Source organism: Sphaeramia orbicularis, chromosome 11 (genome assembly GCF_902148855.1).
Source record: "Sphaeramia orbicularis chromosome 11, fSphaOr1.1, whole genome shotgun sequence".
Taxonomy (NCBI): Eukaryota; Metazoa; Chordata; class Actinopteri; order Kurtiformes; family Apogonidae; genus Sphaeramia; species Sphaeramia orbicularis.
Window position 1 is genome coordinate 15,588,641 of NC_043967.1, and position 270,996 is coordinate 15,859,636.

The following is a 270,996-nucleotide window of genomic DNA, read 5'->3' on the forward strand; positions in this document are numbered from 1 at the left end:
TAGGAAAGTTTGTTAAAAAAAAAACTGAATTAAGTAGTGCAAATAGTATGAGAGTGGTGCAAATGACATTGGAAATAGTGCAAATGGCATGAGAAAATAGATATTGTGGGATGACTAGTGTGAAAAGATAAAATAATATGGAAGACTGTAAACATTTGACAGATATTGCACATGGATACGATGAGATAACTGCAGTGAACATCAGTGTTATAGAAAATTTAATCCATACTTACTCAGACTTTGATAGTAGATGTAGACAGTGACAATAGTGCACAATATAAATAGAATATTGAATATAATAAGGAAAAAACTAATGTTAACTCTTTGGTAACATCTAAAATCAGTTACATAACATTTCTGACAGCTTAACCATAAATTATCATGAGCTTTACTTTGTCCGATGTGTGATCTGTTTCACTGGGGCGGAGGATCACCTGAACTCCACGTCCAAGTCTATATTTATGCATCAGTATCCATAAGTTTCATCCATGACTCACACGACCAGAGACACACATTGTCACCAAGGGATAGAGAATAGAGTGAGAGAATAGAGAGAGAGATAGAACTGAAAATTAGACCTAAAAATGGATTTATGAGGAGGGGAAAAAAAAAAAAAATCTAAATTTTAACACTTCGGAAACCTAACTAAACAATATGCTTCTTTTATACACTATGTGATATGGTCGTACATACACAGCTTGGCCAAAAAAAAGTCCTCACCTGGATTTAACTCAAATAGTTCAGCTCCTTCCATAGGATATTTACTGAAGTGATTAATATGTTTCCTTATACAACCATCAGTTTGATAGAGAACATAAAGATTAGTCTGCAAAAACTGGTTTGACTGTTCAGTTTTAGGGCGACACGGTGGTGCAGTGGATGGCACTCATGTTAGAGAAGGGTACGAAAATGTGCAGGTGAAGTCAGAAACTCGAAAGGCTTATAGAATGACCTCACCTTGACCTAGCTATATTTTACACAAAATAAAAGAATGTCATTTGCATACCTTCCATGAAGTAGAGTTATAAATAAAAGGACCTAAAGTAAGAAGTGAAGGTTATATATCTATAAACATCATTTCTTTCAATAACATAAAGAGTAAAAAGAAATTAATAAAAAGGATAAAGCAATAAATGTAGTTGTAATAGAAACACTAAATACATAGATAAATAAATAAATAGATAAATGGGAAAAAGTGAGATTCTGAAGTGAAAAGAACCCTAATACAGCTAAATTAAGTTCAAATAACACACCAAAAAGAGAAATCAAAACAAAACATGTGGCACTAAGGAAGATAAAATTGAATAGTCATTCATTTTCTGAACCTGCTTTATCCTCACCAGGGTCATGGGGGTCGCTTGGAGCCTACCCTAGCTACTTATGGGCGAAGGCGGGGTACACCCTGGACATGTTCTGTTATGGTTCTGTGCAAATAGTGCAAGTAATTAAAAGTGCAATCTTAATCAGCAGGTGGATAATGGCACAATGCAGTGTATTTAGTCTTGGTGTTATTAAGAGTTCATAGATCATAAAAAAACAAACAAACAAACAAAAAAACTTAAGTTTAAAATAATTTAGGAATATTGAATTGAGATGGTAAATATGTTTTTGTTGTTGTTGATTTTTTTTAATGGTGTGAACACATTTAATTTAATGTAAGGAGTGTATCAGGTGAAAAAAGAAGCTATTCTTTTTTTGGTTTTTATGTTTTTCATAATTATTGTACTAAGTGTAATGATTAATGTGCAAACTAAAATTAAAGTCATTCGTTCATTCATTCATTCATTCATTCATGGTTCATGTACACAAATAAATGTGAAAAGCTTATTGAAATGATGCCAAGACAAATGTGTCCCTAATCAAAACTAAAGGAAGTCCAACAAAATATTGTGTATGTGACTTTTTTTTTTTCCAAAATCCAATCCAAAGATTTCTGTTAAAGCTTTCATGCATTTTCTGATCCTGGGTATGTCAGTAATTTGACAAATAAATCATACAAAAGATTCCCATCCTTCCCAAATTGGATAGCTTGTGTGTAACTCTAGCCGCTAAATATCTCTCTAGCTATCGACAGTAGTTGTCAAAGTACAATAACGGCAATTTAGACATTTATATAAGTAACTGTCTATGTTATTGCACAATACTTTACTAACCAACACTCTTTTATTTACATTCATGTGTAACAGAGAAAATGATGGTGTCACACTCACACTCATTTTACATACTATATGTCTGTAATTGCTTCATGTAATGAAGCTGCACCTGAAACATTAAAGCCGTGTGTATAAATCAGTGTGTGATCTGCAGTATCGAGGTTAGCACAGATACCTTTGGGCCAGTGTTATGGTCAAATCCACATAATGTAAAGAACAAGGTTATTATTGTTAACAAAAACTAACGAAATGACGAAAACTAGAATTGAAAAAACATTTTTGTTAACTGGAATAAATAAAAACTATAATTAAAAGAAAAAAATGATAACTAACTGAAACTGTATTGTGTGTTTACAAAACTAACTAAAACAGATAAAAAATTGTGGATAAAATTCCCTTCCTTTTCGTCTTTGTCAATGTCGGATTGATACGAAATTGATTTATTTCGCTCTAGCAATTTTAGCTAGCAGCACCATACAACACTTCACGGTCCGTCACTTCTCGTCACTTTAGATGTTTAGAGTTTAGAGTCGTCTTCTGGTCCCCACGCTACCTGGAAACATGGAGACTAATGTTTGGAGAAAGCAGCAGAGTCCTGTATGGGATTTATTTGAATACGATGGCGAAGAAGATAAAAGATACGACAAAACTAAAACTAATACTAAAAATAATACTAAAACTAAACTAAAACAAAGCATTTACAAAAAAAAGAAAACTAATCAAAACTAGCAAACCTGCTCTAGAAACTAATTAAAACTAAATGAATTAGAGGAGGAAAAAAAAAGTCAAAACTAAATAAAACTAAACTATAATGAAAAATCCAAAACTATTATAACCTTGGTAAAGAATACACTTTAACAGTCTGAGCAGTTAAAATAACTCAAGTTTATAACTTATAACTTCTCGTTGCTGCTCATGTTCATGACAGATTTAAAGGCATTAGATAAAGAGATCATGTAGCATATGCTAGAAGCTAAAAAAACGTCAATCAAAGTGTGATCTACACAACGTATAAAAAGTCTGAAAAGTTTAATTATCGTTCTTTTCACTCAGATTTTTACAGATGCTTAAAGTGTACCTGTACTGGTCATGCTTGAGACATTAATTGTTCTTTGTGTATTATTCATAAGCAAGAGAGGTGCAAATTCGGTAAAAAAAATTGCCATAAATGCACCGCACGGGAGCTTTTTATTATGTGAATTATGTGTGGGGGCAGACCCTATGAGGAGCAGCCACTGTCGGCCAGAAGTGACATACCATCATTAGTCACTTTTCCATTGGACATCTGCGCAAAACTTTACCGATATTTACTAAATGTTGAAAAAACAGAAGTGCGAAATGTCGGTTTTTCCATTAAATCACAAATGATGATGATGATTTGTTTATTTATTATCGACATGAGAAGTCATTCCATAAACATGGCGACAAAGGTAAACATGGTGTTGATTTACAGATATATTCATTATTATTATATATTACCCCTCTATCTCGTACTGAATTAAAAAAATGATTGGGTTTCCTGGTGTGTCGACACATACCGCAACATGTTTCTTCTTCTTCTTTGCTTGTTGTAACGTCTGTCAACATCTGTTTTCCCCAAGGCTCCATCCTGGGGCCTCTTCTGTTTAACATCTGCATGCTCCCACTAGCGCAGGTTATAAAGAACAACAATGTTAGCGACCATAGCTATGCAGATGACACACAGATCTGTATCACAATGTCACCTGGAGACCAAGGCCCTGTACAGGCTCTGGGTAAATGCACTGAGGAGGTTAACGACTGGATGTGCCACAACTTTCTTCAGCTGAACAAAAACAAAACTGAGGTAATTGTCTTTGGAGCCAAAGAGAAACGACTGCAGGTCACCACAGAGCTTCAGTCTATAGACCTAAAAACCACCAACCAGGCCAGAAATCTGGGTGTAATGATGGACTCAGACCTAAATTTTGAAAAACACATCAAGGCAGTCACAAAATCAGCCTACTGTCACCTTAAGAACATCTCAAGGATAAAAGGTCTGATGTCTCAGCAGGACCTGGAAAAACTAGTCCATGCATTCATCTTCAGTCGGCTCAATTATCATAACAGTGTCTGTACAGGTCTACCGAAAAAATCCATTAGACAACTGCAGCTCATCCAGAACTCTGCTGCTAGAGTCCCACTAAGACCAGAAAAGTGGACCACATTAGTCCAGCTCTGAGGTCCTTCCACTGGCTGCCTGTCCGTCAGAGGATAGACTTTAAAGTTCTGTTACTGGTCTATAAAGCTCTGATGGTTTAGGACCAAAATACATCAGTGACCTCCTGACCCAGTATGAACCCACCAGACCCCTCAGGTCATCTGGATCCGGTCTGTTGTCAGTTCCCAAAGTCAGAACCAGGCATGGAGAAGCTGCGTTCAGCTTCTATGCTCCTCATGTCTGGAACAAACTCCCAGAAAACCTCAGATCAGCTGAAACACTCAGTTTATTTAAATCCAGGTTACAGACCCACCTGTTCTCAGCTGCATTTGAGCAGAGTTTTTATTCTTTAAGCTAAAAGTTTTTATCTGTTTTATCTGATTTTTGTTTGTTTGTTTTTCTCATGCCTTCTGCTGTAATGCTTTTAATGTTTTATATAAAGCACTTTGAATTGTCTTGTACATGAAATGTGCTATAGAAATAAACCTGCATTGCCTGCCTTTAATTCACCTGACTCTAGTTGCAAAAAAAGGTCTTTCCATCACAGTTCTGCACGATATACCATTTGCACTATGCCCGAAAAACCACCTCTTGCCAGCACAAAAACTTTTAACCGCAAAATGAGACTTTTGGTGAAAATATGTTGTTTTCCATTAGGTAAATTTTTATGCGCAAGTAATATTTCAGAATCAGAATTGCCTTTATTGTCATTTGACAGTACAAAGTACATCAAACGAAATTGAGTTCGATGATTAGGGACATCGGGCCGCTGCTCCGACTAGAGCGCTACCACAAACCCTTTTCTTCGAACGAATTACAGTGAAGATAATGCAAGCACATACATCACATACATAAGACATAAGACATTATAAACACAGTACACGTGGTCACGTGACGGAACTTTTTCAATGGATTCGGTTGTGGGAGGGGGACAGGAAGAGAAGACGAATGTTGTGAGGCAGACGGAGATGGGAGGTGGGGGGGTTAAATGCTTATATGTGGTGAGACCTTGAAAGTCTGTGCATGAAAAATAAGAGACTCAGAATACTGTATCAGTTCATTCAGTCCTGAGTCTTGACCTTGGAAGGATGCACAATTTGACGGTCAATGGAAAAGCGACTATTGTTTCCGGGTTATGAGTGTGAGTAAACAGGCAGCACTCAGGGAGCGAGATTGAGTGGACTAAGATTGAGATGATGCAGCTGTAAACTTTGTGCTCCTCCATTGTCCTAGAGACACTACCCAGCACTGGGTGATAATGTGTCATCGTAGACTGGTGTCTGCTGGACGGGGTCAGTGACCAGTCCATCACAGCCCAGGTAATCAGATAATGCGATGACTCAGCGTCACTACTGGTGCTGGAACAGTAGGAGGAAACATGTCTCTGACCATGACTGACTGACGGAGCAGTGACTTAGTACTAGCATGAACTCGATAACAGGCTGTGATGTTAAGTTACCGAACGGAACCACTAGTATTATACGTGATCTTTTGAAACAGCTAGCAATGAAAATTCCCTGCAGGCACCCTTTAATGAGACCTTTGACCACATTTGCATGTTCTTTATTTCAAGTCCCATTTGCAGGTTGGTTTTACCTCCTTGTCCTCTGAGACTTTACTCCCTCGTCCTGAAATTGTCCTCCTCTCTCAGAACATGTTGCATACTCACCAGCTGAAGTACTTTTGTTCCTCTTTTTTTTCTCCTCCTCTCCTTCCACAAACACACACACATCTTCCAGAGAACCTGGATGACGCAGACAGATTTCAGCTGCTGTACTGCAGAAAGCTGTGGCCTCTTTATGAAGATCCATGGGACTGTTTCATCCAAGACAGAGGTGACTATACTGACTGTGGGCCACTCAAGGAGCCTTGGGTCTACTGTATGTCTTTTTTGTCTTCTTCTTTGTCTTCTCTTCTTCTCCTTCTCCCTCTTCTCCTTCTTCTTCTCCTTCTCTTCCTCTTCTTCTTCTTCTCCTTCTACTTCTTCCTCTGTTTCTTCTTCTTCTGTTTCTTCTTCTTCTTCTTCTTTCTTCTTCTTCTGTTTCTTCATCTGTTTCTTCCTCTTCTTCTGTTTCTTCTTCTTCTTCTGTTTCTTCTTCTTCTTCTTCTGTTTCTTCTTCTTCTTCTTCTTCTTCTTCTTCGTCTTCTTCTTCTTCTTCTTCCCACTCATATGTAATCTTCTTGTTGTGTCTTTAGTCTATATGTGGATGGCCCTCAGGACCCTGGGCTGACACTAGGCACAGATTAAGTACATTAAAATGTGACAAAAACGCAGTCTGCAACAGCAATTAAGGTCAGACACAAAAACTGCTTTTGAATGTCTCATTACAAGGTTTCTGGTGACAAAAGCACAATAGGAGGATGTCCTGTAAATACTGAGGGCTGTTTCATTATTGCATGTATTTGTGCAATACATCATACACTTTAATTCAACACTTTAAGGTAAAAAAAAAAAATCCATTTGTAAAATCTGTAATGAGGTAATTATGGAGCAGCCTTCAGTGGATAGAAATGACTGATTGGATAAAAACAAGCATGATTTATTAAAAATCCTTTCCACTTAATATCCGCTGTTTCCAATGGAGTGTTTTACTACCTTGCAGATCATAAAGCAGAAAAAACCTTTGCAGAACTAAGTTTTTGTTAATGATACCTTTAAAGCCACATTTGTCAGAGGTTGAGAAAACAATGACACAGCATAAAAGACCCTGACTGACTGACTGACTGACTGACAAAATAAACAATCACTGGATATAGAGAGAAATTAAGGCTCATTTTCCAAAACAGGGATTAAACCTAGTCTGATACTAACAACTTTTTTTTCCAGAGATTTTCATTCACTTTTTCTCTGTAGACTCAGGCTAGACTTAATCTGTGTCTGGGAAACTGGCTGGAACATGGAGATTTCTCTTATCAGACCCACACAGAGAAATGCAACACAAACTAGTCTGGCACAGGGCCAGCAGAAAAATGTCTCACTTTTTAAACTGCATTACTTCCAAGATATCTGTCAAAAAGAAAAAGGTTCCTCTACCTCACAAAAAGATCCTGTAGTCAAAGGCTGAACAGCCAAATGGCTTAAATTATCAGTGAATGAGTAGCTGTAAGAGTGAGATTCAAATGAATATGTCACTTTTGTGAATTTTCTTCTTCATTGTAAAAGTTTGGATAATAGTTCAGGGAATGTTTTTGAATACATACAGTTAAGGCCTATTATTTGGCTAGAACTTGAAAATCATCAACGAGAAAATGGGGACAATACTGGCCTAGCTTCTGGGAAAGAATGAGTAAGGAGAGCACATCCTCTCCTACTTACCTTTGTTCTCTCCACCACTGCCATCGCCCATTTTTATGCCGCCTCTGTTCTTTCTCATCACTTCACTCCTAGCATGAGGAAGCCAGCTGATTCACTTTGTCTAATTTGCAGATTTTAGAAATGTAACAGATACTGCACTCTCCAGAAATGGGATTTTTAAGGATTCATTAATACAGAAAAGATGCCGACATTAAACTGTGCATGAGCCAGTTATGAAAAAGGAGGTTTCTATAGAGTTTGTGATGTCTTTTTTTGTGTCACACAAAATATCTATGAATAGACAACTCTGTGAGACTTGTTTAGCACATACAGGTGCTGAAATAGAACCCTATTGGTTTTCTATCTCATCCCAATTAGATGAGGAAAGAGAAAAGCTGCAGGGCTCTGGGTCTCTTTTCAAATGCCACTCTTTGCCTTGTTATGGTAGAAAACACACCATCACACAACAAATGGAAAGGTACATCATCTTCCGCTGTCTGTACACAGTTTTTTCTTTTTATAGGGAAGGGGGGGCACAGCCAGGTGTTCACTTTTTTTTTTTTACTTTTTCAGTGTCTCAGCAATTTAGCCGTGACCTATCAACAGCTACTGTTGCATCACTGATACTTTAACACAATGGAGAACAACTATTTGCCAATGGTTTACATGGTGAGAGTGCTCCGATCTGGTGCTGAAAAGCCCAGACTACACCCTGCTGACGTGTAAGTAACAAAAGAGCTAATTTAGCAGCCATTCTGGTATCCTCACTTGATAGGCATGGCCAGACCTACACCGCTATGAGAAGGAACCACCATTAATCTCTACGTCTGACGTGTGCATTGTTCTGCCACCCCTCCCTCCACCACCACTTGTACCGTAACACCCAAGGGACCAGCTTAGACTCATTTATCAAGCACACAAGATGTCCTGCGAGCTTCCCCCATCTCCCCATCCCCTCCTGTGTTACACAATGCAGATGTAACCATTTGGATGTGCAACAGCAGCCACAGTTTCATCCAGAGTGGAACAGATAAATGTAAAGCCCTTTGTGTGGAAAAACTCCCCGCCATTTACATGTGTACGCACACCACGCAAAACACACTGAAGTCACTTTTTACACACTGGAACATGTTAAAAAAAAGTGCCCCTAGTTCACAGCCTGGCCTGTTTTCGTGGGCAGAGAACCTATCAGAGCTCTGTAGGAGTTGAATGGAAACCCCGCACCATGGATTTCAGCATATCTCTATTATGTCCGTGGAGATGAAAGCAGAGAAATGGACAGATTTTTTATTACCTGTGAGAGAAGTTCTCACCTTCTGCGCAGCAATGGTGTTTTTAGTCCTGAAATCTGGGGCGAGGGACAAGTGAAGAGGCTCTTTTCACTGGAATAAAGTGCTCATTTGAATGGAAGAGTGAATGTGTGTGTGTGCTGTAGCAACATTTCGTGTGTGTTAAGATGAAAAGAGTGGACAGGGATGAATAGTTGCTGTATTTGGGTCAAGGCCATTATTAAACAGTTTGAATAGAGTGTATTAAACACATACACAGACACACAGTGGTAGGCAGAATATAAAACACATAGTTAAGCATAAGATGTGCTAAGTATAAGATGAATGCCCATGTACTTGTGTTTTTTTTTTTTTCCTTATCAATCTTCTTCTCTTTTTAGCATTTGTGTCACGCTTTTCCCCCTTTTCTCCATCCTTATTTTGTAATCCCCTCCATTCCTCTTAGTCGAGACCAGGTTTAATAGGAAATCATAAGTGATGGGAAAGAAAGGGTGCAAAAGAGGAAGGCAGATGGGTCTCAGTTTGCTAATGATAAATAAAGTGGGAGAACAGTGAATAAAAGATGAGTTTAGATAGCAGGTGGATAAAATGATGCATAAACAGGCAGGGTGGGATTGTCTGTAAACCATTAAATATGGATGGGTCTTCATGACTCTAGGCTAAATAACAGCATTCCAAAAGATGCACTGGAGGCGCTGCTAAATACACAAACAATCGCCCTAAATGCAAACAAGCCCCCAGTCACCCAAAATACAGAAGAAGAAACTGAACAATAGAAGAAATCCAAATGGAGCATATTTTGACCACTGTCATACTCTGACCCTTTTTGTCCACCATGAATACAAAACATAGGGATCGATACCTGCAGAAAACATCCCATACTCGACATTTTCACAGACAAATACACAGAGAACCACACACTGAACGGAAGCTGGACCCCTGACAGGTGTGTCGGTGTGATCCCCAGCATGCTTACTTACTCAGTGTTCCCCCCTGCCCACTTCACCGGTAGGATGGGATGATTTCACGCTTTCACCTCAGATGAACCGTGGCTTGAGCTAACAAAAGAAAGACACACGCATGCATAGAACAAATGCAACCCTGCTATTAAAAACACATCATGGACAAGTTATAGATTTGCATGACACGATGATGCATTATGAACTTTTTTTGTTTGTGTATTTTTGTCATTGTGCAGGAGGAGTACTGGAACAGCTCAACAACATGTCAGCTGCAGAACAATGGCAGAAATACAACACAGCCTCAGGGAAATAGTCTTGACGACAATGTTGCCGAACAGCCTCTGCAGGTACAGACATCATGTTTGAGCAGATCTTGTAAAACCTACACAAATTTATAATTAATTTTGTCTGAACAAATGGCTCAGAGGCAGTTCATCAACAGACACTGTGCATAAATATGTTTAATCATTACCACAAGATTAAAACCGCATGTGTAAACGCACTGTGACAAAATGTGATGAGTTGTTCCTTAGAAATACGGGGCAACCAAGTCACACATCACTATGTTTTCAATACTTGAACATTTTGCGAAAAAATGCTTTTGATTTACAAAGTCCCTGGATATTTCTATCTTTGCTAGATCTCTAGATACTATGTAATTACATTTATCCATCTGCTTCAATATTTTAGACCATCTGATTTATGTTTGGAGGGAAAAAAACAATTAAAAACAACTTTGTAATCATCAAAATGGCATTAAACTAGAACAGTTGCATGCAGTGAAATGAAAAACAACCCCAAAAAAACAAAAAAAAACTTAGAAAAAAAACCCCTGAGAACTTAAAATGAGTAAAATAGATACATTTTCTAACTATTTTCCATATTTAATGGTATTCAATACTGTAAAAGTAGAATAAATAAATGAATAAATTGAGCTTAAATAAGCTAATTCCATCTGCTTTATTAGGTAAATATTACAATTATCCATTGATTATGAATGAATTTAGTGTAAATCTCAGTTTTCATGGTGTAATACATAACATATAGACATATGTTAAGTGCAACACTGAGAGGTTTTTTTTTTTAACCCTTTAGGTGCCAAAGGTTTTGTTGTAGTTTTTTAAATATTCAATTTTGATATCAAGGTGTCAAAAATCTGTCTGTTTCATTCAGTTGTGGCTTGGCGCAATAGTGTGACTTTGGCGCTTAAAGGGTTAAATGTAATATGATCTTGTTAAATATACTTAGTTACTTCATTGAACTAATGCAACTCACTTACTTTACTCAGTGTGTTAACCCAAAAAGACCCAAAGAGCCACCGTCGACCAAAAGCATCTACTGATCTAAACTGTTGATCCACTAATCCTATCAATCCATGTAAATAACTGGTGTAAATACAGTTTTTCATTTTTTCATCTTCATCAGATATGACCCATTTGGACATTCAGAGGCTCCGTAGTTACCATGGAAACACCGCCATCTTCTACAACATTGATTCACCAGTGAAACCCATGGAGTTGGATCAGTGATAGTGGATGGACACACTGGGTTTACGTTCTGTTAATGATATATGGTACTTTTAATTGGCTTTTTCTTCAGTTTTTTCTGTTTTGATATCATAACCTTCAACTTTAATCTGAGCTTTTATGAACATCTACATGATCAGTGAATTAAACGTAGGAAAATAGATGATTATCACTGGAAAAAAAAGCTAAATTCAGAGAATAATATAATAATGTATGGTGATAAATCTCTTAGGAAAGGTTAAATAGAGAAAAAACTTAATTTGGGAACTGACACAAAAGTAACGGTGGGTTCTTATGGGTTAAACTAAATAAACAACTGATTTGATTGGTAGGGGCGGTGCAAAGTAAAACATGGGAGCCAATCAAAAACATGAATCAAAATGTAAGAGTTCCAAAGCAAAAGAATGGATGAAACCCTACATATGAGCTTTTTAACAGAAAACAATGCATTTGGTTCTGTCATTATAATGGATTACAGTTACATTTATTAGCAGTTTAGTTATGTAATGCTGTTAGACATATCTACAACCAAGAGCGTGTGTGTTATTTAGGTAAAATCTTATCACATACATAAATTCTCTGGATGAAGAAATACACAGATTAGCCTAAACATTGTGACCACTGACAGTAGAAGTGTGAATAATTTTGATTATTTCCTTCACTTGGTTGGATATATTAAGCAAGTTTAGTCCTTGAGGCTGATGTGTTAGAAGCAACAAAATGATCAACATAAGAAACTGAATGTCTTTGACCAGGTCCATATTGTAACAGTGGTGACTGGGTCAGAGCAGATCCAACTGCAGGTCTTGTCGGGTGCTCCTGGTCTGCAGTGGTTAGAACCGACTGAAAATGAAACAGGACAGTTGAGCATCTGTGGGAGGTGTTGGATAAATAAATCTGATCCATGGAGGTCCACCTTTCTACTTCCAGGACTTCACAGATCCGCTGTAAGGTCTTGGTCCAGATACCACAGCACACCTTCAGAGGTCTGGTGGAGTCTAGGCCTCGGATCAGAGCTGGTTTTGTGGAAAAAGGGGAACCTATGCAATATTAGACAGGTGTAATGATGTTCTGCTCCCATAGATGCTCAGTTGGTTGAAATCTGGTTGTTGCTGTTCTTTAGATACTTTTGGTACAAACCACTTTTCATCACGAATGCCTCAGTGATTTGACCATTACAATATCTCCTTTGTCAAAGTTGCTCAGATTTCTACTCCTGCTCATTTTGCAAGGGCCTGATGTTCATTACTGCCTAATACCAGGGAGTCAAAAACTTCTCAGACAAATATTCTAATTTCAAAATGTGCAGTAATTCTACAATGAAGGAATCTACTGATGGAAACATAGATTGCAAAAGTGCTTTGACTCTAATGGAGTAGAAAAATATTTTTGTTATTTTGATAAACTTTTTATTACATTTGTTTGAGAACTTTTTGACTCTTCCTTGTATATCCCACCCACTAACAGGTCCCATTGGAATGAGACAAATCAATATTGATACCACTTTGCCTGTCAGAGGTCAGAATGTTATGGCTGATCAACATTTCGTAGTAAAATTTATACACATATTTCAAATACGTTTTGTGCAAGCTTGACAATATCTGTCAAGTTATGAAGGTGTTCAGTGTCTAACAGATTTAATATACTTTGTAAATATAACTACATATATGATGTTTTCCATTCATATGTATATATATTTCATACTGGAAGTTCATTACATACCTCACATTACATTATGCATAACTGATACTGGTCCACGTGCTGTAATTTCATCCTTTAGAAATTAATCTAAAATGTTTTAAAAGTGTCCAAACCTTTTTCTATTAGTGTATTATGTCTGTAGTGTGTAAGACATGTGCTGTATTTACTTTAAGAAATAGAAAATAGTCAGGATATAACAGTCATATCTGTCATTTATTAGCATAACAGTTGTTCTTGTATCTAATAAATATCAAAATGTTAAGGGAAAAAACAAGTTTAAATACAGTACATTCCATTTGCAGAGAAGCAGAGTCAAACCTACGTGAATTCAAAAGAGAACAGTAGATCTGTTGGGACGAGAGTTATGACCTCCTCCTGGTTAGGATTGCATTGGTTGGTACCAGCAGACGGCACTGCCATAACTTCATATACAGTAGCATCATTTACTGTTATCCCACACTCTTGCATTCTTTGAGGTAAAAAAATACATCTTTAGTATTGATACATTCATAGAAATATAAAAGCGTCTTTATTTTCTCATTGTGCTTTTATGGGGGGAATATTGCCTTCGCTCTGGACAGCTGAGAAAGTGGATCTCAGAGCAGCTAACCCTCTGTGATGATCAGGGAAACAGCCTACATCTTGTATTGTGAACCAATTTATATTGACGGTTAGCTGCAGGCCACTTCATGTCAGGGCAGCCGTCGTCTTACCTTGTGCCTGAAATTACCCAGCTGTTAAAACTGAGCCCACATCCAATATATATATATATATTATAAATATGCATCAGTAAATGCCAGTTATTAAAAGAATGATCCATGTTTTCTTTAAATAGATAGATAAATGGCAAGCTGGATTTCCACAGGGTGACATGCAGCATGTTAATGTGTCTACAGGCACTACTCAAAAGGCTCGGAAAGGCATGCAGAGAGCGAGAGAGAGAGAGAGAGAGAGAGAGAGAGAGAGAGAGAGAGAGAGAGAGAGAGAGAGAGAGCGAGAGAGAGAGAAAGGGAAGGAGTGGTAGTTGTATGGCGAGAAACATCAGAAAAGAGGAACAGAGAGGAGGAAATAGTCCCTGTACTCAGATGACTGTTGACAGCAGGAGCTGCATCACCCGAGGCGTAACACCACCACCACCACCACCCCAGCAACCCATAACCAACTTCCACTTCCTGCTTCCACCATCTACCCCTGTTCCCTGAGGGTCGACAGGAAAGAGCACAATTCATCCCGTCTCAATCCTCACACCGTCCAGTGCTCCAAGAGCAGCCAGCCCCACGCTGGTCCACCACATCCAGAGCATCCTGCACGGGTTGAGTGAGCAAGCAGAGGAGGCTTAAAAGGATCAGAAATGGCAGAGGTGGTGGGGGATGAGGCTGGGGTAAAGATGTTTACCACCCTCCACCGATCCTTGTCTCTGAAGCCTCTTTCTTCTTCCATCCAACCCACCCAACCTGAAACATTCTGTAGCCCGGAGCAAAAAAACAGAGGACACCCTCTACCATATTGCTCTTGTCCATTATGGCACAATGCTGCTGCTCTTCTATGAAGGCCTCAAGGAGTTGTGGCTAAGGGGATGTGGGCGGCCTGTGCCCTCATATAGCTCAACAACTGATCCAATTCTCTACATTTTGTCTAACAACACTAGGTTTCTATAAGGTAAAGCTAACACACCTAAACCATCTGTATTTATTTTCATGCATCTGGGTTTTTTAAAACACGTGCCTTTAAAACAAAAGGAATATGAGTTGCATTCCTGCAGACGTCCTCCAGTAACAAGAGGGCTCATAGATAATCAGTGTCCTCGGGAATTCAGACACAAATCCAAAAATATCCTGGACAGGGTCCTGCGGGTGCCAGGGAAGTTCAGATGGTGGTCTGCTACAAGCCTGTGTTCGGGTTGTGGTATGTTTCCTCAAGTCCAGTTTGAGGAGAACACCCGGACCTCTGGTGAGAGCCCTCATCCCCCCCGTCCTGCGGAGGTGGGCTGTGTACCGTTGACCTGATGGAACCTGAAACACCGTCTGTGTAGAAGGTAATCTCTGATGAAGGCATTTGAGACTGTGCGTTGGCAGAGGAGGGCTGTAGCTGAAGGGCTGAGGAGTTTGGGGTCGGCGGCGGTGTCGAGCTGGAAACAGGAGGGTACCCCAGAAGAAGGTCCTGGGGTCTGTGTGTGTGGCAGGCGGAGTCCATGTGAAATATTGCACCATGCTGCTGGGGGTGTGTGAGGGGAGAGGAAGGCAGTGACATGGGTGTGTCAGTCCAGATGGAGGCAGTCTGACAGGAGGGAGGGGAGGGGTACGACTGAGGAGGGTTGGGGTGGGGCAGGAAGGGGTGGTGCGCTGGGGAGCAGTACGTTGGGCAGACGACTGAGGGTGGAGGCGCTGATGACATAAAGGTTTCCATGAGTTGTGCCATTCTCTTCATGACTCGCCCGAGGTCGGCCACCTCCCTTCCAAGGGTGTTCACCTGCAGACACAAAAACAAACCATTTAGAACCCGCTTTAAGAGGAAGAAGCACTCAGTTCCTTTACTGAAGTACTTCAAAGTACTAATTTCACACTTTAAAACTGTACAAAAAAGTAGTTATTATGCAGTAAAATCCTCCTTATGCTTTACTATTACAGGGCCAAAAGTATTAGAGTAAGCATTAAAAAAAATTCCCATATTTATAACAATGTTTGTTTGTCCAATCACCCTTGAGCTTCTGACAATGGTTATATTTTATGTACATATAAAAAGGTTAATTTAATATTTTTGTTTTACACTTGATTGCTTCATTTCAGATTTATTGTGGTGGTGAACAAAAGCCAAAATACGTTTGTGTCACTGCCCAAATATTTATGAACCTGACAGTATATTTGAGGTTTTTTACATTAATTTCGCAACTACATTAATGAGTATGTTGCATCTTACTACTGTAAATGTTTAAGGTTGAGCTCATTTGAATGTCTTTATATACTATTGGTTGTTTATTCTGTGCCAATAGATGGCACTCTATACGATCGTGACACATCTGTAGGCTCGATCTGTAAGAAACATACCTCTAAAAAATCAAATTTTCATGAATTCAGAACAACAGCCCTGTTTTTAATTTTCAACAGTGATTCAAAGAGAGGTTTGAAGCTGAATAAGAGGAGAATAAGCCAAAAGTGGCATTCTGAAATGTAACTATGGCTGTTGGAAAAATATAGTGGAGTAAAAATTGTGGAATTGAAGTGGAGTAGAAAGATTAAGGTGCAGGAAGTTGCCGGCCAAAATCATTTACTGATACAAAAAGTGAAATAACTTGATCTATCAATGAACCCATGTAAATAACTGGTGTAAATACAGTTTGTCATCTTTTCATGGTCATCAGATATAACCCATTTGGACGTTCAGAGGCTCCGTAATGAATGAACATGGAAACACCATCATCTTCTACAACACTGATTCACCAGTAAAACCCATGGAGTTGGATCAATGACAGTGGATGGAGATGCTTCTTTTTATGTTCAGTTAATGATAGATTTTAATGAGAAAGTCACTTTTTCTTCTGTTTTCTCTGTTTTTGATATAATAACCCTCAATTTTAATTTGAGCTTTTATGGACGTCTACATGATCAGTGAATTAAATACAGAAACCTACATGATTTTCACTTAAGCATGCCAAATACTGAGCATAATATTTGAATAAATGGTGATAAGTCACTTGAGAGAAGTTCAAAATAGAGAAAAAATCATTCGGAAACTGCCACAAAAATAGCACTGGGTCTTTATGAGTTAAAATACAAGTCCCACATATTTATACTTCTTTATTTATTTATTGTTTTTGTAACCTTTCTTTATACAGGTAATCCCACTGCCCCCACCCCCCAACAGCCTTATTTACAAGAGCACAGTACTTAAGTACCCACATGTTTTCACAACTGTTTAGAGAAAGCTGATCAGAAATAATGGCTGTTTCTCAATATCAGGTTCTCGAGTACGGTCTTGGTAAGAGCGGTCTCAGAGAATGGACTAAGAACACAAACGGCTGTGTACTTATGAACTTTCCTCCCTGTCTCTGCTGCATTTCCACCATCGGCTTCCTAACATATTCCCACAATCCACCACAATATGCCACTCGATTTGATTTCAGTACATTTGTACAACTATTTACATGTCATTTATATATATATTTTTTTACATTTTAAATATTCTTCAAAACTGGATAAACAAATGTCGTTGAATCCCATATCATGATAATAAAGATGTATTTTCTCACTCTTCTGCCTCTCGCGCATGTTCCAACATTGTATCACATCATTTGTTGACAGTCATCTACTCAATAAAACATTTCTGAGGTAAGTTGTCACTGAAGTTGCCTCTGAGAGTAACATAAAATGCATCTTGGGATATTTGCCAGCCAAGTCTACATGAGTCACCAACCAGTGGATCCCTGGTTTAAGTTAGCAGACAAGAACAACATCTGGGCATTCCATCTAATCTTGGTTTGTGCGAACTTTTAAATGGAACAGTACTTTGTCTGTGACTGATGATGTTTCACGAGATTTCAAGAACAGAAGACAGGGTTTCTGCAGGTATCAGTAAATCTAATTTAATGCTTTTTAATGCCACTTTAAACAAATGTAATGCCCATGTCCAACGGCAGATACAGTTTTATATATAGTTTTATGACGGTTTACTGTCGACAGGCTTTAACCAGGTTCTGAATAGTTCCTCCTCTAATCACTTCTGCTGAAACTTGCATTTTCCCATTTAGACATTTGCTAATATTCACCTCCACTCGGCATGAGCACGATCACAGCACGTTGCATTCCAAGCATCCAGTGTTGTGACTTTGTGTATCAGCCATAAACAAAAGCCAATTAAAGGGTTCCGCCTGTCAATCATCATCACACTATACCTCTGATCAAAATTATTAAATGTTTATACAATCAAAATAAATCATGAATAACATTGCTTTTTTTCCATTAAGTGTATTTAATTTTTAATGCCTCTGGACATAGAACTTAATGTTTTAATGCCATTTAAGGCCTTAATTTTCACAAAATCAATTTAATGACTTTTAATGACCTGCAGAAACAAGAACGCATATTGAAAAATGGCCAATTACTCATTACTAGGGGTGTGTATTGGCAAGAATCTGGCAATGCGATGTAAATTACAATACTAGGATCATAATACAATATATCACAATATATCATGACAGTTAAAAAGGCAATTTTTTGTTTGTTTCTTTTTTTTATGATTATTTCCTTGAAGAATTGAATTACACCCGAAATATGCACAAATACTAAACACATTTTTATTTGATCACAACATGGTCTAATGCTATATCATAAAATTTTCCTTTGTTAAAACTTAAATTATGTTTTACAGACATTATAGATTAAGATCCTGCTCAAATCTTCATATTCTATTAGTTCATAACTAACATCATAGTATTATTTTTGTCCCAACAAAGGAACTAACATCTGCCTCTCAGACAGTAAAAAGTGCTTTTAGGATGCATCAAATAACCATTATTTAATAAAATAGTGTTAAACAATAATAAATAAAATATAAACAAAAAAGAAAATAAAAAACAAAAATCAACCTCCACAATATCTGCATTTGAATAAATACCTAAAAATATTGATACAGTACTTTTTAATATCGATACAATATCGTGAAGTGAAATAAAATATTGCGATATGTTGCAGAACCAATATTTTCTTACATCCCTACTCTTTACATAAACAAAAAATAGGACCAATGGCCCTGTAGCTTACCGGCCAAATTAAAAGCATTGGGAAATGTATCCAGATGCCATTTATTATCACCCAGTTCTGCGTATTTATTATATTACAGAAATAGCCCATGTTTTGGTCATATTCCAATCAGATGTGTAAAAAAATTCAAATTCCAACTTGATATCATTGATACTTACTGATTTATTGGATCAGTCCACTTCCTATCTGTTATAATGGGAAAATTTTTCAAAGTGGCACCAAATCCAGAATCAGATCCGGATTGAAATAATTTCAATACCTTGTGTTGACATCATCATAAAGAAGCTGTATACCAAGTTTGAAGTCAATTAGAACTGTAGTTTCGGAGAAAAAGACGATTGAAATTTTTTCCCCCATAACAGCCCATGTTAAATTCCCAGATCCAGAAGAAGATCCTGATCAGCATGTGGCCATTATGTTTTGGTCATCTCCCCATCAGGGCTGTAGTGTAGAAATTTACACTGGACATTATTTATATTTACTGAGTTATTGCATCGATCCACTTCCTATCTCTTATAATGGGGAAATTTTTCAAAGTGGCACCAAATCCAGAATCAGATCCGGATCCAAATAATTTCACAAACTTTTGTTGACATCATCATAAAGAAGCTGTATACCAAGTTTGAAGTCAATCGGAAAAGTAGTTGCGGAGAAGAAGACAATTGAAATTTTTGTAACGTACGACAGACGACAACGGACGCCGCATGACGACAATAGCTTACAGCCTGTCGGCCGGTAAGCTAAAAAGGATCATAGGTAGAAAATTGAATGTAGGAAATGTGTTCTTGTTACCATAATGCTGCCGTCTTACTGGAGCCAAGTGGGAGTGGCTGCTCAGCGTGTGGCAACTGTTATATTGACTCACATGTTGTATCTCTATATCAGTCTTCATTTATGTTGTCAAAACTGTTCATGACATCATAATTGTCTCAGTGATGAATCATCTAACAGCTGTGAAACTTGCTTTTATAGGCCTCTGCGTGTCTATCATTTTATGTCTACACCCAGGATTTACACCGCGTCATTACAAAGTTGTATTTTCAGGTCAGTCATTTTGGGTCAAAATATTTGGGTCTCCTTCATGTCATTTTGCATGTAACATCTTGCTGCTATAATTGGTCATTACACCGATGAGAGGGGTGGCTGATTAGTTGCTCTCTGCAAGTGGCACGTCCGCAGAGAGCACGAACCATGAAGCCCTGCCAACGTGCCATCTGCTTTTGCCAGTCAAAGGATTCATGACCATTCATCAGGCCAATCACGCACATCAGTACAACTGGATGAACATCAGCCCTGAGCAGGACACAGGAGTCCAGGTGGGATGTACTCCAGTCGCTGTGTGAATATGTCAAAGGGCTGATCAGGAAGTGTGTATCACAACACAACGAATCAAACTTCAAATCATCTTTTAATCTGTCTGTCTCATAACAAGAACACGTATTTTAAAGGATTACCAACTATGCACATGCAGTTTCCCCTGCAAATGTGTTGCAAAGTCACTCCTATTCTGAGTCATTTTAGATCCTGTTGTATTTGAGCTTTTGTGTTCCATACGGATTCCTTATCCTCTCTTAAATAAGTCTTCCATCTCTGCGTCTCTGGAGTGGCCGATAAAAGGCTGGGTCTAAACTCTGGCTCTGATAAAAATAGAAAAGCTGAGAGCGACAGGACAGTCCAATCTGACACGCTGTCAACATGATTCCAGTACTCCCACCTCAGAGACAACCGTCTGTACAGATGGTCAGACAAAAAAAAAAACAAAAAACACAGCAGCGGACTATGAGAACCCACTGCTCATACAGGTGCCTGTCCAAAAAGTCACCAATGACAAAAGCCTACAGTAGAATTTATAAAAATATGTGAAGAAGTGTTTGAGATGACTGCTACATCACATGAATACAGACAGATCAGGTCGTAATAAGCAGACAATCAGTTGTATTACAGTGATTTTAGTGACAATTCCAAGAATCAAATTATTTCAAGACTTTTTCTTTCAAATGTTGACGTACGTTTGGACAAAACGTTGTTTTACAGAATGTCCATTAAAATTCGTGAATTTCTGTTATAGGGAAGTTACATATCTTGAAAGAGGTTCCAGTGTAGTGTTTGTCACCCTTAGGGTTGGGACCCCTGGAATTCAAATGGGGTCGCCTGAAATTTCTAGTAATGATAAAAAAAAAAAAAAAACAACAAAACTCACTAATAGAAAACATATGGTGAGTTGACAGAGACAATCCCAATACATAACAGACATGACAAACTGTGAAGCTGAAGCACTGTGGTACTGTTTATCTTTCAAATGCTCATTGTGGTCGGTTTCAGATGCTGCAGCTCTTTCATAATTCATAGTTTGAGTTATTGTTTGTTCAGTATTAATTGTCAGCCTTGTAAATCCAAGCTGGACTGACTGTACATATCCTGACCAAGGAAAATCAAATTCTCACTTTGTGCAGTAATCTACACCTGGCTTTTCTGCCTCCGTCCATAATAATATATATTATAGCATAAATGTCATCTAAAATGAACGTTTATTTGCAACATAGTATAGCAAACTATTACACGGTCAAAAACAGATTAATTTTAGCAACAAAAAAAATGTCTCTGTTTTGAATGTCTGGGGTCGCCAGAAATTTGTAATGTTAAAATGGGGTCACGAGCCAAAAAAAAGGTTGGGAACCACTGTTCTAGTGTCACCTAGTGGAGAAAACTCAGACTGCAACAACCTGAACACCACATCCATAACCCTAACCCCTACAGTGGCTAAAAACAAACTGTCGTTACAGACATTTTTGGGGATTTTTAATCAAAGAGATATTTAATTTGGTCCACATTTAGTAGGTGAGTAATGCTTCTGTGACCACTCCTTTCCTAAGGTAACAAAAACACAATCCTTCTTATCATGTTTATACTCTTATGAAACATAAATGGGAATATGTATTCAATTTCTGCATCTAAATCTGACAGATTGGACTCTTAAATCTGAAGGGGTCAAAATCAAGGGGAAAAAATACACACGCTCCATGTGCAGCTCTCTCCTACAGGTGCAAGTCAAAAGACTGAATATACAGTAGATAACCTGACTTGTTTTCATGCTGTTATGAAAAAAAGAAGCCACTTTTCCAAGCTTCCATATTGAGACCTCCTGATATTTCACAGTGAGTTTGTTTTTGACAAACTCTGATCAACCATTATTATATCTGCCAATAATAAAATGCTACTACCCACCTGAAAACACTTCTGTAGATTGTTTACGGTTTCAAAACGTACGCAAGGAATAGATGTCTCATCCTCTTTCTGACCACTTGAATTACAATATTCTAAAAGGAAAACTATTAAACACTGCGGCTTTAAGACTTTAAAATAAATGTAATGTCATAGACTTACCTTGGAGTTTTTGAAGTGGGATTTGTATAAGGTACTTATGCATAGACAGTGGACTACTTACCCTACATAGCAGTCAACACACCCCCAGTTAGGAGAGGAAAAATGTACAAAACACCTACGCAAAAAACAATCAGTTGAAGTATATGCTATATTTGAGATATTTCACAGTTTTACCTTGTTGTCAGACAGTGTTTTCCAAACCGGGGATGTGTCAACTGCCATGTACGGTAGGAGTGCATTGAATAAGGATAACCTCCCCTTCAATACCCACACAAAGAATTCAATATATTTGCATATATTCTCATGTTTATTTTTAATTTATTTCTTATTTCACAGTTCACTAGAATGGGTCACAACTGCTTTTTATGCGTGTGTGTGCATGCATGTTTCATTCTCAAGTGAGTCTGAAGTGTAGGAGTGTTTTCAGTGTTTTAATCTGTTTTTTTGTTTTTTTCTAAGTGCACTTTTCAGGTTGTCGCTGTTCCAGCTCTCTCCTAATTTCTATGATGCTTGAACAATAATGCCTTTTTCGTCTCCCACTGGAATCAACCCTTCACTGTTCACAAATATAGCATGAAGTCAAAGGGCAAAGATTATGAGGTCATAGAACAACGAAGGGCAAGCTTCTTTTTTTTTTTTTTTTGCTGTTTTCACAGAATTTCCAGTTCATTAAAATGTGGGTGGTTCAGGTCAGAATCATTCATTTTTAACTTGTCAGTTTTTTGTTCGGGTTTGCGTTTTGAAATGTAATTTCAGAAATGCCATTCACAGGTGCTGTGAGCTAAGAATAGACCCTTTTGTGCAAGTGTTACAGATTTTAGACTCCTGTATCTACAGCATAACTGATCTCACTGTCACGTTTATTTGTATATGAGTCTGTGGACGGAGCTGACATGATTTAAAGCAACACCACTTTTCATATCTCCTGTGGTGACCGCTGTGGACGGATCCAAGCGGATTAACAACAAGACCATGCTGAGAGACGTCCTGGTCACCCACAGAGACAGAGAATGGACCGCAGAGACACTGTACAGAGCTGTGAGGGTGCTGAGTGACTTTGTTTTTTCCCCCCTCTCCCATTTGTTTTCTGTTCTCCCCAAATAAACCTGTGTGTTTTCTTCATCTGCTCCCTTTCTCTCTCACACTTTCCTCTATATCTCTTCATCCCAGGTCTCTGACTGAGGCTTAACAAGTGAGGGCACACACTCCTCATCACCTGCCAAAGTCCTAACATCAATTTAGCCACCTGCCAATCAAAATCACAGGGTACAACAGAGGAGACTGTTGACACCATTAAGATCTGACTGTTCCACACTTCTAACACTATACTCTTACGCTGTCATATTCCTTAAGCTCATTTATTTATTTAAATCTTTTTGGCTCATTACTTTCTTAATCCTTTCACCTGCCTTCTGCTTGACATGCTGATATAGCCATATGGCTTGTGCTTACCTGAAAACTGGGCGCCTGCCTGAATGTTACATGTGTTGGTGCTTTTAGCCAAACCTGTGTCCCTCTGTCTGTGTCCGTCACTGTCTCTCTATTACACACACACACACACACACACACACACACACACACACACACACACACACACACACACTCGTACCTGCTGGTCGAGGTGTCTCAGTTGTCCTCTGGTCTCCTCTGCTTTGGCCGCTAACTCTGCTGTGCTGATCTGCAGCATATCTAAGGTACAAATCGGCATATTACAAATCAATCCAAATGCCAAATACCCTAAAATCATTCAATTTTCACAACCCAGACTATTGGAAAATACTACAAATCAGATTTTACTGCTAAAAACGTACCTGTGGCAGACGCTGAGGCACTGATTGGTTCACTGGCAGGACAACCTCGGGTTGACAAGAAGGAGAAGGCCATGGAACTCTCTGTCCCTTCACTGTCTTCAGTGCCATCCACTATCCTGCAAAAAAAAAAAAAAAAACAAAACAAAGAAGCATGTTTGTAAAGAGTTAACTGAGAATTTGCAAAAACCCTGACATGAGATGAGATTGGCTCTTCCATCAAACCTAAATAAATTTGCAGGTTCTTGCCTCTACCGTGATGTTTGACTTTTACTGTGACAATGACTGTTCAAAGGTTAAGTCTGTCAGGATGGGTTTACATCACCTGAAAGCTGAATTTAAAGGTTCAATGTGTAGGATTTGAGGGGATTTAAGGGGAATAAATCCCAGCACCAGTCAGCTGGGCCTTTCACTGTGGAGTCTGCATGTTTACTTGTGTCTACGTGGGTTCTTTCTACGTACTCTGGCATCCTCCCACAGTCCAAAGACATGGGCCTTTTGGGTTAAATGTAACTATAAATCACCTGTTGGTGTGAATGTGAGAGTGGATGGTTGTTCCTACATGTCAGCCCTGTAATGAACTGATAACCCAGGAGTGTCACTTTCCCTGGGACAGACTAAGTTAGGGGTGTCAAACTCATTTTAGCTCAGGGGCCACATACAGCCCACTGTGTCCTCAACTGGGCCGGACCAGTAAAATAATAACATAACCTATAAATAAAGTCAACTCCCAACTTTTCTCTATGTTTTAGAGTGAAAAAAAGTGAAAAAATCTACAAACGATCCTTTAATAAATGTGAATAACACAAATAGTGATGAACAGCCTGGAATTTCTTCAAAAAATAAGTGCAATTTCCACATTAGTATTTCTCAGCTGATCATTTATACATGTCCGTGACAATTTACAGATCGCAGTGGATCTACAAGGGCACAACACATTTGACAACAGCCATAATATAGTAATATTTGCACTTAAAGACATTTCAGGTTGTACATGGTTGTTCGTGACAAAGTAAACATTTTCAAGTAATGAAACTTTTTTACATTAAAACAGAGGAAACTGTTCTTTGTCATTATTTATAGGTTGTTATGATAGTATATGACTGGTCTGACCCACTTGAGATGAAATTGGTCTGTATGTGGCCCCTGAACAAAGAACGATTCCCACACCCTTGACTGTTATTATCTTCAGCGTAATTTTTGCATTTCACAAATTCATCCCACTGGGCTGGATTAGACCCTCTGGTGGGCTGGTTTTGGGCCATGGGCCATAAATTTGACACCCCTGGGCTAAGTGAGTTCAGAAAATGAATGAAAGAATAATGTATAATCACATGAAATTCTGTATTCTGTCAAACACAACCTCTCTCTGTTAAGATGTGAGGGTCATCTTCTGCCTGGTTATCCACCATATTGTAACTAGATGAACAGGTTTATTCAGTTTGATAATAGTGATACTTTAGAGCAGGGGTGTCAAACTCATTTTAGTTCAGGGGCCACATTAAGCCAAATCTGATCTAAAGTGGGCTGGACCAGTGAAATAATAACGTAATAATATATAAATAATGTCAACTCCAAACTTTCCTCTATGTTTTAGAGAGAAAAAGTAAAACTATGCAATGAAAATGATTGCATCTACCCACTATCCTTTAAAACAATGAGAAGAACATGAACAAACTGAAGTTTCTTGAGAAAACTAAGTGCAATTTTAACAATATTATGTCTCAGTTTATCAAATATACAATTTACAAATCACAGTGGATCAACAAATACACAAAACATTTAATAACAGGCAGAATATTACTAAACTTGCACTTCAGACATTTCAAAATGTTTATATTTGTTCAGGTTATTTGTGTGTTTGTGAAATGATAGTTTGTTTCAGTGTCAATACAGTACATTTACATTTACATTTATGCATTTGGCAGATGCTTTTTTCCAAAGTGACTTACAGGGGAAAACCAATCAAATCAATCAATCAATCAAATTTTATTTATATAGCACCAGATCGCAACAAAAAAGTTATCTCATGACACTTTATATATAGAGTTGGTCAAAACCAGACTCTGAGCCAATTTACAGAAACCCAACAGAATCCTCCAGGAGCAAACACTTGTGACTGGTGACAGTAAAATGACAGCAAATAGAAAAATTTGGAGTTGTGAGTATTTATAGGTTATTATGACAGTGTTTTACTGATCTGACCCACTTAAGATTAACTTGGTCTGTATGTGGAACTTGAATTAAAATGATTAATATCTTCAGCGTAATTTTTTTCATTTCACAGATTCATCCCAGGGCCAGACTGGACCCTCTGGCGGGCCAGATTTGGCCCCTGAGCTGCATGTTTGAGACCTCTGCTTTAGAGTCTGTCTACACTGAAAATGTTCGATTTGTTCACTTTAACCTGCAGAACTTTGTCAAAGGTCTCAGTAAAGTTATAGTCATGTTCAGCTACAGATACCTCTGAGTGAACGCGGTGGTGAGTCTGGACTTTGAGTGCCCATGAGAGAGATGACATTAGTGAAACCGTTGTGTTTATTTTGTCACATTACATTGTTCTATTTTCTAGTCTATTGTCTTTATCATTTACTTTACCGTGTCATTTATGTATGTATGTATTTATGTATTTGGGTTGTCAAAGTTGTGACTGACTGTGAATTTGTTGCTGTGCTGGAATGATTACATGCTAGCGAATAATCAAGTATGAAAAGTCTAAATTTATGTCAGCAGGACATATGCCATGTGAAAACTTCAATTTATATCCTTGCAAAGCTTTGATTATATGCTGTCAATGACTGGCAAAGCACTGGAGCTCTGAAAAAGGAATTCAGGACATCTCTAGCAATTTTCCCTTCAATTGAAAATACTAGAAGAGACAATACAAACACTTACTCCAATGAAGAAGTGCTATATGGGTGCTTCTATGAAACTGGTCCCTAAAACAGGACATGGGAGATAAAAATTCAAACCAGACACAGACTAATGTTATGGAACAAGTTTGGAAGCACTTTGGGTCTATTTTAAAAACAAATACTTACTGAGATAAAAGGGAAACTATTTTTCATATATAACACATTTTTATATTATTTTACATTTTATATTTAACACAAAAAATCTGCATGTAACACTCTGAAAAGGACATGAAAATTACGCACTTTTTTTTTTTTTTTTTTAAATCTCTTTATTCTCTCACAGGTACATTTTGGGAATTGAACTAATTATGCAAGGCAGAGAGTTTCACAAAAATGGCCACTGTTGCAAAATCATTCGCGATTTATATGCATTTAAATGGGCAGGTTCTGCATGTATTGCAAGTGGACTTGATGGGTTACATACAAACCCTGGAATGAGACTGAGATTCATGAAAAACCTGCATGTCTGGATTAGAAAAACTACTAGGATCGTCAAATTTAACACAGTGTCTTTATTTATAGTGCTATAGAAGACCCTTTACAGTCATGTTTTCCAGATTAAATGCACTGACACCTAGGTAGCTTTTCCTGTCCCAGTTTTGGTCATATTTTTGGCACCAATATTTTATAAAAAATTCATTAATTATGGGATGGCTCAGAGCAAGAATACAATTTTTTTTGCATTTATCTGGTGTCATCATTAGGTACATCCTGGTGGGTAATATGACTAAATTTCTCTTTTATTATTGGGTCTAAAAAGCAGACAAAGTGCCAGGTACCAAAATGTACCCAGTTTCATAGAAGCACCCATATGTGATATGTCATTTCATATCACAAGCTGGGCCTTAATAGACGGTCACACCAGAATTTGTGACAAATATCTGCATTCAGTTCCAGTCTGCTGTACAACCTTGAGCAGAAACTTGAAGCCATCAGTGCTGTACTAAAAATGTTATTAGAGCAGGATATGTGGTCAGAAGTTAAACTGAAGTGAAGTGAACAGTTTTTGCATACTCAGAGACTTTTAATAGGGAGGTGGAAGGGCTGTCATTTTAATTTTTAATGAGTTTGTTGAACTTTATGTGGAAAACCGTATCAGACACAAATTACTATTCAGTGCGGAGAGAACATTTTTATTAGGTTTTAGGAGATTTTTAATTTCTCAAAATGTTCTAACTATGGCCAGCCCTTGCTTGTACAATATGTGCAGTTGAGGGTAAAAAAAATAATACACAACATGGAGTCAGAGTGACAGAGGCCAACATAAGCGGAAAGACAAATCAATACTAGTCAACCTCACCTGGGACTGAGGTTGGAAGGATCTAAAGTGGTGAGAGTAATTTCCTGAATCTTCCTTCGGGACCTTCTGGAGCTCTGTTCGGAGCTTTTCTGGCTGGGTTGGCTCAGTGGAGACCTCCCACTGGTGTCCCTGAGGTTCACCGCTCTGTTCTGCTCCGATGACAGAGACACAGACATGGCATCTTCCTCCTCCTCATCTTCCTCATGCTCAACCCGTGCTTCGACGATGGGTGGGTAGCCCTGCACCACACGGCCGTTCCTTTTCACCCCTGACTGGAAATTTAAAAAAAACAAAACGCAACAAAAATACATAGAATGGTGACCTTTCAAAAAAGGGATTTCAAGAAAGCAGAAAGGCATCATTTTTGCAAAATTACTCTTATTGTGTGTATGGATATGCACAATATCTATGTATGTGTGTATTAGATGCAATGCCCCTTTTACGTCATCTGGAACAAGAAAACTCGTACTACAGTCTTTAGTTCTATGTCAGTTGGACTATTGTTCCATTGTGTGGTTGGACGCTGCAGCATTTTCCTACCATGAACCATGGTCGTGGAATAATCTTCAAAAAAGTGTAAAACTACATACATTAATTTCTATTAATGATTTTAAAAGTATGGATAATGTAGTGAAGGAGGAATGTCACTGTTTTTCTTGATGCCATTATGGTTGAATAGTGATTATTGTGTTTTATTGTTAATTGTGTATCATGTATGTGTTTCATGTTGTTTGGACTTTGTGTGGCTGCTACCTTGGTCTGGTCTCCCTTGCAAAAGAGATTCCTAATCTCAATGGGAATTCCTGGTTAAATAAAGGCAAAATAAAAAATAAATAAATAGATAAAAAAGACCTTGATAGGCTCCAGATAGCTCAGGATCGGGCTGTTAGACTAGCTCTGGGCTGTGAGTTTTGAACTAATGTTAATGCAATGCATCAAGGACTGACATGGATGAAAGTCAAGAACAGATTGGCATGTAGTTCTGTGTTGTCTTTGCATAAAATCTGGACCTCACACAAACCCTTTAGCCTGTTCTCTAAACTACACCTGTAACAGACATGGGTTGAACACGAGACAAGTCTCTAATGCTACTTTTACTTTGCCTTTGCCAAGAACTAATGCACTCAAAAAGACATTTATATACCGAGCCATCTCATATTGGAATATGTTACCTTCAGAAATAATGTTAATAAGTAATCATGCTGTTTTTAAAATAAATCTTAAGAAATCTGCAATTTGGGGAAGCGAGCCTTTAGCTTTGCCACCACCTCTGCTTTGCCGAACCCTCTGCCTGGAACACACTTCAAGTGGAGCTGAAAACGCCAGAACTCATGTCATTCCAAGCTTTTCGGGCTGTCTTACAGACAAGACAGCGAGAGTCAATGGGACAGTGCCTGTGTTTTTAAATTGTTGTGACCTTGACTTAATTTTTGCACTTATAAAAACTGTCTAACTTTTCTGTTATTACAATATTATTACTGTTTGTTTTAATTTGTTGATACTACCTCTCTGTAAAACCTGTTTTCTTTCATGGGGTGTGCTGCAGACCTCTTGGCCAGGTCACCCTTGTAAAAGAGATCTCGATCTCAATCTCAATAGGATTCTATCTGGTTAAATAAAAAAAAAGAAATAATGCTAAATTAATGTAACTATGTTTTTCTCTGTCTATGTGCTTTGTAAATGTATAATTGTAATATTTTTATGTTGAGAAGTAATCATGTTTTTAAAACAAATCTTAAGAAATCTGTAATCAATAATGAAACAACGCTAAATTAATGTAACTATGTTTTTTTTTCTGTCTATGTGCTTTGTAAATGTATAATTGTAATATTTTTATGTTGAGAAGTAATCATGTTGTTTTTAAAACAAATCTTAAGAAATCTGTAATCAATAATGAAACAACGCTAAATTAATGTAACTATGTTTTTTTTTCTGTCTATGTGCTTTGTAAATGTATAATTGTAATATTTTTATGTTGAGAAGTAATCATGTTGTTTTTAAAACAAGTCTTAAGAAATCTGTAATCAATAATGAAACAACGCTAAATTAATGTAACTATGTTTTTTTTTTTTTTCTGTCTATGTACTTTGTAAATGCAAAAATTGTAATACTTTAATACTGGGAATGGACCCCAGGAAGAATAGTCTGTGCTTTGCTAGAGACTAATGGGGATCCTTAAATAATGAAATAAAGAAATATATGTATGTAGGTATGTATGTATGTATGTATAGCTAGTGTGGCTTGCTGGAAGTACTTTGCTGGAATAAGGGTGAATATTTCCATGAATATTTCAATCACACAGTGGAAGGATTCTCATTCTTCTTCTTTCCACTGTGTGTTATTATTTTGAAAGTTCTCCTTGCTACGTGAAAAACAATATCTTCCAACCTGCAACTACACCCTGAAAATACCAGGCTTTGGCAAAGATGCACATCTTTTTATTTGCTGTTTTTTTTGTTAGGAATTTTTGTCATTTTAATACTGTTCATGTAGACATATTCCATCAACACAACCTCTCATCCGACACTATTGGAACATCTTGCACTCACCACCACCCAAGAATTAGCCAACCACCCAAATAACTTTCATCCCTATTCCAGAATGATAATCAAGGATGTCAGACCTATCTACAGCACTGACACGGTGCTAATAAAGTGTGGAGATGGGTCTGGTTATGTGAGACTAATGTATGTCCGAACCTGTGACTCAAAATCTACATCACACTGTGACTTGACCTTTTTACAGTAGGCCTCTACCGTAAATAAGTATTGGTGATGATGAGTTTCTTTTAGTATATTTAAAACCAAATTTGTCAGCATGGTGTTTAAGGGAAAATGGTCTGTAAGCACAAGTTTGTCTTAATATGATCTTTCCCATTAAATCACTAATATATAAAACACAACTACTACTTTAATAATAAACACATAAAACAATACTTTGTATATAATTACAGCAGAGGAATATATGAAATGTGATTAAAATGTGTTGGTTTTTTTTCCAGGTTTTAAGGTTCATTATGGTCTTTAAGTGACTAGAAGGGACATATTCTAGTTTTAATAATCCTTACCCCATTGGTAGACCTTTTAGCTCAGGGATCTACAAGCTTTACAACCTAAAGAGTCATTTTTGATTCGAAAAAGAAGAAAAAATGGGACTGAAGCCATAAAAAAAATATTTAAACTCATCTACATTTTACCATGAGGGGGCTGTTCTTCTGTAGCCTATTTGTGATTAGTTTGTTATTTTGCTATTTAACTTTGTACTTCCACTACAATAATGCAATGTTTGGTGCATTTATGAAATTATACAACTACGATAAAGAAAACATTCAAGATTTGTACAATTTTTTAATAATGTACACTATTTCCAAACAAAATGATATTGTGTAATAGATAAAAAGCTCAACTTTCATGTATATGGTCTGACTTTTAAACAGCCAAACTACTAACAAATGCAAACTGACTAAATTTGGCAAAAAAATAATGTAGTGTGGCATACATTTTGGTTTATATGCTGTCAAAAATTTTTTTGATTCTGTGTAGCTATAGCCTGCATATTTTTGCAGATGGACAGGGTTAGAATTGATTTAGGCCTATAACAATGTTAAAAAGTAACTGTTCATTCAGTTCATTTCAAAAAGCTCCTTATGTTTTTTGACAAGGGGAGCCATTGAGTGAGGATAAAGAACCACATTTAGCCCAGGAGTCATAGGTTGCAGATCCCTGTTTTAACACAATTTTATCATATTTCATAATATTTGGCTTCTTTCTGTTTGTAGTGAGGTTGTTTTTGCAGAGAGTGATTTAAAGGACATTCAGAAACACACAAAGCCTTGGCCCTGGAGTAGAGAATTACTGTACATAACGATTAAAGCAGAAGCCTGCTAAAAATGAAAATATATTCATGTTGTTTCACGTAACCTTCAGGTGTGACAAGGTCGGCCAAAAATCCTAAGATCAACATTTACAGCTGAATAATGAAAACACTGACATTGCTCATAATAAACACAGTGACCTTTGTCTTCTATTATCAGGGTTCTGTAGCTGCATTAATCTGCTAAGATGCTAGAAAATAAGGTCAACAGTAGCCTATTGATCAGGGGTTTGTGACCCCTGCTCTTAACACCACAAGAAGGTTAATGCCTCAAACAGCTGAATTGATTCTGCTCAAATATTTGAATACACATTATGATATTTGTACCAATTCTCACACACACTAGAAAAAAAAAAACACATTTCGTCGCCCTCTATTCTATTCTGGTTCAGCTTTTATTTAATGACATGGGATTGATCTTTCTCCTCTGTCAAGCTCTATATAAAATCTCTCCATCAGAATCATTAAGTCACAAAGAGCGATTGAGTCCATTATCAGTGATGGAGGTCTCCTGTCAGACTGCCCTGCTGACATTTCATTGAATAGAAAAGGCGAAAATTGATGTACATTGAACATTCATTTGAGTTTCTTTACATCATTGTGAGTGGATTAAAACGCCGTCTTGTGGTGTCAACAAAAAGGTTAAGCTGACTGGTGGTGGGTAAGCGTTTTGAGTTAATGTCTCTAAAAGCAGGTGACGGCGCCTTTAGATTGACATCATTAGTCAGTGTGTGTGTGCTTGTGTTGAAGTACAGTACCTGGGTGTCTAAAGTTGTCGTGGACAGCCTTGCTTTAACCTGGAAGAGAACCAAAGGGGAAATAAAAATGAACTTGCAGGAAAGAGCAAATTGAGGTGCTTTAACCCATAAATAAATAAACTAACAATCAACAGCATCTACTGATATAAAATAATTAATACCTGCTGATCCATTAATCCTATCAATACATGTAAATAACTGGTGTAAAATGCAGTTTGTCATCTTTTCATGGTCATCAGATATGACCCATTTGGACGTTCAGAGGCTCCATAGTGAATGCGGAAACACCGTCATCTTCTACAACACTGATTCACCAGTAAAACCCATGGAGTTTGTTCTGTTGATATCTTCACTGAAAAAGTCACTTTTCTTCCATTTTCTCTGTTTTTGATATAACATTGAATTTTCTCTGAGCTTTCAAGAATATCTACATAAAATATAGGAAACTAGAAGCACTCGGAGAGCGCAGACCTCCGCTAAGGCTGATCAGTGGCCCCCCCCGTGGGCCCCCCCACGCCAAGGAGGTTATGTTTTTGCCAGGGTTTGTTTGTCTGTCTGTTTGTTTGTTTGTCTGTCCGTTAGTGTGCAACATAACTCAAAAAGTTATGGACAGATTTTGATGAAATTTTCTGGTCTGCGCCCCCCCCCGTGGGCCCCCCCACCCCCGATCACCACCAAAATTTAATCATTTCTTCCTTATCCCATTTTCAACAAACCCTGAAAATTTCATCAAAATCTGTCCATAACTTTTTGAGTTATGTTGCACACTAACGGACAGACAAACAAACAAACAAACAGACAAACAAACAAACCCTGGCAAAAACATAACCTCCTTGGCGGAGGTAACTAAATATAAGAAAATACATGATTTACAGTGAAACATGCAAAATACAGAGGATAATATTTTAATAAATGGTGATCAGTGTGTTCAGTTAATGATATATTTTAATAAAAAAGTCACTTCTTCCGTTTTCTCTGTTTTGATATAAAAACATTGAATTTTCTCTGAGCTTTCATGAATATCTAAATAAAATATAGGAAACTAAATATAAGAAAATACATGAATTACAGTGAAACATGCAAAATATGGAGGATAATATTATAATAAATGGTGATCAGTGTGTTCAGTTGATGATATATTTTAATAAAAAGTAACTTTTTCTTCCGTTTTCTCTGTTTTTGATATAATAACTCTCAGGGCTCGTGACTGCGACTGAATTATGGTCACATGCGCCTGAGAATTTCGGTAGTGCGACTGTTTTTGAGATTACGATCGCACGGTGCGCCAATAAAAAAAATGAGCGAAAATTAATACGTGCGCCTAGAATAATGGCTGCAGAAGTAACTCGTCAGCTGAAAATAAACAAGCTCCACGCCCCGCTGACTGAAGCGGAAAATCTAGTCCCCGCCCCCTCGCGTGCGCAGGCGGCATAAACAAAGGGATCAAATAACTCCACCGACGTTTGAAACAATCTCCTGACTTCAGGCGTGGTGTAGACCACAGTGACTAATAAGGGTACGTTTACACGGCAACACTCCGCAAAGATTTCTCCTTTGCGTTATAAAATCATTCCGCGTTAAGACGACGCCGCTATGATAACGATCTGCGTTAACGTGAGTCCGCGAGAATGGCTGAATACGCTGTAGTGGCCATGCCAGACCAGTAGCTGGCGATGTAGAGCTGTAGTGAAACAGTGGTGGTAAAACAGGCGCCTGCGCACAAACAATTTCCGGTTTAGACAGCCTTTAAATGAGGAGAAGAAGAAGAAGAAGAGGAGGAGGCGGACAACACTATTTACAAACAACAATGGCGAGTGGTCGTACAAAGATGCAGGACTTCTTTGTCTGGACAGACGAGCTGAGCACAGTTAGCAGCACGTATGTTGTTCTGAAACCGGCCATTGTTGTTGTGGTTGTTCCTTCTTTTTCTGCAGCTTTATTGTGTCATAGAGGCTGGCAAACCAGCTTGGAGGCGCATTACCGCCACCAACTGGCCCGGAGTGGGTTAATTGGCGGATACTTGGCTGCGCGCGCATGCGGTGACGTCATATTTTACCCCGGAACGCTCCGACTCGCGTTAACACGGAGCTGGAATGCGGAGCGTATCGATAACGTTCCACCCTGGACCCTGGTATCAAAAGTTTCCTGATTCAGGCACTCTAGGCACCGTTTCCATGTTAACAGAAGGCTAATCCGCGATGAAATCTTCCCGGAGTCGACTGAAGCCGACGCCGTGTAAACGGCCCCTAAGGGCCTTTAGGCCATGAAATAAAAAAGTTGGTTGTTGCAAATAATGGTGTGATTCGTCTTGCTTCTCCAAGAACCAACTAAAGTATATACCACACATTGACAATTGTTTTGGACCTGTGTCAATGTAAGCTTTTTCTTTCATACTCTATTCAAATACTTTATTCTAGGTTGTTAACATTGCTTAAATACATATAGGAATATTACTTGGTATGGCCAAGAGTTTTGCTTGTTCTCCAAATTTTTTATATAATAGTGGTGCGCCTAGATTTTAGCCTGTGCTCCTAACTTTTTAGGGTTAGGAGCACAGTGCTCCTAGGTCAAAAAGTTAATTTTGAGCCCTGAACTCTCAACATTAACTTAGCTTTTATGGACGTCTACATGATCAGTGAATCAAATACAGAAAAATACATGATTTTCACTTAAGAATGCCAAATACAGAGCATAATATTTGAATAAATGGTGATAAATAACTTAAGACCAGTTCAAAATAGAGAAAAAAAATCATTTGGGAACTGCCTCAAAAGTAGCACTGGCTCTTTATGGGTTAATATATGAAGAAGTGTTTTCACAAGGTCCTGCAGTAAATTATTTTCCAAAGTTGCAGGAAAATAATTCACCTTAATACGCTGATGTGTTGTGCTCATTATTTGTGAGTGTGATATCCGGACAGTAGTCTCCACATCTCACAGCCACCATCGACGGTCGAGCAAACCCTCCATCCTGAGCTGCCTTCATTTACTCTCTGCTCAGTGCTGAGATTTGGGCTGGCCCTCTGCACATTAGCCTCACCTAAAAGCCCTGCAGCAATGTGTGTGTCTGTCTGTGTGTCTGTCTATGTGTGTGTGTGTGTGTGTGTGTGTGTGACTGTGTGTTTGTAAGTGGGCCAGTGGTGTTTGGGCAGGAGAGACAGGCACACCTGGCTGTAATTACAGGAGTCGAGCTTCTCCAAGTGCCCCAGCTATTTTTACCCTTTTCTCTCTCACTCTACACACGTCCGACTCCAGTCCTTCTTGCTTTCCTCTTCCATTTCTCTCAACCCATCACTCATTCTTGCACACTATTACACCACCTTGATTGATTACAGAAAACCTGCCAACTGTGTATGAAGCACTTCACTGTACCGCTGGGAGTCGAACTGCTAATTAATCTCAAGGTTGTTGTTTTTTTTTACATACAAATAAAAAAAACTGGGAGTAAGCAAGGTTAGTTTGGATTTCTCCAAAAGAGGTGAAGCTTTAATAACAAATGAGTTATAATAAAAATACATTTGTTTCTAATTGTTTTTAGTCTGAGAAACTCTGATACATAAGCAGAGTTTATGTCAGAGGAAAACTGGCACTTAAACTTAAATTAAAAAGGTGGTTTTTACATGAACAAAAAACTGGTTCATTTGGATTATTTAGAAAGAGCTGCACGTCATTGAAAAAAAAAAAAAACAGTAAGAAAGTGACATTTGTTGCAAATTTGTGTAACTCTAAAAAAGTCAAAACTGGCAACTCTGAATAAAGTTCTCTGTTCTGCTGTTGCTTACGCTGTTAATTAAATTCAAGGTTACATAAGAAAGAAAAAACTAGGATTTATGAAGGTTTATTCAGATGAGTTAAAAAGGTGAACATCAGAGTATAATATAACAGAGATGTAAAGCCAGTTATTTTAGTTACTTTAATAAACAGTCATTAACTCCTATGACTCTGTTTTCACTTCCCTTTTGCTCTACCTAAACTGACAAAACCATCTGTCATTGGTCACCAGTAAACATAATAACCTTTGGGTGCACGGAAACATCATTTTGGGGATATGGCAATAAACTAAAAACGCTAAGCAAAGCGATACAAGGGCAGCAGCTGTGGGAATTTCACAGAAACTACCCAGACAGACTCACATGCGTCTCATGTCCCTCTCTCAGGTTGTATGTGAGGTCCTGCTGGATGTCTTGCACAAAGTGGTGGGAGTATTCAGGATAAAGGTCCAACACTTCGTACAGTCCCCTCAGGTTAACACACTGCAGGTCGCAGTAGGTCAAAGCCTTCACGTCTGCGTTGGTTTTTATCACTCGGTCATCCAAGGACAGATTCGCTCCAATAAGGTCTCCTTTTCCTGCTCGGAGAGAGAACACAGACGGAGGGGTCAGGGTAGGTGTTATAGTGTAATGTATGTACACATGTCAGCTGTCAGACACACTGAAGATCCTTCAGTTTCAGAGAGGTGTGTGAGAGGTTTTGCTGCAACACTGTGGTGTAACTTTAAGTAGACCATCTGTTTAGTTAAGACTTAACCTCCAACTCCAATGCTGGACACATCTGCTGGAGGCAAAGTATCTCACCCTCACATTTAGTTAAGAAAATATTAAAACTGAGTCATTATGGATCTATTCAGCAGCAAGTTCTGTTAAAATGGACAGATTCACTAAATTCAGAATCAGTATGAGGGAAATACCAAAGTGTTAACATTTTAAGGTTTATTAAGATTAACCCTTTATCGGGCAACTGATTATTTTTGGCAATTTCCACATACATTACAAGACAGTGACGGCAACAGTTCCAGTGAGGACAGTGAGGAAACAATCTCAGGTCCAATATGGTCTACAGGGTCTGTAAGGTCCACCTCTGCATGAACAGTGAGTGTACCTGCTTTGTTCGGTACCATGAAGTAATGGTACTAATGTAAGGAATGATGTTCAAAGGGAGAATGTGGATGTAGACAGGTGTCTGGATCAGCACTTATGATGGTCTACTGTTCTAAAAGTTGTAGCTGCTGTTAGACAGTTATACAATTTCAGTTAATATAAAATATAAAAACTAACTCATGTTATAATAAAGACACTTTTTATTAATGAATAAACATAAATAGGAACATGAAACCTGGTACATTAGTCTAATAAGACCTGTCTCATGTTATAGTGGAACCAATGTTTTTGTGTCGCTGTGGGGTCAGGAAGCTTTTATGCTGCACTCACTGTGCATCTCTGTTACAGACACATGTGGTGAAGAGCACCTGTAAAGTTTCCTTGTTTCTTTTGTGGAAAACAGATTTTGCTGGACATTTGGATTCTAAAGACTTGTTACCACAGAAGTTTCCTTGTTATTCCCCTTGAGTTAAAGCAGCCAATGAGGTACGTTTTGTTTATAGTTTAATTATGCTAATTAGCATTCATGCGATGTGAAAGTGAAAGTCAACTTTCTGTCAACGCTCAGCATAATCTGTTAATAGATAAATGGATGTAAGGGAAAATGTATGTTTGGTTAGTTTTGTCTGTCATTCTCTATGAGAATGCTTGTATAGCTTTATGCTCATTGTATGTGATTTGTTTCTTTGTGTTTATGTAGTTCTCACGGCATGGCATGTTAAAGACATACACAATAAATGCCTGTTACTATCAAGAACGCTTTGAGCTCGTGATTTCACCTGAAGGGGAGTAATAAAAGTGTTGTTCTAATGTTCTAAAATACATGTTCCTTTCAACTTACATATTTTTTTCTTGTATTTTTCATATTTACTTCTTGTTTTTTTTTTCCTCATATGGGCAGGGAACCAAATATGGTAACTTCACTGACCGTGATTTTCTACATAAAAACAAAACACTTTGAAAAATTTCACAAAAGTAATAGTCTTGTTATGTCCTCCAATAACACACTTAGGTTTTGAGTTTCAGAGTACTTCTATGAGTGTCCCATTAAGGGTTAAAAAGGAAAATCTGGGAGTTTGGAAGGTTTATTCTGATTACTCCAAACCTGAAAATCAGACCATAAATCACTAAAAATAACTGTATGAAGCTACTTATGAAGTTAAATAGAAACAGGTAGGCTTGCATTTTTCAGCCCTGATTAATAGTTATTATGCAGAAATGACCACAAGTGTTTACCGGTAACCATTTTACCAGTAAATTTTAATCTGATGCAGTGTTTCTCAAACTGTGAGGCGGGCCCCCCTACGGGAGGCACAAAGGCTTGCCAGGGGGGGCATGGGATCATGCCTGGGTGTTTTTTTTTCTTCAGGTTAGAACATGTAGCAGGTGGAACTAATTTTTTAACACTGGAGCACCCTTGACTTATTTTAGGGACGTACAACAAACCAATCTACTGCCATGGTGATCTGTCACTAGACTAGACAAAGAGTTTAGCTTTGGAGAATGGACAAGGATTGGACTGGAAAAGAAAAAAATGTGCAATGTTTCTGTTTTTGCACAGTTTGTACAGTTTGCACTTTAATGTTCTGAGATGTGCAATGTAAACGGGCTCATTACAGCCACTGATATTGTTAAAATGTTCATCTTTGTTACCAAAATTTGTTTGTTGTTCTAAAAAAAAGTAACTTTATCATCTTAGTTTTAAGATAATTGCGCATTTCCTATTTTTATTTGGAAAAGTATTGTCCCAGGGGGTTGGTTTTGTTGAGTTTATTTTTATTATTCAAGCAAAAATCTAAGTTATTTTTAATTATTCAAGGAAAAGCAAAAGTTATTGTTATAATATTGATGCTTCTTTCTGTAAAAGTTATAATTGAACCACTTTTACAATGTTGTTGAGGTTGAGGGGGGCCTGGAGATTTTTCGTCCTCCAAAGTGGGCCAGACAGAAGAAAACTGAGAACCACTGGTCTAATGTTACCATGAAATGAAATCCAACTGTGTGGTTTTGCACTTACTACACAGAAACAACCAGAAGTACTTCCAGATAAAACTAACCTATATTAATAAAAATAAAACAGTATTACACTGAAATAAACATAAATGCCTAGAACATAAGGGAGGATGAATCTGAGCATAATGAAATGGCAACTGTATTTTTATTGTTACCTACTGTTACTACAGGACTGAATGGTGATTACAGAAGCAGCATGGTATTACTATATTATTTCCTATATATTATTGAACCATTACCATGCTATTATCAAGCTGTAATATAAAGTGCGAGCAAAATCTGGGAACCTATATTATGCCTTAATAATAATTATCTATAAAGCAATGATTTATTAAACTCCAATGAGCTATCACGTTATAAATGTGACAATTATTATAGTAATTTAGTAATTTCTTTGATAAGATTTCACAACTAACCTGACATTCTTAAACATACATAGCAGTAGTATCTTAGTAAGACTTAGTAAGACTCTTAGTAAGAGTAAAGACTTAGGCTAATTTCTAGTTATTAAGACACCACTGACACTTGAAAATTTGATGTTTTTAAAGGAAAAATGTTAAGTTCATGACGTGGTCATTGCAAAGAATGGTCATCCTGAATAAAACATTAATAAGTGCTTTATTATATTATTATTATAATATATTTTTATATTATCACGAGATGTCACGGGAAGTCATTCCATAAACATGGCGACGAACATAAATATCACGTTAACAAATGTATTATCTATCTATCTATCTATCTATCTATCTATCTATCTATCTATCTATCTATCTATCTATCTATCTATCTATCTATCTATCTATCTATCTATCTATCTATCTCTCTCTCTCTCTCTCTCTCTCTCACAGCACCCTCTAGGTCCTGGAAAGTGTTTGCATTTCTCTGTTGTTTTGAATCTAGAATGCTCGTTACCCCTCTATCCCATACTAAATTAACAAATTATTCACTTTCCTCATGTGTCCACACATACTGCGCCATGTTTGTTTTAAAACTCTTCTTCTTCACTTGTTGTAACATCCACCAACATCTGTTTTTTTTTCTGTTCGCGTGACTAGCTGCGCAAAAAGGTCTTTCCCTTGGAGTTTTGTGCAAAATTGTCATTTTTCCATTCGGCAAATTTTTTTGCGCAAGTTATATTTGCGTGATTTGACGGTCAATGGAAATGTGATTACTTTGTCCTCCAGAACATAGCTGTCAACCAAATTAGTTGCTTTTCCATTGACCCTTCCACATAAAAAAATACCTAATGGCAAAATTTCGCCAAAACTCGTTTTTCAATTAAAAGTTTTTGCGCTGGCAAGAGGTGTTTTTTTTGGGCATAGCACAATTGGTATATCACGCAAAACTGCAATAGGAAGACCTTTTTCTGCTGTTGATGGACATTACAACAAGTGAAGAAGAAGGGTTTAAAAAGAAACATGGCACGGTATGTGTGGACACACCAGAAAACTGAATCATTTTTTATTGTAGTACAGGATAGAGTGATATAATAATAATGAATATATCTGTAAATCAACATGATATTTATGTTCGTTGCCATGTTTATGGAATGACTTCTCGTGTCATCTCGCGATAATAAACAAATCATCGCATTTGTGATTTAGTGGAAAAACTGACATTACGCACTTTTGCTTTTTAAGTTAAGTTTTAAGTCTTTAGTAAATATTGGTAAAGTTTTGAACATATGTCCAATAGAAAAGCGACTACTGTAAAATCTTGATAAAATACGCCAAAACCACAGAGACCAACAAGGCTGCTATAAACAAACAAACCCAAAACCAAGGTTTTATATGCAGTCTTTCCCTTCTGTTTATATCCTGCAGCCACCGACTTGTCAGAAAATATTCAGATGAACTGATCAGTTCTTAATGCAGCAGTAATAAAATAGTAACATCTGCATGTGAATTTGTCTACCACTGCGATGCTGTTTTGTTTGCTTGACTCAAGTAACAGTCATTTCCTGTTCTCTTAATACATACAGTATTTAGCTAAGTACCCTGTTAATAACGCTACTGTTAATGTCCCTTAAGCGCTGATAAAATATTCATTATGGTCATTGTGAGCTGTGAACGCTGCTCAATTACACCAAGGCTGATGGAGTGGCACGTCGTGACTGCTCTTACTCCCCCTTCTCCCTCTCCTCCTCTCGCACTCTCACTCTTTTCTCTCCCACTGTCTTTTTCCTCCCTCACCTCACTCATCATTTCTCACTCTCCATTTCTCGATTTCCCAGTGCTCCTGCTATCAAAACCCTGTGTGCTTGTCTTCTGTTCCTCGGATAAACCGCCTCGCTCCTCTTCCCATTTTTATTTCTGTGGTTTTGCTCCCCCCTATTTTTACTCCTCTTTTCCTGTGTCGTCCATCCCTGTTTTCCTTCCCTCTCTGTGTTTCCTCATTCTTTTTACATTTTGAGTCTAGTTCCCTCTTACTTTTCTTGTCATTTGCTTTTCACTTTTTCTTGGTTTCTCCTCACTTCCTGTCCTTCCTGTTCCTTTTTTTGTTTTCTTCCCTCCTCCGTCTCCCATCCATCTTATCCCTTCTGCTCTGTTTTTGCACCACTGCTCAGTACTATCTCTTGTGTCCTTTCCCCTCAGTCCTCTACATCAACACAATGGCTTCTTTTTCTTTTTTAAATGTCATTGAGTCTTCCTTCCCTTCTTTAAATCCTCCGCCTGTCTCCATCCGTCCAAACTCCATTATCTTTTCTTTAATTTCTGCCTGAATTTGGACCTCACTCATTCCTCTTCCTCAACCCCACTACCTTCTCATCCTCACTGTGTTTCATGTCTCCCACCATGGCCTCTCTCTTTCTCTTCACCCACTCTTTATTGTGTGGTACCAAGCTGTGGCTACAGACTGATGGTGTGACGGGTAGAGACGGGTGGAGAGAATCTCACATACACACAAACAGACAGAGAAACACAGAAGGAGAGTGGGGAGCTTTTTTCTCCTTCAGTCAGACACTCAATGTCAGTCTGACCTTCTGCACAGTCAGCAGGCAAACACAGAGACAATGCTCTCCGCCTGTCAAGCCTACACACACACATGCACCCACCCACACACACACATCATTCTGTACACCAGTAAACAATTCCGCCTACTCTATACACACACAAACTTTCCCTTTTTCAACAGAAGCTGTTGCATATTGGTCCTGAGCTAAAACAACAGGTATTGTAAACACACACTGCACACATACACAGTGTCTAATTCAAGACAAAGTGTTGGCTGCAGATTCAGACTCGCTTTTTTAACACTTTGCTTACAGGCTCATTCATTCATTCATACACTTGGGCAACAGAATACAACCAAAACATCATGTACAATATAGATAACAGATTATAACTTTTCAATAAATTCATTTTAGAAATAGTCTATGTAAAACTTGTGTATTCCTTAATGCATTTTCAGTTATATACTTGATGTTTAAAAGGTATTTAATCATCTTCCATTATGATTCCAGTAAATTTTGAATCTTATATCAACGTAAATGAGTGTGATGAGTGTGACACAGTGAAACAAATGAGTTCACCGCTCATAGATTCCATCCTTAGGTCTTGGGCTGAGATATTACAATCAAGACTTGGGTCGAGACAGTGCATTTTTTAAGACTAGCATTATTTTTTTTATGCTTTTTTAAGCCTTGGTCGTCACGATCTTGGTATTTTTTTTGGACACTTGAGCTCATTTTAGGATATGAAGGTGCTCTCATCAGGGCTTTCAAGTCTCAAACACTGGGCTTGAGACTCACACATTTCAACCCGTTCACATGCACACATGCCACACCTTGTATTTCTCACACAGAAAAATGACCAGGATAATGCCCAACATGTTGTGCCGCTATTTTTAGTAACAAGGGAACAGGTAGGAATCAAGTGGGTTCCCCGTAGAGTTCAGAAGGCAGCTGCCACGCACCAGCTAATCAAATAAAAAGAATATAGCTACTGAACAGCCAATCAAAAAATAGCATCGCTGTATCCAGGTAAGATTGAGATATTCCCCTTACAACATTTCAGAAGAGAACAGCTGTCACATTGATCTCGTCGAAGAACAATAAATAACACTAACTTTATCTCTCTCTCTCTCCCTCTCTCTCACACACACACTTGCATGCACACACACACGCATGTGTGCGCACACACACACACCTGCACTAAGAGATGCTGAATGAAATAAAAATTTTTAGTTGTATGATTTTATGTCATTTATCAGATCAGACCGCTGTCCCCACCCCAACCAAACTCCCACCCCTGCCACCGCCAAAATCTCACTCTGACCTCAGTTCAAAACTTGAGAGCCCTGTTAATTATAAAGCTAACTTAAAAAAAAGAACATAGATCAACCACACTGACTGTCACTGTCATGTTAACTCCAAGTCATTTCACCTACTTAATGTTAACACATAAAGTCGCAGAAAAAATTATTAGACCACCCTTGTTTTCTTCAATTTCTTGTTCATTTTAATGCCTGGTACAACTAAAGGTACATTTGTTAGGACAAACATAATGATAACAACAAAAATAGCTCATAAGAGTTTAATTTCAGAGCTTATATCTAGCCATTTTTCATGTTTTCTTGATAATAACCAAAATCACTTCAGTTCTTACATCAATAGCTATGGCATTGCACTGACAAAAACAATGCTTTTAGGTATTCCATGTTTTCTTTTCTGTCTGTTTTAGTCACATGATACACACAGGAGTTAGTACTTGATTGCATAACCATTGTTTCTGATGACTTTTGATGGTCTAATAATTTTCTTCGTGACTGTACACTTGTCTTTGATAAAAGTAATGTCTGCTTGGCTTATTATATTAGCACATTACTTACATTACTAGCACAAACTGGGCTAATTAACCGGCCAGCTGACTAACATTTATTAAGCTAATCCAAATAATGCTAATATTAACAACATGTAGCTGAGTAGTGCTAACATGCCAGGTATTGTAATCAAGGAACTGTAAACATCTAACTGCTTTTTTTAGAGTAACTCCTTATACACCATTTCTGTACATCTGTCTGTCAGAAAATATATTTCATTCAATAAAATGAGCTCCGAGCAAAGAAAGTCAATACACCGTTCCATTGCAACAGAAATGTCCAGAAAAAGACCCATTTCTCTGCCACTGTGGATTGAAATTGGTTGTCAAAAACCACTGTAATTTTGTCATCTCCTCTTATCTCTATAACTACACTCATTACTACAAATCAAACTACCTAACTGAAAGCATTTGTCAAAAAAGCATCAGTTTTGTCTCTTTGCTTCTATATTCTGTCCAGTGTCGCCATCATTATCATGTCGCTATCATTCAGTGACACTAACCTGTCAATCAAAGTGGACACGCCTTAATATAACAGCAGCTAAGTTATAAAAAAATAAAACCCTGTCCACTTGTTAAGAAGCAAGAAATTAACTACAGAGGCTAAAATCGCTTTTTGTACCAAGCTGTAAACACCTTTATCTCTGCTGTAAAGTTGGACATGTTAACATAGGGGTCTATAGGACATTCGAGGAACTGCAATTTTTGATATGCGCACATTGACTTCACGCAAAAGCCACAAAGATTTCTGTTTGGTTGCAACCATGGGTGACAAGATGATTGATGATTTTTTTTTTTTTTTGAGGTTGTTGTGGGAAAAACTGCAAATAATATTAAAAAAAAATCATTAAGAAACAGGTGAGAAAAGCGAAATGCCTCATGACAGTACCATGCTTAATTTATCTATTTTATCTTATTCCTATATACTTTACTGAAAAAAAAACATGCTTTGACTTAATACAGCAATTTGGTCTCATAAAGTATTTGTTGGGAATATGATTATTAAAGTTTGCATTTAATAATAACAGCCATATCTCTTCAACTGGCTGATTTATCAGTTCAAGATAATAAGCCTTATAACAATATAAAATAACAGAAAAATGGTCAGGATATTCATGTTTTATGGATTAAATTGCCTTCTCACAATTTATAGAAGGCCTATTGTGAATTGGGTTGCAATGGTTTGTCGTTTATAAAAAAGTCGGAACCCAGAAAAAGTGTCATAGAGTATAATATGAAATGATAGACGTTTCTCTATTGTCACTCAATGCACTGTTATATCACACAGCCCTATCATATCATACGCATATACAGAGTTCGTACAAAATTGGTCTATAATGCTGTCTCATGAAGGTAAGAGAGCAAATCCCATTAAGGTCAGACAGGATATACTTGGATGGTAGAGGGTTGCTTGCATGGCATTTGTTTTTCCTCCTAGAAAATTATTTTTGGTGCTTTTTTTCTACAGCTGCTTCTTTAACACAACAGTAACAAAAAAGCAGTGTCTCAAAGAAGGACTGCTACTAAAGAAAGTCAATAACAGCAAACTGCAATGATTTAGTTGCAAGCCAATATCTAAGATGAGAAAAAGAAAGATAACGTTAAGCTACTGGTACAACAATAACATAATGACCTGAAATGCATCATTGGATTTTTTTTTTTTTTTTTTAAATTAAACTGCTTTTCTTAGCTGGAACTGAACTGCAGCCTTAGCAGTTGTTTTGGACTCTATTCTTCATTAATTAGAGGACATTGTTTCCATCACATTTTTCTCCCTTTTTTGCTGACTTCACTTAACCTTTTGTTGAACAATGCACACAGGCCAGTGACGGTGGCTGATGGTGGAATTAACCGTTATCAGGGCGAATCAAGCAGTCATTTAAATCTGTAAGGGGAAAAGCTTTAAGAACTGTAATGCCTCTAATAGACTGGACAGCACACCACAAACTGGATGGACTGGTCTGAATTGAATGAGTGAAATTACCTGACTCCTGGGAATTGGACTGGTGAGATGGGCTGGACTTAAGTGGAAAAAACAGATTGAACTGGACGAGACAGAATTACAGTGGTCTAAGGCAGTCTTGACTACATTCAGGCTGAGACTTCAGCATTGGAGTGGTTTAGTAGAACAGAACTGGAATACAGATTACAGGTTACTCATATATAGTTATATAAAATAATAAAAGCCTGGTGTTTACCTGTCAGCTCTGCTCAGCTTAAATGTATGTACCAATGATTTTCAAATCAACCCTGAATATAACCTATGTTGCACTATTTCAGGTAACTCTACAGAAAGAAAACCTATTTCCAGCAATTACAGCCTGGTGTTATAGTACGACAGAACAGTGTTCACATTGATAATGGTCTCCAGATCACATTTGAAGGTCCTGGTCTCATCTCTGTCTCAACCACATTCACAGGCTCAGACAAAGGCTCTGAATTTTATTTGTAGACCAGTAACGACCATAACTGCAGGGATAGCACTAAATTGCCTGTACATTGTCTGATGTATTTGTTATTGTAAAAAAAAAAACAACAACTTGTTGGCAAGAGGAATCATCTCTCCAACAGATTGATAAAGTTGAAATACCATATTAATACACAGTTTGTTTGGTTTTTTTTTGTACCAGTAACAAACATTATTTTATACGGAAGTGTATAGCTGCCATGTTGGGAGAATAAAAAATGTTCAATATCTCAGGGATAACAAGAAAAGTGTCACGTTATACACTGATACGTAATAACCTATCTTGTTAAAATATCATAGCATATCATGTAATAATGTGAAAACTTCCAGACTGTATTGTGAGATATTCCTGCATTATAAATAACATGAAACTCATGCTCATGTAAAAGGTGTCTGAAGAACAGAAGAATATAGATTTTCCAGATTTTAATGCATATGCAAAGCGTTTACCTACAACAGGTTAGTGTTTGTATCTTCCATGTTAAATACAGCTGTGTGTTTCTAAAGGGCACTGATTGGTCAGTAATGTCACATGACCTTTATCTAATGCCTCTGGAGTTTGGCTTCTGATGGTTCAATATAAGTGGTGAAGTTCAGTTAGTAAAAGTTTAGTATCACACATGATTAGATCATGAAGTGATACCTTTATGTGTTCATACCACAGAACATGTGAGTGACCAGAAGAAAGAGCAAGTCCAACCATCTTCAGGTCTGTCATTGATCATCTGGAGGATCAGGAGAATCTATGGATGTTTTAGAGACCTGTTGTTTGGATAAATCCCTGATAATCTCAGATGCTGATGCTATATCTCATTCTTCCATCTTAAAATCATCCTTAGTGTGAACCAACTAATCACAGCATCATCCATCATCTTCAGTAACAGCAGAATCTCACCATCTCTAAAACAGAACTTAAAACAAACTGCATAAATCATCAATATTCTTCTTTTTGTCTGTTCTCCATACATCATTTCCTTATGCATTAGTTTCACATTTTGAACAATGTAAACATTTATAACATTATGTTAAAGTTTTCACATTATAACATCAGATTACAGTGTATGTTGTTTTTAATATAAAAATCTTCATGTAATAACATGAAAGTTTTCGTGTTATAACATCAGATTAGATTTTTCTGACATGGCACCAATAATGCTTTCAGGATTTTATCATGTCATTCACTTCATTTTCTTACTCATGTTAGCCTCTGGCAGTCAACACTGAGTTGGGGGGATCTTTTGAGAGTTTGTTACTAAGACAGAGAAAGACCTCAAACGAAGTCCATTTTCTCCTGAACTGTGTGTTTCAGAAAGGTCCATTTAATTTCAGAATTTTCAGAGGATATGTAGCTTGTGGAAAATGGTCAAAATAAAATATGTAATATTTACTTGTATGAGTTTGGGGTGAAAGGATTGGTCAGACTCTGAAAATCAAGTTCACTTTTGTGTCTGAAATGAATGGGACTGGGTCTGCCTGAAGTCTCCTCAAGTCCTGGACCGACCGAAACCCACATTTCCCACATTTTGTATTAGATACTAAAAGGTGCGGGAGACTTTCGTCAACAATTTTTCATCAAATCTGTAAAACCCCAGTCATAGCCCAAGTAATCTGTAAGTCTTTCTGTGATTACTCACTTTCGAAGTGCCATTCACCATAAACATATGCTTACAAACAGAGCTGGGAGGTAACTCGGGCATCTTCGAAATTTTGTCGTCACATGCATTGTGGGAAATGGAGGTTCGCGTAGCCGCTGCTGCAGCCATATGATATTATATGGATGAAACAAACACGACGCAGAAACGTCTGAAATGCGGAAATGGCTGGAGAAATATGCATAGAGGGAAGGGAGCTCCTGCCGTTTCCGCATTGTGTCTGTAGAAGCTGCCGCTGCCAGGGTGGCTGCGCGAACCTCTGTTTCCCACAATGCACGTCACGACAAAATTCCGAAGATGCCCGAGTGACCTCCCAGCTCTGTTTGTAAACAAATGGTTTACTTATGGTAGATGGCACTTCAAAATTGTTCACAGTGATGCAAGACATTCAGATGAGTAATCACAGAAAGACTTATGGATTCATGATACTTAGGCTATGACTGAGGTTTTACAGATTTGATGAAAAATTAGTCACGAAAGTCTCCCGCACCTTTAAAAGAAATATACACATCTACTGGCTTTATTGGTAAATCCCATTAAAGATAACTTCTATTTCAGTATTATAGCAAGAAAATTTAAATTGGTCTGGTCTGGTCATATCATACCATATCAATCTGTGTAATTTTTGGAAGGCTTGATTGCCATTATGCCCTAACTGTGAATCATGTCTAGTCTTGGTCTCATTGTCAATACTCTGGTGTACATTGGTGCTCAGATAGTCGATGTTAAAGGAGGTTCATAACAATACATCCTGACAAAAAGCTGCAGATTTTAGGACCCTGTAATGTCCCAGTTCTAAACAATAAACGCATTTACAAGACTGGGCTTCATCACAATGAGCCGCACAGAGCTTTATTAAAATGCTCACTGTGAGGCTCTGTTTCTCCTCAAAACTATAATGGCGGTGTGTGGGGATTCTTTCTGTCGCTTGGCCACACCACGCCACATCCTCCTCTCTGTCCCTTTATCTTACCGAGAATGGCCAGAACCATCCCATCCTTCAGCACCTCCATGGATCCTGAGCAGACAAAGAAGATGGCCTGGAGTGCGTCACCCTGCCGGAGGAGGTACTCTCCAGGAGCACAGAAGGAGGTCTTCATGTGCAGCGACAAGGAGCGCAAGCAGCCACGACTGGCAGAGGCAAACAGCGACAGCTCCAGGATCTCCTTGTTAAGGTGCATGGTGATATCGGATCGCAGCTCATCCGGGAAGTCTTTCAACAGCTGTGAAGAAGAGGAGGCAGAGGAACAAAGAAGAGAAAAATAGAGCAGGAAAGAGTGAGGAAAATATCCAATACTGTAAAACAGGAGCAATTCTGGGATCAAAGGTTTAGGGGTGTTGGGCACTCAGAGTGCTGGACAGCCAAGCAAGAAAAATTTCACTGTTTTGTACATTTTAATGTAATTTTGGACCATCATTCCCACATTTGTGAAAGAAAAGCATCACAATTTTTGGGTAGGGAAAACTGTGTGACTAAACCATCAAATCTGATGAAAAGGTATTTAAATGCTGAACCACAGCAAAAGAGGAATGGATTAGAATCATAAAAGGAATATACCCTAACCCTAATTTCTGGGTGAGGCCAATTCATTTTGATACAGCATCCTCAACATATATTCACATAAATAGTATATGTATGTTTCTGGAGTAAAACAGCCCCTATAGTGAGTACAAAAAATACCAAAAATGAACCTTTACTTATTTTTCGGACATTTTTTTATCCTTGGCCACACTGGCCGCAGGGTATTGTTTTTAAATGTAATGCACAAGTACAACACACTAACAAAAATAGAGTTTTTCATTGTTTGTCTCTTGTCATCTTATCATATATTACAGTGTTTTCCAACCTTGGGGTCGGGACCCCACGTGGGGTCACCTGGAATTCAAATGGGGTTGCCTGAAATTTCTTGTAATTGAAAAACATACAAATAAAAACTTACTAATAAAAAATATATGGTGAGTTGACAGAGACAATCCCAATACATAACAGACATGACAAACTGTGAAACTGAAGCACTGTGGTACTGTTTATCTTTCAAATGTTCATTGTGGTCAGTTTAAGATGCTGCAGCTCTTTCATACTTCATAGTTTGAGTTATTGTTTGTTCAGTATTAATTGTCAGCCTTGTAAATCCAAGCTGGACTGACTGTACATATCCTGACCAAGGAAAATCAAATTCTCACTTTGTGCAGTAATCTACACCTGGCTTTTCTGCCTCCATGCATAAAAATATAGATTATATAGACTAAATGTCATCTAAACTTAACGTTTATTTGCAACACATTATAACAAACTATTAGATGATCAAAAACAAATTAATTTTAGCAAAAAAAAAAAAGTCTCTGTTTTGAATGTCTGGGGTCGCCAGAAATTTGTGATGTTAACATGGGGTCACAAGCCAAAAAAGGTTGGGAACCACTGATATAATACAAACATACAAATATTAAGAAACTTCAAAAAAGAAAAGTGCTTGAAATCTACAAATAATAATAATAAATAATAAAACTAGAAAAGCACTCGGAGAGCGCAGACCTCCGCCAAGGCAGATCAGCGCCCCCCCTATCAGCACCAAAATTTAATCATTTGCTCCTTGAGCTAGTATCAACATTTTCTGAAATTTTCATCCAAATCTGTCCATAACTTTATGAGTTATCTTGCACATGGACAGACAGACAGACAAACCAATGCTGGCAAAAACATAACCTCCTTGGCGGAGGTAAAAAATACAAAAAAGAGAGGCAACCCTGCCTAAGGTACAATGTATAGGCTACAATGTATATAATCATCTTTGCTGTATTTTTGTTTATTACATTTCAACCACTTTCTGCAGGGGTGTCCAAACCCGGTCCTCGAGAGCCGGTATCCTACATGTTTTAGATATTTCCCTCTTCCAGCACACGTGGTTCGATTAATGATCAGCTCATCATCATGCTCTGCAGAAGCCTGATAATGATGTAATGGCTTCCAGGTGTGCTGGAAGAGGGAAATATCTAAAATATGCAGGATACCGGCCCTTGAGGACAGGATCTGGACACCCGAGTTACTGTTTATTGTTTTGACATTTTTCTAGCTTGATACAAATCGACATAAAGTTTAAATCAATCAATCAATCAATCAATCAATCAATCAATCAATCAATCTCTTACATTTTAGGGGTGCTAGAATTAAATTTGGCCCCAAAAACAGGCTACAAACACCACTGCTGCTAAATGAATTCTTAGACTCAACTGTCTTCAAGTTAAAGTAAGAATTAGTCAGTGCTGAATTCATAGACTTTGCAATATTACAGTCCTAAAGGATGACAGCTCTGTGTTGGCCATCTACAATAGGTGCTTGGTTTAATGCTAAGGCACAATGTATGGCCCTGATGAAAATAACATACATTTGTAAAAGCAAATAATTATCTGAAGGTATCTGGAAACACTCTGTACAGTTTTAAAAAACAACAGATATTGGACAAATCTTACCGGAAGTGTGGGCCTTGTTGTATTATTGTATTATCTTTTATGTTCCGTGGTGTTTGACCATGAACACTTGAAAGTGGTGTTTATTTACCGTACAATATTAAAGGTACCTTTCATATTTGTATTTGACTATTCGTGTTTTTTATTTATCTCGTACATCATTAATTTGTCAGTTTACTTTCTTTAACACTGAGAGTAAGAGAGCAGAATGATGTTCAGTTCTGTTCACATGATGGGGGAGGGGATTATGTATTTATCTTTCTAAATAACACTGTACAAGTGACTACTGAATGTTTCATGCATACTTATAACTGTACACCAGCTACAGAAAAACTGGAAACTAACCAAGATACTTTCATTGAGTGCTTTTAAATCTAAACTGAGAGTTCTAGAGTCTGACTCTATAACTTGCACTTGTTTTTCTTAATCTGCTTATAAATGTTATTATTACCAATTATTTATTGCCTAAATGTGTCTGTTATTTGTGTTTTAACTGTGTGATCTTGAAACTGTGTGTTGTATTTGCTTGGCCAGGACTCTTATAAAAGAGGTTCTTAATCTCAAAGGGATTTTCCAGGTTGAATAAAGGTTAATAAGTAAATAAATACCAAAATCCAATGACGTTATTGTTAAAAAAAAGAAAAAGAAAAAAAAAAGCATAAGTCAGTGTGAAATGCATTAAGAATAAACATTTAAATATACTCTTAAAAAGTCAAAACACTGGATATCATCTGTCTGTCTTTTTGTCAGGACAAAGATCTGGAGCTCACATCACATAGAGTCGATCAATGAGTCATCAGAGCTAGGCTGACTTTAATCAACAGGCCCATCTATAATTCATCTGTCTGGGATTCATCATCATCACTCCATCTAAGCGCTGGTCGGACTCTGACAGCTGTCTCGCAGGCATTCACAGCCTGCAGGGACGGGCAGCTGTTAGACTACTGACTGTTTGCCTTTATTTCCCTGAACTTGTCAAAAATAGTGTTGTTCACCTTCCTTTTCTGTTTGTACTTTCTTTAACCTTGGCTCATGCTGCATTTGAAAACCTTAAACTGTATTCTCCTGTCTGCATTTTTCAGTGTATGCTTCACACAGTTTGTGTTTCTAAATGGCATCAGTTCACTTTTAGGTTTTAAAAACTTGAAATGAATGCAACAGCATCATAGACTTCAATTCAGAATGATAAAAAAATAATTATTATGACATTATTTTATGTAGAGCTAGAATAATCATTATTGTAAAATACATATTTCTTTTGTAATTTTGAGGTAATTGTATTTAAGAAATAGTTTTAAAGGTTCTACTTCTAGGTTTACGAAATGTTTCAAAGCACTAATAAACCATTTGGTTACTTCAGTTTCCACTTTGATTTCTTTCAGTTTGCAAGAAATAATGATTTGACATTTATCGCAAAGATTAACACAAGACGCTCCACAAAACTGAAATGTGTTCTTTCCCATTTTATGTCAGTCAGTGTTAAGGAAAACAAAAAATTCTCCTACATGCGACCCTGTGATCCTCGTCTTCTGAGGTTAAATGCGGCTGATGTGTAAGGAGAATGAAGCATGTGAGATTTCAAATTAATTATTGATTTCTTCATGCTATGCTGTTGGGAGTGATATAAACTAAATAGAAAAAGCGAGGTGGTGGTCAGCTTGAATGTATGTGCATGTGTTGTGAGAATGGCTCTTTAGGTACCTCATTACAGTCGATGCCATTGTTGACCGACCAAGTTGTCTGATAGTACTCCAACATTCGCTGCTTGAGGCTCTGGGGTAGATGATGGACACGTATAAAGTCTTTCAGGTCTTTGGTTCGAGTGTGGTACTGGGACCATCGTGAGTACATCCTCTGGATAATGGCTGTCACATTGCCAAAAACCAGTGCATGCATCAGTGCTGCAGGTGAGAAAAGGAAGAGCAGGAGAGCGGTAAGAGAGAGTTAGACAGGGAAGGCATAATGGAGCATTAACATCGATGAGAACGAGTAAAACAGATTGGACTGACAATCAATCGTCAAGAAAGAGAAGCAAAATGGGAAAAAATGGGATTTTATTCTTATGGTAGAAGCTTTGCACCAAGAGAGAAGTATTTCGTTATGGGGTTCTAAACTCGACAGTGCCAAAAAGTAGGATGAGGCACATCAGGGGTTGTTTCAACTGAGAGTGCAAAGCAACGTTAATGGAATGACTGGGATTTGCACTCAGACCTCCTGCCTGCTCAAACCAGGTCAATGGTGCAGTGAAAAGCAGGAGGGAGCAGTCAAACATTGTCTTATTGTCTTCACAACCAAATATGCCAGTGTACGACACAGACTACTGTCGTGCATAGAACACAACATTAATCCTTTCGTGCATAGTGGTCACTACAGTGGACAGCTATTCTACAGCTGTTCTTGTGTATATTCATGGATTTTGCTGTTTTAGTTCCATATTAGCCAACACAGGGGATGCTCATGCATAATCCCACACACTGCAATTCATACCATTACTGCAACTTTGCTGTTCTTGATAAACCTGATCTGACACGAACATTATCCTCACTAGGGTTGCAGGGGTCGCTTGAGCCTATCCCAGCTACTTATGGGTGAAGGCGGGGTACATTCACACCAATGGGCAATTTAGATTAACTGATTAACCTATCAGTGCATGTCTTTGGATGGTGGGAGGAAGCCAGAGAGAACCCACACAAACATGGGGAAAACATGCAAATTCCACACAGAGAGGTCCCACCCCTATCGACTGGTGTTGGAATCAAACCCAGGAACTTCTTGCTGTGATGCTATCCACTGCACCACCGTGTCGCCCTGCACTGTAAATCAGTTGCTTGTTATTGTTATTAGACTGTAACTGTCAGTTTTTTTTTTCTGATAAGCTGCATTAAAAATGTTTTTATTTCATAGTTTTCACACAGTATATCAGTAAATACGTTTCTTTGCTTCAAAAATTAAACACATGGTGTCCAGCTGAGTGAACATTTTTGCAACTCCATAAAAAATAGGTTTATAAAAAATTTTCAATCACATCATTTTTTTAATGCCAAGAGGAATTAAAAACACACGGAGAAAAAAAATCTTGATTAAGGCTCTCATAATTCATGCATGAAAGGGTTAAAACACAGTTCTAATCAAGATACACCACTAGAAGCAACCAACTACATTATATTAGAGGTTCATATAGCTATAGGTTTTATTGATTGAATGCTAATGAGGAGAAATATCCTAAAAAGAAATAAAGCCAGCTGATTCAAACACACCTTCTGAAAAGTAAATTATCTACACTATTAAAAATATAGATGCCATTTTACATGTCACGCTGCTTATCAGGCATCTAAGTATTGTTCATTGCTAGAGGACCGAAGTGCTAATGACATACAATTTAATCTTTTTGTGAGATTAAAAAGCAGCAGTGATGATATACCTATGCGAGGACATGATGTAGACTGTCAAGATTTTGATTTGAAAAGGAACTAAGTTATTGGCATAGATGTTATACTCATTTTTATCTATTAATTCATTATTTATTCACCTTTTTACACTACATTTGCAGTTTACAGGATAAAAGACATTCTTATTCTGCTGCTTCCTACAGACTACTTACTTTATATATTGTATTGCTTTATGGGGTAGGACAACCCAATATTAATCAAAGCCTTTATATATATATATATATATATATATATATATATATATATATATATATATATATATATATATATATATATATATATATAATGAAATTAAAATGTTTTTAAATATATATACGTTGTTCATATTCTGTTCCCCTAACAGCAGAATAAACCCGAAAACTAAATTCATGAGAAAATAAAAAACAGAAAAACACGATATTATGTGAAACCAGCAGACTCTTAAAGTTTCAATATGCAAGATTTATGCATACTTGATTGTGTTGGACTCTGTGTTTTACTGGGAGCCGAGTGTTTGTTTACTTTGGCTTTCATGCCATTTTCATCCCAACTCCATTTCAAAGTTAATGATACCAAATGTTGCTCACTGTTGCTGTTGTGGAGTAGCAGAAGAGAAGCATTGAAAAGGAAGAGAGAGCATTAGGATTTTCACTGTCATAGAAATGACCTGAGTCATCCACATGGAAATCAACATGTAGGCTGTTATCATGAAAGTAGGCAACCCACAAAGTCATTAGCCTATAAATGAACTAAGCTAATGTCAACAAATGACAGCTACAAAACAGAAACAATACAAATTTTACACAAGCCCATAATCAGATGTGAATCTCCCACTCTGAATCTTCAAAAATATCATTATACAACCATTAATGCCTCTCACTGACAACTGTCAATTTATTGAATATCATCAGACCAGCAGAAAATTCAGTCAACCAGGTAAAGATTCTATTTACATTCATGTGCTGCAACTGTGCCTCCCAGACAGAAACATCAGTGTCAGGATGGAAAGGAACTGATTTGATTGAAATGAAAGATATCTGCCCTTAATGCACTTGCAGATAATACATTCTCCTAATCTTATTCATTTTCCAGCAGTGCTGCAGGTGTGCCTACAGATGTGAAAGCTCAGAGTACAGACAATATGTTGAGTCTTTACTTTCTCACATGTCCAGTAACAGGCTTTCTATTACAGCACAAAAAATTGTAAAATGTTGCATTTATTTAAGTAACTCTTAATGCTAGCGATTTCTTTTCTCTGATGTGATTTTTTTGTATAGCCAATCACAAAATGAATTGCTATTAAATTCTATAAATGAGAATTAATCCAATTTTCTCCATAAACTCAGCACATTTGACCTTTGCTCTGTGATAAATATGAGCAGGTGCTTTGTGTTAGTTTTCATTTTACATTTACACAGCCTGTGCGTGTGCAGTCATGCCCATTTAAAGAGTGTCGCAATGAGTATTATTGCCCCCAGGCCGTCAGGGACATTTAACATTTAGCTGAACCAGAGTGGGGAGTGTCCACAGGGAAAACCCCCCCACAGTCACTGCCTCTATCCCCAAAAAACCTTAACCTAGTTTATCAGTCAGGTTGAAAATGGATCAGATCACCCAGATAACGGTTATTACACTCAACACTTTGTAATGATACTGATAAAATGATAATGTGCTAATCTGCGGCAATAGTTAATATATTAAATTAATATCCAAGGCAAAAAAGTCTGATTTTCTTGATATATTTAATGTTAAAGCCAAGAATGAACAGAATAATGATATTCTATGTACCTCCTACAAGCATGACGCAAATAGAGAAAATCTTCTCTGCATCTGTGTTGGCTGACACATTGCCGAAGCCCACGCTGGTTAAACTGCTGAGGGTGAAGTAGAGTGAGGCAATGTACACGCTCCGGATGGATGGACCGGCGCTGGTCCCATTCATTTCTCCTATGGTGAAGTATGGCGCCTCCAGACGCTTCCCCAGCTCATGGAGCCACCCTGTTAATAAAGTGAAGAGGAAATAAAAATGACAAAAGGTAAGAAAGCAGCATGTTAACTTTCACACAAAGGACGTTCCAAGTTGAAAATGTCAGTTCTATCAGTCAAAACTGCTTAGTCATTAACAGATAAACTCAGAAAAATAATTCTGAAGACACCACATCTCCTTTGAGCAGTGTCTGTTCTAACTAATGAAAAAAACAAATGTGAAAAACTGACTGTTTACACATTTTCACAAACTTTCTGCAGTCTTTTCCAGAAGGAGCAGATGCTATCAGCACAAATGCTTGGTGTAATTTCACAATATCTGCTGCGAGTTGCAGGGGTTGAAGCTAAGTGCAATGAAGCATGCAGATGCTGCCAAAGCTGACAGCTCTTAGGCCTGGAAACTGTGGCGAGCAGTGCTCTTCTCCAAACTGCACCCAGAACAATGGCTTTAATAGTTGAGGCAGATCAGATACTTGGAAACCAGAACTGATCCTTGGTCAGTACAATGTGAAGGCATGCGGAAAGATCTCAGGAGAGTCTCCTGAAGACACTGATGAATGGTAATTGAACAGAAGCCCCTCATAGCTGCCTGACTTCAATGTAAGTTCAGCATCAGAAACACATAATTAGGATACAACACATTAATCGTGCCTCATACAATGACCTGTTATCTTATGACATTGAAACGCAGTAATTGGAGAAAATAAATCTGCATTGTTCTCATGACACAGTCAATGCTGACCCGGAAACAGTTATGAGGACACCACAGTTAGGTAAGTGGTGCAGCTCATCGATACTGACCACAGATCAGCCCAGGAGGCCTCATTATATGAGGCTGAGGGTAAGCCTGGGGGCTCGTTCATTAATTATGTGAAGAATCACCACAATATCTCTGTCAGAATCACAACACACACAAACAAGGCTGCACACACATTAAATGTGCTCATATTTTACCCTCTCTATATATTTTACTACAATCAATAAAATCAATAGAATAGATAAAGAAATCATAAACTTCATTTAACTTAATAACACAAACCATTTACTGAACTATAATTGTATGCATTACTGTCTCTGAACTGCAAACACCCACTCCCTAATGTGACCAGTCCACAACATAGTTATTGGCAAGTGCCTCTCAATACCAACCCATCCTTATGTGTTGTCTTTAATACCAAGGGATTAATACAGACTCAGTCAATACTGAGGAATCTATAGTGATTGTCGTGGTTCTAAATCCTGAAAAACCAACAATCATCATCAATCCAGACCTCCCCTTCCAAAAAAAAATCTTTTACACTTTTCTGAGTCACAGCTAATGTATAAATAATGAGCAAAAATAAAACAGCAATCCTCCAGGAAAACTGACATACTGACATGTTTACAGAGTCCAACAGATAACAGGAAAATTATGATGAAATTAAATATGAACACTAAAAGGGCTGGAGCAGAAAAACAGGAGGGAAAGGGAAAAAGTCATCAATATATTATTCATGTAAGATTTATGTGTTCAAATATTTGAACATCGTATTCTTTTATTAATGCCAGAAGATCAATAAAGAATCTAACAGTTTATTTTTTATAGCCTTTATTCTGAGCCACAAGTCGTGAGCCATTCATTCTTCAGAACTTCACCCATAAAAACATGCCGTTTGCTTTGCATCGATTCAGCACAGTACTTGACAAATAGGTAGTTCCCACAGGTAGGAATTGTAGATCTAATGAAAACACTTCATGGCCTCACTGTTCTCCTCTCCGACAAAACAAAGAACATGCACAATCTGAACTGACAGAACAACTGTCGGTGGATTTTGCTGCAAATATCAATTAATAACCATTGTGAAAACTGCCAAACCTAAAGAGCACCACGGCTAGAGATCTGTGTCCCTTTTCCCCACAAAGGTTCTCTTTTTATAGATTTAAGAACTTCTTTGATTGCTTTTCTTGTAAACAGACCAGAGGACGGTTTGATTTTTATTGTTTCATCAAAACAAGTGTTGTCAGATTTGCAGCTGAGTGGAAATAGACACTTTGCCAGACAATTAATTTGCTTTTTGTTTTCTTCATCCTTATTTTCAGCTATAAGTCACAGTTGTGTACAGTTGTAAAAGTTTAGGAGGTTTAAGAAAAGATAATGGCTTGGCATAAAATAGACCCTTTTATAATGTTCATTATGGATTGAGATTAAGAGGAACTGATATTGTGCTGCCATCACAGATTATATTTAACCAGTGAACAGTGACAAATGATGTCACCCAATGGTTTCTGAACTACCTGTAGTTGGCGATTTATTTAGACAAAAGAGGTGGAGACATATACAAGCCATCTGAGGTTAGCTAATGCTAAATGCTAGCTCATCAAGCTTTATGTAAGATAACAAATTCATTTTATGCTCTTATTGTGGAAGCTTTTAACCACATTATATTAAATAAAAGTAAACTCAGTCTGACACAAACAAGCTGTCATACAAAACATTTTCTTACTTTTTTTTTCTAAAATTGTGTGTTTGTCTGTGCTAGAGAGACAACAAGTGCCAGCAAAGAGGTGTGTTACCATAGTAGGTGAACAAAGCTGGTTCTGTTTCTGTTGATCAAAGCCCAAAATAGCAGATATGAAAACCTTTTACTCAACCCGACATTGAAGCACACGAGCAATAATTTGAAGATGGACCACCAGATCATTTATCAGAGGATCAAAATAAAATGAACATGACTAGATTGAGTCCTGGAAAAAAATACTGACTTAGTATTTTTAAGTTCAATGAAAGTCAATGGGAGCTGGGCCTTTTTGGAGCCAACCCCCGCCATCAGCGATATCCCAACTTTAACATGCTTCCCACCTTGGTCCTTATCCCTAGCCCTATCACTCATACTTACCAGTTCCTCTAATGGTCACCCACAGTACTGCAGTGAACAAAACATTTCACCCGTGGTGAAAGAAACATCTGTAAAACTGCTGAAAACATATGTATAACTGCAAAAAAGGTGAGAAATTCCTCTCTTCATTATCAGGTTGAATCACATGGAGATTTAATATGCCTTAAATCATCTGTACACCACACACACACACACACACACACACAAACAAACACACACACACACACACACACACACAAATGCAACTTCAAAACTGTGACAATGTTGCAGTGTACACTCTGAGTTCCCTTTGTCCTGAGTGGGAAGGCACCCATGGACACAGCAGGTGATATGCTAATCCACCTGCACAGCACTCCTAGTCCGCATGGGCCACATAACACGGAAATAAAACGGGAGCCAAAAGCTTTTCTGCCTAGGGGTTTGCACTTTGTGGCAAATATGATACAATAATAGGCCTACACAACATCCGGATGTAAATAGCATGACTGGCATGGACACACAGGCACCAACTGTTTGCATTATATACACCATTGTGGGTATAAGTAACCATCTCGCCAGTATTTGTTGACACAGAAGTGCAAACTCTCCCTAACAACAAAATAGACCACTCATTACACACCAAACGCATTATTATGTCATTCATGGAAAAATACCCTTCACTGTAATATCTGAATACACAGTTCATGATTACCTTTCAATCACTTACCAATTTCCCAGTTGTCGGCATTGGAATCCATCTCCTTCTTGCCAATGATGTACCAGATGCAGGCCATCCAGTGGGCCACCATGGCAAACATGGACATCAGTAGGGTCAGGACCACTGTGCTGTGCTGGGAGTAGCGGTCCATCTTTTGGAGCAGCCGCAGCAAACGGAGCAGACGCACTGTTTTTAACAGGTGCACCACGGACACCTGGGGATAAAGTGCAATGACCCACAATCGGTTTAGCTGTAGGACACAGATGGTCAGGGTTTTTTCTTTTTTTGTGATTGGCTGACGGATATCAAGAAGGAAAGAGCCTCCATCTACAGTGTTCTACTCAGTCACTCATCACCTTACCCCCAACACCACCACTCTCTTTAAAACTGTAGATCCTAACAGAATAACATCTACAGTCAAAGTCAAGGTAACTTTATTTGTACCTGTAGGTAGATTTGTTGTGCAGTAACAGGAGAGGGCATCTGCTTTATACAACATTAAAACAAAACAAAGACACAGAGGACAATACAAATACACATGGGCAAGTACTCATAGAGGCTCACTGATCTGGACTCAAATAAAAAAAAAAAAAATCAAATAAATTATAAGATAGCAGAACAAAGAAAATGTCAAACTGTAGTCAGTAGAAGACCTCAGTAAAAGGTTAAAAGGTTAAGAAGAAGTGCACAAAGACTTCTTTAAAATACATACAGCAGCATTAACCTGAAGAGAAAATATCAACCATAATAAATAGAACCAAATGGAAAACTTCAATAAAAGGTTAAAAATAGGACCAATGGCCCTGTAGCTTACCGGCCAAATTAAAAGCTTTGGGAAATGTATCCAGATGCCATTTATTATCACCCAGTTCTGTGTATTTATTATATTACAGAAATAGCCCATGTTTTGGTCATATTCCAATCAGATCTGTAAAGAATTCAAATTCCAACTTGATATCATTGATACTTACAGATTTATTGTATCAATCCACATCCTACCTCTTACAATGGGAAAATTGTTCAAAGTCGCACCAAATCCAGAATCAGATCCGGATTGAAATAATTTCAATACCTTGTGTTGACATCATCATAAAGAAGCTGTATACCAAGTTTGAAGCCAATCAGGACTTCAGTTTCGGAGAAAAATATGATTGAAATTTTTTCCCCATAAGAGCCCATGTTAAATTTTCTGTCAGTTCCCGGATCCAGAAGAAGATCCTGATCAGCATGTGGCTGTTATGTTTTGGTCATCTCCTCATCAGGGCTGGACTGTAGAAATTTACACTTGATATCATTTAGATTTACTGAGTTATTGCATCGATCCACTTCCTATCGCTTATAATGGGGAAATTATTCAAAGTCGCATCAAATCCAGAATCACATCTGGATCCAAATAGTTTCACAAATTTTTGTTGACATCATCATAAAGAAGCTGTATACCAAGTTTGAAGTCAATCGGAATTGTAGTTTTGGAGAAGAAGACGATTGAAATTTTTGTAACAGATGACAGACGACGCCGACGGACGCCGCATGATGACAATGGCTTACGGCCTGTTGGCCGGTAAGCTAAAAAGTGCACAAAGACTTATTTACAAAAAAAGCAGCGTCAAACTGAAGAAAAAACATCAAACTGTAATAAGTAGAAATAAATGAGTAGTAGACTTCAATAAAAGGTTAACAAGTGCACAAAGACTTATTTAAGAAAGAAACAGCAGTGGGAACAATGCTATTCCTACAGCGTGCGATCTTTGACAAGTCTGTATCATATCAACTTTTCTAAATATCTATAGTACTGTGTAAAAGTATTTGACCAACATTAGGTTTGCGGTCCTAGTAAAGTTCTAATGACCACATATATACATTTCTCAGTCTCTATATTGAGATACAATCTGGATATTTGTGAAGTACAGCAATAAAAACAAAGGTTTATGGGGGAAAAAACAGCTATAATCCAAAGTGGTAGTATTTAATGTGGCCTCCCTTTTCACTTAAAATATTTTTTACCCTTTTATTCAGAAAATATGAGATTTATTCAATTAATTTTTTTGATGTTTTACACCAAGTTTCATTCAATTCATATCAGATGTTTCTAATTATTTGTGCTGCTTCTCATCATGGGGTCAGAGGTCACAATAAATACGGGCTCTGACTGACCTTTACAACCGATTTAGTTCCCTTTTTTGTGTGTCTTTTAAGCACATATTTCCTGCATTTTCTTGTTGTATCTGAGGAAAAGAGTATAAGAAATAACTATGTACGCTGATTTCAATTCTGCAAAAACAGAAAACCTACAGATGGCTTATGACACAGTCCTGTACATACACAGTAAGTGTTGTACTGCTTTAATCATTTATGGCATTTTGAGGAAATAAAATGAGATCACCTCTCAGAAGCACTACTGAACTTTTTATACTCAGGTTCAGGCACTGGCAACACTACGTTAAGGCTGAGTAAAGATACCAGGGCTTGATTTAATACACAAAAGTAATTAAAATATGACTTACTGTATGTTTCCTAATCCCAGCCAAAGCTCTTTTTTGCCAAGGGTTGAAAACTCTGATACCAAAGTCCTGGATTTTGCATATCCACTGTTTATCCTAATCACCCAAATCAGCCCAAATGTAGCAGATTTTTCATTAACAAATTAATTTGGTGTAATACGTAACTGTTTTACAGAAACATGCAACAGCAGCATTTCATTCTGGCAACTGTGCTGCTCTGAAAGACAATGTGTCTTTGGTTCTTTGAGAAACTACTAAAACCCCCACAGAGATTTTTAGATGTTCTGCTGAAGGCGAAGTCAGAGACAGACATGGACCCAAATGAGAGTGAAATAGAAACTATAAAAGTGAGGACAGAGTGCAATTGTCACCCTTCTACAGAGAGTAAATCTCATGGGAAGCACTTTAAACCAGCTTAATATATTTTCACACACATTGCTTGAATACATGACTGCACACATAGCAATGTCTTTAAAGTTACAAAAGGTTCTTTCCCATGTTTCGTGTTTTAGCCACACCACTTCTCTCAGATTCTATGATTAAACCTTGACAAAATGGTTGTTAACACATCAACAATATGATCTATATGAAGATTTCCTGATGAAGGATCCTTGAATACAAATTACCAATTAAAGCAATCAGGCGCTGGTTCACAGATGTGTTTGTTTTGTTGCTATTTTTTTTTTCTCTCACCATCGCCACCCTTCTTTATTCCATTTTTCTTCCCACTCTGTCGTCTCTCACTTTGTCTTTTCCTGAGTCTTCCAGTTGTTGGCAATTCAAAGTACCTTCCACTGCCACTAACCTTCTCGCTTCCCACCACCGACTTACACAAGCTCAATGTTAAGTTCCCTTTTCACACCTTCCCCACAATACAGTAGATGAGATGTGAATGTCATTCATTGTGCACCTGCTCCTCGGGCAATCTCCAGCAACAGTCTATCATTTGGGGCTTGCCATCACCTATCCCCATTGGATATACACACTCACATATGTGCGCACACTCGCACACTGGCTATTATTTAGAGGGATGTAGGACAAAGAGGTTATTTGTAACCTTTTTATGAGAATCTGTGTTCTTTGTGTGTCTGTGCAGGATGTGTGTGTGTGCATATGTGTGGGGAGAGGAGGGGACCTGGGAAAGGGTGGAGAATGTGTAAGTGGGACAGAAATGTTATAGAAAAAGGTGTATATAATGTGACATCTAAATAAATTGGTGAAGGGATGTGGAACAAATACAGCAAAAGCGTGATGTAGAAAGAAGAAGGAAGGTTTTGTGTATTTGTATGTGTCTGTGGTTGTGACGGTGAAAGGGAGATTTACAGAACCAGAGGATTCGAATCAGAGGAAAACATATGTTGACAGTCCTTATCAGAGCTGCCCCTGCTTGTGTCTCTGCAGTGTTATATGGTGGTTTTTCCAGTCCACTCTGCACTGTGAGAAATAGAGGACCGGTGCTGTGCGAGGGGTAATGAAGCCTCCTACTGAGCCCTGGGGAGAAGCTCCATCTCTTCTCCACCATCTATCACTACCCCAGCCTCCCTCCCACCTATGGAGAGAGCAGCCTGTACCACATCCTGATTCTCCTCCAGCAGCATGAGCAGTAACCAATGTAACATATACACAAACAACTTATACACACCTCCTGCCACTTCACCATTTCCCTCTATCACCCCCATCTACAACCCATTTCCATTTTCACTGTTAATCGGGTGTGAAATTTACATCGAGTTACCTGATGGCCGGCTAACTTCCTCCTTTTTTGTTTTTATAAGGCAGTATTTGTGCACATGAGGCTATAACTTATAGAAATACTCATTATTTCTGCCCCTGCAGCTACAACACGCTTGCCTTCCTGCGAGCCAGTCACAACATTGTGACTGGTCATGTTTATTTTTACTGTATTTTTCTTTTATTGATGCCTCAGTATCAGGCCAATAAGCATGCTGTGATCCACTGCTGTGGCCAGATACCAACCAGGCCTCCAGGACTAGTAGATGTATTCAAAGGACCATTAATAATAACTGTAACAGAAAAATATCAGTAATAGTCTGAACTGCCTTTGGCCTTGGTGTAAAGATGTTATCACCAGAGGAGACTGGCGCTTGCAGGATGGTCTCCCGTTTCAGTTTAGGGTTAATCATGCAGTTCAATTATTAGAAAAGACAGAATCATTGAGTATATTTCATTCGCAGAAGCAAAAGTAAACACTTTCTCTAATCTAGTAAAAGTCTAGATATTTGGATCCAGTACGGGTAAAAGCACATTGTTTCAACTTTGCTGCTTTAAAAGTAAAAAAGTACAGCCTCTGAAATGTACTAATACACCTTCTATTTGTTTTTTGCTTTTTCATCTTGTTTAATTTTTTGCATTGTGTTCATATAATTTCTGTTTTATTGCATTTATTTTGTGAATGTACACTATAAGCACTAAATCATGAGATCAGAGATTATACTGTAAATGCCTTTTTATGCCTTTGTAGTCACATTTGTCTTGCTTAATCTTATGGGCTGTTTTTGTCTTGTTAGGTTTTCATCACATTACATTTTTCATGTGTGAAATGTATGTTCTATCTTTTCTATGTGTTGAGTGGGTTGAGTAAGTCTGTCTTGATGTTGGGAAGGTTCACACAGGTTCAAACGCATCAAAACTAATGTAGGATATTAAAATATAGGGAGGACAGCATAAATAAATACTCAAAGTTCTGAAATATACAATAACAAAGTACAGCATTTGTACTTTATTATTTCCCACCTTTCTTAACTGAGATGAGACAGAAGACAATTACTACTAAGCAAAGAAAGAAAGCGAAATTTAAAAGGACAGACATTCTTAAAAGCAGAGGTGCCAAGTACTTAAGCAGAGATTTTGGTTATCTACACTTTACTGAAGTAATTATTTTTCAATCGACTTTTTACTTTCTACTCCTTACATTTTCACACACTTATCTGTATTTTCTACTCCTTGCGTTTAAAACAAACCCTCATTACTCCTATTTCATTTCAGCTTGTTTTCATTCTGGCTTGTCATTAAAAAAAACTATCGAGATAAATCGTGCCATCTGGATTGAATGAATTTGATTGTGGTTGGATGAGAAGTATAAACATATGAGGGCCGTTCAATAAGTTCATGGCCTCACCCAGAACAGAACAACACAGACTGATAATTTATATTTTATTTTTCAACATAATCTCCATTTACAGCAATGCACTTGGTCCATCGATGTTCAAGCATCACTATCCCATCACGAAAGAATGTAACATCCTGTATTATAACAACCAGTATTTCTGGGTGAGGCCATGAACTTATTGAACAGCCCTCGTATACCATTCAGACACCCTATTGGTTTGTACGTGATCCATCGCACCAGCACATGACACAAATTGCATCACACTCCAGTATGGACATAGCAGACGTATGTAGCCTAGTATAAAGATGTCCGTGGCAGAGACTCAAGAGAACTCAGGCGAAATGTCCCAACCACTGTACTGTACACAGACAACCATACAAGGGTAATTGTTAGTAAGCCTGCCCTGGGTACACCACTTTTCTTGTCCAGTTTTGTTATCTTACATCCGTTGCCCTCACAGATGTCTTCAGCTAAGTTTAGACGTACATTTACCTTCCAATAAAGGTTATTGATAATATACCTCTGAAGTTTGACTTTTTGCACCATTACGATACTTATAGTCATTATATCTTCCGCTCCATGAAACACATGTTAATTCTCAGTAGTTCAAATATATGGTTCTTTAATACATTTGCATTGGACTAAAATGTGCTCATTTTCAATGGGCATATATGCAGCTGAAACAGGTAGACTAGTGCATCCCAAATGTCTCCAAATTAACATTTTAATATAACATTATAGTCATTATGGCCTTTAGAAAAATGTTTTTGAGGGAGGTGGGGTAATACACTATAGGACCCTCTGTGTCCTAATAGCACTTTTTCCCCTTGCATTTACTTTTATACTTTAAGTAGTTTTGAAACCAGTACTTTTAAACTTTTACTTGAGTAAAAAACTTGAGTTAAAACTTCAACTTCTACAGAAGTCTTTTTAAACCCTAGTATATATACTTCTACCTGAGTAATGAATGTGAACACTTTTGACACCTCTGCTTAAAAGTAGAAATAACAAAGTTACACAGTAAAAACAAAAGCAAAAGGAGCACTAGTGAGGAACGCTGTCGAGGCCCTTGTGCCCTTGGCTCATTTTGGTGAAAGATGGCTTCTGTCCTCAAAGGGGGCATCAGTCTGAATGCTCTATCCTTTGAGGGGACATCACGCAGAATGCTCAGCAATTATGTACTGTTTCTGGTCTCCCCCAACGGCAGGGAAACTTGTGGTCCTACACCCAAATCAAGAGCTCCTGGGACCTGGTGGTATTTCCATTAATAGAGTCTGGAACCAAACAAGCACCTTTGCCTGGAGCAGACTGTCACCATGCCCACCCCCTCTCTTCACAATCCGAAAAATACCACCTATTCTTTGTTACTCATGGTTTCTCTCTTTTGTCCTTTCTTTTACTGCTTACTTCTCAATATTTTTCAATGTCATTTATTTTCCTTAAGGTTCAAATGTTCATATCTGATATTGTTAGCCTCATAGCATAATTCCCCAAGTCATATATTTGGCCAAATTCTGATATCAACGTAACTTTACTCTCCTGACAGTGCTGCTTCATTTTATGTAGATATATATAGACAATTTGGCCAAAAATATGACTGAGGCTATTACGCTATGAGGATAATGATATGTTACAGCCAATTAAATAATGGCCTACCCACTAGAATTTTGCCACTTTAGTTATAATCAGATCATAAATTACTTGCGTGTTTGTCCTCACATGCATTCATTTTAGAGGAAATGTATATTGTGCATCCAATTCTGTGCATTCTTGTGGATCTCTGAATCCTGTTATTGAGCCTGGTGAGGGTAAACAGTAGCATAAAGGACAGTCAAAGGGCCTCTTCTGTAAATTAAAGGCTAGGAAAGAAAAAATAACTTCCATAAGCAACCAATCAAAACCTCCCTGCAGAGCAATGCTTTCTCTGGCACTATCATTCAGATAGGGACAAGACAAGAACGTCTACCTAATTGCTCCAGATCTCTGTTGCTTCCTCAATTCAGCTATTCTTAAGGGGGTCATGTATTTGACTGGAGCAGAACAGAAAAAGGGCTTTAATGATACAGGTTTGATTGTTTTCCCAAGCCTTGGACTGTATGCTGAATCAATGGAGATGCTATAGCAGTGTTGAAAACAATCCATGCAATCTATTCTCATGAAATGTCAAATGTGCTGGAGGTATTGCCCTTACAATACACAGCTGCATTGACAGCATTAGAGTGTGGACCTCTCCCTGAGTGCTAAAAGTTATATTTATTTTGCGATTCTGTCTTTTCTCTAGCAACAGAAAAACTCTTTGTCCTCTTATTTTCACTCTGACATATTTCAAGCAGTGTATTATAAAGATTTGCTGGAGGCCAGTAAGCATTTATAACAAACAAAAATTCAATTTTATGGTGTGGATATACAGTCGCTGATCGATTGTGTTCTGTATACACAAATATATTGAACCCAGAGGATTAAGCAGCAAGCAAATGACTACTCACCACACTGACTTTGAAGGCATAGAGCAGGTCAAAGGGCAAAGCAGCCACTAAGTCAATAATGAACCATGTGGTCAGGTAGTGGATGCAGATCTGCCGAGCATCAAAAATCACCTGACCTGATTTGCTGACATAAGTGGTACGAAAATTGAAAACAATATCTGGTGAACAGAAGAAACAAACACAAACAGCTAATTAGTACATGTATTAGTATTTTTGTACTTGAATATTTGTCATTATGAATTTTCTTATAAAAAGTTCAGTGCAACCAACCTATGATAAATAGTATCTCCACTGCAATGTCACTGACGGTCGTGCTGCGGGTCAGGTCATCATCATCACCAATAAAGCACACATTGTAGGGCACCGTCACCGCAACATAGAATGTGGCGAGCAGAATCAGCCAGTCCCAACCAGCCTTGAATGTGCTGTAGTGAAGCAAAATAAATTTGGACTTCTTGGCATCGGCTACCTTGTATTCTGGCAGAGCAGGCAGGTCCCCAAACACATTCTGGAAGGAGCAGAATGAAAAAATGTTATATAAATAATGTGGTATTACCCATAACGACATTTTCAGCCTCACCCAAGGGTAACAGTTTATCACATCCCATCGCAGTAACATGTTTGTGGTTTTATACACATATACCACGGCTTTGACAGACACACTAAGTAGCTATATAAAATTGCATTCCTTAAATTTTATTGTATGAATGCTAACATCTATAATCTACCGAAACACAACATGATATCATGAATTGCGTACAGATAACACGGTACTTTAAACTGGCGTGTTATCTGTACACATAATAAGCTTTCAGCGTGTATATTTATGCCGTGTAAAATAACAAGCCATTAGCGTGATTAGCGGCTAGCGCGGTTAGGGTTAGGGTTAGGTTTAGAGCAGGGGTCAGCAACCCTGGTCCTAGAGAGCCACTATCCTGCATGTTTTAGATGTGTCCCTCTTCCAACACACCTGACTCAAATGATAAGCCTATCATCAAGCTCTGCAGACGCCTGATAACAACCATCAGGTGTGCTGGAAGAGGGAAACATCTAAAACATGCAGGATAGTGGCTCTGTAGGACCAGGGTTGCTGACCCCTGGTTTAGAGGTTAGCTATTAGCGGCTAGCGTGATTAGCGGTTAGGGTTAGCAATTAGCGGCTAGCAAGGTTAGGGTTAGGTTTAGAGGTTAGCTATTAGCGGCTGGCGTGATGGGTTAGGTTTAGCGGATAGCGATTAGCAACTAGCGTGATTAGCGCTTAGGATTAGCGATTAGCGGCTAGCGCACTGACATGCCATCAAATGGCGATAAATAACAATGAAAGGATGAAAATGCATACGTATACCAAATGCAATAGCAAATGGAAATATCATGGTCCAATCACGGATATTTTTTTTTTTTTCATATTTTACCTAAGAGAATTAATATCATATCCTAAAAGCAGCATTCATAAATACTACACTGCTTAACACGTAGCAAGTATGCTATACCGGAAACATGCTAACTAATGTAGGCAAGTTATAATTAAACTGTATGAAAATTTAATAAAAAATAAACAAAGTGCTGAACGGAATAGTGTAAGACCAACCATTTCCTCTGAATTTTGTCCCTCCATAAATTTTCAACCGTCCAAAATACACGATATTACCAAAATGTTAGCTTGCTAATTAACTATTAGCTGACTGCATTTCTAAGTTAACAGTAAAAAATGTTGAACATTTGCAGTCAGACTGGAGCAGAAGAGAGATGATGTTGACCTCAAGAGTAAGTTTATTGTGGAAAAACCTGATTTTAGCACTCTATAGCATCAGTATACTGCAAAAATCAAAATCTTATCGAGTGTATTTTTCTCATTTCTTGTCAAAATATCTCATCACACTTAAAATAAGACATAATCACCTAAAGAGTAACTTTTCAGTGAGATACAAGGACTTATTTTTAGACAATAGAGCTTGAAAATCTTATTTCAAGAAATCTTGCCAAGATAATTTTCACATTCCACTGGCAGATTTTAGTTTTTAATTAATTAATTAATTAATTTTGCTTAATTCAAGCAAACAAATCTGCCAGTGGAACAAGTGAAAATTATCTTGGTAAGATTTCTTGAAATAAGATTTTCAAGATCTGTTGTCTAAAAATAAGTTCTTATATCTTGCTTACAAGTTACTCTTTAGGTGATCGTGTCTTATTTTAAGTGTGATGAGACTAGAAATGAGAAAAATACACTTGGTAAGATTTTGATTTAAGCAGTGTATAGATGTAGGAAACTGCAGTTCAAACTCCAATGACATAAAAGAGATTCCAACATAAACTTAAAGGACAAGCATGCATAAATCTTCTGTTGCGCATCTTTAATTAACCCATAAAGACCCAGTGCTACTTTTGTGGCAGTTCCCAAATGTATTTTTCTCTCTACCTTAAGTAATCACCATTAATTCTAATATTATCCTCTGTATTTTGCTTTTTTCCATTGAAAATCAGGCATTTTACTATGTTTAATTCACTGATCATGCAGATGTTCATATAAACTCAAATTAAAGTAGAGGATTAATATATCAAAAACAGAGAAAACTGAAGAAAAAGTGACTTTTTCACCAAAATTTATTACTAACTGAACATAAAAGCAAATGTCTCTTTTCATTGTCATTGATCAAACTCTATGGGTTTTACTGGTGAATCAATGTTGTTGAAGATAACATTGTTTCCACGTTCACTAAGGAGCCTCTGAACGTCCAAATGGGTCATATCTGATGACCATGAAAAGATGACAAACTGTATTTACTCCAATTGTTTACATGTATTGATAGGATTAGTGGATCAACAGGGATTAAACATTTAAGATCAGTAGATGATTGGGTCTTTGCAGGTTAAACACAACATAATCTGAAAAAACATGACATTTCACAAACTTTTCAGATTATGGAAAAGGTGGGGCAAAACTTCATTCTTGTGAGTGGACATGGCCCAAACCCTTAATGACAGTTGATATTCTGTTCATGTTTTCTTTTCCTATATTTCTCATTTAATAGGTCTTACTTTTTTTTATTTTATTGTAATTTTTTTTCTCTTCATCTTTCTGCCTAGTTTACTGACTTCTTGTTCTAGTTATTGTTACCATTATAATTATCACCATGGTTGTTGTTAGTATTGTTGGTATTTTCTTGTGAGGGTCTTCACCACCTTCTTCTTCTTCTTCTTCTTCCTCTTTCTCCTCTCTTCACTCTTCTCTTCTCCCCCTTTCTTCTCCTCCCCCCTGTTCTTTCATGTCAGGTTCGGCATTGAAATGTGGTTCAACAAAACTCAAAATAAAGACAGTTGAAAGTAAAGGGGAGCCTCATATACTTTATGAAGTTTCCCTTGGCAAAGCAAATTTGTTCAGCACCAAAAGGCAACCAGACTACCATTCGGCTGTTATGATGCTGGACAAGACAAGTTAAAAAAATAAAAATAAAAAAATGACAGTTGAGTGTCATTTTCTGACATTGTTTTGAATGCCATACCATATACTACCAGTGTACTGATTCTGCAGCCTGCCAAAAATATTCAGATGATCCAGTCAAATTTCTCAGTATACTGCTTTCTGTAGCATATACAGTGTTCCCAATGCATTATGGGCATTTAGCTCTCCATCTTCATTTGTCTTACGGTCACAATTAGCATAATTAATGCATTCCCGCCACCTGCTCTACTGGAATTTAGGTTCACTGTCCATGTACAGGAAATACAGACATACAGGAGAAATGAGGACAAAAAAGACCGTGTCCTGCAGGAGAGACGAGTGATTGTTATTGTGTTATATGTTCTAATACAAATGCTACAAGTTCAGCTAATAAGCAAGTTAACAACAGGGAGCTGTCATGGGCAACAGTAGGAAACCAATTTGAAGAGATTTCTCTTTAAACACATTAAAAACTTGTTTTATGATCCACTAGCGGCACACAGACATTTGTTTTCACAGTCAGAGGTTTGGTGGTCACTTGTACACTGTATTACTGTTCATAGACAGCATACTGCACTGTATGTAGTATCTAGTATGTCATTCTAAACATGCATTATGTTTTATACAAAATTGTGTCATGTTGGCCATGGGCAATTACAGTTACAAGAAACAAACAAAAATAATCCAATGATTATTCTCAGTTTACAAGGCCGATTTTGCAGACTCAAACCTTTACCATTTTACACACAAAAGACAGTTCCTATGCCACAGTTCAGCCCAGTTCATCTAGTTTTGATGCTACTTCATCATGTTATATCCTATCCCATTGTTTGAAGTATTTGATGATACCTTGTTGAGTTTAATCTTGCTCTTCTCTCTGCTGTGGAGGTGACCAGAGATGTGATAGAGCACTGTGCTGCTACGCAGTCGCGCTGAGCTGAATGGAGAGCCTGTTTTCACCCTGCCGCGCCGCCGCTCTGTAAACACATGCACACACATTCACACAAGAGCCAGTGCACATCCCCCTACAATACTTTACCCCCCATAGGTTAACTCCTGATGACTGAATCAGTCATTATGCTTGATGAAATACATAATATTCTGTCCTGAATAGGAAAACATGAATATGCATCAGGAAAGAATGTGTCATTATTGAGCAAATTGCGCAATTTCTGAGTACAGTGAAAAATACCGTATTTATGTCATTGGTTTTTACAAATGTCAGAAAAGATTTGCAACTTACTTCACATTAATCAGCCGTAAATATTGGTGGATTATGTCTTACTGTGAAAATGCTATCCTCAATAAAACAGCACAATTTTCAGCTTTGATAAGTCACTGCTGGGGCACAGAGGCAGTTAAGAGTGGTATGGCAGATTTGTTAAGGTAGATTGGTTTGTGTGTGTGTGCACTTGCAGGCATGCATTTGTGTGCGTTTCCTCCATTGGAGACTAGCAGTAGATTAAGTAGATAGTGCAGGAGTGATGTGTTTAGACTGAGGAGTTGGGTAATAGAAGAAGGCACCTTATTGCTACTGGGTTCTGAGCCCCATTCTCATTGCTGTGAACCCACAGGAGCGGACTAAGGCCAGATTGGCTTGAGGGTGGATAACAGCAATAACAAAGCTTGAGGATAGAAGTGATAACTGCTATTGAGTGTCCTTTGGAAAGTGTGTGCGCTCTGTTGAGTGTGTGCACGGACCCCAGACGAGGCAAACAGACAGGGCCCATCCATAACGCAATGCAGCCTTGGGGGACGCGACACGGCAGGAGCACAGAGACAGAGACATGCTTATTTTTAGATCTAATGAATTTCCCCTCTCTTTTATAGCTGTTCTTGTGGGGTAGAGGGGTGGGTTGGCGTTGTGGGACATGAGAAGTGGGGAGGAGAGGTGGTGGGGCAAAGGCATGTAGGGCAGATCGGAGAGGTGGGAATGGATGAGTACTGTACCATGTGGGCTGCTGGAATAGATGAGAAATAGAGGTGAGGGAAGGGCGACACAAACTTAAAAATAAAAGCATGAGTGGGACTTTACTCAGGGTGAAAAAGCATGACAGCAACAAGGGTACAGCCCAAGTTCAGAAAAGAGAGTAAGGAGGGGTGGAGAGAGGAGACTGTTGACGCCAGAGACTGGGTTTCCCTCTTTTTTTGTGCTCATTGTCCGGTCAGTGTGAAAGAGCTCATGCAGATAGTGAGCTAACTGGGTCACAGGACGCAAGTCTGTCCGTCCTCCAAAGGCTTCCTCAGCATGCATGGAAATGCCCAATATTATGTTCTAGTGTCTGCAAAGTAAAATTCTTCATTGTGAGCTGTTCCAATGTGTTACAGAAATAGAGTGTAAATGCTCAGTTAGTATCCTCATCACTAACTTAGTTATTATTATTCTGCACTCCCTTAACCTAACAAAAAAACTAGCACCCCCAGCTACATCAGCACAACGAATTGCACATAAATGCAAATGTTTTGTGAGTCTTACCACGCATTTTCTCATTTAAACAACTTTGTCAGACTGAAACTCATTATGGTGAGGTGTTCATCTCTGTCTAAAGGCATTGCTACATCAGCCCCTTTTCCTTCCTATGAAAAGCATTTCATTATGTGTGTAAAAATAACTTTGCTTTCTGTTTCCTGTTCTTGCTTATTTACAGTAATGAGAATAATTAGGCGAATCCAGGAAAAGTAAGCCTGAGATGAGGAAAATCAGTTCACGCTCAGGAAGCCCATGCACATTTGATAGTCTTTTTTTGTTATTTTTATGGTGGTTGATTGATAAGTCTGCTTTACAAGGTAGGAGGAGAGGAGTTAAACAACCGTCACTACATTTACATGCAGTTCAAGACTTGGAGATGGAACAAAGTTGGAAGTCAAAAACATTTGTGCTTGTCTTCTGTGTCATTATTAAAAACTGCAACTCAACACTTTTTGACAAAAATGGAGAAGCCTCTGTACAGTCATGAGCTACATAAGCCACAAAGGTTTATCATTTAAACTACAGGCTGCAACCTCATCAATCACTTAATTTATGTTACCATGGCATGAGGTATTGATTTGAATTTTTTAAAAGATTTATTTGTGGGCTTTTCTGCCTTTATTAGACAAGGACAGAAAATTGGGGAATAGTCTATGGGAATGACATGCAACAAATGGCCTCAGGTTACAGTCAAAAGCTTCAACTAGAAGCACTCGGAGAGCGCAGACCTCCGCCAACGCTGATCAGTGGCCCCCCCCGTGGGCCCCCCCACCCCCGATCACCACCAAAATTTAATCATTTCTTCCTTATCCCATTTCCAACAAACCCTGAAAATTTCATCCAAATCTGTCCATAACTTTTTGAGTTATGTTGCACACCAATGATCAGTGGCCCCCCCCGTGGGCCCCCCACCCCCGATCACCACCAAAATTTAATCATTTCTTCCTTATCCCATTTCCAACAAACCCTGAAAATTTCATCCAAATCTGTCCATAACTTTTTGAGTTATGTTGCACACTAACGGACAGACAAACAAACAAACAAACAAGCAAACCCTGGCAAAAACATAACCTCCTTGGCGGAGGTAATAAGGCCGCAGGGTACATGGTGCACATTCACCGGATGTGCCACCAGGGAACCCCCAGGTATTTTTATTAAAGCAACAATCCAAAGACACCTCTGCAAGGATAAAAAAAAAAAAAAAAATGTAGCCATAATGGCAATTATTAATCTTAGTGTCTCAAAGGCATGTCATTGTGATTTTATTCATTAATTCTGCACCATTTGTTCCTAGTTGGACTCATTTCAATATAACACAAAATAATGGATTAGCTGATAGCAGGTGTTTCAGTTATATAAAACCAAGTTATGATCAGAAAACAGCTAATCAAAGACAAAATCTGTCATCCTTGCTTCATAATGTGACCATTATTTTGGCTGTTCTTTGTCTCGTTTAGTGAGTTTTAGCAGTGGAGAAATAATACTTGTACTTGTTGGATCTGCTTAGTGTTAGCTTAGCAGTTCAAAGTCTGTCTCACTGGTCTTTTGTTTTATGAGATAATTCATGACAAACGTTGGATTGTTTGCTGATCGTTGCTTGTTACCTCCGCCAAGGAGGTTATGTTTTTGCCAGGGTTTGTTTGTTTGTCTGTCTGTTTGTTTGTTTGTCTGTCCGTTAGTGTGCAACATAACTCAAAAAGTTATGGACAGATTTGGATGAAATTTTCAGGGTTTGTTGGAAATGGGATAAGGAAGAAATGATTAAATTTTGGTGGTGATTGGGGGTGGGGGGGCCCATGGGGGGGCACAGACCAAAAAATTTCATCAAAATCTGTCCATAACTTTTTGAGTTATGTTGCACACTAACGGACAGACAAAGAGACAAACAAACCCTGGCAAAAACATAACCTCCTTGGCGTGGGGGGGCCCACGGGGGGGGGCACTGATCAGCCTTGGCGGAGGTCTGCGCTCTCCGAGTGCTTCTAGTTTTCGATATGTGTCCATTTAAGCGATTGTTACCTCCACCAAGGAGGTTATGTTTTTGCTAGGGTTTGTTTGTCTGTTTGTTTGTCTGTCCGTTAGTGTGCAACATAACTCAAAAAGTTATGGACAGATTTGGATGAAATTTTCAGGGTTTGTTGGAAATGGGATAAGGAAGAAATGATTAAATTTTGGTGGTGATGGGGGGTGGGGGGGCCCACGGGGGGGGCCACTGATCAGCCTTGGCGGAGGTCTGCGCTGTCCGAGTGCTTCTAGTTGTTTGAGTTGTGTTCTGTTGTTTGAAATTTGGTTTTACTAAGCTGATGTGCCTCTGGTTACATGGATGCTTAGGGATATATTACTTCAAGCATCTTGTAGCATTACCATGGCAACCGGGGGCAACCAGGTGTAAGCAAGGGGCTACCGAATCCCATTAAACTTCCACTGTTCAGCTACAGTGACACCTAGTGGTCAAGTTGTTCAGACAGTTAGCTGCCAAATATGATTGTAAAATGAGCATTACAGTCATTGCAGTGACACAGATTTTGTTTTTTACAAACTTTGCTGCCTCAGGTTTTTAAAAACACATTTTCATGAGTTGTCTGATGAGGTGCACTGAAAAACAATTATATGTGTTTTATAACACTGAAAGGTTTTTTTTACTGGCAAATAAATCACAATGTAATCATTATGTAAAGAGTCAGTTCATGTGACTGCCGAAACTTGTCCTCTCTGGACCAATTCACACAGTTTCTCTACAGACATAAACAATTCATTTCTAAAGTAATGAAAACACAACACTTCTATTTTCCGGGGATTCTACAATATTGAAAATACAGTCACAAATATTATATTCCAGTATTATTTTCCATTTCTGCAATTTTATCAACCAAAATTTTGCAAAATCAACCTTTACAGAAAAATGTTTAGCTTCTTTTTTTTTTTCTTTTTTTTTTTCTCAAAAATAATCGTCAAAATTCATAAAATCCATTTTTGTATGACTGAAAATCCTAATGTTTTTGTCTGTGCAGCCTTAACACACCTACTCCATATTCATTCATGTGCATACTGACCTTCCTTCTTGTCCTCATGGATGGCTTTGGCTTTAGTGTCAGTGATGTCTTTAAATGAGGCCAGAAAGAGCACCACGTCTCCCTTCTCATTTTTAATTGGCACGATGTCCAGCAGGCACCAGAACTGAACCGCTAAAACAAACACACACAAAAAAAGACTCTTAATAACACTATTATCAGGCATCATTTATTATACTCTAGAATTGTTTTCATATACAGTATGTGTGGACTAGTGAGTGTGTGTATGTGCATTAAGGAAGGGTTTCACTGAATCCCAGACTTCCTCGTCAGAATGTCCACAGATGGAAGTCCCTGAGGAGGAACAGAGCCTTTAAATAGACCAAGCCACTGTTCCCCAGGCACAGCAAGAGATCAACCCTTCACTGAGGTCCCATCTCTGCTAAATAGATTGCTTTTCAAAGGAACTCTGGGTCAGCATTTGTCGGCATGTGTGTTTTTGTACTGGTGTTGGTGTGCTCGGGCTCATTACTGTGTCATTTTTGTAAGCTCGAGGCATGAAAACAATGGCAAAGGATGAATCTCTTGTTTTAAAAACTGAACAGATACATCATTTTATTCAGCTCTGTTGCCAGCACTACAATGAAAGCAATTTAGTAAAACATTCACAGATGCACTTGTTGATCAAAAGTGTACAGTATGCACAGACTACTATATTAAATATTGTTTTGGGGAAATGTAAATCATTCAGTTTGACAATTAAATACCTGTAGTCATCATGGGGTCAGGTACTGTATATGACCTAAAGTATGACAACAGTTGAAGAACTTTCCATGATGACGTTATACAAGAGCACAAGAATGAATTTGTTGCTAATTCTTCTCACATCTGAGTCTGAACATGCAGATCTGCTCCGATTCGTACGTAATAAATCATCATTCTTGTTCACCCTAAAGGTGTTGGACAGGGTTGAGGCCAGGACTGTATCAGACACTTTTTGTCCAAACTAAACTCTGCAAACCATTTTTTTATTGATTGATTCTTTTTATGGAACTGGCTTTGTAGCAGTGTGGATAAAGGATGGTATACAGTATATATATGTTTTTTTATTTATTTTTTATTTTTTACGAAAATGATGGAACATAATTAGAGCCATACTGTTGTTGTGACATGCTGCAGCTTTCAGACTTCCCTTAAATCAAATGCCAACCAGAAAAAAATACACCACCAAGGACACAAAATCAACATCAGCAGTGAAAAATATGGTTTACATTATTTACTAAGAAAATGTGGCAAGATAATGACATAATAGTCTTGAGCAGATTTAATATTAGATTTAAACATATTTAAATAGAAACATTGATCAAATACTTCCTGTAGCCAAAAAAATGTAATATTATCAAATTAAAAATGGAGAAAAGTGAATTCAACCTTGTTGACCCTTTAGGCGCCTGAGTTTTCTTTAAAAAATATCCAATTTCGAGATCAAGATTTTGAAAAGCTGTAGCCTAAGTAAGTTTGTAAGTGGTTAGAGATAAAGTCATACTGTAAATGACCCAAAGTTTATGATGGGAGTAAATTTACTCATCTAATTTGCATATTCTGACATCACAGGGCGGCAGCCATATGCATAACTTTTAATGAATTTGACTTTGAACATATTTACATGAAAGTTTTCTTTGTGTTTTTGTTTTTTTGTCATCTTATCCTTAAAATAAATGAACTTAAACATTAGTAGAACATAAAATGCAGTAAATTTTAGTAGCTTTTTAGCCAAACAGCAGAGTAGCCAAATCTCTTCTCTTCTATCAAAACTAAGCTAATTAAAGCATCTTTGGGGACACAGTTTTAGATATGTCTCATTGAATAACATGTAGGGGGTGGGACCACAGAAACATGGAGATGTTCTGGAAGCTCTCTCATAACGACCACTTTTCTATACAGTCTTTGATATTACCTGTGAGTTTACTTGTGGAAGCTGAGTTGTGTGAGGCCTAATGTAAAAAAAAAACAAAAAAACAACTGAAGTCCCACCACACAAGCCTGAGCCAGCTGTTTGATGTCTCCATAACACATCACTGTGTGTTCTAGAGTATCTACTGTATGCTAGTGGAAGTGTACTGAATGTTGTTTTGGGGATTTTTGTTTGATGTGAGCGGGAGCGGACAGATATTTTACTCATCTATATCAAATTCCTATTACTGTCACTGTCTGATGTTGGGCTTCGACAGAAAAATGCCCCTTTTTTCAAGATTTCAACCTTTTTCTCCGACAAATCCTGTTGGGAATCTCAATTTTCATTAAGATGAGCATTTTCAAAGAAAGGTTATTCTGCACCAGTCGCTCTGTTCAGTGAGAAGGAAAGAGTTGCTGATTAAGAGGGATTTCCCATGGAGTTCCCTCCCATCACTCCCACTCACTCAATCTTCCTTGCTGATGACTCAATCATAGTGTGTGATTGTTGGTATGTGTGTGTGTGTGCGTGTGCTTATCTGCATACTATCAAGCCCACTGGGAGCAGAAGAGAGGTCCTGATTGCGAACAGCTCTCTCTTTTCTCAGGCAGACAGACAGAGGACAAACAGAGTTAAGCTCAGATAGACAGACAGATAAGGATGAGACAAACACGAACGACACAGAGGTAAGTGAAGACAAAACCACTGACGATGAGACAAACTGGTTCCAACACCTAAAATGAGGTGGGAAAAAAGGAAAGAAATGACATTGAAATGAAACACACAGGGTGAATGTAAAGTGAGTGACAAAAGGAAATTAGAGATGAGCAGAGTCTGACGGAGCTGACAACAAAGCAAGAGACAGAACAGCTTAGACAAGTCACATCTGTGACGGTATTAGTTTAGCTGTGTCTACACAAACTGTACTGCTGAGCTGCCTGCAAAATCTGCTGTCATAATTCATCAGTTAGAAGAAATATCATGAGAAAGTGGCAGAATATGGCAATAGATACCTCTGATAGTTGTTTGGGGTTGTTTTATGTTTTATATATCATGTCATAATCTCATCATAAAGCTGTTGTTTATATTTTAATCATAACGCACATTAATCTGTCCTGTTGTCATGAAATTACAGATCTTTTTTTGTCCAGCTTGACTTGAACAATTTAAACATGGATGCTTTCCTTTTCCATTTTTCTTTTCTTGTAGGGTCATACATAAAAGTAAAGTAAACTCTGTAAAAATCATGCATTTAGAGGAGGCACTGGCCCACTCTGCAGAAAGTATGTAGCTGCTGATGCTTGAATGTGCTCATTATTTTTATATGTGTTGTCTTCGCTGGTCAGCCGGCTCATCAGCAGGACACACACCAAACAATTCTTAGCCATGACTAGTCTGAGCCGACTGTATTAGAAGGACACAGGATTAAAGAGTAAGCTGACAGCTATGAAAGTTTAATGTGGAACCAGTGTTGAAGCAAGTGATAACTGGGGTACATTTGTGACAGACGGCTCTGTCTAATCACCTTTTAATGAGAATGGGCTGGTTAAAAAACTTATATATACATCTATTCCTCCACCCTTGACTTCATAAATCCACAAGTCCATTTCTGCAAAGGCAGAATGGAGCTGCTTCAGAAATAACCTCATTGAAGTGTAATCCATTTGTGCGCGAACACATCCTTTGCACATTCACTGCTTTCTTCATTTGTCTTCTCCTGAATGAACTACTTGTTTGGCAAAGTTAGATGAAGGCCACATGAATTGAATGCAAAAACCTTCCATCCCCGCCCTTTTGTTTTCCCAAACCTCACCTGTCTTATTGTAGAATATAATCTCATCCTTGAACTCCTTACGCTCCTCCAGAGCTTCGTCAATACTGAGGATGATGCCTTCAGTGGTCTCAGGTCCATACAGAAACTTGCAAGCGCAACTCTTCTGCATGACCTCGGCCCGAGAGAAGCCTGTGAGTTCACAGAAGCCATCGGAGCAGTAGACGATTGGAAACCCCTTTGACACCTGAGCATTGGCCAGGATGAAGTTGCTGTCTGTAGGAGAGTAGGAGAAGATAGTGACAAAGTGAGAGTTTGCGACAGCTGAATCTTTCTGTGCCAGGGGTCTTTAAATGAGAACAATTACAAAACAAGTAGTCGATGATGCTGTGAATAAGGGTGACCAGGTGTGTGGGACTATGTGTCCCACATATTTAGACAATGTCCCACATTTAGATTTTGAAGAGAATACAAGAGTTCCAGCTGATTAAAGTCACATTTACATCTAAATGTGTCACAAATTGACTTTCCTATGATACCTATTATTTCATTTAGTTTATTATTTGTTCATTTTTTTGTTGACTTTGGTTCATTATAAGGATTTTGTGCTTATTCTGTTGATTTTGAGTACATGCTGACTTTCACAAAAATCTTCATTCTTATTGAGCATAGTTATTTTTAGCAGAGAAAATGTAGAGAAAATGAAGAGAAGAGAAAATGTATGTACAGTAGCTCTGAGAAGAAAAAATGCACTTGTCTTTTATCTATTATATTGTGTGTATTTATTTGATCAGTTAATCATTGCACCTAAATGTAAGTCTAGCTCTCAGATTTCATAACATGTCTTACATATGACTTGTTGGGACTTGGTCACTGTATTGTGAAATAGTGTGGGATCATGGGAGTTGTTGTTTTCACCATCCCTGCTGAAACACTCAAATCATATTTACAGACAAAGGTTTACTTACATCATGTTTTATGTCACTTTGTTGCTGACAGGAAAAAAGAGATGCCGACTATAACAAAAACGTACTCCAGCCTGTTAAAAGGTTTTGTTTGCCTAGCAGGAATCAGCTATTGTGTGTTCTTATTTAGTTTGGGGAAAAATGCCTTAGAACAGGGGTGTCCAATCCTGGTCCTCAAGAGCTACTATTATGCATGTTTTAGATGTATCCCTCTTCCCAACACACTTGATTCAAATGATAAGTCTATCATCAAGCTCTGCAGAAGTCTGATAACAACTATCAGGTGTGCTGGAAGAGGGAAACATCTAAAACATGCAGGATAGTAGCTCTCGAGGACCAAGGTTGGACACCCCTGCCTTAGAAGGATTGGCTGAAGGCCAAGAGTGAACTGGTGATTGGTTGGGTAAATATGCAAATTGACATATATGGAATGGTTTTACACGAGTTTGTCCTCTATATGTAACCTATCTTGAATGCAACTTCGTTCATGCTGTTTGGTGTGAACCCAAAGTTCTGTAAGGGTATTAAGGAAGGACACGTGACAATATCTTGTCTCCTTGGTAATTATTTCTGACAGCTGCAATGAAACAGATGCAAATAAGATCAAGTATTATGACTTCACTGATGGGCGGTAAAAAATTTTTACTGCTTTGTAAGTAAAAATATATCTTCTATCTCTGATTGTAAACATTATTAGAAACATTTGCTATAATCTAAAAACACAAGTCAACAAAATAGAAAGGTCGGTAAAGGAACATTTAATTTTGACACCAATGTTATGTTCACAACCACCTTTTTTTTTTTTTTTTTTTGACAGACAGCTTGCAGCTGTTTCATTACTGGAAACATCTGTCTCCCCTGCATACAGCTGAAAATGAAAATGATATGAGCACAGTGTAAGTGAGCCAAACAATACAGCTGTGTGCCAAAAAGTCAAAAGATCAGTTCACGTAGAGAACTGTGATGCAGATATTTCTCAATTTCTCAGTTAGTCACCACCTGAATGACACAGTTTAGTCAATTGTAAAATATTAATTAAAGCAGCTATAAGATGTTTTTAGAGGCTAAAAAACAGTACTTTTAGAGATTCAAGCCCCACTACTCACTAGTCACTTTTAAAACTTTATATCATAAAAATGGAAACCAATTCAACCGGTCAAGGAGCACCTCTCTGGACATTTTACTCAACTGCTCTCAAAAGCCACAAAGGCTAAAATATGACTTTCACCGCACATGTTCAGAGAATAGTTTGGCCCTCAGCTCAGGCAGATGAAAGCTTGTGTGGGCTACATCATCAAGGTCATTTACCTCAATAAACGACTGATTTATCTGCAAGCTGAAGTGCAACAATATCCCCCTCTTGAAACCCATTCCACAGAGTGAAGAAACTGACCCTGCCTTTGTTCAACCCTTTGGGTAAGAGCTGCGGCAAGAAAGGTTTATTTGTTAAGCAGAAATTTTTTGCAAAGAAAAGCAGAAAAGTAGAGCTGGGATGGAGGACATGCTCAAGTGATGACAATGAAAAGGGATACACATTAGCACTGAAGACTATCACGATTAATTAGCCTATTTGTGTCGAGCTCTAAATATGTGGTTGAAGTAGACCAGCTGTTTTTACCTCCACTGATATATGAAAGCACACAAACACACTCCCATCTGCACAAACAAACAGCCGCAGTGCCAACATACATGTAGGATGAGGCTGAACTGTGATGATAGACAGCTAATGTTTACAGAATAAAGCACATTATACCACACATAACTGGTTTGGCAGGTCCTATAATATAATGTGTGTGTGTGTTATTATGCAACACAAGCGCTATAGGCCGAACAGGTCTGACTGCACACACATCTAAAGGTACAGTACATGTAGTGGTAATAAATTTTACCCTAAATAGTAATGTAATCACTGTAAACAAATGAGTCACACGTTTATTTACACCAACAGGCACAGATCGTTTACTGAGACATCCCGCAAAACTACTTGTTTCAATTGCATTTCATTACAAAAATCAATTTTCTGCATCGATAATTTCTTTTCCACTAACGCTGATGCTTAATTATTTTATGTTGTATGTCAGGCGTCGTTGAGAAAAACCACCTAGGTTCTGAATTAGGAATATGGCACCAGAGAACAAAACCTTGTATATGTCCTTCAAATCAGAAAAGCAGCATGTTCCTTTTTATAATGCCATTTGCCAATCAGAAATTGCTTTGGTACACTTTCTGGCACTGGCAAAAAATTATGTTTCATGTCGGGCGGATATGTCGAATTTTTATACTATGACATTATGTAATATACTGTAATTTAGACTTTCAACACAATAGACGTTCTACAGTGCTGCTGTTTTTATGGGTTAAGCACACATTATGTAATATCGGCTGCAAGTTGTTGCTCAATTGAAATCAATAGTCTGTCATGCAATTAGGCAATGTTTTTAAGTGTATCTGATGTGACTCAGACAGAAATTAAGAGGTTTACACATGAGGTAATGCAAAAAAAGGTTCAATATGTAAGATTAAAATGTGATCTTACATGTTTGTGTCCAAGTCCAAGTGCTGTTGATGGTAACTGGCTCAATTTCTAAACTAAAGCCTCAGTCACAAAGCTTCTTATAAATGATGGGTTCGTATGAATCTCCTGGTTCATATGAGTCCTGGAGTTCATAGACATTTGTAGACATGCATGGAGGGAGCATTAGTTTCTTACAGCTGTTGTGCCGAATTCTACTCCCTGCCGAAAACTGCTCCCCCTTCTTAAGTCAGCCATGAAGAGGACAATATTACAGTTATGTTTTTTGTCTGTTTAATATTAAAGAATGTGCCAACTGTAAGGTATATAAAACTTTCAAAAGTTAAATCTTAGACACACAACGCACAAAATATATAACAATAAAAACAGATACTAACGAAAACTATATCTTTCATGGCTGGGGATGCAGTTTTCGGCAGGGAGCAGAATTCGACACCGGGTACTGCCAAAAACTGCATCCCCCATCAGAATTAGCTTGCAAAGCTAAAGGAGTAAAATTACTCTAGCAGCTCAGACTTGGAGCTGTTCTGGTGTGGCAGGGTGAATTTTGTGCACACTGTTCTCTTTATGGCTGACTTAGGAAGGGGGAGCTGTTTTCGGCAGCTGCTGCGCAATGCAGTTTTCGGCAGGGAGTAGAATTCGGCACAACAACAGCAGTCTTATGAAATCGGTACAGCTGCCATTCAAATCGCAAGAGCATCTTGAGGCCTCTGTGAGAAAATGATGCGATTTTGTGTCGTACGAACACCGTATACAGTCGTCACGGTCTTTGTAAGGGTGCCTTGAGACCTTCCTACGTCAGACCTACGGCCACTTCATGAATTATTTTGTCGTAAGGGGAATGTACGTCAAACTATGTGAAACCCACGGCGCTCTCAAGTCGATGGTGGGAAGATCTTACACTGTTTCAGAATATTTAGATTGGTATATAACAGTGGCTGTGTACTAATAGTCCCATGTCGTTATCATCGCATTCAAGATGGTAAAGGGGCAAAAGGGGGTTTCATACTGCGTTTGTGGAGAATCTTGGACAACATCACTCACCTGGCTACGAATTTAGGAACAGTCCACGAACACTCCATTCTTATAAGGTTGCCTTGAGAAGGTTGTATGAAATAGTCCGTAAATCGTTCGCAAGGTGATCGTAGCCGTTCGTAGCGACATTTGTGACTGAGGCTTTACATTAACTAGTCTTTGTAGCCACTGTTGGGGAACAGAAGAGATTCAATGAAAAACTAAAGACTGAGCACAATTGATTATTGGAAAAACCAAGGAACGAGGGCTTCATCTCCCAAGTACAAAAATATATGCAAGTATACGTAGACGGCCACAAGATGGGCCAAGAACGGCTGGCTCAAACAGATGATATTCTCTGTGAACAGACTGGTTCAAACTGTTTTTCTCAGAGTTATTCTAGTCTCATTTGTTTTCTTTGAGCCCTTAGAAACAGAAACATTCTGCTGGTCTCTAAATTATTATTTTATAACTGCAATTTTATGCCTAATAGAGGGGTTTAGAGTCTACTATGTCAGGATTTACTGAGTCTGATTTTGGGATTATTGAATAAAACATACTTTCTTCTGACAGAGAGCTTGACTGTGGCTAATAACTTACACTAACAACGCTGTAAAATGACTTTATACAGAAATGTTTAATTAAGTTTCCTGTTTTTTCCTCAACTCTACACTTTTGTCCAAATATGGTGGTGTTTGGGAATACTTTAGGGGAAACCGTGGCCTAGAAGATTGTAGAAGCAGCTTAAGACCAGAGGGTTCGAGTAGTTGATGCCCTCCACTGGCAAATAAATTGTTGGCTGATGTGCCCTTGAGCAAGGCACTTAACCCCCCCCATTTGCTCCCAGGGTGCCTGACATGGCAACCCACTGTGTTGCATGTCCCCATTTACAATACATACTGACACATATGGAAAAATGATTTGACCACCCCTTGTTTTCTTCAATTTCTTGTTCATTTTAATGCCTGGTAGAACTAAAGGTGCATTTGTTTTGACAAATATAATGATAATAACAAAAATAGCTCATAAGAGTTTACTTTCAGAGGTGATATCTAGCCATTTTCCATGGTTTTCTTGATAATAACCAAAATCACTTCAGTTTTTACATCAATAGCTATGGCATTGTACTGCCAAAAACAGTGCTTTTAGTCTGTTTTAGTCACATGATACACACAGGAGTTAGTACTTGATTGCATAACCATTGTTTTGGATGACTTTTGATGGTCTGATATTTTTTTTCTGTGACTGTAGGAAAGATTCTTCTCTGCTTCTGTGTCCAAAGTCAACATGGTCAAAATGAAAACTCTTTGCGTCTACACAACAGCACAAAAAAACCCAATGTGTGATACCACTGAAGCTTAAATGCAGTCTATGACATAACAAGGCCTATTTGTTAATAGATAGTCTGGTACAAAAATGTTAGACATTGCTTTAATCCAATGAATAGACCAAAAAAATCTGCATCTGAGTCAGTCCCAGTACTCTGTGGCTGAGTCCTACTTAAATCTTTAAAATAGGTCACTAATATTTACTTTCTTTTCCGAAACTTTACAATAACAGTGAAGTTGTTCATTGCACAAAGTGATTTGTCAACCAAAGCACAATGTGACTTGGTTGTGTTTCTTCTTTATCACGCTTTGGTGGTACCAGATATTATTTGTTGACAGTTAAAATGATATAACGGAAGAAATGGTAAAATAAAACACAGATTGTGAAAACCGGGACTTTTTATCTTACAGTCATGAAGATAGTATATATAAAATAGTAAAAAAAAAAAATAAAAAAAATATGATAGCGATATCTGCAAAAAAAAACAAAAAAACATTGGTAACGTCTTGTCAGCAGTAATATTCTGAGTACATAGCCCAGACAGATGGTCAGAACGGGTCTCAGCTATGGGACCAGCTGTCAGACGTCAGACCCCTCAGGCTTAAGGGAGGCAGAGAGAGACCGACAGAACTTCTGGCCACCCAGGGACCCGATGCAAAGGCCTGCAACCTGTCTAGTAGCAGCTCCCACAGTATGAGGGCATAGTGATGACAGAGAGCTAATGTTTACAGTGAAAAACACACTGTTTGACAGAGGATTACTTTGGTTGGATAGACTTGACAGACAACTCAAATGGATATTTTACAGACAAAATGATAGGCGAATATGCAGATAACGCATATATGTGAGGGAAGATTTTATTAAGAACATGATTGTGGCTCAGACTGACTGTATATAACCAAAATCACATATCCTCATAATTGCAATGTCAAACCCAGATAATTTTCATATCACAATAGAGTACTTTTTAAATAAAAATTGTGGAACGGTGTATTTCGTATCATCTTTTGTTATATAAATTCAATGAAGCATCTGATGAAACAGAACATATTAATATATGAGATGCAGCATAACAATGTAAATAGACTGTCACTTTTCATTCAATGCAAATACTATACAAATGAATTAAATACAGGTCTAAAATGTGAGTCTGCATACTGTTTGACATGATTCATGCGTAGGTGGAGAGCTGGTGTTTGAGTCCCTTGTGGGAACTAGTCTGCAGTACAATTTGCAAAGTATGGTTTTCTATTCCATGTCAGTTATTTGTGCTCATCCAAACCACATTCATGCAATAGCAAGCCCTTCTTTTTGACTCTTTCTCCTGTTCAGATTTACCTTGTCCTTCTACGTTTGTCTTTGCTTTCATGTCAGATGTCTTGTGTAGAAGCACAAAGAATCTGCCAAATATTGAAAATGTACTAAGGAATGTGCTTTACAATTCTGAGGATATTCACAAACTTCTGCAAAATAAACAACAGAGCAACAGCAGTGGTGTTATACAACTGTCAGCCACTAGGAGTTGGCTCAAAAAAGAACTGGCTCCTAAGAACGTCTGTAATAAAATACTAAACCAATCATTTCATTAATTTTATTGGCACCATCTAATATGTGTTCTAGGGGTTTATCTTTAACTTATTGCTCCATTATTAAGATCTTAAGGCTAATACTCTTAAGCGCTTTCATGACTGCTGTGACAAATCTAGTTTGTTAGTTCTGTTTGATGCCTCGCTCACCTGCCATACTGAGAATGCTCCAAGCTTCTGTTTATTGAATAAAAAGTTTTATTCTTGACAAAAAGCTCAATTGTTGTCAACAGTAGAAGTCAATTTGTTCCATAAAATTAGGGGTGCGGCTGCCAGTTGTGGGCCCCATGAAAGCTAAACATTGTGGGGGCCCTTTCATAACATTCAGTATCTTGTTGATCTGTCGGAGCTGGGGGTGGGGGTGGGGGGCAGTCCACACATAACATCACCTGCGATAGCATGAAAATGAAAATGAAACTTAACATGGTTTCAACGTCTGATTCCCGACTTCTATGCCTCTCCTATACAGTGGATGTTACAGGACATTTTCACAACTTCTAGCCTGTATCCGCTGGACCCCCTCCTCTGCTCTAGGGCCCCCCCCACAGATGCTGGACCCCATGACTTTGTCATTTTTACCCCCCCTTATTGGTGCTGCAGCATAAAATGTTTGATGAAATATGTAGTTTTACTGTGGTATTAAGCTAATATTTTGCAGTAGCTCACCAGTCACCCCTAATGATCCACCCTTTTACCCAAATATAGTCACTTCAGGTGTCACAGAGCAAAAATAGAGGCAAAAAATATATAATACTGTCAGACAGTTTGGGTTCAAGCAGCTCCAAAACACACAGGTTCATTAAACAATCAAGTCCGGCAAATAAGGAATAAAAAGCAGATTCACTGTACTGGAAGAATATATCATGTCCTCCTATTAGTCATTGGCTTAACCCTATAATGCCAAATGTATCATATTTGATACATGAGTTTTGAAGCCCTCTACATGATCAGTGTGATATCTTTTTTCTTGAAAAACCAGATATATGTAATTAGATACATGCAATACACAGATAATCCACCAGAGGGGAAGAATTTGTTCACCAGAGGCCTTTCCAGTGACACTACAAGATTGTCAGGAGGTAGAACTTTGGCAATTTTGAAAATGAATTACCAATTTATTAGACATGTTTGTGTTGTATTATGTTTTCGTTTGTTCAAAAATAATAATATTTGAGCATTGAGACCCAATGTATCAAATATGATACAAAATGGAAACTCATATATGGAAATTGATATTTGAAAAACATTTTTTTGGTTGTTCAGAAGGACCAATAAAGGCTCCAGTTTCAAAGAACTGGAATTTTATGTCAATGATTTAATTGTTCAGGCTTTACAGGGTTAAAAAAAATTACCTTCATGTCTAGCAGCAGAGAAGCTGACTTATAGTCTTAAACATAGGCTTGGTGAATTTGATCAAATTTGGGGCCTTTTCTTAAAGTTTCTCCAAAACACTGATCTGAAACATACCTTTGATCCTGTAACTATCTCCTGACACATCCTGTAAGGGCACTCAATGTTCATTTCACAAACCCAGCTCTTTTTATGCTAGAAATGTATTTGTCATTGGGTGTACTGCAGTAACACTTGTATGCCATGATCTACACTGGCTCTGCAATCCCTTGAGTAGTGTCAATCTGCTGTCTGGATACATTTAAATGGTAATGCACTATGCATTTAATTTTGTAACTTTATGTATATTTATGTTCTTCATTTTTATATATTTATATATTTACTTTCTCCTCTTTGTAAACCTTGATAAATGAGATGTGGGGCTGGGGGGTTGGGACTGGGGTTACTATAGTTCATATTGTATGTCTATGTTCACTTTGTATACGTTGATTCTAATATTCAAAATTCAAATAAATATATGTATATAAAAAAAAAAAAAAAAAAAAAAAGCAGATTCACTGAGCTCACACATACATGTCACATCTGAAAAATGTAATTTATTGAGTTTTGAATACTTCACTAAATTAATTCTCAAATGTATCAGTCAGCACCAGAGTGACTGTGGTTTCATGGTTTCAGACAGGACGGCACCAGAGTTACCAGGAGCTCTGTCAACAACAATAACTGTAGAATATCCCACACACAGTCAGCTTTCTCCACAAAGGGTAGTCACATCTGGAACACAAAGCTCAATGAAATAAAACTGATAACAGGTTTCAAAACATTCACAGCAAAGGTTAAGAACTGGCTGACAACAAAACAAGACCCACTTCTTCTTTCTCTCTGTAAATGTATTTTCTTTGTTGAAAAGCCCAACCAGGGACAGGAGTTATGAATTTGCTAAAAGTTATATACTCTTTGTGCAGTACTTCAGATGTTCTGTATGTCCACTGTATTTTATTGTATTATCCCAGATAAATACATGAATAATTCGATAAAATTAAAACTGAGGATGACCAAAATACAAACTTGTGGCTTCAAAAAACAACTCGGGAAACAATAGGTCTATCTACTGCTAACAGTCATGGATAGAAAAAAATATATAATGATGCACATTGTCATACATATTGTATAGACCTGCCTGAAATATACTATGAAACAGTATTTGGGGTATATGTACTGTATATACAAGTGTACATTACTTTAACAAAATGAAAATACATTAAAAATAATGAGGAAAATAATGTAATCAATGTGTTGGTGATTACAAAATACACTCTTTTAGTAAAAAGCTTGTCTGTAGAATACAACATCGTTTCACCATGCAGGTATGTCTGCTTCTGGCATATTTCCAGTCAACAAAGTTCATATAAGTTTAAAACATTTGTCATCAAACATAAATCACATGTATGTAACTTCTGACATTGGTAACTGGGTTTCTACTGGTCATTCAATTTTAAAATACTTTTAAAAAGTTACCTCCCAACACTGTACTTAACACATAAAGACCCAGTGTTACTTTTGTGTCAGATCCCAAATGAATATTTCTTTATATTTAACCTTTCTCAAGTGATTTATACTGCAAAAATCTAAATCTTACCAAGTGTATTTTTCTCATTTCTAGTCAAAATATCTCATCACACTTAAAATAAGACATAATCACCTTAAGAGTAACTTGTAAGTGAGATATAAGAACTTATTTTTAGACGATAGATCTTGAAAATCATATTTCAAGAAATCTTACCAAGAGAATTTTCACTTGTTCCATTGGCAGATTTTTATGCTTGAATTAAGCCCAAAAAAAAAAGAAAATAAATAAAAATAAAAAATCTGCTAATGGAACAAGTGAAAAGTATCTTGGTAAGATTTCTTGAAATAAGATTTTCAAGATCTATTGTCTAAAAATAAGTTCTTATATCTCACTTACAAGTTACTCTTTAGATGGTTATGTCTTATTTTAAGTGTGTTGAGATATTTTGACTAGAAATGACAAAAATACACTTGGTAAGATTTAGATGTTTTCAGTGTATCGCCTTTTATTTTAATATTATCCTCTGTATTTTGCATTTTCCAAAGTAAATCGTGTATTTTCCTATATCTAATTTACTGATCAAAACAGAGAAGTGACTTTTTCAGTAAAAATCTATCATTAACTGAGCATAAACCAAGTCTCTCCATCCACTGTCACTGATCCACCTCCATGGGTTTTACTGGTGAATTAATGTTGTAGAAGATGAAACTAGTCGCTTTTCCATTGTACATCTGTGCAAAACTTTACCGATATTTACTAAATGTTGAAAAAACGGGAGAGCATAATGTTGGTTTTTCCAATAAATCACAAATGCGATGATTTGTTTATTTATTATCGCGAGATGACACGAGAAGTCATTCCATAAACATGATGAATGTAAATGTGGTGTTGATTTACAGATTATTATACATTACTCCTCTATCTCGTACTAAATTAAAAAATGATTGGGTTTCCTGGTGTGTCCACTCATACCGCAACATGTTTCTTCTTCTTCTTTGCTTGTTGTAACGTTCATCAACATCCGGTTTATTAATTCACCTGACTCTAGTTGCGAAAAAAGGTTGCATTGCAGTTTTGCTTGATATACCATTTGCCTTTGCCTTTCCACTTTTTCACCTTTTGAAAGCGCAAAAACTTTTAATCGAAAAATGAGACTTTTGGCGAAGTTGTCCTTTTTCCATTAGGCAAGTTATATTGCGCAATTTGAGGGTCAATGGAAAAGCCACCACTGTTTCCATGTTCACTATGTAGCCTCTGAGCGTCCAAATGGGTCATATCTGATGACTATGAAAAGATGACCAACTGTATTTACGCCTGTTATTTACATGTATTGATAGAATTAGTGGATCAGCAGGTATTAAACAGTGTGGATCAGTAGATGATGGATGTTTGAATCTGTATGAGTTAAATCCACTCCTGTTGTGTTATTGTAGTAATATCCCCTGAAAGCCCTTGTAACACAGCATATGCACAACAATGTCAAATTTTTAACCATGGAAATAGAATAATGTAAGGTAATATGATGAACTCTCCCCCATTAATCATGTCCTCTACCTATACCCCCTTCTGTCCTACTTTCCCCGGTTGCTTCCCTCCGTTGCTATACTTTCCAGTCTGCTTCTCTCACCTCCTCCCATCTCCAGCACAACACCTTCCCTCTTACCTCCTCCTTCTTTTTCCTTTCTATATATTCCCTTCCTCTCACTCACTCCCACTGTCCTTTGCTCTATCACTCCTTCCATGTCTCCTCTTTCAACTTTCACTCCTTTCCCAGTGGTCCCTCCTTCTTTTCCTCCCAGCTGTTCTTTTAATCCCTCCTACCGTTTTGGATCTCTCCACCTAATTACTCTTCATCTCCTCTCTACCCTTGGAATTTCACCAGACTTTCCCCTCTTCTCCCCGATCCATTTATTTCCCTCACTCGTTGCACATGTTCACCTTCAATTCCATGTTTTGTTTTTTTTTTTTTGAGAGCAACTTCTATCTGCTTCAGGTTTTTGCTGCACTCTCAACCTCTGCTAAAGGAAAACGTGAATCATCTCTCTCTTTGAGTCATTTTTAGATTTAATCTGGCTGTTTCCTACCACTCCACCATTTATCCACACCATGCCCTTTGTCTCCTTCCTGTTTTTGCTCTGGGTCTTCCCTCATTCTTTTGCCTCAACTTCCTCATCATCTCACATCTCTACTCCTCTCTCCATTCTGAATTTCTTCTGGCTAATTGCTCCTATGAAGGAGCCCATAGATCATCTACCCCCATGCTCACACTGCTGTATGACAGCTGCTGGAGAAAGCCCCACAGGGACGCAAGAAGAGAGAGAATGGGGAAGCCAAAGAAAAGAAAGGGAGAGGGAGGGCAGAGAAGGAAACAGGGCACGGAGAGATGAGAAAAAAGGACGCACAAAGAGGTTGTTACAGACCCTTCTTATGCAATAAAAGCCAACTGATGCGCCTCCCTGTTGTTGGTAGAAGAGTGATTTTATGCGTGAGGTGTTCATTTAATAGAAGAAGAAACTCCACAATGACAGTGTAGAGCAGATGGATATTCAGAAAAGTATGCAAGAAGCACTTTTGTTGTATTTTTTTTAATAACTTAAATCTTTTTTGAGGTTTATGTGCAGTAAGTTATGCATCTTCTCACTCCTTTTTTGAATATGTATTATATGTCTTATGTTTAAGTGTTTTGTTTATTTATTTTCTTCTGTTTTGACATTCATATTTGAAATCAATCAATCAATCAATCAATCAATCAATCAATCAATCAATAACAGTAAAAAAAACCCCAAACAAAACAAAAAGAAAAGACAAACAAGAGAACAAATGAGTACAAAAGAAAACAATGTGCCCAGGTAGCAACAGTCTATTGCTTTTGTGTAAATATAGTCCATTTATTCCACTTTTTATCCAGTTGTGCTTCTTGCAGTCTCAATCTCTGTTTTAATTTTTCCATTAGAATTATTTCTTCAGTTGTGGATGTCTACTCGTCCTTTGATGGAATGATTGCCTTCCCCCAGTTCCTTGTTATAGTTTTGTTTTTTGCAGCTATTAAGAGTATTTTAACTAAATATTTGTCCTTTTTAAGAATGGGACTGTCCCAAAAGTTACAAAGATATAGAACATCAAGAATCTCTTTTTTTAAAACCCATAAAGACCCAGTATTCCTTTTATGTCAGTTCCCAAAATAATTTTTCTCTATATTTAATGTCTCTTAAGTGATTTATCACCATTGATTGTAATATTATCCACCTCATTTTTGCATTTTTTTTCAATGTAAATCATGTATTTTCCTGTATTTAATTCACTGATCATGTAGATGTTCATAAAAGCTCAGATTAAAGTTGAGGGTTTTTATATCAGAAACAGAGAAAACTGAAGAAAAAGTGACTTTTTCAGTGAAATATCAATAACTGAATGTAAAACAAGTGTCTCCATCCACTGTTGTTGATCAAACTCCATGGGTTTTACTGGTGAATCAACGTTGTAGAAGATGACAGTGCTTCCATGGTAACTACGGAGCCTCTGAACGTCCAAATGGGTCATATCTGATGGCTATGAAAAGATGACAAACTGCATTTTACACCAGTTATTTACATGTATTGGTAGGATTAATGGATCAATAGGTATTAAACAGTTTAGATCAGTAGATGACTTTTGTTGCTACTAAGTACTGAGTGTCCTCAACTTTCCCAGAATCAAAAAAATGTTTTACAATGCAGCAAAGAAGCAAGAAAGAAAACAATGAAATATATAAATGTGTCTTGTCCAATTCTTTGTTTATCTATTTTAGTCTTTTACTGTTTATGATTCTGCTCTGTTACTCACATTCACTATCAAGACGTGACTTCACTGCATTATCAATTTTAAAGATTTAACACTGCAATTTATGTTTCTGTTTCACAAAAATAACACACTGTAATTCTCTCTCCCACCTATTGCCTGAGTAACATAAAATTGTTTTATTTCAGTCCCTTACCTCCAGGGATCACTAATCTCTCCGTCCAACATTATCAACAAATACATTCAAACGATTTCCTCCAAAACAAACTTAGAAGTCCTTCTAAGTTGACAAAATCTTAATAAACAAATATACTGATAAATGCTCGAAATGTGGCTCTTAACAATAGGAGTGAATAAAGTAGTAATAAAGCCAAAATCAAGCAAGACTGAAATAATATGTATAAAAATAACAATAAATATATAGTCAGCAATCTATTATTCAACAAAGTGGTTTTTGTGTAAAGTCTGGTCACTAGAAACAGCAAAGTCTTAACCACAAACACAGAAAGACAAATTATCATCATCTAAAAATGACAAAGAAATGAAAATGAGTCTATTGAGAACTAAAGAGAAAAAATAAATCAGATTCTGATGTTCTAAATATTCCTTAGAGTCAATGTTGCGCTCCATTTTGCTGTTGTTTGTTGTAACTGAGTACAGAAACAGTATAAACCAGAGTAGGAGGCATCTGTTGTGTGTGGATGTTACCTGCTCTCCTTTTGTAGGTAGACTGACCTGACTTCACACTAATAAATCAGGGACTCCAGCCAAAACAATTGCGATCCACACTGGTCAAGCACATTTAAAGCTTGGTTTTAGAGCGAGAATTCAGCTAGGATGTTTCCATTTGTTTTCCTGTTAGCATCACAGATTGAGTCTAGTTACTGTCAAGGAAACAAATGATCTCAGAGTAAACTCGAAAATACTACATAATGGTTTGGTTTAATTTGGCTAGGTTTGGTTTGGTTTGTATCGGTTTGACTAGGTTTAGTTTGGATTGGTTTGGTTTGGATTGGTTTGATTTAGTTTGGCTAGGTTTGGTTTGGTTTGGTTTGGTTTGGATTGGATTGGTTTGGATTGGTTTGGTTTGGCTAGGTTTGGCTAGGTTTGGTATGGTTGGTTTGGCTAGGTTTGGTTTGGTTTGGTTTGGTTTGGCTAGGTTTGGTTTAGTTTGGTTTGATTTGGTTTGGTTTGGTTTAAGCACAAAAATATTTTAGCTCAAAAAAGATCTTAGTAAGGTCTAAACTATCATGACAACTGTTACAATAACACAACTATAGGCTGCATTTAGATAGATAATTGGTATGTTGTGCACTGGTGTGTTGCATACTGCTGCTGTAAACGGTTAAATTTCCCCCTGGTGGGATCAATAAAATCTTTTCTTTTCTTTTCTTTTCTTTTCTTTTCTTTTCTTTTCTTTTCTTTTCTTTTCTTTTCTTTTTTCTTTTCTTTTCTTTTCTTTTCTTTTCATAATTCAATGTTTTGTCCTGCTATTGTGTAAGTGAAGCAAAAATCATACAGACAAAGTAGCCATCAAGCAATTTTGGGTCTACACTGATATGATGTCTGCCTGATTCAATTTTGCAAGCACTTTTGGTTGGTTCTTGACAGATACTTTTCATTACTGCTGTAAATTACCTATTTTCATATCTTCAAGTGACTTAAAAACTCAAAACAATCTACCTATAAAGACATAAACCTCATAGATTATTGGTTTTGTACTACGAGTTTTTTATACTAAGACAAGGTCCCACTGAATAATGTTTAGTAACAGGGTGTAACCTGTACTTCAGCTAGCCACTGGGGAAGAGGTCTGAAGTTTAAAAGGTCTTTTGGGAGCTGTCAGTATGCTCATCTTTATATCTGTACCAGGGGTCTGCACAAGACTCCTGAGTGTGACGTGACTTATTTATTATCATTTAGTCCTTGTGTGCTTGCATTCATGCAGGCACAGGGGACTATTGTTCATCATATTTGTTATTATGACTTATGACTTATGGGAGAGTGGCAATGAGAAAGCCATTGTTGAAGAAAATTCATATTAGATCTCGACTAGAGTTTGCCAAAAGGCATGTTGAAGATCTAATATGAGTTTTCTTCATTAGTGGCTGTCTCATTGCCACTCTCTCATAAAGCTTTGACCGCTGAAGAACCTGGGCAGCAGTTTCTATCTGCACAGTCTCTCATCTCAGCAGCTGAAGCTTATAACTCCTTCAGACTAGTCATAGGGGTCTTGGTGGTTTCTGTCACTAGTCTTCTACCTACATGGTCACTCAGGTTACGAGGCAGATTCACACATGTGCCACATTCCTTCCATTTCTTGACTATTGAATTTCACTGAACTCCAGGGGATGTTCAATGCCTTGGACATTTTTGTGTATCCATCCTCTGACTTGAACTTTCAATAACCCACCTAACCCCCTGAGCTGCTTGGAGTGTTTCACTAATTGTGAGATTATTGTCACCAAGTGGATGGACCTCTATTGAATTAGACCATAAAAATTAAAAGGGGGTGAATAATTATGCAAACAAGTATTTTTATTTATATATGTTTTACATGTTTGACTAACTCCATGTTCCCACAATCACTGCTTATTCAGTTCTGACCTTTTGTCCACATATTATATATCAATATGTTCACAAGACTCTCTACAGGCCTCACGTGCAAGAATTTTTGAGATAGGATGTATGGTTATGGATTGACAGCATTTTGTTTGAGAGGTGGCTTCTTAGTGAATTTAACATGGACACCCATGTCTTCTCCATAAGGAGAAATGTTTATAAACAGGTTTTCATTGACTGTGTGATTTGTCTTTTCCAGAAAATTCCACAATGACACATGGTAGAGGGGTGCACAGGAGATAGTCATTTGTTCCAGACACAGATCCTACAGTGGTTTTCTTTCTTGGTTGGATCTTGTCCACAGGTCGTTAGTGGTGATCTGGTGCACCTGCCATGTGTGTCCTCACCTGGCTGTGATTGGTCAGTTGAAATCTTTAAAAGGAGATTGTCCCTCCCACCTCAGTCCCCCCCCCCATCCTGACCACTAACCCCCATTTTAAATACCGTTTAAGGCCCATCTTTTTGTGTTATCTATCTCTGTGACAGACTCAGTAGGTGATTGTAAATTGTATTTCTAGTCTCCTTTTAGAACCCATAAAAAGGTCCTTTATTGGTTTGACCCCTTTTATGGTTTTCGTGCAGTTTGTTTAGTTGCTTTCCCAATTCGCCACCTCCATCCATGAGTTGTGTGTTTTTGTGTGTGTGTTTGTGAGAAATATAACACATTTACACGAACCTTTTCAAAAATGTTCATGCAAATTACAAATTCTTCTGTTAATTTTATGTGATCTGTAAATTTAGGTTTTGAAAAATAGTGTCAATAATTCAGCTGACCCTTATTTTTCCTCTTTCCTGTTGTGCTGTTGCACTGTTTTAGCAAACATTTTTTGTAGTAAGTAGCTTGTTCATACAAATGCAATGTAGAACAACATAACTTTCATCCAAATATTTGTACTTTACTTATATATAGTTCTTTGGTACTATTTCTTGCTTTTACATCACACCTAGCCACAAGTCCACAAATCCAGCAAGAGGCAAGCACACAGGTTACATTTTCTTCAGGAAAAGTGTGCATGTCTAGCTTTAATAATTACTCTTTCTGCACAATGTTTTTTTGTATTTTTGTACATTTCATCAACCAAAATTATTACTCTTTCTGCACAGTGTTTGTTGTTGCTGCTGTTTGCTGTAAACACTGCAATTTCCCTATGGGGGGATCAAGTCTTATGTTATGTTATGTTATGTTATGTTATGTTATGTTATGTTGACTTGTCTTGTCTTGCCTTGTCTGACCTAAACTGAACTGAACTGAATTACATCCTCTCTCCAGTGTTTGGAAGTTTTGCTATCATTGTTGTAGGCCTGAAGAAATTTTTATATTGTCCAACTGTAAAAATATGCCACCCATACATAGATTTTTTTTTAACATTTCATCAACCAAAATCACCATTATACACTATATTCAGGCCTGGTACTTTCTTTTTTGCCACCTCAATATCACAAACTCAAAGAAGCCTACACACACTAGTGTAGGCCAACTGTTTTCTTTACATCTTTAGTGGTTTAATTTCATAAATGCACCAACGTTGTATTATTGTAATGATAATGCAAAGTTAAACATCAAATAATCATAAATACGCTACTACAGAATACCCAGCTTTTGACAAGACGTAAAGAGTGTTAAATATATTTTGTGGCTACAGGTAAAGTGCTAGAACCTTCCTTTAAAGTGAAGATGACACAGATGTATCTTAAAGTTGTAGGGCTTAAGTTAGCTCTACAAAGATCCTGTCTCCTATAGAGTCACACTGAGCCTCTCTCTACAAATACAAACTCAGTAATTTGATAAAATTGATCTAGTTAAGCTGATAAAGCTGATAAAGCTTAATGTCTAACCTTGTCAGTCAGCTGACATTTTGCATTAGCTCATCCATAACCCCTTAAAGATGGTTATGATCCCTTCAGCTCCCACAGCTCCATCCCTTTGATCCAAATATGGTCAGTTCTTGCTTCAAAAATCTAATATGATAATGGACAAATTGAAAACTATTCACTTTAAACAACAGTTGAGACACCAGTGGGTGAAGTCAAGTTTCCTCAGTCCATTAGAGTCTTTCTCTTTCCAGTCAAAAATCTCTTGTTTATGGTTATGATGTTTAGCTTGAGAAGTTTGTTATCCTACCATAGCGGTCCAAATCATTTCTTCCTGTGATTTCAACCAATGTCTCTAGACCAGCATTGGTCAATCTTCTCTCTCTCTCTCTCTTTTTTTTTTTTTTTTTTTACATACACCTATTCAAACAATTGCAACACATTGCTGATGAAATGATGAAATGTTTTAACCCCCTTAAACAACGGACTTGTCATTTTTCTGGTGAGGTCAGGCCTGATAGTTGAGGTGAGGGTAGCAGCAATGCATCATGCCAATGAATAGCCTCAAGGGGACAGTGAAACAAGCATGTCAGTGTGAGTGTGCTATGCCAGAATTTCTTGTCCAGACACTGCTTTGTCCCAGATTTGTGGGTTTAAAAAGCCTCACAAATGCTCTATATGCACATTCACCAGTTCCAGACAGTCCTGTGCCACCACCTAGAGCAGCCCCAGGGCTGTCGAAGCTACAACAACAACTGAATGAGCATAGGGAAGGAAGGAGAGGAGACAGGAAGTGGGCTTGGAGGGGTTAACCAGAAGGAAAAGCAAGGGATTGATGGTGAGGTAGGTGAGGAAGTGAGCAATAGGGATGTTATGGACCAGTAAGGGAAAGAGAAAGAGAGCCTGACAAATACACCAAGACAGACAGATGAGGGTGGGTAAGGGACACAGCGAGATGTGGCGGGCGAAAGTTGAAAGCAAGTGTGATGGAGCTGTGAGAGGTAGAGTGATGAAAGATGGAGATGGAGCGAGGTAGAAATTGTCCGGGATATACAAAGATGGATGGAAAGACCTCCTCACCTCTTTGCCAGAATTCATACCAGCATCTCAGAAGCTGCAACAGAGCAGCCACATAACAGCAAGAAAGTCACTTCAGGGTTACCATAGTTACCTCCAACATGCCATGGCAACCAAGGTTACAGTTGTACTTAGCTCAGAATACTGAATCTGATTTAGTCATACCATTAAAAATGTAATCATCACATACAAAGAGATTAATCTGTTTCTGTAGTGATTTATATTTTGTGTGGAACATACATTTAGGAACATGAGCGTATGTCTAACCCTATGGGATCAAGACAAATATGGATAATCATAACACATCCAAAAAAGCTCAGCTGTTTGCCTTTTTGCACCATGAGTGACAAAACCCACCCAGCAGTAATGTGAGAGACCGGTAGAGATCATGCCAAGACACATGACAGCAGTGACTGAAACTCAGGGTTATTCAACAAAATTATGATTTCTGAACTCTTGCTCAGTTAACGGGTTAGAAAATAATTTAATGACTGATCTTGATTTCTTGGATTATTTGATGTCAGGAGCCAACACAATATGCAGGAAATCAGGTTTTATTTGAATGTGTGAGTAATATTGCAAGCAGAATAAGATACAATTTTACTCAAACACATACTAAAAATTGTGAAACTAATGACTTCATGGCTCCATATTTGAGATTCATCCATGGTCTTATGTACTTATCTAAGTTGGTTTTGTGGTTTGTTGTATTGACATTAGCCATCTCAATTGCTATTCTAATCTCAGTTGCCTACACCGAATATCACAGCCCCGATACACTGATTTTCCATGAAAATCCTAATGCTTTCTTTTGAGTTTATCATAGCCTCTCTTCTGTTCCTCTACCACTGTAAATGTGAAACACTAGACATTGTTAGTTTAGACATGCCCTGCACAACATCCGTAAGCATACAAGCACATGCAAATCCTACATGGAGGATCCATCATTGGCTTTTGTTTGTCTACATCCATGATGACAGCCTTTGCATTGATTTCTATGTGGAAGACTAGGGTGACTAGCGTGTCTGAAGTGACAGCAGTGTACAACACCAGCTACTGTTAGCTTAGAAATTTGCTATCAAACAACCAGCACCTGGAATCCACACAGACTCCAACAGAAACCAAACATACTGGAAAGAATGCTACTTGTTCAACCCTGCCACTCAAAGACATGAATTTATTCTTCTATTTCTGTCTTTTTTTACTTAATCTTTGACTTTCACTCTGCAGAATGATGTCTGTACACTTTTACACTATAAGAGTTTTCTCACATTCATCTGCTAAAGGGTGAACATGTCTGCAAGAAGGAAAAAGTTTAATTTTACAGGAGAGCCTTAAGTAAACAAGAGATTTGCACTGGGTCAATCCACAGCCTGGCCAAAAAAGTCCCTACCTGGATTGAACTCAGCAAATAGATCCTCCCATTAGATAATTACTACAGTGATTAATACATTTCTTAACTGATGCAGTGAGTAGCTCATCAGTTCTGAAACAAACAATCGGTTTGATAGAGAGTATTGGACTGTGTTTCAGTGAATAAAGGTCATGTGGTCTGATGAGTCCAGATTGACCCTGCTCCAGAGTGATGGACGCATCAGGGTGAGAAGAGAGGCGGATGAAGTGATTACCCATCATGCCTAGTGTCTGCAGTACAAAGCTACGGGGGCAGTGTTATGATCTGGTCATCAAAGAAATTACATATATAGATGTTTGTTTTTGGGGGGGGGGGTTGGCCATGATGAGTATAATACTGGCCTGTAAATGCATGTTTTCATTATAAAATTACTTTCAATTTTATGATTCTTAAGGAGGATTGACTTTTCTTTTTGTGGTCAGAATCACAAGCATGGCTGACAGGGAACATGTGTGAATGCACTGAAAAATAATCCCGATTATGTTTAGAAATTAAATTCCCATAAGATAATGGAGACTAATTATAACTACTTAATGTCACAAGTTGATCAAATTGCAAAATCAGCATCAGGGATCATAAGAGGGCAAAACTGCCATAATTACCATACACTCACAAAACCCAACAGTAGAGTTCAGAGACAATGGTGATCCAGCACATATCTGTTAGAAGTCTGATGTGAAAAGAATCAGAATACTTTATTAACCCTGGGAAGAGAATTATTGAGGAAAAAGCGGGAAACATCTAGTACCTACCAGATAAACTTAATTCAGATAGTCTGGATCAGTGGTTCTCAAACTTTTTACAGTGGAGTACCCCATGAAATATACTTTTTTAGCCAAGTACCCCCAACTCTCACTTCAGCATTTTTGATTGAAAAAAAAATTTGGCAAAATTTGTCTCTGTACCAAAGGTGTCTGTCTATATTTTCAAAACTTTGTAAAAAACAAAACAAAACACCATATATTTAACGTAATATATATATATATAAAAAAAAACAAAAAACACATTTTTTAAAGTAAATTTTGTGTGCAAAATATAAACTGAAAAGTGCCCTCTTTCATTGATAAGAAAAATAAATAGATAGGTCATTAACTAATAACTGAACTTTTCATCAACAAAAAACAATTACTTAGCTACTAAAATAAACTCATTATGAATAATATAAAACAGAAATGATGTTAAAATGTTACCAAAGTTTAAACAAAATGACTGACAATAAAATTATTACATGAATGTATTTATTGTGTTTTACATTTCAGCATAAATTCTCATTATTTATTTTGTATTCAGTACATGATGGCTTATTTAATGTATTTTTTAAAAAAAAATAAAAAATTCAAGTACCCCTGGGGCTTCTTCCAAGTACCCCTGGGTGTATGCATACCCCTGGCCTACATTTTTCAACCAGGAGGAGTGGAAATTCTATCAGTTTGACAGCCAAAAAAAAAGGTTATTGAGCTTTTGTACAAACATTCATTTTATTGCTGAAGTATTCTTATTGTCTTACAACTGCATGGAAATGGGTCTTAAATTTTTCCTATGGACACACTCCTTCAGTCATTTACAATTTCACATGTTGCGAAGGCAGGAAAGTGATTAGAAATCCTCATCTTTAATCACTTTTGTGACTCTTTATCATCCAGTCCCCCAGGCTCTCACAAACTGAAACATTAAACCAGTCATTACATTCCTGTAATTTGCTACCATTCCCCTCCTTTTTCTTTTCCTCTCTGTCACAGTCAATATTTCTTTCATCATCCATTGTCTATTTCCCTGTTTGCCTCCTTTCTTCACATGCTGTCACACACCCTCTGTCTTCCTCAGCACTGAATCCTCTCATTTGAGAAGTTAAACGAGTCTATAAATGGCAAACTTGGCCCAGACTTCCACTGGTGAAACCCCGTTTGTCGTCGTTTTGGACAGTCCATTAGAGGCGGTGATTAGGAGACGAATCTCACTAATTAGGCAGTTTAACAAGGCGGAACGTCCACGGTGACTGGGAGCCTCTGGAACAGAAGTCCCAGAAGTTTGCTGGAACAGACGAGGCGCTCACCCCCTTTGAGTGCACAGTAATAATCAGTCTGGTGACCTTACAGCGAGGGCTGCATTTGACTGCTGAGTCTGCACTGATGATGGTGTCGGTGTCGTGTTGACTGGACACTTAGTCAAAGACTTGTTAAATCCAGTGCACACCTCTGACTTGCTCTTGATTCAAAACACTCATTTACATTTTCACACTTAGCTAAGCCTTCAGCTATGATGAATTACAAGCCTGGGAGATTAGAATTTTGTTGATTTTTCTCCTCTATTTGTGGTGACAAAACAAAATCACAAAACATGCAATTCACGTCCTCAGTTTTTGCAGAGAGGACATCCTTTACCATTTGTTCTCTTAATGTAGGACAGTACTATCCTTCCTGTTTATTTCCACCCTGGAATTAAACAGTCTCTATATCAAGTGGGCTTTGGAGAAAATGGGAAAAGCAGTGCCAGTCCACTACCAGTTACTGAGAAACCCTCTGCACCCTGCAGCTCCACAGTCAATGATGATTGATTACTCCATCAGTCTCATAACTGCACTCATTACTTCTTTTACAGTCCCTCCCTCGCTGTGGACAGTAATGCCCTGCTTTTCACAAGTTGGACAATTAGATTGTAAAAATAACTCTACTCAATGGGTATTAAGTCAATTACAGTTCTACTGATCCTGTATGATAAATAGACTTCTGCTTATTAAGCGAACAGTCAAGGTTATCTCTACATAAATAAACCTCATTGAAACATACATGTGTTCTGTGGTCTTTTATCCTCAGTAATTAGCTCCCTAGGTTTTCATAGAAGTCATGAGGTCCAGCAGCATAGCAACATTATATACCCTCTTTTCTCTCTGTTACATTGGGATCTATTTTGACATGCTTCTAAAGTGTGCAATACTCAAGATAAGTTTTTAAGTATTCACCTGGCAGTGAATATAACCACAGTAGGATCCCATCGTCACTTTGTAACAGCCTAATTAGATGCGCTGCATTTAAAGAATGTTAATCAGTAGAGGAAACTTCTACTTTACTACCCTTATGTTCAGAGAAAGAGACAGCAGAACATCCACGCACATAGAGTTCTGTGTCACAAAGCAGCATTGTGCTGAAAACAGTGCACACTTTCCTTTCATTTCTTGCTCCACTATCTTCATCCTCTGTCTCTTAATCTCTATTCATTCTCTCTCTCTTTCATTCATTACACATTTACCACCATTACCATCGCCACCCCATATAGACTCAGCACACAGCTGTTCCAAGTCTCGGCGTCAGTGATTGTGACAGTAATTACCTGCTAGGTGGAGGTGGAACTAGTTTGTGCTGAAAGCTATAAAATAGCCGTCTTGGAGAATGCTGCAGAACAGGGAGCACCCCGCACTCATTGGGAGACTTTCACAGTCCTCTGCTACAACTTTACCACCAAACCGTCTGCTTAATTTGGCTAGGGGACAGACAACAATGCGGTCTCCATCTCCCCAATGAATATCATCACTGGCTGACAGAAAGTCACGTCAGCAAATATTCTGTACTGGTGACAAGACTGCAGAGATGATTTCAGCTTAGAGGTATTGTGTGATGGTGGGCTTTGCAGAGCATTTACACATTCATACTAATAGGAATGTTAATTCTAAATGACGCATCCATTTCGGATAAGATAAAAGAAATAGTATTTATTTCGATTAATGGCTCAATTTGGTAATGTTAAAATGACAACACATTCATTCTCAACATGTTATTTCTCTAAAAAAACCCCAAAAAACTACATACTCCTCGATGAGCAATATGTGATTGTAACAAGCTCCACATCAGCAAATTAGAGCTCCAGTGACGGACAGGTGGTGAGATTAGTCACCTGAATGCCCCAGTATTGTAGTAATGACAGAAGGTGTCACAGCACTCTCACATAGTCATCACTGTGCACAGCTACAGACAGGTTATGTTATTTTAGTTACAGTACAGCAGCAAACAGGGACACACCAAACCTGACACAGTGATCAGAGGTGTTTGTGCTTGTCAATCCATGAGTTGACAAAGCACACAGTGAAACAGAGATACTGTTAAGCTTTTGAGCTGAGCTATCAGACAACTTTATTCCAACAACTACAGCAACTTCACCTAGGGTTATCTAGAATATCTGTGTATTTTCTTCCTTATCCTCCCAGAAATTCAATATATATGCACATGGAAAATTCTCTTTCTAAGCAGAGGATAACTTTAATCTCTTTTAAAGGCCACCAGTAATTTTAAAGTATTCCCTGAGTGCAAATCAGATCAACTTTAAGTCTTGTCTACTTTCAGTTTTACCCATTTATCATATACTATTTCCAGGGCTGACCTGCCCGCTTGGGCTTTGAATGACGTCAAAGGGACTCACATAACAGTGAACCCACGCACTTCCTTTATATTTGCTATTGACCAGGCTATCAGACCCAATTTGTCCCGTCAGGCTCCGCTGCCCGCAGTTCGGCCCATCTTCCAGTTCAAATCCACCATTAATTTCCTCCACCTTCCAGCTCAAGGACAGCAGTTCATTCTCGTGGCGGCTTGACAAACCACTTGTGCTAGGTACAGTACCACTCCAATTCCCCAGTGTTAGAATGGGGCTGAATGCCCAGGCACACGAATGTTTGTTGCCACTCGACATATAGCCTGTTCTTACTCATGCAGTGGTGCTCAACCTGCAGAGTATCTGAGAACTGAGAGAACCAGGGATGTCTGGTTATTATGGTGCTGTCCTGAGTGCCATGAGTGCAGAAAAGGATTCAAGCACTAACTTTAGGATAATCTTGACATGTAGATATTAGACTTTTTCTTTTTTTACAATGAAGGGCTGATGGCTCAGATTTAACAAAAACACAGATTAGGACTTTTGGATGGATATATAAAGCAAAACATGCCACACAGGAGCACAATGCGTATTTAAGAAATAACAAAAAATAAATTAAGAATTGCAAAGTGCATGCCTTTGGATATATACAGGTGCCAAATGTACAACACCAAGGGTAAAGATATAACTTTTAAAAGACACATGAGCTGAAAGAGCAATATGGTCTGGAGAAAGTGGTCTTAACCAAACGTGTAAGAAAAAACAAGACTGTCTTCTTGTAAAGAGGATACTCATTATGAAGAAAGAATATTACTACGGAAAGAGGCCAGAGTTCAGACAAAAAGTTGACGTATAGAAATGCCTGTGTGCGCCTAAGCCCTCGGAAAGACTCACTGTATCGCTGCCGCCGACCAATTAATTTTGATAAATGCGACTGCTGCTTTCAGACCGGCGGGAGGAAGATAGCCGCAGGAGCAGATAAAAAAAGGTTAACTTCACACGCATATACTGGAGGAAGTTTGGCTCACTATCAATATATGTATCAGATCAGTGACACAGGCTGCAAGTTGTGAACTAGTTGTGTTAATGTCCATCCTGGAGCCTGTGTGAGAGTCCAGTTAACCCTTTGTCGCTGTCTGTGGTGCTGCTGAGCTTTCAGCACCACAGACAGCGACAGCCTCAGTCCATTAATTGCTCCTGGAGCGCTCTGGATCTCCATAACTGTCTACTGTGGAGAGGGAGAAAAAAACACATTTAGCACTCTGAAGTTAAACGGCTGTGCCTGGAATATCTGTCTAGCTGTAATTACAAGCCTGGGAAACAAATCACAATTGTGCAAAACATTTAAGCCTTGACTGGAAGCTATAATTTAAGTTGGTTTTACAGAATGGGCTATTAATTTACCTACTGTATTACTGTAAAACAGCAGATCCCTTGCAAAGTGAGGAACACAACCCACCTGGAAACTCTATGCAATCACTCAATGAAAAAAAAGAAGGAGTTAAAACAATCAAAACGCAAACTTACGAGTGCCATCAAACCGTGTGGCTATTGTGTCCAGAAACGTGTTCTGCGGCGCTAATAATCCCTTCATCACAGGCATTTTCCCTGCTTAATGTCGAAGTCCCCATCAAAGTTACTGAGGAGAAATTTGCAAGTCGTCCAAACGTGCGGGGTTGCTCCAAACGCGTGAGGAGACGCCGAGAATATATGAACAGGGAGCTATCCGGCCAAGTCAGCACAATGCGAAGCCTAGCCCGGGGAGAGTGCACGTGACGCGCGCGCGCACCCGTGAGTCTGGGGAGCCTCTGTTGCGTGTGTTAGCCACAGGAGGAGACCAAACCTACAGGTGCAGTTCAGGTAATAGCCAGGGACGACCGTGAGAGAGGGAGGCTGCCTGTCAGCGATGCCATTATTATGCCTTGGGATTCAATGATCATCTCTCTGCAGCGAGCAATGGTAGGAGACATCAATCATTCTCAACAACAATAGTGATCAAAACGCAAATGAGGGACTTTCTCAGTGTGGGGGCGCAATACACAAACACAAACGCAACTTTTAATTGCAAGTTTTCTCTATTTTCTGTATTTCCTCACAGTCTTTGATATAAACTCCATGGCCACCTCCACTGACTGCCCATTAAGTGTGAAAAAAAAAAAAAGATTTATATACATACTGACTTGTAAATGAGCTGTGCTACTAGTGTGTATTTTTGGTATGCTTATTTCTAGTATGATGAGTAGGCAGAAGACGTTGACAGACAGAAAAGAAGAACAGACAGTGGGATATGGAGGAAGCAGCAGTAGAAACATAGATGCACAGTTAGTTCATGTTAAAAAGAAAAAAGTGCATATATCTACCATTATTTATTTGATTAAAAAAAGCAGTAATACTAAGTGAGGTATGGTAAAATAAGTGCATGTCTCATTTCCATTTCTAACATGTCCACACTCCTCTCCCTCACACATGCTGTATCTTTGAGCAACGACTCAGCTGAACGCTGGAACAAAGACAACACGTGGTTTTAGCGCCACCTGGAGGCAAAAATCACACGCGATGTATGTCATTACCTCAGATATGTTCAGCTGCACTTTTTTTATTTTTTATTTTTTATTTTTTTTATTATTATTTTAAATGATACATTTACGTAAATATGTACTTAGACATAAGGAACCACACAGACACAATACAAAACAAACAAAAACAAAACAAAACAAAAAAACAAAACCCCTAATTATACAACAGACCTACAAACCAATTAAACACGAAAAAGAGAAAGAACCCCCCACACACGACAACAACAAAAAAAACAACAACAACAATAAAATAAATAATATTATCGACTCCTCTTTACAATGCTCAGGGCTGATTAAGACTTAATATAATGTATACTAACAACACATTTCTCCATCAAAAGGACATAGGAGACAGCAGGACACTCTTGTTGACAGTAGAAAAAAAAGGATTCCATTGTTGATAAAACAAATTAATTTTTCCACGAAAAGAAAACTTCATCTTTTCCAAGAAAAGTAAATTATCCACCCATTGCACAAAGGTGGGTGGCAGAGGTTCTTTCCACTTCAGCTGCACCTTCCGCTGCACACTAGCGCCCTCGTGTGGGAATTCGACAGCATTCTTCAATAAAAATGGAACTGGTTTAAGCTCAAATTCATCCGATCTGCTTACAAAGGAGGACAAAAGTAGAGAACAAGGAACTTGTGGGTTATTGCAGTACATATTCTCCCTCTCCTGTCTTCATTATCACTCACTTATCCATATAGTTGTGATAGGGTTTATCCTATAGTTCCATAGGTAGTAGAGGTTTATAGTATTTGTACTAACTGTTGTAGTAGTAGTACACCCACTGTTAATACTTGTTTTGTAGTAGTAGTACTAACAGTCATGGACCTTTGTTCTGGTTTTTAGTAATATTACTTAGACCAAGTGATCTACTTATGACAGTTTTAGTTCAGTTATCTGCTTTTTATATTTTAATCTATTCTTGTATTTTATTCTTTAATTTAGGTTTTATCTATTCATCTGTATTTTTATTTATTTTTAATTTTTTAAATTTATTTTTATTTTATTTTTTTTGTACAGTTGTTCTATGTCTTTTAATCTTTTCTTGTATTTTACTGTGTTATTTTAGTTTTTTATTCATTTTTCTGTACAACACTTTGGTCCACTGTGGTTGTTTTAAAGTGCTTTACAAATAAAATTGGATTGGATTGGATCTGTGCATCAATTGCATCCATGTGTCTCCCCCTACTTCCCCCCTTCTCCCCCAGTCTCTCTCTCTCTCTCTCTCTCTCTCTTTTTCTCTTCCTTTACCCTCTCTCTTTCACCCCAACTGGTCAAAGCAGACGTCCATCCTCCAGGAGTCAGGGTCTGCTCCAGGTTTATATCTGTTAAAAGGACGTTTTTCCTTCCACTGTCACCAGTCACAAGTGTTTGCTCCTGGACGATTCTGTTTCTGTAAATTGGCTTGAGAGTCTGGTCTCGATTAAAGTGTCATGAGATAACTTTTGTTATGATTTATATATAAATAAAATTTGATTTGATATTATGTGGTACTTATATGAGCCACAAAAAATGAAAAAAATTTCAAGGTACCTAAGTTACAGACAGAGAAATAGATTTGACAATTGTCATTGTTTTTTTGCTGCAGAAGCCTTCCATACTAGGAAGTGTACTTCTGTGAATTTGCAGCCTGCAGTTGTGGTTTTCCTGAGAGACTTTTACTGTATTTCAGCAGCATTGCCAAATCAGATGATTTAACAGAAAGTTAAAATACTTCCAATAAAAGCATCGAAGAGCTTGATCAGATATTTAGTTCGCAGTAAAGGATAGCAGTTTCTATACGAAAAAAAAAAAACAAAAAAAAACAACAGTGCACATAGTCAAAAGCAAAGTAAATCTAACTGTAATTAAATCATTTCTCATTTATTTTGAAATAAATATCACCAGACTCACAGGTAATGATTGAAAACATCTGAAAATGTAGCCTCAGTGTCCAGTACTGGGTAAAAGTCCTGAACCAGCATTAGGTTTGTTGGTTTAGTGAAGTTCAAATGTCCATACATATGCATTTCTCAGTCTCTGTATTAGCCCATAAAGACCCAGTGCTACTTTTGTGAGAGTTCACATATTAATTATTTTCTATTTAATCCTTTCTAATGTGATTTATCACTATTTATCATAATACTATCCTCTCCATTTCGCATTTATTTCAGTGAAAATCAGGTATTTTCCTATACTTATTTTTACTGATCATGTACTTTAATCATCATGCTGAGATTACATTTGAGGGTTATTATACCAAAAACAGAGAAAACTTCAGAAAAAGTGACTTTATCCGTAAAATATATCATTAACTGAACATTAACCAAGTGTCTCCATCCACTGTCATTGATCCAAGTCCATGGGTTTTACTGGTGAATCAATGTTGTAGAAGATGACAGTGTTTTCATGTTCACTGCGGAACCTCTGCACATCCAAATGGGTCACATCTAATGACCATGAAAAGATGACAAACTGTTTTTAACACCAATTATTTACATGTATTGATAGGATTAGTGGCTCTAAAGTTATTAAACAATCTAGATCAGTAGATGCTTTTGGACGCTGGTGTATATTTGGGTCTTAAGGGGTTAAGATCCAGTCTGGATATATTTGAAGTATGTACAGCAAAACAACACTTTTAGAGAAAGAAACAGCTTCTATAAACCAAAACAGTTGTATTTAGTGTAGGCTCAACATGTCTTTAACCCTTTTGTTCAGAGAATATGAGATTTATTTAATTTTCTTATGTTTTTTTAACACTTTCATTTTATTGTTCCTTTTTTAAGAACATGTAGCAGATATGGACATACAGAGGGAACACAAAAAGAAAAAAATAAAGAAATACAAATCTCAAAAGAGAAAGAACAAAGTGGATTACCATGTCTCTACAGTTTGCACCATTGTTGTTATCAATAAAATTGTCCTCATCCTGTTGTAATAACAGACCACTTCTCCCACTTTTCTTGACATTGTTCCTTTAACTTTGGGGTCACCTGGAATTCAAATGGGGTCGCCTGAAGTTTCTAGTAACTGATTAAAAAAAAAGAAACTTACTAATAAAAAATATGTGGTGAGTTGAGAGAGACAATCCCAATCCATAGCACACATGACAAACTGTGAAGCTGAAACTGAAGCACTGTGGTTCTGTTTATCTTTCAAATGTTCATTGTGGTCGGTTTCAGATGCTGCAGCTCTTTCATAATTCATAGTTTGAGTTCTTGTTTGTTCAGTATTAATTGTCAGCCTTGTAAATCCAAGCTGGACTGACTGTACATATCCTGACCAAGGAAAATCAAATTCTCACTTTGTGCAGTAATCTACACCTGGCTTTTCTGCCTCCATCCATAATTATATACATTATATAGACTAAATGTTGTCTAAAATTAACGTTTATTTGCAACACAGTATAGCAAACTATTACATGATCAAAAACCAATTAATTTTAGCAAAAAAAAAAAAAAAAAAAGTCTCCATTTTGAATGTCTGGGGTTGCCAGAAATTTGTGATGTTAACATGAGGTCACGAACAAAAAAAGGTTGGGAACCACTGTCATAAGTCCTTATCTTATAGGTCCATTTTCTTACATTTTATACCAGGTTTCATTCAACACGTCAGATGGTTCTAATTGTTTGTGCTGCTTTTTGTCAGGAGGTCAGAGGTCACATGAAATTTTGACTTTAATCTTTAGAACCCATTTAGTTCATTTTTTTGTGAGTCTTTTAAGTAGTGATGGGGACAAGACTGACTATGTTGAGACTGAGTTGAGACCGAGTCTTTCAGGAGTCGAGACTGAGTCGAGGCCAAGAACATAAAAACAAGTCAGTTTTCATAACCATGATTTAATATCACCCCGGTTAATAATCAACAGTCAGGCCAACAGACTAAGATAGACTGGGAATTGTCTATAGGAGCAGTCACTGACACCCACTGAATGCAGAATCTTTGCATTACACCATGGATGTCCTTTTCAAATAATGCCCGTCAACATTCCATTTTTTTTAAAATTATTATTATTTAGATTTATTTGTAATGATGGATGATTGGATTTCTTGTTAACATGAACATAAAAAAAATCTGTTTGTCCCGAGGACTCGCTCTGAAATTACAAGCCCTTCTCCCCCCACTGTGGTCAAGACCGAGTCCTTGAAGGGTCAAGTCTGAGATGAGACAGAGAAAGCAGAAAATGTTCTTGAGACCCCAGTACAACAACACTATTTTCAAGGCTGTGCACATATTTCCTGTCATTTCTTGTTGTATCTGAGGAAAAGAGAATGATAAATAAATATGTATGCTCATTTCAACCCTTCAAAAACCACAAACTTAAGACCTTTGCACAGTACACTCTAAGACTGGATAAGTTGAGTTTACTTAAAAAAATTTGAGGAAACCGGTTGCCTTAAAAAATTTATGTAATGAGTAATGAAAACTTGAGTATATTAAACTTAAATGCTTGATTTGAATGGAATTGCTATTTAAAGTACAACACAATAAATGCCAAGTTAATTTAACTTAAAATCTGTCGCAATATCAGTTGCTTTGTATAATCATTAACTTAATATTAGTGATGTGACGTTCACGAATGCATCGAATCTTTTGAACGGCTTTTTGAAATGAACGATGGGAACCGAGTCTTTGTAAAGAGCCGTTCATTTTTATTTTTTTTATTTTTTTAAGGGGGAAGTGTCCGATTGCCTGTCAATTTAGCGTCACTGGGGAGGCATTGGGCAGGAGGAGAATGTTCGAGCAGAAAAAACAGAGTGCTTGCACACTTGCGCACGTCTCATGGCAAGAAGTTAGCAAAAAAACAACAGTTTGAAGCGTGAGGTGAGCATCAGCATACTCGAGGAGGCGGAGCTTGAAGACTGGAGAAAAGTTTGAGAGTGAGTGAGTGACCACCTGTGAATAATAAGCTAAAGAAAAAGGAGGTATTTAAGTAATTGCAGTGATTAATCACTGTTATGTTTTGTGCAGTTTTTTTCCATATGTTTACACACATTTGTTGTTCTTGTTTTGAGGAAAATAAAATGTTATTTCATAAGAAAATGTTTCATTTTCTTCTTCATTTTAAGGCTACAAACTAGTCCACATAATCTACCGTGATGTTTTTGGTCAAATTCCAGCATTTGCCTGATGTCACCTCTCATGTCATGTATTTAGCCCACACATTTTAACTATTCTTTTTTACGGTAAGATAATATTTACTGCCGCGCCAATTAAACACCTTTAAAATGTAATGTCAGTCATCACATGCAGCCTATTTATTCATTAAAACACTGGTGTTTCAAAATAATGCAAAAAACATAAAAGAGCAAGGCTTTTGAACGGCTCTTTTCAGTGAACGGCTCCTGATTGAACGGCTCCCTTCGAAGAGCCAAAAGTCCCATCACTACTTAATATCATCAGTTCATTTACCTCAATTCCAAGTTGATTTACACTAAAATCTTTTGCGTTATAAAGTGCTTTGTATAATTATTCAACTTAATACATTGTAGTGTAGATGAAAGTTAGACAGGAAGTTAGCTGAACATAATTTGCCAGTACAGGAAGTGTTTTTAATTTGGCAAGGCATAATAATTTACATAATGAAAAACTAATCATAGCCGAACAGGAAAGCGATTGTACGGCCTATGGCTCTCACTCATGGTGCAGCTCTACAAAAATACAAAAACAAACACAAAAATGCTAATAAACATTGCCATACACACATTAAGTCAAAATTAACACTAACACCACAACCCCACTGAACCCCTGCACAGAAAAATAACACATTTTCAACAACATGCCCAATACCCACAATGCAATGTGAAGATGAGAAGGTGTAGTCATGGCTAAAACTTAGTGATTTAAATCCATTCAACTTAAAATTTTTCGTACTTTGGACTATGTCTACAAATCAGTAGAATATACTTAACATTTTATAGTAAAATTTAAATCATTTAAGTACATTGTAATTAAAGCATTTTAGTAAATACAAAGTCTGGGCTTACAGTATACTGTAGTTTTACAATATCAGGTGTAGTTTTATAGAAAAGCACATATTCTGTCAAAACAGGGATTGGATTTATGATGATATACATATATAGATCCTGCAAACCCAAATCCTGCTTTATTAATTCAGAAATGGATTTATTCCCAAAGTGGGAAAGTGGAGGGCTCATTTTGCAGATACCAACCATCACTTCTACTCCATTTCTCTGGCAAGCAGCAACACACCTGGAGTATGATGATACACTCATGTACGCGTAAACTGTAACAGGTGGAACCAAATTTCAATTTAGGTCAATCCCATTACTAACAGCGCTAAAGTGTGGGACCAAACACCGGGAATCAAGTACTGTGCCGCCTACTCAGATACTCCACAAAAATGAAGCAGTTGTTACAGCTGTTATGTCATTTTGATCAGATGAAGTCATCAAGTGCTCCATGGCTGAATACCGTGAATCAAACATCATCTCAGTGGATCGAACATACACACACTGGCTGTATATATACATATTTATATAAATATACACACACATTCTCACAAACACAAACATGGTGCACAGTGACACGTGAGTCATCTCCCTGAGGTGAAGCAGTGAGGAGTAGTTAAGCTCAGAGAGATACTTCCCTAGACGTGTCAGCTAATAAAATTAAAGCAGACAGCCAACGCACAGTGACGCTTCACCTGGGTAATTAAGGGCTTAATGCATCATTTAAGTTTGTTCAGTGCTTCGGAAACAAATTCTGTGTGTGAGTTCCTGTGTGTGCTGGTTTATGCTGTTTGTGGCAGTTGAATCAAAGTGGGTCATTGGCCTTAGCATTTACTAACCACAAGTTTCATTAAACCTTCACAAATTTGTCTTCTGACCAGCATCAAAAGACTTAATAATTAGGCAGGAAGGAGGGGAGAGGACTGACCTTCCTAATTAACCCAAAAAGCTTAGATTTTCCCTCAATGGCTCCTTAAAGTCTTTTGAAAAAACCTGGAGGCCACTCTTAAATTATATTGAAACCTTGACATCTCTGCCTGATTGTGATGACTGATCCCCCCACCCCCCACTCTTTTTTTTCCTGGTTCTATTTTGTTTGTTTGTTTGTTTTGTTTTATTTTAGCCACTTATTTATTTTGTTTTGTTTTTTTTAATTAGACAATTGTTGTATCTATTCTGTACTGATTGCTTGTCAATATTGGATTTACATTAAGGATTGTCTTCTTTTGGGTAGGGGGATTTTGTGCGAGGGACAAAAACAAAAATGAAAGAATGGAAGTCCTTTTTATCACATTGTACTGTCATACCTGTGAAATTACTTCACATAAAGAAAGTTAATAAAGAAAAGACTCCGTGTTACTTTTGTGTCAGTTCCAAAATGAATATTTGTCTCAATTCAACCTTTCTTAAGTGATTTATCACAATTTATAATATTATCCTTTGTATTTTGCATTTTTTCAGTGAAAGTCAGCTGTTTTCCTGTATTTAATTCACTGATCATGTAGATGTTCAATAAAGCTCAGATTAAAGATGAGGGTTATTATAACAGAAACAAAGAAAGTGGAAGAAAAGCAGACTTTTTCAGTCAAATCTATCATTAACTGAACATAAACTAAGTGTTTCCATCCACTGTCATTGACCAAACTCCATGGGTTTTACTGGTGAATCAATGTTGTAGAAGATGACGGTGTTTCCACGTTCACTACAGAGCCTCTGCATGTCCAAATGGGTCATATCTGATGACCATGAAAAGATGACAAACTGTATTTTGCAACAATTATTTACATGTATTCAAAGGATTAGTGGATCAGCAGGTATTAAACAGTTTAGATCAGTAGATGCTTTAGGTCACCGGTGGATGTTTTGGTCTTTATGGGTTAAGACTTATACCCCCTCACCAAAAAAACAAATTTTCTAGTTCTAGCTCCAGTTTTCTAGAATGGATTTGTTGACTTACATATCACCTGTTGAGTATCTTCATTGATATAAAATTCCTAACCTTATGTTATGTTATGTTATGTTATGTTATGTTATGTTATAAACTGTACAGCACTCAAGAGTTTCCTTTGTATTCTGAAAGAAAATGGTCCAAAGTTACCTCAGTAACCTTACGAATTAACACAAACACTAAACATTCACTGGGTCACCTGCAATTCCTCTAATCATGATCATAGACCCCTCCTCAAAGTTTATTACATCATAAATATATTACTCAAGCCAATATTTTCTTGCTGTGCATCGATAGGAATAGATTATCCAGAGTTTTGCTATATGAGTGATTTTATAGAAATCATGAGCACCTGAGTATAATTCACTCAAATATACCAGCATGGTAAGCAGAAGAGATGATAAAGAAAATAAAAATAAAAATAAAATAGAATTTCTGATCGCTACCTTCATTACATCAAACATGCATCGATTCGGGGGATCGTCCATATTTCTATAGTATATAAAGGCTCCACAGTTCAGCAAAATCAAAAACTGTCAAAAGTATTCCACCCTTATTCCATGTGGTGCATATTACTGCTGGACATCCAGTCCTTGCTATTTCTGAAAATGTCAGTCATTCAGGATTTCAGCCAATTAGGTTTTTTTCTGTAAAAGGAGCCAAAGATCATCGATGGATCAGCTGTGGACAAGATGTATCACTTTGTTTTGATACCAAGTCCCATCTTTTAGTTATTTGAGCACATAAGGCTCTTTTGCTTTTTCCGTTTGTTGTTCTCTTTATTTTTTAACAATTCATAAACATTCTATATTTTTATACTGCACAAAGTAAAGTGGTATACAGTGTATTTTGATAAGGGTACATATGAAAGCCTCTTACTCCCGTACGCTTCGGCCTGGAGGTCTACAATATCTTACAGGTGTCATTGACAAGATGTTTCAAGATATGTCGTGATGTTTTATAAATGTGGCACAAAACATATTTGTATTACTGTTATTCATATTTGACCTACTTTAGGTGAAGACCAAAAAGCTTGTTTTTGAGTAGTTTTTGAATTGATATAATGTACGTTCTGTTTTAACCACATGTCACATAAACCCAACCGTTGGAAGATGTTATCTCTCCAGTAGGATACCATACTTCTGTTATTTGCTCATGTATGTGGATACACCAAATAGCCAAAAACACACTGGCAAAGGGTGAATGTCAACAGGTTTCAATCAATAACAAACAGTGGATTGTATTTGATGTCTTGCTGTAATGTAGTTTCAACAGTCTGTATGTTTTGTTTTTTTTCTTAGCAGGAAGAGTTAGAGCACAGGTGTCAAACATGTGGCCCGGGGGCCAAATCCGGCCCGCCAAAGGGTCAGATCCGGCCCGTGGGATGAATATGTGAAATGCAAAAATTACACTGAAGATATTAACATCAGTGGTGTCAAAATCATTTTAATTCAGGCTCCACATACAGACAAATATAATCTCAAGTGGGTCAGTCCAGTAAAATACAATCACAGTAACCTATAAATAATGACAACCACAAATTTTCTCGTTGTTTTAGTTTTAAAAAAGTAAAATTACATGAAAATGTTTACATACACAAACTTTCCTTTTTCAAAAAATGTGAATAACCTGAATAAATATGAACAATCTGAAATGTCTTAAGAGATTTAAGTGCAATTTTACCAATATTCTGCCTGTTAGTAAATATTAGTAATTGTAAAGTAAGTTGTAATGCACACGTGCAAATGATAAACCGTGGCAAAATATTGTTGAACTTGCACCTGTTTTTCTTAAGACATTTCAAGTTGTCCATGTTATTCAGATTTTTAAGGAAACTTTATAGATGTAAACATTGACATAATTTAATTTTACTTTTGTCACTCTTATTATTTCTGGTCCGGCCCACTTGAGATCTTATTGGGGTGAATGTGGACCCTGAACTAAAATGAGTTTGACACCCCTGAGTTAGAGTTTAACCCTTGTATGGTGTCTGGGTCTGTGGGACCCATTTTCATTTTTTATTAAAAGAAAAATGATGAGTAATTATTTTTTAATGATTTTTTCCCTCTCATATCTTGATTATATTACATTATATTAAAAATAAACAAAAAAACTAAAAACTAAAAACGATAAATGCGATCTAGCAAAGGCACAAGGTAAATATTAAACATGTTTTGTATATTGCTTGTCATTGGGATGAAGTAAACATCTGTTGAGTATTTCAACATATAATTGTTTGATTATGTTGAATTACAAACCCACAAATGCAGTGGGTCCACCACACCCATGAACACTGACTGTATAACAAAAATGTCAACACCACACAAGGGTTAACCAGGATGTCACACATGTACTATATGTTTTAAGATTCATTTCCTACATTTCATATGTAGATAGATGAGTAACAATGCTTTTATGATGCTCTCAGGTGCTGGACAGAAAGTGGGCGTGTCTGTAGATGTGGCTACATGTTCATTTTAGACACATATTTTGACAAAGTTCATAGGAGTGGCTTTTAAATACACAGTCACACTGACACATCCAATTGTCCTGCACGCATTATTTATTAACAATACTGCTCTGCCACCCACTATTAAAAAATGATCTGGAACTGTCATATAATACTTCAGAGGAGCTTCCTATACTGCCCATAAATCCTCATGTCACCCTGCTTTTCTCACATTCTTTCCTTGTATTGTTTATTCTCACCCTTATCTCAAACAAAAGCTCAGGGCAATTATTTTCAATAATCACGCAAAACAAACCAATCATTCTCTTCAATCTCATAAAGGAGGGCAAATAAAGAGGGCACAATCTTTAGATCCTAGAGTTTACACTTGAATCTATTTGTCAAACACAGCCAGGCTATCGTATATATATACCTGTATATGTATACGTACATCAAATCTGTTCAGGAGACCCACCTTAACCTGAGGGTATACTTTTCTCGGGGATTATTTGATACCTCTGCTGGTACGTTAGCAGGCCGAGGGGCCGAGAACACACCCCAGATCGTAAGAAACCTGAGAAAGAGACAGCTGCCTACAACCTGGCTCTGGCACAATGTCAGCGATAAGATCATTGTATCAATATCAGAATATTGTAGGTTATCTTGAGATAAAGGTTTCTGGGTTAAGGTGTTTGTGGTGTAGGACAACAACGTGTTTGGGTTGATTTTGTTTGTATATAAAGTTATTGATGTGTGCATTTGTGACCCACCAATGTGCATGTCACCCTCTCAGTCATCACTTATTGGTGAGTCTGTGTGTCTGCAAACATACTTAAGAACATGGGTTTGCATGAGCTGGAAAAACAGAAAGTGATGTTGGCAATCCATTTTCCCTTTAATGCGCTAGCATGATGCCTCCACCCATCTAATGTCAGCAGGCTCACTAACCATATCATGAGTTTATAATAACCACATCACATCCATGGTGAATGGGGTGGAATGAAAATCTAACCTAATTTGGAGAGATACACGACTGTGTGAGTAGTAGGGTGTCCCCTGAGATGAAGCTGCGATTGAGGGAGCCGTGTGCTGCACTGGTAGCATGCTCTGTGAGCGTGTAATGGTCTTAATTATCATTTAGCATGCCAGCCTCATTGACAAGGTATCAAGCTAGTGATAAAATACAAGTAGAGGGGGGCACAGTAAGTGAAATGCAAAAAGTGTAAATACTTAAAGGCACATGCACATATTATTAATCGCAGATCAGCACTAAAAACACATGCAAATGAACAAAGAACAGTGAACTTATGGCTTACTCAGATGTACAAGTGCAGTGGCAAATACACACACACACACACACACACACACACACACATTTCCACTTAAATTGAGTGACATCTCTCTCTCTGAATTAGTCACGATGAATGATGTGTAACCAGCCATGACTCGTTCTGGCTGGGGAGATAGCTAATTCACTTTGTTTAATTAGTCAAAAGTAGTAGAGCACGCTCTCTCTCCTCAAACATACGCTCTCATTGCACAACATCAGCCTATCTATGTGCCCATTCTTACTCAGAAAAAAAAGCAGACCTGTAAGCACACTGGTGTTACATTTCGTAGGGCAAGTCTTTGAATCTTATCTGCCAGTGTTAAGGATCTCTCACTTTTCCTCCCTCTCTCTCTCTCTCTCTCTCTCTCTCTCTCTCTCTCTCTCTCTCCCCACATCTCATGCACAAATACACACATCAGTCTTACACACATCACTCTTTGGTCTGTGACATCTTCACAGAGATTTCAAGCACCGTTAAAGGATCACGGCTCCACAGTTAAAGTGTTTCTCCTCCTCTCCTCTACTTTGACTACATGGAAGAAGGTCTGGTAGGATTTGGTTGCAACTTCCCAGGACGAGCTGAAACTGAATATCTCAGCTACATGAAAACTTTGAGGTATAGTAATGTTTAAAAATGTCTCTACTACTGTTTGTTGTTTTAGCCTTCGGTACTTCTGTTGATCCTACATAAGTATTCTGTTACGTAGTTTTAAGTTATATGGTCATAAGTATATTTAAAGTGATATGTGATTCGCAAATAGTAAATAATATAAAGGCAGTGTGTGCATAGGGCAGGTGACAGAATATTGTGTCAACCAGTAGGATTGTATAATAAAGTAGGGTTTACCATGACCATATAGGTGTAATATATGATACTTTGTACACTTTGCACTACAGAATGTATACAATATGATGTTATACCAGTTTATATTATGCTAATTTGCAATAATGAAGTGGCAGCAGCTTCACTTCCACCTTTTTTTTTTTTTCTTTTTTTTTTTACAGTTTGTTAATGTATTTCTTTACTGTCTTCCTTTAAAATAATGACAAAATACTTACCAGTGAATTTCCACATCAGGATCAATAAAGTTCATCTGCATCTGCATCTGTATCCATATCCGTATCTGTATCTGTATCTGTACAACACTTGCTGCAGCTTTGTCAGTAAATTTACAGAGAGTGGAAATCAAATCACTGTAGTATCATAATCTTTTAGGTTGCAGTTTATCTTTTTTTTATACACTTTGTTCATTTTTAATTTCCATAATGAATATAAATCAGCGTGTGGCTACAGTTATGTCTTTTTCCCACCAGGGGGCTCTGAAACTGAGTCCCTCTGAGTACTTCCAAGCAGGACTTTGGACCCTGTGTTTGCTTTCCTATGAGGGTCATCTTCAACATAGAGATTCACATCTTTGATAATATACAGACATAATGACAATGAGTACGAAATATGATAAAATGATAAAAGTTGATTTAAAAAAATGGTAGAGAACAGCAAAACAGTGGCTTCAACTACAGAATATGATATCAACCCTTTGATGCATGAAATATGAGAATCTCAGTCAAGATTTTTTTTTTTTTCCTGAGTGTTTTGATCCCTCTTTAGGCATGAAAAAAACAATGAGATTGATTTTTTTCCCCCAATTAACCTATTTTTCATGGAGTTACAAAAATGTCCACTCATTTGGAAACCATGTGTTTAGTTTTTAAAGCAAAGAAACATGTATTTAAAATCCAATATCAGAAAGTGATATACTGTGTGAAAACTATGGAAAAAAAGCATTTTTGATGCAGCTAATCTGATGTTTTCTCACCTTTTATCATACTCTAATACTAGTTCTTACTTCATGGAGATAATACTAAAAAAATCTTTTTGTTGAAGAAAAATGTTAATTACAGTCTTATAACAATTAGCAATTGATTTACACTCAATCATGTTACTGCAGATCAGGTTTATCATGAACATAAAGTTACAGTAATGGTATGAATGTCAGTGTATGGGATGATGCATAAGCATCCACTGTGTTGGCTGATATGGAACTAAAACAACCAATCCCATGAATATATACAAAACAACAGTTGGAGAATAACTGTCCACTGTAGTGACCAGGATGCATGAAAGGGTTAATACAAAAGAATAGTGATGATTTTACTGTAAATTTGCATTTGTATTTGCAATTTTGAGGTTTTAAGTGATATATCGAGTATTTTTGCAGACTGCCACATACAGTAGATCCAGTTTAAATGATAACAAGGCATCAGGTAAAGGTGTATGTGCCTTTGAGCATCAGTCTAGGATCTACTCATAACAACAGAACATCAGTGTCGAAAAGTTAACATGAGCCAGCCAGTTCCACCTTGTCCTGCTCCACTTTGTTACCATGGAGAGCGCCAATACCCTAAAGACAATAATAAGTGCGTGCACAGCATGCGGCAGAAAATAATAAATAGATTTATGCGCAATTGTCACATTTAATACATTTACCGAGCGCGCTAGTGAATTCATTATTACACCATATGCTAATGCAGCTGGGTCGGTGTATTTATGAGTCTGTGTGTATGTGTGTGTGTGTATGTGAGTGTGTGTATATGTGAGTGTGTGCGTCTCTCTCTCTCTCTCTCTCTCTCTCTCTCTCGCTCTCTCTCTCGCTCTCTCTCTCTCCTCTCTCTGCGTGCGCACAGGGCTCTGAAGTGTAACCAACAACTGCTGTCCCAGAGTCAGTGTTATAGCCATATGTGATAGGGAATGTTCTCCAGGAGCTCCAAGCCGTGTATTGTCCTCACCACAGCTCGATCCACAGTAACAGCGCGTCCCGGTGCTCTGGATGAAGGGGGGGTCGCTGCGAACTTGCGCCAAAGCCAAATTATAACCGAAAACGACGCGCGATCGGCGGACCGGGTAAGGACGACGCACGGGGGTTAGACTAGTCAACCCCAAAATAAGTCGATTATAAACGGATAGTGTTGATTTAAAAAAAAAAAAAAAAAAAAGAAAAAGAAAAAGACGCATGGACACACACCGCCATCCGAGAAAATAATTGTGTTTTTTTTTCCGCCTGTGGAGATTTCAATGGATGAAAGCACAACAGATGGATCCAGCCGATGTCTACAGGAATGGGATGTAGATGTGTGATGGCAGGTGGGACATGCACAACAGTTTGGTTTCACCTCAATCAAACTTCAGCGAAATCGGACGTGGGACCATTAGCGCGCATTTACTGTAGATGAACTGAATCACTATCGTGTACAGTAGCGCGCGTGGAAATGACGGCTGCTTTATTATGGGAAACTGCACCGTGCCATTCACCGGACTGGCATTGGATTTAGAGGGTTATCCTCCTTGTCGTTGGACTGCCGTGAAGGTCATCCCCAAATTCTGATTCTGATCCAGATATCCTTCAGATCCGGGTTGGTCCTGTACGTGCATGATCTGTATTTTTTGTATTTTTTTGACTGATCCTGGAGCACCCCCACACGCTTTTGCCCTAACAAGGTATTTAGATGTTAATTACTGGAGTCGCATGAAAAACAACACATTTTTAGGGGAAAACTACAAAAGAACTCGCCAAAGTTACTTAAAAAGTAATATTCTATAGTAATATTATATATTTTGTCATATAATTAGATTGAAATCTCAAAGTCATAAACAGCTCCCAGCAACCAAAAGGCAAAGCAAGGCAGATGTATTTGTATAGCACAATTCATACACAGGGCAATTCACAGTGCTTTACAAAAATGGAAAAGAGACAGGTTAAAAACACACAATTACAATTAAAACATAATAAAACATAAATAATAATCAATTAAAACAAAGTAAAAGAGAAGAGTGCAGATAGATCCACTGATCTAAAATGCTTAATAACTTTGGAACCAATAATCCAATCAATCCCATCAATGCACTTTCTAAGTTTTTCATTGCCATCACATATGACCCATTGGACATTCAGACTCCATAGGGAACACATGTTGTCTTCTGCAACATTGATTCACCAGTAAAATCCATACAGTTTGATAAATTACAGTGGTTGGAGGCATTTGTTTTTACAAACAGTTAATGGTGTATTTTGCTAAAAAGTCACTTTTTCTTCAGCTTTCATGTAATAACCTTTGAGTTTTGTGAATATCTACGTGATCAGTGAATGAAACATAGGAAAATACCTCATTTTCACTGAAAAATGCAAATTGTAAAGGATAGTGTTAGAATAAAATCACGTAGGAAAGGTTAAATGTAGAAAAAAAATCAAAGGGTTTTTAGGTTAAAATGATTAACCAGTAGTCACCATAACCACACTGATCCTCACTGACATAAGCTCCAGACAGTCAGGGTACGCTACGTGCCTCCCAGACTCTTGCATTCTTAAGCCTGTGTTTGTGTGTCAGTGTAAAACCACAGATGGACCCACTGTGCAATGGAACCAAGAAAACTGAGGGCAGCGATCCACTTGTAGAACCCAGACCCCCTCCTGCCAAGCTGGCTCGTCTGGAACAAGACGGCGCGGGACCCTCAGCCCAGGAGAGAAGCAAACAAGGGAGTCCGGGGGCCAAAAAAACCTGCCTGGTGCAGAAACCCCCCACAGTGAGGCCACAGAGCAAGAGCTGGCACAGCAGAGGTACACTGGCAATATTACAATACAGAAATATATGGTTTGATGAAGAAATTAGAAATCATTTTTACACACTGATAAACTCTCCCTGACAAAGTGCTATATACGGATAGATAGATAGATAGATAGATAGATAGATAGATAGATAGATAGATAGATAGATAGATAGATAGATAGATAGATAGATAGATAGATAGATAGATGTACTTTATTTATCCCAGTGTAACAGCAGCATGACACTAATCCAGTTCCACAGCAAACGTGATTTTTTTTCTGTAAGTGCAGCCTTAAAATTATTCAACTACTCTCATCCAACTCTAAATTCACAATTCTATGTGTAATGACTGCTGTCCTTGACCTCAGGGAGCCTGCTGCCAGTGTTCTGTGTGGTGGAGCACAGGGAGAGCCCTCTGGAGGGAGTCCGGCGAGAGGACCATGCAGAGTTTGTGTTGATCAAGCGAGATCTGCTCTTCAACCAGCTGATAGAGATGGCCCTGCTGACCCTGGGGTATTCTCACAGTTCTGCTGCACAGGCCAAAGGTACACAACACACACAGGCATCCATTCAACGAAACAAAAAGGCAACGTCCAACTTACTGATCACTTTATTTGTGTTTGTGTCCAGGTCTGATCCAGGTGGGCAGGTGGAACCCCGTACCTCTGTCCTGTGTTACAGATGCTCCTGACGCCACAGTAGCTGACATGCTGCAGGACATATACCATGTAATCACTCTAAAAATACAACTGCACAGGTAAAACTATGCAGTCAGACTGGGGTTGAATTATTTGTTATTAGTAAGTAAGGTGTGCCTTGGTCACGTTCCACAACCATGATAATTGAGCTGGACTTTTGTTTCATTATATTTTACAATAGAAAAGAACACAAACTGTAAATTACTGCAGAAGTTGTTTTAGCATAAGAATGACTGAAGACTTCCCTAAGCCTCACCGAAGATACCGACAACTAGTGCATCTACTTTTAGCACTTGGTTATAACATTTAAATGAATGCTATAATGCAATATAGTGTTTTAATTGTAGTAAACATTCAACATTAGCTGCCAGATTAATAAATGAATGAATGAATAAATAAATAAATAAATAAGAAGGAACAGCCCGTCTATGTTTTGAGCATCAGTTCCTCAGCTGTTTTACATACTGGTCTTTAGGTCCCATTGGAATAATCAGCAAACTTATAGATAAGACATTTAAATCAACAAAGAAGACACAAGTCTTTAGTTTTCTCATACAGTACAACTTCAGTTACACTTTTTACAGCGTGTACCTGTGGGTCTATGTTTGCAAGAGTTATTTTGAGTTTTTTGTAAGAGTGTGTATCCTGGTGTACTAAGCGTGCATCCTTTAGGTGAATGGTAATCTGAACGTGATTGCAGCTTTGATATACGCATCCTGTTTACCACTCAGTGCATGATGACAAGGGCAGTGCATAACATAGACAGATATAAGCAGTGATATGTTTCCAGGATATGTTTTAAATGCTACAGTAAAAATACTTACCTTCTATTCTCTTGTTGTAAAATATAACACATAATGCACATTGACACCTTTGCACAGGCTGTGTCCATTTAAAGTGTACCGTTTACTGTTCTTACACATTTACAGCATACAGATAAATCACATTTTGTCTTAAAGCTGCAGTGTTTCATAGTTTGGTTTTTTTTCATCACTGGGGACACTGAAACAGTCAGGTTCATCTGTATTCATATTTAGTCTTCTGATTTGGACTGAGAGGAGAGAGCTGCAGAAGATCAGTACATTTCTTCCAATTTTGGCATTTTTTCCAGACTAATTATGGCTCTTGCAGCTTTAAGATCATGTAGATTAATATAAAAATGTTTATTAAAATTATGAATTATCCCTAACACTTGTCCCTACTTCCTATTGCACTAGTTGTCCTAAATTGGAGGACCTGCCAGCTGAGCAGTGGAGTCACTCCACAGTGAGAAATGCACTAAAGGAGCTTCTCAAGGAAATGAACCAGAGCTCCCTGGCCAAGGAGTGTCCGCTTTCACAGGTGCACAACAAACACACTCCAATGTAGAATATGCACACAAACAACCAAGAATAAGAGGAATGGGACTGAAGTTGAAAACTGTATGTAAATATTTTTATCCTTTTATGCCCTGCACAAGTGTGGGTATGTGTGGGTGCATGATTCAGAGAAGCGTGTGGTCTCATACGTAAGCAGGAAGTCCAGATGCAAAGGTAGATAAAGTACGGGGGTAGAGCACGCAAGAGAAAAGATAACAAGCGATTGTTATCACTTAAAAAGCCTTACTCCCTCAGCTGCTGCCTATCTTTCCTGCCAACCTGGCTGTCCGTCACTCTATCTAATTCTCATTCACTCTGTCCATCACTGTCCTCCTGTGGTATTTAGCTTTTTTCCCGTACTCTTGACTGATTCAGCAATAATTCACAATATAATCTTTGTCTGACATCTCCTTTGAACCTGGGTTTTATTAAGCACATACAGACACAAGCGTACAAATAATTTCACATTAATCATACACGATTTGGAAATGGGTGCTATGAATATTTAACATTATCAACTTAGTCTATCTGTTATTTTGCCTGAGGGGGCGTAGGACATCTACAGTTTGATAATGAGAAATTACTCACTATCTCTCTCTTCTTCAGAATCCTCCTCTCTGCAGTTTTAAGATCTGATACGAGCCAATCTTCCCTCCCCCATCTCTCTCTGTCTCTCTTCTATCACTCCCTTTACCCAGTCTCTTGTTTGCGAGAAGCAGATTAAAATAAATATGAGAAGATGAAAGGTGTAATCAGATGTAAAGATTGCACAGGATGGTCTTGAGGGAAAAACGGTGTGTATGTGTGAGTGTATGTGTGTGTGTGTTACAGTGAGAGAGAGCAGAGAGGCATAGTCTCTGATGACCTCTAGTGTTTTGTTTGATTACACACACACACACACACACACACACACACACTGTACACATACGCACATGGCTCACACACTGACACACTCATCTGTCTTTATTATCCTATTTACCTGGGGGTCTTTTTAATAACACAGATCTGAGTTCATTAATATCAGATGTGTGAACAGCTGAGACACCCAGGCCGCCCATAGCAGGAGCTTGGAAAATGTAATGAATTTCTATTGTCTTTTCCCTTCTGTTTCAGAGTATGATATCATCTATTGTAAATAGCACTTACTATGCAAATGTCTCAGCTGCCAAGTGTCATGAGTTTGGTCGGTGGTACAAGCACTTCAAAAAGACCAAATTCTTCAAGGGTAAAAGATTTTAATCGAGCCTTCAAACAATTTGTATGCCTAATAAATGACAGAGTTGGGTCTGTTAGTAATTGTGCATGTTTGGTTCTTCTTCTCCTCAGCCTCTCTGTCAGATATCGACAGCTTCTCTGACCATTCCTCACACGTTCCTCTCACCCAGCAGCCAATCACAAGTAGCCCAACTGAGCAGACCTCCACCCTTGTGTTTCCCCGTGGAGGAGTAGCCAGTATCTGCAGTCGTTCTTCCCTCGCTCTCCGTCCGTCGGGGATGGTAACCCAACCACTCAACCCCCAGATGGTCAGCCAGCAGCTGGTTATGGCCCAGTTTCTGAACCAGCAGTCTTTTGTTAGCCACATGCTAGCTGGCCAGTTCCTCCCTCCATCCCCACAGCAGTATCTCAACCACCCGCCTGTGGGGAGGCCTCCTGCTAAGGTGTTCCCCAAGGTGTCTGAGGTGCCCCAAGGGCCGCAGCAGGCCCAGTGTGGCCCAGTGGGAGGCATCTCAGCTATGGCACAAAGCCAGACAGGGTCGGTGTCGTTTGTGGGTCCCACAGATGTGCCAAGTGATATCTACCAGTGTGTGAGGGAGGAACTGAAGAGAGCCGGAATCTCCCAAGCCATCTTTGCTCGTGTGGCCTTCAACAGGACTCAGGTATGGAAAAGGTCGGGTATTCAGAAATTTTAAAGTTCTGAAACATCCCACAGAGCAGGGGTCTCAAACATGTGGCCTGGGGGCCAAATGTGGCCCACCAAAGGTTCCAGTCCGGCCCGTGGAATGAATTTGCAAAGGGCAAAAATTCCACAGTCAAGGCTGTCAAACTCATTTTAGTTCAGGTTCCACATACAGACTAATTTGATCTCAAGTAAAATAATAGCATAATAACCTACAAAAAATAATGACTCCATTTTTTCTTCTTGGTTTGATGTGAAAAAAATAACATTCTTACATTAAATAACATTACATTATGCGTATAAATAACGACAACTTCAAATTTTTGTCTTTGTTTTAGTGTAAAAAATAACATTAAATTATGAAAATATTTACATGTACAAACTAACCTGTAACAATAAAATGTGAATAAACTGAAATGTCTAAAGAAAATTAAGCACAATTTTAACAATTTGTTGCCTGTTACTAAGTGTTTAGTGTCTTTGTAGATCCGATCCATAATGCACATGTATAAATGATAAGTTGAGGCAGAATATTGTTAAAATTGCACTTATTTTTCTTAAGAAATTTCTGTTTTTTCAGGTTATTCACATGTTTTTTGTTTGGATAGTTTATAAAAGTAAGTATTTTCATAAGTCAATGGGGGTTTTTTTGCACTAAAACAAAGACAAAAATTTGGAGTTGTCATTATTTATTGGTTATTATGCTATTATTTTACTGCTCTGGCCCACTGGAGATCGAATTGGGTTGAATGTGGCCCCTGAAAGAAAATGAGTCTTAGACCCCTGTCATAGAGGATAGAAATAGACTGATAGGTAACATCAACAGTTTAGAGCAGGAAAACCTGATAGGCAAATGATCCACAGATCCCCTGTTATTGTGCAAAGGGACAAAAAATCACCCGTATGTGAAATGAGCAAACTTTATTAAAGACAGGGTAATTACTGAACTGAACCTAATGGTGAAAGTAGTAAATGCTCAAAGGGGTCATATTTTGTTAAAACCACTTTTATTAGTCTTTGGTTCATTTGTTTGTATATTTGGACCCTAATAGTTCAAAAAGTTTGAATTTGAACCCTCCAGGTGCTGCAAAGCTATCTTTATATTCATTTTGGCAAAAATCGAGTGGATTTCTACAACCTTTTTTAATTCCTGATTAATTTATAACGTCTATAACTAGTTGCAACATTTGCACATATAAGGGCAAGACTTCTGACGAACATTTCACTGAGGACACTGTAATTGTTTATCAGCAGAAGTGGTTGTAGTAAAAACTGAAAACATGTCTAAAGTTGAAGCCGATTACCTAAAATGTTCAGTTGTTGGTTGAACAGGGCAGAGTAGCACAGCCAACAACCTGGAAGGGGTGGGGTGTGAGGCAGCTCATTTGCATTTAAAGGGCCAGTACTGAAAACGACCTTTCTGGTGTCATTACGCAGAAATAGAGTTGAGGATGGACCTGTGGAGTTGAATTAATGAAGAATTCAGACCCAAGCAAAGCATTTACAGTTTATGTAGACCACAGGGAAATGTTTGAAAATGCATAATTCCATTTAGTCAAATGATGAGCACGCTTGCAATAGAGACATGTTCACTGCAGCAAATGATATTATATATTATCTTCAAATAACTAACAAGTCTAATGCAAAAGCCATGTCCTTACTATATAAACTTTGTAGATTGATAATGATGCTCTGTAAAGTTGTCTGTAAAGTTAACATTCATACATATATATATATATATATATATATATATATATATATATATATATATATATATATATACATATATATATATATATACATATATATATATATATATACATATATATATATATATATATATATATATATATATATATATATATATATATATATATAATTATCCTTTTATTTTCAATTGACTAGTATTAGTTTAGTTTTTTTTTTTTTTTTTTTTTACAGTTTTTCAGGCATTAACAGGAAATCTTTTACATAGTTGTAAAAGGTAGGATGAAATAATGCACAGCATCAAATATGACTTTACAAAACCACTGAACGTGAAATGAAGCTTATTTTACCAGTAATTTTATTTTGTCCGTTAGAGGTTTTCTTGTGATCAGACCAGTAGACACGTCACACCAGGAAGCGTTTGATAGCTCTGATGAAGGTTGAAGCTACAGCTAAAACCGTCTGCAGCTAAAACATCTTTCCTCAACTCTACTTGTCTGATCACAAGAAAACCTCTTACTAACCTTTGGAATGGAAGACATGATGAATGTAATCAATCTAATTTTATTTTGTTTTTAAGCTCAATCTATCATTGTAGTTTTTATTTATTTTGCATGTTTCTGAAAAGTTTTTATTTCACTTGAAGTCATTTTTTCACTGTTTTGTTCACTGCAATACCCCTAGTGACATTAGCTTGATGTAAAAATAGCGTTTGTTGAATGTAACTCCCATTCTATGAGTATGTGCATGGCCCTCTAACAGACTTTATACTTTGATGCTGATAAGATGCTGTGCAAATAGTGATGGTACCATAACAGGAATGGATAATTTGAGGCTTCTAAACTCAAAAGACAAAGCTCACTCCCACTTAGGTTTTTATGGCTGGTTTGACATTCACTTTACTGATAAATTATTTTGAGTTTGATGTTCATAGATTTTAATTTATTTACTTAAATGTTCAGTTTAATACAGTTCAACAAATAAACCTCAGACATGTTTAATGCATTCTTAGTGTAAAATCTTTAGGGGTGAGGGCCAACTGATTCTCTAGATTTCACCTTGCTCCAAAACATCCTTAGTGTCTACCCGCCTACATTTAAAAAACACCACTGGTTGATCTCTATTTTGAATATACCCTCATGACTGGTGGAGTCTCCACAGTCCTCACCCGCTATTGGAGCCAAGTTCCACCAACCGGATCTATCACTTGATATCTAGTAGGCTGCATCGAAGTGCGGTTATCTTTTGGAAGATTCTGATGTGAGATGGTAGAAGGTAAGGGTGTTGTGAGTGTGTTTGGTGGTTGGCACATTGGCATGGCCTTTGCCGCAGTCCCCCCTCCCACTGTGCATGTGTGTATGTGTGTGTTTGTGCCAACTCTCTGCAGCACAAAGCTGGTGCCAGCACCGAAGCAGCTGCTGGGCAAACTAATCACATCCCCTTAGAGAAATGCTGTCTCCTTCTCTACCTCTTTCTCTATCTCACTATCCCTCTATCTCACCACCTTTCATTGTGCCAGCCTTCCAATAATCTCTACCTCTCTTTGTCATTTTTTTTTTTAAAGTCTTCCCCTCTCGCTCACTGTTGGTTTCCTTAATTTTGTATTCTACCATTACTGCCAGCATCACACTGCTCTACAGCCTGTGTCCATCATCTTCCATTCACTACTACACCCCCAGATATGGTGCTCAGAGGACAGGCTCAGCCCATTGTTAATATTATTATTACCGCTATTATCATTTTCATCACAATAAGCAGAGCTAGTTATTATCCACCCCCATGTTTCCCCATTACTAAGTCCAAGGTGCTCTGGTGCCAGCCATATAAGCTGGGCACGATGCCAAGATGCCATCTAGATGCGAGAGAAGCATTTGTCATTTAGAGATTCACGTTAAGACTTGCCCTGTTTGGAAGGCAACGTTTGTTGGGTGGATCTGCAGATGATCCCTGATTTGAATAAGAACTTTGCTTTCTTCATCTACCATTTCTGAGCCAGCGTCAAATCTGATTTCTTTTCAGGAAGGAAGCTCCAATCTGCATGTGATGTTTGAGGACTTTCCAGCAAAGACAGATACACTCAGAATAAAGCGAGCTCTACAGGCAGTCGCATACTTAGCACTGACTGGAATCTGGCTCCACATCTATAGCTGGAGCTTGTCAAGGCACCTATTTGCTGTTGAAGTTCATGATGCCAAAACATGGTTTATTTAGAAGACCTCAAAATGGAACATCTACCCTCTTAAACTGTGATTAAAGCATCTAAAAAAAGAATGTGCGTCTGAAAATTTGGACTGATTTTCAATGCTCCACTTCTACGTTTTCCAGGGTCTTCTCTCTGAGATCCTGCGTAAGGAAGAAGACCCTAAGCACGCCTCTCAGTCTCTGCTGGTCAACCTGCGAGCCATGTACGGCTTTCTGCAGCTGCCTGAGGCTGAGAGAGAACGCATCTACCAGGAAGAGAAAGAACGGAGCCTGACGGGATTCACACCCAACTGCAGCAACACGCCACCGAGATCAACCCAGGTCAGTCAGCAGCAAGAGGAATGTGAAACGTGATGAAAAGAAAAGAGCACTGGCGGAGAAAAGTGGAAGAGGCTACCATTAACTGCACTGAGGGGTTATTTGTTGGGCCGTTGCAATATATTTGGCCCTTGTCGGCCACCGTACTCTCATGGTTAAAACAAACAATCGTTGATAGCCGACAGGTGCTTAGAACTTTTTGAAGTATGATCGAACCGAAACTCCTATAGCAGCTACTCTTTGACCAAAAACACTCAGACTGGTAGACAATTTATGTGGTCAAAAGAAAAAGAGATGTGGTCATAAGTAAATTCATTTAACTTAAATTTATTCACACATTCAACTATATCTACAAATGAGTTGACGATATTTAATATTGTCTAGTAATATCATCAAACTTATATTTTTAAGTGCATTCTAATTGATTAAGTACTGTACATTTGACGTCCGCTCTTACAGTGTACCAATACAGGATTGTATCAAATTACTCGCTCTTGATACATTATTGATATAATGATGCCACATATCAATATTTTTATCAATACATGCTGGTGCTCTAAATGGATTCCCCTCCCAGTTCAATTCACCACATTCATTGCTTCTTGTAGTGAAGACACACACCAACCGATACAGAAGTTGCAGTATTTGTGTGTTAAGGAGAAGCTAAGCTGTCGGCTCTTTGCACTTTTTTGTACAGATATTAGATATTTTTAGATGTTTTTAAGGACTGACATAATAACAGTAGTTTCTGAGGGGAAAAACATAGCAGCCGGTTAATCAGCCCATATCACCTTCCCATACTTTCTCGTCTTATTTGCTCATAAATAGGTCTGAGTACTGAACTTCACCAGTGGCACCAGTCAGATTGTTCAAACACTATTAATACCTGCCCGGTATTATTTTGTATTGTTTGATCATAAATTTGAATACATCAGGACATTGTGTGTTGCCTGCATATTTTAGTAATAGTATTATGTTAATGGACAGCTGTTGTAGATCTGCCTTGAACAATTGAAAAACAGATTAACCCTTAGGAGTCTAAGTGCATTTTGGCTGTTTTTGAATACTTTTGATTTTGCCTTTACATTTTTCATTAAAAAACTATTTATCTTGCCTTGTTTGGTATAAAACTTTTCAGCACAAGCTCACCTGTGTGACTTTACAATTTGTTTGTTTTTCACTTGACAAGCAGTATTAACACAATGAAGCTAAAATCACACAAAAAACATGAAATCCAGGTAGATTCTTTACTGTTTTTTACCAAAAATATGTTAAATGAACCACTTTTATAACTTAGAATAGTTTTAAAGGTTATAAGATAGAAAGGAAAAGAAGATTAGTTTTGCAATGTGTATTGATTTTTTTTTTTTTTAACCCATAAAGACCCAGTGCTATTTTTGAAATTTTCCCTCTATTTAACCTTTCTTAAGTGATTTATCACCATTTATTATATTATCCTCGGCATTTTGCATTTTTTAGTGTAAATCATGTTTTTTCCTGTATTTAAATGACTGATCATGTAGATGTTCATTAAAGCTCAGAGTAAATTTAAAGGTAATTAGACCAGAAACAGAAAAAAATGAAGAAAAAGTGACTATTTCTGCAAAGATATCAATAATTAAATGTAAAAACAAGTGTCTCCATCCACTGTCACTGATCCAACTCCATGGGTTTTACTGGTGAATCAATGTTGTAGAAGATGATGGTGTTTCCACGGTAACTACAGAGCCTCTGAACATCCAAATGGGTCATATCTGATGACCTTGAAAAGATGACAAACTGCATTTTACACCAATTATTTGCATGTATTGACATGATTAGAGAATCAAAAGGTAGTAAACGTTTTAGGTCAGTAGATGGTTTTGATTGCCAGTGGATGTGTAGGTCTTTATGGATTCATTGGGAAATAAGTATTAAAAAAAGGCATTGTTTAGACATCAAGGTATTGCTTTCAAAAATGTGTGATGGGTGTAGACCGCTACATTTCTTCACCATCTGTTTCTCCTGCCTAGAAGCAGTCTGACTTTCACAGATAAACATAAACAACAGTTATGTCTTTTTCTCTCTAGGCAAGATTGTCTCCGGTTACAGGAGACAGGATGTTGAGGGTGGACAACGGCGCCCTCAGTGTCAGCTCTGCGATCTATGAGGAGATTCAGCATGAGATGAAGCGGGCCAAGGTGTCCCAGGCCATGTTTGCAAAAGTGGCAGTTTCCAAGAGCCAGGTACAACATCTGCTTCTGTTTGCTTTCACAGTCTATTTGATGAAGATATTCAACCATAAGCATACCACATATCGCACCCAGTTTTCTTGTTCAGTGATTGTTCAAATTTAGCAAATCTATCTCCTTGGTTAAAGCTGGGATGGCTAGTGTGCATGTGTGTGTGTGGAAAGCCCAGATAATCAACCAGCAGCTGTACTCTGCAGAGGACTATCATCAGTGCATCAGGCAGCTATTGTGTCCTAAATTATCACTTTAATAGTCACCATACAACAACATGTGCACAGACACACACTGTAGAGATACTGTACTAAACATGCATATACGCACAAACACACACGGGCATGATTTGAGTGTTTATTGTTCTCATTTTTATGGCAGCCCCATAAGCTTGTTATTGCCTTTTGTTTTGAGGATAATTTCCTTTCATGGAATGGGGGATTTTAGCTGTCTCATTTTCTCTTCCTCTTGTGCACATCTCCAATTTTCTTTCTTTCTATCTTTCTTCCTTTCTCTCTTTCTTTTCCTAGCTCTCTCTTCTCATCATTTGGATGTTTAGAGGTCAGTCAGCGGTCATGCCAGTATAGACAGGTGGTCTAAAACCCCCGAGGCCCTTTTTCTTTTTCATTGGCCTCCATTTTTTTACCTTACTTTCTGCATGTTCTCTTTACCGCTCTCTCTCTCTTTCTCTGTATTACCCGGCTGTTTGGCAGGCAGAACCATGGCTGGATCTCTCTGTTCTATCAGCGCTGTGCATCTGGATGGCATTGTGTGCAAGGGTTGGGATACAGCCAAATGTATGTGTGTTCATGTGTATATACATGTGCGCTGACACAGATGTGTTGGTGCGTGTGTGCATGCGTGCATATCAGCCTTCTTGCACGCGTAATCATTCTCCAGTTCATGAATCTGAAACTAGCTTGGCTTTACGTTCCTCAGTCTGTTCCTCAGTTTCCTCCTCATGATGTAGACTCCTTCAATCTCAGACCTCAGACATCACTATTTCACAATCTTGAATCTCCAAATTAGATTTCTTTCTGAGTTTCCATCTTGTGAATTTGCCAGGACAGTCATGTGACCAGTGGTGTAGTGGTCCCTGGAGAAGTTGGTATACTCTAAATCCCCCCCCCCTTTTTTTTAGTCTAGAAAAACACCCTGTTTTAGAAACAGTGACATATAAGACTACTCTATATAATTTATCCAAAAGCCCATCAGTAATATTTGCTCACCATTATAAAATTATCCTGACTTGATCAGTCAGGAGCAGTCTGTAGGTATTACTGGTCACACAAGCAGCTGCATGAATGTAAATGTATTCAGTATGAGGCAAACAGAGGATAACATCATAAGGTTAGCCGACTCATATAGTTGAACTATTGGCAACAAAATCTCTTCTCCTAAATGTACAGTCATAAAACCAGTAGTTTAAAACAGTGACTCATTCTGAAACCACCTTAAAACTTACCTCAGCTTACTTTACCCCACTCATTTGAAAGACGTTTATTCTGCCTTTCCTATTCGCATTTCTAATAATCACGCATCTTTCAACGAGACCTGCAGTGACCTGTCAATCAACTGGGGTGGCACTGGCACTTGAGGTGGCCAATCAGGTTCCAGAGGTGGACAGTGCTAAGCAGAGCCCTGGTTCTGGTGCTAGTTAGCAATATTTTCCCTGGCATGACCCGCCCTACTCTGCCTCTGATTGGCTTATCAGTCCACATGCCTAAAATTAACCAATCTAATCAGTGAAGGCACTGAGTACTAGCCAATTAGGGGCAGAGTAGGGCGGGTCATGGCTTCACCATCCTAGGGAAAACACAGGCAATTTGACTCACTGATGCTACTGAATGATGGGGATTTAGAAGTGGGTATACCCAATGCTGACTGAAAAATAAGTAGGTGTACTCCATAAACCACCGTATACGCTGGACTACACCACTGCACATGACAAATGACATGACATATATGGGTACTTTGTTGTTTTTCATTTACTTCCAGTTTTTTTTTCTTCCAAGATCTGTAATGGTCATATGCGCTGTTAAGCAGGTAAGGTCAAACTGCATCTAGTGGCAAATAAATTTGAGATGTGGTCAACTTCTGTGATATTTACAAAAGCTTGTCTTCTTTCAATAAGACATTAGTTCTCTTGAAATCATGATTTGTTAAACCTCAGTGGGTCTCTAAAATATTTCCGTATCTTCATCACCAAGGATCATGTGTAAAATTACCCTATTATCAATGTCTGATTCTTACTTAAGAAAAATGATGAATAAAAGCTAAATCAAGTACTGTATTTCTGACCACGTTCTCAGAACAGAAATTAAAGGGAAAAAGATAGAACTGCCTGGCCGGAGATTCTTGATTTTCAATTCCAAATTTGCATATGAAAAAGTAATTTTCATTTCCCCGGTCCGAAACAGCAGATGCAACATTTATAAAGGACTTGATTTTCCCTCTTGCCTTTGTAAAACAGAAAATATATTTTTATTGAACTTTCTTTCAGAAATAAAGTGGACTACTATTATGACAGAAATAAACAGCGTCTCTTTCCACATCAATCAAACAGCAGGCACCAGTGGCTACTATTCATTTTTGTCAATTTTCATTTTTCAGTCTTTGTATTCTTGATAAAAAGAATAATAATTTCTGTAAAAAAAAAAAAAAAAAAAAGCTAAATTGAGTTCTTTAAATGCTGTTTCTGACCAAGAAAACCAAAATAAGTCTGAGGTCCCCTGGAGACAAGAGTGCAGTGCAGTGTAGTATAGTAGTAGTAAAGTAATAGTGAGAGTACTCAGATACACTTTGCTATATAAAGATAAGCACGCTGATGCATTTATATACATCTATCAAATATATGAATAAACATGACCATTGCATATATTTATTAATAATAATAATGGATTAGATTTCTATAATGCTTTTCAAGACACCCAACTAACCAATGTATACTTTACATTATTGATCCATTATTCATTCACACTCTGGTGGTGGTAAACTACATACACTACACACTAAAAGTTAAGGATATTTTTAATTTTTGGGCTATTTTTTTCAGTTGGGATTCTTGCACAGCGCTTTTCATGTTTTTGTGTGTGAATTGAAACACATTTTTTAAATGATCAGACATAGTTTTATTTACAAATGGCAAAAAAATGAAACTTTTACAGTTTTTTTGTTTGTAGTGTATGTATCCGCAGCTGGAAGCGTCAAATTCACGACTGCCACCAAACATTCATACACCAGCGTGAGTGTCGTGCCCAAGGAAACAAAACAGACTAGGACAGAGTAGGATTTGAACCACCAACCCTTCAGCTATTGGATGATCCGCTCTACCTCCTGAACCATGGCCGCCCCAATTGAAGTACAGAAAATAAGAAAAGACATTAAACCTGCCTCTACTAAACTTATGTTTGATGTGAAATGTAGAGGAAGATATAGTGAGACAAAAATTATGTTAAAGCCTCAAATTATATAAATATGCAACAAGATGAACACAACCAAAATGATGTAATAAGAAGAAAATGAGGAAAAAAGAAACAGCACAAAAGTCAGCCATGTTTTTTTCGCCTTTTTTTCCTCATTAACATTTAATTTGGTTTGTCTGTTAGCTGGTGACACTGGACTCGCAACTTTTGGCATCATGTTACTATCTGTGTTTGACGTTCTGATATTCCAGCGAAGTGAATTTATTCAGTATTGTTTTGATGATCTAAGAGTCAGTAAACTGTAATTTTGTGAACCAGGGAACAGAGTAGACACATCATTAACCTTTTGAGACTTAAGCTGAAAAAGTCTGGGCCTGCATCAGGAGACTCAAGTATTATAAATGATCATCACACAACGTTTATATTCTGTCTTTTCTTGTGTAACAGACTTATATAGTATAACAGTACATCGATCTTGACCCTGTGATGAAGGGCTGATTATTTTTTACCTGCTGAGCCTTGCACACTGGTTTAGTCGGTCAGCTCCTTGTTTCCGTTCCTCCTGTAGGGCTGGCTGTGTGAGCTGCTGCACTGGAAAGAAGATCCAAGTCCAGAGAACCGGACTCTGTGGGAGAACCTGTGCACGATTCGTCAGTTCCTCAACCTGCCCCAGTCGGAACGGGACGCCATTTATGAACAGGAAAGCACCAACAACTCTGCACAGCAGCACTGCACCGAGAGGCTGGCTCTGTTCACTAATGATAATACGCTGGTGAGAGTGGTTTAAAAAAGAACTGAAACACAATCTGGCATCATGGACACAAGCATTAACAGTTTTAAAAATTATTACTGTACACATTTTTCCTATTGTCTAGTTGCAAATCATTGTATGATCTTAATTTGTTTTGCTCAGTATGGGCCTCATAAGATAATAGCACCACGAGAGTCATTGTCCATCTTAATAAAGTGCTTTAATAAACATTGTCTTTACAAATCTGCCTATTATAACACATGAAAGTACAATTTTTAACACAACTCGAATTTAAGCCCAAATTATACTTTTCTGACAGAGAATGAAGTGAGGTCTACATTATATATCTCATTTTAGAACAATAAATCATGTTAATTAAGCACTAAGAGTAGAGAGTGACTATTCATGTGGTGCTACCACCTGATAATTTACTAGCAATAGGTAATAATTTGGTTAATACTATGTTAGTTAAATGAGTGATATTTTCCTTTTTTAAATGGAATTATGCATTTTAAAACATTTCCCTGTGGTCTACATAAACTGTAAATGCTCTGCGTGGGTCTGAATTCTTCATTAATTCAACTCCACAGGTCCATCTTCAACCCTATTTCTGGGTAATGACACCAGAAAGGTCATTTTGAGCGCTGGCCCTTTAAATGCAAATGAGCCACTTCAGGCCCCACCCCCTTCAGGTTGTTGACTGTGCTTCTCTGTCCCATTCAGCCACTTGTGTTCGTTCATACAACCAACAACTGAACATTTTAGGTAACTGGCTCAAAGTTTGGACATATTGTACTGATGTGCCTCTTAGTCAGGTCTCCCTTGAAAAAGAGATTTCATCTCGAGGGACTTCCTGGTTAAATAAAAGTTAAATAAATAAATAAATAAATAAATAAATAAATAAATATTTTCAGTATGGACTACAACTGCTGCTGCTGACAAACAATTTTGTCGTACTCGGAGAAATGCTCGTCGGAAGTCTTGACCTTATATGTGCAAATGTCCTGACGTAATTAGTTATAAAATGTGACAAATTAAGCAGGAATTAAAACAGGTTGTAGAAATCTCCTCGGTTTTTGCCAAAATGAATATAAAGATAACTTTGCAGCACCTGGAGGGTTCAAATTCAAACTTTTTGAACTATTATGGTCCAATACACAAATAAATGCACCAAAGACTAATAAAAGTGGGTTTAGTAAAATATGACCCCTTTATTAGAATAATAGTTGTAGTATATGGTCATGCAGACTATGGCACTGATAAATGCATTATAATGACTAACAAAGAATCAACATCCTACTAATACAGGGTGGGGAAGCAAAATTTACAATATTTTGAGGCAGGGATTGAAAGACAGTGTATGACCAATTAGTTTATTGAAAGTCATGAGAATTTATTTGCCACAAGAAAATTTACATAATAGAAAATGTTTTTATTATGTGTCCTCCTTCTTTCTCAATAACTGCCTTCACACGCTTCCTGAAACTTGCGCAAGTGTTCCTCAAATATTTGGGTGACAACTTCTCCCATTCTTCTTTAATAGTATCTTCCAGACTTTCTCGTGATAGTTTTGCTCATAGTCATTCTCTTCTTTCCATTATAAACAGTCTTTATGGACACTCCAACTATTTTTGAAATCTCCTTTGGTGTGACGAGTGCATTCAGCAAATCACACACTCTTTGACGTTTGCTTTCCTGATTACTCATATGGGCAAAAGTTTCTGAAAAGGTATGGATAATAGTGTTAGGTATGATTATGACATCAATATATGTTTGGTTTCAAAACAGTTGACGTAGTGCCTGGTGAGAAAAAACAACTAAATATTCATTGTAAATTTTGCTTCCCCACCCTGTATATATGCAAATAACTATCTAGTCAATGGTGAATATATGTACCTTAATCTAAAGAATTTCTGAAATAGAACATAATATGAATTTATATGAAACTTTTTTTAATTTACTATTCTATATAGTCAGTGTAGATACTCATAAAAACTCCTGGAAGTATTCAGTGTGTGAAGTTTAGTGGCATCTGGTGATGAAGTTGCAATTAGCAATCAAATGAAGACACCCACCAACAGACATACCTTCCATTATGGTGACTGGAAAAAATGCAGAAATCCACTGATTGTTATAACCACTTGGGGCTTCTTAACTGAGGGGGATATTAACTCTGGTCTAGACTTGAATGGAAAAGGTGGAACTTCATCCTGAGCTACTGTAGAAACACGGCAGATTTTCTGAAAGAGGACCTGTTTCCTCTGTAGATCTAAATAACTCCTTCTAAGGTACTGAACAAACAAAAAAAATCCCATTTTCACATAATCATTCACCAAGGAAAGCATAATGATAACTGTTAAATGCCATTTCTGCAATCACATCCCGCCTATTTTTACACAATGGACCTTTAAAGAAGGGGGTTATTCTAATCAGTGCAGTATACAAGGCTTTCACTGACCAGTATGGCCTCATTTCTTGAACTAGTTTGCACATTTTAAATTTTCAAATATTGAAAAGTGGTGGCTCACCTGTCATTCTTGGCCATACCACAGTGACCTATGATTTACCTTTACCCTGCATCCTAACCCCCATAACTCCCCCATCCAACATTCAAAAATTGTAATGTATATATATTTTTAATTTCTGAGATAAACAGAATTCTAAATCTTACCATGTACCTACAGAATGTCCACAGAGGTCCCATCTCAGTGAGCATCATTCAGTCTCCAAGAGGTACAACTCAAATGCATTACAGTAATGGCAGCTAAATGCCATAGACGCCAGAAAAAGGACAATTACCACATTAGGCAATGATCCATGAGTGTGATCTGTTATTTTCCTGCTGTTTTCGTTGTGTGGAAAAAGGTATTAATATTATGTTAATGAGTCTATACTGACATTCCAATATCTAAATGTAAATATCTAACAGATCACGTGTGGCTTCCTACTCTAATTACCTCTAATCTCTTCCTCTTGCTCACTTTTCAGTACCAACGAATCTCTCCACTGTCACAGCCACATCACCTTCAACCTCACCAAACTTCGCAGCCAGAGGCGGGACCTCACTTGTCTCCACGGCAACCATGCGCCACATCACCAGCAGACAGTGAAGCTGGGGGTAACTGGGGACACTTGAGAGTGTGTTTGCAGGGCAGAGGTAGCCTCGGTGAGAGAGAGGACACTAAGGATTGGTTTGAAGGGGGAGGAGGAGACAGGGCCAGCTTTGGAGAGGACCAAGGTTGCACCGCAAGAATAAATGGCACAGAAAAAGATGAGCAGCTAAGAAATGGAAATATGGGTAAGGAAGGCATAAATGAGATCAGTGAAGATAGAAAAGAATGCAGGGTCAAGGAGAAGCTCTCCATGAACAGGTTCAGCTTAAAGGGTGAGGACAGAGTTAGAGCTGGGGTTCCTTCTGATGTAGGTAATGAAACTGAAAGTGGACCAAGGGTCCAGGGTGTGGGCTTAAAAGTGTCTCATGAAGCAATGGGAATCCTGCAGAGCTTCATCCAGGATGTGGGCCTCAACCCGGACGAGGAGGCGATCTACACGCTGTCGGCTCAGCTCGGTCTACCTAAACAGATCATCCGCAGCTTCTTCAACAGTCAAGACCACGGACAGAAACAAGAGCAAGATAAGCATTGGTACCACAGCCAGACCCGAAAACACAGCCACATAAATGTAGAAACAAACACGTCCCAGGTAGAGAGAACTACAGAGGATAAAGAAGAGGAGGAAGACGAGGAGGAGGAGGAGGAAGGTGGTGGACCACAAGGGAATACCGAAACAGAGCAAAAACAGGAAGAGAGGCAAATCCAGAAGGATGACACAAGTGAAATGATCATTTTAAAGGAGTTGGATGTTGGTACTCAAACCATTCAACCTCTGAAAGAAGAGCAGGAGAGCTACATCTAAACCAGGCCCACACACTGGGGGGATTTTCACGAAAACCGCATGCTTGATCCACATCCAGCTCAATCATATTACATACTGTGATAGTATGTTACTACTGGTCTTTGTCCCTTAATGCTGTTGAAAGACTAGACTTGCAATACTGCAGAAAGATTCATAACTCAAGACCTACTTTATACTTAAACTTTGATGTTCTTAATGGACTTGAGACAGAAAATAACTGTGATTTTATGTACAGATAATATTAGTACTTGATTTCTGTGAGTAGACACGCAAATGTCTGGATGAATGGGGCCTAATACAAAAACCTTCAATTACATATTTGTAGTTCATCTATAATTTGAGATATGTTCATGCCAGAAATGCCTTGCAGAAAGTGGCACTGCCAGTTTGTCGTTTTTTGTTTTTTTGCCCATTGTTTCTGTATTTATTATTGTTAATGAATTTGTTGAGTTTTAAATCAGATTTTAAAAGCAGACTGCTCACTGTTATTCTTCCATATATCGTCTGTGATTGTCATATTGTGTAAAATGTCACGTTTACTCTATTTGTGTTACACTCAAATGATTAAAGTTGATCACATTATATGTTTTTTGACATGATGACATTATATGACAAAAAGTGAAATTATTTTAAAACATTGATGGATGAATTAAGACTACTTAGCATTTTGAATGAAGTCTTTTATCCATTACACTGTAGCCAGAGCATTTTTTACTGCATGGATTAAAAAAAAAAAAAAAAACTGGATGGACTAATCTAAAAATCTGTCCTTTTTCGTACTTCTTGGTTTTATTCACAGTATCATGTTTTGTTAAAACCCACTGAAAGCATTATTTAGATACTGGATTTTTATTGATGCGTGCATTTGTAAATCTTTTACGGTGGCCGACAAGGGCCAAACACATTACAATGGCCCAATGCATCTCAGTTAAGAGAAAACAGCTGCAAGTACAGAAACAATGAAAATTCATAAACTCAAACACAAGTCTAAATGAGGTATGAAAGAGAAACGGGGTGCAAATGAAAAAATGCATTGCAAGTAACTTCAATTTGTTCCCACTGTAGTTTGAAACACTGTCAGCTGTTCTCTGTCTCTCTCTCTATCCTGTGTGTCTCTGCATTGAGCTGTTCTGCTGACAGCGCCCCCTACAGGTTTGGAGCACTTCTGTTGTAGTGACTGGTTATGCAGCGTTTTTCATTTGCAGATGTTTTCTTGGTTTGAATCGTTTTGTGCTTTGCGTCGTTTCTCTATTTGCAGAGCAAAATTTGTTTTTGTGTCTTGCAGCGCATTTTGTCATTTACCTCGTTTAGACTTGTGTTTGAGTTTGTGAATTTGCATCATTTCTGTACTTGCTGCTGTTTTCTCTAAATGAGATGCATTGGGGTGTTGCAATGTGTTTGGCCCTTGTTGGCCAACATAATCTTTTCTCAAACAAAAAAAGAAAGAAAAACTGTACATGCTATACACATATATTGGCTCTTGAATTGTTTATGGGATGAGTTATTGTGCACAGCAAAGACAGATAATGTAAGATTTCATTTAAAGTTTCAAATTTTCATTTTATGATTTGAGTATGATAAAGGTATAAAATTACTGACCACCATAAAATTACATCTTTAATTTTCAGGAAAACTAAATTTTAAGTAGCAGACTTTACTTAGCCTGTTTGTCTTTTTTTTTGACATATGTACATAACTTGAAAGTACGTTATCATCTGATATATGAAATCCCCATTTGAAATAATTTCTTCTTTAAAAATGATGAAACAATAATAAAGCATTATGGGTTTTTGGGCATGACCCTTGACACATATCTGGTTGTCATCCAGGCATGGACAAAGACATACATGCATAATGAATCTAGAAACTTTTCCCTTTGATACAACCTGAGTCATGTGATGTTTTTCAACTGCAGGTTTTAGACCACATGTGGTCGGCTCAGATCGCTGGGATGGCATCATGCTATTTCTTCTTCCCGACACACAAAGAGGTGTTTTTTTTGTCTTCCTTTTTAACTCTTCAACCAGGTTCTGAGTGATATCACCATAATTCTTGGAATATACTCAGAAGGAGCAGTGCATGGAATTAAATTTAGGTTATATCTGTTGGATTCATCTGCAAGAGACTCTTTGAAACAATGAGAAGTAAAACAGAAAAGAGATGAAGCCCATTTATCAGACCACTATTTTTAGACAAGCAGAAGCCTGCTGTTAAAGACCCATTAAAGATTTAATCAATGGTTCTGCTTTCCACTGTCTCTACTAGTTTCATAGATTTAACATTGATGATTCCTCTTACATATGAATGTCCGTGTCGGTGAATCGGTGTCATTGTGTCCAGCCATCAGACAGTATTCTTCTGTGATCAGCAGGGCTCTCAGTACCAGTTGCTCTGCGTGTCTCTATAGATCACATGCCCCTCACGCTGCTTTTCTTCTTTTATTTATGTGAAGTTCTGTTTTCATTTGTCTTTTCTTTCTCCTCCTCTGCTCCTTTCTGTTTCTTAGGACTTTTCACATTGCTGCTTCTACTGTGGAACATTTAAGCTCCATTTGGTCAGAATTTTATAGAGTAATTCAATAAAACTGTGCTCTTTTCTGCCATCTGTTTCCATGACGATACCTTATTCAGGGCCAACAAGAGGCCATGAAGCCTCATCATCAGTAATATTAGCTATAATAATGATGATAATGGTGCTGTTGAAATGCCATGCCTATGATGATGATGATGATGATGATGATGATAATGCTGATGATGATGATTATGACTGCTTTGTGTTCATTCCCAAAACCACACAAACACTCGAGCACACACATTTGCAAGTGCACACATTTGTCTCATTAATGCTGTTTAATGTCACCACCTCTATATTTCTCCAAACTGCTTTTTCCCATCAGGACCGTCACGCTGCTTTGGCTTAGTTTGTTTTTTGCATCTTGTGTTGGAAAGAGTTGTAATGAGGCTGTTTGTTAAAAGCACTCCACAGACAAACTTGACTTGTCTGACCTCTGAAATTGCTGTAATTAAGTCTCTATAAAAGTGTCTTAATTAACCCTCATGTTGTTCAGCCCCTCCAGTGTCCTTGCTTATTCATGGCGTATTTCGTTCCTCCTCTGTGGTGTGGCCCTGTGCCTTGTGCTTTAACACTTCACAAGATAAATGTTAAAGGCTCTGCCTCTTAACATCAATATTCTTTCTCACTTTTTCTTCCTTATTTCTCTTTTTCTTGCATCTTTATTCACTTTTCTTTTGGGTTTTGATTTATCTAAGGGTAATTTAACCCATAAAGACCCAAACACACACCATCGACCAAAAGCATCTACTGAAAATAATTGGTGTAAAATACAGTTATTCATTTTTTCATGGTCATCAGATATAACCCATTTGGACGTTCAGAGGGTCTGTAGTTACCGCGGAAACACTGTCATCTTCTATAACATTGACTCACCAGTAAAAACCTATGGAGCTGGATCAATGACAGTGGACGGAAATACTTGTTTTTATGTTTACTCAGTGATCATTTTGCTGAAAAAGTAACTTTTTCCTAATTTTTTTCCTCTGATTTGGTATGATAACCTTTGAATTTACTCTGAGCTTTTATGAACATCTACATCACAGGTGTCAAACATGTGGCCCTGGGGCCAAATCCGGCCCGCCAAAGGGTCCAGTCCGGCCCTTGGGATGGATTTGTGAAGTGCAAAATCTACACTAAGATATTAACAATCCTTTTATTTCAGGTTCCACATTCAGAACAATTCAATCTAAAGTGGGTCAGACAAGTAAAATACTATCATAATAACATATAAATAATGAGAACTCCAAATTTTTTACTTTGTAAATGCAAATATTTTCATGTATTTACACTAAAACAAAGTATAATTTTGCCAAAAAAAAAAAAGTGAATAAGTCTTAAAAGAAGTAAGTGTAATTTTAACAATATTCTGGCTGTCATTAAATGTTTTGTGTGTTTATAGGTCCACTGTGATCTGTAAGTTATAATGTACATGTGTAAATGATAAACTGAGGCAGAATATTGTTAAAATTACACTTATTTTTTCAGTTTGTTCATGTTATTCATGTCTTTTGAAAGGATAGATTGTTGATGTAAATCTTTTCATAATGTAAATTTACGTCTTTCGCTCTAAAACACAGAGAAAAGTTTGGAGTTGACATTATTTCTATATTATTATATTATTATTTTACTGGTTCGGCCCACTTCAGATCAAAATGAGCTGAATGTGGCCCCTGAACTAAAATGAGTTTGACACCCCTGATCTACATGATCAGTGAATTACATACAGGAAAATATATGATTTACACTGAAAAAAACTTAAAATAAAGAGGCTTATGTACAATAAATGGTGATAAATCACTTACAAAAGGTTAAATATAGAGAAAAATTCTTTTGAAAACTACTACAAAAGTACCCCTGGGTTTTTATGGGTTAAATTGCACTCTTGTATAACATTTTACATCATTTAGTTTTCATTTTTGAGAATTACTTGTCAAACATATTTGGGTTTTGTTGAGTATTGAAAAGGATTGGACTCTGTGTTAACATGTGCTGCATTTTATTGGTGTACATGAGCTCATTTAACTACTTTGTATACTGTAGGGTAGTTTACATCATATCCTGTAAAAGCATAATTTGTTTACATGTGCAAAACATTTTCAGCTTTGTGTCAATACATTTTAGTAGCACCCCAAGAGTGTTGTAAAGAGCTGATTTATCTCAAGAGGGAGGAATTTAATCGTTGTCCTTGAGTTTATCACAGGCATTAAAAATCAACACATTTGGAGATTCATAAAAATGTGTAATCTGAAAAATAAGAAAAGCTTTAAGAAAAATTGTGCTTTTATTACTCACATTTTCCTCTTAAAATGTATGAACTAGAGAGTATAAAGACTGGACTGTGATTAAGTATAAAAAGGTCATGTGGTCTGAGTCCAGATTGACCCTGTTCCAGAGTGATGTGTTCATCAGGATGAGAAGAGAGGTGGATGAAGGGATTACCCATCATGCCTAGTGCCTACAGTACAAGCTTGTGGGCACAGTGTTATGATCTGGGGTTGATTCAGTTTGTCTGATCTAGATTCAACAACATTATGTGTCTATAACATGAGGTCAGCTGATGAACCTGAATATACTGAATGACCGGGTCTGACCTTTAGTGGATGTTTTCCTCCTGATGGTACAGATACATTCCAAGATGACAATACCAGGATTCATCTGAATCAAATTGTGAAAGAGTGGTTCAGGAGCATGAGACATCATTTTCACACATGGATTGGCCTCCACAGATTCCAGACCTGAAGTCCGTAGAGAATCTTTGGGATGTGCGGGTGAAGCCTTTACACAGAAGTCCGCCCTTCCATCATTTATAAGATTTGTGAGAAAAATTAATGCAACAGATATTATGAGATTACATAAGCACTTTGTGTGTATTTTTGTGTGTATTTTTGTGTGTGTGTGTGCGTGTGTGTGTGTGTGTGGTGGTGGTGGGGCATTGTACTTATATTCAAGCACTGTATTCATTTTCATTTGTGTCATTCTATTCTTTGTTTTCATATTCTTCCCGTTCACTTAACCCATAACAACCTAGAACAATTTTTGAGATGACTTCCAAATGATTTTTTCCTCAACATTCAAGGGATTTATCAACTTTTACTACAATAATGTCCTCCACATTTTTGCACTTTTCAGCAAACATCAAGTGCTTTTTCCAGATTTAATTTATTCATCATGCTGATGCTCACAGTAAATTCAAAGATTATCATATCATAATACAGAAAAAAAACATAGAAAAAGTTACTTTTCCAGCAAAGTACATCAATAATTGAACATAAATGAGCATCAGTCTACATGAGCTTTATTGATAAATGTTATAGAATGTGACAGCGCTTCCATGTCCACTACAGATTGTGAACATCCATATCTGATGTCAGTTACAATTTGAGAACCTGCATTTTAACTAAAATAATTCATTGAAAGGATACGTGGTTCAAATGTTATTAAACATATTAGATTAGTAGATGCATTAGATCAGGGGTGTCAAACTCATTTTAGTTCAGGGGCCACATTCAGCCCAATATGATCTCAAGTGGGCCGGACCAGTAAAATAATAACAGTGGAAAAAAGTTTTAAAAATTATTAAATTATGATAATGTTAACATCTACAAAAATCTGAATAACACAAACAACTGGTAACATCTTAAGAAACAAAAAGGTCCAATTTTAACAATATACAATTATTATTAGATTTTTTTTGCTTAATTCAAAATTTTATTTTTTTTTTGCTTAATTCAAGATTTGTATTATTATTTATTTGCTTAATTCAAGATTTTTTATTTTGCTTAATTCAAGATTTTTTGTTTAATTCAAGATTTTTTGCTTAATTCAAGATTTTTTTTTTTTTTTTTTTTTTTTTTGGTTAATTAAAGATTTTTTTTTTTTTTTGCTTAATTCAAGATTTTTTTTTTTTGCTTCAGTCAAGATTTTTTTTTTTTTTTTGCTTAATTCAAGATTTTTTTCTTAATTCAAGATTTTTTTTTTTTTTAACATCTACAAAAATCTGAACAACACAAACAACTGGAAACATCTCAAGAAAACAAGTCCAATTTTAACAATATTATGCCTCAGATTATCAGTTTATCAGTGACACATGTGCTTTACAACTTACATTACAATTATAAATGCATGAAGCATTTAATAACAGGCCAAATATTGGTAAAATTGCATTTACTTATCTTAAGACATTTCAGGTTTTCCACATTTTTTGTAAAATAACAGTTTTTAATATAAACATGTCCATATAATTTTACTCTTTTTTTTTGTTTTACACTAAAACAAAGATAAAATTTGCTTTTTTCATTATTTATAGGTTTAATATGATAGTATTTTACTGGTTCTGACCCACTTGAGATCTAATTGGACTGCATGTGTAATCTGAATTAAAATGATTTTGACATCCTCGATTGTTAATATCTTAAGTGTAATTTTTGTATTTCACAAATCCATCCCACGGGCCAGATTGGATCCTTTAGGTGGGCCAGATTTGGCCCCCGGGCTGCATGTTTGACACCTGTGCATTAGATAGACGTGGCTGTAAATGTCTTTAGTGGTTAAGACTGATTAGCTCAGATCACCACATTTCTCTTTACATGGGCAATTACTTTTCATTAATTTAGTTTTTAGTAAGACGTGGAAGAAGTGGTCATTATTTCAAAAAATAGTTGACTACACCAAAACAAAATGTTGACAATTTTTTATTACTATTATTATTATTATTATTATTATTATTTTTTTTTTTTTTTTTTTTTATTGAAGAATGCATTTATTATTCAACAATAGAACATACAAAAAATATGAATATAACAAGAATACTTTCAAATAATCCCCAGTGCGCATGTCAGTAACGAAACTACCTGCAAACCGTTCGCCGGTCACGTGACCAGTCAGCTGGGTCTCAGTACTTCCGCCTGACCCGCTACTGTTTACAAATCAGCAGACACTCCGACACAGCAGAAATGAGGAGTCCCGCATGATCCTAACAGGTACCTAAACCTCACATAAACCACAGAAATATCTGCTGACTATACCACGGCTCTATTACGCCTCGTCTTAGTCCGTGCGCGTGCGTTTTGCGTGTGTCAGAGAACGCGTCCGGACTTTTTTTTTGTCGGAAGTAGCGCCAGGCCCGTCCGTGCTTCGGCTCGGTTCTAACTTGCTAACACTCAAGCGAAAGTGACATTAGCATAGCCACCTGCTGTCATTAATATACATTTTTTCTGCAGATACTGACAACTATGACATTCCAATGTGCTTTTAACTAGCTAACTCTGCTGTCTTGTTAGCATTGTTAGCCGACACAAGATACAAGCTAGCTAACGTTTGGCGTCTTGCCCTGCCTGCATCGATAATCCCCAGAGTTATTTTGCACCAAAACGGGTTCTGCATCCATTGTTTACCTGATAATAGCTGTATTAAGTGTATCCTTCCTGAATATTTGTGGAGATGTTCATCAAAGCTAAAAAGGTTAGCCACTATCATGTGCATTAAGCCTCCCCTCCTGTGTGGTTCTGGTTCAGAGCAGTGCAGAGGTTTAGCCACATCTCCCTGCTTACCCTGCACGGTTTACTGCAGCTTTCACACACCTCTCCTGCCAAGACCTGACCTAGTTCAGCTATGTGTGCAGGGCAAGTTCGCAGAGACCGTTTCAGACTAGAGATCAACATATTTGATACTAAAAGGAAATCAAAGACTGTGCACTTGACTGTTACAACTCTGCAGAAAGGAGGAACAAACATAAACCAGTCTGTTCACTGTGAAGCTGACTCAGTATACTGGCCCACTTTTACTGAACTCACCCACACTGAGGATCACAGAGAGAGGAACTGCTCTGTAGTCTGTCAATGGTGGGGTCATGTGCGATGCTTGACCATCACAGTCTGTTCCTGTAAACTGCAATGTATGTGTGTTTTGTTTTTTTTTTAATCAGAATACTTTATTAACCCTAGGTGAAATTGTTGTGTGTTAGAGTTGCTTCCTGCGAGTATAAGAAATAGTATAGCAGAAAAAAATGATCAATACTAATAGATATGTATGTGTGCATAAAGCGCTAAATTTGCATATTAAAACACTATTAATATGTAATTTATAAGTTTCTGAATTCACTTAATGTGTTTCCCAGCCTTTTTTATCTTAAGATTATGCACAGTTCAACCAACAAGTGATTTTCAGTGTTTTCTTCCTTTAAGGTTTTGGAATCATTAAGTAGATCCTAGACTGGAAAACAAATCTTATGAGACAGAAAAAGACGACTCTTACTGTCATGTAGAGTTGATCATTTCCAAACTCTCTCTTTATCTTGGAGTTTTTCTAGACACCCGCCTTTTGAACTGCCACTCTGGTCTTGGTGTACAGTAAGACATCTGTCAGATTTCATGAGTAAAATGTCTCCTCATGTATTCCGTAATTGAATCAGTCAAGACCCAGCAAATTCATGGTATTTGCCAAGGTTACAGTCCCAGGCATGTTCTCAGCCTCTTGTGGAGCATGTGACTGGAGAGGCTCCGGGGTGAGAGCTGTGTACTGAAGTAGAGGCATGTGAGTTTGTTTAACTGGGGTGTTTCGGTTTGACTAAACTGCAATATGCCACTCTGACTTTGGTGGTCTGTTTGTCTAATTACTGTTTTCTGAATGCTCTGATCTTTTTCTCCTCTTTCGGGACATATTTTTACCTTTCTGGTAGTATTGGATCTGATGTGTACAAATAGTAGACAGGATAGGCTGATGTGTAAAGACATTTGTAGTAGCCTATACTTGAAGTTGAGGTTTCTGAGAGAAATGAAGAGGCTCCAGATTAGTCATTTGGACAGAAATTTGCTGTTCAGTCAGATGTCTCTAAGTATAAATTCGGAGAGTCTTTCAGTCAAAAACATTTAACACAATTGACTAATCTTGGTTTAGTTTCAGAATAGTTTAGCCTTTGTGCCTGTACGCCAGTGAGCTTTGAGCTAACTGCAGCTGTTCAGGAGTAGAATAGAACTGCCTTTAACAATTATTTTTGCTGTGAATCAGTTGCTTTTTCTGGTTAATAAAAACTCTAAAGAACTGCAAAAATTGTCCATCATAGATGATGCCAGTCTCCAATTATTTGGAAATGATCTTCTTCAGAGATAAATAATGATAAGTCTTTAATACTTTGATTTGATGAAATGGAAAACAAATGACTAAAGTGCGGTCTGACCCATGTTTCAAGATACATGTTAAAGTTTTTACATATGTTTATGTATTTGTATATAATAGATATGTAAATCTTACACTAGAAGGAAACTGTTAAGTGAGTGTACTCTAATTTGCAATGTTTCGCAGTAGAACTTGTAGCTGAGGGACAAACATTCCTTTTGAGTAATACCTATTCTCTCATTAATTCATAGAATTTCACATTTTGACTCAAGTGTCTTTTGAACTACTGCCACTTTTGACTTACTTCTTTTATTTCTTTCTTTATTACTGACCCAAATTTGGTAAAAGTTCACCACTACAAAGGGAGCTGATACATTTTCTCCTACAAGAGCCATTAAATGTTCCTTTGTGTTTGTGTTATTAGTTAAACAGTGATTAAAAGAACACTTAATTGTGTATTAGCTAATAAACTAAGTAAGTAATCACTGTTTGTCTTGAGCAAAGCATGGCTAAGTTCCTGAAGAAGAGGTGTGGTATAGTAATAGTTAATTGCGTCATGTTAGAAGTTGCATTTGGAAATCCACATCTTGCCATTGCTGATTCGCTGTTGTGCAAATTAGGACTGTGTGATATGAGGCAAATCTGTAACGTGATTTGTGATAAATCCACAACACTGTTATGTGCTTTTATCTGTGTTTGTCTCTCTGCAATCCAGAATAATTAGAAATGAGAGATTTTTTTCATAACACATTTTTCCTTGCTCTTCTCTCTTTCATCACCTGCCGTACCTGCTGACCTTACAGTTTCCACCACATCGGCACCAAGCTGACCGCCAGCGGGGGCTTCTTCTGATTGGCCAAGTATTCACATGCTGAGTGTGAAGGTATGCTTTGTGGAAATAAAATGGTTCTTGGTATTAATTATATTTCAGTTAGGGCTGTCATGATATTGAAATTTGATTAACTGTCATTCACATAATTAGAACTAATGATAATATTGCCTGTTTTGTTAAATTTATGCTGCTGATCTACTATAAGTCCAATAATAATGTAATTATATGCATTTAAATCTCATGAAGAAGAGTAATGGATTGCCATAGAATTTTCGAGCATATTACATTAATTAAATTTGTTTTACTTTTGTTATTAATAACTGAACGTGCCAGATGTAACATGACAAAAATATAGAAAAGTTATGAGTTCCCCTTTGTATTTTTGTGGTATTTCACTTTACAACCAACATTAAATCAATCGAGCCCATTTGAAATGCAGAAACATCTGTATGTTAGCGTAAATTATTGTTAGTGGTATATTCATAGTTAGTGGAGCTTAGGTCATTAACTCACAGTAGTAGAAGAATGGGGTGCAACAAGACGATTTCAGGGATTTCATAGGTCAAATGATGGAATATGATGTGAAATAATGATAAAATGTTACTTCTATTAATTTTAGTCAGCTATTCATATACAGGTGAATGGAGATGATTTTATCAATGTAGCAACAACTGTACACATAATCTGTAGCTGAAACAACTGCAATATAGTGCTTATATAATAACTGTGACAGATCTAGTTTTAGGTAGTGTTTTGTGTTGTCATTAGTGTTGCAACAATGAATTGATTAAATTGATCCAAATTGATTATTAAAAGAGCTGGCAACAAATTCGGCAGTCGATTCATTGGGTCTTGAGCATGTAGTATTGAGGTATGTCCGCACGCTGTGTAGTGTAACAGAGGAAAACACAGAGCAGCATGGCTGAGGAAAAAATACAAGGAAATCATGCAGCATTAACGAAACTGATTTACCAGTCAGCACTTATGCAAAACTCAAATATTCTGTAAAAATTTAAGAATGGATTTTTTTTTAATTTACAGAAAACTACAAGTAGGAAAAAGTTGTATGTTTACGTTCAGTCAAATTTGCAGTTCTGTGTGCATGAAGGGAAGTGAAAGGTAAAACACATGTCAATGAGGATTGTTAAAGGGAAGATGCAGGAAACGAGGCTCGCTGACTCTCTGCGTTCTTTACACAATCCAGACATCTACGATAGTCGCTTGAACAATTGCCTAAGGCGATCATTTTGAAATGGAAAAAGTAATTGGTCAAAAAGGCATAATGTTGGCAACAATCTAATGGAACAGCTACAGTTTGGATTTAGCTTCCTGATGTAAATCCCAGGAACAGATCTTCTACCTCAGAACAGATGGACGCGGTGTTATTTGTCTGCTGATTTATTTATGCATTTCATTATGTATTGATTTGATTATTTCATGAAAGATTCGTGTTTTGAATAATTGAGGTGTCTCCAGGTGCTGAGGATTAAATTATGCAGAAGCTAATTTGCGTTGATTATTGTGTAGTAAAGTTAGGATGTCGTTTTCACTCTGGGATGCAGTAATGAAGGAAGCAGAGGGCCAAGAGAAGACTAGCTTCAGGGCAGAATTGTGCTAACACAGTGAGGCCTTGAGTCTTTTACTTACAGAGGCGTCCACACACACACACACACACACATACACCAAAGACATGCTTCCTCAAAGCACAAGTAGCAATGAGAAATCTTTGAAGGCCTTTGCAAAAGTTGAGAATGACTTTTTATTTTTGGAAAGAGTCAACGAAGCACTGGATGCGTTCGCAGGCCTGTGGGGAATATCTTTTGACACTTTGCTGATTATGAATGAATATTCTGTCAGAAGTTAGTTGTGTTACATTTAATTGCTCAAGAGATCTGTATAAATTTTTCACGGTGACCTTTTAAAGTAAGACAACAGGCTATTGATGGCAATACTTACTCCCAACATTCCTCTCTGCTTCCTATAGTTGTGGATTAGTTCCGATTATTTAATGGGATAATGTCCTTTTTATGAGAGAAGGGAGAAAAATTCCTCTGACTTAAGGAGAGCATTAGTCTTCGAGGAGAACAGATGTTTCCTAAGAAAACAGGCACATACATTATGCATATAAAATTATTTCTATTTTAATGGCATACGCTGCTGATTTATCGAGCGGTATTCCATTCACACGGTTAATAGGTTTAAGAGATGCCTTTGTTGTGTTATTTCCACAATTAATAAAGCGAAAGGCAACATAATACTCGGTGGAAACGTGCTTTTCTTTAGGCTTGTGTATTAGGCTAACCATATTCATAAACATGGAATAATCTCAAGCCGGATAAAGAATGGAGGCAGAATTGGTTAACCTAGATTGTGACAGAAAAACTTTTCCCAGAACTGTTTGGCAGAAAGTGGAGAGTTCAGTGTTTATCAAGCAGAAACTTCACAATGAATTTGCTGGAGTTTTATAATGTATTTAATTATTTAAGGAAGGTTTTTGGTTGATTTTTGTGGTCAGCCATAAGTGTGTCACTGGAATCAATGACTTATTTATTTGAGAAAAATAAGTCTTTTGTAATCACCGGGTTTAAAAAAAAAAAAAAGAAAGAAGTTTTTTCTAGTGTCAGCATTCAAAATAATTTGTCCCCTTTTTTGCTCCTTGTAAATGAAAGTGAAACTGAGTCTGGAAGTTTGCATTTTGACTCCATGCTGACTTTTTTTTGGACGTAGAGGTGACCATATTCAGATGAAATGGTTTAGCAGCTGCACTACAATGCAATATGTGATAGTGATACATGACCTAATGGTAAATGCTAACTTAATGACACAGAAAACCTCTCAACAGCAAATTCATTTAATGACTATAAACAGAAGATGTGAAAGTCAGAGCTGTCATATGCACCTAATAATCAAAACCATCTATCAGCCTAATAATCGCTCAATAATGAAGTCAATACATTCCAGATGGACCACCGGAAACAGTTCTTAGAGGTTCTAAATAATACTAATGTGACCAGAATGACTCCAGTCGATGGGACCCTGGCAAGTTGTATGGACCTTGACTCGGAGATTAAGCCAGTGTTGGAAATATCTTTTTGTTGTCATACAGGGAACAGCCATTTTAGGTTTATCCCAACAGCTCTGACTCCCATAGACATACATTGAACTTATTACTAAACATCTCAAGTAAATAATATTTTTTCCAGGAGTTATTCAGGTCTCATTTTTTTTTATTTAATTAATTTTATTGCTTTCATGGATGGATCTTTATAGCAGTTAACTCACCAGCCTAGTTTTGAGTTTTGGTTTACTTAATTTTTTTTTTCCTGACAGACAGCTTCATTGTACTTGTGGATAACAGTCTCAACTAACAAGATTGTAAAATGACATTGTTACGCAATACTAGATGAAGTTTACTGTTTTAGTGAGGCATTAAACCAGCCCTTAGCGGTCTCTCAACTCTGAACCTATGGCCTCAAGTAGTTCTGTCCATTTTGTCCAAATATGGTCATTTCTGGCTCCAAAAAGTCAATGTGGTGATGGCCAGATTGCAAACCACTGACTTGGGTGATGTTATGGTTCCGTCGTCCACTATACCATGTAAGAACCCGGGCCTTTTTTTAGAGCCAACATCTAGTGGCTTTCAGCGGTTTCACTTTTGAGCTGCTGCAACTTTCATTTCACTTTGGAGCTGCAGTCTTTACCTCTCGCTTGACAATCTGTAGACATCATGTTCGGCTGTTAAAAGTCATAGGCAGATTAACAAAAACATCTCTGTAAACTGTATACATGCGCTTTATTCTCCAGAAATGCTGCTTTGCACCCTTGCATGACTTTTCAGAATTATGTTTTTTCTCTATTTGCCTCCATTCTCTCGCATGCAGGAAATGATCAGAGTTTAGACACTTATTACTGTAAACAGAAACATAGTCACATCACACTTCCCCTGCAGTGATGATCATCTCATTACATTGTGAAGCACCATGTGAGCATACATATATTTGCATTATGAGGAACAAATTTTCTTGAAACTGTAATGGTTCCTTAATAACTTCAGAAACACAATTAATACAGGCTGCGTCTTATGCGCAGTCCAGTCTGTTGACGTCAAAATATTTAATTAATGCAATAATTTGCCAGCTTTAATGACCTAATTAGCATAACTGGTTATGTTTAATATATCACAGTGAGCATGGCAAGGCATCAGGCAGCAAGTGCTTATGGTTAATCTAAGCCATTCTTCACTAGCTGTAATCAGTGTTAGAGTTTTATTTCTTGCAATAAAATTGTGTCAAAAGCAAAAGGAGAAACTGTAATTCCTGTTTGTGATCATAACAGTGAGAGAAGAATGAGAAGTTACTGGTACACTGCTCTGATATTCATACATATTTATTCCTCATCATTATTAATCTAGTTGTCTTTGTTCTTTGCTGTATTTCCATTAGCTATACACATGTTGTTTATAAAAGTGATTCTGCTTGAGTCATTTAAGAGCCAATTATTTCCCCTTGTGTTGAAAGTGTTAAGTTTGATTTGCGCTTGTTCTTTTTCCTGCAGAAACATCCCTTTCTTCTGAGTCTTGGCTGAGGAGAATCACAAGGCTGTGACAGTAAGTAAACAGATGAACCAGTTCAAGGCTGATTATTGCTGTAAATTTTGCAGCTCGGTGGTTTACTGATTGCAGTAGATAGAGTTTTTGCCTGAGTCCTTCTGCTGAGAGGTCATAGTTCAAAAACGTCTATCAGCATATGCTCTGATCGCAGGTCTGTCTTATCAGGATTTGTGAGGTGGTTCGGAAAGAAAGGTATAAGGAGATGCAGCTTTTTGGAGGTTCTTAAGTTATACAACAAAACCACGAGTAGGCCTGAGTTTCAAGTAATGATCTGGCCAAAAAAATCATATGATGATCTTTTGAGGTCGAATCATTATCTGATAACTCACAATCTCTGTTAAAATACAGGAAAGTTACATCCAAACTAAGTTTTCACCTAGTTTTCTCTGGTTTCTGGAGCTGTAGGCTGTGTGTGATGGCTTTTACATAGGTTATTATCTGACTAGAAACTAATTTTGGACTGAAAATATTATATTTTAACAATATTTAGATGAAATCAAACACAATCATATGTTTCCATTAATTACTAAGATTGTGGTGGCCCATTTTGCCCTGTTTTCTAATCAGTTAATCTTTTCACACTAGCTTAAGTCTAAAACATCTGTATAAACTAGAATTACTGCACATCAGAGTTCAGAAGCAGAGCCTGCAGCTGATAGACCCACAGAAATTCTTCATTATTTCTTCACCAACAAACCATGTTGCACAAACTCTGCAGGTTAATACGGACTAAACCCAAACACTTAACTGCAGACTGATGCTAAAATATCACTATAGACAAATTGCAATAAACCCGCTAGCCTAGCAACGTGTGTTGGAGACAATAATGCTACAGCCCATAAGGGTCTCTGTAATTAAACTAATAAACAGGCCATGGAAAACCAAGGCTGGCTGCAGAGGAAGGTTTTAATAGTGTAGTTATTTTTTTGTAACACTATCTATGGTCCTTCTGAAAAGTAGATCATATGACAAATTAAGATTGATCGCAATCTAAGACATTAAGACCGCACAGCCCTAGTACTGAGCTTCAATTTTGCGGCACAGACAGGTTTACTGGTATTACTAGTATTGTCATTTAAAACAAAATTTCAATCCCTGGGGAGTAGGAGTGTGTATTGGCAAGAATCTGGCAATACGATACAAATCACAATACTAGGACCACGATACGATATATCACAATACATCACGATACTGTCAACAAGGCAATATTTTTTGTTTCTTTTGTTTCTTCTTTTAAGACATTATTTCCTGGAAAAATTTAATTATACCAGAAATATGCACAAATACTAAACAAATTTTTATTTGATCAGAACAGGATTTAATACTATATCACAAAACTTTCCTCCGTAAAATCTACATTTTTTATAGATAAATAAAGAATAAAATTACAAGTACAAAAACACACACAAATAGATAAATATGATTATGTTTTACAGATGTTACCATTTCAAATCCTGCTGAAATGTTCATATTCTATTAGTTGTGAAAAGAATGCATAGTGCACAGTCCCTGAATCATCCAACATCATAACATTATTTTTGTGTGATCCCAACAAAGAAACCAACATCTGCCTCTTTCAGACAGTAAAAAGTGCTTTTAGGATGACTGAAATAACCGTTATTTAACAAAACAGTGTTATCAATTAAAAAAAACTATATGCATGACCTGCAATATCACAATACTACTTTTTTAGTACGCAACCAACTTAGTAAAATACCCATGTGAACATAGAAATAAAAGAGCTTGCAGGATTCCCCAAAAAATAATAAGAAACAAAACATGAACCTCCGCCATATCTCCATTTGAATAAATACCTAAAAGTATCGATACAGTACTTTTGATGTTGATACAGTATCATGAAATGAAATGTCACAATATATTGTAGAACCGATGTTTTCTTACACCCCTGCTGAGGAGCAAATGTCATCAACATCAGAGGATTGTATAGATTTTTATTTGCTGACACTGTGTAACAGACAACTTCAAGCGAAAAGCAACTTCATGTGAAAAGTTTCTTATATATTGTAAAACTACCTTAAACTGGAAAATTCCAGGACACTGAAACATAAAACTGGAGTTCAGTGGGTTTATATTTTTGCGTTGTTGAGACTTAATCAGTAATTGTTTGTGTAATTTTCTTTTCATTAAATAGTATTGCTTTGCGACTGGTATCTCTACCTGTACTGAGAATGTTGTAAGCCTGGTTCTAGATATGAGATGCTCAAAATAGTATTATAGGGAGTCCTGCTGGTTGTGTTGTGTAACTAAATGTTTTTTTCTTCGGTTTGTCTGACTTGTTGCAGGTCCGGTTGGGTTGTGGTCATGCAGCACCCCAATTTTGAGACCCGCCACCCGCTCCAGACAGACGAGCAGCAGGAGACAGGCTTTGACCCTCTACACAACTTTAACAAGAACCGCAGCAGTACGTCAGCCCCCCGCCCCCCCACTCCACAGACCCTGCCTTTTACGTTTCTGTACTTCTACCATAAAATACCAGTGGTTCTGCTCTCCTTTGACTTGACCTGCCTATACGTTGAACCAGACCCGACATATTAGCTCTGACCTGTAAACGGGTCATAGATTAGAGACACAGCTGTGATTATTTGAATTACTAGATAGATTCTAGAAATATAATGAATAAGAAATTTGGAAGTGAATGTGAGGTGTGAGTCATACACGTAGCTGGCGGCACCCCTAGGCCGAGAATGTTTTTGTGTTTTTTCTGTTTATTTGTGTGCGTGTCAGTGAGAGAAAATGTCGGGGGTTGGCATGTTGTGGAACTGATGAATATTCATGCTGAGTGTCTCTGTGGAATGATCCACTCCTGTAACTAATGTTGATAGACAGCTCTCCGACTTGAATTCATGTTCACCTGCAGGCCAAATTAGACTTATTACAGCCAATAAAGACACAAAGAAGTATGGTTCTGTGCATTGTACTGTCAGTCTGCCTGCTCTGGCCCATCTGCATTCCTGCATAGACTTAAAAACAGGTGTCTAAAATAACAATAAAGTTAAGCTGTAAGCCAACATGTTCCTCATTATCGTCTAAAGGGTTTCATTTATATCTGTTGAAAAGCTTTTAAATCATACTGATTTCCCCTTTTATTCCTTCGTTCGGTTGCTCATATCTCCCCCTTGTGGCTTAGCCTGTAATTCTGACTTTGTGTTTTAACAGGAGGCTCTCTTGACAGCAGCACTTACTCACAGTCTCAGTCAACCTTCCTCTCATACAGGTGAGTGTTTCCAGTAGTTTTGTGTGTGAGTGCACCATAAACTCCTGGCCCAAGTTGCTGCTTCAGCCACTCGGTTTACTGCTGTCTGACACATTAGATGGAATACTGCGCCCAATTTGGGTTGAGACGCTCATAAATCTCCCTGTCTTCTACCTCCTCTCCCCCGCGCAGAAAAGAATGGGACGACTTGTTCCTCAACAGTAATTACCTGGCCAGGATCCGGCAGGCAGGCATCAACGGCCGACTGAGGAGCAGCCGCTTTCGGAGTGTGTGCTGGAAGGTAACTGCCAAATGGATCAAGCAATTCTATCCAGTTTGATTAAAGTGGCTTTGGCAATTTCCTCAAACTCATACGCTGTAGCTCTGGCAAGCTGGCAGCTTTGCCTTTTCATGAAGGTGAAGGCAGTCCGGAGCTAAAATACTTTTAAAAAATGTAAATTCTATGTATTTTTCTCACATTTAAAAGTGGGTTTCTTGTTGAACCTGCACTAACTTGCGCCCTGGGTGTCTGCAGTTGTACCTGGAGGCTCTTCCAGAAGACAAGGGTCAGTGGATCAACAAGACGAAGGAGCTCCGAGCCCAGTATGAGAAGATCAAAGAGACGGTGAGAGGGTCTCTATGCAGCCTCATCTGTTCAGATGATTACTAGCATGGGTTCTAGATCCTGGACTTCATCATTGTCAATACAGAGGGTGGGATGTGAAAAGGGGGGGTGTTTTTAAAATCCACATCCCAACCCTGAGGGGCAACATCCCGGTCCTCCAGCACGGATATTTGTTATGTATTCATTCATACTGTACCACGCTTGTCCAGCAGTCACTGCCAAAGCATTCAGGTGATTCTGGGCATAGCAATGTGATTGTAAGGCTATTGTACTCCAAAATTACTAATATCTCCCAAAATATTGGTCCTATCAACTTACCGTTTTTGTTAGTCTCTTCCTTGACCAAAAATACATTAGTATGCCAAACTGCAGCAGTCAGCCCTTTCTGGATTTTGTGTGATGCCCGAGACACACACATGCAAAAACAGAGTCCATTTCCCTTTTATAATATACGATGATGGATCAAGGAAAATGATATCACTCATAGCTATGGCTTTTAAGAAAACTGCTCTTTCAACAGTTACACAATTAATAAAAAAAGAAGTCATTACCATATTTATTTTGTTGTGATATGGGGAAACTTGCTGACATTGTTGCATTTTTTTGCTACAGCACATCACTAACCCTCGCAAAGCTGCAGGCCAGCAGGACCTGGTGGTCAACAACCCACTGTCCCAGGACGAAGGGGTCAGTATGTGTGGGCATGAGAGGGAGAATCTGTTTACTTTTAAATTTACATATATACTGTAAGCATAGTGTCATATAGAGATGGGAGTTGATAAGATGTTATTTATTTCTGCCACTTTTTTGATTCCCTGCTGTTTCCTGAACTGTTTTGTAGGAAAGTGTCTGAAAATCTGAAAAAAAAAAAAAAAATACATGGTTTCTCTGCCTATTCTAGCTTACTGATGTTATTGCTGGTAAAAAAAAAGGTGATATTAGCGCTGCTGACATTTTTTTTTCTAGGTGAAATCTGCAACTTTCCAATAATGTAGATGCATGAGCTCAACATCCTTGTTCAGTCACAACCAGCATTGATAAAAGGAAATGATGAGCTCAGAGGCTTGTGTTTCCAGTGGGTCGAACAGTTTGGAACCAGTTCAGACTCTTTCAGTGACTGATTCCTTAGATTAATTTGCTTTGATTACATCCTTTCCATGTTTTTTCATTGCAGCCGTACAGTCCCTCTTTGTTTGCTCCACTTCTCTGGAGCTCTGATTAATTTATGTCTTCTTGCCCCCCGTATGTCCAGAGCCTGTGGAACAAGTTCTTCCAGGATAAAGAGCTGAAGGGGATGATCAAACAAGATGTACTGAGAACGTGGGTATCACTATCGTATTGTATACATAATAACCTAGAAGCCATCTGCTGTCAGCATTAAATATCCACTGTGTCTTACTTCCCAGGTTCCCAGAGATTCGTTACTTTCAGGACGAGGATGTCAGGACCAAGCTGACGGACATCCTCTTCTGTTACGCCAGAGAAAATGAACAGTTACTGTATAAGCAGGTACTGTTGACATATAGTCCAACTTTACTACGCCTAAAGCTGAAAGTCAGGACTTTTTATTTTTCTTAAGGTCCCTGAAAGCATTCTCTTTTGTCTCTGGGCGTGTTTTGTGACAGGCCCATTGTGTTAGTAGTTGTATATGTGTGTTTGTGTGAGGGACATTTTCTGTGGCTCAGACAAAAGAACAAAAAGCCTTTGTAACCTAATCATTATCAGTGTCTGTAACAGGTGCCAGGAAAAGAATAGATGGCGAGTGCAGCATCTTTTTTGCAAACTCAAAGTGACACATGGCTGTACAGTGGCTAACAGTATCTAAATTAAACCTGTCATCACGGATTAGAAAGCTCGTGCATCACCATTAAAGAAAGTCTGACCACAGAGGAGCTGTGGATTTTCTTTCCAGTGCTCTCTAACATGTGGAACCTGCTACACCTTTATGACTTCTTCTCTGTCTGCAGGGGATGCATGAGTTGCTGGCTCCCATAGTGTTTGTCTTACACTGTGACCATCAAGCCTTCCAGCATGCCAGTGAGACAGCCAGTCCCAGGTCAGTTCACCTCTGTCCAAAAATGTAAACCTTGATCTGAATTATGCCTTCAGACCTGCTCTCACTCAACCCTATTGTGCCATTCTGCAAAGGTAAAATGTATTTGGTTTTATTTTTTGGGAGGAATTCACTAAATGGTTTTGTCTTTTTTTTTTTTTACAGTGATGAGATGAAGTGTCTGTTGAACCCACTGTACCTTGAACATGATGCCTAGTGAGTACATTTAGAAGTGGATGATTCTAGTAGTAATAACATTTTCATTTGGATTGTGGAAACTAAACAATTTTATTACAGTGTAAAATAACTGACATTAAGAATAGGCCATTACTAATGAATAAAAACTTATATCTGGATATATACCATGTAATATCCAGATAACAATTCATAGTATACCAGGTTCCTACGCAAGTATGGAGAAGTATGGAATTTGATTTAATAAAGTTTCAGTTTCAAGTATGGAAAATGGAAACAAATGTTTAAAAATAAATTCATGTTTCCAAGACTGTTACCACTGTTATATTTTCTAAAACATAAAATTATGAATATCTAAAAACAGAAATGGATTGATCTGTTTTCTTAAGGCACTTGCTAGCACAGTTAACATATCAGTGTGAGAGCACATACAGTACACTACGCGTCCCAGAAAACATTTGGGCAGATCGACAAGTTGAATGCCCAGCCTTCTGCGCTGATCCTCCTCCAACCCATTTTCAGGCCTGCCCAGGTGTCATCAAGTTTCACTGCTGCTTTGATGGACAGGAGATGGCCACACACTGTTCATGAGCGAGCTATTCACCATGCCTTGAATGATCGTTGGCAGAGCTCATAATAGACAAATGTAAATTCTCTGACAACTGCATCATAATCCCAAATATAAAGACTGTTTGGAATTTTTTTACCAAGACATCTGGAAATTAGGGTCTGGAAAAAGTATGGAATTTTGAAATTGCAAATGTATAGGAACACTGTTATACACTTAGCACAAACAATCTTTATGAGACAGAAGTAGACCTTCAACCATAATATGCAGATTCTTTTAAAAAATTGCCATTTTTCTCTGTTTGGGCCTCTTGGTCACATGTAAATAGATTTCTAAAAATGCTTTCCAGTGTGGAGATTCTTAAAAATTGTAGTTTGAGATTAGAAAATGATGGCATCACACCGTGATTTGTGCAAGCCTATTTGTTTTTTTGTGTAATGAACATACACCTGAACTGTTAAATACAGGTCATACAGATGTACTAGTCAGTTTGTAACCTCCAGTAGACTGTCAGGACGAACACATTTGGAGAATGAACATATGTTAAAATTTATATAATATTTGATATTTGGTATTTGATAAAACAAAGATTATGTGGATGGATTTAAAAATAAAACTGATATGGAAAATAGACAGAAAAATATCTATATTAGTGTCAAAAGGGCGTATTGAGTATAAGGGCCTTGTTTTGGCCGGTCAGTGAAAGACGTGATATTGTATAATATGAAATGATTTCGACTGTCACATCTTGAGTATTGTTGTACTGCGCAGCCCCAAATGGAAATGATTTTTTATTTGTCTGCAGTGCCATGTTCTCCCAGCTGATGGACACAGCAGAGCCCTGGTTCTCCAGCTTTGAGAGGGAAATACGCAGGGTCAGTTCAAGCTCATTATTATAAAAAAAAACTGCTTTTGTATGAGACTGTAATTTCATCAATTGTCCTTTGAAACACAGTATCAGCTGATTGGAATTTCACCATAGCAGTATAGACGGGGTTAAACTGTGCTTGGCAAAATGTTACAGGTGTCATTCCTATCTTGAAATCAAAAGATTCAGTGTAAAACCCTTCCACATCTTGATTTCTCCTTTTGAAAAAAGAATTTATTTTTCTGTAAATGTTTTTCATCTGAAAGCAGATTCTGCTAATTGCTGTCATATAATGATATGCTAATGACATAATCATACACCTCTCCAGGGTAAGGAAGAAATGTTGACCAGCATCCCATTTGCCCGGCCCCAGGACTCAGGGCCATCTGTTGCCATAGTGACCAAAGTCAACCGCATCCAGGACCAGCTGGTGAAGAAGCATGATGTGGAATTGCACATGCATCTTAACCGCCTGGAAATCGCTCCACAAATCTATGGCATGTCAGTATCTACCCTGTCAGTCTGTCCAGTTCTAATCTTAACACTCTATACTGTGGAAATCCATTTACTCCTTGTTGTGTGGCCCTCAGACGGTGGGTCCGCCTGCTGTTTGGTCGTGAGTTTCCCCTTCAGGACCTGCTGGTGGTGTGGGATGCCTTGTTTGCTGATAGTATCACTCTTGACCTGGTGGACTACATCTTTGTGGCCATGCTGCTCTACATTCGAGATGCTCGTACGCTTCATTTACTACTGAAGGCTGATATTGTCATTTCTTATCTTTGTAGTGTGTAATTTCAGAATGCATGTAACTGGAAGAACGTGATTTAGTCAACCACGTTTAATCAAATGGAGTCATATTTCTTTAAATAGAACACTGTGGGTTGTTACTGTCATTAATATGAGCTGGATGGAGATTTAAGCTGTAATGTTGGCTAACATCCCTTCTGCTCAAGTTTCTTTTTAGTGATATACTTAATGCCTGCTGGAGTAAAGCAGATGCCAGCAAGCGAATTCCACATAAATGCAGCAACATAATCAATTTATACTTTCAGCCACATTATACCACTTAGTTTAGAAAGAAAAGTGAAGTTCTAAGATGCAAATATTGAACACAGATGAGGGAAATATTGTTACACTTACGGGATCATCAACAAGTGAAACTCATTTGGAGTGATACTGAGTCAAATCCAAAACATAGTGAACAAAAGCCATAAGAAAGGCAGTACTATAAAGTAGGAACATTAACATACTATATTAATGTAACATACAATAATAAATAAATTTGCCATCACTATAATAATACTGCATTTGTTCATCTTTCTTTTTCAGTCATTGCAAGTAACTTCCAGACCTGTCTGGGCCTGCTCATGCACTACCCTCCAATAGGAGACATCAACTCTCTGCTGCAAAAGTCTCTTTTCCTCAGAGATCCCAAAGTAAGAATACATCACATGCATCGGGAAGGTTTGACACATATTAGAGGTTAACATTTAACTCACCCCATGTAGAGAAATATGGTCTCTGTATTTTACCCATCCTAGTACACGCAGAAACAAACATTATAAAGCAGCCATTATAGATTAAAAAAATACAAGTGTTACAACTTTAATTTTGCCTGTCCTACATTTTTTTTTGGCCTACAATGGCCCTACGGTCTTGTCATAAGACGGAAAGTTGTTACACTTTGGTTTGATTTTGGTTACATAGTCACATAGTAGTCGTATTAAAGTTTCATTTCCTGTGAAGTTGTGGTGGTTTTAGGACTTTTGGTATGACTAGTCACAAGTTACAATGCAGACAAGTAAAAAGCAGCAAAAGAAAAATTTCCAGGAGCTTGTATTCTACCTAAATGTCTCTACTTGTAGTGCTTACAAAAAAGTAGTTAACCTTGGAAGTGGAAGTGGAGTGATCTTGTTCTTAGTACAGACAAGATAAGATTTGCAGAAGTGAAATTTACTTATACGCACAAAACACTCAACTGTATTCCTCAATAAGCAAGACGTAAACATCTTGCCGCTTGAAATACATTGATTCAGAAGTGACTGAAACTGATAGACAGTTCCCATTATATGATTATCAGTGCTAAAGAATTCATTTTTCCAATGCATTTAAATATACCTAGAACATGAGTAATCTATTAATCTTAATATTAAACACATGCATCCCAGCTAAGCATTTCAATCAAGATGTCTCACAGTGTAAATTGTAAAAACTGTTATTACAACCATGGGTTTCAGTGTTAGTGTTTCTTCCCAGAGGCACTCTTAAACCTGAAGGAGCCTGAAACTGGGAAAAAATTAGGGATGAGCATTTTAATGAACCCTTCCCCCCAAAGGGGAGGCAAGGGGTATTGTTTTTGATTCGGATTGTGTGTTAACACTCTAGCAGCAAACCTACTGGTTGAATTCATAGCAAATTTGGTCAAAGTTCAGATTTTTTATGAATTTTTAAAATCTTTTTTTTTCTCCATTTACTTATAATAGGCATAATTTTAAATGTCTGTAGCAGCAAAAATATTGGCTGAATTCATACCAAATTGGGTTTATAGATTGCCAGTGACCCAGAATAGATTTCATTCATTTTTTATCATACATTTTGGGAACAGTAGGTCAAAGTTCATTTTTTTTTATAGTTTTTAAAATTCTTCGCATTTTCTTATAATGGGCAAAATTCATGCGAGGGGCGGGGTTTGTTGTGCCGAGCACCACTTGTTACTTTCTGAAGTTGCATAATGGACCCGATTTAAGTAGATCAGTCATAATATCTTTGTTAACACATGCCCTTTCTGCTCTGCTCAAATCAAGACTAAATGCAGAGATAGTCAAGCTAATGTTGTTTCATGCCACTCAGGAAAAGTGAAACTATAATATCAAGGTTAGAGGAGCTGCCAAGTTACTTCCACGTAAAGCTATGAAGTAGAACAGTAGAGTCACATCTGATACAGTCATGTACATACATATTTAACCCCTCTACCTGTCTTAGAACACCTGTCATGAGCTCGATTTCGTACATCTTATAATCAAGAGGAGGTGCAGAAGTCTTGTTTTTTTTCCAAGACTGCCTTGAGTTATAATATGATAAAAGGTAATTATGGAATTTTTTGCCCAGAAAACCCAGACAATCCTACATAGTTCACATTCATCATTTTACCTTCATTCTGTATTTGTGGCAGCACTGCTTCTTCTCTGACCTGAGCTAACACCTCCCTGTCCCTGAGCAAACAAATCTTATGCTCCCTGTAAGTCTCACTGACCCATGCACTAAAAGCACAGCTCACCACACTCCTGTCCACTACTTTCCTTGGATGGCAGCTCAGCGAAGTGCAATCGAAAATGACAGTGTTACCCGCAGGTGATCAGCCATGTCACACCACGTCCGCATCACCGTTACACCCAGAGGGGGGTGTGTGGGGGGCGTCATAAAGAGGCTTGTTGTTCATAATGACTGACTCAGAAACATCCAGGCATACACACAGAGGCACGAACACACACACTTAAAGCTGACATGTTTACACTGTTTTTTGTCTTTTGTGCCACTGAGCATCTGCAGGGTGTAGTGATTTTTCTTTTTTTTCTTCTTTAAGAATAATCCTCGACCTGTCAACTACCAATTCCAGCAGAACCTAGACTACTACAAAACCAGGGGAGCTGACCTGATGAATAAGACACGGTAAAATACACACGATATACACTATTTTTACCCCCCCCCCCCAAAAAAAAGGGGAGGCAAGGGGTATTGTTTTCGGTTCGGTTTGTTTCTTTGTTTGTTAACACGCTAGAAGCAAAACTATTGGATGAATTCATACCAAATTGGGTTTATAGATTAAAAAATTCATGTGAAGGAATGCTTCGAGGACCAAAAAAGAGTTTGTTCGAGGTGCTCTTTGGAAAAAGGGATTCATAAAGTAGATACCAAACCGGGAGAAAAACTCCAAGGCACTCTCTTTAAACATTAAAATGCCTTTATTACCACGGCATGGTCATATCTCGACCTAAAAAACACTTCTACGTGTTTCAGCTTCAAGCCTTCGTGGGAAGGTTTATAGATTGCCGGTGACTCAGAATAGATTTCATTACATTTTGGGAACACTAGGTCAAAGTTAATTTTTTTAAAATTTTCTTAACTTTTTTTTTTTCCCCATTTACTCATAATAGGCAAAATTTCACGTTTGTAGCAGCAAAACTATTGGTTGAATTCATACCAACGTGGGTTTATAGATTGCCAGTGACCCAGAATAGATGTCATTACATTTTGGGAAAAGTAAGTCAAAGTTCCCATTTTTTATGAATTTTTAAAATCTTTTTTTTTCTCCTGTTTACTTATAATGGCTGAAATTTCACAAGTCTATAAAAACATCAGTTGGATCGATGCCAAAATAAGCTACAATACGTGCGAGGGGCGGGGTTTGTTGTGCCTAGAACCACTTGTTCTTTTAGTTTTTCTTTAAAAACAGAGATTGTCTGACATTTGCTTCATGAAATCACTGATCTGGTCACAGCTAGTCCAGAAGATCCATTTACAAAAGTTTATTGTGAAAAAGGTTAACAAGGTGTGTGTGACTCTACACATGTAGAAGACTCATTTATCAACAATAAAGTCCAAAGAAGGAAGAATACTATTATTATCAAAGATCCAAATGACAGTTTTTGTGTAAGTACTGAAATCATTTTAAAAGTTATCCAATGTATTGCCTTAAATTCATCTTCTACCACATATTAAAAGTCTTACAACTAGTTTGCGCATATTGATAAAACAGTGGAAAAACTACACTTAAGTAACACAACTCAGGAGGACAGAGTTATTATTGTTGAATAAAGCATGACAATAATAAAAAAAACAAACTACAATGCACAAGGCATCTCGAGACAAATGGATCACTTATTGTTTTTTTTATATATATATATATATATATATATATATATATATATATATATATATATATATATATATATATATATATATATATTATTCAAGAAGATGGCATCATCCATGGTAAAGAAGACATCCATCCCAGGTGTTTCCAGTAAAAAATGGCTCTTTCATTCACTGCTGTAAAGGAGGAGGCATCAAATGTGAACATTCCTCCATTTTGCAAAAATGCAGGAATACAGATACCCCAATTACCATTTCTCTTAAATATGTTTTTTAATTATAGTATTTGTCATTTTCTGATCAAGAGATAGCAATTATCAGGGATATATACAATAATACCATTCAAGATGGATGGATGGATGGATGGAGAGATGGAGAGATAGAGAGATACTTTATTAATCCATAGGGAAATTCAAGTATTCAGCAGCTTTGCATACAGGACAAGAAGACAAAAAACAGACAGACCAAAACAGGTGGGTTAATAACCAGGTTGACATTAAGGTCAGTATATACTCGAAAAAACTTGAAGAACTTACTCTAACAAAACTTCCTGTACAATACTGACAATAAAAACTTTTGATTGTATTTACACATTTCAGGGCAAAATGATTTAAAGTGATTTAAGTGATCTTCGGTGGTTTGGAAGGTAAGTGTAGGTCAATGGCACATTCTTAATTTATTTAGCAGCTCAAACCTGATTCAGTCCCATTTCAACCCTGATTTTTGGTTGACCTGCTGAGCACATTTTGCTTGATTGATCCTTTTTATACAACCTGTTGATCAGAGCTGAAAGCTGATTCACTCAAACCACCACTGAACAGTGTGTCTATGAGCTGAACTTACAAATTCATTTTAGTTACAGTCAAGTAAAAGGTAATCTTAAATGACTTTATTTTGTTTGCAGATTGCAGGTTATTACGTTTTGCTTCTCATCAAGATATGACCAACTGAAAAGTCAAATACCAAACTGTTCTGAAAATGTATGAAATTGACGTTAAATAAATATGTAGCTGTCATCACTGATATATAAATGTTGTGAAGCACTAAAAGAAAACAAATCATAATCTTGACATGACATGATATGACATGCTCTGTGCTGTCATAACCTATATATAGTCATACTTCAGTGAACTCTAGATTAGCTACAGTAATGCCACAAAACGCATGATGCAAAACTCTGTGAAATTCACTTAGATTTCTTTTAATTCAATGTGTGTGAGAGGCAGAGAGCTGTAGGAAAGAGGGAGAAAAGCAAAATCACAGTATCCCACACAGAAAAAGCTGCAGTAACGTTGATTGTATTGGAGATTTTGCCCGGCCCCACACAGAATCAATAAAGCAACAAAACCGTATAAAATATTAACCCATAAAGACCCAAACAACCACTGACGACCAAAATCATCTACCAGTATAAAATGTTTAATAACTTCTGATCCACTAATCTTATCAATGCATGTAAATAATTGGTGTAAAATGCAGTTTATCATCTTTTCATGGTCATCAGATATGACCCATTTGGACGTTCAGAGGCTCCATAGTTACCATGGAAACACCGTCATCTTCTACAACATTGATTCACCAGTAAAACCAATGGAGTTGGATCAATGACAATAGATGGAGACACTTGTTTTATGTTCAGTTAATGATAAATTTTGTTGGAAAAAGTCACATTTTCTTCATATTTCTCCATTTCTGATTTTATGGCAATTAACTTTAATATGAGCTTTTATGAACATCTACATCACCAGTAAATCAAACATGGGAAAATACCTGATTTTTATTGTAGAAGCACTAAGTACAGAGGATAATATTATAATAAATGGTGATATATCACTTAAGAATGGTTAAATAGAGAGAAAAACTCATTTTGGATCTGCTGCAGAGGTCACACTGGGTCTTTATGGGTTTAATATGAAAAAAGTGGTGTAGGTATAATTACAACCATGTGGGTAAAAACTACATCAAGAAAAACAGGGGACAGTGCTCTGATACAGGGCTTCATTGGACCTTCTGGAAGTATTAAACAGCCTCTACAGAGAGGATGGAACATAGTCTGAGATGCAATACATTTAGCATTCAACTGTGGACAAATGTACTTCTTTTGTAAACAAATTACTCACTGTACAGTCACGGAAAAAAATATTAGACCATCAAAAGTCATCAAAAACAACGGTTATGCAATCAAGTACTAACTCCTGTCTGTATCATTTGACTAAAACAGACAAAAAAGAAAACATGAAATGTCTAAAAGTACTGTTTTTGGTGGGACAATGCCATAGCTACTGATGTAAGAACTTCAGTGATTTTAGTTATTATCAAGAAAACATGGAAAATGGCTAGATATCAGCTCTGAAATTAAACTCTTATGAGATATTTTTGTTATTATCATTATATTTGTCCAAACAAATGTACCTTTAGTTGTACCAGGCATTAAAATGAACAAGAAATTAAAGAAAACAAAGGTGGTCCAATAAATTTTTTCCGCCACTGTATTTATATTCTCCCCTGTCTTTCTAGGTCTGGTTCCACCTCTAAAGCAGCCCCTCTTAATATCAACAAGGTCTCCAGCAGCCTGCTCAACTTCGGCAGGAAACTCATCTCCCCGGCCATTTCAGGAGGATCTGGAGGCATCTCGCCAATCAACACTGAGGTACACTCCTCTTCCTCATCTTCCTCATCCACTTCCCCCGCCTCGGCCCCCGTGCCTGCCATGCCCCATCCGCTGGCCGAACCTCCGTCAGGGCACGCCCCGCCGCAGAGCCACAGCCACGCCCAGACCCAGCACTACCGCCTGCTCAAGTCTGAGAGTATGCCAGTCCACCTCAGCAAAGGTGAGCAGCAGTACATTAACACAGAGGAAACACGAAGGAGTACGTCAGGACAGATGTTTGTTCATTTCACTGCGACTAATGGATGCCTTTTGGCTGGCAGTGGTGTAACTGGATAACATGACGCATGCACCGATTAACACTTGTATGGACGATCTCAGGTGTGGGTGGGTGTGGCCTCATCAGCTTTGACTCTCCTGTCTGTTAGATATAGGTTCAGGTGGAGTGTCTCAGGTCTCTCCCCCAGCCCAGACTCATACTGACACACAAGGTAACTGCTACCATGGCAACCACTTGTGTGACAAACTTCCCTTTCATTTGTGCTTGTGTTGCTCCCATCGCTTGTCTTAAGTATTGTGAGTGTAACGCATTGTTTGGCCATCTGTTATTCTGCCGTATATTGAAGAAATTTCTTGATACACAGAGGCATAGCAGCAGACATCATCATCAAATTGTGAGGCCATAATTGCGGGGGCAGTGAATATTCACACCATGGATTTTTGCTGTTTTATAGATGTTATGTACAATGGTACTTCACACAGATGCTGCATTTGAAATACGCAGCTTCTTATATTTTAGACTGTTGTAATGTCATTTTTGGAGCACATATATTCATTATTTATATTAATGTATAAAAGCAGCCATGTACAGTTATATAGTCAAATGAGGATACACTGAGATGTGAAACTTAATCGAGAAGAATCATGAAGCCTTTGTAGACTCATATCTCTTGTCACTATTCACAATCCCACTTGGTGTTTAAAGTGACAGTAAACACAGAAACATGTTTTTGATCTGGCTATAACTCAACACATATACAAAATGATTTACATTTTGTAGGTGACAATGCCTCAGTGTGTCATTTCTTGCTTTAAAATCATCTTAACCGCTTAAACTCGTTCTGTCTGTGTTGCCATGGTATTGCTATGCGACAGTTTTAGCACTAATACACATACTATACAGTCACATAACCAGAACATCAGCTAAAAGTTCAACAAAACCAATTTTTGGAAAACAACCTAACTAAAAGAAAAGAAAAAAAAAGAACAAGCACTTAAAGGAGTGATATTTTGCTTTTTTAAAAAATGGAATTATGCATTTTAAAACATTTCCCTGTGGTCTACATAAACTGTAAATGCTATGCTTGGGTCTGAATTCTTCATCAATTCAACTCCACAGGTCCATCTTCAACCCTGTTTTTGAGTAATGACACCAGAAAGTTGGTTTTGAGCGCTGGCCCTTTAAATGCCACTTCCAGGTTGTTGACCGTGCTGCTCTGTCTTGTTGAGCCACTTGAGTTTGTTGATACAACCAACAATTGAACATTTTAGGTAATTGGCTTGAAGTGTAGACATATTTTCCGTATGGACTACAACAGCTGCTGCTGACAAACAATTCTGTCGTACTCGGAGAAATGTTTGTCGGAAGTCTTGACCTTATATGTGGAAATGTTGTGATGTAACTAGTTATAAAATGTAATTAATTAAAACAGGTTGTAGAAATCCACTTGATTTTTGCCAAAATAAATATAAAGATAGCTTTGCAGCACCTGGAGGGTTCAAATTCTAACTTTTGGAACTATTAGAATCCAAATACACAAATAAATGTACCAAGGACTAATAAAAGTAGGTTTAGCAAAATAAGACCCCTTTAAATGGGCAAATATTGAAAACAAGATAACAGTCTGAGACCAGCATGAATAATGAACAGTTTTGTTAAATGAAAGACTAATGTGATACTTTTTGCACAGCTAAGCTAGCACTAAGATCTAATAGTACAAGTATTATTCCTCCAGCACTAAAACTCACTGAATGACTCAAAGATGTGCAACAATAAAGGTTGCATTATGACATCAGGATTACAAATTTTTTCTAACCTTTGCTGTTTTCGGATCATAACTTGGTTTTATATGAATGAAGCTTCTGCTATTGGCCAGTCCATTGTTTTGTGCTATGTTGAAATGATTCAGACTGGAGACAAATGGCCCACAGTTTAACAGGTTAAGCCAGTGTTTTTCACCCTTGGGGTCGGGACCCCACATGGGGTTGCCTGGAATTCAAATGGGGTCGCCTGAAACTTCTAGTAATTGAGAAAAATGAAAATAAAATTGATAATGAAAAATATATGATGAGTTGACAGAGACAATCCCAATCCATAAAAGACATGACAAACTGTGAAGCTGAAACTGAAGCACTGTGGTACTGTTTATCTTTCAAATGTTCATTGTGGTCGGTTTCAGATGCTGCAGCTCTTTCATAATTCATAGTTTGAGTTCTTGTTTGTTCAGTATTAATTGTCAGCCTTGTAAATTCAAGCTGGACTGACTGTACATATCCTGACCAAGGAAAATCAAATTCTCACTTTGTGCAGTAATCTACACCTGGCTTTTCTGCCCCCGTCCATAATAATATACATTATATAGACTAAATGTCATCTAAAATTAACGTTTAGTTGTAGCATAGTATAGCAAACTATTACATGATCAAAAACAAATCAGTTTTTAGCAAAAAAAAGTCTCCATTTTGAATGTCTGGGGTCGCCAGAAATTTGTGATGTTAAAATGGGGTCAGGGGTGAAAAAGGTTGGGAACCACTGGGTTAAGCATTCCCACAGTGATCTGATCTTAAGTAGAGTCGACGATTTGGGATCATTCTGTCATGAAATTTCCATGAAAAATAGGTGTTTATGCCCTCTAAATGAGGTGGGTGCAGTCCCCTTGTCTCCTAGTGGAACCAAAGCCTGTATATGACAATTATAAATCACTGGATTTGACTCGCAAAAATCCTGTAGTTGTACGTCTTTAACCGCTGCCTCGATCAGTGAGTGTGTTTGGTGTTTTAACAAGCTGGTCCAGTTCCAAACTGACAAAGTCACACAGTAATACAAGCTGAAAGGACAATTGAGGCAGACTCAGACTTACTATGTGGACTGGAGAGCAGCTCAGGGTGTCTGTTCAATGTCGGAAAGAACTGTATGACACTGAGGTAAAGCAGCGGAAAAACCACAACTAACCTGGTCAGGCCCTCATAGGGTTCTGTATCGGTGTTTTATCATTTTTCGTCCCTGATCGGCTCTTATCACACATCCACTTTTGGACATTCAGACCTTTTATTCTGTTTGCAACTTGCACCACTTTTTATAATCATGCAGTGGGTGCATTTAGTCAGATCAGTGCTAAATATACACTTTAAATTACACTGAATATGGATTAGTATCTACATGCTGTTATACTAAAGTTAAACCAGCAGAGGGAGATCACAGCTAACCACATCAGCACCAATTAAACTTATGCTGTAGCACGTGATGTCAGCATTGTTTTGAGCATGTGCTTGTGAGCTTGTTTGTGATTTGTTTTTATTCCACAGTGGCCAGAACTTGTTGCATGTCATGTGCCTGCACGTTTTTCAGTTGATTGCCCTTCACAAGTAAATGCAGTGTCCTTGTTTGCTGTGCATCTTGAAATTTTTTGGATTATTACAGACCTAACTTTTAATTTTTAATTAGTAAATAAATGGTGAATGATGTAAACTGTTAAATTAGATTTACATTTAAATGATGCATTAATGTTAATGCATTAATGGATGTTATTCACAGGACAACAGGTCTGATTGATTCAACACACACAGCTCCCACTGCTAATTAAAGACAGACACTTATATTAATGGAACAAACTTGGAAACAAATCTGAAAGCAGTAGACAAAAAACCAGTATAGAGTCACGTTATTGAAAGTGACAACAATTTTAAGTATTTTGCTATTCCATTTCAGAGTTCTCTCAATTCATCACTAAAAATGAAGTAAGGACATTTTAATTTGTGAATGTAATTATCTTTTTGACGTATGCTTCATTAATGCATCATCTAAATGCAAATGTACGCAATCAGCTTGTAAATGTTTTTCATATTTGTCAATTTAGCGATTGTTATTTTATATCTTTTCTATAATTTAGTATTAGAATTTAACCTTAAAATATCACTTTTTTTTTTTTTTTAATACTTAAACATTTGTAGGGTTATGCACTTTCTGAACCCTTTTTAAATACAAATATTTCTTTGTGAATTGTGTCTTTCTCAGGCCAAAGCTCACAGACAGTTAGCTCCTCCCCCAGCATAGAAAGCCTCACTGGGGGGCGTGCTCTGTCCACAGCATCCCCACCCCTCCCGCCATCCCGAGGGAGTGATGTCAGCACATCATCTCCGCCCCTCTCTGCTACCAAGAAGGAGTCTTTCTTCAACATCACTCGCTCACGTTCTCACAGTAAAACCATGGGCAAGAAAGAGACGGTGAGTGGATTGCTGTGCTGTTTCCTCCACAGGCGTCTGTCTCATCGTCTCTCGCTGTGTCATAAGCTTTAATCTCTCTTCTATGGCTTTTGTTCACCCTCTGTTACTAATATTGCCTCTGTTCCTCTTTGGATTTGTTATCACCCTCTGACCTTTATGTGTGTGTGTGTGTGTGTATGTTTTCTATAGGAAGAGGACCTGGAAGCCCAGGTATCTTTCCTACAGGGTCAAATCAATGACCTGGAGGCAATGAGCAAATACTGCGCCAAGATGATGAACACCCACATCTGTGAGTCTGACTTCATAGCAGAAAGACACACCAGCAACCAGATATAGACACAAACTCTGGTCACGTCATCATGATCACAAATAGACACTGGTTCACATGCTGATGCTGTTGAATGCAATGGTCTGAATAATGTCAAAACATGGGAATCCAGCATTTTACTGAAATCTCACGTAATAAATATAATCCTCATGTTTCCCAGTATTAGGAATCAATCAGTCAGATTTTATGTATGTAGCACCACTTCATACCAAAAGTTATCTCATGACACTTTACATTTAGAGCTGGTCTAGACCAGACTCTGTAGCTAATTCTCAGACACCAACAGGATCCTCCAGGAGCAAACACCTAGTGACAGTGGAAGGAAAAACTACCTTTAACAGGCAGAAACCGTGAGTAGACCCTGACTCCTGGAGGATGGTCATCTGCCTTGACCAGTTGGGGTTAAAGGAAGAGAAAGAGGGAGAGGGATGGGGGGGGGACACACATGGATGCACGGCAAACTGAACTATAATTGTTAAAAACTAAAACTGCTGTTGCTAGTATAATTACCAATAACTACAACAAATTTCCAATATCCAACTGCTAACACTACTACTCAAAATACAAACACTATCAGTAGATATACTGCTACTGCAGCTGTTAATACCAATAATAGAAACCTCTCCCACCCATGTAACTATATAATAAACACTATCACAACTATATGGATAAATGAGTGATGAAGATGGAGGGAGGGAAGGAGGGAGGGACAGACTGACGGGCAGACGTGTTGTACCCTCAGCCAATGTCAATGGAGTGTATGGGGTTGTGGGTGTGACACTCTAAAACATATTGACTCTAACTTAGTGTGTTGGACATCTGTCTCAGAGACTTGCGGGAAAACCCACACAAAGTTCCAGAAGCCTCTGGGCCTGCCTCTCAGCTGCAGCAGACAGGAGGGAAGCCTGTACTTCAGCAGTATTTAGGATCTTCATATAAATACATGAAAATATGACATGGGTGTATTTGTTAATGGTTTAGGATGTAACTAATGTGAAAATTAAGTTTTATGTCCATTTCATGGCTTTTTCTGTCATTGAGTGGAATGGAAGGGTGAGATTGGAACAGACTGTTACCAAAAAACATGTGAGAATCGTTGCAGTTTTAAGGCACACTTGGAAAAATATATACAAACACCATACCAGCATCAGGTTCCAAATTCATCCAAGTATTAATTCATCTGATTTTTTCATTATTATAAGAGGAATTACTTAATTTGCAGGTGCAGGCATTCTTCATACCACTTTTTATGTCTTCATAGGTAAGATCCAAGAAGTGATACTCCAAGAAAACTTGGAAAAAGAGGATGAAGTCTTGGTGTCACTGGCTGGACTCAAACAAGTGAGTGTCATGTTTGAGGATGTCCATTCATGTCTGTGATGTGAATTTCACTTCCAGTGTTGGAGGATGAAATGTCATAAGTTATGACTTGTCCTTTTGCCTGTTAAAATGTCCTTAGTAATGTAACTTAATAGATTACATCCTCAGGAACAGTACAGAAAGCTGGACACGGCAGACTCGGGTTTCTTACAGTAGTGATCATCGATTTAATCCAAATATGAGAGGCAGTGCACATTGAAACAAGAAAACCAATCAAACACAAAGCTGCCAAAATGAATGGAGACAGATGTAGAGACAGCCATCCTATCCTTTAGGGAGCTGTGTTCAGGTTTATACCAGTGAATTTGGTGACCTGTGTTGTCTGAAAACACAGCATATAGAGGCAGAATAAATGTTGTATATTACATTCAAGCTTTTAACTGGACAGTACATGTATATTAGAATTATATTAATATTAGGGCTGTCAAACGATTAACATTTTTAATCACAATAATCACAGGGTTGCTGTGGATTAATTTCGAATGATCATGATTAAATCATTCCTTTTTAATCCTACTGTATAATGGATGTTTCGACCCCGCCCCTTGTCCCTGTGTGTGATCGATGTTGCAGCACAGGAGGGCGTACGGGTACAGTGCCGCTGTTGCACCACTGGAGGGCGCTATTGCACAATGACACCACGGGTAGAATGACGCTCGTCTATATAAATTGCGTTTCATTTTGCATCAGTTAACAGACTCAAGAAAGAAGGGAATATATATGCACTTAACATGTTTGTCATGAGCTGGGCGATGGGTTAGCCGAAGTGCTAGCAGAATCCCCGACTAACGTACGCTTTGTGTTAATGCGGTATTTTAAACTGGAAGTGCTTGTCGGTCGTCTGTCTTGGTTTTTTTGTCCTCATATTTCCATCCAGAGGGCCAATGTGCTGTTCAGTGTCTTCCATCTTTATGGGATGTTCTCCCTGTCACTACCGGGTCTACTGCCCTTTTGTTCATGCGTGACGGTAAATCTACTTGGACAAAGTGCCCCAAATGTTTTGCCAGAGACATTCAGAGTCATTCTGTGCTGCAGATGGGTTAATTGTGTTAAATTTTTTACTCAGATTAATCGTGATGATGGATTAATCCGTGTAAAGTCATTAATTTTGACAGCCCTAATTTTATAATTTATTGTGATTTAGTCATATTTTTTTTCACCCTAACTAAGCTTACGAGTAGATTTATTTAGCCGTGTGATGGTACATGTAACTAGTTCAGTTCAGTTTATTTCAAATATGCAACAAAACAAACAAAATAATCCTACTTTAGTGTCTAAAAATAAAACAGATTTCTAGAAAACATGAAAACTTATTCATATATATATATATATATATATATATATATATATATATAAACAAAATATGACTTTATTTGCATATTTGCAAAGGAGTGGGATGACCATCTACACGTGTGCATCTTTGTGTGTTTTGTCACATCAGATCAAAGACATCCTGAAGGGGGCGCTGCGCTTCAACCAAAGCCAACTGGAGGCTGAGGAGAACGAGGAGATCACCATCGCTGACGATCACTACACCTCCATGGCAGCCGCAGCGGAAACTGCTCTGAGCACCAACAATCACCACGGCGACCACCAGCAGGGCAACAGCCAACGTAGCCGAGAGTCTGACTTTGACGGCAGCATGAGCACGGACGAGAAAGAGGAAGAGGAGCAAGCGATGACCCCGCCCGAGCAACAGGTTAATAAGAATCGATCAGTCCATTTGCAGGCTGTGGGAGTGAAAGCCCTGCACTGTCAGAGTAACAACTGTGATTCATTTAATCCAGCCAGAGTTTAATACTGACTTCCGATGGGATTAGTTTTCAGGGTTATTCTGTAACTGTTTGACCTTTGTAATCACTGTATTTAAATCTGATCATTTCCTTGTGACCAAATTGTATCCTCTTTCCAAAAAATGATCCGATGTTTGTACCCAGTGTGAATTTTTTTATTTATTTATTTATTTTTGGAGGATTAGACCACGTGATGATAAAGCTGTTCTGCTTGGTGTGAATCAAAACCAGTATGGTGCTGCACAGTGTGACTACTGCATAATCATTACACTTACTCACAGGCTCCCAGAAGTGTGAGCGCTGTTGGTTCTGACAGCACTGAGCTTCAGGGCTAGACACACAGCACCAAGTTCATGTACACATTCATATCAGGGCTCCAGGTTTTAAAAGTCTGAAAAGACAATGGCATCTCAAATGTCTGAAAAATACTAATATTTGCTAAGTAGGGTTATTTTCTCACTTATTCTTCACCTATTTTGGTTAGTATTATGGTATCATATAGTTTTTGTCTTTAAACAAAGGCTCTGTTTAATATACTGGCTGCGAAATACTGGTTATTTCACAGTCGGTCAAAATAACACTGTGTCTTATAATCATCATGTGCTATGTCAGTTGATAGTTTACATTATAGCTGTGTTAGCTTAGTTCTGTTTTCAGATGTAAAAACAGCCACAGTAAAACCACAAATCACCTCTGTTTTCTATACGGTTTGTGCTGTCAGTAGCTGCACTAAAGATCTGGATTGAACAAATAAGGTCAGAACTGTCACAGTTTAGTCTGAAATGTGGATCAGCAAACAGTGACAATATAACATCACAAATAATAACATCACATAATAACTTTATACCTTCATTAACCTCAGAATCAAACTCACCCATGTAGAAGGTGGTTCATCTACTATTTAAGGCTACGGTCAGACTGCAGGCAAATGTGGCCCAAGTCCGATTTTTTTTTTTTTTTTTTTTTGCCCATATGTGACCTGTATCTGATCTGTTAAAGATAGTTTCAACAGCACAAATCAGATTTTTTCAAATCCAACCCAGGCCACTTTCATATGTGGTCCTAAATTTGATACGCATCTGATATTTTGCAACACGACTCCAGTCTGAACGGCCAGGTCGCATTTATCCCACCTTTACATCATTGAAATGCGACAAACACCACAATTCTGCGTCCCAGGAGGAGGAGCGGTGGGAAAAATATATTTACTTCTGTAAACACAGTGCGTGCCTGCGTGGTCACATATTAAGACCTCTTTTACGCATGTGGGTCACTTCAGGGTCGCATTCTGTTCATACACAAAAATGATAGAATTCGCATTTAATGGGTAATATGAACAAGCACACAAAAAAATCAGATTTCACCTGCATTAAGACCTGCTGTTTGAGCATAGCCTAATACACTGACATTTGTGGTATTACTTCAGAGCTCTGTATTCTAAACACTCCAATTATACTTTTAGGTCATTTTTTAAAAATATTGGAATGTAGAAATAGTACATATAGCCCCTTAACGTGTGATCGCTCTCAGAACACTGTTTTTTATTGTTTTCTTAATAAAGCTATCATGGAATTATTCATGATACCCTGATAAATAAAATGGTTAAATTCAAAATAACTATTTACCCTAAATACTGTTGCCATTTCTGTTCTTCACTATTGATAATTATAAAGTTTGTGAAGTAAAATCTTAAATCTAACTTGCATTAAACTGTAGGAACGGAGGTTTAAGATGCCATGATCACAATTGAGAATCTGATTATTTTGAGTTTCTGGGTCTGATCCAAGGGTAACACATGGACACATTTGGTGTTCAACAGTCTCTGTCATGTAATCAGAGAAACTTATATGCATGTATTATACATATTTGAGTAGGTATTTATAAGAACGTTAACATTATGTATAACAACATTTGGGGAGATAAAATTTTTAGGTGAAAAATGTCAAATTCCTGCTCAGTAAATATGTGGACTTGAAACAGACATCAATTTTTTAAGCTTTACACAAACATTCAAAACATGCGGATCTTGACAGAAATTGATATCAAGTAGGACAAAACCTTTTAGATATTATGTTCAACTATGCTGGAAATAAATTTTAGAGTAAAATATAGAAAAGTCTCTGTTTTATTGACATGAGAATGTGGTAACATGTGGACAGGTTGCCATAGTAACACGTGGATGACTCTTTGTCATTGTATCCATCACCCAAACTGTTGACGTATTTTTAAAACAAGCCAGATATAATCACAATGTTTTACTTAATGTATTTAATACTAACACGGTGTTATTTACAACTTGTGGTGGTCCATACTTATATAGGTAAATAGCAAATTGAGTAATTTCTCGATAACAGTTCATAGATAGTCTTTTTAAATGTGACAGATTGAATACATTAAAAAGTTTTTAGATATAAAAATATTGCTCAAATTTGACGGAAGAAATTATGTCTGAGGCGTGGCTATGGTATAAAAAGTACAATCGATAAACTCAGTTGGAACTTTTTTCTACAAGTGGTATTTTAAAAAGGATAACAGTTCCATAAAATAGAGATTTTTAGCTAAAAAATGAGTCCACTTGATAAATGATGTGTGCAAATTTACTTTTTCATGTTGATGTTCACTTTCGCTGATCGAACCATTCTGTACTATCTGTATTTTCTTTCCGAAGTTTGTAGTTTTATCTTAAACATTTTGACACAAATATTAATAATTTCTACTCTTTGTATTTTCACCGCCATCAAGACCAACGTGAGCATAATTGAAGATGACAATAACACAGAGCAGAGACAGTCTGGGTATCTATCTCAGAATATTACACATCGTTAGCCTCTTAGCATAATTGCCTAAGTCATATTTTTGGCCAAATTGTGATATGTGCATAAATATGAATCAGCAGTATTAGGAGAGTACAGTTATGCAGATATCACAGTTTTGCCAAAAATATGACTAAGGCAATTATGCTGTGAGGCTGATGATTTAACAAAACGTTAGCAAGATAAAACAGATGAGAAAAAGCACTATTAAAAACTGACATGCAAACTAGCAAAATTAGTTTTCATTATTTTCACTCTGTTGTACATATATTGTACAGGGTGGGGAAGCAAAATTTACAATATTTTGAGGCAGGGATTGAAAGACAGTGTATGACCAGTTAGTTTATTGAAAGTCATGAGAATTTATTTGCCACAAGAAAATTGACATAATAGAAAATGTATTTATTCTATGTGTCCTCCTCCTTTCTCAATAACTGTCTTCACACGCTTCCTGAAACTTGCGCAAGTGTTCCTCAAATATTCGGGTGACAACTTCTCCCCTTCTTCTTTAATAGTATCTTCCAGACTTTCTCGTAATAGTTTTGCTCATAGTCATTCTCTTCTTTACATTATAAGCAGTCTTTATGGACACTCCAACTATTTTTGAAATCTCCTTTGGTGTGACGAGTGCATTCAGCAAATCACACACTCTTTGATGTTTGCTTTCCTGATTACTCATATGGGCAAAAGTTTCTGAAAAGGTATGGATAATAGTGTTAGGTATGATTATGACATCAATATATGTTTGGTTTCAAAACAATTGACGTAGTGCCTGCTGAGAAAAAACAACTAAATGTTCATTGTAAATTTTGCTTCCCCACCCTGTATGTATTATTACATTTCTTAGAATGGTTTAATAATGTCAGTATGACCTGAGGTTCAGTTCACTTTGCAGACGAAAAACTAAGAATGTTTTCCAAAAGCACATCCCATTTACAATCAAGGAAAAAAATTATTAGACCACTCCTTGTTTTCTTCAATTTCTTGTTCGTTTTAATTCCTGGTACAACTAAAGGTACATTTGTTTGGACAAATGTAATGGTAACAACAAAAATAGCTCATAAGAGTTTAATTTCAGAGCTGGTTTCTAGACGTTTTCCATGTTTTCTTGATAATAACCAAAATCACTTCAATAGCTATGGCATTGTACTGCCAAAAACAGTGCTTTTAGACATTCCATGTTTTCTTTTCTGTCTGTTTTAGTCACATGATACACACAGGAGTTAGTACTTAATTGCATAACCTTTGTTTTTAATGGTCTAAAAAATTTTTCCGCAAATGTACATCGTATTTGTACAGTGCACTTTTTCTGCAGCAAAACATTTACTGGAGTTGTACAAATGTCTACTTCCTCCTGAGTAAACTGTGTGCACTTTACCAGCTCTACATTAACTAAATAAACGTTGTGTGTGCAGGTGGCGTCTTCTCTTGGTTCGGAGGGTAAGAACTGGGACGACTACATCCTAGTGTCTCAGGATGGAGACCTAGCGGGAGGAGGGGAGAGGTCTGCATCCGACCGCACCCCGCCTATCAGACGAGGTCGCGGCTTGGTGAGAATGGAGCCCGAGGGCGCGGCGGGGACCTTCCATGACCCTCTGATGGCTGGCACCACCTCAGGCTCCTCCAGTCCCGACGAGGGATCCACCCACAGCAAGGACTCCGACTTCACCATCGTCAACCCTAGCGACCTGTGAATGCGCCCCTTCTCCTGTCTCCTACCTGTTTCATGTCCCACTCAGAGGGTGCGATTAAACAACACTGACTTGGGATCAGAGGGAGGGATCTGCGGCTTTCGGTGGAGCTGCGGTTGGCTGAAAAATTGCACATGTAGACTATGACACTTTGCTGGCTAAAGGAGGAGAGCCAGCCAAGTCCTAAATACCTTATACTCTGTCTCTTTAACTGTCATCTGTGCCATTTCTGTCTAAGCCGAAGCTGTATATTATCTCTTATACTTAATGCCTGTCTCTTTATTATGTTGGGCCCTCTGCGGGTACCATCCGACCTCACCTGTCACTCCTGATGTTTAACTGTAATTGCCCGCTCTGCAGAGAGAGGGAGCCATCGAACTGTTTACCCTGTCACTACATGATCACGCTGAAGAGTTGGACCTTAATCTGCTATTTTACTTTCGCTCCAATTACTGTACTGATGTGAGTGTGATACTGTTTCTTTCTGAATGTGAACATCTGTGTCATACCTCTGCCTGTTTTCTGTTCGTCTTATGTCCAAGTCCGGAAAGAGGAACTTCTCTTTTCTCATACTCAAATGAAAGCCTGTGGATGACTCACACCCTACCCCCCCCATCCTGAACCAGTGCCTCTGATAATTCTTGTTCACTCAACCAAACAAAACCTGAATCTGTGACTTTCTTTTTGTTTGTTAGATTTGTGTTTTGTTTGATCTTTTTTTTTTTTTTTTTTTTTAAGAAAATATTTTTAACCCTTAGACCTTTTTAGTTTTACAGAGAAAGATTATTAAATTATGGAGTAAGCCTGTTTTCCTATATTTTAGAAACTGATTCCAATGTTGATGTTCTAATGTGACAGTTTTCATTTACAGCTAAGTTTGTGTGTCCTGTGGAAACCATGGTTAACAGTGCGCACAAAGAATGTCCCATTCGCTGTCCATCCAGCATAAATAACTCTAGACCAATAAAGCGACATTGCTCTTGCTTTACAGTGACGTACGTGCGTTTGTTTCGGGAAATACCTTGCATACTTATAATCTCGGTCTTAAAACCCTACTGAGAATATAAGTACGAGCTTTTATCCATGGCATTTCATATCCCTAACTCAGCTCCGCGTCCCCAGCTGGCATCCACAGTACCACATAAAACATACCTCATGTGTTCGTATAAATGAATGCACATCCATTTAAAGCTCTTCTTATAATAGAAACAGTAACACACATAACAAATGCTAAGTTAAAAACGAGTTTATTTCCATTCGGAACGAAAGGAAGGTAATGAACTGTAACCTTTTACAGAGTCAAACGGGTCAAGCCTCATCTACTGCACTGATAACGACTATCTGGAATGTTTTCACTTGGGATAAATAACATGTAAAATTTCTTCACAGCAAAATGAGAGAATTACATATTAAAATACTGTACAGTATTTTTGCACATGTTAACAGTACTAGTTCCTTATAGCATTTAGTTGATCACTGTGGTAGGTAACAGGGTTTTAATAATACTTTGGAAAATAGAAAAATATAGAATACTGTATGTGAGACTATTTCTTGGAACAACAGCCAGGACACACAAATGCCTCATGAGATGGAGATAAACTTACAGAGGTGTGTAATGTTCAGACCTACAGCTTCCACTGATTCCTGCTTCACTAAACTCAGTGGTATTTACCGCACACACACAGAACACACTGCAGCTGAAATCCTTTACCGATTCATGTTTTGATCTTGTTTTCCTGACTAAGGTTTCACTCACTGAACAGTAGTAGAAAAATCCTGTTTTTCCTTCCGTCTTCTAGACAAACAACTCCTCTAAAAACCTCAAGACATTGCACATAAGAGGAAGAAAATAAACATTTGGTGTATTTACAGGTAAATACAGTACAAACAGCTGTGCCATGGCTTCTTACTACATTCATCTTCCCAGTGTCATTCATCTCCTGCCTCCGCTCACCACTGCTCTGACCTTCACTGTTCTGTGACAAATGAAGTGGCTGCATTTTACAGACTTTACATTCAACAGCTCCTTAGTTCTTTCAACACCAGGTCTCTACAGTACTCGCACAGCCTTCTGAGAGTCTGCCACTGTGGTAGAAGATAACATGTATGGGCAGTTTGATGAAATGAGAAGGGGGTTTTCACAGCAGCTACAGTACAATGGCAGTTTGGTCATGGTTCATTTTTTTTTCTTCTTTTTTTTTTTTTTTTGCGTGCTAAGCTGAGGGTCCTCGCATGCTCGTGGTGGGTTTGTCATCCGGGCCTCGTCGTGTCTGGGATCGAACCCTTTGGACACCTCTGCCCTCCTTGGTGAGATTTCCGGCCAGAGCAGCGTCATGGACCTGCTTCATGTTCTCTTGAACTTCGGCCCTGGCGTGTTTTAGCAGGTCAGCCTGGCCCTGGGCGAAGACAGGACGACAAATCAGGACTTGTACGTGCAAAAACAGGGAAGAAACCAGGGGGGCAGTGATATTTAGGGACAGAGGGTCAAACTGGACGGAGGTTACAAGAGAGCAAAAATATGAGTAAGTAGCTATGGGCCCGAACATGGTCTAATGGTCTAGCCCTGAGGCTGTTTTGGATTTTTTGTGTATGAGTGTGTGTGTTTCTGACCTTCAGGATAGTGATGTTCCAGCTGAAACTCTCCAGCGCACGACTGACTTTGCGACCTTTCAGCCCCTCCTTCGCTGCCATGGTCTGCAGCTTCTCATGAAACTCCATGGCTAAAGTAGAAAGTACAGAAAAACAGCAGATTAGATAACAATGGCTTCTGCGATAAAGATCTACACTATTGGTGCAACACTGCATGTTTAGATGCGGGAAATGGAGGTGAGTTACACTGGTATGTGCAGGTATTATGCAGGACTGTGCAGCTGGAAGGTGGTATTTGTTTGTAAAGGGTGTTTGCAATAAATAAAGAAGATATATCTGAATGCATCTGTCAGGAAGGGAGAGCAACCGCGCAGAATTATACACACATTTTAGTCAGTTGAAATGGTAAATGCAACATACAAATCACATTTTCAGGAATGTTGGGACACTTGAATACATTAAAAAGATCTAATGAACGATGAATAAACTGACTACAATTTATATACATTTAGGTTTTGATGCCTGCAACATGTCCTATACTTTTCCCTTTTATTATACATTTTAAACTAATTCTTGTTGTTTTGCAAATGGATATTTTGTCTATTCTTGCTGTTTAAAAGATAAAGCAAAGTCCATATTGGCCATAGTCTGACTCGCATGATGTTCATACATACACTACAAACAAAAAGTTAAGGATATTCATTTTTGGGCTATTTTTTTTTTTTCAGTTAGGATTCTAGCACAGTGCTTTTTTACTTTTGTGTGTGTGAACTGAATTGAAACACATTTTTTTTTAATGACCAGACAGTTTTATTTACAAATGGACCTAAAACACAAACCTGGGACAAAAAAAAAGAAATATCCTTAACTTTTTGTTTGTAGTGTACATGACAGTCCTGCAGCAGCACTCTGTGACTATGAAGCCAGGCAATATCCCACCGAAATAACCACAGACTTCAAAGAAAAAATGTCAACTTGCTGGCAGTATGTGTGTCTAATGCAGTGGTTCCCAACCTTTTTTGGCTCATGACCCCATCTTAACATCACAAATTTCTGATGACCCCAGACATTCAAAATGGAGACTTTTTTTTCCCGAAAATTAATTTGTTTTTGATCGTGTAATAGTTTGCTATACTATGTTGTGAATAAACGGTCATTTTAGATGACATTTAGTCTATATAATGTATATTATTATGGACGGAGGCAGAAAAGCCAGGTGTAGATTACTGCATAAAGTGAGAATTTGATTTTCCTTGGTCAGGATATGTACAGTCAGTCCAGCTTGGATTTACAAGGCTGACAGTTAATACTGAACAAACAAGAACTCAAACTATGAATTATGAAAGAGCTGCAGCATCTGAAACCGACCACAATGAACATTTGAAAGATAAACAGTACCACAGTGCTTCAGTTTCAGCTTCACAGTTTGTCATGTCTTTTATGGATTGTGATTGTCTCTCTCAACTCACCATATAGTTTTATTAGTCTTTTTTTTATTTATTTATATCAATTACGAGAAATTTCAGGCAACCCCATCTGTATTCCAGGTGACCCCTAGGCTGAAAAACACTGGTCTAATGTGTGCCTTCATGTTGAAGGAACCTTGATACATACATGCAGGTCAACTATGTGGACACTGATGCCACCTCAGACTATCATAGATAATGCTTTTGCCCCTTTTAATGCAGTTTGGATGGTCTTTTTCACCTTTGGTAAGTAGAAGCTAATGTCCATGGTTGAAACATAGGCTCATGTTACCACAGCACACGTTCGCATTGTCGTTTGGTCCATCTAAGTTGAGTCTGGGCCCAGAAAACTTAACAATGTTTCTGCACAGAATTAATAATGATATTCCTCCCTGCATAATACAGCCTCAGGTTGCACTTCTGGATGCAGCAGTAGGCTGTGTTAAGTGACAGCGGTTTTCCAAAGTCCTCTTGAGCTCATGTATTTATGTTCATCATGGTAGTATGACGGTTTGTCATGCAATGTTGCCTGAGAGTTTGAGCATCACACGCATTTTACAGCAGTTTCCAGCTTTGGCCTTTATATTCTGACATTTTCCAAGACTTTCTGCATCTTTTCACAGCATTAAGGTATGTAGTTGGTGTAGATAAGACAGGTTGAGTAACAACCCATCCTTCCAAACACTAAGGTTTTATTGTCCAATCATGGTCCAATCACCGATTAATCTTCTAATTGTGAAATTAGACACAACAGTGTTACTTCTATATTCTATAATCTATTCTGCTTTTCTTGTATGTGTTGCAGTGATCGGAATCTAAATTTATATGATAATCAAAAAAATATATTAAGTTCTAAATCTTTACTGTTTCCAAGTATAACAGAAACTTTTACATAATCATTAGTGTCAACAAGAGCCAGTGCTGTTAGTGATCTTCTGAAGTGCATTCAAGCAGTAAGTTTGGTGCAGTATTTCTGCCTTAATGAATACACTAATTTACAAAAGTCCTCCATTCTAACCTCGATAAATGTTCTGATATACTTCCATTGGAGCTCCTATTAAAATTAACTATGGTCAAAACAAAGTTTTTAGGGATGACATGTTGGAAGAGTTTAGTAAGAGACAATAAATGGTGAAAAATGTGAATAAATCATGCAAAGTGGATGGAAAATGTGAGAGACTGATGAAGAAAGAGGGGGAAAAAAGCATGTCGGAGTCATAGAAAGGCCTCTGGCTAGTTGGAGTGTGTGCAGTGAGTTGTATGTCTGCTTCCTCTGGCTGCCCCGGGCCACTGTCCCACTGTTACCATGGAAACCCGGAAATGGGTTACCATTGGGGCACACATCATTGTGAGCATTCATCGAGAGCCCAGACATTAAACATGCCAAGTTGTGGGCCACACACACACAAACACACACACACACACACACACACACACACACACACACACACTGCAAAGAGTAAATAGATTGAATGCAAACATAATTTACCAGTTCCTCACACACAGTGTCACTTTGTCAATAAAGGAGTGTGAGTGTGGACAAACACCTGCACACATACATACTGTCACCGCTCCATTCACACACCTACAGAGGTTGCCAGAATAATAACCTTTACCACATGGTTGCTAGGCAACTTGAAGCCTACGTGCCAGTGTTGTATGTGTGTGGGTCTATTTTCCTGTTAAACCAAGCGAAGTCAATGTAGGGAACATTATTTCCAAGGCACTACTGGGACAGCGTGCACACACAAGGTCCTGACCTAACAGGCAGAAAAAACACCCACAGGACCAGTGAATCAGGACAGGAGCAAGTCACCTTCACTACCTGTCCCCTATCTGAACTCTGTATTACAAGGCAGTATTTTAATTCTTGTAAATCTGTAGTGAGTGAGACAAAAATAACTGTGCACGTGGCCTTCGGTTTAATATCATAAAGAAACACAGAACATCTGATGAAGTGTGCAACCTACACATACAGATAATTTCATCACTACACAGGTCAAAGCCCTGGAGGAAGAGCAGCTGCTCAGCGTCAATGTATTAAAGGCCTGTTCACACAAATTATGAAAAGACGGATGACTAGAATATGTATTAACACGCTTCACCAATGCAATCCTCCTTTATATCCTCACTAATCTTTACAAAGAATTCTACTGCAGATGTGAACACCATTCATATAAAAGACTGATTTGGCTACATGGATGATGAATGGAAATGTAATCTAAATGAACCAGAGATCTGGTAACTGTGACAGCAGTCGTGTATGGAAACATTTGCTTTTCTGAGCCTGTCTCCCTACTGATTCATTTTGGATTTGTTTTGTATATTGTAGATGGGTTACAGTTTTGAACATTTTCTTCCAGTACTGTTGTCTGAATATTAAGAATTGGTTCTTCATCATCCTCACCATAGTGGTTTGAAACTGAAGTAGTATTTAGAACAATAACCTGGTCTGAAGAGCTGATATTATGAGGGGTTTGGTTGACATTTTTGACCCCAGAACTAAAACACTGGTCTGGATCATGTCATGTTGTTTCAAACTCTTCCACTTTGTTTAACATGTCTCTGCAGCTCTTCATACTTGATGGCGTTTTGTTGCAGTTTCCATTTAATATGGCAAATCTGTTCATTTCTTATATTAATTCAGTGAATGTTACAGTCTGGTCTTTGGTCCACACATTCAGACACATAATCATTCGCTAAAACTGTTTGCATTGCACTTACTCACTTTTACTTTCTATTTCTTCACCAACTTTTCCACCTTTCCCATGAGTAAACAAACTTTTTCTTGCCATATTTCCAAGTTGTTTTCCTCTCTGGATGGATTTGCACTTAAAGTAACCAAGTTTAATCTGTGTATAAAAATGTCTAACTATACTTTAATATTTAAAGGTTCAGTGTGTGATATTTATTTATTTAGAGATACCTAGTGCTGAAGTTGCAGATTGGACCACCCTGCACTATCCTAACTCTGATTTATGGTCGCTACTAAAAACAAGAATGTCCTTTGTTTAACTGTCCTGGGCTTTTTAATTAAGTGACCACTCTAAATTTCCAGACCTGAGCGTGATCTGGAATGTGGTCAAGGGGAAATTGAGTTTGGGCGGAAATCATATTGAGGTATTCACTAACAACAGTGAAGATGATTGATTTTTGCTGATGTTACAACCAAACAACCACATACATACATTGGAGAATATGATTTGTAGGCCAAAACATCTCTGTGGTATTATTTATAATAGTTGTGAAACATTTAACTTTCATTGGAAAACTGCACTTCTTGCAATTTGTTATTTTGATCAATTGTAAAGCCCTAAGGTGGACTGTCACAAACCCTCAAACAGCCCAGTAGCTTGAATTTTTTGCACCAGTAGTGGAATAAAACAGCCAACAGCAATGTGAAAGTCTCACAGAGGACATGTCAAATCACACAAAAGCAGAAAATATCAGGGTTATTCCATCAAATATTGATTGCATCCAAATCTGAAAATAAGAGTCTTCAGTTTGACCACTCATATCTTCTGCAAATAAATGATCTAAATGGCAATATTTTTTATCTGAAATGGTGAGAGATCATTACTTTACATGAAGAACACATCCACGTACCTGCAATATAAATACTGATGAACAGCATCATTTCTCTTAAAGGTTCAGTGTAGGTTCATTGCACAGATGGAATAAAATATTCATAATTTAGTTTTCATTAGTGTAAAATCACCTGAAAATAAGAATTGCTGTGTTTTCATATTCTTAGAATGTGCTGATATTGACAGCAGAAGCAGTTCCCCTTCATGGAGTGTGGTACTACGGTGTCTCTACAATAGCTCTGAATGGATTAACTCTTATTGTTTATACGGTTTCATAGCCTTTGGCATCCCATATTAAGATGCATTACCATTACCTACTATGATACCTGCTGATTGCCTCATATGACAGCCAGACATGGACGATGATAATGTAATTCACAAAGAAGCTTCATGGGTTTCACCAATGGTGCCTCTGATGGAGCCTCAAGTTATATATTTGTGATTGCATCATCAATGAGGAAATTCTGCTGGGAGCTAAGTCTCAGAGCCGGCAGGACGCTGTGGCAATGCAGCGGTTGCGACTGACTGGACACAACATGCGACAAAAAGACTGTAATAACCTGAACCCTGAGGGAAGTGGAAGAGAGGGCACTGAACATCCCATAAAGACTTGAACCGTGTAAATATCAGCTTGAATGAATTTTATGCAACAATCCAAGGGTGGCTTCTATGTTTACTACGTCTATACTAGTGTTCTGCAGTAGCAACAGTACATAACAGTAACTATCAACATCAACAACCAAACAACTCGCAGTACATCAACGTCATGTAAGCAAACAAGCATGGGAGTAATACAGTATATTTTTAATTTTACCAAACACTGGTCCTGTTACTCTTCCTAGTCCACAACCTCATATGATCTACCCACAAAAACCCCTTTAAAAATCACCAGGACGTCAATACTATTCATAAGAAAGTATGTTTTTATTCATAATTTCAATGAACAAACCCTTTATTTAACCCAAAGTCATCTTGATACCAGAGTGGATTTACACTCTAATCTCCATCTGTGTTCCTGTGTTCCATCAGTAGAACCTTTAACTTCCTATCAGGACATTCATGTTCCCAACACTTGCTTCTATCTCTCAGTTTCATCTCTCTGCTTCGATGTCATTTCCAGACATCAGTGGCTCCATCCTAGTGACCTGCCGGCCGAGGAGTGACCTCCCCTGTGCTTTATGATCACCTGATCGCCAACTTTAGTCAGGAGGCAGAACACACAGGAAGCGCTTTGTTCATGAGATCAGACCTCGGGTTCTGCAGCCACGCTTTATCAGATGCACACACTGGCACCGTGCCGATAGCACAGAGCCATTTATCACACATTTACATCTCACCGTAGTTTATAATGATTTAACATGTGATCACACATCTGTGATGCGGTGTAAGATAGAAACACAACATCTGAGAAGCGTGAGTCCTCTGTTGCAGTCTGAGCTGCAGACAGATAAATATGTTACACATTATTTGATCAGTGAGGGAAGCTGAGGCACCAGAAAACCTAAAATAAAGTTCAGTGGAGGATGGGATGCGTTGTCTGGGAGCAATGAGGAACAGTCTGCAAATTTGTAAACAACATTCATCTCTGTCAAATACTCCCTCACTCCTTGATGGCCTCTACCGAATCATTAATTCCCACTATTTATTTACAATTCTCTCAAGGGTGGCAATAAAAAGCTGAGGAGCCCATGTCCATTCCAAACAGCTAAACTCCCAGAAGACAACAAATACATAATTTAATATCCATGTGATGTTTTTAATGTTTATTTTTGGTACCAAGCTGCAGGATATTACTTACAAATGTCAGTTAGTCTCTTCTGATTGACAGCTGACTCAGTTCCTTATGAGGTAAAAAATGCATAATCATTCAATTTGATGGTTTTAAGGTTATGGTGAGATTAGCATTAGGGTAATGGTTGTGTTTATGAATGCAGACGTTAGGAGACATTTCCAGGAAATGGATGTCACGGTCTCTTAAACATATGGAAAATGTTTGTGTGTGTAGGGTTGTTTATTGCCATGATGACGACAGTCTTGCTGAGTAATGTCAGATGACCCAAGGGGCCTGACTAAGGCAAACAAACCTCTGCCAAAGATCTTGGAAATGATATGAGCAGCAGGCCAGATATCACATTGCCTAAGAGACCAAGGGGTGATCGACAACGGGACCAGAGCCAATATGAAGCCTCTTCATCCAAAACATACTGATGAACTGGCCCAGTGAAAGGAGTCATCTGACATTATTGTCTGCTGGGAATTGGACTGAGGACAGGAGTTGGATATATATTTAAGGAAAGGACAGGAAATGGGAAAAGAGAAAAAAATCTGAGAAGAGTGGAGAAGAAAGGAATGGAAGTGAAAAGGAAATTAAAGATTAAAGAAAGGAGAGGTACCGGAAGGAAAGGGGTTAAGTTGATGGTTAAAGCAGCGACTGCAGTGTCTGAACTGCTCTGTTTGAGAGGCTGTGTGGGAGTTGTCACAAGTGGACCAGGAATACAGGCATAGGCTGCTTTCTATTCATTACACACACACATCACACACGCTCTACATATCTGCATCTTTCATATACAGTTATACAAGCATACCAATGCACACCAGCAAACACACACACACACACACACACACACACACGCCTACACACCAGTTGTCTGTATATGGAGGATCCTGTCGTAGATTCCATCAGAGTGTTCGATCACTGCTCTGCTCGCCTGCACCATCTGCACACAGAGACACATCCATTAGCATGGAGCACACATGCATTCAAAGTGCTTCCACTGTGCACAGGAAAGCACATGTCAGTTACATTGGTAGTCTGTTTCACTCTGCTGTATGAATGGATGTAAATTATACCGAAGGTGAACATTTGCTATGAATTGAATCTCTACTGTAATCTGTTGCACGTCTGTTAAAATTATGATGTATTTAGAGCAATACTGGACATGTATATGAACACATAGGCTTATGTTCTTTAAGGCAGTGGTTTCCAACCTTTTTTGGCTCGTGACTCCATTTTAACATCACAAATTTCTGATGACCCCAGACATTCAAAATGGAGACTTTTTTTTTGCTAAAATTAATTTGTTTTTGATCATGTAATAGTTTGCTATACTATGTTGCAAATAAATGTTAATTTTAGATGACATTTAGTCCATTTAATGTATATTATTATGGACCAAGGCAGAAAAGCCAGGTGTAGATTACTGCACAAAAGTGAGGATTTTATTTTCCTTGGTCAGGATATGTACAGTCAGTCCAGCTTGGATTTACAAGGCTGACAATTAATACTGAACAAACAAGAACTGAAACTATGAATTATGAAAGAGCTGCAGCATCTGAAACCGACCACAATGAACATTTGAAAGATAAACAGTACCACAGTGCTTCAGTTTCAGCTTCACAGTTTGTCACGTCTTTTATGGATTGTGATTGTCTCTCTCAACTCACCATATATTTTTTATTAGTAAGTATTTTTTTGTTTGTTTATCTGTATTTTTATCTATTACTAGAAATTTCAGGTGACCCCACATGGGGTCTTGACCCCAAGGCTGAAAAACACAGGCTTAAGGACATGACAGGACATAATGATGAACATACAATGGACATGACTAACATATAAGCATCATAAACATGATTCCCATAATAAGCTTTAATGTGTGTGTTAGTGTAGGAAGGTCTTTCCCCTCTGTGGCCATCGAAAGGAATGACAGTGAGAGAATGTAGATCTCAGGGACCCCATTCATTCCACCCTTGCCAGATTCACACAAGACGATAGTGGACACACTTCAGATGTGGGTCCAGTAGCCACTGAACCCAAAACATTCTACAGGGTGTATCAAAAAAATATTTACATTTTGAAAAATTATCCCCAGTTCTGCATTTGATAATTTTTGAAATGTGCTTTTATGGATGTTGGTAGGTGGGGGATTGGCTCACTAACCCTAACCCTAACCCTAACCCTAACCCTAACCCTAACCCTAACTTGGCCTGTCCTCAGTGACATTTTCAGGCCTAAACAAGTTGAATTAACATTGAAAGGCAGGAACAGCTGCCATGGGTAAAGAAATGAAACTGACATGGTGGCCAAAGTGTTAATGCTGTAACCTGGTTATTTTATGGAAAACAAGATGGATGCCCATTGTCCCCTCCCATGACCTTTGATTGGATTTAAATCCCACCGTTACTTCATGCAAACCAGTTTTAACTTGGACTGCGCAATTTACCCCTGCTCACTCATGCATGAAAACCTGGGTCTGTAAATTTGAACAAATATCCACCAATCCCCTACCTGCTGACGTCCATAAAAGAAAATTCCAAAAATTATCAAATGTAGAACTGGGGGTAATTTTTCAAAATATATAGTTTTTTTTTTTTAATACACCCTGTAGATATATATTTAACACACCATACACACTTGCTTATACATTTAAGCTCAGTTCTTTCTAATTAATGGCCATACAATACACTATAGACCCATTAATGGATTTGGTCAGTTAATCGATGCCAACAGGATGCTTTAAAATCAGTATTAGCAGAAGCTCACTAGTGGCTGACAGCTCATGTTAGGCTTCTCAACTGGAATGACCAACTTGGGAGGAAAGTAATAGGTAAAAAAAAATGTTTAATGGTAACTAATCCAGGTTTTTTTTTACTACTGCTCATATTTTCTGATGATCTTTCTGATATGTTCATTCCCAACAGTGTCAATTTGGGATTTATACTGGTAGATTAATCCGCTATTTCCTTTTTCTTGCTCCAAAGTCTTGTTAATATCCTGGTCTTTTCAAAATACACTGTTGGTTGAATTCTACAATCCCCACATATAATTACAGAGACACAGTAATCACACGGGTAGCTTCTGCCTGATTAATTCTGCACCTTCCCTCAAAATCCTGCTGAGGCATGACCCCTCTGTGGGGAAAAAAATGCTGTTTGACAAATAAAGGATTAACTACAGTACTTTGACGAGATCCGAGTCAGCATGGAACACACTCACGCACACTCACACACACTTACACATCCCCATTTCCTGTCTGTGTTGTTCACCTCTCCCTCCAGGCATCAGGATCGAGGTGTGGAATCCATTTAGCCAAACGACATTCAAATCTATGCTAATGGAATTCAGCACCAGGGCAAGCTTTTTCAACTCTGATCCGCTCGGCTGGAAACGGAAGTGGCTAAACATACACACACACAGAGCGACATATATACACACACACACACAAACCAACGAGCAGCATGTTACTCACACACTTATGCATGGGCCAACAGTCGCAGGTCCAAGTAGCTGTTAGTTGCACAGCAGTGACAAACAACCCCACTTAAATTAAAGTGTCACACTTTACACACTGAAGCCTTAATCATAACTTAATTGAGCTGGAAACAGATGCATTTATCTCATCTACTCCTTGTTTCTGGCTAGAAACTTGAGTCTCTCCCTGTCTCACAATGCACACATAGGCTCTCTGGACAATATCATTAAATTGGCAATTCATTCAGACTGTCTGTCATCCGCCACAAGACACTCTAGGGAAATATCTAATATAAAACATGAGCAAATATCAATTTTAAAGAACTGTAACAGCCAGAAAGATGCTGGAAAAAGAAAGCCAAGCCAATGTGGACTAGAGTTATGTATGAAAACTGCTAATTCTGGCCGGTCTGACTAGGCTGAGAGGGAAAAGGAGGAGGCAGAAACTAGGAGACGAATGAGGAAAAGAAGGGATTAGCAGAAGGCTGATATAAGGAGATAGAGGCCTGAGTGAATTACATGAAAGGATGATATAGCATCCTTACAGATCAGACATCAGCCTAAACCCATTTAAATATCCTAAGTGATTCATACGGGCTTATCGACTAGCTGATGAGCTGGCCGGCAGACCAATTGACCCCGCTGTCCCCTTTTTCCTCCCTCGCTCTTTGTCTCTCTTTGTGTTTATGTCTGCAGGGGAGTTGTTCTCGGTGGCTGGATTTATTTTTAGACATCATTACATAAATTAAGTCAGTTAAATAACTTTCTCCTCGGTCAGTGAAAGTCTGTATTTTATTTGGGTGGAAACGCATGGCGGAGTCGGGCCGGGGTGAACATAAAGCTGATGAGTTTATGAGTCCCTATTACAGCCAGACGACATAGGGAGGTTGTCTGCAACATAACAATGAGAACTCACTTTGTGTATGAGAAAATATCAGCTCGAAAAGGAAGCTTCGTCTGGGAGGGGAATTTTCATTGTTAGGTCAAGTAGACAGGAGATGGAAGGCGATGGGCCGATTCGTGATCTTTGTTGCTTTTGTTTGCCACTTCCTTCCTTTCGTAATGTATTTCAGAGACATGACTCTGCGTCCTATTTCAAATGGAGAAAAACAATAAGCATATTAACTGTCTGCTCTGTTCCTTCCTCACCATTTCGTAGGTGGAGACGACCCGACGAAGGACATCAGGCAGAAGCCCCTGAGGCTCAAGGGTGGGGTAGAGGTCCCTAAGGTCAAATACCAGTAAAGGTGTCCCGTCTGGTCCTGACACCCTGGAGCTCAGAGCCAGGACACACTGCATGAGGTTAGCCACGGCGGAGACCCCACACAACTCCCTGAACACTGCTATTGAGTTCTGTTGAAAGACAAAGGAAGACAGATATGACACAGAATTAGAGTTGAGTAAGACTGCATTTCAACATGCTGCCCCCTCTGCATGGAATATCCTGCAAAACAACTTAAATCTATCTGAATTTGTTACTGTACACTGTAAGACTGGATAAGTTGAGTTCATTTAAAAAATTTGAGGGAACCAGTTGCCTTAAAAAATTTAAGTAATGAGTAATGAAAACTTGAGTGTATTAAACTTAAATGCTGGATTTGAATGGAATTGCTATTTTAAGTACAACATCCTAACGCTGCGTTCCAGGCAGGTTTTTGAGCACATAAGTCACAACTTCAAACCACAACTCATGACTTTGTAACGTTCCAGGCAAGTCACGCCAAACTGCCTGAGGGCAAGGAATTGTGGGAGCTAGATGTAAACAAACCAGCATAGTGGACTGTACAGGGCTTATGTTCAGGGAAGGAAACAGAGGAGTAAAAACAGCGCATAAGGCAAGAGAAACTGTTCTACCTTTTATGTTATTTGTATATTTATATACATATTTGGTATTAATTTATTTTTGTCCTTAATGGACTGAAAACTAGCTAACGCTAGAGCAGCTGCTGATTATGCAGAACATTTGCAGAGAAATAATGTCAGAGCAATACCTTATTTTAATAAACAATTTGGCATAAAAACCGCATCCATGGGTGCCGCCATTGTTGTTTCATGGGCTACATAATGTCAGAGCTCGGAACTGGGAGTGCATGGATCTAGTACGAGTTCACGGGTGGGAAGTCACGGGTTTCACTACCATTCCAGTGCATTTTCACCGGTACAAGGTTGGAAAAACACGAGTTATGGGTTGCCTGGAATGCAGCATAAATGCCAAGTTAATTTAACTTAAAATCTGTTGCAATGTCAATTGCTTTGTTTAATCACTAGACTTAATGTCATCAGTTCATTTTACTCAATTCCAAGTTGATTTAAATAATAATCTTTTGGAATATAAATTGCTTCATATAATTATTCAACTTAAAATATTGTAGCATGATAGAAGTTAGACAGGAAGTTAGCTCAATGTAATTTGCCAGTCCAGGAAGTGTTTATAATTTGATTTAATTAAATTTTTACATTCCATAAGACTAATCATTGCTGAACAGGAAAGCGATTGTACGGCCTATGGCTCTCACTCATGGCGCAGCTCTACAAAAATACAAAAACAAACACAAAAAGGCCAATAAACACTGCCATACACACATTAAGTGAAAATTAACACTAACACCACACCCCCGCTGAACCCCTGCACATAAAAATAACACATTTTCAACAACATGCCCAATACTGACAATGCAATGTGGAGATAAAAAGGTGTGGTCATGACTAAAACTTAGTGATTTAAGTCCATTCAGCTTAAACTTTTTCATACTTTCGACTATGTCTACAAATTAGTAGAATATACTGAACATTTTATAGTAATGTAATAAAACTTAAATCATTTAAGTACATTGTAATTAAAACATTGTGGTAAATACAAAGTCTGGGCTTACAGTGCAGGTGAATTTAAAGCTATTTTAAAGGAGCATAAAATCAATGAGCATGGTCAATGTAACTGTTTTTAAACTTGCACAAATGATTGTTTTGTAACTATCAATTGTAAGTTTTTGTATTATGTGTGGACTATGTCTTGTCTTGTCAGAGACTGTGTGTTATGCTGCTTTTCTTGACCAGGTCACTCTTGAAAAAGAGATTTGCAATCTCAATGAGGCTTTTTTACCTGGTTAAATGAAGGATATTTAAGACTTTGAAGTCCTCAGCTCATTATCTCACCACCTACATAACTACAGTATCCAGATATAAGATAAGACATGGCTCTTTTATCCCACTGTAGGGGCATTTCAGTAAACAACAGTAACATACAACAACAAGCAAGTGCAGAGAAAAAGACAAGTAGAAAAACCACAAATGAGTGAAAAAATAAATATAAAGAGATAAATAAGAGATTAAATATAGAATTAGAATAACATTTATTACAATTATATAATAATTATTGTATGTATGTGGCATCTAAATAAAAACCTGAGACACCCAGCGGTATCATACAAAATATGAATTGTCTTCATAGTATTAGTTTTTATGATCTAACACAGTCCTCATATGGTTGGATGACTACTTTGCTACTGGAGGAAAAACATTTGATCTTTACTCAGGCATGTTGGATAAAAAGCTACTATCAGAATTACTCCAGCATATCAGGATTTTGAGTTAACATGTAAAAAAAAAAAAAAATACAATCTTGCATCAACACCTTTTCTTGTGCATTCACAAATCTGAACATAAACTGCTCAAATGTAGCTATAGATATGAATAGAATAAACATCAGAGTATCAGAGCCCATCATCTCGGCTATAAACTGTTCAAAACCGTTTCAAACACTGTCGGTTGTATTGGTGGGTTGGGACAGTTTCACATTGTATTAACCAAAAATAACCCCCATCATGTCTGGGTTGAAGCCCCAAAAGTCCTAATACTTTTGTTACGTTAATATTCTGTCTTGTCTGATTTTGTTTATTCTTTGTTTTTTGTGTTTGTTGATTATGTTTTGTTTAATTGCTGTTGTTGTTTACTTTGTCTTATTGTTGACTTTATTGTGTATTCATTTATGTTGCCTTCAAGGACTTATGTATGTATGTATTTATTTATTTACTTTTCTGGTATGTCAGTATCTATGGACTTGACTTTTCATATATTCTGCTGATAGGAAGCTGAAGATAGACTGTTGTGTGGACAAGAGGTGGGATTAAATACATTATACTTCCTCTCACTCGAATGTGCAAATGAAGTCATGTATATGTGTAAGTTTTATTTTTGTTTTTTTGTTTTCTTCCATGACTTCTTACTACCTGTTTTATTTCTAAGGACTAAGTAAGATTACTTTGTCTTGTTGCATATTCAAAAAAAAACAAACAAAAAAAAGCCCTTTGGTACCTGGTTTCTATTTCAGAAGTATCTTGATGAAATTTTTTGCCATGCTTATCACATGCAAGCTCAGTGAAAAGAATCTAGGTGTGAATAGAGTTAAATTAATTTTGAGTGACGTTCTTCACCCATCTGCTTATCTGCTGTTTGCACGTCTTCAGCTAGTAGCTCATCACTTTCACAAATGAATCCCAGTGAAATGAATCCAGCTTCTGGAAGACTATGCGCTCACCACTGAGTTCTCCAATTTGGGGTCCAATGAAAGGTCCATCTGTCAGGTTTACACTACCAGTCAAAAGTTTGGACTCACCTGGTTTTTCTTTATTTTCATGACTATTTATTTTGATTCAGTGTAGATTCTCACTGAAGGCATCAAAACTATGAATGAACACACATGGAATTATGTAGTTAAAAAAGTGTGACATAACTCAAAGCATGTTTTATATTTTAGATTCTTCAAAATAGCCACATTTTGTTTTTATTACTGCTTTGCACATTCTTGGCATTCTCTTGATGAGCTTCATGAGGCAGTCACCTGAAATGTTTTCCAACAGTCTTGAAGGAGTTCCCAGTGATGCTGAGCACTTGTTGGCCATCTGCGGTCCATCTAATGTCATTTAAATGAGAAGGGGAGTCCAAACTTTTGACTGGTAGTGTACATCAGATAATTTAGAACTAAACTAAGTTTATCTTTCACATATTGAAATCTGCCATCTGAATTTGGATCACTAGGAACTTATATAACCCAAATGCTGACATGATATGTTCATTCATTCATTCATTCATTCATTCATTCATTTCATTTATTTTGTTCATGGATGTGCATTTCATCAGCAGACATTCAATAATCAGATGAACAAACATGTACACACCCATGCCCGAAAAGGAGCAGGATGAAGAAAATCTTATATTTCCTGCCCCCATCTAAATAATAATACCCTTAATGGTTAACTATACACAACTAACTATAAAGTCATACTGTATAAAGTCAGACAAACCAAACAAAATACATCCAAAGATAATACAAAATGAATACAAACCCAAGTGAAAAGTGACATGTCCAGGAAGTACAAAACAAAACAAAAAAAAAGTTAAATATATACCTGACGGAATGATGCAAAATCATGACAATACCAGACCAAAATAAGTAAATAAATATGTCACAAGATGCAAAACAAACACAAAGAAAAATGTAAAAACTTATAACTCTTCATATAATCTCATTGTTCTGTCTTTATATACTTTTTTCAGTTGGAATATGTTTTTTTTTACAGTCCGTCAGCTCATTATAAAGAGAATTCCCGTGTTTAATATGTAGCTATACAGTGAAAAATGTAGTCAGATTTGAACCAAGCATACGTGATACAGGTAAAGTTTTGGTTAAATCAAATTGAAGTAAAATCAGGTATTTTTCCACTGCCAGTAAAATTATTGTCCACTCTTATACAAGCAATTCCACTTTGGCTCAGTGGACAGAGTAAATTATGTGGAGAAACAAAAACATGCTTCCTGTTGACTAATGCCTTTTAAGATGAGACTAATGACAAAACAAAGCAGTTTTCTTAAGCTCGGTACAAACAGATGTGAGGAGCAGGGTGAAGTCAGTTCAGGCTCTTTCCATCACTTGTTTCAGTACTCGGGGCCCAGTGACATTTCACAAAATTAAATGAACGTTGCTTTAATTTCCCCATAACAGCATGTACTATTAACCCTTTATAGGGCACTCACAGAAATACTCTGAAATACAAAATGTGAACCTTGGTGTGTTACTGGAGGACATTAAAAGACTTTATTATTTTAGTGAAGTTTTTCAAAATTTTTTATCATGTGGGTGCTTCTATGAAACTGGTCCCTAAAAACAGGACATGGGGGCTAAGAATTCAAACCAGATGTAGATTAAATGATATGAAGCAAGTTTGGAAGCACTTTGGGTCTATTTTAAAAAATAAATATTCACTGAGATAAAAGAGAAACAATTTTTTAGATAAAAACAATTTTTTTTTCTGCATTATTTTCTTTATACAAAAATCCACATGTAACACGATAAAAAGGAGAACAAAAATTATGCGCTACTATTTTTTTAATATCTCTTTATTCTCTCACAGGTACATTTTGGGAATTGAACTAATTATGCAAGGCAGAGTGTTTGACAAAAATGACCACTGTTGCAAAATCACTCTCAATTTATATGCGTTTAACTGGGCAGGTTCTGTGTGTAACATAAGTGGACACGATGGGTTACATACAAAACCTGGAATGAGACTGCCAATTCATGAAAAACCCACATGTCTGGATTAGAAAAACTTCTAGGATCATCAAATTTAACACAGTGTCTTTATTTATATCGCTACATAAGACCATTTCAAGCCATGTTTTCCAGATCAAATGCACTGACACCTAGGTAAGTTTTCATGTCCCAATTTTTGTCCTATTTTTGGCCCCAATATCTTATCAAAAATTCATTGATTTTGGGATGGCTCAGAGCAAGAGTATAATTTTTTTGCATTTATCTGAGGTCTCATTAGATACATCCTGGGGAGAAATATGTCTAAATTTCTCCTTTATTATTGGGTCTAAAAAGCTGGCAAAGTGCCAGATACCAAAATGTACCCAGTTTCATAGAAGCACCCATGTAGAAAATCAAGGTCAGTGAAGTTAGCATATTTAGTTCCTTGACCTTAAGTGGCAAAAAAAAAAAAAAAAATACAAAAAGTAAATACAAAAAATACAATAAAAACAAATGTAAGTTGAAAGGAACATGTATTTTAGAACAGTAGAACATCACTTTTAGAACATTAGACCAACATAAGTGCTGATCCAGACACCTGTCCACATCCACATGATCCATCATTCCTTACATTAGTACCATTACTTCATGGTACCGAACAAAGCAGGTACACTCACTTTTCATGCAGAGGTGGACCTTACAGACCCTGTAGACCACATTGGACCTGAGTTTGTTGACTCACTGTCCTCATTTTTACTGTTGTTGTCATTGTCTTGTAATGTATGTGGGAATGACCAAAAATAGTCATTTGCCTAATAAAGGGTTAAAAAAATACACCTGTAAATTGGGAAAAAGTTATCATCAGGGCATCAGTGAGTATATATTCCACTGTCATTACAACTACGGGAATATTGATAATTGACAGGTGTCATATAAACAGTTCATTCTACTTGGATATGACCTTAACCCATAAGGAGCCAGCATTACTTTTATGTCAGTTCCCAAATTAAATTCTCTCTGTATCTAACCTTTCGTAAGTGATTTATCACCAATTATTTATAATATTATCCTCGGCATTTTGTATTTTGAGAGTATTAATCAGGTGTTTTCCTGTATTTAATTCATGGATGATGTAGATGTTCATAAAAGCTCAGATTAAAGTTGATGGGTATTGTATTAAAAACAGAGAAAACTGAAGAAAAAGTGACTTTTTCAGTTAAATATATCATTAACTGAACATAAATCTAGTGTGTCCATCCACTGTCACTGATCCAACTCCATGGGTTTTACTGGTGAATCAATGTTGTAGAAGATGACGGTGTTTCCATGTTCACTACAGAGCCTCTGAACATCCAAATGGGTCATATCTGATGACCATAAAAAGATGACAAACTGTATTTTACATCAATTCTTTACATGTATTGATAGGATTAGTGGATCAACAGGTATTAATTATTTTAGATCAGTAAATGCTTGTGGTCAGTGATGGATGTTTGGGTCTTTATGGGTTTTCTTCCAGTGTATTAGTACTTCGTAATCTAAGTGATATTTTATTATGTTCGTCGTTTGTCCAGGACAACATGGATGGAAATGAGCTTTTCTGCTAAATCTGGTGCATACATCTTGTTCTTTGCAACTAATGCCAAAACACACTGTCCTGTAACTAACAAACTAAATAAATAAATAGATAAATAAAATAAATGAAGGATATGCTGATATTCTGTTTTTCTGTGGATTCTTTAGACTCATATATAGCAAATATGCATTTAATTTGTGGGTTTTAGGTCACACACAGCCCCTGTTTACCTTTAGCTAGAGCATACACAAAGATCTTCTAGATAAACATGGATGAATCCAAAGCAAAGTGCACATTTCTGGTCAGAAGGAGAAGCACACCGACATTATGAAAGGTTCAACAGGTTTTTTAATAGGTGCAAATACCAAGATACCTTTTCAAGGTGTCTGAAGGAATGAAAGTGGAAGGCTGTGTTGATACAAGCCATGTCTAGAGTCACTTAATAGGAAAACCTTTTTTTGCTTGCTTGATTTAAGATTAAGAATCAGGCAGCGGCTTTAATTTTATGATCAGTTGTGGATGGACTAGGGCACACCCTTTGGGAACACTCATAATACGCTTCCTTAACTGTATCTCACTTCTATCGCCTGAAACTAAAGGATATCAAAATGAAATCAGCATGAAGTGGTTGACTTTGATTTGCTTTCATTTTCACTCTCTATCTCACTCTCACACACATCCACCCACACATCCTTTTTTTTCTAACATGACACAAACATGAGCCTGTGATTTGAAGAATGTACAAAAGTCATACTGCAATTTTTTACCACATATTGCAGTTGCAGCATGAGTGATGATTTTAGAGGCAATGGTCAATTTTGCATTTCACATTTCACAGACATAAAAATGATGATGGTGGCATGATATTTGCTGTGGTAAATGGACTGTACCTTTATACTGCAGAGTGTTTTCAACTTAAATGGCACAAAAAGCACTTCACTGTGTCATACTCAGAACACATTCACACATCAGTGGAGCAGCTGCTGGTAGAAACTTGGGTTCAGTCTCTTGCTCAATGACATTCAGGAGTGTGGATAGAGGACGCAGCAATCGAACTGCCAACCGGAATGGTGACAACCTCGAGTCACAGTTAGAGGCAACAAACAAGCATTTTCCATTAGGATGTCATGTTATGTTTGCATAGCATGATGTGCGGCTTTAGGGTGATGTTGATAATTGTTCATCCCTACAGAAACTAAAAGGAACCCTCACCTTAACCCAGATATTAACCCTAAAATGTACTGATTTATCTTTTGGGGTCCGGTGTTTTGTGTACTGTGAGAACAAACACAGAGAAACATCCACCCTCACACACACACACACACACACACACACACACACACACACACACAGAGACAGAGAGAGAGAGAGAGAGAGGAGAGAGGATAGATAGATAGATAGATAGATAGATAGATAGATAGATAGATAGATAGATAGATAGATAGATAGATAGATAGATAGATAGATAGATAGATAGATAGATAGATAGATAGATAGATAGATAGATAGATAGATAGATAGATAGATAGATAGATACTTTATCAATCCCGAGGGAAATTCATGTATTCAGCAGCTTTGCATATAGCACAAGACAAAAAACAGACGAAACAAAACAAAGACAGTGGGTTAGTAACCAGGCTGACATTAAGGTTAGTATATATACTCTAAAAGACACTTGCTAAAGACACATACGTAATCAAAAGCTCTTCTTGCAACAGAGTTACTGCCTGTTATTTCAGACATTGATTTGCTCTCTTTCCGTCGGTTCACTTGAAGTACAAGAAATCAAGAGATGTGGATGTTGACAGTCTCATCACACTGATTGAAAATACAATATAATTACTGTTTTATTGCCCCGGGTTGATGTAAGCATGCACAGACCAAACTGCTGCCTGCCTCGTAAAGGTTAGCTCAGCTATTAACAAAGGGAGGAAACAAAGAATTAATCCAATTCATCCTGAGCACCAGTTTTCAGTGTCTTATTTTTCAGCTTCACACACATGCAACTGTTTTGAAATATTACTCTTTTTACTGGCTATGATCTACAGAAGCGTTAGTCACATTAGTGCTTGTCTACGACAATATCTTTGATTAAAAATATCAATCATTAGTACAATAATGGCTACCCAAAGCAGAGTTATTATAGTTAGACTAAAATAGGAAGTAAAGAATAATTTTCTTCAAGGAAATTTTAGCTTTGTGATAAAATGAGAATGATAATTACCATGGTTTCATTTTATATCACATCAAATTATCATTTTAATATGATACTGTGATAATTTTGGATCAAGGGCTACAGTTATTATATTACATTCATTCACTCACAGGGGTGCTGGAGCCTATCACAGGGGCCATTGGGCAAAGGCAGGGTAATAATAATAATAATAATAATAATAATAATAATAATAATAATAATAATAATAATAATAATAATAAATTGCATTTATAAAGCACTTTTCATTCAACAGAATCTCAAAGTGCTACAGAGAGAAGACATATACCCACAACATGTCAAAAGTTCATCACAAGGCTGACGTACAATATAGGGATCAACAACCATTCACTCTCATATTCACACCTACGGGTAATTTAGATTGACCAGTTAACCCATTAAGGCCTGTGTCTTTGGACGGTGGGAAAAAGGTGGAGTACCTGGAGAGAACCCACAGCCGGTGCTGGGATTGAACCCACAACCTTCTTGCTGAAACAGTGGTAACCGCTGCAATGTAATCATTTTATGACTTCAGGTTTTATTTTGTCTATACAGTCAAATAAAGTGTGAAAAATTTCAATGTTATTTCACTTAATTTAACTCATTTTCCATGTTTTGACTTGAATCTTTGTCTGTTTGTTTTCAATGTTCTGCCTCTAGATTCTTGAAAAGTTCTGACCTAAACTGAAGATTTGTAGTTTGACACTAAAAAAGTTTTAAGCCATAAAAAACATTAGCTTTCATCTTTCACCCAGGACCAAGAATCAGACTGTAACCTGGAAAGAAGTAGTGATGTGACATTTATTGTGATAATTATTAAAACTGATTGAACATTTTTTGACATTTATTGTCCTAGCTAAAATAAAAATCATAAAATGTCAGTTTCCATAAACATGAAGATCTGCACCGTAACACAACATTAATGTAGTAAATCAGAACAGACAAATCAGGTTACTTTAGTTACATGTACTGAATATCAAACTCTTCCATGTGTTTATCAGCATCAGTGGTTTAGGATGAATTGGAATAAAATGGCTTTACCCAGTGTCAAACATTCTTTCATGATGTCTTTCAGATTCCCAAAAGAAAAAATAAAACTACAAACATGATTTATGAGGCTGAAATCAAAGGAGAAACTCAAAAGTGAAAATAAATAAATAAAATAATCCCACCTGCATGTTTTCTCTCAGGTCCGTGGCTTCTCGAAGTTGAGGAGCTGCCATTTTGAAAACCTCGTCCACAGCTCGAACACCCAAATCCCTGAGGGCTGTGTAGTCGCGTCCCTTTCGCGCCTTCCTCACAGACAAACCCCTTTTGTGAGGCTTTCCCCCTCCTCTCCGATTGGTCAGGGCCACATGAACAAACAGTTTTGCATGGGGAAGCTCCTCCCCCGTCAAAGACTGGAGCGGTACGTGGCGGTAACCCGGCTGTAGACACTCCAGAGGGATGGTGTACTGACCTGCAGCAACAGAAAACATAACAAGATTTCAGGTTTAAAAGTGTTTCAGAGTCCAGACATTTGCAAACTTCCACACTGACACCCACCTATGAACTCATCCCCTATGAAGTCGTCATCCAGGACCACGAAGCGGACCATGGCGAGCTCTGGAAGATTGATCTGGAACTCAAAACTCTCATCAAAAATGGGGTTGTCACCGTTTTGGGTCACAGTTCTCGTGCGACGCTCTGAGCAGTCAGCTGGGATGCCGTGGATCTCTACGTACACATACGGGTCTACCACGTCCCCTTTGGCCCCTGAACCCCTGGGCTTGGGCAGGTTCTGGCCACTAATCACCTGTGACGGAAGACAAAAACTGTCATTTACTCATCAACAATTACCAAACTCGTATCATTTCAAGTAGAGCCGGGCAACAGTAGACATTTTTTTTACATATCTTCCTGAGACCCAGCAATGCATTTTTGTCCTCTGTAATGGACAAGAGTTTCACACCTTTACCCTTAAAAAATTTTAAAAAATGTCCACTGGAAAGGACATTATATTAAAAAAAAAAATGTATCTGGAAATGACTGTTGCATTGTGCTGTTTTCAATTAAGGCAATTATTTAATGGAAAATGGCAAACATGTTTACTCACTGGGTCTAGGGAGGATATTGATCTGCATTGGTATTAATCATGTTACATATTTTCATAATATTTGTGGCTATCAGACTGTTTAACTCCACCTAATTATAATTACACACAATTATATATATTAGGTATATTTCTTTAATTATCATATTGATAGGATATGGTCTGGTACATAATGTAAAATTGCTGTACTAATTTTGTGTCTTAATACAGTTTTTTAACATGTATATTTGGTATATTATATATTCAGAGCTATATATATATATATATATATATATATATATATATATATATATATATATATATATATATATGTTTGTATATTTAGAGCTTTATATATGTATATATATTTATATATTTTCTTTTCTGTTGTATTGATAATTTATTTCCTGCTACTTTTTTATTATACTTGAATGGAACGACTATAACAACCATTTCCTCTAGGGATTAATAAAGTATTCTGATTCTGATTGTACTAGTGTTCTGATAACAACTGAAACCTGAAGAAAAAGGCTTCATTAGTTAAACTTTACCATGGGCTCTTTTCAAAATGTTTTAAGTCAAGCTTTTAAACCCATAAAGACCCAGTGCTACTTATGTGGCAGTTCCCAAACGAATTTTTCTTAATTTTTAACGTTTTTTAAGTGATTTATCACAACTTATTTTAATATTATGCTATGAATTTTGAAATTTTAAGTGAAAATCATGTATTTTCCTCTATTTAATTCACTGATCATGTAGATGTCCATAAAAGATCAGATTAAAGTTGAGAGTTATATCAAAAACAGAGAAAACTGAAGAAAAACTGACTTTTTTAGTAAGATACAACTATTTAACTGATTAACTGAACTTATAAACAAGTGTATCCATCCACTGTCATTGATCAAACTCCATGGGTTTTACTGGTGAATCAATGTTATAGAAGATGACATTGTTTCTACGGTAACTACAGAGCCTCTGAACAATCCAAATGGGTCATATCTGATGACCATGAAAAGATGAATTGATAGGATTAGTGGATCAACAGGAATTAAACATTTTATATCAGTAAATAATTTTGGTCGCCAGTGGATGTTTGGGTCTTTATGGGTTAAAGTGATAATCTCAATGACACAAGCCTATATAAAATAACAAAATGCCATGAGCGCATATTGTCTATCTGTGCCATTATAGATGCAAACAATGATGCTGAGGTAATGATGCTGCTGATACAATAGAGGTATTTATGTGTACAGAAAAAAATCACAACAAAGGTGGAAAATGTGGAAAAAGAAGGCAATTTAGAGATGTCAGTTTTGCAAATAAAGCCAAAGTTTAGTCTTTCTTGCACAGATAAATGCATGTGTCACACTGATCGTCATGTCATTTCTTGCTGCATTTCTATTGGTTGTTTAGTAGATGCAGAACATAGCAGCAGTTCCCATCTGTGCCCCTCTCTCACTGTGAGATGTGGGGCCAGATGTTGTATTCTAGCAATGATTCAAGATATCGCTGTCTTACAATACAGACTCTACATTATTATATTATTCCTTTTAACTAGCACTACAACATTGTGGCCAATATTGCAGTTTTGAGCTTGCTCATTAAGGAAAATGAATTATTGATCATTTTAAATGTGCATTTTTTTAAGTCAAACACACAGACTTTCATTTTGTAATACCTCTCACTGCTCAGTGTCACTGAGGCCAAAATATTGCAACATACACTGGACCAATAAAGTGCATTTTCATACAGTTACATAATTGCACATGCTTGCATTGCAAATGTTGTCTGAACAAGAACAAAACAAGGTGAGTGGGTTTTCAAGATGCAGTTTAAATGCACTTTTCAATGCCTGTGTGCCTTTTTTTTTTTTTGCTTTTTTTCTTTTGTGCTCAAAGACAGGTAGATTTCAGAGTTTTCTAGATGAATGTGAATGCACCATCAAGTCCCTAACCCTACCTATGTGTCTGTGTCAAAATGACACCAAAACTCAGCATATTTTTATTATGTGACTATTTTGGTATGAAACATTTACCCCTATTACGCACAAATTGGGAAATCTACCCGTGTTTGGCACTTTGAGGGTGTTATTTTCAATCCTGCCTGTAACTGAAACTACGCTTTGCGGTAAGAAAAGGGTGTGTACTTTGACATGCAATCCAAGAACAGAAGACTGACTGACTGTTGTCACATTTGTCTCTGCTATGTGATAGGCAATTAGATCTACTGATATAAAATTTAAAAAAAATTCCCAAGCTTATCTTCATTATTGACCTAAATTTTGTTATGATCCTGTTTCGAGATTGTTTTATCGCCCAGCTCTAATTTCAAGTATTTTAAGAAATCACATTGACCTTCACGTGGAGCAGCTGTGGTGAAACCCCAGGTACTGTGTCTCTGGTGTCAGCGCTGAAATAAGACACCTCTTGCCTCATGATGGCCGGGCGTAGAACATAACCACAGTTTCCATTCTGCCGGAACCAGGCTGTGTTCAGGTCCATCATCAGTCCTGCTGTTTGAAAATTCATGGACACTATCTGGCACCCACATTTCCACAGGTCCTGAGGGTTCATGTTGCTCGAGTCCACTCGCATGGGGCTGGGGTACACTCGGGTTAGAAAATGCTTGTTGTGGTTTACAAAGTCACCGGGGTTCTCGCCTGCGAGACGCACGGCCAGGGACTCGTGAATGGAACATAATTCCCAAGGTTTTTGGCTTTTGGATGATGTTGGAAAGTCAATAAAACGGACTGAGCAGCAAAGAGCTACAAGGTCCGAGAGCCGCGTCAAGAGTTGAAAACGTTTGGGGGGAAGATGAGGAGGGCTGGATTGTGTGACGGCCACGAAAGAGACATTTTTCTGCACCGTGTCCTTCTCGCATCCTCCCAGTCCTGCCCCTCCACTATTGGCAGCTTTCATTCTTTGACACATCTCAGCACCTTCATCCTCCTCACTTACATCCCCATCCTCCGCATCCCAGCACAGCCCCAGCTTTTTACCCTTAAGCAAAATCCGATGCTTTAAGGCCTGGGGCGACGGTAGGTACGACTCCCCTTCATCTGGGACGTCTGTGAACAACTTATCACCTAGTATCCTCAAAAGATGCTGCAACATCACTTTCTGCTGCCGAAGCGAACAGTGGTTCTCCAGACACAGAATTAAGGGATAATCTGAAGACACAAACGCAAACCTTCTGATCGCTTCCAGCACACAGTGGAGGATCAGCGGTGGAGAGAGTGTGTGTCCAGTACACACTACGGGTTCGTCGTCAGCACCGTCCCACACGTCCAACTCTACGCATCGACAGCCCATTTTGAGAGCGCGTATATATCCCGAGATGTCAGAGGGACCTCGAAACTGATCTTCGATGAGGTAGGTGTTGTGGGAGGAGTTGATGTAGTAGTGAGACAACGGCTGGGACATGTCCTGGAATACGGTGTCGTGCTCCCTGTCGAAGAGGTGGCATTCTGTTGAAGTGAGGTAGCTGGTGAAGCCGTCCAAAGATAAGAATCCCTGCTGACGACCCTCCTCTGATGGCTCATGGGATTGGATGAGCTTCAGGCTGGTTTCCTCACTCACCTGAGGAAAATGAGAATAGAAATGTGAGAGGTGTGGCGTAATAACATATTAACCCATAAAGACCAAGAGCTACGTTTGTGGTAATTACAAAAATGAATTTTTCTCTCTATTTAACCTTTCTTGAGTGTTTTATCACCATCTATTATAATATTATCCTCTGTATTTTGCATTTTTTCAGTGAAAATCATCTATTTTCCAGTATTTAACTCACTGATCATGTACATGTTCATAAAAGTTTAGAATAAAGTTGAGGGTTATTATGTCAGAAAGAAAACTGAAGAAAAAATTACTTTAATAATAATAATAACGGACTAGATTTATATAGCACTTTTTTATGAACACATACTCAAAGTCTACAATGGACCCATTATTCATTCACACACATTCACACTCTGGTGGTGGTAAACTACATATGCAGACTGATAGAAGCATGGCTGCCAATCCACACCAACTCTGACCATCACCAAACATTCATACACATTCATACATCAGTGTGAGTAGCAGCACTGGAGGCAAGAAGGGTGAAGTGTCTTGCCCAAGGACACAATGGAACATGACTAGGACAGAGCGGGGTTCGAACCACCAACCCTTTCGTTATTGGATGACCCGTTCTACCGGACACAGCCGACTCCATGATGATAAATTTCTTAGTAAATCTATCAACAACTGAACATAAACCAAGTGTCTCCATCCACTGTCATTGATCCAACTCCATGGGTTTTACTGGTGAATTAATGTTGTAGAAGATGACTGTGTTTCCACGGTAACTACAGAGCATCTGAACGTCCAAATGGGTCATATCTGATGACCATGAAAAGATAATGAACTGTATTTTACACCAATTATTCACATATATTGATAGGATTAGTGGATCAACAGGTATTAAATATTTTAGATCAGTCGATGGTTTTGGGTGCCAGTGGGCGTTTGGGTCTTTATGGGTTAAGGGAAAGCAGCAGGCATTGACTATAAATCTACTCCTGTTTCCATAAAGTTTTCAAGTGGATCTGAAGAAAATTTTGAAGTGTCATTAAAAAAAAAAAAAAAAAAAAAAAAAAAAAGAAAGTTATCAGGATCATTTCCATTAATCAGTTAAGGACAAAAATAGAAGCCTTATTAGTGTCATTAGAGGGCGGTGGCAGTGAGCCTGTTTACATGCACACCAATACCAGTTATTCAAGTAATTATGTAAACAAGATAATCTGATGTGTTTTATCAGATTACAGCAGTAATCTTATATTGACAAATCAGATCAACACACCTGGACTTCTCCCCAATACTCCGATGTCTTCCTGCATGTATACAAGTTAATCTGATTTATTTAGTTCTTTTACGTCTCATCATCATGTGTAAACACAATTTCAAAATGTAGAAAACAGAAGTTACGTAGTCAAACATAAGAGGACAATAATAACAGGAAGTTTAAGTCTACCATCACAACATACGCACATACTCTGAAAGAAATCCGTTAAAGGACTGGAGCATCTAAATTAGGGTTTTTTAATTATCACATTACATAAATGCATGCAAAGTTAGATGTGATTTTTACAATTATCCGATTACTCCCAGTTATCGGACTTATATGGTCGTGTAATCATGCTCATAGGCTACACAAGACAGCAATAAAGAAAGCAGAAGAAGTAGAAGTTTTTATGTTGAATGATCTTTGATGTTATTTGTTATGGATAAGACTTTCCACTACTTGAATCTCAACACCAGTTCACAACTTACGGACTGATGAGATGTTTTGCCCTTTCTCCATGAACACTTATTGAATATTTCCACGTTATGGGAATATATAACATCATTTTCATCTTCTCTACAAGCTGTTGATGAACTGATGCCTCATGTGAGTTCAAGGTCCAGCTGAAGGTACAGAATTGGAAATATTGATCATTATATTTTCGTTAGAATGTCATCACACAAAAATGAGAAGTGCTTTGTTTTTCTTAACTTAAAACAAGTTGCTTGTACTGTATCTACAGAGGGAGGGGGTACCTAGGACATCTGAACAGACATCCTTTTAAGGTGTAATGTTAGTATCCATTGTGTTTGAGTGCAGACCAGAGTCATCATTTCTTTATGTAAAAAGCTCTGAATGGATAAAACAAAGACTTCCATATTGTTTTGTGGTCACTGTGGGTATTCAATTGGCTGTAAGGTTATTATTGTTAACAAAAACTAGCAAAATGAGAAAACTAGAATTGAACAAACATTTTTTTAAACCAAAATAAATAAAAACTATAATTAAAACAAAAAACAATAACTAACTGAAACTGTATTGTGTGCTTACAAAAACTAAACTAAACTAAAACATATAAAAATTATGGATAAAATTCCCTTTGTTTTCATCTTTGTCAATGGTGGATTGACATGAAATGGATTTATTTTGCTCGAACAATTTTAGCTGACAGCACTTCACAGTCCGTCACTTTTCGTCACTTCTTTTTTAGAATTAGCTTCTCGTCCCCACTCTACCTGGCAACATGGAGACTAAAGTTGGGAGAAAGTTGCAGAGTCCTGTATGGGATTTATTTGAATACGACTGCGAGGAAGATAAAAGACATAAAAAAACTAAAAGTAAACTAAAACTAAGCATTTAGAAAAAAACGAAAACTGATAAAAACTAGCAAACCTGCTCTGAAGACTAATTAAAACTAACTGAATTACAGAAAAAGAAGTCAAAACTAAATAAAACTAAACTATAATTAAAAATCTAAAACTATTATAACCTTGGTTGGTTGCAAACAAGATCCTCACGGCTTTACATCACTTTACCTCACACTGAAACTGGAACTTCTGTGGAAGAAATGTTTTCATCCTCCATGAAGCGTATTATATAACGTGTGTAACAAAATATGAAAAAAAGAAAAAAACTCCAAGCTAACATGAAAACACTTCTGTGAAACTAATGGATTTTTTTTTACCTTTTCCAATATACGTCAAAATTCACATAAAAAACAATATGTTATGGAAACATGAAGCAGCGTGACACACCACCACAATTACTAAATCATTTTTCCACAATATTAGTGGTAGGTGGCAGATTTCTATGTTAAACTATTACTTTTAATTAGTTTAACATATTTGAATAATAAAAACATGAAAAAATAACTTAATTTCTGACCTAAGCCAACATGACCATGTGTCCTGTCAGAGAGGTAATTTTTTATCCCCTTATTTTTCCCAGTGTCTTACAGAAAAAGTACTGGGTGTGTATTAATGAAACTTACATTATCTGAAAATGTTAGTTGTTTTCTACAATGATGTAAGAATTTAAAATTTCAATGAAACACCGTTGCTGTGTTTTGACACAACTGCAGTCTAACAATCAACAATCTGTTATTTGAGAGTGTGTTGTATTTGTGTGTTCACCCACTTGAGCCATGCCCTGCTCAGCCTCTAGAAACCTCATCAGGTCTTTGGTGTCGAGGAATTCCTTGTTGCTTGAGAACTGCACCAACAGGAAGTAGATCTCTGGACGTGTGCAAAAATCATGAAAGACCTCAATGAACTCCTGTTTGGTGACTTGCTCGTTTCTTCCCGTCTTTCCTGCTTTGTTTTCACTGTAGTCTTTGAGCCCAGATCCATTATTCAGCGCAAGTACACCCATCTTCTCCCTAACTCTTTGGAGCTCTTTAAACCTGTGCTCCACTTTGCTGCTGCTCACTCCTGGATTCACACTCTGGATCATCTTCACTGCAGAATGCAAGTCAATCCCCTCCACGCTGTCTTCCTGTTTGTCTGAATCAGTGGCAGAGGAGAAGAGCTGCTCCAACCAGCCAAGACGAAGGCTGTCCTGACTGCTGGCGAGCATGTCCAGAGCATGTTTTCCATACTGCATCAGGTATCTGAAAGGAAGATGAGAGAAGGATGGACAAGGTTGACACCATCAGACATAATAGCATCTTAATAATACCCTGTTTCCAGGTCAAGGAATTCACTGAAACTTATAAAAGGTAAAATAACTACAGGTTGAATGACTGCAGTTTGAAGTTCTAAACCAGATCTGATGTGCAGCATTTTTACTGTTGTGTTATGGATAAAAGCAAATAAATAAATCCCCATTTTTTTCAAGATATGAGGTCCCCAAAGTCAAATCCAATCCATTTTTATTTATAAAGCACAAATTTAAACAAGCACAAAGGTTTCCAAAGTGCTGTACAGTAAAATAAATGCAATAAAAACATAGTAAAAAGATAAAACACTAAGATAAAAACACAATGGAACATAATAATGAATAGACTGTCCACCCCAGATAAAATCAACATCCTATGTGGTGTGAAAAGCCAAAAAGATAAGGTAGGTTTAAAGAAGAGTTTTAAAATTACACAGTGAGGAGGCCTGTCTAATATGCAGCAGCAGTTCATTCCATAGTGTTGGAGCTGCAACAAAAAACATGTCCATTAATGCAGCTTGGGATGGAACAAGATGCATCATTTTTAACATATTTATACATAATTATTAGTAGAGACCCTCTGCTTCATTATTTACAAATGTGATGAATAATTAAAATGTGTAATGTAATATTCACGGGCAAATCTTGTAGATCCATCCTCTCTAAACTGTCTCTCCAAAGTGTCGTCATCTCTGCTGTTGTCAGTGACACTCGCCAAGTGTCACAGCTTTGTCTTATGTGAGTATAAACAAAGCTTTAGTGTTCTAGGAGAGGCTGAGGTGTGTTATACATGTGTAAATGGAGACACAAAAGGAACAAATTGTGTGGTTTCAAGTGAGGTTCTATTTTAAGAGACTTCTGTGTGATGTGATGAAAAAAATCTGTGAAGGAGCCAAATGTTTTTGTCTGTAGTGTTCGTCATTTGCCTTAACCATAACTAGGGCTGGGTGATAAAACAATAATGATATACAGGGTGTATCCAAAAAAACTATACATTTTGAAAAATTACCCCCACTTCTGCATTTGATAATTTTTGGAATTTTCTTTTATGGACATCAGTAGGTAGGGGATTGGTGGATATTTGTCCAAATTTAGGCTTAACCCTAACCCTAACCCTAACTTGGCCTGTTCTCAGTGACATTTTCAGGCCTAAACAAGTGGACTTAACATTGAAAGGCAGGAACAGCTGCCATGGGTAAAGAAATGAAATTGACATGGTGGCCAAAGTGTTAATGCTGTAACCTGGCAATTTTGTGGAAAACAAGATGGATGCCCATTGTCCCCTCCCATGACCTTTGACTGGATTTAAATCCCACCGCTACTTCGCACAAATCTGTTTTAACTTGTTTTGCATAATTTGCCCCTGCTCACTCATGCATGAAAACCTGGGTCTGTAAATTCGGACAAATATCCACCAATCCCCTACCTATGGACGTCCATAAAAGAAAATTCAAAAAGTTATCAAATGCAGAACTGGGGGTAATTTTTCAAAATGTATCGTTTTTTTGGATACACCCTGTATATCGCGATATAACTTTTCCTCGATAGAAATATGAGACATGTTCGATACAATTTTGATAGAATTCATTCGTCCATGTTTTGACAGACATGAGAACAGCCAATCATATTTAAGTAGCGCCGCACCAAACCAATCACGCTAGAGCCATGTCAAGTTAGGTTGATGCACACAGCACAAGCGCAAGAGCAGCCGTTTATAAGACGGCGGCCAATTAATCAATAAATTAAGATCTGGGGCTGGGGGGAGATGAATAAAGTGAGGGGAATAATACATAACAGTGGGGGGGGGGGTAACTCTAAGAGTGGAGGGAGGGACTTCTCCATAAGTACCACATATGTATTTCTTTCTCTCACTCTCTCTCTCTCTCTGATGTCTCCACAACTAACTTATGAGTAACAGAAAATTTAAGCTTGACAAAAAAATGTGATTTGATTTATATCATGATCCATATCAATATCGTCTGATATGAAAAAATTATGGTGATATGACTATTTTCCATATCACCCAGCCCTAACCATAACCCATAAGAAGACCATGAGACATCACATTAAAATTGTATCTGTTGAATTGCATAGCGTCATATTAATTCTGTATTGCATCAAATCATATCGTGCTGAATGACACCACATCATAACCTAAATCAAATTGGATTGGTAGTTTATTTATACGTATGGACTGAATCACTGGCATGCAGCCTCATTCATACAGCCTCATCAGCCTCATCAGTAATCTGAATCTTTTTTTGCTGTTGGTTTGATCGAAGAAAACAAATCAATGGAAGTGTACTACTTTGGCTCTGATGCAGCCGCCTGTGTCAGAGCTCTGCTTTCTGAACCATAATCTGATACTGCTGGACTTGGGACTTGAGACTCACAACAGCCACAAAACTATGGATTTTACTACTTTGATTTATGTATTTTATTATTTGTGCTTTGTGAAACTTTGTAGAGCTATTAATTTTTGTTTATTTAGAAAAACCTTTAGTTAGGTGGTTTATGATAATGTTGAAATGTTTTATTTAAAGGGATTGTGTTTGGCTAAACCCGCTTTTATTAGTCTTTGGTACATTTATTTGTGTATTTGGACCCTAATAATTAAAAAAAAATTGAATTTGAACCCTCCAGGTGCTGCAAAGCTATCTTTATATTCATTTTGGCAAAAATTGAGTGGATTTCTACAACCTGTTTTAATTCCTGCTTAATGGGCTCTGTGTACAGCCTCACTTTTTCCTGAACTTCAGGTGGGTCCTTTATTTCCTGTCTTTCATTATTGGACACACTGATTAATCCAGGTGTGCTTAATTAATTAGTAGTCACAACAAGAAGTAGCAGACACACCTGGATTAATCAGTGTGTCCAATAATGAAAGACAGGAAATAAAGAACCCACTTGAAATTCAGGAAGTAGTGGGGCTGTGCATAGAGCCCATTTGTTACGTCTATAACCAGTTACATGACGACATTTGCACATATAAGGTCAAGACTTCCAATGAACATTTCTCTGAGTATGGACAGATGAGACAGAGCAGCATGGTCAACAACCTGGAGGGGGTGGGGCATGAAGTGGCTCATTTGCATTTAAAGGGCCAGCGCTCAAAATGACATTTCTGGTGTCATTACTCAGAAATAGGGTTGAACAGTTTATGTATACCACATGGAAATGTTTTAAAATACATAATTCCATTTAAAAAAGCTAAATATGACCCCTTTAATTAAATATACAAATGGCTACTTACATTTCTATTAAATTTTGTGTTGTAGTTTATGTTAATTTACATTTTTACACCAACATTTACATTGTTACTCCAAATAAATGTCAGCATCTTCGCCTTTTAATGCTTTCTATCAGTATTGACCCTGAAATAACACACTGGTTGACCCTTCGTTTAAGGTCAAATCATGACCTGGTGCAGTCAGAGGAAACAGTCAAACAAGTCTGCATTGAACTCAGGCCTCGTAGTTGAACTTATTCTCTGACTGATGTCGTACCTTAGGCCTGTCACCCAAATATTCGCCACTTCAGCAGAGTTAGCCACCAGGTCCAAGCTCTCATACATTTCTCCATAGATGATGGAGAATGCACAGTCCTCCGAAATCTGCTCATAAACTCCACTGGTGCGGAAGGTTTCCGTGTTACGACCTGTACGGACCTAGAAAGTGAGGCCACAAGAGGTGGAAAATGCCACATCAGATACTATAAAAACAAATCAACTGTTGTCCCTGCGTATGGTCTCAGGTCATAAATATTTACTGCCCTGTTTTTTCCTGCGAACTGACCTCTCGTACGGAGGCGAGGGAGATCCGAGCTTTGTCTGACTCCTTCTTAGATGGCTCCCAGCACAGAGCCTGGAGGCCCGTGTCCAGAAGGTAGTAGCGATGATAAACACGAGAGTTAGGTCGCACTTTCTTCAGCTCGCTCCCTTCAACCTGCAGAAGCAAGAGATGTCAGAGGTTCGCATCAGGTGTGAGACATCTCTGCAACTGATTGCCTTTGATCTTACAGAACCCTTTGACTCAAGCACTGGATGTTAAATATTTGATGTACAGGTATATGTTTTATGTACAGGGTCACACAGTAGCCGACCCACCATGGCGTGGATACAGTCGGCGGCGCTGCTGATCTTCTTCTCCGAGAGGCTGCTGCTGAAGGACACCGTCTTCTTCCTCTCCCGACCTGCACGTGACCCATCCTAATGAGGGAGGGAGGGGAGGAATGGACGGAGAGGAGGCGGGTAGGATGAAAAGACAGTAAAGATAAAGAGATGAGTGGGTGTAATCAGCAGAGGAGCGATGTTTCAAAAGAGAAAGTCAGACAAGCAGTGATCTGTCTGGAGAGTATCCTTTGCTTGAGTATGACTAGCATTTTTTCCCCCCTGCAGAATAGATCTCAACGGATTAAAAGACATATCAGCTTATATAACATACATAAACACAGATTATTTAGCCGTTCACATGGAGCCTCCTCCTCCCAATCTGTTATTGTTTTTCCTGATACCATGCTAAAAGCCTTTGCTTGCCCTTGTCCTTCACCATTACACCATTAATCATACCTGACTAGACAGAGGCAGCAGGCTGTAGCATTTTAATTCTGCCCCTCCACAAAGACACTGGCAGACCCAATCAGTTTATCTGAGCTCTCCATCACAGCACATCCATCTGATACACTGACCGATCAGATGTCACTCCAACAAAGAACCTTATATAAACAGATAAGTGCACGTATGTGGGTGAAGTTATTCAATTACGGATAAATTAGAGTCCTGATAAAATCAAATCAAAAGACTTCACTAAAGCTAATCTAAGGCAGGATAAGCAGGATAACATAATTGTAACTGATTCAATCCCAAGTAAATTGATTGAAGATGCAAACACCCACATACATATCTCTTTGTCAATTAGTTGCTTCACATATTACAAGAAGGAAAGCAAAGTCCAAAGTACAACAAAACAAAAACAGAGTGAGCTTTAAAAAAAAAAAGTCAAATATTATTTTCTGAATTGTATTTTATTATGTCCAAATTAAATGAGTTATATCTAGTATGTGCTTTCAAATATAAAAAAAAAATCATTCAGGTGCACAGGAAACTTGCCTGTGTGAAATTTATTCAAATTGAAGAAAATTTTACTCTACTCAGACAACATTTGGTCCCTCTCTAAAAAGAATAAAAGTTACTCTTTGGGCAGAGCTCTCCAAATTCAATTTAGAGCGAAATTTACTCAATACAGAGCAAAATGTATTATTTTTGAGGAAAATACTTTTGATTCTGGAAAAAATGCTCAGTAAGTTTTCCTGTGTGCTTAGATTAAAAAGCACAAAGAGTTATGAACTGAATATATTCACATCAGCAGCCTGAGGGATCTACGTGACCACTAGAGGGAGTGGTGAGTTTCTCTGTCGGTCTCTTATGGTAAAGAAAATTAATGCTACAGGGCCTTTGACCAAAGTGTCAGAAAGGGAACAAATTGAATGAGAACTGCAAAGAAACAACTTTTAGAGTCAAAGAAAGTAAGAAAAGTGATAAAAGTCGCAAACACTGTTGTTGTTTTCACCATTGGACACTGCTCTAAATGAAAAGAATGGAGTTTGATCCTGAAATGACAGCGTTTCTTCTACTTTATTATGTGATGTTATTATCTTTGCTAAATTCTCTGTTTGTTGATCCATTGTTTAGACTAAACTGTGACAGTTCTGACCTTGAGTGGATGATTCTAAACAGATCTTTGTGCAGCTACTGACAACACAAACTGAACAGAAAACAGAGGTGGTTTATGGGTTTACTGTGTCTGTTTTCTGTCTAAAAACAGAGCTAAGCGAACAGAGCCATAATGTAAACTATCAGCTGATGCCGCACGTCAAGATTATAAGACACAGTGTTATTTTAAGTGACTGAAAATAACCAGTTATGAGTTTTAGTTTGAAGAAGAAAACCTGATGATTCGATAACACAGATCTGTGTAAACAAGGAACTTTACAGAATATTCAGTTACTGACACAGTCTGTGGATACATAGTGTTGATTCATTGGTGTTTTTTTGTCCTCCTAAGTGTGCATTGGAAGCCTTTAAAATTATTAGACAAATAATGAATATCAATAAACAAGCTGCATTACCTTGATTTATCTAAGAATATGTCACTTGTTTAAAAAAAATGTCATAAAATGTTTGTTTCTCATGTCTTTGAATTGCTAATTTTTTATTTATTTATTTATTTTTTATTTCCAAATTAAAATAAGTGCTTCTTTTCTTAAGTGTAACGTAAAGGATAGAGGACAAGACAGAAAAGGAAAGCCTCACACTGAAAAGCCTGGATTCATTCGGCATTGTTTTTGCAGGCAATATCATGTAATTTTCTCATCACTTATTTAAGTTCTAAAGTATCAAATCAAACCTGGAGGCAACAAGTGCAAAATACGAATAATTTTCATCTGTCAGTGTGTTGCCGTTCTGCAGAAAGAAGTCCAACAGATCATTCAGCATTTTCCTATTACAGTGACTACAGAAGAGAAGCTGATTAATCTGTCAACTTCATTCAAATAAGACTTCATGTGACCCTCTCAAGCACTTGGATCTTTTATGAGAGAGGAGAGGGGAACCCTTGATATGAAAGAAAGCTGGGGAGAATGAAAGCCACAAAGAGATAAGAGAGAGAAAAAGAGAAAAAAAGACTTGAGCTGTGTTTCATCTATAGAATATGAATGAACACGTGAAAGGGAGGAGGCATAATTCTCAGAGGATGAAAAGGTTTCTCTCAGAGGGGACAGAGGATGCCTAACCATCACAAATCCTCATAGAATTGCCTCATTAGGATGGAGAAGTGTTTCCAATGGCGACAAAGTCTTTTTTTTTTTTTTTTGGAGCAGGCGTGGTGAGGGAGGCGCTATAAATACCCCTGGTGCCTTTGGGCATGAGTATGAGAGGGGGACATGGGCAGAGGGTGAGAAATGGTTTGTTTCTGTCCGTGCACCCATACATATCAAATCATTCCTAGAAATCTGGAGGAAAACTCTCAGATTCATTCACCTCAGAGTCATTTACAGTGATGATAAGAAATAGAGTTGTCAGAATCACAAATTTACATCAATTAAACAATTACATATCATAAAAATATGTGTCTCTTTCTGTTCCTATAATACCACCAATGAAAACACTTCTGGATACTTATATTACATATTAGCATTACCATTTTCAACAGTCTATGCCTTGTCAGTTCTTGCAGGTTGCATACACTACTACTGTATGTATTTATTAATGTTATGATGTATGAAGACAACATTGTGATAAATGTGTTTTGAGTTGAAACAGAAAAGTTTAATACATTCTGTATCCATTGCTACATTATACCCACAAAAGTATTAAGACTTACTGAATTCAGATGCTAACACAGGGCTGAGCTGCAACATAGTATCGACAAACATTATAATTGGTTTTATATTGTGATAAATATCATTGCACATTTTTTCTAACCTATAGGGTTAAGTTTGTTTACACTGTCATCTAAAATAACAAACTCATTATTCTTACAGTCAAAATTACTCAAGTTCACAAACATTGTGGACAACCAAACAGCTCAAATAATGTACAAAGCTAAAAATAAACTTTTCCAACAAATATACACAAATCATTCAGTATTCATGAGGGGGATTATAATTTAGGGGGGGGAATTTAAAATTTGCTTAATATGCACCACTAGGAAGGGTGTTTGTGTTTCAGTCAGTGGGGTGAGACTGTGGAGCAGATTTAATATAAAGTTAAAGCAATGTCCAAGCATGAAACAATTTAAAAGGAGGCACAACAACACAATTTTTCAGAGGTACGGGGATGAGGGAGGTTTTAGGTATCACTGGGTGTTATAAAGATGTACAAGTATGTGGTATGTGTATGTATATGCATATACAGGTGTGTATGTGTGTATATATATGTAGGTATATGTGTATGTATGTATACATCTGGATATGAATATATATTTACATATATGTGTTATTGTATTATGTGTTAATGTAAATCATATTATAATTGTTCATAATAATATAAAGCCAGAAACAAAATTATTTAATAATAAGTATCAGTCATATTATAGTCTATAGTATAGATATGCTTAGACTTGGAAGGCTATTATTGTTATTAATTATATAAGGAGAAGGGGTAGGAGTTTATAAGTTATACTTCTTCTCACTCCTTTTCGAATATGTATTATATGTCTTATGTTTACGTGATTTGTTAATTTATTTTCTTCTGTTTTAACATTCATATTCGAAATAAATACATCAATCAATCAATCAATCAATCAATCAGTCAATCAATCAATCAATCAATCAATCAATCAATCAATCAATCAATCAAATAACACCTAAAAGACTTTTTAATTACCTCAACATTGACTTTTTTTATCATTATAATTGTTTAAAATGTTGCACCTCTAAATTTCTGCAATGTTTGTTTTGTTCTGTTGATAAATAATTACTTTAAACCACAAGTAACTGTTTGATCCTTCAACTCTCACTCAGGAAAAAAAAAAATCAACATTTAAACTTCAAAATCAATCAATCCATCAAACACTTACCATCATAATATCAACAACAAATGACATTAACATTTTAATCATGATAATATTTCAAATCAAAAGGAATGAGGGGTCTGACAAGCCGTAGGTTTAATATAAACCAATATTGTCCATATTCAGTATGAAACTGCTTTGAGTGTATAAAATTGCAGATAAGCTGAAAAATAAAACTTCTGCACTGTAATCTGTAACATAATTTTATTTTTGTTAAAAAGCACAATTGATATTGAAAGACAAAGCATTATGGGGAGGGTTTTTCAAAGCCAAGGTGTTAGGTTCATTACTAGTATCAAAAACTAATATGGTGATCAATACCCAAAGCATCATCTCTGTTATAGGCAGTAAGAGCTGGAATAGTCACCCAATGACTATTCATGAAATCTCCAACTTTTCCTCATTTAAAAAAGAGCTTAAAAAAATGGTTACAATCTAGTCAAACCAGTGAACACCTGTGATGTCTGCTCAGCATTTCATTCCCATCTCTGTAGTTACTCTTCTTGGCCGTTTTATATTGTATTTTTATTGTATTTATTGTATTAATAATGTACTGTATGATGTACACTTTTATATAGTAATGTGTCATATACACTGTATTGTCTTGTTTGTGCGTTTAGTCTGTTTTTAAATGTTGAGGACTACAGATGGAAAATAGCTCACAGCTAAATCCGGCATATTTACACAAAGTAATGGTTTTATTTGTACTGAGTGTTCATTAATATGCACTGTCCTCATCAAATAAACAAACATATAAATAAAATATCCAATACATTGGGACAAATAATAAAATAAGAAGAGTCCAATCTAGATAAGGTGGAAAATGTGACAAACCCAATGAACATGTTTGCTCCCTCTCTTTTCATACAGGTTGATGTAGTCTAAATAAGTATGATCATGAGATGACATAATAACTGTGACATAACTAATAGGAAGCTGCCAATCCACCTCCAAAATGAACAGATAATTGATTTGGTATCCTTATTAAAACCTGACCTCAAACAGCGGTTATTCTGACTCTACCTCAAAGCTCAGATAAAAATATGGAAAGCTAAGCTGACTTCTATATTTTTTTAATAAAATCAATGATCCTGAAACAGACCTGAATTCCAATTTCTCTTCTAAAGGTTTGTGAGAATTTCCCTGGTGACCTTAAATGAGGTAAAGAGCAACACTTATCGACTGAACCCACAAATACACAAAGACACATACCACTGTCTCAGACACACTCTCTCTTTCATTTCATGCAGCATAGTGACAGGCACATGGGAGATTAATGCTGGCCTCAATCTATATTGCCTCCTCTTTGAGTTTGGCATTAGAGGTAATGGTCCTTCTGTGGCTGTATCACCGCCAGTGGTGGCACTGGTGTCAACCCATTAGAGGACTCCACATAAATAACATGGCGTGGTTGTTACAGGCGTGAATCCACTGGTAACAAAAATGTCAAATCTGATTAACAGACAAGCAACGAAGACAAATTATATTGACACAAAACCTAAACACACACCTAAAACTAATAAACCTTGTAGTGTGTGCACCTATCACACAAAGACACTGGGATTCTCCATGTCAGCTCTTCAGCAGCTACGATTGAATTATTTCATGTATGAAGGCTGCCCTGCATGTTCACTTCCATTAGAATACCACATAAATAACAGGTAGTGAGGGAAAAAGAGGTCAAACCCACAGCTAAACAACGCTGACGTCACTAGAGGGGCTGAATACATTTCCCCGACAAGATAAAACCAGAGGGCACAAATAAACCCACCTGTAGATAAGCGCATTAATACACAAGGCTAAAGCTATTGATTTGTTAATGCAGAAAAGCTACTGTTTCAACTGATTAGAGATGGCGCCCAAAAACTTATGTACGCACAACAAGACACACACAAGTTCAGGCTCTAGTGCCCGAGAAAATTAAAATTCCACTTCATCTCTGTCAGAATGTACTGTATGTGTCAGACACAAGCGCCTCTTCTCGCTTTTCTCACAGAATGTGTCGAGATGAGCCTCTAAAACCACCACTGAGCTTGAAAACAGGAAGCAGCCTGTCAGGCCATCACAGACGTCTTCCTGTGGTTCTTCTGAGAGTCGAGTGAAGTGACAACATAGAGTAAAAAACTCACAAGAGAGAGAGAGAGAGAGAGGGTGAAAAACCTCTTTATACAATGGTTGCGGATGTAACAGTTGTGTGAAAACCTCATCACTTCTGATTCTTGATACAGTGTTTGGTATTTTTAGGTTTTTCGTGTTTCTCAGCCTTGAGTATCAGCTGTAAGGTGGTGCAAACATGCTGTAAAGTGGTAGTGTAGTTTTATTTTAAGCACATAGAATCATCAGATACTGAAGAACCATACAACATGGTCAAACAAAATTTTTCTGCGCTTGAAAAGGAGTGGGAAGAAGTATAACTTAGTGACTCCCACCCTCTTTTTACAAACTAATAATCAAACTAGATTCGCTTCCTTTCCTTTGCTAACACACATTTTCCTCTGTATATTTTTACAATAACACAAAATATCCATACAAACCATTCACATACACTTTTTTGATCACCTCACACACAATCAGATTTGCATAATCAACCGTTTTTAATATAGGCTATAATATTTATATGCACTTTAAATATTTACTACAAATACAATGATCAATAAATGTGATAATGTCTTCTTATCATGATAACCAGTTAATTACAATAATATCTTTTTTATGTGTACTTCTGTGTTATAACTAGATATTCACTTATTCAGATAATGTTCTAAAGCAGGGGTGTCAAACTCATTTTAGCTCAGGGGCCATATTCACCCCAATATGATCTCCAGTGGGCCGGACCAGTAAAATAATAACAGTGAAAAAAGTAAAATTACATTATGATAATGTTTACATCTACAATGTTTCCTTAAAAATCTGAATAACATGAACAACTTGAAATGTCTTAAGAAAAATAAGTGCAATTTTAACAATATTCTGCCACATTTTTTCAGTTTATCATTTATACATGTGCAATACAACTTACATTACAATTACAAATACACAAAACATTCAGTTACAGGCAGAATATTGGTAAAACTGCATTTATTTCTCTCAAGACAGTTCAGGTTGTTCATATTTGTTAAGGTTATTCACATTTTTTATAAAAGGATAGTTTATTAATGTAAACATTTTCATGTAATTTTACTTTTTTTCACCCAAACAAAGATAAAATCTGCAGTTTTCATTATTTATACGTAATTATGATAATATTTTACTGATATGACCCAACTGAGATCTAAATGGTCTGTATGTGGAACCTGAATTAAAATGATTTTTACACCACTGATTGTTAATTTCTTCAGTGTAATTCATCCTACAGGCCAGACTGGACCCTTTGGCGGGCCAGATTTGGCCCCCGGGCCACATGTTTGACACCTGTGTTCTAAAGTGTTGTAAAGACAACACTGCTGTAATATCACTATGTAGGTTGATAAGGAAATGTGCACACACCCAGCTGAAGTAGGAATTTGCAGTTATATTTGCAGTATTTGTTGTGCTTGTAGCTATGTTGCCCTCTCCAGTAACTCCTAAGGCAAACATCTGGCTCTCATTCAGCAAATGCTTCCGCCGTCCAACACCACTGACTAAGTTTATCTGACTCTTATTTGATGCTGGATAGATGATTTACAGTAATTTTTGGTACTTTTGTAGATGTTTTATCCCTGAAACAGCTGGCTGCTGCCGCCGCAAAACAACACTAATGACAGAGGGCACTAAAACACTGAGTTACAGTCCATATAACTTAAAACAACTCTCATCACATGCATGACTTTTCTGCGAAATAGGCATTTGATCCACAGTATGAAGAGTTCATTGGGTTCAAAAATGTCCCGACATCCTCTGAATAAGAAAGGCTTTAATGAGAGGTTTTATTCCTCTGGTTCCTGTGGATGAATTTGGATGACTCTGCATTTTAGTGACGTTACTTTATTTATGAGTGGGACCGGCTGAACTGTTTGTACAAAATGACAGATGTAGGAACAGAGGGAGGGCAAGAAACTACATCTTTGCATGTGTGCCAAAACAGATCAGATGCACTTATCAGATACGGACAAATGGTACAAGGAGACACCAGAGAAAGTTACACTTTTTCCTATCATAACAATTTACAAAGCCAGATGAAAGCAAAAGATTGAAGCGCTTTTCTAGATTGCGATCTTTCTTTATCGCAGAGTCTCTGCACTTGATATTCGCCTGTAGGCGCCAGCATGTCTTGTGCCTTCATTAGCCGGCTTACACGCAGACATGGTGTGATCTATGGGAGCATATGTTTGCATGGATACAACAGGCTCATATCGATAATTACAACATCTCTGTGTCAGCAAAATGAAAATGTAGGTCATTAGTGAGTGTTGTCTTTGATTCACTAATTAAGACAAATAGATAATACCTGAAAGACAGAAAGAAGGGTTGGTATATGAGAAAAAAAAAATAGTAAACAGACGAGTGCAGACTGGGGGGGGTGGCTGCTGGACTGTCTTACCTGTGGCCTTGTGTCTCGACAGCAGATGATGGATGATTAATGGCACAATTTATTCCAGTGCTGCTCACTGTGGAGCTCAGAAACACACCTAGAGGGCTATGAGGTGATTTACTGGGGATCACAAAATGATGTATGTAATGTGGAAAAAAGGGGCCTTCGAAAAAAGTAAGGAGCTGCAGTAGAACGCCTCACAACGGTAATATAGTGAGAGAAGAAAGATAGGAATCACAGCAGAGCTCTAAATCACAGCTGTTCAAATGTATTTGTGCTGGCAGGTTAATACTTAAGCTGTCCACTCACATCGGGAATCCAGTAGAACCTGTACGTGTGTGTGTGTGTGTGTGTGTGTGTGTGTGTGTGTGTGTGTGTGCGCACGTGCGCAGTACACCACGGCCACAGACAATACTTAATTCTGATTGGCTGCTTGGTGTCCATTAGATCCACATATATGGGACCATATAATCCCTGCAAACAACTTAGACCGTTGTGAGTTACTGCCCAAAGCAAAAGCCATTACAATGCAGGTTACCATGGCAACAGCACTGATGCTTCATGCTAATGTCTTTTTTTCTTCACAGTGGTGAAACTATCCTGTGTGTTAATGAGGCTACATGCAAACTTATTGATGAAAACTTGGCGTCATTATTATTATTATTTTTTATCCACTCAGAATACAAATGGATGAAACTTGATTATGAACCCCTACGAAAAACCCATTTAAAAAAAGAACACCTTTTGCCTGTTTCTGTTACTTGCTGCTTTCCCCTGTTGGTGCAGCTTTTTCTGTTTGAGTAAATGGTTTAAAATTACAATATTATTGGCTTTCAGAGCGTGTGTGACAAAATAAGCAATGTGATTCTAGGAAATGGTGACGTGTGCTTTTACTGATGTTTGATCTATTAATACAAGAACCTGAAAACGTTATCAAATGTCATACTTGTCCTCATCACACACTGCTTATTGGGTGGGGTTTACACACAGCATACGTGACTATAACAGAGAGTGTGTGGTCAGATTGGTGCATCAGCAACTAAGTGTATAGGAATACAATTTTACAGAAAATGTGGTGAACATTTACAGCAACTTTACCACTGTGTCTGACTAGAGAACCCTGCCCTCGTGGCAAGTAGAGCAGCAGATGCTCTTTTGCGCTTAAAACCTTTGAAGTCCCATGTGCACACAGGCACAAATGCACACAAACACACGTGCACACACAAAATGAAACAAGTAAAAGGTTGACTTGAAAAGGTCATCTTGTCAGTGAGATAACCACAATTTCAGCTGACAAACGTCAGAGATGCATTTACTGAAACAGCACTAAAACCGAGAACAGGCAATTGGAGTCTTGAGACGAGCATCATGCATGAGCTTCAACACAAGCATCAAAGAGCCAAGTGGGGTTTGCACACACTTTTTGGTGAGGGTTGTTAACAAGCAGAAACTTAAAAAAAAAAAAAAATTCACACATATACACACACACTTTGCCCGTCTTAAACAGCATTCACTTTTGACAAATAAGCTCATTTGAAATTTTTCTGCACATGATGTATATGCATGGCTCGATGTATGTTATGAATACATGTACATATAGAGCGCAGAAACTCAATCACCAGTAGCTCAGGGGTGCAGTATTTTCTGGGGATCTATTACCATCAGTAAAAAGGTTTATAAAATCACTATGCTGTGCAAGACCATGCTCATGCAGTCCAAAGAGATTTAAAGCAGGCTAAAGATGTTGATTTGAGCTGCATGAGGTGCTCTGGGCAGCTCTGACTCAAACAACTGCCTTCCCCAGCTGTGTGTGAATGCCTATGGCTAGTGTTGTTTCTAAAAAACAAACTCAAAGACATCAAAATCCACAAACACAAACATTAGACATCCATACTTTTTCCAAATCTCATTTCTAACAGCCCCTGTACTGATGGCCTCATGGTCATCTAAAAAAGGCTCTGGATTACATGAACAGTGCACCGTCACTAAGTTTTAACAGGGCTGTTGCTTCCTAGTTCATGAAAAGCAGACAGCATGATGAAACATCCAAAAGAAGGCAACATACATACTCTGACAAATAAACTTTATGCCTACAAAATATATCCTCTTTTACTGTATGTTTTTTTAATTATCAAGAGAACTTTGAAGCTGAAGTTTGTTGTGCCTGCGTTTTATTAAAAGGCCGGTCTGTGTGTGTGTATTTTTGTGTGTTTGAATCACGCAAAGAGAGGAGAGTGAGAGTTCCTGATGGTTATCTACATCAAGATGTACTTGAAATAGGAACAAACTGAGCAGGCATCTGATTCTGCATCTCCTTCACGCACTCACGAGAACGGGTCAGAATAAATCAGAGGACAGCAAACAGCACGATGCACATACTAATGAATACAATTAAGACCATTTCATTACAACAGCAGAAGTTAATGCAAGACCCAAATCCCCTGACTCTATTTAAAACAGGTCAGGAATGTCATGTTTCCTGTTTATCTGCCTACACACCACCCAGACTCCTATTGTGTAGAATCCTTCAGCCACAGGGACAGTTTAGCAAACAGCAAAATAAAGCTTCTTCTTTTTTTTTTTTTTTTGCAAAGCACAGTTCCATCTATCCAGATTCTCAGCACTTTACCATCAAGACACACATGCTTCTATGGAAAAAGTGTATATACATGTGAGTGATGTTCTACACAGTAAGATGATCAATAAACGTTCTAAGCAGTAGATGTGCCAATGTGCCAAACATTTCATTAAACCACAGATGACTGTGGTGCACAAGACAGTGTCAGAACTTCACTGAAGTGAACATAGGGCTGGATCTCCTAAGATCCCAATTTGTGTGTACTAATTTGTGTGCGCAATCTAGAATTTTCCGTGTAGGGTTGAACAGCGGTTTGCAGGTGATTTACAAAGATTGCTTGCGCAAACGACAGCAGGTGCAAAGTCTGGGAGACCACCCTATTTAAATGAAGATTTTGCATGTGCTACTGGTTGTCGTCATGGAGACAATACGCTGGAAAAACTGCCCTGCGATACTCCAGCACTAATGATAACAGTGTGCTGGAATGATCTAGATGCAAGGAAATGTAACGTTGGAGAAGTTTTGTCGTAGAAGGTATTACATGACTCCTCCTGGGCCCCAAATCATCCCCTTGTTCATCTAGAAGTTGTAAAATGGCACTGCTGGGCAGCAGCGCCGGATTCATTTTAGAGGTGGAGGGGCCATGGGGGTTGCTGGATTGAATGACTGTCAGGCGCACATAATTTTGTCACACTGTAGCCTAATGTGCATATTTTTAATCACAATCATCAGATCAAGTGGAAAAGTAGCCTTTGCTACAGGAGTCCCATAAAGTGTGTGTGTGGGGGGGCATACATCTCAATTATTTTTTCTTCCATCACTCCAAAAATCTTCACACGAGGGTGAAAAATGTGTTCTCTGTGTCTTGTTTCATCGTTTCAATGTCTTCTTGTGACAATAACCGCTACTATGTGTGCACAATTATGTATACAAACTGTTTGCACCTCCCTTTGAGATGTGTTAAATATAGATGAAGTTTCAATCAGCACAATTGCTTTTGGGTTTGATAAATCACTTTGCATGTGCTAAATTAATGTATTAACATTTTCTCCTCCCAGCACACACACAATTGCGTGTAAATGCCCCATATTGCATATTGATTGCGGGAAACGTACTAACTGGATGCAGACGCGCTATTTTGCACATTTGAAAGACACAACCCTTAGTGCACACTGTTAGGAAATTAGTTACATTTTTTTGCGTGTGCAAAGAGTTTACACACGTCTTTATACACGTAAACCTTTAGTAGATCCGGCCCATAGTGTATTTAAAACCTGTGTGCCAGGCTGGATGCACTGCTGAAACAGAGAAGAAAGGAAAGAGCAGGACCATGTGTGGGCAAGGTGAGATACAACTGTTTTTGTGTGTGTTCCAGTGAAAGAAAGGCCCACAGAGAAAGTGATGCGTCATCACCAACTGCTCATGACTTAATAGCAATATTGCGACATGAACTGTGCAAGGAAATTGGCCAACTGGCTAACTTCCTGTCTTTCTCAGTTGAAGCCTGAGCCATGTCAAGATGATAAGTTAAGTGATATCTTTGCAGGCAGCACCGCTACACAGACAAGAAAAAAACAGAAATCAATACAAGACCTCCTACATGGTGAGGGGCTGAAGCCATACAGAAACAAAGCCAGGGGAAGAGTTATTGATTAGCATTATTGATATGACACTTCTTTGGATTCAAAACAAAACAGTGTGATAAATGTGACATCAGCGTCAAAAATACACACATATCCACAACTTACCTTAAATATCAGCTCAGATATGTGTAGGTAGTGTGCTTAACTGGACGGGTATTCAACTGTGAGCTACTGAGGCTGGAGTGAATGGATTTTTTCCAATCAAAGCCTGCCTACATCATAGACTGCATATTAAGATGGACATTGTGATAGCGCTACAAAAGTAAAGCTAAGACAAGCTCCCCTGGTGGCTAGCTGCAGTATAGGTGTATAGTATAGTCCATGTTATTCTTAAGAACACATCATCAGAAGCTTCCGCAAAGCTAATTTGTTCTTTTCATGATAGATTTCATGAGATGGATTTGTGTTCAATCATGTCTTTCTGATGTTTGACATTTTAATTGATATTATAGAAACAGGTGATTGACATTTGTAAAGCTGTCATGAAACTGGTAGAATCCAAATCAGAGGTCAACACATTATGGATTTTTAAAGGCCAACAGAAATAATGATTGACTACAGTAGAGAAAAACCAATGGATGATTGATTGGCTGACATAATCCTCTATCTTTTTTTATATAAACATACATATATATGTAAACACATTACTCATGAAATAAAATTTCCTTTCAAAATCAATAAATACCTACATGAATACATCTGAATTACTCAAGTAATTAAGGGTGTTTTCACTTAGTGTACTCGAGCCCATATCTGAGTCCGTTTGACCCCAAAGTCCGCTTAATTTTATCCATGTGAATGCAACCATTCTGTACTCGAATACCGTGCCCGAGCCCAGTTGAGAAGGTAGTCCTGGGTCTGGGCTGCCCGTACTCCAGTGCGGTATGCTGCCGTGTGAATGCGATCCGTACCCGGGTCCGGAAGTGACCTAATCACCATTCCGACAATGGAATTGGATTAAGCCCCACAAGACCATAGACGGTGCTCCTGTTGTCTCCTGAAAAAGCCTTGGATCTGCACAGCATGGGCTTGCCTTATAGACTGAACCACTGGGTGATATATCAGGGACAACGAAGGTCGCTCTTCTTCTCTTTGCCTCAAATAGGCTAACAGATGGGTAAGGCTTTGTCTTCTTCTGACTTCCGCGTTAGTAAGATAGCGACAGAATCCCACCACACCGCTACCTACTGTTTCGGCCCAGTAACACCCATTCATACTCGAGCACGGGCCATGGTACGCGCATGTGAACGCAACATCTATGGGACAGATGTGAATGTATCCAAGTACGGTATGGACTTGCGTACGCTGTGTGAAAATGCCCTAAGTAATACATGTCAAAATGTCATCAAGCCACCCACAAAAATCTAGATGGGAGCATTTTCATTTTTATGCACATATTATCCAAAGTCAGTATTTGCAATTTATAAATCTACCACAACCAACTCGTGCCAATGCAAATAGTTTGTTAAATGCTCTAATGGTCAAATCGATTAATGAATCCATCTTTGCACTAAACTGTGACACACTGGACACATAGCAGCTTCCACCAACAATGGATTTTGGAGGATATTAACACTGTGACATCCACTTTTGTAGCAAATATGGAGTAACACAAAATCACAATTAGGATTGGGCAGTCTCATCTTATATCATGGCCAATACTGATTCGTTGTCTGATCTGCTTCCGTCGTATCAAATGTGCTGTTTATTGGTGTAATAACGGTATCGACGACTGCACTAACCTGTAGGACCAGCACAGGTTATCGGGTCAGCAATTTCATTTCAGTCTGTTTATAGTGTTTTTATGCCCAAGTCTTAGCATGCGTCTGCACGAGAGTGTGTATTAAACTTGTAGAGTTTAGCTGTTGTTTTAGTGCTGTTGAAGAAATAATGATGAACTTTGTCATCTTCTGAACCAGTTTCTAAAATTCAACATGTACTGAGTCTGATTTACACAGGTGCTGAAAGGATAAGCCAGTGTGAAAATGTTTTTGATCCATTATAATACTCCTTTGGAACCAGTTATGTCACAGTCTAGGTAATTCATCGAAACACTGCAGCTGTATACACAAGAAAATGTGGATATGTTTGTTTATTTCATCTAAATACTGTCAAAATATTGTAACAATTTAGGTCCAAAATGATACATAAATGCATTGTCTAATCAGATAACAACCAATAAAAAGCCATCACATGCAACCTAAACCTCCAGAAACCACAAAAACTAGATGAAAACTTCATATAACTTGCTTGTATTTCGTAAGACGTGAGAAAATTTTGATTCAGATCATGAATTCTGATTTTATCTCAAAAGATAGTCATATAATTTTGGCCAGTTCATTTATTTATTAACATATTTACACATTGGCTCATTATTTGCCATTATCCATTGCTGATTTTACTACAGAACCAAGTTACTAAGTTGGTACATATGAATTTTAATCTTACTTTGCTCATCATGGCCTTTACTGTTCCTGTGGTATATGGTGCATTCTTAGCTCTAATATTATTATCAGAAAATAGTATGTTCCCCATTCTCAGGCCAGGTTAGATCCTAATTTAAGGTGATAATATGTGTCCAACCACATCCTTATTTATTATCAGGAAGTGATGATGAAGTGATGATCTAGTAGTTAATGGATTGTAGAATATGGTCATGCAAAATAAGACATTAATGCACAGAGGTGAATATGCATATCTTAATCTGGTCTTACTGATTTGTTGTCTAATGAGTTCATCCTGAATGTTATAAAAACTGATCTGTACTTTTTGTCAACATCAGTGATCTGTGAGGTGAGATGTGTTGATTTTTTTGTTTTTTCGGTTTGAAGTCTTGTTTTGTTTTGTTTTTACACGTAGTGAGAGGAATCTGAGGAGAAGCTGTCAGGAGTCAGAGCGCATTTTCACTTCATTTTCATGGTGGCATGTTGAATCCATCCTACAGGGTGTGTTTAGAAGGCAAATATGTAAGAAAACAAAATAACTGTACTCTATGTGCACACATGGAGATACAGTAGGGCTTAATCTTTATTTCTTCTATTATCAGTAAGTGATGATGAAGTGATGACCTAGTAGTTAATGGACCTGTATTTGCAGAATATGGTCATGCAAAATAACCCATATATGGATAAAGGTCTTAGACATTAATGCACAGAGGTGAATATGCATATCTTAATCTAGTCTTACTGATTTGTTGTCTAATGAGTTCATCCTGAATGTTATAATAAAAATTGATCTGTACTTTTTGTCAACATCAGTGATCTGTGGGGTGAGATGTGTTGATTTTTTCATTTTTACGGTTTGAAGTCTTGTTTTTTTTGTTTTGTTTTTTTTTTACACATAGTGAGAGTAATCTGAGGAGAAGCTGTCAGGAGTCAGAGCGCATTTTCACTTCATTTTCATGGTGGCATGTTGAATCCATCCTACAGGGTGTGTTTAGAAGGCAAATATGTATGAAAACAAAATAACTGTACTTTACGTGCACATGTGGAGATACAGTAGGCTTAATCTTTATTTCTTCTATTATCAGCAAGTGATGATCTAGTAGTTAATGGACCCGTATTTGTAGAATATAGTCATGCAAAATAAGACATTAATAACCCATATATGCAGAGGTGAATATGCATATCTTAATCTAGTCTTACTGATTTGATTTCTAATGAGTTCATCCTGAATGTTATAAAAATTGATCTGTACTTTTTGTCAACATCAGTGATCTGTGAGGTGAGATGTGTTGATTTTTTAGTTTTTACGGTTTGAAGTCTCGTTTTTTTTTTTTTGTTTTTTTTTTTTACACATAGTGAGAGGAATCTGAGGAGAAGCTGTCAGGAGTCAGAGCGCATTTTCACTTCATTTTCATGGTGGCATGTTGAATCCATTCTACAGGGTGTGTTTAGAAGGCAAATATGTATGAAAACAAAATAACTGTACTTTACGTGCACATGTGGAGATACAGTAGGCTGAATCTTTATTTCTTCTTCTGGTAAACAGTGGGTTTATTTATGTAAAATTCGACTGATTCCTGGAGTTGCAACAGTTTGCCTGCATGTAATTGAAAGTTTGCTCAGTTCTATTGAATGACAGACTAAGGAGGGTTTTTCTAATGAGGAACTGTGGCCTACCTTGATCAGACTGCTGCGTCGGGGGATTGTTTTAGATGCCGAATCGGAACCTGCGCTCTCCCACGTCGGTGACTCGGAGCCGGACTCGCTCTGGACGCGCTTGACGGCGGTGTCTGACACGGTGCAGTTTCCGTTTGACACCGGCTCTCCTCCTCCTCCGCGGCTTATTCCGGCTTCTTTCCAAGCAGCAACCGGTGGATTGAAAGCGCTCTTATTGTCTCCAAATTCAGCCATGGTGTCGGACACTTTGAGTTTTTTTTTTTTTTTTTTTTTTTCCTCAGTTGTCTTGGAAGCAGCGGCTCAGCGTCGCTGCGCACGGACACAAACGCGCCATCGTGTGCGAACGGAACGATGGGCGACCCCGTATGCCACCGAGAGAACAAGCAAACTTCTCCCTCTCTCCTTCTGTCGCTCCTCCTCCTCTCGAACCACGCACACAGAAGAGGGGGATGACACAAACAGACAGCTGAGAGACAGTTGCAGACACACCTTCCAGTCCTGCGCTGCCAATATTCATCACATCCAGAGGACAGCTGGATGTGCGCCTGCGTTCACACAGTCTTGACGCTGCGACGACCGTCTTCTCCTCTGCTGCAGCTCTGAAACCTTCCACGCACCGTGCCACTGAATTATATAAGCCTTGACTGGTGTTTATATTTGGAGCAGCTTCCTATATGCGCCTTCATCCAGTCTTCACCCATGAGCCACTGGGGTCTGTGAGCGCAGCAGGCTAATAAAGTCATCATCTGTCACCAGTGGGTTTGTTGGCTGAGTGGGTGGTGGAGCCCACAGCTGTCCTCACAAGAAAGTGCAGAACCACAGTGCGTCTCCACTTTAATCACAAATAATAGCAATGCTCCATAGATCAATTGTTTCTCATAAACCTTTGTATTATGTTGAAAATTAATGACATTCCAGATAGCAAATATTTTTGGCAGTATTATGGCATACATTTGGCTTTTTTGGCTTTCTTTTGGTATTATGAAAACCTTTAGGCTTAACTGTGGTATGATTAAGGTTATCCATAATAGATCTGGAGGCACCAGTAATATATGGCTGAGTTCTGGCACATGTCTGGTTAACCAAAAGACTGGGCAAAGACTGGGATCAAGTATAGGGATGGGGTGACATGTTTATGGTAAGCCAGAAGATTGACTACACTCTCAAAAATAGAGGTACCAGCTTGTACACTGTAAGCCCAGAAGTTGTATTTACTAAAATGCTTTAAATACAAAGTACTTAAATGATTTAAGTTTTATGACATTACTATAAAATGTTAAGTATATTCTACTAATTTGTAGACATAGTTGAAAGTACGAAAAAGTTTAAGTTGAATGGATTTAAATCACTAAGTTTTAGTCATGACCACACCTTTTTATCTCTGCATTGCATTGTGGGTATTGGGCATGTTGTTGAAAATGTGTTATTTTTATGTGCAGGGGTTCAGTGGGGTTGTGGTGTTAGTGTTAATTTGGACTTAATGTGTGTATGGCAATGTTTATTGGCCTTTTTGTGTTTGTTTTTGTAGTTTTGTAGAGTTGCACCATGAGTCAGAGCCATAGGCCCAACAATAGTTTTCCTGTTCATCTCTTATTTCTGTCTGAAGGATTTTAATATGCTTTAAAGTAAAACATAATTATAGTTCTGACAGATAACATTGAGAGACTTTCCATTCATGATACAACACAGCATCATGAATAATTATACAAAGTACTAGGAATTGTAAAAAACTTTTATTATCAACCAAGTTGGAATATAGAACAATGAACTGATGATATTTAATCTAATGATTATACAAAACAATTGACATTGCAACAAATTTAAAGTTCAATTAACTTGGCATTTAGTGTGTTGTACCTAAAATAGCAATTCCATTCAAATCAAGCATTTAAGTTTAATACACTCAAGTTTTCATTACTCATTACTTAAATTTTTTAAGGCAACGAGTTACCTGAGATTTTTAAAGTAAACGCAACTATCCGGCCTTACAGTGTACTTAAAAGGGTACAAATGCTTGTCGGGGGTGTACTTTTTTGAGAGACATTTCTGTACCCTTTCGAAAAGGTCCGTTTTTGTACCTTAAGTACTTTACACAGAAAGAAAACTCTCATGTTTATAATGCCATGATGTTTAAAGTTTGAACTGGTGGCCTAATTGAAAAAACGAAAAAAAACAGCATAGGCAAGCTACGACATCAAGACATGGAGGTGTGAATGAAAACTTGATAAAACAGAGATTATGGCAATAATCAGAGGTTCTAATAAGATAAATAAATTATTAGGCTATTATCATTGAGCTAATTGGGCTATTAAATTAAAACACAAATTATTATTATATATAATATAGAGTAATTACAGTATGATATATAATAAATAATGCATTAAGCCTAATGTTTTAACTATAATTAGGCCTACTGTTCAGTTATCCTAGCCTATAGCCTCTTCTCATGGTCTACACACATTTTTTAATGCTGCAGGGTACCTTATAGTACAAATTTGTACTTTACGTAACTTTGGACCCTTTTTCATAGTCTAAAGGCACAATTCTGGCCTCCTAAAGACCAATATTGTACTTTTGAGAGAACATTCTTAAAAAATGTACTTTTAGGTACATAAATGTTCTGATCTTGTACCTCTATTTTTGAGAGTGTAAAGAGCGGCAACATCTTATTTCATATATGAATGTGTTTTGGTTGTGTTTTGGCATATTTCTGTAAAGCCAAAACACTGTGCAAAGAGCGGGAACTTCTACCCAGAAGAAAACCCCACTTCATTTTAAAAGCATGATCAACACAAATTTTGGGTGAATTTTGGCCTCCTTTTGGCCTCTCTTTGGGTCAGTTTTGGCTACTTTTTGGCTGGATTACGGGGATTTGGGGCTTTTCTGGGACAATTATGGCTATATTTTGGAAGTCCACAATTAGTTTTGGATGAATTTTGGCCCCCCTTCTGGTTTGATTTTGGCTTGCCTATTTTGGGCCATACATCCACCCAGAACTTTGCCAAATGGCATGCCAATTTTGGATCAGATTTAAGCCATAATGATTTTGCTCTCTGGGATTGATTATGTTGCGGGTCATTTTGATCCATACTGTATACACCCACTCAAAACAGTCAAAAAAACAAGTAAAACCAATAACAACTTTATTTTAGATCACAGGTGTCAAACATGCGGCACAGGGGCCAAAACCGGCCCACCAAAGGTTCCAATCCAGCCCATGGGATGAATTTGCAAAGTGCAAGTTAGGGCATCAAACTCAAAAATAATATCATAATAACCTATAAATGATGACAACACCATTTTTTTTTCCCTCTTTGATTTAGTGCAAAAAACATTAAATTATGAAAATGTTTACATTGACAAACTGTCCTTTAACAACAAAATGTGAATAACCTGAACAAATATGAACAACCTGAAATGTCCAAAGAAACTTATGGCAAGGCAAGGCAAGTCTATTTGTATAGCACATTTCAGCAACAAGGCAATTCAAGGTGCTTCACACAGGACATTGAAATACAACGACAGGGGAGAAGAAACATGTTTAAAACATTATTAAAGAAACATGTAAAAGGTGATTAAAAACAGCAAGTAAGAAAACAACACATAAAAGTGGAATTTTAACAATATTCTGCCTGTTACTAAATATTTTGTGCTTCTGTAGATCTGATCTGTAATGTACATGTATAAATGATAAATCGAGGCATAATATTGATAAAATTATACTTATATTTCTTAACAAATTCCATTTTTTTCAGGTTATTCACATCCTTTTTGTTTGGATAGTTTCTAAATGTAAATACTGGCATAACTGAATGTTATTTTTTGCACTAAAACAATTTGGAGTTGTCATTATTTATTGGCTGTCATGCTATTATCTTACTGCTCCGGCCCACTTCAGATTAAACTGGGCTGAATGTGGCTCCCGGAAGAAAATGAGTCTGACGTCCCTGTTTTAGATTATATAAACATTTAGAAAAGAGACATACAATACATTTTTAATTCCAACACTATATTTAAGAACAGAGTCTGGTTTCAAACGGCTCTATATGTAAAGTGTCATGAGATAACATTTGTTATGGTTTGGAGCTATACAAATGAAATTTAATTTGATTTGATATTTAGTTAGTTTTTCACTCTTCACGAACACATTTTGTTTAATTTTTCATTCTTTTCCTTTCTTTACACCTGTATCCACAGGATCCTCCTCCAGGTAGCTTTCCAGTGTACTAGATTTTGCATCACAGGTTGCCCATATTTTGATGCCATACTTGGCAGGCATGTTGGTCATGTTCTGTTGGAAAGGACAGCATCCCCTTAATGGAACAAGGCACTGAAATCTCTTCCTCTGCATCACTATCCCAGTTCAAAACCTGTGATAAAGCTTCTTCAACTGTAAACCTTCTGGAGCTCATTTTAGTGGATTTGTCAAAGAGATGACATAAAAACAGTGACAAGGACAAGGGAGAGAAAGTTCCCCCTGTACACACACCTGGGTCTGAATGGCTATTCAAATGCAATCAAAATACAAATAATTGGGCAATCAAAGAGACATGTTTATTTTGGATCTGAACAGCTACTTACCCACATTAAAGTGTCTGGGTCAAAATGACCAGGAACATCATCTTTGTATACAAATTCTGCACAGACATTTCACTACACATCAAAGTGTCCAGATTTCACACACCAGTTCATGACCCTAGATGAGGAAAAGTTACAAAATTTCATGAAGAAAAAGAAAGGATAACCAGTACTTTGGTCAACACAAAAACTGAAATGGGTCAAACTGACCCATAACATAATATGAGGGTTAAGCAGAGCAACATCTGGGTTGCCAGATTGTGAAAACTCCCCTTGGTTCGTTTCATCTAAAGCAGGGGTCACCAACCCTGGTCCTGCATGTTTTAGATGTATCCCTTTTCCATCACACCTGATTCAAATGATAAGCCTATCATCAAGCTCTGCAGAAGCCTGATAAGGACTGTTAGGTGTGCTGGAAGAGGGAAACATCTAAAACATGCAGGATAGTAGATCTTGAGGACCAGGGTTGGTGACCCCTGATCAAAAGGCTCTATACAGATGATCTGGACCAGTTTTTAACTCTTGCACTAAGTCTGTGCAGAAACAGCAGTAACATACCTCTGAAAAAGTAGGAACTGGTGATAGTAATGTAATTTATCCTTTGACATTACAATAATAATTTAAAAAAAGTTCTCTTGTGCATTTCAGCATCACCATCACTGATCTACAGAGACACGCCTCAGAAAACTAATGTACAAAATCTTACATTAATTAATAAGATGCATTTGAAAACAAAAGAAAAAAGTGCTGGTTAGCTAATGTTTTCAATGTAGGCTGTGTGATAAAGTGTTATATTATTATTATTATTATTATTATTATTATTATTATTATTATTATTATTATTATTATTATATCTTTATTTAGGCGGGACAGTGCGCATTAATTAACACATTTATACATTCCATTTCAGTATAAACATGTAAATATGCCGGAGTTAGCATCAGTGCTAATTTTCATCCTCAGTCCCCACTTAATAAATAAATAACAGTGATCCATGCAATACAAAGCAATACAGTGGAATAAATGCAGTACAGTACAGAACAAGACAGTGTAATACATTACAAAACAGTACAGTCCAATACACTACAATATAGTACAAAATGCCATTTGTGCCTATGTGTCAAAGACTAAAATAAACATTAGTACTTAAAAGACAATACAGTACAATACATTACATTACAATATGGTAAAAAATGACATTTGTGCCTACGTGTCAAGGATTAAAATAAACATTTAGCTGTCCCTTTAAAGTGTTAGTGTTGACATGTTTGTTATAAAAGCAAAGTGGCCTCTGTGTGCGTGTGTGTATGTGTCTGCTTTATAACTGATAAACTGGACAGATCTAGCCTGTGCCTTTTGCAGTACTAATGTATTTTGGATCAAGGATCAGACAGGCGAAAACAGCTTATTGATACAACCATTACATTTGGAGTTATTAGTTGTTTTTATTTTTAAATTGCAATGTGCTTACAGGCAGCCTGCGGATGAGTCCATTCACAGCCGCAAACGGGGGTGGGGCTGGGGGGTGGGGGTGGATCCAGATCAACGGAACGACTGGGAAACAATGGGAGAACCGAGCCCGACTGTGATGACACACTAACAAGGTCGGTCTAGTTCTTACTGTGGCCCGATCCACTCCAGTCCAGGTCAGAGTCGGCCTGTTAATGTCCCCCTCCGTTCTGCGCAAATTCAGCAGATCCAAACACAGCAGCAGTGGCTGGCATTAAGCTTAAAAATCATGTTCAGTCCTGTGTTAAAGTCTTGTGCTTCGTTCACGTGCTACCGGAAATAGTAGAATTCAATAAACCATCATGTTCAGCCTAAAAGTCTCATGCTGCCTTGACAGACCATTCCGCACAGACTCAGGTCACATGGACCGGAGTTCAGCAGATCTGAACATAGCGGCAGTGAGTCGCAATAAACCATCACGTTCAGTCCTGTGTACAAGTCTTTGGTCCACGATGATGTCAATACAAAACAAAATGAGGGCCATTCTATTTCTACCTAATCTGTGTTTTACACGAGTAAGTTTAGTCAAGCCATCAAGTAATGTGAATGTGATGAAGTTATACAGTAATGACGTAAAGCCTTTTCAAATAAATATATAAGGTCACTATGAATGCATTCTTTTCTGTTACTTTTGATTTCAATACAAACAAAATGAGGGCCATTTTGTCCTTATCTGTGTATTACACCAGTAAACTTAGCTTTGCTCCGCATTTTATCAACTCTACTGCCTCTAGAACCAGTGGATTCCCATGGGTCAACGCGCTAGTTTTTGATTTATGTGTATTTATACATTAGATTTAAAAATCTTCCACTATAAAGAACCTGAAAAATGAATGTATTGTAATGCGCACACAGTGCTTTGAACAGAGGCGATTTCTCATAGACTGCAAGGGAAGCTCGGCTTCCCCTAAAATTCCGAAAATTAAAGGGTCAGATATGTATGGTTGTGTTGACATTTCATTGACTACAAATGTGTTCGAACACGTTCATCTCAAAGACGAGTTCGTTCAGAATCAGCTTCATCACAAACCAACGGACTTGATGTTGTTCCCTTCTCATTCATTCCCGTTGCGCTGTTTTCTCATTCGATCTCTGCTCAGTGCATTTGCCCGTAGACGCTCAGCGTCCATGCACTTCAGTGGGACTGAGTGGAACAGTGTTTTTCATTGCCTCAAAACTGGATGGTAATTAGATAAATGCCACGATGTTGTCCCGCCCCTGGACACTCAGCATCTCTGGGGGTGAATGGAGCTGTGGGCGGAGCTCAGCCAGGCTGGACGCTGGGCTTCCACATGCTGATTGTAGGATCAGTCGAAAGGCTGAATCCCGTTTGATTGACAGCTATTTTGAGATCTACTCCTTCACTGACACAGTTCAGTTTAATACCATCGTGCATTCTGCTGTGAAATCGAGAGAGAAACCACAACGAAATTACTTGTTCATTTCTTGCACTGTAAATAAAACACACTCATTGTACTTCCTTGTTTCAATTTAACGTAATTTCAACATTTTCTTGTTTACTTGGTACAATAAGGTCACTGACCATTTTCTTAAAAAGGAACGGAGGGCCGAATTTATGTTTAGATAATATGACTCTTTTTTTTTGACGTAAGCCGACAATGAGCTTCCCCTCTCTGAAAGACAGGCAGCCGCCACTGGTTTTGAAGTACATTTGATTGCTCTCAGACAAATATTCCTTTTGCAAAAAACCCATTCTCTCATTAATTCTCAGAATTTCACATTTTGACCCAAGACTATATCTCTGAAACTACAGCCAACCAGTATTTTTGACTAAATTTTTCTTTATTAGTGATTCAAACTTGTAAAGTTTCACCACTTTTATTCTGGAGGCATTTTACTTGTAGACCAGTGAATCAGTCAGTTAAAAATCATTGTTTTAGCTACAGAAGAACTACATTCAAATGAACTTGATAAGACAGAATAAAGTCTAAGAAAAGAAAAGGAAATAAGTAATTAAATTAAAGCAAGTAATCTTTGAAATATTTCCAGAATATCAAACCTTCTACATTCACTTTATTCTCAAATCTGTCTGCTACTGACTAAGGTCCACAGTCTGACAGTGGATCTGATTTGTGATTTCAGTTCGAATATACTCAGGAGTTATGTAAAACAGATATGAAATGATCTGTCATTAGAAATAATTACATGCAAACTGTGGCTCTTTGAAAGTAACACTTCATAAGCTTGAGTTGCAATGATTTAAGGCATGAATAATGGATTGTGAATCACTGTTGCTCACTAAGAGCTAATTAGCAATATGGCTTCATTACTTGGACAGCAATTAATGCAATTTCACATTTATATGCTGTGTTTCTAAAGTTAAGAGGCTATGGCACTCCTTCAGAATGCTGATGCCATTTCTACACAGAATTTTGACGGTGAACTCTTTAACTTATCTTTTTCACTGTAGTTTTTCTTCATAGTCACTGTGTGAACAAACTCTAATAAAGGCCAAGTGTTGAAAACTGTGAACCTGTTCCTAAAGTTTTCACTGTGAAAGCTGGCATTATATTGGTTAGTGATCAGGCCCGGACTGGCTAATCGGGAGGACTGGGACAATTCCCGGTGGGCCGGTATAATATTTGGGCCGCGAGGGCCGGAGTTCACTTTAAATATGTATTTAATATTTTATTTATTTATTTATTTTTTGGGGCCGGTGTTCAGTCATAGCACTGAGTTGATCACGTAATCTGCAGCTGCTATTCCTGGGCCCCACCCCCTCTACTAGCAAACTGTTTGTTTTCTTCCTGTTTTTTTTGCGGACACACCGTGACCTGGCGTAACATGTCCTTGCATACAGTTAGTAGCTCTGTACAGTAGCTGTGGAGCATATACCATCTGTGCTCTGTAGGCTGTGGATGGTCAGCTGTGTTTGCTGTTTGAAACATGGATAATAGAAAGAGCAAGGGTGGTGTGGAGAAGGCAAGAATTAAAAAGAGGAAAGCTCTGGAAGCAAACGCAGCCAAATGTGACAAAATCGGCAACTTTTTCACAAAAACGACCTCCCGGTTGGAAACTAATAAGGACGACGAACTGGGTAAACCACCTTTCAAGTTAGTTAATTATCGAGTCAGTGAATTGTGTGGCATTGTGGCGTGTAACATAACGTTATGTAATTTAAATAATAGTATGATACGACGCCCCATAACTGGGAAACTTTGTCTTGTAGCTCCTCAGAGTCAGAAAGCAGATCCAGCAGCAGACACCAGCCATGAGCTCACAAGTCCAGAGTGGGCAGGTAGGACTGCTCAGAGAGGGAAGATTATTAGAATAAATAGGCTCCAATGAAGAGTATGGGGTAGGCCTGTTCAGTATGAAAGGGGCTCTGAGATGCTCCAGGATTCAGCACTACATGAATGAAACTGACACCAAGGCTTTGAAAATAGAAGATTTGTGCTGACAATTATGAGCATTTTTAAACTGTGCTTTAGTGTCAGAAGCAGAGCCAGGAGCCAGTAGTGATGAGGGGATTGTTCCTGTCAGGATGGAAGGAAAAGGTGAGCTGTTGGAACAGACTGTGTGAACAAGCATTAGTTCCACTAAAACCACTTTCTAGACCCAAATGATAGTCCTGACCTATTTTATTTTTTATTATTAAAAGTGAGACAGTAAATACACAAAGCCCACAACTGAAAGGCAATAGCTTAAAGTAATATCAAATAAGCCTGCATATTTTGCCAATGTAAATATCTTAATTAGTTCAGTAAGTCAAAATGTCTGTACAGTAGATATTATTTTTTATTGTGATCCAGGTGCAGGCGAGTCTAGGGAAACTGGAGGAAGTGTGAAAGGGAGAGCAGAGTCTACTGATGACAGAGGAGCAGCTCAGCAGCACAACCCTGAACCACTAGGCACAAATGACACAGATGAAGAGGAGTCTGTTGTTAGCTTTGATTGCTTTGCTCACCCTCAGTCACAGGATACACATTTTTTTTTTTTATCATCCTCATCAAACCCCTAATATTACTATACCAAAAGTTTTCAATAGCATCGATGGAACAAACTGCAAGTAAGTTGTGATGGAAATCTTTTGTTGCAGAGGATACAAAAATAATAGTTATTAGAAAGTGCAGCAAGCTTTATTTATTTATTTATTTTTTTAAAATAATTTTATACTTTCATTTCATTTCAAACATTTAAAGGTTTGAAAAATGTTAACACTTATAAGAACAAAAATATAGATTCTGTTATTGTTGTGTTGTGAGGAATGATAATGTTGGAGATGTCGATGTGCACTCACTTTTGAAATAAATAAATCCACATTGTGAAGCGACCTTCGGTTGTGATCTAAAGTGGGCTGGTCTGAGGTATGAAACTCCAGGGCTGAAAATGAGTCTCAGTCCGGCCCTGTTAGTGATGACACACAACTGACCAAATTTAGACTTGTTGATTTGGATTTATGGTCTGTAGGATTCAATGGGGATTTTATTTTCATTAAATTCTGTACATACATGGAAATAGACTGAAAGTAACAGTCATGTACTAGGTGTGTGATGTGCAAGAAGGAATATCTAGTACAGATACTGTTTACATTTCATAAGGTCTCATGCTTGGAGTACATTTTCTCTTTTTTATCAGGCTAGCATGTATGAGAATTTGATAATTATATATATATATATATATATATATATATATATATATATATATATATATATATATATATATATATATATATACACACACACATACATATATATATATATATATATATATATATATATATATATATATATATATATATATTCATATATATATATATGTTTTCATCAAATGCATGGATCTAAAATGGCCGTTTGTGGAATCCAGGAAAATCTGGTGACAGATCAGTTAATGCATGAAGTAACTGTGAATGAACATTCCTTAAGTGATCATAAGTATGAAGCAATCACATAATGCCACACCTGCATCGTAGGGTGAGGGTTAACTAGTTAACCCATCATGCATTAATCTGTGCATAAAATCATTGTGAGCACAGTTGATGACCATGAGTCACATGAGTTCATTAAACTTTCCTTAAGTTGGCGTGTGCCTTTATGAGACAGTGTTATATTTTAAGATAAGCTAAAATTGAATAAATACAAATTTGTATCCTGAATATGAGAATGTTGAAATAGATTTTGATTAGAATTTTAATAGTCATGAAAATGTAATATTTATACACTATATGTGTAATTATTTATCTTATTTCAACTTCTTAAAAGGGCTCTCTCAGTCACAGACATATCTGATATAACCAGTGAGTCGTATGGCTAGAGTATCTGCATTTTCTCTGCTGAAGTGTTTGGTGGACTGTGCAAAACAAACAGCATGCTGTAAACAGCTGAAATGATGTTGCCTTGCTGACACACAGTTATACCAATACTTGCACAATTCAAGGTCAGTGTAGCATTTACAGACACAAGGACAATGTGATTTATGTGATGAATATTCCCTCAGTTTTTAGTACGGTAATTCGCCATAATAAAACACCGCATCATATATTGTGTAAACCATTTAGGGGGACCTTATCTGAAGAGACATGAGGTTCTCTCCTGGTATTATCAGCTCTGCATTAACATAAAGTAATGATTGCAATAAAAGACCCTACCACCTGCACATGTAATGGAGGGGTGAGCCAAGAATGAAATGTAATGGGAATAAACAAACAATACCAATTGTTTTCTGCAGGCAGGCATAATATACTGTATGTCCACACCTAGGCATGACTGTTCATGTTCTACCTCTGTGCCCTAACTACCCAATGTCCAAGGCCCAACCAGACAAATCCCTTGCTCCTCTACTCCTCAGCTCACAGATCTCCTGTATCACCTCCTCCTTACAGTAGCTAGAAAAAGGGTGTTCGTTATATGCACTTGTGTTTAACACCTGAGGTTCCTCCACCTCACATTTTAGGAGTCCTTGATTTGGTTCAGATCATTTGATGTATCATATAATATGAAGAGGCAGTGGTCTGCTTAGAGAGATGTTGTGGTGCATTTTAATCACTGAAATACCTGCTGTATTTCAACATAACAGTGATCCAAGCACCAGTCTTGCATGTGATCTGATCTGAACCAAATCATGCTCTTTCTCCACTCTGCATCCTGAAATACAAGGTGAGAAACACAGGTTTGTTACATCAGGGAACTCCAAGAGGAGCATAGGACAACCCAGCAAAGACCTGTTCAACTCTTGAGAACTCAGAGCTGGTCTGTTCTGGAAAAAAAAGTACAAAATATTGATACTGATACAGATTGTAACTGACCTCTGATTGTGGGTTAGTTCTGTCACTGCTGTTGGCAGAAAACAAATCAGCTGTTTCTTTATTTTGTTCAGATACTGGATGGATTCTTCTCACATAGTCCCACAGCTCCTCCTTTCCTAGCATTCTGAAGGCTTACTTGTGAAAACAATCCATGCCTGGCCTACAGAATACACTGTTCAAGGATCAAAATGCATTGCTAAAGGATGTAGTATGTTCCTTATGGGTGTCATATTCACTCTGAAGAGTGGGTATCTGTGTTTCTGTGTTTGATCATCTGATGAAAAAAACAGAAATCAAAGTAATAAGTTAGCTTAAGTGACAAATAACTATACAGTAATTATATACAGATTCAGAAAGGTTTCCACTGCAAATTAATTATTGAATCAATGGCAACAGATAAAAAAAAAAGTTGTTGTTTTTTTCTTCGATATTTTGTTTTGAATTTTTTTTTTTTTTTTTTCGAAGATTAAATACAATTTGTGGGGGCAGTCATAAAAATTTTAAGTAGCATGGGGCCCCATGGTTAAATACTTAAAAGAACAACAACAAAAACTTGGAACACTCTAAACTACAAACATGATTTTAGTGCAGTTTTCCCATACACACATTTTTTGGCGTGCTATGTATACTTGTGTACTCTAATAATATCAATAACACCACATGTCCATATTTTGCATGTAGGGTGTAATTGTGAATAAGCAGATTTGTCTACTGTGATTTTGTTATTATTTTCTGTTCTTTCATTTATATTTCTACCTTTTTGGTTTTATTAGTATTTTGCTATTTTTATTACTGTTTATGTCATTGGGAATTATGGTGGTAATATCAGACTCATGATGTGCCAGTGTTTAATGCTTTTGAAATTGACTGTTCAAATGTTCAATATGAATTAAATCTGCATCAAAAAATGACTAATAAATATGTAAAAAACAAAAAATGCTAAAAGAAGGTTGGTAAGTCCACAAAACGTAGACCTGACCTGGTAATTAGCTTGTAAATCTTGTAAAATAAATAAATATCTAACATAACAATGTGCTGTTCATTATACTGGTGAAATCATTTGATGTGTTTCTTACCCTTTAAGCTGCTGTTTTTTAGTTACTGGATGTGGGAGTTAAGTGGTCCTTACACACTTCTTTACTGGATCTTTTTGCAGAACAGTTCTGGTTTTCCATGACCCACTGGTATTGTATTTTTCAGCTGGTTTCTCAATGCTGTCATCAGAGCCTCCATGAAATGGTGATCCCTTGGCAGGATAGATTCATACACTGTTTCTACAGAACTAAACTGTGATTGGAGGGCAATAATGGCAGCAAATATATTTTTTCTGTAACTCACTTTTTATTGGTTTTACTTTCTTTTCACCCATTAAACATTTTACAGTGATACAACAGGATAGAATCATAAGAAAATATATCAATTAAAATATGAAAATCAATCAAACAACAAAAAAAAAAAAACAAGAAAAAAACAGCAAAAAAAACCAAAACAAAAACACACACACACATTCCAAAAACAAAAAACTAACAAACAAACAAAAACAATAGAGTACTGTCAGTTTTGTTATACAGAATGCATTGTTACATTCTAACTATTTCCAGGTGACGTAGGACCAAGGCCAGGACAATAAAACATTTGCCATAATGCATTGTGGTATCATAATACCAACCCCTTAAGTTATTATAGGAATACTTAAGACTGCTCCGTTATCTATTCCGCACTTCATCTAAAAAGTGGCCCCATATTTTTTATTTTAATTTCTCCTGTCTGTTATTGATTTAAAAAATCAGTTGCTCATAGCTAGCTATTTTAACCATTTCTCCCCTCCATTTGCTAAAAGGTACGGTATTAGTAGTTTTCCAGTGCCTGAGTACTATTCTGCACTCTGTAAGAAGGGCCGGTCTACACCATAGGATTTGCTGAACCAGTCCTTCTCAGCAAATGTCTTTTTGACTTTAACCCATGATGCAGGCATGGTAATGGTCACACACTTTAATGTCAACTGTTTCAACCTCCAAAAAAGCAGAGTTCAGCTGTGAGCATTTACTCAACCAATGAAGTCATTAAGGGTTTGTGTTCAGCTTTTGGCTGCCACATAGGTTACGTTGACTTTGAGTCTGCATCTGCAAGTCTTTTACAGTGTCCAAAATGGTTCTCATTAGAATTCATTGGAACATCATAGGAGAAGGACTGTTGTTCACTATGTCCTCGTGGTTTAACTCTTCAAGTCTTTTGAGGAACCAAAAACGAGCTCATTATAATCCACTGGATCATTATTTGGAGGAGGAGGAGGAGGACTGTCGTGGCCTCTGTCTTTCTGTCTGGTAGGTGCCTCAAAACTGATCTCGTTAAAACTAATTTGACAAGCTTGCCTTTGCCTCTATATGATGTTGGAAGTCATGTTGTCCCCAAAAGAATTTCTAGGTCTAACAATAATTTGATATGAAGGAAAGAATGAATGGGTAAGAAAAAAAAAAAAAAGCAACACCAATTTCTTTGGTATAAGCTCAGGAGACGCTGTGCTAAACACTGACTAACAGCCTCCTCTCATGTAAAGGCTAAGAATTTTGATGCCTTGGTTGCTGATGTCCCCACTGTGGATGTTCTTAAATGTCACAGTCTCATAAATGTACTCTCTGGGTGGCAACAGTAGGATCTGATAGGAACATCATACAACAGAGAGGACTGTCTTGAAATTTTTGTACCAAATAAATCTGTGAATACTTTTAAAGGTGGGGTGTGAGATTTTTTTCCTGAATTATTTTATACTATATTACTTAAAATCCCCTTCACACCCTGATTACAACCAATTAATTAAATGCTCTAACACAAAAATTTAAAAAAAAATGTAGCCACCTGTGGAACAGACAAGACTGAATAAACACCACCCAATCATTTTGAGCGCCCTCTTGAAATGATTGAATGGTGATATGTCTGTCAAACTCAACTGCCCCCGCACGTACCCCTCTTCGTGCATGAATCGTGCGTTCTCAGAGGCTTGGAGCAACTGTACAGGAAGTGAAGCCAGAGCCAGAGCTTGGCTATATTAGCTATATTAGGATGGAAAGTTCACCGGCCAATTGTTTTGTCACTAACATAAATCACTCGGAAATGTAATGTTAGCCAGATAGGTATGACCTGGGGCTGTTCTGTAAGAGCGGGGGTGTTAGAGGACAATGAATGAGGTATGCATGGATCGGGGCCAGAGCTGGGGCCGGGGCCGCCAGAGCCAGGTGAATTGTTGCTGTGCAGCACTTGTGAACCCTCGAAAACAAGCATTGGCCATGCCAGTGCTCTGGGGAATGTCTGAAGAAAGGGGTTTGGACTTTTGAATTGAGTATCTTCAAAATGTAGCTTGCTTGAAACATGTTTCTAAGATCTCATGCCACACCTTTAAGAAACTCAGACTTTCTATGTTCATTTCTAAAAACCTTTCCAGAGTTTCTTGAATGGAATCACCCAAGTAAGTTAAGATTCTGTCGCCAGTGAAGCCGAGGACAGTTGGAGAACAGGTGCCAAAGATTCTCGAGTGCTTGTAGATCTATGGTATTGCAACATATAAGAGGACTTGTCCTGTCCTTTGTCTCTCATAACCCTACGTCTGAGTTATGAAAGACAAAGATGTAATATTTGAATTAACCCTTTATCGGGCAAGTGACTATTTTTGGTTATTTCCCCAAACATTAAATATGGATTCAATCTTGTGCCTCAGTAAGGTCCAGAGCATGTTGGTTTTATAAAACTATACAGTGACTCAGAGAGATTTTATAGACATTTTGAAGTGAATGTGACTGTTTTTTTGTCAGTTTATGATCTTATAACAGTTGTTTAATTGCATGTGTTTACTTTTTAGCAAGTGCTGCTCAGATGTTTTATGTCAACAGGAGGGAGACTGTTGCCACAGCAACCAAAAAGGCAGTAGATGACAATGTCCAATAACACACTAAGGTTGAAACACTGAATTTAACAGGATTTCAATGAGTACCCTATAAAGAGTTAAGGGGGGGAAAGCAATATTTAGGCTTATTCTATATAATCCTATTAAATCATTGCAAATTGCTTGAATAACAGCTTGTCTGCTGTGAATGTAGTCAGTAATAGTATGATAAAAAGCAGAATTAGCTGCACAACAGCTGCTATGACAACAAGGACAGTAACACCTGTGATTCAGTATCCATGTGGAATTAACAGATGGTCATCAAGAGACATTAAAACAGGGTTAATGAAGTTGCGAAAAGAAACAGTATTAAAATATCAAAAAATTTGGTATGAAGTTGTAAACAAGGCAGAAAGTTTATTTTTCAAATCCTTTTTAAGAAAGTATGGTACACAAGAGTGCATATTCAGAGGGAAAACAACAGTAATTTTACTGTCAGTTATATCTGCTTTTAAATTGTTTTGTAATATTCAGCGACATTTTTATTTGCTTTTATTTAATACAGTGGCATGAGGTCAAACTTTTTTTCTCTCACACTGATGATAATATTCAATGTAGAAATAAATGTTTATTGCAACCTAACAGCTGTACTGATTTATGAGACCTCGTTCTGATTGATGTACATATGAATGACAAAAAGAAAAAAAAAAGAATCACCACATTTTAAACAGTACTGCTTACTGTTCTATCGACTGCATTAAATATCTAAACACAGGAAGACAAGCATCTTGTGGATTATTTGGGGGAGGTCAATATGCAGGGTGTTTGGCCCATCCCTTACAACAAAACACCTTGGTTGAGAATGAGGTTGATTTTCTGCCATGATTGATAATAAAACTTTTCAGTCAGTCATAGCTGTAAATCAAATGAGGCCACAACATGTTGATCTTTGCAGATGTATTATTTGTGGAATTACATTTATTTACACTAACAAGGGTATGCTTACATTATTGTGTCTATTTATCCTGCCTGATATTCTGGTCACAGAGAAATAACTCACATGGACCCTTTCAAAGTCTATAGTTTAGAAGTGAAGTGCAATCCCAGCTCTCCTTATTATCCTTTGTATCTGTGTGTGACTGGGTTTTTGGGCTTTGTTTGTACAGATAAAACTGTCAAAACTGCCTGCTGTTACAGCTTCAGAAACTACTGAAATGATCAAAAGAACATCTGAACATTGCACTCTGATGTTACACACTTGCAATGACAACATGAATGTCTGGAGGAATTGTTGTTTTCTTGAGCTCCCTTCACATCGTGACTGGACTCTGGGAAGGATTCACTGCATAGACTAACCCAGACCTGGGTATGTGGTAGATGAAGGATTGAATGATTTAATATTGTTTTCCTTAGATGTATCCCTTTTGTGGTTTGTCCTGTTTTCGTGCTGCCTTTTGGCAAGGTCGTTATTCTAAATGAAAATTGGTTCTCAATTGAATAATCTGGTTAAATAAAGGTTAAATAAATAAAGATGGATGGCTGGATGGCTGGATGGATGGATGGTTGGATGGATGGATGGATGGATGGAGCATTATGTTGTTTTTTATAAAACTGTTAGAACAGCTACATTTGGTATTGTGGAGATTAAATATATTTTATCATAGAATCCAAAATACATCCACACACATGCTCTCACATGCTCCGATGTTGCTGTTATTTGATTAACACAGGTCTGCTAACAAGTTAACTTCCACTTTTTTTTTCAGTCATTCCATTTACAGTCACTAATTTAGTTGTTAATTTAAAGAGCTTTCTGTGGTGGACAATGACACAAAGTGATGCAAACCACCGAATGTAGTTATACAATGGAATCTAAGCATTCTATTTCAACAGTTTAATTAGATTACATTTAAGATAATCTTTACCCACACTCCAATGAATTTTCAGATCTCAAACTAACATTTCTTTGGAAAAATGGGATCACTCCATCTGTGCAATACAGATTATTGATCAGATATTTATGGAATATGTTCTTAATGTTTCTTAATATGCATCCATTTCTAAGAGAATGATGAGTGTCTTCAGGACAGTTCCCTCTGATAGTTGGTGTTCCCAGCCTGGAACACCAGAATTTTGATAATTTTTCCAGGTCTCTGAAAACATGCATCTGAATTTTTACCTGCAACATCCGCAGTGAAGACTTGCATCACATTATAGTGAAGAAAGGCATTCTCACCTTGACAAACGCCTCACTCTGATACTAATATCATTGTTCTCATCTTTCACAGCTGACACTTCCAGCCAAACCTCAGCAGAAAAAGACAATACAACTGGGTTTCTGCAGTGCATGTCACAGTTAACGTTGGAATATGAGTTTCTTATTTTGGCCCAAACCACTATCTGTCCCGAATCCTGACTGGGCTGTTTTTGGTCATGAACCAAACCCAGTGTAACACCTGTTCCACCCATTACACGATTCTGAAACTCTCACAAAGTCTGATCAGGGTGTAGTTCAGATTCATCCATATGACACAGAATCTGACACATATGCACAATCATATGAGGCTCTGAAAAGCTTTGAGCTTTTGTATTAGTTTTACCACCAAACAAAGGCACATAAAAAAAAAAAAAAAAATCAATATTCTTCTAAGTGTATGCTGTATTTATAGTAATTTTCCCACAATGAAGAGAGGCCATTAAGTGCTCATAAATATACCAGATTCAATAACAAAAATAAATTCTGCTACCTGTGTTATATCACGATTATTGATCATTTAAAAATCTGTACACATATTCAGCTCTCACCATTAGCATTAGTACATAGCACCAGAGCTGAAACAATTAAAAGATTTTTTTTTTAAATTATTGGACTATAATTTTCCTGAATTGAAGCTTCATTTTCTTAATTTCACTGCCATTAAACATTAGCTCTACTGTTGTGTTTCACACATATACTTATTGTGACGCCAGGATAAACACAAACAACATGGAACGAAGCTCAAAAGAGACAAGGATAAAAAAGCAGAAAATGTCTATATGCTCATTTTTCTACATTGGAACCATCACTTAATCCTTTAAACTTCTAAACTACACACAAACATTAAAAATATTTGTCTTTATTTTCTTTAAGTTTTATGTCAGTACATCTTAAGTTGTTAATTAATAAGGGTGTATTCACACATACTTCGTTTGGTCCATAAACTGCCTATTGACGTGCATGATGTCAGGATCAACACAAAGTTGTGTTCATTCCATCGGCACATATTGTTTATAGATGTAATTTGACTTGTTTGTTGTTGTTTATATTTATAGATACTTTTACATATACTTTTATACTGTTGTTATTGTTGTTATTTCTATATAAATGTTTTCATATATTCTTTCAGTTTTATACCTTTTGTGGTTTTTGTTTCAGCTGGTTCTGGAATAAAGGACAAGTTTGACATTTTCAGATTACGGCTGTTTCACATTTTTACTTTATTTCATCTAAAGCTGCATAAAATTGAATTGAAAATTGGAATTCTATTTATTTAATTTGCATGTTAATTGTTAAAACCTTTTAGCTTGTAACCTTTTTTATGTTTATGTCATAGATAATATTTTAAATCTGAGTGCACTTTATCGTTTTACCTATTTGCATACTGTTTCGCTTTATTTTACTGTTGACGGCACTTGAAAACATAAAACAAAATACAAATACTCTCGGATATTTACAGAAAATTAACCCTTTCAGAGCACAACATTTATTCATTCTTCCTTGTGGCTAGCAATGGGAATAAATTCTGTTTTTAATCAATTTCCATACTTGGGGAAATATACTGTAGCATATATGTTGTTACAACCTTAATTACTGCTATTACATGTAATAACCCAATAAGTATACAATAATAGGCTGGTGTTAATAATCAGAAGACTAGATTCAGCTCTAAGGAGAGAGAGACAGAGACTGAAGGTTGTGTTTAAGTTGGTACCATATATTGAGAATAAACAACAACCACACGTAACAGATGATGCAGTAGGGAATAGACATTTAAAGCAGTGATTCAGCAGCTCAGTTTAAACAAAGAATTCAACACAATAATTCACAATTGCATTTGATATCTGGTTTAGCACCAAAACAAAGTCCACAAAGATAAAGTCCACCCATCACCAGTTCATTACCCACACTGATATATTATGGGGATGAGACGAGTCCATGGATCCTGAGCTGAGTGAGGCAAAAAGGATTTCACTCGGAAATATGAGAGGGGAGACAGATTTAGAGCAGTCAAACAATACACAGACTTGTATAAAAATAATCCCTCTAAATCATCGTTCCTGACCCTCTGTCAGTGTGTGGTGGTGTATTTACCTGCAAACACCTTTCCCTCTGCCTGCATTTTCTATTTTCCTCTTGTTTTTCTGTGTTTGGGATGTTTTTTGGGGTCATGGGCTTTTGGCAGTGTCTGTAGTTACTTGTACCTACACATACAAGATGATATGGTATTTTAAAGGATACTTTCCCTAAGATCTTAACCCATAAGGACCCAGTGTGACATTTGTTGCAGTTCCCAAATTAATTGAACTCCTTATTTAACCATCCTTAAGTGATTTATCACCATTTATTGTAATATTATCTTCTGTATTTTGTGTTTTTTTTCTGTGAAAATCAGGTATTTTCCAATATTTAATGCACTAAACATGTAGATGTTCATAAAATCTCAGAATAAAGTTGAGGGTTATCATATCAAAAATAAAGAAAACTGAAGAAAAAGTGACTTTTTCAGCAAAATCTATCAATAACTGAACATAATCAAGTACCTCTGTAACTGCATTAGTTTAATAAACGGCCATGTTTCATACTGATGTTTTTATGAAGATTTATTTTCTGTCGACTTCAGACAAACCCAACATAAAAATCCAAAACACACCATGACAATGTTAGCTCCATGAGTCAAATGCAGAGTCACCTTTTTTCTTCAAACAAAGAGTCCGAAACTGGTCTGCATCTCTTCACGTGCTCTTCCCAGAATCCTCTTGTCAGGACCCTTTTATGACCTTTACGAAACAAACTCTTAAATAAAATGGATATTCTTTTTTAAAAGGTATATAAGGTAATATCTCATTTTTAAAGCACAAACTATAAATCATTTTTAAACAAAATAAAATCATGAATTTAACACTTAATACTCTGTTAACACATAACACTGTACTCTCTAATGACCACACCGTCTCTCAGACAGTTACAATCTCCATCCACTGTCATTGATCAAACTCCACAGGTTTTACTGGTGAATCAATGTTGTCAAAGATGACAGTGTTTCCATGGTCACTACGGAGCCTCTGAACATCCAAATGGGTCATATCTGATGACCATGAAAAGATAAATACCTGCATTTTACACCAATTATTTACATGTATTGATAGGATTAGTGGATCAAGAAGTATTAAACTGTTCAGATCAGTAGATGATTTTGGTAGATGGTATATGTTTGGGTGTTTATGGGTTAAAATAAAAATGAAATTGAACAAGAAAAGTGTATTCAGTCATCACAAACATGGCATTAACATGCTAACTCACAGTTAATCCATTGTATTTGTGGCCTGTGGTTGAACTTGTTCCTCAGTGGGCACTAGCTTGGTACACAGGGTAGACATACTGGAGATGTTTTTATTTTGAAACTTGGACATTTTTCCATGTTTGAGCTTGATGATGAACAAAGCATTAAAATAAATCTCAAAATGGGGCTCTTCAATTATAATTCACTAACTGTCCCAATGTGAAACCCCCATGAAATACCTTTATATGGACTCTGTCCTCCAGCACAGTGGTTCTCAAATTTTTTACAGTGGAGTACCCTCTGAAATATACTTTTTACAGTGGAGTATCCCCTGAAATATACTTTTTTTAGCCATGTACTCCCATTCTCACCTCAGCATTTTTTATTGAAAAAATTTGGCATTTGTTCCTGTGCCAAAGGAGTCTGTTTTTATTTTAAAAACTTTGTAAACACGAAACATGCATTTAACTTTAATATATTAAAAATAACAAATCTTTATAAGTAGATTTTGTGTGCAAAATATAAACTGAAAAATGCCCTCTTTCATTGATAAAATAGATAAATTAATTGGTCAGTAATGAATAACTGAATCTTTCATCAACAAAAAATAATTTCTCAAATAAACTCATCTTGAATAATATAAGATACAGATGTTCTTAAAATGTTATCAAAGCTTAAACAAGAAGACTGACAATAAAACTAAGAGTATCAATTTTATTATTTGAATGTATTTATTGTGTTTCATATTTCAGCATTAATTCTCATTCTTCATTTTGTATTCAGTAAATAATGACTTATCTAATGTTTTTGTTTTTGTTTTTTTGTAATTCAAGTACCCCCTGTGCTTCTTCCAAGTACCCCTGTGTCATGTCTCGTCAGATTTGTTAATTATGTTAATGTTTAGTGTTTCATGTCTCATCTTTGGTGTTCAGTGTTTTGTCTTTGTTTCATTAGTCACTTTATGTTAAGTTAGAGTTTCACATTTTGTCCTGTCTTGCACTTCCTGTTTTATTTTGTACACATCTCTTCCCTCTTGTTTCAGACCCTGACTTCCTCCCTTTGTGTGTTTTCCCGCCAGTGTGATTGTTAGCCTCACCCCTGATTGGTATCACCTGTGTTCCCCCAACCTCATGTATAAATAGTCCTGTCTCCCTGTGTCTGGTCCCAGTTCGTCTGATTCTGTCATTGTGTTTCACGTCGAGCTGCCTGCCAGGGTTTTCTATGTTTGTCAGTTTTATGCTTCAAGGTTTTCCTGTAAGACTTTTGTTCATCATGGAGATTTGTTTGTAAATTTTTATATCCTTCTTGTGAGCGCTTTTTGTTAATCACTTTTTCATAATTAAAATACTTCTGTTAAAATCTTCAGTTGTTGTGAGTTGTGCATTTGAGTCCACCATTTCATGTGTCAAGGAGTTCTAACACCCTGGGGGTATACATACCCCCATTTGAGAAAGACTGCTCTACCATTTTATCTATAGCTTATGGATCTTCTCTTTCATTACCTGGGAAAACAACAAAATGAACATCCACAACAAAAGTCTTAAGCCTAGTTTGGCCCAAAGTTAGCTAGTTAGTTTGTTAGTGATACTTTATTGATCCCGAGGGGAATTCAAGCATCCAACAGCAGTACGCACACTAAATACACAAAGCACAATAAATACAAATGCAAATATACAAGATGGAAAAATACCCTCTTATAAGACTATATAGCCTATACAAAAGCAGTGGCGGTGCCAAGGGGGGGCATGGGGGGGCAAATGCCCCCCCAGTCACAACCTTTGCCCCCCCAGTTGCCCCCCTACCCAGATTTGGGCAAATCTTTGGGAAAATTCAGGCAACGAAGAAATATTAAAAATCCGTCAATGAAAGTGTACAAAACACATTTTGATACACTTATAATACAACCAGGCAGACAGTCCCCCCCCGTCCATGCATGCATCTATAGAAGGTTCTCTCAAAGGCCAGCTGGTCACTGTCCAAAGCCCCACTAGAGACATATGTGAAAGTAGATTGTACCTATTAAAAAATCATAACAGAAAGTCTGAGTTGTTCATGCTGTGGTTTTTAACAAATACTTTGAATAAATTAAGTATTACCTGATTTTACCTAAAATTGCCCTCTATATAAAGTGTAACGGATAGATATCTATCTATCTATCTCTCTATTGCTCTCTCTCTCTCTACACACACACACACACACATATATATATATATATATATATATATATATATATATATATATATATATAAAACTAAAGCACAAAACGTTAATTTCACGCTATGCGTAAAAAATTTTTGTCCGCCCCCCAACATTTTCTTTGCCCTCCAGTTGCCCCCCACTTTTAAAATCCTGGTGCTGCCACTGTACAAAAGACAAAAAAACCTTCAAGTTCAGATACTGCTGAAATAAAATAAAATAATGCATGCATGTTCTCCCATTCTCCTGTCTGTGTGGGTTCTCTCCAGGTACTCCGGCTTCCTCCCACCATCCAAAAGACATGCACTTATAGGTTAATCAGTTAATCTAAATTGCCCATAGATGTGAATGTGACAGTGATTGTTTGTCTCTATATGTCAGCCTTGTGATGAACTGGCGACATGTCCAGGGTGTACCCCGCCTTCACCCGTAAGTAGCTGGGATAGGCTCCAAGACTCTAGTGAGGATAAAGTGGGTTCAGAAAATGAATGAATGAATAAAATAAAATAAAATAAAATAAAATAAAATAAAATAATTATTACTCTTTTCCATTTCTGACTGGGCAGTGCTGTGTAGTCTTATGGCCAAGGGGACAAAAGAGTTTGAAAGTCTATTTGAGTGGTTCGATGGGGACAGAAGCCTATCACTGAACACACTCCTCTGCTTTGTGAATGTGCTATATGATGCTGGGCATTGTTCAAGATGGAGTTCAGTTTCTCCAGTGCAGTTTCTCCAGGGTCCTCCTCTCTTCCTCTGTAGCCAGTGAGTCCAGCTCTGGGTTCACAACAGAGCCAGCCCTCCTCACCAGTCCATTCAGTTGTGCCGAGTCCCTCTTCGTGCTATATGTGACAACATGAGCTGAAAACTTATGTGTAATTGCAAAACTCCAGTTTATCAATAATCTCTGGACTTCTGCTTTAAGTGCTGGCTTTTCATGCTTTTTGTAGTTCAATATTCTTTGAAGCAGCTAAAAATTAAACACATGAATGAGTTGGTGATGCCGACTACTGACTCAGGATTTTAATGGGGAAAAGCTGATAATATTTCTGCTCTTTGAATCAACAGGTGGAAATTCTAAACCTAGCCATGCAGTGGAGTTGTGAACAACTCCATCAACTCATCTGTGTTGAGCTAAGATGGAAACAGTCCACACTGTTGCAATCTTTATCTGGTGTCCTTGCATCTTGTTGCAGATTTTCAGAATTCTGACATCTCTTGTCTGAAATGAACTTTACATTAAAATTTTTAGTTTCTGTTATCTTCCTAACAAAGAAGACAAACAGATTTACAGATCTCAAATTCAAAGCCAGTAGAACAAATGGATACACTGGGAAAAATCAAAATCTTACCAAGTGTATTTTTCTCATTTCTAGTCAAAATATCTCATCACACTTGAAAAAAAAAAAAAAAAGCATAATCACCTAAAGAGTAACTTTTCAGTGAGATATAAGAACTTATTTTTAGACAATAGATCTTGAAAATCCTATTTCAAGAAATTTTACCAAGATAATTTTCACAGATTTTTTTGCTTGAATTAAGCAAAAAAATAAAAAATAAAAAAATAAAAATCTGCCAATGGAACAAGTGAAAATTATCTTGGTAAGATTGCTTGAAATAAGATTTTCAAGATCTATTGTCTAAAAATAAGTTCTTTATATCTCACTGAAAGTTACTCTTTAAGTAATTATGTCTTATTTTAAGTGTGATGAGATATTCTGACTAGAAATGAGAAAAATACACTTGTTAAGATTTTGATTTTTGCAGTGTATTTCATTCTTTTCAGTAAAATTCTGCAACACTGACTGGGAAAAGTCGAAGCCTGAGAGAACAATAGACTGAAGAAGGACTATTACCAATCCATCTGTGTCAACAGGCATCTGTGCATGGTTACTATACTGGCATTCTGAAAACAGCTCTAAAATTAATCAGTGATATTTGAATGAGGTCTGAACATGCCAGAATGGTTTAGTTTAGTATGACTGCTTATCGTTTAGTCATTTTTGTACGGTATTAACACCAGCCTGTTTACATAACATTTTATACTACTTACTCATCCAGAATACTTATTTGATTCTTTGTTACTCTTTCCATTATACACCAAATATATTCTCTTCTTTTATCCAAGGTCTGTGTGTCCCTGAAACAGCCATTTCTTGTTTGTAGGAATTACAGTCTGGCTAAGAGATCAGTCACGTAGCTTCCCAGTAGTTTTAGGGAGGGTATGACTTTGCTGCCTGAATAGTGGGCACCTTGCCCACAAACATGCTGTTACAGACATCCCAAGGTTCAGCGGACATGACAATCTGTCCTTTTAAAGCTTTGCAGATGTTTTCCAGAATGGTAGGGTTTACATTTGTGTGTCTGATGAGAAAGAGGACACATGTTAAGTATGAGTTATCATTACTAGTATTAATTCTTTATGTTTATATTTTATGTTTTATGTGTATCCTGTGTTGATATATTGACTGGATCTTTTTGACCTTAGCAGACAAATGTACTTCCTATTAAAAGGGATTACTCCCTGCTTCAAAACAGTATTCATAGATTCCTCAAATCTGACAGTGTTATCTTTCATCATTTGTGCAAAGTCAGTTGGGAACTTAGATAAGATGCTCCCTGCAAGCTGATCAGCTACCTCCTACAACAGACAGACAACAGAAGATCCACATGTTTTCTACTGTCTCTATTATTTCCTCTGAGAAATAAGTGGGAGTTCAAAATGTTAAATGAAAGCCTCAGATTACACACATTGAAAACCTAAGATGCCTTGGCCCCACATCCAGACTCCCTGGGTATAGAGTCTACAGGAGTCCTTTTAAGAGTTGTTTGGTTTTCCTGCCTCGCATTTTTGTAATGTCAGTATTGGAATGAAGTCCAAACACTGCAGGATCAGCATGCTGTGGTCGTCAGTGAATGTAGTTAACATATGCCTGGAATAAAGGAGGAAATAATGAAAACAAATAAATAATATTTATATATACAGGGTGTATAAAAAAACTATACATTTTGAAAAATTACCCCCAGTTTCGCATTTGATAATTACCTCCGCCAAGGAGGTTATGTTTTTGCCAGGGTTTGTTTGTTTGTTTGTTTGTTTGTTTGTCTGTCTGTTTGTTTGTCTGTCCGTTAGTGTGCAACATAACTCAAAAAGTTATGGACAGATTTGGATGAAATTTTCAGGGTTTGCTGGAAATGGGATGAGGAAGAAATGATTAAATTTTGGTGGTGATCGGGGGTGGGGGGGCCCACGGGGGGGGGGCCACTGATCGTTAGTGTGCAACATAACTCAAAAAGTTAGGGACAGATTTGGATGAAATTTTCAGGGTTTGTTGGAAATGGGATGAGGAAGAAATGATTAAATTTTGGTGGTGATCGGGGGTGGGGGGGCCCCACGGGGGGGGCCACTGATCAGCCTTGGCGGAGGTCTGCGCTCTCCGAGTGCTTCTAGTTTTTATAATTTTCTTTTATGGACATCAGTAAGTAGGGGATTGGTGGATATTTGTCCAAATTTACAGACCCAGGTTTTCATGCATGAGTGAGCAGGGGTAAATTGCGCAGTCCAAGTTAAAACTGGTTTGTGCAAAGTAACGGTGGGATTCAAATTCAATCAAAGCTCATGGGAGGGGACAATGGGCATCCATCTTGTTTTCCACAAAATTGCCAGGTTACACCATTAACACTTTGGCCACCATGTCAATTTCATTTCTTTACCCATGGCAGTTGTTCCTGCCTTTCAAAGTTAATTCAACTTGTTTAGGCCTGAAAATGTCACTGAGGACAGGTCAAGCTAGGGTTAATTCCAAAAATTGTCAAATGCGTAACTGGGGGTAATTTTTCAAAATGTATAGTTTTTTTTTTTATACACCCTGTATATATATATATATATATATATATATATATATATATATATATATATATATATATATATATATATATATATATATATATATATATATGCACACACACATGCATGCAACACACACACACACACACGCACGCTCGAGTGCGCGCACATACACACACACACACACACACACACACTACTTCTTCAAAATATGAAAAGAAAAAAAAAAAAAAATAGAACACTGATATAAATGAATGAGCCTCCTCTGGGCAAACGGTAACATCAGCTGCTGGAGTGTTTATCTGAAGTGTATTCACTCAGGCCAAAATGCCATGGGTAACACTGGTAGATAAGACAGTCTTGAGGGCTTTCCACGGTTGTAAAGAGTATCACCACTGATGAATGATAACATTGTCTATTGGCACCTCAAAAATGAATATTAATGACTTTGGGCGAGTAGTTAATGGATTAGTAATTGCTGTTATCAGTAATATAGTGTGCTTCTTGAAGGAAATAGCATCTATTTGTCTCTTTGTCAATGCCTCTCTTGCATTCATAAACTATGTGGAGCAGTGGGAACTTTTCAACTGTTTTGTCTTCTTTTTGTTTAGATTTTTTATTAATAGGTGTAAGATGGCTAAAAGCTACATCAAGTGCAGTGCATCTGTGACATGATGAACATATCATCATATTCAGATGTATTCTGATTGCCTGGTGTTTCTATTGATCATCAAATTGCACTGAAAATATACCCAACTGTATCATTCACAGCTGTCATAGTTTTAGTTGTGGTATGGAAGGATTTTTAACATATCTATAATAGTTAACATGGGCAAGACACTTAAATGGCATGTTCAAGACATTAATAGCTACATCAGATGCTTCAAATGATTCCATCACAACAAAAGTGTTAGTAAATTCATCATGTCTTTGTTTACCCCAATGGTTTTATGTATGAGTCTCTGAGAGGAATCCAGCCATAGATAGTACCGCACACAGAACCAGGCAAAAATTTACACCCAAACATCAAGATTTGGTATAAATCAGCCATAAAAAATTATGTAAATAATTGTTTTAATTTTTCAAGGAATTTTTACTCGTTATAATTTAAGATTTCAAGATTGTATAAGAATGTAAGGCACTGTGTGATCTACTCATGTCTTAGTTTAATGAACTGAAATTGATCATTTGCTCTACATGGCGCCATCATGTGGTAGAACTCTCTTTTCACTTTATAAGATACTGAATATTTTAAGGGAAACAAATTATAGGTATCTTATGTCATCTACACACTATTGTTAGTGTTATCTCCATGACTGCCACATACCTACTTAATAAAGCTGGTGAGGTTTGTTCCAGATAAGCAAGTTTGTAGATGAAACTCATCTTTGGACTCGAGTAATCTCACTACGCATGATGAGCCAAAACTAATGAAGACCAAATTGAAAAAGGATATTTTCAAAGTGGGTATGAAACACAGAGCAGATCAGCAGGTACCATAATAACAATGTGTTCATTATGTGACACATCCTGTCTTGCCCATTGTTATTGTTCTAGTTTTACTGTCAGATTGTCACCCTTAGGGGCTCCGCTCTGTGACCCACACTCAAAATTCAAACACTGCTGTCAGTTGTATTGTCCAATATTTTATTTTCACTTTTA

General features: G+C 37.5%; 4 protein-coding genes across 9 annotated transcripts; 2 read left to right on the plus strand and 2 right to left on the minus strand.

Annotated features, from left to right (window-relative positions):
* Positions 1–13,341: 13,341 nt before the first annotated feature.
* Positions 13,342–109,038, minus strand: kcnh8 (potassium voltage-gated channel, subfamily H (eag-related), member 8). Its single transcript, XM_030148160.1, has 16 exons — positions 108,882–109,038; positions 81,986–82,219; positions 78,261–78,392; positions 73,587–73,714; positions 69,570–69,807; positions 69,300–69,457; positions 61,192–61,396; positions 57,412–57,621; positions 53,897–54,096; positions 49,704–49,953; positions 37,032–37,246; positions 32,900–32,938; positions 28,269–28,540; positions 24,057–24,172; positions 23,855–23,934; positions 13,342–15,574 (listed from the first exon to the last, which is right to left on the minus strand). Exons 1-16 carry the CDS (start codon positions 108,955–108,957, stop codon positions 14,987–14,989), a joined length of 3,141 nt encoding a protein of 1,046 aa, XP_030004020.1. The 5' UTR covers positions 108,958–109,038; the 3' UTR covers positions 13,342–14,986.
* Positions 109,039–122,033: 12,995 nt separating this feature from the next.
* Positions 122,034–145,183, plus strand: satb1a (SATB homeobox 1a). 4 transcript variants are annotated; one of them, XM_030146674.1, is made up of 11 exons: positions 122,034–122,231; positions 125,999–126,228; positions 126,586–126,762; positions 126,848–126,974; positions 128,133–128,256; positions 129,387–129,498; positions 129,600–130,150; positions 134,203–134,400; positions 136,467–136,622; positions 140,613–140,816; positions 143,784–145,183. In XM_030146674.1, exons 1-11 carry the CDS (start codon positions 122,149–122,151, stop codon positions 144,708–144,710), a joined length of 2,889 nt encoding a protein of 962 aa, XP_030002534.1. In that variant the 5' UTR covers positions 122,034–122,148; the 3' UTR covers positions 144,711–145,183. The 4 variants fall into 4 exon arrangements, with proteins under 4 accessions (XP_030002534.1, XP_030002535.1, XP_030002536.1 ...); XM_030146675.1 differs by lacking the exon at positions 122,034–122,231 and adding an exon at positions 124,350–125,111; XM_030146676.1 differs by lacking the exon at positions 122,034–122,231 and adding an exon at positions 124,350–125,035.
* Positions 145,184–152,188: 7,005 nt separating this feature from the next.
* tbc1d5 (TBC1 domain family, member 5) lies at positions 152,189–188,337 on the plus strand. 3 transcript variants are annotated; one of them, XM_030146678.1, is made up of 24 exons: positions 152,202–152,263; positions 155,201–155,280; positions 159,784–159,835; positions 162,142–162,260; positions 163,016–163,073; positions 163,245–163,353; positions 163,588–163,677; positions 164,290–164,364; positions 164,930–164,997; positions 165,084–165,186; positions 165,645–165,733; positions 165,896–165,946; positions 167,299–167,368; positions 167,690–167,862; positions 167,952–168,094; positions 168,691–168,797; positions 170,945–171,030; positions 174,751–175,064; positions 175,270–175,332; positions 179,136–179,344; positions 179,534–179,633; positions 180,934–181,013; positions 182,494–182,751; positions 187,074–188,337. In XM_030146678.1, the coding sequence occupies exons 4-24, from the start codon at positions 162,161–162,163 to the stop codon at positions 187,350–187,352; spliced, it is 2,625 nt and encodes an 874-aa protein (XP_030002538.1). In that variant the 5' UTR covers positions 152,202–152,263; positions 155,201–155,280; positions 159,784–159,835; positions 162,142–162,160; the 3' UTR covers positions 187,353–188,337. The 3 variants fall into 3 exon arrangements, with proteins under 3 accessions (XP_030002539.1, XP_030002538.1, XP_030002540.1); XM_030146679.1 differs by lacking the exon at positions 155,201–155,280 and having other exon boundaries at positions 152,189–152,263; positions 187,074–187,352; XM_030146680.1 differs by lacking the exon at positions 175,270–175,332.
* Positions 188,338–188,579: 242 nt separating this feature from the next.
* LOC115427932 (inactive phospholipase C-like protein 2) lies at positions 188,580–242,090 on the minus strand. The gene is made up of 12 exons (XM_030146673.1): positions 241,526–242,090; positions 224,209–224,310; positions 223,898–224,047; positions 223,610–223,770; positions 219,585–220,056; positions 214,982–216,205; positions 212,102–212,351; positions 211,729–212,015; positions 201,389–201,592; positions 197,633–197,708; positions 189,960–190,069; positions 188,580–189,745 (listed from the first exon to the last, which is right to left on the minus strand). Exons 1-12 carry the CDS (start codon positions 241,757–241,759, stop codon positions 189,563–189,565), a joined length of 3,453 nt encoding a protein of 1,150 aa, XP_030002533.1. The 5' UTR covers positions 241,760–242,090; the 3' UTR covers positions 188,580–189,562.
* Positions 242,091–270,996: the final 28,906 nt, after the last annotated feature.

What these genes read in the sequence shown, in the direction of transcription:
- kcnh8 (XM_030148160.1), bottom strand. Translation starts at nt 108,957, where the DNA reads ATGCCTGTGATGAAGGGATTATTAGCGCCGCAGAACACGTTTCTGGAC. An exon ending in TGCCGACAACTGGGAAATTG is followed by an intron (nt 57,622 to 61,191) that starts GTAAGTGATTGA and finishes CTTTATTAACAG; the next exon opens with GGTGGCTCCATGAGCTGGGG. An exon ending in TGCCTCAGCGTCTGCCACAG is followed by an intron (nt 23,935 to 24,056) that starts GTACGTTTTTAG and finishes TTTGTACCTTAG; the next exon opens with ATATGCTGCAGATCAGCACA.
- satb1a (XM_030146674.1), top strand. Translation starts at nt 122,149, where the DNA reads ATGGAAGAAGGTCTGGTAGGATTTGGTTGCAACTTCCCAGGACGAGCT. An exon ending in CAAGAGCTGGCACAGCAGAG is followed by an intron (nt 126,229 to 126,585) that starts GTACACTGGCAA and finishes CCTTGACCTCAG; the next exon opens with GGAGCCTGCTGCCAGTGTTC. An exon ending in AAAGACCAAATTCTTCAAGG is followed by an intron (nt 129,499 to 129,599) that starts GTAAAAGATTTT and finishes TCTTCTCCTCAG; the next exon opens with CCTCTCTGTCAGATATCGAC.
- tbc1d5 (XM_030146679.1), top strand. Translation starts at nt 162,161, where the DNA reads ATGCAGCACCCCAATTTTGAGACCCGCCACCCGCTCCAGACAGACGAG. An exon ending in TTGAGAGGGAAATACGCAGG is followed by an intron (nt 167,369 to 167,689) that starts GTCAGTTCAAGC and finishes ACACCTCTCCAG; the next exon opens with GGTAAGGAAGAAATGTTGAC. An exon ending in GATGATGAACACCCACATCT is followed by an intron (nt 179,634 to 180,933) that starts GTGAGTCTGACT and finishes ATGTCTTCATAG; the next exon opens with GTAAGATCCAAGAAGTGATA.
- LOC115427932 (XM_030146673.1), bottom strand. Translation starts at nt 241,759, where the DNA reads ATGGCTGAATTTGGAGACAATAAGAGCGCTTTCAATCCACCGGTTGCT. An exon ending in CCCTCGCCTCCGTACGAGAG is followed by an intron (nt 223,771 to 223,897) that starts GTCAGTTCGCAG and finishes CTCACTTTCTAG; the next exon opens with GTCCGTACAGGTCGTAACAC. An exon ending in ACCTGAGAGAAAACATGCAG is followed by an intron (nt 201,593 to 211,728) that starts GTGGGATTATTT and finishes GTCTTTCAACAG; the next exon opens with AACTCAATAGCAGTGTTCAG.